This window comes from Amblyomma americanum, chromosome 6 (assembly GCF_052857255.1).
Source record: "Amblyomma americanum isolate KBUSLIRL-KWMA chromosome 6, ASM5285725v1, whole genome shotgun sequence".
In the NCBI taxonomy this organism is placed as follows: Eukaryota; Metazoa; Arthropoda; class Arachnida; order Ixodida; family Ixodidae; genus Amblyomma; species Amblyomma americanum.
The window spans coordinates 1413504-1701861 of NC_135502.1; the positions used below are offsets into that span (position 1 = coordinate 1413504).

Below are 288358 nucleotides of genomic sequence, written 5' to 3' on the forward strand. Positions count from 1 at the left end.
ATGACTTTTTTTTTTACTAAGCACAAATAACACCGTATCAGTAGGCTTTGTGAAAGTTGTATCGTGAACATGCACTCTTAGCACAAAAAGAAATAATAGTAGAAGCATTTGAACGACAAATATGAACTCTGGGCGTTTTTATCCATTATTCAAAAGCTTTTGAACAGGTCAATCATCGGACTATATTACAGAAAATGAGTCATTGTGGTTTCCGCGGCTTATTTCATTATCTAATCAAATGTTATCTTCGGCACCGCAAGCAGAAAGTAATAATTAACACTTATGCCTCAATTTTAAAACACCACAAGGAAGCATTCTTGGGCCAATTTTGTTCTGCATATCTACATCAATGGCCTAGTTAATGTTTAGTGCTGCGTTAAGTTTATCGTCTATGATCGTGACGCTTCTGTACTGATTACTGCGCGTGAACGAATTGATGTCGTCAAGAAAGCAAACATTTTACTAATGAAGCTATTAACTTGTTCGACAGCAAATTATCTTGCCGCAAATGCAACCAAAACAATAGCTGTCCTTTTCCAACCTACAAATTGCAAAATACATTTGCAATATGAATTGCAATTTGAAAACCTGATAATTGAAATTGTGCCTGTTGTTAAATTATTTGAATTGCTTTCTGAACAACGCAAGTAGACACGATAGGGGGCAAAATATCTCGGGTATGCGGAGTAGTTATCAAATTGAAGCATTAAGCCACTAGAAGCGTAAAAATCACTATTTATAACTGGTTGTTTATGTCAATAGCCGGTAACTGTTATTTAGTCTCTGGGACTACCATTTTAACAAACAGAAATCAGTTATATATAATACAAAAAGGCCCTGCGAGTAATCATGAATGTTCTATATCTGGATCATCCGAACCACTATGCAGGGAATTAGAATTAGTGTTACTTTTTGAACTTTATCAGCATTCGCTAAGAAATAGCTATGAAACGGGGAAAGGCAAGAAAAGCAGCTCGCTTGAGAGTGTATCCAGTGCTGGATGTGGGGCTCGGAGTCGCTCTCGACGGAACCACGGGTCAGGAACGACGCTTGCTCCGACCACCGCCACCACCGCCAGGACAGGACTGCCGACGAGTTAAAGGAGTTGGGTGATGAGAGGAAGATTACGAGAGGGTTTATTTACATTTTTACAGAGTCTGAGAACAAAAGTGAGCTTCTCTCCGAAGAGAGGATCTTAAGGTAGGATCATAATGGAGGATGCGAAAGGAGGAGGATCTTCGCTGCACTCGCTGACGAGTTTTATACAGTTCTTTGTCCCTAGATTCCCCAGGTTGAGGACGCCCTCGCCTGGGTGAGGTGGCCTCAAACTTGCGTTCTCGTGCACAAACACGCACCTACGCACATAGGAACACGCCCCCGTCACCTGTCGAGCCAGGGAGAGAGGAGGATGCCGTCGGGTCCACGTCGACTGCGAAGGGGATGTTTTCTGGCCAGCCGAAAGTTCCCGCGCGGTGCTGACACATCTTTCTTCATTCGAAGAATCCGACGAGCAAGGCCGGAGCCCCAGGTCGGCCCACTTGAACGCCAAAGTGGTTGTGCTATTAGCGAGGCCGGCGAAGGTATCGGACGACGACCGCCAGCCCGCCGCCGTATTCCCACGCTGATCGTCCTCTGCCGGGACCGAGGCCGCATTAGTTCCCCCAACTTAGTCACGAGCATTGGGGATTAGCTGCCGCTCGATCACTGCGGCGGCCTGTCTGCTCTGCCCGGAGTCCACTTGGGCGACGCTCTTCGGTGTACTTGGGTCGGGAACGTGCGAGCGATCCTTACCGTGTGGCTCGGGACCACCCCGAAGAAGTTTAGCGTTGGCTTCAAGCAGGTGAGAGTTGCTGTCTCCGTTGCTAATGATGAGACCCGCTGGCGCCGATTTTAACACCAGTCTTAAGCGAAATGGAAACATTCGGGCCACTCGCTTTTACGAGATTTGGGAGGCTCCACGCAGTCGCACGAACTATGGTGATCAGATGCTGCGCTTCCAAATTCCAAACTTATTTAATCATTGGTTATACGCACATATTTGTTCCGTTTTCACATTTTATAACATTTAAGCCTCCGTACGTAAGCTACTTTGCATATATTTATTGGCTATTTGTATAGATTTACCTTCCAGTGTGATGTTGTTGCTTTCCTGTTATGATTTCTTGTGTGTGAAGCGTTACTCATCCACTCCTTGTATCTTCTTTCTGTTCCTCATTTTCGTATTTTGTTTGTATATTTATTTGCACAGCTGTGTCGCCGTCGAATAGGCAGTTAGTGGACGCTGTCAAGCCCTATTTTGAGGCCATTCGTCCACTGCCCGCAACATCACTGTCTGTAGATGCTAAAATCAAAAATTGATAAAATTGGATTAGTTCTTGTGTGTCGATTTTCATTTTTTTTTGTTTTTTGCCTCTCTAGGCAAGCAGATACGAATATGTATAGTGAAGTGGGATAGATAGCGGAGCCGATGGCTCGGCAAGTACGTGCTCGCGTGCATGCGCACTGCGACATATTGAAATACCAATCCGCGAGAAGAGCTGCAAATTTTCTCGGTACCACTGTTCACTCTCCACGGACGTGGAATTGTAGACTGGTCTCTTTGTGTACGTGCCGCAACTTCCACACCATACCAGCAGCAGCTGCGCCGCGTTTTCTGGGCACCTGCGTTGACATCTTGCATTGAAGGCTTTTTCCCCTAAAACAGCACAGTCGCAAAAACGTTTTAGAGCAGCCTCACTCAGCGCAGCAGAAGGATAGCGTGGCCACCGGATCATCTTTCGGGCAGCCATATTAAAGTTCTAGTGGCGCCCCTTGAGGGTCCTGAAGGTTGCGAACTCCGGGAATTTACGACAACCTGCTAGAAGAGGTCACATTATTGCTTGCATCCTGGGGAAATGGCCACTATTCCTCGTGATCTGTTTGAAACACGGAGGAATTCATCGGCCCTATGAGCAACGTCAATTCGGAGCGATGTCGGTTGTGTGAATAGCGAGTTACATTGAGCAGTTTTTCATGCGCTTCCCTGCATGCAAGCGCAAGAGCAGTTAATGAGAAATCAACCAGAGGAGAAAATTACACGCACGAACTGACCACTCTCTAATAGGGCCAAGCATAAAATTGAACTGCTTCTAGCGCAAGCCCACTTGTAAAGGAAATTCAGCTGATTTAGAAGCTACTCTGAGAGCCGCTTAGGAATGCTGCGCTGGTTGCGTCACCATCAATCGATATCCGCGGCAGCACTGTTAACTTAGAAGCCCACGGCGCCGGTGGGTCGTTCCCCCCTTTTCCGGGAGCGGTCGTCTCCGTGGGAAGTATACAGGGGACTTTACTAAGAGGCGCGACGCCCGCGCTAATACTTACGGCTCTGGCGCCGACTCGTCGCGGTGCCCCCGCTCGCTGCTGGCGCCTCACCGTCTCGTCCCCTGCTGGCCGGCCGTGCACGAGGGATTAGAACAATGACGGCGCATGGTGCGCTTCGGACGCTTCCCAAAGTCTCGGGAAATGGGGAGAGAGAAATAACATTTATTTGCACCCGTCAAAAGGTTGATGGGTACCCGAGGCGCCGCTCGGTCCCAGCCATGTCCCCCCCCCTCAGCCGTCGACCGGGATCTCTTGGATCTCAGCCGCGGCACGGGCGAGATGGATGACTTCACGTTGTTTAGCTTCGTCCTCGTTCTGAAGCAGTGCCTCCCAGGACTCATCCGTTCTATCAAGTTGTAGCGCCCCTCGCGCCGCGTCGGCTCGCAGGCCATGGCTCGCGGAGCCGGAGAGGAAGGAGGAAGTTGGGCTTGGCCGCCGTAGCACGAGCAGCGCAAATAAACAGTTCGAACCTCAACGCTCTCGGAGCTGGTTCTTCCTCGCCCTAGCTCCGACAGATTTGGCGACCCGGCATCGAACACGCAACCCCATCCTCCTCCATGGATTCCGCTGGCTCTTCTGCCCTGCCTACCGGTGGCGACACGCCGCAGAACGCTCAGCCTCTCAGTGCTTCGGTGGCCGCGTTCCAGCCAGTCAGCCTGCCGCCATTTTGGCCCAATAGCCCCCGCGCCTGGCTCCTGCAGGTTGAGGCGCATTTCCAGCTGCGACGTATCACCAGCCAGGAGACCAACTTCCTCCACCTCGTGTCGTCCTTGCCTCCTGACGTAGCTTAGGACTTAGTGGACGTCATCATCTCGCCGGACTAGGATCGACCCTTCAACACGTTGAAGGCGGCTATCATCGACCGCAAGTCAGTGTCCGAGCGCTGCAAACTCCAGCAGCTCCTCAGCGCTACAGAGCTTAGTGACAGCCGCCCTTCGCAGCTCTTCCGTCGCATGCGCCAATTTCTGGGAGACTCCGCTGCTCAGCAAGACCCACTTCCGCGTGACTTGTTCCTTCAGCGTCTTCCCCAACACATGGTCTCCATCCTTGCAGCTGCGGGTGATGTTTCATTACAGAAGCTCGCTGAACTCGCTGACCGCGCTGCGGACTACTCACGGCTCCCCAACGTCAGCTCTGTGACCAGTCCGCCTCCAAATACTGCCGCAGACTCCCAGCTTGCCAGCATCGAATGTCGACTTGATGGTCTTGCCAGGCGGCTCGATATCCTCGCGCCTTTCCCGCGCCGTTCTCCGCCGGGGTTCAGGCCACGCTGCCGCTCCCTGGAATCCCAACTATCCGACTCGCCGCCAGCCGCCTCGCCCTCGGCTGTATGCTGGTACCACTGTATTTTCGGCAGCTCAGCACGCAAGTGCACACACCCGTGCTCCTGGTCGGGAAAAGCTGCGACCGGCCACTGACGGCGACAAGTGGTGCGGGTGGATGGACATGCCGCATTTTTTTCGTCTCGGACAAGATTAATGGTATTCGTTTCCTGGTCGACACGGGATCACAAGTCAGCGTCATAACGGCCTTTTGGGTAGATCGCCATCGCAACGAACAGACCTCCCCGCTCCAAGCGATCAACAACTCCCACATTCGCACGTACGGCCAATGGTCTCTGACGCTTAACCTCGGATTGCGCCGCACTTTTCGCTGGATCTTCATTATCGCTGACTTGTCGCAAGCTGTTTTCGGTGCGGACTTTCTCAGTTTCTTCAACCTAGCCGTCTACATGCAAGCTCATCACCTCATAGATCTCAGCACGCACCTCTTTGTCAATGGCATACTCTCCACCACTGCGGCGACAGGGCTTCGCGCTCTCGTCCCTGTTTCGCCGTATGCGAAAGTTCTGGCTGATTTTCCCAACCTCACAAAGCCGCATACCAGAGAGTCACCGGTGAAGCACTCGATCACTCACCACATCGTGACTTCGGGACCTCCGGTGTTTGTTCGCCCTCGCCGTTTGTCGGGAGAACGCCTCGCTATCACTCTCCGTGAGTTCGAACACATGCTGGAACTCGGCATAGTACGCCCTTCCTCCAGCAACTGGGCATCGCCACTTCACATGGTGCCAAAGAAAGATCCGGGCGACTGGAGACTATGTGGAGATCACCGCACCCTCAACGCTCACACTTTGCCAGACCGCTATGCACTTCCTCACATACAGGACTTCACATCAAATATGGCTGGGTGCACGAACTTCTCTAAAATTGGCTTAGTGAAGGCTTATCATCATACTCCTGTCGAGCCCGCTGATATTCCGAAGACGGTCATTACCACACCGTTCGGCCTCTTTGAGTATGTGCGGATGCCTTTTGGCTTGCGCAAAGCCGCACAGACTTTTCAGCGAGCTATCAACGAGGTTACGCGAGGCCTCGACTTCGTTTTACATCGCTGATCTCCTCGTAGCAAGTTCATCCGGTTCTGAGCATGAAGCTCATCTGTGCGCCCTCGTTCACCGACTGGATGAATATGGGCTCGGCATCAACCCGAACAAGTGCCTCTTTGGCGTAGCTACAATACAGTTCCTCGGCCACCTTGTCACTCCACAAGGCATTCGGCCTCTCGAAAGCGAAGTCAAAGCCATTCAAGATTTTCCTGCCCCCACGTCGCTCAAAAAGCCCAGAGAATTCTTCGGCCTCCTGAACTTTCATCGCCGTTTTCTTCCGAAGTGCGCCTCTTTCCTGAAGCCTCTGACCGACCTTTTAACTACGAAAAAGGATTCTGCTGCGCCACTTGAGTGGACTGAGGACGCTGCCGCTGCATTTGCTGCTGCCACAAAAGCGCTCGCTGACGCCACTATTCTCATGCGTCCAGTTCCTGATGCTCCACTACGCCTCGTCCCCGACGCCTCGAGCATTGCCGTCGGCGCAGTTCTCGAGCAGCACGTCTCTAGTTGCCAGCCCCTCGGTTTTTTCTCCCAAAAGCTGAAGCCACCTGAGACTAAATACAGCCCCTTCGGTCGAGAATTGCTCGCTGTGTACTTCGCCATCAAACACTTTCGCCACTTCCTGGAGGGCCGGGACTTTCACGTCATCACGGACCATAAGCCCGTGACGTTTGCCTTCCAGAGGAACCAAAGCACCTACACTGCACGCGAGATCCGCCAACTGTGTTTTATCTCCGAGTTCACAGTGGATCTGCGTCACGTCCATAGCCTGGAGAATGCTGCTCCTGATTCGCTTTCCCGTGTTAGTGCCATGGCGTCCGAATCACCAGTGGACATGGAGGAGCCAGCGGCTGCACAGCGCAATGATCCAGAGCTGCAACGCCTTCGCTCCTCATCCACGTCCCTGTCCTTCGCCGAATGTCCACTGCCGTTTTCTTAACAACAGTTAATTACGTGCGAGACATCCACTGGCGTCTCGTGCCCCTACATACCTTCGGGTTTCCGTGGTACCATTTTTGAAAAACTGCACCGCCTGAACCACCCTGCGATTCGTGCTACGCTAAAGTTGATCACATCTCGTTTCCTTTGGCCAAGCATCAATGCCGACGTCCGCCACAGGGCACGAACCTGCCTTCACTGCCCACGCGTCAAAGTTAACCGGCATGCCGCCACGCCTGCCTCTCCTTTTCGGCCGCCTGACGCATGGTTTTCCCACGTTCACAAAGACATTGATGGACCACGCCCGTTACCCCGTGGGGCCTCTTATCTGCTCACCTGTGGGGACCGTTTCACCCGCTGGCCCGAGGCGTTGCCCATTGATGACACTACAGCCGAGACCTTTGCTTCGGCCTTCATGGCCGGCTGGGTCTCTCGTTTCGGCTGCCCGTCTGTCGTCACAACCGACAACGGCCTCCAGTTTCAAACGGCCCTGTTTACTGCTGTTTCCAATATTCTGGGCGTTCGCCACATACATACGACCGCCTACCATCCTTCAGCTAATGGCATGGTGGAACGTCTGCATCGACAACTAATGGCTGCCTTTACCACTTTTCAGCCAAGGGAACGCTGGTCCGACAACCTTCCCCTCGTCCTCTTGGGAATTCGCTTGGCACTGAAGGCTGACCTCGGCACGTCTTCTGCTGAGCTAGTCTACGGCGTTCCCCTGCGTCCCCTTGGGAATTCTTCTCTCCTTCCTCCCCCTCGTTATTCCATGACGCTTCCACCTACATGCGAGACCTGCGCAACACATTTCGCCACATTACTCCTGCCACCACTGCAGCCCGTCACCCTCAGTCCGTCTTCGTCAGCCAGGACCTGGCCTCCTGCATCCATGTCTTCATCCGCCGTGACCACGTCCGTCCACCGCTCACGCCGGCCTACGATGGACCATTCCGCGTCCTCCATAGTGCACAGAAGACCTTCACGTTAGACATCAACGGCCGTGAAGACGTCGTGGCTGCTGACCGCCTCAAACCAGCCTACATTGCCACTCCTCTGCCCGTCGGCCCTACACTCGCTCTCGCTTCGACTGCGCCACCATTGTGCGCAGCTTCCTCCAAGCACCTCCGCTGGGCGAATCCTGTGGTTTCGCTCTACGGGGAGGCGGGGGGGGGGGGGGAGGCCTGTAGAGCCTCTCGCTCGGCTCGCAGGCCATGGCACGCGGCGCCGGAGAAGGAGGAAGTTGTGCTAGGCCGCCGCAGCGCGAGCAGCGCAAATAAACAGTTCGGACCTCAACGCTGTCGGAGCTGGTCCTTCCTCGCCTTAGCTCCGACAAAGTCGTCGGAATCTCGGACATGTCCATATCATATGGATCATGTCCGCTATGCCCTCGCAACGTTTACACCTGGGGCTGAAAATCTCCGGGTGCCACTTGCTAAAAAACTGAGGCTTAGGGAATACTCCGGTTTGTAGCTTGTGCCACGCAACCTCTTCGTTTTTGGTTAGCTGCTTACTTGCTTTCGCCACTGGGATCACGGAAGGTAGATAATACTCAGGCCAGTGCGTGCGCTTTCTCGTTTCCCGTCAACCCTTGGTGCGCAGGCGTCCAAATGAGCGCTACCTGTGCTGCCGGTGGTGGACTGCCGGCCAACACGCGTGCTGCTGTGGCTAAATTGCAGCCCGCGTCAAAGTTCCTAATAGCTGATTTAGAGTCACTCACAATAATTTTGACATTGACGATGACATTGCCTTGCAGAGTCACGCAGGAGATGAACTGCAAATCATGATCAATGAGTTAGACAGACAGAGCAGTACGGTGGTTCTAAACGTTATCATGCAGAAAACCAAAGTAATGTTCAACAGTCTAGCAAGGGAACGGTAGTTCACAATTGGCAATGAGGTGCTGGAAGTGGTAAAGGAATTCGTCTACTTAGGGCAGGCATTGACAGCTGATCCGGATCATGAGAGGGAAATAACTAGAAGGATAAGAATGTGGTGGAGCGCATATGGCAGGTTCCCTCAGATCATGAATAGTAGGTTACCAATATCCCTCAAGAGAAAAGTGTACAACAGCTGTATCTTACCGGTACGCACCTACGGGGCAGAAACGTGGAGGCTGACGAAAAGGGTTCAGCTTAAGTTAAGGACAACGCAGCGTGCCATGGAGAGGAAAATGATGGACGTAACGTTAAGAGACCGGAAGCGGCCTGAGTGGGTGAAGGAATACACGTGTGTTAATGACACCCTAGCCGAAATCGAGAGAAAGAAATAGGCTTGGGCAGGGCATGTAATGCGAAGGCAAGATAACCGCTGGTCCTTAAGAGTAACGGAGTGGATTCCAAGAGAAGGCAAGCGTAGCAGGGGGCGGCAGAAGGTTAGGTTGGCGGTTGAGATTAGGAAGTTTGCAGGCATAGGGTGGGCGCAGCTGGCAAAAGACAGGGCTAATTGGAGAGACATGGGAGAGGCCTTTGCCCTGCAGTGGGTGTAGTCAGGCTGATGATGATGATGATGATGATGATGATAATGTTGACCTGCTGTTGAGTTAGAGCCAGCGCAATGCCCCCCCCTCCCCCCCCCCCCCCCAACTTTTCCGCCTCCGTTACTGTCAAGTGTCGGGTGCTTCAGCACGCTAATGGGCCTCCGTTTTCCCTAGTTGCCACCGAAATGCGCCCCCTACTGTTCGTGCATTCTGCGGCATCCGTATACAAGACATCCTGTCTGCCCTGAAAGCGGGCTTGCAACGCTACTGCTCTCTCGCTCCTCAGGCTCTCATGATAGATGGGATGCATGTTTTTGGGGAGTGGAGGTATCTTTAATTTGTCCCTAACCTGTCTAGGAACAGGGTCAGTAGGTCTAGAGCACGCACGAGGCTCGTGCCCCAGCTTCTCCAGAATGCTGCGACCAGAACGACTGCACAGAAGTGTCTGATATTGCGAGGTTCTTGCAGCCTCAATGAGCTCTTCGATGGTATTCGAAACCCTTACACTCAAAATCTTATCCGTGGGCGCACAGGGTGGTAAACCTAGTGTTGTTTTATCCCTTTACGGATTAGTATGTCCAGTTTGTCCTTTTCCGCTTGGTAAAGCCGCAGATAAGGCGCCACGAAGACTATCCTGTTGATTATAAAAGATTGGACTAGCGTAAGGAGGTTAGCTTCTTTCAAACCCGCACGATTGTTAGCGATTCGTTTTAGGAGTCTGCAAGTTTGACTGGTGCTAGCCTCTAGTCTCTGAATCGTTTCCGAGTTCCTGCCGTTCGCCTGAATTCGTAACTGTAGAGCCCTAATCCTTTCCACCACTGGAATTACGTTACTGTTGATCATGAGTGTGATTCCAGTGTCATACGGTCCGTCCTGCTTTATACGCAGACACCGTGGTGACCGCATGGGCGCGAGAATTAGCGCTTCCGATTTCTCGGCCGAGCAGCTTAGCCCGATCGGTTCTAAGTATTTTCTGCTACATCTATAGTTCTTTGAAGTGTCAGTTCAGTTTGGCTGTCACTGCCCCTGCACATCCACACAGTCAGGTCATCTGAATACAATGTATAGTTCAGCCCCGGAATTTCATCCAGTTGTGCGGGGAGGCCGATCATGGCGATATTAAACAGGGTCGGGGACAACACCGATCCCTACGGGGTGCCCTTTTTGCCCAGTCGAATACCCGTCATTGTGTTACCCCCATACTTATAGATTCCATCAGTTTGCCCACGCACGAAGTGAGCGAAATGGAACGCAAGTGCTCGAAACCCGGCTGTTTTCCCGGCTTCGGGAGGAACACAAGGTTCGCGTCCTTCCATGCCGCAGGCAGTCGACCGGCTTTCCAACACTCCTGCATGAAGGCTGTGAGATGTCGGATAGATGTGTCGTCCAAATTTCTTAGAATTTGGTTGCTGACCTTGTCCGGACCCGCGGCGGTCCTGGTTCTCAGTCTGTTTATTTCTGCCCGGACCTCGGCAACCGTTATCGCTTTATCTAGGTCCGGGTTTTCCTGCTCCCCCGTAATCTGGTAGCGGTTTAGCTGTACTCTTCGCGCAGCTCAAGTACCGGTCCCGGACTTGGGATATGAGACTATCCGTGGTCCCGTCAAATGTATGTACTAGCCGGTGAAGGGTTTGCCTGGCCTCCAGTTTGGACTTGTCCGGATCTAGAAGATGCTAAAGCAAGTTCCACGTACCTGCCTTGCCGATGTTCCGGTCCAGTTTGTCGCAAATGTTGTCCCAGTTTTGCCTTGTTAAAACGAGCGCGTACTCTTCGATTTCCTTGTTAAGCACGGCCAATTGTCCTCGCAAGTTCCTGTTTCCCCTCTTCTGCGCGATTCGCGTTTCAAGATCCTTCTTCTTGCGCCAGAGACTGACCATGTGACGATCTACTCCCTCGACTTCTTTGTCAACCTCTACCGCTTCTTGTGCCTCGCGGACCGACTGAAGGTCATTTTTGCTCCAGTCATCAATGTCACTGATGCCTTCCTTCTGCCCCGTGCGGCCATTTCGGAAAGCCTCCCAGTTCACCGACGCCACTTTCTTGGTACGGGCAACCGGTGGTCCGTTGTCGACTACAATTTCGATAATATTATGGTCGCTGTAAGTTTTCGTCCGTGTTGAACCACGTGGCGGGGATGCGGCCTCCGGTTAGAGTCAAGTCCGGGGACGCGTCTGTCGAAACACTGTTGCCCTGCCGGGTAGGTCTGAGGGGATCCGTTAGAAGCACTAGGCCATTCTGCTGAATACTAATCCACAGTTCGCGTCCTTTTACTTGCGTGTACTTATACCCCCATGCCCTCCGCAGGGGGGCGTCTGCAGCCTGCAGGCGTTGGTGAGTGGCGACACCACGGGTTCCCGAGCATCCGCAGGGACATCCCCGCAAGGCGATGATGGTGAACAGTGCATCACCACGGACCTGAGCACCCGCGCCTAGCCGTGCGTGTCATCGCCGTGTCCGGGAAACAGGGTTCCTGGTGGTTGAGCCGATGCCGAGCGTTTGGACCTTTAAGGCCCCTCGGCGGAGGCAACACACCACTTTGGCCCCAGCTTCCTGTAGATGGCACCTCCGGTCTGATCCGACGGGGGGAATCGGCAGTCGCCTTTTCCTATGCTCCCCTCCTTCTTTCACTTCTCTATCTCTTTCTCACAATTCTCCTATCTCCTACTCACTTCTTGGCTTTTCCTTTTTTTTTCCTGGAGGCGAGGGTTAACTTTGCGTGACCGACTACCCTAAGCTGCGTCATATTTGGTTATAGTTGAGGTGTACAGCTGGCGTAGGCAGGACTTGCTATCAAGTTCCTGTCCTGTCCCCTTGTTGGACTCCGTGGTGGGTGGCTGGCACCATGACCTAAAAACAAAATATTTTTATGGCTCCACTACTTTCAAAACCTGATCGCTCTCTCAAAAGAGGGCGGAACGAGGCAGACGACTTCTTTCAAAAAAGAAAAGTAACTTCCCCAAATATCACGTGATCCACAGTGAAGAATAAGATAAACAGGCAAGAATAATATCCCCCGTCCTTGTGTCAAAGTTCTTGACTGAAGGCTTAGGCATTGGCTATAAGCTCTCAAAAATGGCCAGCGGCGACTTATTGCTCGAACTGTGCGACAAAGTCCAACACTCTAAGCTCTCCAACCTAACGTTCATAGGGGAAATCCCTGTCTCCATGACTTCTCATCGCTCACTTAACACTGTCGGAGGCGTAATATCTGAAAATGATTTTGTTGACATCACTGAAAAGGAAATGCTCGAAGGGCTCACCAACCAAGACGTCATAGCTGTCCATCGAATCAAAATCCGGAAGCACAATAAGGAAATAGACACAAAACACTTCATCCTCACGTTCCGCACCAGCACATTGCCCGACAGAATCGACGTGGGATATTTGAAAGTCAATGTAAGACCATACATACCCAACCCTCGCAGATGTTTCAATTGTCACAGGTTCGGCCATGGCTTACAGAGCTGCCGCGGTCGCAAAACTTGCGCAAAATGTGCTTCGAATGATCACCAGTCTGATGGATGTGACGCAGCCCCGCGCTGTGCAAACTGTGAAGGAGACTATGCTGCATACTCCAGGGCGTGTCCGTCCTGGAAGAAAGAAAAAGATAATCACCATAAAGGCAAAGGAAAACATTTCATTTAAAGAAGCGAGAAGGCGTTTTGCGCTTACAAACACATTCTCCTTCACAGCAAAACGAAACTTCGCTGATGTGGCGCGCAGGGGCGTAGCACCACACAGCACTCCGGCGCCTGCCGAGGCCACTTCCAGCGAGCCTATGGCAGGGCCATCGACGCCCCAGGCAGGGTCAGCGAAAGCTTTGCCAAAGCAGGGAGCGCCGGTCCATGGGTCGGCATCCCGCAGGACCTCCCCTGTCGGGAGAGGCCTGAAACTAACACAACCGTAGCTGCGCGGTCCTCCAGCACCTCTGGCAAGGTGATGGATATAACCCCCAGTCCGCCCGCTTTACAGCGTCGGAACAGCTCTCTTGAGCGAAAAAAAGACAGGCCCCTCATAACGGGCCCACCACATAATTAAATCCCCTTTCATTTCCTCTCAAAAGCATAAACATGGCTTTTTTAATTAAGTGCAATTGTAGAGGACTTATGGGGAATTACAGTGACATAACACGTATTTTAGGGTCAATGTTGCCCATAGTTTTATGTCTTCAGGAGACCAATCTTGGTCCACAACATGTGCATATCCTAAACCATTATAAAACTTTTAGACGCGATCGAGAGCAGGCAAATCGACTCTCAGGGGGCGTCGCGATTGTCGTTCAAATTGGCGTCCCTGCTCAAGAAAGCAAGCTCTAAACCAAACTTGAGGCGGTAGCAGTCAGCATCGTCAGCTACAAAACACTAACAATCTGTTCCGTATACATTCCTCCACACTTTACATTAACTGTCCATGACCTATAAGAACTGATAGATGAACTTCCAGAGCCATATCTGGTAGTTGGGGATTTTAACGCTCACTCCCCTTTTTGGGGAAGTGAGCGCTGGGACTCTAGGGGGCAAACAATCGAAAATTTCATTCTCACAAGCAATATATGTGTTTTAAACGCGGAAAAGGCCACATACTTCTCTCCAACCTCAGGCAATATGATCTGTTTAGATTTGTCTTTTTGTTCACCGTCCGTTTTTAACAATTTTAAATGGGATGTTACCGACAATCAATATGGCAGTGATCACCTTCCGGTGTTAATAAGTTTGACATCCGCACCAGAAATCATCCCAACTAAACCGCAACGTTGGAAGACGCATTTAGCAGACTGGGAAATTTTCAGAGCACAAGCCAATTTAGAAGATATAGCTTTAGAAAACCTCAATATCGATGAGATAGACCAAATGTTCACGAGTTGTATAATTACTGCCGTACACTTGGCTATTCCTCAGTCTTCAGGAGTGGTGCGGAAAAAACACAGTGTAGTGGGCAAAGGAATGCAAGGAAGCAAAAAAAAAACAAAAACAAAATAAAGCTTGAGGCAAATTTCACAGGTACCCTACACATGAGAACATCGTACGTTTTAAAGAGGCAAGAGCAAAAGCTCGGTACATGCGTCGCAGTGCCGAGAAAGCCTCATGGCAGAGTTACATTTCATCTATAAGCTGTCAAATAACATACAAAATGTGGGAACAGGTTCGGAAAATAAATGGCAACTTCTCACCGTTCACGATTCCTCTTTTGACACCTGGCATACAAACAAGCATAAGGGAACAGGCAGACATTTCGGGGGAACACTTCGCTGCAGTATCTAGTTCATCTCACTATAGGCAGTCATTCCTGAAATACAAAAGTATTGCCGAAAAGCAAAGACTTCCAACAAGTGGAGGTGAAACCAACAATACAACAATTTAATCACTCCCCAAGAAATCAATACTGTACTGTCTGCCGGCAAAAAACTGCTCCAGGACCCGACCAGATACACTATCAAATGCTTGCCCATCTTTCCCAGTCTGCCAGAGGGTCCTCTTGAACTTCTTTAACAAATACCTAAGGAGTGGAAGAAAGCCGTCATAGCGCCATTCCTGAAACACAGAAAACCACCAACTTCCCCAAGTATCTATAGGCCAATAGCCCTCACAAGCTGTCTCGCGAAATCTTTTGAAAGTGTCCTTAATATGAGATTCACATTTGTCCTTGAATCCCGCGAACTTCTTGATGTCCATCAATGCGGTTATAAAAAGGAATGCTCAACAGCAGACCATTTAGTTCGCCCCGAAAAGAAAATAAGAGAAGCTTTTATACACAAACAGCACTGTCTTGCCGTTTTTTTCGATATGGAGAAAGCGTATGATAAAACCTGGAGGTTTGGGATCCTCCGCAACCTGGGCGACCTAGGTATCCGCGGTAGGATGTTAAACTGCCTCAATAAGTTTGTTTCCGACCCCTCATTTCAAGTACGCCTGGGATCAACCCTGTACAGGAGCTTCATTCAAGAGAACGGGGTTCCCCAAGGGTGTATTTTAAGCACACTTTGTAATGTAAAGATGAATTCCATAAGTAAAATAATCCCAAAGTCCATCCTGTATTCAGTGTATGTTGATGATATTCAAATAGCCTGCACATCCTCAAACGTAGCAACATGCGAGAGACAAATACAGTTGAAAATGAACAAATTAGTGACATGGGCAGATCAGAACGGTTTCCAGTTTTCCACGCAGAAAACAGTCGCCATCCTTTTCTCGCTGAAACGAGGCATACAAGCCGACCCATTCATACACCTGAACGGAACACAGATACCCGTCAAAAATGAGCACGAATTTCTAGGGATAACTTTTGACCAAAACTCAATTTCCTGCCTCATATAAACGCACTGAAAAGGAAAGCCTCCGGATCCCTAAATATACTCAAAGTACTGTCACGTAAACGTTTGGGTGCTTACAGGACATGTCTTTTACAAATTTATCGCTCGGTGGTAAGCTCTGCCTTAGACTACGAATTTATAGTTTACGAATCAGCGAGACCTTCGTGCCTGAAACGAAAAGATCCAATACAGAATTTAGGTTTGCGTCTTTTCTCTGGTGCTTACTGAACGTCACCCATAAATAGTGTATATGTAGAAATCAACGAACAGTCACTTACAGATAGAAGAACCATGCTCACATGCTCATAAATTTTAAAAATCCGTTCACTGCCCAAGCACCTATATTACCCAATAGTCACAAAGTGCCCATCTAGAACACTGTTTAACAACAAACCGCTCACTATCAGGCCACTCCTCCTGCGTTTTGAAGACATGTGCCAAAACCTCGACGTACTAGATACATTACCTGGCATTGCTCGGAGACGAGATCGACTGCCCCTACGGTACAATTTTCCTGCAATCTGTGATCTCACTCTTACACAGTTCCATAAAAACAAACTCCACAACAACATATAGTACAAGAATTCCTTGCACTCGAAGAAAAATACGGTAGTTTTACGCAGTTTTGTACAGATTGTGGTCCGAGGGAAGTCGGAGAAAACAGTACGACTTCCACAATGCTCATCCATCTTCACTGCAGAATGTTACGCAGTCTGTATAGCCGTAGAAAAAATAGAAAACAAAAACCTCACCAACAGTATTATTTACACAGATTCCCTCAGTATACTTACAGCTCTGCACTCTAGAAATGCAGTCACTCCGATTCTTGACGACATCATACACAAGATAGTAACCGCCACAGCTCGAGGACAAAACATAAAATTCTGCTGGGTTCCCAGTTATGTCGGAATAAAATGCAATGAGAGGGCAGATTTCTGCGCCGCTAAAGCTCGTAGCAAGGAAATAAAAAAGTAAATATACCTTTTAAGGATTCCATAAATTTAGTACAGCTTAAATTAAGAGAAAAATGGGAGTCGGCATGGAACGGCGAAGTGAATAATAAACTACGTTTGGTAAAACCGGTTTTAGATGAATTTAAATCATGTGTTCACCAGCAACGTTTTAAGGAGGTGATATTTTCCGTCTCCGGATAGGCCCCACGCACCTTACGCACAACTTCCTGCTAACAAGAGAAGATAAACGTGTTTGCGAATGCGGAGATGATCTTGCTATTAAATACATTTTATTTTCATGTGTGAAACTTGAAACACGAAGAAAAACGTATTTTACTCAATTTTATAATGAATGCCTTCCCTTTCATCAAGCACTAGCTGCTCTTAGATGATAGTGCCATTGTTAATATATCTTCCGTTTTTAGCCTTTTAAAAGAAGGAGGGGCACTTGAAAAAATAAATATTGAACCACTGGTTCGCTTTATTATATGATACACCTCAGCCACTTTCTCATTCCTGAGAAGAAGGCTGGGGCTTTTTATTTGATTGGTTGGGAGCCTCAGGATCCTTGCTCAGCCAAGGATAGCCGCTGAGGCTACCTGACCTCTGGGGCTTTACCATTAGCTATTTCGAGATTTCTTCTCTGTTTTTTACTATGCAGTTCAATATTTTAGGCCATCTACACCGTAGATGATTTTTTATATTCCTAAACATTCTACAGAAAACCAATTCTACACCTTGAGCTTGGCGCATGATGGCCTTAGCTGCCTATGTGCCATAAAACCCAAGACACAACATTATACCCCCATGCCAGGTGATGCGCGTTAAAGTTCCCGACTATCAAAAGAGGCCCTCCCTTCGAGATCACGCGCGTTTTCGAGAAGAGCTCATCGAAGCCGCAAGGACTATTTTGGCGTGGAAAGGCTGTCGGCCCCTTGCGACTCTGACAACGTTGTTCGGAGTCTCACTCCCTGGGAAATGGGGATTGAGACTCCGAACAACCTGGTCAGAGTCGCAAGTGGCCGACAACCTTTCCCCGCTGAGGAGATTCCTTTTACGGTCAGCGGAGACGGCAAAGCAGATGCGTGAGCGCCTCGATGGTGCCTCGATAGGCTGCATAGGTATTGAGCTGTGTATGCGAAACCGCGCGCCGTGCACGTTCGAGGAGCTTTGGGGCTCCACTGGGTCGGGCTCTGGTGAGCCCTGGGCTCCTCCCACTTGTATGTACGGTGCCATTGCTCGGTTATGGGTTCAAATTGGGCGAGAGCTGATTTTGTAAAGCTCCGCCCATTTATCGAAGGGTTTAAAACCCGCTGGAAACAAATTGTTGGAAGAGCGCGCCGAGGCTCAGGCTCGGCCGCTTTTAAACAGCCTTTTCTCACGTGCCTTGTATTTCGATCCCGCCTTTAATAAATTAGTTTTGTTGCTAAGTCGGAGTTGCTGCCCCAGGCAACGTGTCGCCGGACGAGCGACGAAGACCTGAAGTGCTCTTCGTACTGCTAACCGCCGTGCATGCGATCACAGGCCAGCGTGCCATCGTCATTCATCGCTCGCGACGAGCAACCGACCAGCCCAATCCGGCCATCAGAGAACGGCACGAAAGTTTAACTGGTGCCATGAAAAGGATTGTGGAAAGTTTAGCTAGCACTTAAGAACCTGGATGTGCCGAGCAGTACTAACATTTATAGCCGCAAGATCTGTCATCACAGGTGTTGTTTCCAGGAGGACACAGGGGCGCAACAAAAACACACGGACATAGAAGTAGACAGGGACGAGCGCTGTTATTGCCTAGCGGATGTTATTGCGGATGTTATAGCGGATGTTATTGCCTAGAGCGAACAGTATTTGCTTCCAGTCTCCTGCTATCTCAGACGTTCTATCATGGTTCTATTATGGTGCACAACAGACAGTTGATAGTTTGCTGTACTCGTAGTGCTAACCAGCTTCTTCTTACTTCATATGAGCGATAACACCACCGCCTCCAATGGTTGGCAAGATCATCCGATGGTACACTGTGAGCATTGCACGGTTATAAAGCTGATACACTGGCATGACCTTCTCACAGCGAATCTGTATATAATCCAAGGATAGCACTTTGGGGCTAGAAACTATAGCATTCTTAATTATGCATTATTTATATCAAAATACCCCGTCGTTTCCTTTGCCACGCACGCCGTACGAAAGCATTCAAGAGAGAGAGCATCGGTTTTCGAGAGAGGGAACGTATCTCGCAGTCCTTCGGCTGCTTCTCATCTCCTTTATAACTGCTCTCTGTAACTACTCTAGCCGCCTCTAATGATGAGCATCTTTCGTATCAGCCTTCCATATATTCCTTGCTTCTCTTTGCTTGAAGCCGCCACGATGGCTGAGTGGTTATGGCGCTCGGCACCTGACCCGAAAGAGGCGCTTTGGATACCGGCCGCGGTGGTCGAATTTCGATGGAAACGAGATTCTAGAGGCTCGTGTGCTGTGCAGTGTCAGTGCACGTTAAAGAACCCCAGGTGGTGGAAATTTCTGGAGCCCTTCACTACGGCGACCCTCATAGCCTGAGTCGCTTTGGGACGTTAAACCCCCATAAACCCATAAAAGCAAAACTCTGCTTGAAAGAACGCACGTAGGGGACAGCCGTAGGGGCTCCACTGCATGAGGAAGAAGCAAACCATGCAGCCTGGTTACTTTTGGCAGACAGTACGTTATCGTTATGAATCTCGCTTACCTGCATACCTGCTATCATCCTTTGTTTTTGGATTCGTCGTAGCTTCTGCTCTAACCGGCTTCGACGGCCGGAGCAGTTAACTTCCCCGCAAGATGCGTCCCACTACTCGAACGCGGCCAGCTGGCGCCGAAAGTAACAACCACTGCGGATGTAGCTGCGTCCAGCGCCGGTGGGGATCCTGAACTTCGCTATGGCTGTCCCTTGTCACTCCGCGGCTATCTCGAAAGCGGAGCCGTGTTGGCGCAAGAGGCTCTATGCTAATCAATGTGGCCTTTTTTTTCTTTTCATGGAAAATGTTACCTCCGTTCGCCCCCACCGCAGCTCTGCATAGGCTTTGCATAATGGATGAGGATCGTGAGGCCACGGCCCAGTCTCCGGGAACAATGCTTTGTAAGAGGTTCTCGGTGTCGCGTCCTCCCGGTTCCAAATCAATAGCCGCGTCCACCACTGCTGCGTGGCCTACATGGTGCAGCCATCCGCGGGCCAGCCGCAGTCTTCCTCCTTTCCCTTCCCCAAGTGCGGCACACGAGCGACGCAGCTGCCGGCTAGCGGGCATGCTTGTTTGCCCATCTCAAATACAGAAGCACTGGCAGTACACCCGAAGGAGGAGGAAGAGGAGGAGGAGAGAGGCGCTCAACGCAAAACGGAGTTGCCGAATTCGCGGTGCCTCTCTGCGGCAAGCTCGGGTACGTGCGACGCCGGCTTGCGCCACTTCTTTCAGCTCCCACGGTCAACATGCAGGCACGGGCGCGAGTGACTCGAGGGTACGCGCTGTGCAAACTTGCCCATTTCGTAGCGAAGAAAAAGCCACGCTGCGGCTAATTTGGACGCGAGCCGCGAAACCTCGCCCAATTAGACAAGTCCTCGCTCGACACTGCAGCTCTAGCTCGATCGCAGCCACCGCCCCCTTTTTGGGCTGCGCGAAACTCTCACTCGAACCACAGCCGCCGCACTCGCTTCTTGCTGCCTCGGCTTGTTCGGGAAGCGTCGCTCGTCAAAAGAAAAAGAAACATAAAAGGAAGATTCCGAACCAAGAAAACAGCGATTCTCACTGCTGCAGTTGTTACGGAGTGCAGCGTTTCGACCCCTTGCTTCTGGGGCATCAACGACTGAGAGCTTAGATACAGGCTGACTAACGGCTCGAACCAAGTTCATGGGAAACACTGTGATTTTCCTCTTTTCCCCTGTTGAAAAGATGGCCATTTATTTGTGGTAGCTTCACGTGTACAGTAAAAAAGCAGCCCTGCGCCAAGAAAAATATTGCCATCGGCATTGTTCTCACCAGCTTTCTGCTCTGGAAACCGAAAAGTTCAGGCAAGATTGAAAGGACCCCTCAGACGCCACGTTCAAACTTTGCAGAAATTAGCATCAAAATAACTGTAGAAGGCTGCGTATGCAGACGAAGCATTCAAAAATTCACCGAGATAAAGGAGATGGAAGCAAAACGATTAACTCGGGCAGTTGGCAAATTAGTCGCAAGTCAGCAATCAGAGTGGGCAGCAAAGAAGCTCGCCAGCCTCGCTGGGGCAGGCCACAACCTGCGCCAGGCAGGGAGGTCAAGCGCTCATTGTAGACTGTACTAACTCCTTACATATGGTAAAGGAACATCGTCGCGACTACATCTGGACTCACTAATCATACAAACCACATCACAAACGTTTAACAGAAACTACGGTAATCTCAGCCCGATATACGCTCATTCCTTGCGGCGATTGTTCAAAACTGTTTAAATTCGACCTACTTCCGATGGGGATTTCAATGGTGTGCAAGGCCCCCGTGCTGGGAGCCCAAACGTCAATACAATAGAAATCTATTTTTTCAATGTTCGGCGTCCCGTGTTTCGTCAAAATGTACCCCCCCCCCCCCCCCCCCCCCGGACCAGATGGGATTCCGTCACATTCTCAATTTCATGGTATCGCCAAGAACGCTTTCGCAAAAAAAAAATGGACCAATTCAATGATGACCCACTACTTCAACAAGCGTTGAACACTGTTTGAAGAGAGTATTTTTCGTACTTCTCAACATCCTGATCCCCAAAACTTTGAAGAAATGCTATCAGTAGCGGTCATTGTGGCAAAGGTTATGACAACGGTATTTCAAACCATCAATCAGGTGAGAGAAAAATGTATGGAATATAACCTACCCCCATACATAGCCTTCACAGATTACGAGAAAGATTTAATCGAAACATCGGCAGTCATACCTGGCAACCAGGATATAGGAGAAGCCCAGTAAAGGTGCTGCAAAACATATGGAGGGACTTCTCAGCGGCCGTTATTATCCGTAAGGAAACCACGGAAGGGCATCAGGAAGGGAGACGCCACCTCACCAGTACTATTCGCCGCCTGTTTACAACAGGTATTCAGAGGTCAGGAAGAGTTTCGGATAAAAATGACACAAAATAAATGCCTTAGTTACCTCTAATTTTCCGAGGCCCAGAAACTCAGGGGATGAATCGGAGAGCATGATTGTGAACCTGTACAGGCAAAACCAAACGGAAGAAGAAAAAAGTAATGTTCAATAATCTGGGAAGGCAACAACAGTTCACGGTAGGCAGTGAAGCGGCGGAAGTGGTAAGCGATCAGATCTGCTTTGAGCAGAAAGTGGCCGCACATCGGAACTACAAGAATGAAACAGCTATGAGAATAAGGGGAGCGAAGTACACTTGGCAGGCACTGTAAGGCGATGAATGGTAGTTTAGCAGTATCCTTCGAGGGAAAAGTATATAACAGCTGCATCTTATGGGGAAGGAACGCGGAGGCTCACGAAAAAGAGGCAACTTAAAGTGAGGATAACGCAGCGACCTACGGAAGGTGAAATAATACGCGCGATGATAAGAAACAGCTAGAGTGCAGAGTGCGTCAGGAAACAAAGGAAGGTTAATGATATCCTTAAAGAAATCAAGAATGGGAAATGGATGTGGACAGGGCATATAACGCGAATGCATGATAACCGATAATCGTTTACTGTAATGGTGTAGATTCTAAGAGTGTTGGCCAAGAGCGGCTGGGGTTAGCAGAGAGTCAGGGGAGAGGGTGAGATTTTGAAGTTTACGAGGATAAGATGGCCGCAGCTGGCACAGGTCACGATTAATTGGAGAGATATAGGAGAGAGTTCTGTCCTTGAGTGGACTGATGATGTTAGTTTCTCTATGGTTCTTTGATGGAGCCCTCACTGCGGCACTAAATCTCTTCGCAGGCTGGTCAGCACTACTCAAGCACTGCAAGTTTAGTAAGGTGCGCGTACAACAGGGTCGGCTAATCTTTCCTCACATAACAGCACCTTATCCACTTCCTATACCTTGCATGACTTGCCTTTTTTACCCTTTATCTCTTGATGTTTTCGTCATTTCGTTTTATAGTTTTGCTCGAGGCCAATCAACCGTCTTTGTCTATTACGTTTGCGCTATTTGAGCTCATGTGACAGCACTGCACTTTCAGGATGGTATTATGGGAACCTGCATGCCCTGCCCAGGTGGCGCGCCTGTGCCACCATGGTTGGAAATTTTTTCATTTACTTTTCTTTATATTTCTTTAACGGTGTTGTAAATCGGTCTATATATTCACCATTTTCTTAAAATACATTTTTAATCCTACACTTCTAATACTATGCCAATTCTCTGCTTTTGAGCCCCCCAATCTTCCTATCGCTTTTTGCTAACTTCCACCGTAAGTTCATTCACATGACCTGGTTACCTATAAACCACAGGACCCCAGCGGGAGTGACTACCTGCATCGACATCCAGATGCAAAGCAGCACTTGCGAGAATAAGACGATTAATTGTTTCCGCAGATTCACCGCACTGCACATGTGTCATCTTGGTTAAATTTCATTTTGTAACTGCGCGCTGTAAGACATCCTGATAAAACTGCAAAGATTACGGCACTGCCTATTTAGCTATTATAGAATCATTCCCTCGTGATCTGCTTTTCTGGCACCAAGCGCCATCTGCTTTTAAAATGAGTAATCGCATAGTAGAACGGAGATGGCGAGCCGTTGGAGCGCGGCTGGCCTGACCGCCCCCCTGGCTCGTCAGCTTTCTGTTGCGTTCCTATTATTTTATCTCAGCTTTGCTGCTTCGAAGAGCTTTTCGAGATTAGTTTAGCCACCCGCCTCGATCGCTGCAGTTGCCTTGCAACGACGACACCGGTCGTTCTTTCACAGCATTGCACGAAACACGCCAATACGGATTTCGAAGCAAAGCTCCCCTTTGGGGTTTTTTTTCTCGCTCTGCTTTGCCTCAGTACGCCGGAAGCATTTATTTATTTATTTTATTTTTATTTATTTATTTATTCAATACTGCAGGCCTTTACGGCCCAAGCAGGAGGGGCATACACTTGGCATCAGCGTATAGAACGAAGATAGCAAATAATAATTTCAAAACACTTGTTCTATGGGCAATAGAACATGAGCAAAACAAGGACTAAACGAAATGCAAACCGAGCTCTTCATTTGGGAAAGTCAAACAGAAACAAACAGAAGTAAGCCAATGAATGAAATATGCAAAAATGAAATGTCAAACTTGCAGCAAGGCAAAAACACGATCAGTTTGGGCAACCAAAAAGCAGACAAGAAAAATATTCAAGAGCAATTCAAGGTTTCAATTGAATCAACGCTGGTTAGAAGAGGCAGAGGTAAGTTGTTCCAATCTGTTATCGTGCGAGGAAAAAAAGAATATTTAAAAACATTAGTTCTGGTGCTGTATGGCGTTAGAGAGTCATCGTGTCGATGTCGTGTTCGGCGTGCCGTAAGTAGTGTTATGTACGGATCAGGAGTCAGAGCAAGAAGGTTATTTTTAAGAAGGAACATAAATTTTAAGCGCTGAATTTTTCTTCTCAGTTCCAGTGTCGGTATTCCATGTTGTTTCATTAGTGCTGTCGGGGAATCAGTTGTACGGTACTTCGAAAAAATAAACCTGACCGCCTTACGCTGTATTCTTTCGAGAGCGTCAATGTTAGTTTTGGTATAAGGGTCCCACACTACGTATGCATATTCAAGTTTTGGTCTTATTAATGATGTATAAGCTAAAAGTTTAGTTTCGGCGGGGACATGCTTCAATTTATGACGGAGAAGGCAAAGTTTCCGAAAAGCTGTGTCACATACGTTAGTTATGTGAGTGTTCCAGTTTAGGCTGTTTGTTAGTGTGACGCCAAGATATTTATACAGCACAGCACATTGTGTGTACGCCGGTAACGAAACGCTCTCAAGCAAGCAAGCAAGCTTCGTGGTAATGCATTCAATGCGACTTCCGCGCATTACGTGCTTCGCGCAGTAAACTTGCCCAATATTTGTTTTTTCTGTTTTGGAAAACTACGGCTAGTATCCTAACCAGGCCGAAATCGTCCACTTTAGTTTCCCTTTGCGCGTCTTAATTTAAAACACAAGCAATGCTGGCCACAGTAAGTCACTGTGAACATACCTGAGCGTGAAACAAATGCCTGTCGTTGCGCCTCAACGGGACTATGCAGTAAATTAATTGAGATTACGTAAAGCAGACGAGAGATAGGCATTTCATTACTTGTCACCACAACGCAATAATTTGAAGCTAGCATCAATAACAACGAAGATATAGACGATTAAATATTACGCTCCTCCTCTCCTCCCTCAACTTGTACACGCGGGGCACCAGACAAAAATAAAGAAAACAGCTCTGAGACTGGGCCCCGCCCATGAATACGTCATCCGCTGACGTTCCTTTTGCAACTTCCGGTTGTCGCTCCTAGCACCCCAGCAGCAGCGTCGGCGGCGTGATTGCGGCGCGTGTCGGGTTTCTTTGCTTGTCGTCTGTTGTAGTTAGCAGTAATGGACCCGGACCTCGAGGTGCGACTGCTCGCTCTTACGGCCGCGATGGGCATCGAGCCCTATGCGTTCACGCCGTACCGGCTGAACGCCAGCGACGACAGTAGCGACTCGGCGAGCCACTGCGTGTGGCTCCGGAACTCCCGACAGAAGAAGGCGGCGGAGGAAAATTGAAACTATATGCGCGAAGGCAATGCCCTGGCTCGCGCTTGCCCGAGAGGGTCGCGCGGCGGCACGAGCAGACGATTTTCACTGCTACCGGAAGTGTGCCCGTGCCGCCGTGGCTCCAGCGAATGACAGCGTGTGGTGGCTTGGTGACTTCATGGGTACAGTGACGTCTTTTTTCATAATTTTAGTTTCAAAATCGGTCACTACGAGCACATCAATCGGCCCGAGAATTTTAAAAAACACGATTTTTAAAAATTCATAATAAATTGCCGGCTCAGTTCCGAAGACTCATACTTGGTGTGAATGCTTCGTAGCATCATTTCTAAGCATTGAAAACATTTACAAGCGACATTTTTATTCATTGCATAGTCCCTTTAATGTATGCGTAGTAGGTTACGGTCGTGTTCGACTGCCGTTGCATGGGTTTCATGAAAGTTACCACAATTTATGCTTTCGATATTAACCAAGTACGCGTCAGTTCCGCAGATGCATCATACATATCATGCGCGTGCATAGCCTGTTTTCAAAGCACTGCAGCATGGCCCCTCTAAGACGAGGTTGCCTTGATACGTGACGGTAGTAAGCCACGCCGAAAAGACGCAGGAAAAAAGGGGAACGACACAGTAGCTGACTAGTCAGCCTGATAGGTTCTAGAGGCGGTGGTGTAGCTCTGTACATGTAATCAAAAATCGCTAAAAATTACATGTTTAGAGACACCAGAATGGGCAATTACGAAATGCTATACGTAGAACTAGGGGACAACATTTTAATTGGTGTGATATACCGTCCACCCGAGTCTAGAACTGAGCCATTCTTGGATAAACTAGAAGAAACATTGTATAGCGTCGCAAACCGACAAAAAAGGCGGCTATTTGTGGGAATTTGAGCATCAACACAACTAATACCTCTAGTAGAGAATACTTAAATCTTTTGACATGTTACGGCTTTAAAAACCATATAACAAGTCCAACGGGAGTTACGCCAATATCTTCATCTACAATAGATCGCATATTATCAAGCAGGGATGTGAGTACCTTTAAATCAGGGGTGACGAAATATAGCAGAGCAACCATTTCCGACCTTTATTATCGCTTCTGTAAAAGCCACAAATCAATCCAACGATTACGCTCCCAGAGCGCCTAGATGAGACTATGAAGGAACAAAAAGTTCTATCTAGGCAAAAGACTTTTCAAGCATCGATTTCGATCATGCTAACGAAAGATATGATGCATTTGACACGCTGCTTATATCGTGCTTCGTTCAAAAGCAGTACAAGTCTCTCAGAGCACAAAGCCTCAATTCATGCACCTATTTGCCCGTGGATGAACAAGAAAATACTTTGCATAATCCGATTAAAAGCGCATTGGCATAATAAGAAAATAGAGACAACAAATATTACAAGAAAAAAAACAAAATTATACACAATATGTAACTGTTTATGATGCGGAGGCGAGAAAACAGTTTTATAGCAACTTAGTTAAAAAGCGAAAAGTAACTGGAGATAAATATGGCAGATAATCACTTCTATTACTAAATCTCCTGAGAAATGTAGTATTTTGCCAGAGTTGAGCGTATTCAACTCTGACCTAGCATGTCTTGCTTCCATTCTGGATCATTGTTTACTTAACGTAGAAATATTATAGCTGCCACCTTGCAAGTTATCCCTTGTTCTGTTCTGCCTACTCCATGCTGTGACAGTTTTGCTTGCACAGATATAACAGCTGTCAAAATTGTTACTGTAGTCCGCCAAATGTCACTTAATAAAGCTATAGGCCATGATGATATATCAGTGAATATAACCAAGGCCAACATTCGCATATAATGCCTCCCACGGAAAAAAGTTCAATCAGGATTTTTTATTGGGAGTTTACCCAGAAACGCTCAAGATTGGGAGAGTTGTTTAAATCTACAAAAAGGATAATCTTAATGACAATGAAGTGTATCCCTCGATTGCTATACTGAGCTGCATTAACACGCTGTTCGAGGAAGCATTCGTCCGGTCGTATGCGTGTCTTTTTCGTCCCCGTTTTTTCGTGCTGCTTCGTTTTTTTTTTCAAGATGGATCAATACCAACTGGCCCAAACTTCGGTGCAAAAGCAGCATTCGTCCTGTCGTATGCGTGTCTTTTTCGTCCCGTTTTTTCGTGCTGCTTCGTTTTTTTTTTCAAGATGGATCAATACCAACTGGCCCAAACTTCGGTGCAAAAGCAGCATTCGTCCTGTCGTATGCGTGTCTTTTTCGTCCCCGTTTTTTCGTGCTGCTTCGTTTTTTTTTTTCAAGATGGATCAATACCAACTAGCCCAAACTTCGGTGCAAAAGCAGCATTCGTCCGGTCGTATGCGTGTCTTTTTCGTCCCCGTTTTTTCGTGTTGCTTCGTTTTTTTTTTCAAGATGGATCAATACCAACTGGCCCAAACTTCGGTGCAAAAGCAGCATTCGTCCTGTCGTATGCGTGTCTTTTTTGTCTCCGTTTTTTCGTGCTGCTTCGTTTTTTTTTTCAAGATGGATCAATACCAACTGGCCCAAACTTCGGTGCAAAAGCAGCATTCGTCCTGTCGTATGCGTGTCTTTTTCGTCCCCGTTTTTTCGTGCTGCTTCGTTTTTTTGTTTTTTTTTCAAGATGGATCAATACCAACTAGCCCAAACTTCGGTGCAAAAGCAGCATTCGTCCGGTCTTATGCGTGTCTTTTTCGTCCCCGTTTTTTCGTGTTGCTTCGTTTTTTTTTCAAGATGGATCAATACCAACTCGCCCAAACTTCGGTGCAAAAGCAGCATTCGTCCTGTCGTATGTGTGTCTTTTTCGTCCCCGTTTTTTCGTGCTGCTTCGTTTTTTCAAGATAGAGACACTAACTACGAGAATACTCGACTTTATTGAAAAATACATCTTAACCAGACAACAGCATGGTTTCCGCAGAGGTCATTCCACAGAAACAGCAGTACACTCACTAACAGAAATAGTTAAACGTGCTTTAGAGAAAGAAAAGTGGTAGACTGAAGGCAGGGAGGTTAACCAGAAGGATGTGCAGGTTGGCTAACCTGCTTTAAATTCAAAAGAGGTTAATATAGAGATATTCCTTGACTTTAGAAAAACATTCGACTCTGTCAACAAAACATTTTGTCGCAGAAACTTGAGCATTACGGATTTCGATGACCAGCCAGCAAATTTTTTCTTAGCTATCTAACAAAGCGCTTGCAATTCGTGGAAATCTCGGACAAAGATCTCCAAAGGGGAAGGAAGGTAACGACGGGTGTTCCGCATGGTTCGGTACTTGGCCCCCTACTTTTTTCTCCTCTTTCCTAATGATGTTCCCAGTAGCATGGAACAATTCTGCATGGAGATGATACGGCCCTACTAATACCACACAATCAGCAAACAGGGCCAAATCACTCGCCGATATTAGCTTTCAAGAAGTAGTACTTGGTTCAGTACTAACAAACTAGCGCTGTATAAAAATACGTTCATTGCTTTTGCCTTCCGACGCAAATCAACCCCCGTAGCATGCAGCTTTCATTGTCCTAAACATTTAGGAAAAACTCTCCACGAAAATCTACACCTGGGCGCTCGCATAAATTACCTATGCAAAAAGCTAACCTCTGGCTGTTATGCATTAATTGAAGCACCAAAAGATTTCGACAAGCACACATTAGGAATGATATATTTCAGCGTTTTTCATAATCACTTCACATAATGAATTAAATCCCGGGGTTTCACCTTCGCATCGTACTTAAGAAAAGTAAGCGTTCGAAAGAAACGGCCTATCAGAATAATATCATCTTCACCGTAGTCAAAACCGTCCAAACCTTTGTCTAGCGAATTAAACATAATGCCGTTCAGAACTGTGCGCGATTACAAAACGGCCGTTTTAGTCCACGGAATAAATTAGCGCAAATACTCCGCATCCCTCTACCATAATCATCTCTCCCAAATGTGAAACTAGGCAGGCATAACATAATAATTTGAATTTACCCATAGCTCATACCATATACGAGAGGCGCTCATTATCTGTCATCGGGGCTAAAATGAGGAATAATCCAGTGTAATCTGAAAAGAAGAACGTCGAACATTGCGTCCTCACTGAAACGGTACTATCTTGGCAAGGAATTCAGCGCACTAAAGGAAATACATGTTGTTGTTCGTAGCATTGCTCCATAAAGTGATTATTTTATGTTTGATAACGTTCGTAATGGATTCATCACTAGCCATAGCGGCTGAGGATCCAGATGGCTACGCAGCACTTTTTGCAATATATTCTGGGTAAAAATAAAACGTGCTGAGTTCTTTATGTGTCGGAACCAAGAATTATTCAACATTGGAAGTTATTCTATTCAGTGTACGTCACACAAGAAATAATGAATCAGAGAAAACGAGAAAACAAATTGCTGTGTGCAGCCTGCAGCGCTATGCGAAATTTGCGGCTGGCATCACTTTAACATGCCTTGCCTTTCCCCTTTAGTGGACCTGCTACGGTAAAAGATCGGTGCACAGAACATGTCGGGCAAAACAAAAAAAAAAAACGCGTTAGTGCAGCCAATAACGACATACCCACCTTAACAAAGCGAAACAAAACCTTAACAACGCGAAGCGTCACAGCCTGCAGCAGCACATTTAAATAGAGAAGATTTGTTTGGGTTCGATGTAAAGCAAATACAGCTAGGTAATCACTGGACATTAACATTTATCCTGAAAAAAAAATGCGTGAAAGTTTTCGTGCTGCGCACGCAAGCAAGTGCTAACAGTGAAGCTACTAAAAAGCAAAAGCGCTCTTAGTGCAGCTGAAACTGTGTGGATTTAAAAAAAAATTGTGTGCAGCGAGCAACGCCTTCTCGGTGAATTGCTTTTAGATTGCACAGCTTAATTATGTCTCTCAGCCACAAGGAATGAATGTCGGATCCTCACGGTGGTACAATGCAGGGAAAATTGTCAACAGATATCGGATGGTGCATTATGTCCTTTGGCGTTCCCGACAAAATCGTCTCTCCTTCGGGCGTCGGCCGCTGGCTTGCATGGCTTGCCATCCGGCACTGTGAGTAGACATATGTTGCCTCACATGCCCACGACTGGTGAAACCGCATTGCGTTAAACAATTAAAGCTTGCATGATCAAGCACATTTGATCATCTTTTCCGCACCAAACCTACAGCATCAGGATAGCGAGTCTTGTTGAGAGTCCGGATAAATTTAGACCACCTGTGGCACGCCAACATTTGCCAAGATGTGGCTAGGTGGCCGTTCACAGCTTTTGTTTTTGTCGACACACGGCCGGGTTCGAACGAGGGAACACTTGCTCAGCAGCCTTGGCAACTCAGCCACCGCGGCGGGTGCCCTGAATGCGCCGACGCTGCAAAGCACAGGCACGGTGGCTGGATAAAAGAAAAGTGGAAACTCACAGTCTCAGCCGCAATAGAAGACAAAAGCTATAAGAGGGCTATATAGTTTTTTGCGGCGCCAGCCAATGGCAGTGCCGGTATCGTTTCTTCACCCGTCCTCAACACCTTTCCGCCATTTACGGGCACGCGAACGTAGGACTTTGAAGCACAATGGCTGGTAGAAGCACCAAGCCAGGTGAGAAAGATATATGACCTTGCGGCAGGAGCTCCCAGCACGGCCAGCGTTCGCAGATGGGGAATTTTTTCCCATCAACAAGCGCCGCCGCAGGGGAGGGTGATATTGAAAGTGCCACTTCTGTTTAGCCCCTGTGGCGCGGAAGTACAGAGAGTGATAGAAAGCAAGTTCCCTGAAAACTGTGCGCGAGGGCTCATTTATCGCAAATATTCGGCGCTTTTACAGGCCGCGTTGTTGGGAGAAAAGGTAAAACGCAAGAAAGAGCCGCTGGCGGGGAAGAGAGGTATGAAGCCAGTACACGTTTCCTGCTATCGCAAGATAAAACGGTAAATTTTAACTGACGCGACAGAAAGAAACGGTAAAAAGGTATCGTCATCCTTTTTTGAGTCTTGTTCTGATAAGGAGAGGCGAGCGCAGCGCGGGATGCAGCGACGTGGCCACATAAACGGGGCCGCTGCATGGAAAGCGAGCGGGTGATTACGGGGCCCGGCGAAAATTGAGCGCGCTTTTGATGGCGTCTCAACAACGGCGCTTTGGAAGCACAGGTGCGCGCTGAGGCGACAATTTTTACGGTCTGCGTGAGATCGAAAGTGAGAGAGAGGTGCCGTCGGTGCGCGGATGATGCCGGCAGTCGTTTGGTGCTGTGCAGCCGGCGGCGAGAGGCGCCGCCGCCAACGCTGCTACCAAGGAGCGTACGTTCACGCAGAGTACACGCGCACATTTAAATTTCGGTTGAGTGTAATACATATGCCGCACATGCCTATCGCAGGAAAGATTCAATCTCTGCTCTATCGAGGCGGGTTAGTGCACGATATGCTTTTCGCGCTCGCTGGACTTGGCGCTTTCTCCTCTGCTGTTTCATTTCGTTCATGAGCGCGTCGGTGGGAGGCGAGAGCAAATCATCCAATGTTTAGCATGCAAGGGGGGGGGGGGGGGGGAGCAGAATAGTGCCGCTGACTTCCACGACGAAATTACCAGAGGTACGGAGGGTTGATGACGATCTCTAAAAAAAGTTTTGTTCAACGAGGTCATGATGCCATCGAGTATGTAGTACTTGCCTTATTTAACTTATAGCCTTTCCTTTAATGCGAAAGCATTACTAGTCAGATTAGAAGAAAAGGAGCGGCTTGTCTGTGTGAGTTAGCTTGTGCACTTGCAGATGAAACCGAATATCGCAGCGATGGCAAAAAAAAAATGGGATGACGTCACCGAGCAGCCGTATGACGCGACAGCAAGCGAAGCAGCGCCATATCAGACAGTCATATGCATGTCATTCTTCGATACTCTCCCCACTGGCCGACCTTAATGTGGCGCCCCTTTATCCAACAAAGTTTGTGCCAAAATTATAACGCAGCCGTTTGCCGCACAGCGTTCCAGGTGGTGTCATAGATTTCTCGTTGCACATAGCTTGCATGTGGTAGCAAAGTTTGGTTTATGGTTTATGGGGGATTTAACGTCCCAAAGCGACTCAGGCTATGAGGGACGCCGTAGTGAAGGGCTCCGGAAATTTCGACCACCTGGGGTTCTTTTACGCGCACTGACATCGCACAGCACACGGGCCTCTAGAATTTCGCCTCCATCGAAATTCGACCGCCGCGGCCGGGATCAAACCCGCGTCTTTCGGACCGGCAGCCGAGCGCCATAACCACTCAGCCACCGCGGCGGCTGTTTGGTAGCAAAGTTGGGGGCTAGTTCGCAACAGGGATTAAAACCGACGACATATGCACCTTACACTGTATGCGCCTTCCCAGACCCTTTACTTTTTCCTTTAAGGTGCAGTTGAGATGTGCACCGAGATGTGAAACAGTTACTGCGATATTTCTTTTCCTCAGAAATGAGCTTTCGTGTCAAAACTGTGATGCACCCGTTCGTCGTACAGCGTGCCTGGTGCTGTCATACGAGCGCGTGTGAGTGCGGGTGGGCGTCACTGTACCCAGGGACTGCAATGTTCTCGCATTCCCACCTGTAAGCAGTCTTAGGCGTCTCTGCTGAAGTTCTGGGAGGCAAGTCCTGCAGCTGCTACGTACCGTGTGTCAAGAAGCGCATGTTCAGTGCAGTTGAAAATATTTACCACCATATGTACTTCTTTGACGACAGACGCCAGGGGCACGCAGAGTACGTATTACGTTATGCTCACACTGTGAGATCATCAAGATGTTTTGGCAGCGCATTAAGAACAAGGAATGATACGGGTTGGCTGTGAAATACAGGCTTCTGTACGCAAAGAATGTTCAGCCTTGTAAAGAACAGCATGTTTTTCGCGTTTGTTTATATCCGTTAGTGTTTTTTACTTGGTGTGAAGACGGGCAAATGGAGTTTAGCTTTGAAAAATTTGTAGTTATGAAATTACTCACAAAAAGAACCCTTTTCATTTCAGGTATTCCGCTCGTAATGTTTTTCGACCAGAAGTTGAAAACTTCTGGTTTTCAAGTACCTCGATCTCTGGATATCTGAAGATTTCAGCTCGGCGAAATAGATTAATTATGTAACAAATACTGCTAATAAAAAACTCGTTTTTACAAGTCAAACATTAAAACTGTCCACATTCATTGTTCGCTTACATAATTCATATGAAACGTAAAATAAAAAGACTACGTAAAAACAAAAAAAAACGTATTCATGTTTTGCGACTTCGTGCTGAGCTGAAGCAGGCGCTGAAAGAAGCTAAAAAAAGTTTTTCGATGAAACGCTTAGCCGCTTCCTCAAAACGTCACCGCAAAAGTTATGGCGATACTTTAGTGATAGGAAGGAGAGAATACAGGAGATTAAGCATGAAAATCAGGTACTGATAAAAAAGGAGCATATAGTAGGTCATTTTAATCACTTTTTCCAGTCCGTATTCACCGCAACCAAAGATGACATAGACCTTAGTTCAGAACGCTTGTTGCCTAGCCGAATGAATGACGTCATAATTTCGTAGGAGGGCGTATTTCAGCAGCTCCTCAATTTGGATGTTAAAAAGGCCAATGGACCAGACAACATACCAACCCAGTTTCTCCGAAGATATGCCGAGTGGGCCTCACGATACCTTAAACTTATTTTTCAAAAATCCTTGCACACCCATTGTGTACCACAAGATTGGCGCAATGCACTAGTAATTCCGGTGTTTAAAGGAGGCAACCGAACTCTTGTAAATAACTACCGCCCAATATCTCTTACATCAATTTCTTGTAAACTTATGGAACATATTATAGCGAAGCATATCTTTCATTACCTAGAAACAAGCTGTTTACTTTACCCTCACCAACACGGATTCCGAGCAGGCCTTTCCACCACTACACAACTTGTAGAGACAATTCACGATTTGGCAATGACGATTGATGCGAAGCAGCAAATTGACATAATCGCTGTAGATTTTGCCAAAGCTTTTGATAAGGTGCCACACAATAAATTAGTATTTAAACTGGAAAGAGCTGGAATTAATATGAATATTGTAAAATGAATTAAAGCGTACTTAAGAAATAGTAACCAGGTGGTCAAAATGGATGGTCATGTGTCCGCCTCACTAGAAGTTCTTTCAGGAGTTCCACAGGGTTCTGTTTTGGGACCGTTGTTATTTTTGGTGTATATTAATGATATCTCTGCTGTCATGGAACCAAATCTACGACTGAAGCTATTAGCAGATGACTGTTTAGTTTATTCCACCGTTAGAAACACGGAAGACCAGCTTAGAATTAACAACTCTTTACAGCCATTAAGCGAATGGTGCAAAAAATGGAACATGGAAATAAATTATTCGAAATCAACGTACATGCACATTACAACGAAGAAATCTGTTCTTTCGTTCCCATATTTCATTGGTGACAAGTGTTTGGTAAACGTAACTCAGTTTAAGTATCTAGGAATGACAATAACACAAAATTTAAATTGGGGCACACATATAGAAGAGGTGTGCTCTAAAGCACACCAGAGGTTATGTTTTTTGAGAAAAAAATTGGAGAATGCTACAAGAGATGTAAGACTAATTGCATATAAAGCTTTTGTGAGGCCAATCCTTGAGTATGAGTAGTATGGAGTCCTAAACAGAATTATTTAAAGAAACAATTGGAAAGAATTCAGAGGTACGCAGTACGCTTTATTTGCTGCCGATATCGAAGGACAGACTCAGTTACAGATATGCTTTCTTCCTGTAACCTGGATTCATTAGAAATACGTAGAGAAAAAATCGCCTAAAGCTACTATTCCAGATGCTCCAAGGACAGGTAAACATTCAAAAGGAAACATACATACAAGCGCCAGGCAAACGGAGTTCTAGAACAAATCATAGTAGGATAATTCAGCCGTACTACGCCCATAGTGAAGCTTTCAGAAATTCCTTCTTCCCCCATGTAATTGAAATGTGGAATGACTTGCCAATGAGTGTTGTAGAACAGAATGATCTGCATGCATTTGAGCGATCTCTGGATGACCATCTGCTTGAAAGTGCTTTTTGATGCTTGAACGAATGTACTGTCTTCTGCTGATGTATTTAGTGATTGCAAATAATTCTATTTTCTACGAAGTTTTCATACCCTCCCTGTAAGGACCCTCGCTTGAGGGTTAACAGTATTGTTAAATAAATAAATAAATAATAAATAAATAAATAAATCCATTGTCCTTACAACTGTAAATACGCGTCTGTTTATCTGCTACGCCTATACTCGAAGACATATCAATCAGGTTGAAAATTTTACAAAGAAAAGCAGTGAAGTTTGTTTATAACAGCTTTGGACGTAGTGTGTGCAAGGGCTAAACTTCCCACCGTAACCGAAACAGAGCTTTGCGCCTAAAATTTTTATTTCATTTAATCAAAGGTCATTATGAAGTAGGCGTTCACATACAATTTTCTTTAATGTAGGATGCGCTAAACGACAAAAACGCGCCTAACAATAACTGCTTATTCCACACGCAATAATCGCTTCAAATATTCGTTATTTCGCAAGGACTGTTAATGAATGCAATGACCTAGACAACGGCACTGCTTTACTGCCTTCTCTAAACCTGCTTTGCTCACGCCTCGATCTGTGACCCTTGCTATAAGGATCCCGTATTTCTGTCTGCCATGGTTCATTTTGTTTTTGAGTTATTGCTTGGTATTGAACTTGCATGCTTGTTATATTGTCTCCTTGATGCCTATCAATAGTATGTATCTATATATTTGACGTTACTGTGAGCCTGATTTCCAGGCTCATACTGGAGTGGGTTGTACAGCTGAGTTGATGTGTTGAATGCTACAGATGGGGTTAGCCTTGCTTTATCTGCCGGCAATTACTCCACCGCAGCGTCCCTTCTATATTAACAATGTCGCATCTGCCCCGCTATGCGCGCAGTCTCTTATAATAGCACACATTCTCTCCCGCAGTCACCATCTATGCCCACAATCAATCCACACAAACCACATCACAGTCCACTCCAGAAGTCACCATCTATGCACATATTCAGTCACAGTAGAACATAGGCCATTGTAGTGCCACACTCCATACACACATTCACCCACAGTATAACGTAGTCCACTCCGGAAGACACCATGTACGCACACATTCAATCACAGTTGTACAGTTCCGTCCAAGCAGACAGCGCTTGGTGACGCAATGCGAAGTGCAGAGTCAAAATAAGAACTGACAATAAACATGGCCATTTATACATTGCTGCAAACAACTAATAGGTTTAGTAGCTACTATAAGGGGCTTCACTGAACGCGCAGGCTCTCGGTGTTTTGAACAAACGATTCAAGTGTGCCCGCATTGATACAATCACGTGTCAATCTATTCCACTCTTCGATGGTCAACGGGAAAAATGAATATTTGAACGTGTCATAGCGGGATGCAGACAGTCTGATTCGAAACTGGACTTGCATATTCAAGGATAGGTAGCAAGAGAGATTTATATTCTCTAGGCTTGACGTTAGACGGTGCTGTTGACTGTTTTATACGCAGAAACCCTGATTGTCTATTGGCCTTGATGCACATGTTAGTAATATGTACGTCCCATTTTAACTTACTCGTAAATGTTACGCCGAAATGTTTGTGTCTGCCTTGCTGATGCTAATGCCCTTAATATTGTAGGCGAAACAGAGAGGCTTCCTTTCCTAGGCATATATGCTGTCTTCGCAATATTTTGTCACACCAGTGATCAATGTTAGCTAGTGATGTATTAAGTCTTAACTGACCATCATGAGAACGTTAAGTAGCGTATATGAAATCTTCACTGACAATCTTATGCTTACACCAGGAGATACGCAAGTGTAAATGTCATTGACGTATGGTAGAGAAAGAGTAGTACCCAGAACAGATCCATGTGGTACTCCTGAAAAAAGTTAGAAATGGTCAGAATCGACTTAGTTTATGCTGACGGATTGGCTACGGCTACTCAAGTACCTCTTTATCCGAAATACTTTAATGGGACAAATACCGCGTGATTTTGACTGATTAACTGTTTGTAATGGGACACAGGATTAAAAGCCTTCGAAAAATCAACTAAAAAAGCGCCATCTTGAAGTTGAAGGTAATTCAGGGTCGCAAAATCCAGAGTTATTGCAAGAAGTTAACAGGTTCTTGGGAAATCCGTATTGATTTGAGCACAGTAAGTGATTATCCTCTAAATACCTGATAATTGTCTAATTGATCATATGTTTCAATAATGTACAACTAGTAAGCGATATTGGCCTATAGTTATTGTACTGAACCCTGCTAAAATCCCACATCGTATTGCAGTATTTGTAAATAAATAAATAAATACATGAAAAAGCCAGAGGGATAGTGTTAATTGAGAAATATGTTCCTTGTATTAGTAGAAAAACATGCTTTATGTTTAAAGTTCTCAGCTGTGTTGGTGCGTCTTAAGAGAATGGAGAGAGAAGCACTTCGAGATATATGCATTTTGGCCGCTAAAGTTTAAGAGCAGGGCTACGCAAGCTCCTATATATCAGCAGCATTGTTGCCTTTGTCAAACCATGAATACCTTATCATGCAGATATTTGTTCAGTTGAGGCAGCTAAGTTACATCTGTTGCTGCAAACATGATGAATTGAATTAATATCGGAAAAGTGGTGCGGGTAGAGACATAGGGAAGTCTTGGTGACAGCATGAAAACCTTGGGGAAAAGCAAGTGAGAGCGGGTGCTTGGAATTATTTCTTTCTTTTTGCAACTAGGCACTTTTAACGAGCAAGTTTTAGCTAGCTATTAAGTAGTGGCCGCAACTTTGCACTCCGACTGGCATGTTTTCTTATGTGCCTTTATTTAACTATCTGGAACAGACGTTGACATGGCATTTCGTCAATGTATTTTCCAGTTTTGCTTAAAACTGGAAAGTTATGTACCAGTAAGCTATGAAAGCTCACGGTTCCGGAAAGTTGTCGCTCTTTTCCTGCACAAAAGATTCTGTAAAAGGGTGACAAGGAAAGGGTTTTTTCTGACTTTTCTCGAGGGGGGCCTAGCGGTGCACAGGGCTGCCATCACCACGTTCTCACCCTCTAGGCCTAGCAGGCATCCAGGAAACTGACAGCACAATACTCTCGTGAGCTTCATAGATTGCGGACAGGTCTCAAACCAATTCACGAGAACCACAAATAACGTATCAGGTGCAATAAACAAGGGTTGACGACACCTGAAGGCGATGTGAGCCATTTTCGAGCACCTGGTGGCGACAAGACGAGGCAAGCCAGGCGTCTGTGACCTGGAGCGGGCTCGAAGAAAGGCTCAAAGCGTTTCTGGAGATGAAGGACGCTGTGACGTCACGCATTATTCGCTACTGCTCGCCCCTTTTCGCTCTTCGGATGCCTCTTTTCACTTTCGCTGACCGCAGTGTACTTATCCATTTCCTTGGCGTCGCTTCAGGTCTTTCCTTTTTTCCTTCTTTTCTTATGGTGAAGTGAGAAAAGTGTTCCGAACTCGCGCGGTTTTGCCTCGGGGCTTTTTCATCGGTTTGAGCTTCTCCGGTTGGGTTCTTCTCCACGGAGCAAAATACAACTGTGCAACACACTCGAAGTGGAAGCGGTGGACTAAAAGGGCGTATCGAGGCGTCGGGCTCTTTATTGGCCATTTGATTAGATGGGTGACGAAAGAGGCGCCTTCTGGAGCCTCACGCCTGGGCCACCAACCGCTTTTACGAGCCGTCGCCTGGGGTTGTGCCTAGCGTCTTTATTGTCGTCATCCTATCCGGTCGCGCCTCTCGTTGGTGTTTATCTTGTTTCCTTCCCCTCCACCCAGTGCTACCTTGCAAGGAGCGCCTTTTTTCCTCGCACCGGGTCTGAGAAGGCTGACGCGAATACCAAACCTTTCGAAGGCAGATAACGAGCCTCTGTTCGTGCTCCTCGTTCACTGAAAATGCACACGGTCACCAAAATCGACCCAGAGTGACGGATTGCGATTGATCAATGGCTTCTTTATTTCCGATTTGCACCAGAAATGCCTCGCCGTGTGTGGTGCAGTTTGGTAGCAGAGTTTTTTAATGCGAGAGCATTATATGTTTATGTCGCGTCAGCAAGAAGTGTCCGCAAATTTTGACCGCACGATTATGCCGTCCTGTGGAGATAAAGTGCAGACGTTTGATTGGGCTAGGTTGTGCGTGAATAGATCTTGTAATGGGAAAAGTTTCGTTGATGAATTGTAATTAATCATTTAAATTGTAATAATGGGAATAAATGCTGCGCCTGAAGCAGGTTTTCTGTGACTGATTCAATGAAAAACGATGCCAATGCATTAGAAGGCTTAATTAGAATAAAATAAAGAAAGGGAAATGTAATACGAAAACAAAAAATAAAAATTGGGAGGAGATAAACTTGGAAACAAAACAAATTTCATATAACGAGCAATAAATAAATAAATAAATAAATAAATAAAAATGAAAAGCGGAGGGAGAAAGAGAGGAAAGGGAAAGGCTTTCGCATTTCCGCTCTTACGCAGACTTAAGTGCAATCCTGTAATTTTTTCTTTTTTTCTGCAGTTTAGAAAATGGATTCAGATTTTAGAACGCCATGTTGCTGTGTACTCGGACTCGTGTGTTCAGCTGATAGCTCAGTATCTGTGTTGAAAACGAGGCCACGAGTTCTCTTAAAGACTATATCTTTTTTTTTTTCTGCACGAAACCTGTTGATAAAAGGTTCATTGAAAACAAGTGCTGCCGGAAGCTGTGCACCAAAAACTAGGCGCAAACAAGGATAGAGGGCAGTTATTGAAAGTGTAGATGATCAAGCCCCCTCCCACATAACTGCAGCGTAAAAAATTACGAGCACAAAAAAGGGGAGAAACACATACGACACGTGTCGTATGTGTTTCTCCCCTTTTTTGTGCTCGTAATTTTTTACGCTGCAGTTATGTGGAAGCAAAGTAACCAACTTGCCCAAAAGCTCGTTTTACTACAAGCCCCCTCCTTATACCTCCGACAAGTTCAGTGGTGCGAGCTTTTCTGTCTGGGTTTGGCGCTTAGAAAATGTACCTCGCCCCGCGTGATAAAACCGTGCATAATGATGTTATCGCGACATCTCGTGTCACCTCTGCTGAACGAAATACTTGGCAAATTATTTATTCGTGGCGAGTTCCTCGAAGGCCTCTAACATTCATTCATTAGAACCGAAGATTTTCTCGCTCTTTGCTCGGAACACATTCATCGCAAGCGAGGACAGGAGAGGAGAGAGGGTCACCAGTCGAAGAGCACATGACCTAGTAACACAGAGGATGAAAGTGAGGTCCCATACATTCCTGAAGCCGGCTCACTTCGCAGTGGTGCTTGCGCGCCGTGTGTGCGCAGTGTGGTCGAAAAGGGTGCTGACGTAACACGCCGTCACAGCCTGATGTCGTTGGCCCTCAACTCCGTCGAAAGCATGTAGATCTTGGAGTAGGTGTTCTCTAACTGTCGCATTTCGCTCTGTACACCTCACGTATACGATTCTGCCCGAACGGAAACTTTCCTGCCATTTTCCTATTTTGTAGGTGCAAGAAACTCTGCATTTTTTCGGTCTTCTTGATGTGGTAGTAGCCGCAGTGATAACGATAGTGCTGTTCAGATAGCTGTTACTGGAAAGAGCCGCAGGACACCTGCTTTTGAAGGGTTCCCATCCAGCGGTAACATCCTGACACTGCAAGGCAAGCTTGGGTTTTGATGGGAAGGTATGTGTGCAGCAAGTTTAACTGAAGGAATTTGAGAAGGGTAAGTTGCTCGGCTGGTCGGTAATTCGACATCATGAAACAAGCAGCGCTTGCAGACAGGGATAGCGAAAGAAGGCGCAACTGTTGCGTCGTCTCTTTCTGCGGTGTGCCCGTCTGCCAGCGCTGCTTTTTTCACGACGTCGAGGGAATGCTCGGGAATTTCATCATGCGAGCTTCACGATCCTTCGGAGGTTATAGTGGCTGTTATCATTGACGTAGTTACCCGTAACACGAAGCTATACACGAATCTGCGAAGATAGAAATTTCAATGGGACATGTGCTAATTGAGATCTCATGCTCAAATTATGGGTTTGTTTTAATGGCAACATATCTGGCACATGCTGTCATCAAGCGTCTTTCGATACGTGACAAGGTTTAAAAACTAGGACGCCTGGTTTCATTGTGTTTCGAAACCGGAATTTATCAGCCCTACTTTCCTATTAGAGTTGATTCAATGGCCGCTCGTCAGCTTATCTACCTAAGGTTGGTTCCACATTGCCTAAGCTTAAGTTTGAAGGAACCGAGAGCGCGCTTACCTAGTCTACTCAGGTTATTCATACGCTCGTTCATACACCTTAGAAAGTTTTTCACGGTCTTGAAAATGCAGTTCGTCAAGCTGGCGAAATGTACCGTGCTGGACGTAGCATAACCGCGCCTTCCCACCCGTACCACAAACTCGCTTGAAGATCCCACGAGCCACCTGCTCGGAGTTGGCTGCTGCAATCGTTTGTGATACCTGGCAGCCTAAGAGGGCCGCTTCATTTCCTCATTGCGAAACTGCAACTCAATGCTGTCCCGGCATCGGTGCAGTTCGCAGAACTTGCCCTTTTATGTTTCTCGAGTGACAGCTTGACTTCAGTGTTGTCTTGACCTGAACGTCATGGGTGGTGTCTGTAACAATCAAATCATGTTTCTAACATGAAGCCTGCTGTTTACATCAAGCGCTTGATACTTATACAGAATACTTATAGCATTTGATTGATACTTTTTTTCCTAACATGGCGCCGCTTGAACCATAATGAAAGAAAATCTGAGGTCTGACCGTTCTATCGTCGTGTAGAAAGTTGCATGAAATAATATGGCCAAGGAAAATAATACGAGAGGGCATAGTATTAGGTTAGGGCAATTAGAAATGAATGGTGGTTTCCGTGTCTTCATGCGGAGATTTCGCTGTGCCATCGGCTTTAGAGCTTCTATAGGTATATGCTGCGAATGATATATGCAGGATGTGGCATCGAATTGATATCGTCCGCCTTTTGAGCATACTAGGAAATAATCGGCGATGCCAGGCGACGTGGCCGGCTGGACCCAGCAGCTTCAAGCGAGAGCAAGTCAGAAAGAGCGCAGCTCCTGGACACTCCACGTACGCTCCAGGTAACCGATGCGTTGGCTGTTTAAGAAACCACCCATTTCGTCGGAAATCTCGGCGCTGGCCGTCAAACAGAAACCGTAAAAATGAAACCACGTCGAGGGCTACTTCCGTCGCATTGCACTAAATTTGAATGGCCAGTGCACACATGATTGCTGTCTATTTTAGCGAGCCGTGAAAGAATAAGTTAGGCACAAGGCTCATTTGTATGAGGACGTTTCGATTCCGCAGGGTGGCTCCGACAGATCTCCGAGGATTGTTGACCTTCTATATCGGAATGTCCTTATGCTGATTAAGAAACGGCGTATTTTTGGGGATGTGCTTTGGCTTCCAGGTGCATTTTAACAAACTCTAGTATCTGACGTGCTCTTGCACTTCGCCGCTATGTCAGAACACCGCCTACGGCTGTCTGCTTAAACTGACCATTCGCGAGCGATTTCTTCTTTTGCTATGTTTTCTTAAGAACTTCAGTGTTTCAGACGTGAATGATGAGAGAACACTTATTACCTTCGGCTAGGGCTTATAGCAGCCGCAAAAGGAATTTTAAGTGCATGTGGATGCATCAAGCCGGCTGTGATAGTAAGCTTGAACTGGGGGAAAAATATGACAAAATTTTGACTTGCTACCTTAATGGAAAGGGAAGTGCAGTTGGTTGTAGGTTGCTCGAATTAAAGACCGATTGCCAATATTTTAACACCGTCTTTTTGGCATATAATAGGTCACAAATGAGCAACAGCAGCTAGACGCCTGTTCACATGCAGTATATTAATTCAACACTTGTGCTAGGGATAGGAATTTTTAAATGTGAAACTAAGCTTGTAGAATTGGAGCCAATTGTTCAAAATGCAGCTTTATTCTATTAAAGCTTGGACAACAATCTTTTTTGTTATTTACTTTGTGAGCACATACTTTGGGTAATTTCTATAGGTTTATTATTCGTTTGCAAAAGGCTTCTGTAGCATTTACTAATATAATTATACGCATACTGTATGCAGCACTCTTCGTAAAAAGAGTGATATTTGTGCAACCAGATCTGTTCATCTTTTTGCGACACTTAAACGAGCAGATTGAATCAGATTTTCTCTTTTTGCTTGTAATAAACGATTTCATTCGCAAAAGATGTGTTTCTGAAAAATTTTCATTTCAGAGCAGCGCTGCTCAAGGGAGGTATTTTAGTCAATTTCAAGGCGATATTAATGACTGCATATAGGTATGTAAGGCAGAAATCAAAACACAGAAGCTTTTATTTTTTAGCTCATCCTCAGCACAAACTTCCCCATTGATGCCCAGACTTTACCTTCTTTTTCAACGATCTGAGGATTTTGGCAATGTTTCACAGTACATTAGGGAACATGAATGTGGCGCTAGAAAAGTTCAGCTTTTTAAGCAACTCAACAGTGCGATACATTTCCGGAACAACATTTTATTTTCCTCCTTGGGCTCATGTTCACAACTCATTGATAGGCAATGTACAGTACTCACGGATTGAAATAGGACATTCGGAGCGCAAGCCAAGAAGTGCCACGCAGGCATGTGGTAAACCACAGGGCGGCTCGTTGGCAAATGGAAGGAACAATTCTGCTTTGTAGATGTTCTCTCCCTCGCGCCATACCACAATGCACCACCTTGGTTCCATGAGCATCTACGGGCGGCGCTTCATGAAGCGACGGCCACGCGCTCCGAATGTCCTATTTCAATCCGTGAGTACTGTACATGCAATATGCAGATTCCACACCTCGTCTGAAGTGACTCAAGTAAGATATACGCGGCTGTGCGATGGCTGTCGTGCTAGAACCCACCCACTACTCACCTGTCCCGTCAACGTGTGACGACTGGCCTCGTAGCAGCACGTCTTTTTTACAAAGCGAAGAGAGAGCGGCCCTATTTAAAAACATAAAGTTCAAAGCGCTTTTTGTCACTACGAATGACAGCAGAAAGATCAAAACGTGCATGCTACGCGAGAAAAAATGCCTATTTAAACTGTTACTTCAGGGTAAAGTGTCTGTCAACCTATGACGGCAAAGTGCAGTTTTGGAGGTTGCTAAAAGCTACATTTTTGCTAAAGACCTTAAGTAACTTTCGGCGTATGAAACTTGAATAAACTCGATATTATCCCTCAAGCTTATTTATGATGCCCTATAAGCATTTGCTATTGCCGACAATAATTTCGCTGCGTCGATTCCACTCAAGTACAACGTAGAGAGGGAGGTTACAAATGAGGCTTGCAACACAACCTCTAGCTGATTTTAGTCAGATTAAAAATATGTCGAGGCGCAATCTGTGGCGGCAACTACAAGCGCACTGTTAAACACCGTTTGTAGTAAGTTTGTAGTTATACATATTGTTCACGTGATTAAGAAAATTGAAAAAAAAAAGCTTTTTAGCTATTGCGCTTCAAGCAAAATGCCAGTGCCAAATTTTGGCGCTTTCATGTACGGCATGATCCATTTTTTCCTCCCCGAAAAAAAAAAGTGGTCAGACTGGCCATGAACAAACACTGACTTGCATTTCGGATGACGAGCAGGGAAAGCAATGGGGGGCACGCCACGCAGAAAACAAGAGAGAGAGCACAGAGCCTGACAGTAGCGGCGGAGATTTCTCAGGGGCCCCATAAAAACGCGCCCGAGGTGATTCGGCAGCAGCAGTGCAGCGCGCCCCCATCGACTGCTCTGACAATGCGGCGGCGGATCCGCCTTGAAAACGACGACTATCAGCTATGCAGTCCCGGCTGCCAGGGAAGTGCGCTCTCCGTCGGGGAACAACATTAGCGTTCTCTTTTTTCTCAGATGGCTGCGGGACAAAGTGAAAGGAACAATGCAGCACGTACGCAGTCGCGAGGGCCAAATAAAGGAAACGAGTGAACGAAGATTAGAGAGAAGGAAAACTGCCCAAAGTATAAGGTTGTAAGAAAACGCACCGCACCGCTCTACGCTCCTGAGCGGTTCTGCTAGCGAACGGCCTCCGAGGACCCTGCAAGTATGCAAATGACATTTTGCGCTTCCGCTCAACAGTTAACGCTCGGCTTTATTTTAGATTTCTTCACATCCTTTCCTTCGCTCTTGCCGTTCGTCCATTCGGCGCGCCCCTAAGGCCTTTCGATCTGCTCCCTCCGGAGCTGTCCCCCGCTCCCTGATATGTTCCACCACCTATTTCGTCATCGTAGAGGCGTTCGACTCGGAGCAGACAGTATTCACGGGCCACTCTTCTTCCCGACGCTTCGTTTAGGTCCCCTTCCGCTCGAGGCGCCTAATAAGAACCCCGCCGAGACCGGCTGCGACAATGAGGGCAACCGTGTGACGGGCGATTTGTAGGGCCAGCGGACTATACGCAGTGGGTGCATATAGAAAAGAAAAGCAGTCTGGTTAAAACTCCGTCGCCTCACTTGCCCGATAATCGTGACTAAACCAAAACGTAGAAATAAAGTCTAAATGTGTTGAACAAGGGGAAGCGGGTAGAATAGAGGGGAATAGAGGAAAGAGTGGAGGGAACGTGCGGTGCTGAAAGACGGAGACGACCGAACCGGAAGGCGCCGTCGGAGCGCAGCGGTTGCGGTTTGTCGGTAACAAGTCCGGGTGATGGTAAAAACTCCGCCGTCGCCGACAAAGCGCTCCGCCGTGAAGCACGTCCTCAACGCGTTTCTGGCGGCAGCTGCGAAGACCCATAATGGCGCTCGCTGGGATAAGATCACGCGGCGTTTTGAAACTGCCTCTCCGAACGAGCCTGCAGCGTCACTTTTGCGCCCTTCTTTTGACTCCGCCACGTGGCTGTATCCACCGCCAATTCACTCCAATATATGTATTTGTTTGATGAGACGACCGAAGAACACTCCATATCCTTGAACGAAAGCGCTGAGAGCAATTGCGATGATTGGCCGTTCGCCTTCATGTCACAAGTTGCTTCGCCGCTCCGAAAAGCACATTTTCTCTATCTTGCTATCGCTGAAGTGTTTCTCTTTTTGCGCCGGTACTAAATGACGTGGTACACTGGGTCCACAAAAGAGGTTTGTTATACCCAGAGGAAAATGGCGGCAAAAGCTTGTCGCTGCCCAAATGAGCAACATCATGACACTGTCCATTCGTGCACGGACGCTTTTAGACCAATGTACGCAAAACGCATGGCACTCCCGGGTGCTGCAGCCGGGTTATTTTGTATTTGAGCGCGTGCTCACGAGAGTGCGCTAGAAGCCACCCAGTACGTGAGGTTCATAAGGATGCTAGATAAAAGCATAAGGGGTAGAGTGCGCTTGCTAGCTCTTGGCATTGCAATGAGCCCGCTCACGTTGGCCCGATACAGGGCCTCCTCTCTATATTATGGGTTTCGCTTAAAAAAGTACTTAGATACGGTTTGCAGTTGGTGCTGGCATGAGAAAAGATGTTTTTCCCCGCAGAGACCAACGTAGAGGAGAGCGAGATGGCGGTCCATGCCGGCCCCTGAGCCTTGCGCCCACAAGTTATGACCTGGTAATAGGAGCATCGCTGCTAATGGCAAATCACCCTCCGAACACGACATCTCGTCGTTGCGGCTTCGCCTCACACCCTTCTGGGCACAGAACTTGCAACTGTGGTTCCTCCAGGTGGAGGTGTAGTTCAGCCTTCACTGCATCACATCGGTGACGACGCGCTACTATCAGGTCGTCCCAGCGCTTGCACCGAAGGCGGCGAGCCATCTGGGGGCTCTCTACGAAACAATGGGAAATAACCAATATCACCGCCTCAAGGCCAAAATACAGGAGAGAAAAATAGCATCAGAACAATCTTGCCTCCAGCAGTTTCTTACCGGCGGGAATCTTGGCGACTACAGAGTCCGTCCCAGAAGCGCCGGATCCGGCAGCTCATTGGCGAGCGCCACTTCCCCACGCAAGCAGCGCTGCTTATGGAGCTGTCTTCACAGCACCTTCCGCAGCCAGTTCGCGTTATTTTCGCGGAGCCGGCGACTGCACATCAACCACCCGATAGAGCTGGCCGACCAAGTACACGATGTGGCCTTCACATTGCTCGCCGCCGTCATTAGACCCGGTGATTTCCAGCCTTGATGGCCGCTTTGATGAGCTTGCCGCCTCAGAAGCCTCTCTCCGGAAGGCCTCCGAAGAGGCCCGTCCATCACGTCACAGGCATCGCTCCCCTTCGTGCGCAAGCGAAGGACAGAGGCCCAGCCCTCAACTGCTTGGCTGGTAGCACCGACGGTGGCGACATCGCACTGCGAAGTGCATGTCTCCATGTTCCTGGTCGCGATAGCCCGCATAGATGACTGACAGCGGCCGTTGATCGCGCGCCTATTCCCGGCCGCCTTTGCACGGTTACGTACCAGGCTTCCGGCACTCAGTTCTTTATCAGCGCAAGAACATAGGACCGAGTGGTCCGAAGATCCAAGGCTGATCGATGCAAGCTGAGAGGACCGTCGCTAGGTGCTGGAAACGTCTTTTTAGTGGCGACGTGCAGACTTCGGTCACTCGCCGTCGTCTTACTCGGAGTCCGTCGTGCCTTTGGGTCAGACCTTTTTGTATATAATCCGAAACACCTCCGATCTAAAGAACGCGGGGATATTAAAATTAAGTTGGCGGAAATGCAGGTGCCAAAAGTGGATAAAATAAGGATATTGGGTTTAATAATCAAAACTCACGGATACAACGGGGCGGCCCTTACTGGCATTTGGCAGTAGCGCCGAGCGAGTCGCAAGCGTCCTAATCTACTTCGGCCTTCATTGCATGGCACACCCACGCAGTCGCACTAGGCGCCGGCCCTTATTCATCCCGTAGCATGGCGCTCGGAAAACACGGATTACGCTCTACACCACCTGGTTCAAAAGGGCGTCATAGTCGGCTACGCCGTGACCTGCTACGTTGGCTCCCACGTGACCCCAGCCATTACAAAAGGAGCCCCTTCATCGACACTCGTGGCATTTGGCAGTAGTGTCGAGCGAGTCGCAAGCGTCCTAATCTACTTCAGCCTTCATTGCGGGTCATTGAAAATAACACGTTGACCATACGCATTATTATTAGTCGCTCGTCGCTGCTGCTGAGTGTCTGTGAACTTCTGCTGTTCTCGTTTCTGTTTGCGCAGCCTTATCAAGTGTGCTGTTGACTGCTTTTGATATTGCCACACTACTGACATTCTGCCGGCGCCACCTGGTGGCCGAACCTGTCTCCCAGCGCGTGGCCGAACGTCTTCTTTTGTCTCGAATGAGCGCGGCTGTTCGGCAAGCCTCGCCCCAGTAAACGGCTGTGCTTCCCGCGTCCTGCTACGTTTGTAGGTGACAATATTTATTGACGACTTACCTAACTCCATTTCTTCCCGAATCAGACTTTTTGCCGACGATTGTGTAATTTATCGCAAAATTTATACTAGCGAAGATCGCCTAGCCTTACAATCTGACCTCGAGACCGTAACAGCATGGTGCTCTACTTGGCTTATGCAACTTAACCTTTCCAAAACAAAATTTATTTCTTTTACTAACCGAATGTCTCGAGTTCAAACAGCGTATTCTTTAAATAACACTTCAGTCGAGTTGGTAACCACGTATAAATACCTCGGCCTTAACGTTCATTCAGACCTAACATGGAACCACCACATTAATCGCAACTGCTAATCGCATCTGCTAATCGGTCATTAGGCCTCTAAAACATAACTTAAAGCATGCTCCCTCTCACCTCAGGTTACGTGCTTACACCACTCTTATTCGACCTAAAATTGAATATGCTTCGGCTATTTGGGACCCTCATCAAGCATATTTAATAAATAACATCTAATTATTGCAGAATGGCGCAGCTCGTTTCATCTACTCTGATTATTCACGTCATGCCAGCATCTCAGCCTTGAAGAAACGCGCTGATCTGCAAGATCTATATCTCCGTAGTAAAGTCGCACGCTTATCACTTTTTCATAAACTGTATTATCTCTCAACGGTTCACAATGACTTTTTTTCTTTGCCTTCTTCCATTTTTGACCGCCGCGACCATACGTTTAAAGTTAAGCGCTTGTCATGCCGTACATCTAACTATGCACATTCATTCATTCCACGCAGTATAACCAACTGGAACGCTCTCCCTTCAGATGTTGCTGCCACCACTGATCCGGAGAAATATTATAAACTAATATCTGCCACTACTTCTGCGTAACATCTTTTATACACTGTTAACTTACCAGTGCATTAGGTTTTTGTCTTTTATTACTGTTATTGATGATTCTCGTTCTATTTTCATACCGTTGTGGATTGACATTGTATAACTTGAATTAGGTTTACTGTCTGCTGCTCTGTTAATGTTTCTGCTTCTTGCCATTTAAGCTTCAATATTTAATTATGTCGGTTTTGTATTTTTATTCCAGGGATCCATATGATTTTATCTGTTTTTGTTTGTAGTTGCTTGAATTTTTGGCTTATTTATTTCTTTCTTTTGATTACTTGACTGTACCCCCCCCCCCCCCCTTATGTAATACCCTCCAATTGAGGGCCTTTAGGGGTATTTTGTATACAATATAAAATAAAGGGGACACACGTTTAGGAATAACTGGAAAGGAGGCGGCAAAAATGAAAGAGGACTTTAAAGCTGATATAGCAAAGTTACGGGAAGAAACTAAAGCTGAAATGAAGCTACTTCGCGAGTCGTTGAAGCGGGAAATGCGTAAAGAAATTCGAGAACTGAAGAGCGAAAAGCAAGGCTTAGTTAAAAGCATCGAGTTTGCACATGACTCTATCAAAGAGCTTGAGGAAAAGCTATATGCCGAAATCGCTAAAAACAAGAGCCTTGCTGAAGAAAATTATGTGCTTCGAACCATGCACACAAATCTGGAAACTAAAGTGCTTAATTTGGACAAGCGATTCAATCTGTCTGAACAATACTCAAGAAGGGCTAGCTTAGAAATTCAAGGTGTCGTAAAAAATGACAGCGAGTCTGTGATTGACATAGTCTCAAAGATAGGAAATGCAATTAAAGAGCCAATTCAAGAAAGCGACATTCAAGCCTGTCATCGAGTACCGTCACGAAAGGCAGATACGTAAAATATTGTGGTTCAGTTCCGGTCTCGAGCCAAACGTGATACAGTCCTCCAGAAAGCCAAAAAAATGAGGCTGACAAACAGTGACGTTGGGCTGGAAAATTTTGATCCTGTGTACGTCAATGAATATCTTTGCCCGGCACAAAAGAAACTACTTGCGTTTGCTGTTAAAAAAAAGTGTGAGCATCAGTGGAAGTCTGGTCAAAAAATGTAAAGATATTCATGAATCAAAGTGACGGCTCGGCTATTGTACCGATAACCAGCGAAAAGGACCTCATCAAGCTCTTCTCGCAAGAAAATAGTCGTGCTGAGTCAGCAGCAGGCGATAATCATAGCTCAGCTGGCAACTAAAATCTGTCGTCCTTCTGCTCTTTAATCAAAAGAAAGTAAACCAAAATGACCTATCACGAACTTGTCCTACCACAACAGGTGAAGCTAGGGCACCGTAACTGCGACACTGCTTTGCACCTCAATGAGCGCTCAGTGGGCAACAAGCAAGATGAAATCGTTCTGTTATTAAAACAGTTCTCTTTCGCATTTACGGTTTTGATGCTCACTGATACGTGTTATCAACCTGCCAGCAGGATGCTAGAGCTGCCCGGTTACGAAGACTTTTTCCTTAACAGACATAACCAACGCGGCGGCGGTGCTGCCATCTATACTCTCGCGTGCAAAAGGTGCCACATGCTGCCTAATCTTAGTGAAGTTACACAAGATTATGAAGTGGTAACATTGGAAAATCGAAACTAGCTGATTTCTGTAGTATACCGCCCCCCAAATGGCAACATGAAAAACTTTACAGATTATTTTGAACAGATTCTAGAATATGCATAATTGAATAAATGTTCGCTTTTGTGCAGTGGTGATTTTAATATTAATATTCTCGACCATAACGCTACTGTACGTGATTTCAAAATGAAACTTCTTTCCAGTGGGTTTGTCAACTTAATAGAAACAGCAACACGTGTCACTTGCAAGACTGTGTCGGCACTTGATTTAATAGTTACGAATATTGTAATAATGTAATATTGTAATAATTGTAATTCACGACTGCCTCATTTACTGCCGTCTCTATCGCCAAAAGCGAGGCATGCTCGTCCTTTGACAGTGCTGTCCAAACTTCCGTTCAGTTGCGGACACTCCGCGAAGGAAGTCGCGAACGCTGCATGTCTGCGCTTCTGCCCTCACTGCCGACGACACGAAACGCGGTTCGAGGCGTGCCTGAATGGTGCTACGTTCGGGCGACGATTCGTCCGGTGAATCTCCAGCTATCGCACTGTAGCTCGTCGACGGTTGGGGCTGATGCGCAAGAAACAGAGCACACCGCCTCTGCCGGCGTCGCCTCCAACGCTGCGATCTCGGCTACCGATTCGCGCGGCAGTACGCAAAGGTGCAAGAGACTCCGTCGGCGCCTCTTCCGTCGACTGGGTTATCGGCGTCGATGGCACAGGGGTCGTTGCTGAAGTAACGCGGTGCAAAAGAGCGCGGCACGTTTCCGTATGTTCAGTCGGGTGCTCCACTTCTCCCACTGGCCGCTATCTTTTAAAGCGAAAGCTTTACTGGCCGCAGGATGAGCAGTTTCGCGTGATTCCTGGAGAGCCGAGCCGCGCATGCGCTAGGAGCAGTGACGGCACACGGCGCATTCTCTCTCTCTCGCTCCCTAGTCACTACTGCGCATGCGCCACTAGTAGAACCGAGCCACAGGTGTTCCGCCGCTGCGCAGCGCCGCGCCTTCCCTCAAAATGCAACTTTAAATTTTCATTTTTCTTCTTTCCCTCCCTCCTTTATCGCTTCCGTTACAGCGCGGTGCGGGTGTCCACCGAGATATGTGAAACGGTTACTGTGCTTTGTGCGCTCGTCGCGCCATCTGGCATGACGTCACATCGCGCGGCTCGCCGCCGCCGCCGTTTGGTATGACGTCACACCGCGTTCCGCAGTAACCTGGAATAGGCTACAGGCCGGAAATTTCATAAACCCGGTATGGGCGTCACACGTCCTACAAGACGAGGACATAGAAGATAAATGTAAAAAAATGTGGAGAGAGGGGGACCCTCGACCATATAATTTGGCAGTGTGTACACTCCCCAGGGGTGAGGGAAGGAATAGATAGTAGAGAATCCTGGGAAACCCTTCTGCAAAGCGCGGACCCCGCGACCCAGAAGAAAGCCATCCATCTGGCGGCAGAGGCCGCGAAGAGCCAACAACTCTGCCTGCATCTAGCCGCGGAGGCCCTGGCCTCTGCCCCTAGGCCTGCGCGCCAGGGGTAGGGAGTAGAGGGCTTCCATTTCGGATGGAAATAAAAGTTTTTGGAACTGGAACTGGAACTCGTCGTTGCGCTCGCCTCCGCTCGCTTAGCCAGCTGCGTCGCATGCCTGATTACATGTCGGAGGATTGAAAAGGAGAGCTCGCGTGCGCCGAAACCACAGTTGTGTCGTCTTTAATGCGACAACAACATAGCTAGACAACCAGACTAACCTGGACTTGCAATCGAGATTGACCAAGGCTAACCATGCTATGCCTTCCTTTCCATACGTATATCCTTGCATAGCCGAGCTAAGCCACTAAGCCGCAGGTTCATTGGGTGACCAACCTCTCGCGATCAACTATTCATTTAACCACCACCTGCCAGGGTAGGAGCATTGCCTATCCAGTGTGCGGAACGCACTCAACGTTAGAGGCCAAGCCGCGTCTACTTACCTGATACACTGCAGCTTTCGCTCTCTAACTAGATTCAGCAGTAGTTAAACCACAGCTATTTTTTTCTCGCCGTAGGAGGCTTGCGCTTCTGCTTTCCGAAGGCGTGCATCGTCGAAATTTTTTTTTTTTTAAATGAGCGACGATCCATTACTAACCTGGGGGCTTTCAGAAATCCGAATTCTGCGTGTCAAATGAAGACTCCGGCGTGGCTTGCGAAGCAGAAAACAGCGGTCCGCTGTGGTTGCCGGCTTGCCCGCTGCCGCAGCAGCAACCAATGGGGAGGCGCCTTTCAGACCGGCAGCCAATCGGAGGCCCGCTTTCATCGGAGGGCCCGTGTGACCACCCCTGGCATACCCGCACTTCTTTTGTGTTTGTGCGACTGTTACAAAATGGCGACGACTGAAGAATTAAGAAATAAAACGGCGGAACTTAGAGCTTTCAAACGATACCAAGATGGCGGCACTCGGTGGCGGGAAAGGCGAGATATGGCTGCGCGAACTGCGGGGATTTTGCGCGATTTATAACTGTTTTCTCGCCCTGCACACTGGCAAATTAAATTTTTTCGGGCACATTTAGTGCGTTTTCAGCGAAACCATTTTGATAGAACGTAGATTAGGCTTATTAATTAGTTCGCAATTAATACAGGCGTACGTAATTAATAGAATTAGTTACGCGACGCCCTACTTAGATGTAAAAGTCGGAGAGAGAGAAAATAGATGCCCTCATTAGGAAATGTATTAAAAAAGCACTAGGGCTACCCATGTGTACCTCGACGGAGCGACTGCTTGGGTTAATGAATAGAATAGTGGAAGCGGTGCGCGCGTCTCAAATTGAGAGACTCAGCAAAACGGAAACAGTCACGGTAGTCCTAGCAAAAGTTGGAATAAATCGTGAAAGAAGGATCAAAATGAAAGTTGAAATCGACAGGGAACGAAATAACGCCTTGGTAGTCACCCTTCCCGAAAAATATGCACCCGGAGTTCAACGTAGAACGCAGGGCCAAGACAGCCGAGGCTCTAGAGCTGAGGTTCAGCAATATGGAGAAAGCAGACGTAGCGTGGGTTGATGCGGCGGGCGGCTGGACGGGACCGGCAGTAGCTTCGGTCGTCAACGGCCGAGGGGCTCCAGTCTCCACTGCAGCCATCCGGGGGAGAAACCTAGAGACTGCGGAGGAAGTTGCTATAGCGCTCGCTTGCCTAGGAACAAAGGCAAAATTCGTAGTAAGCGACCGTAAAATTGCCATTCAAAATTTTGGAAGCGGCAGGATCTCACCGGAAGCGGCCAAGATCCTTAGCCAACAGCGGCTGGATAGGAAAATTCAGTTCAGTTCGACACCCGAACACGCTCTCGAGCCAGCCCGAGTTCTCTATTTCCGGGTAGCTGTAGAGCCCCCCGAGCACTGGTGGAAAGAGGAGCGTCTGCAAAATTACGGGGAAATTGTTGACAATTACAAATTGGGACATCGGCTGGTGCCCCCACCAGACCCAAAATTAAACAACAGAGAAGCTGTCGCGTGGAGGCGGCTACAGACCAATACATTTATGGACCCGGTATGGGTTTACTACGCGTACCCAGAGCTGAGGTCGCATGATCGATGCGCACACTGGGGGCCAGAGGGACCCTCGACCACATAACTTTGGAGTGCTCAAATTCTCCCGGGGCGGGCAAAAATATTGATAGTAGAGAAGCCTGGGAGACCCTGCTAAGAAGCCTGGACCCTGAGCTCCAGCGCACCACCGTCCATCTGGTGGAAGAGGCCGCTAGCAGTCAAGGACTGCCAGCCAGCCTCTAACCGCGGACGTGCAACTCCCCGTCTTCCAGGCCTACGTGCCGCGGGCGAGGACAAACGTCTTTTCTGATGGCAGTAAATGTTTTTCAATCAAATTGTGGACTGCTTTAAGGCGGTACGGCCTGTTGCACCTCGCTTTTCCCCCGCAACACCATATTTGTGCTCCCCGGTCTTGCCACCTGCACACAAATTTTGCTTCGCCGTAGTGGCATCCGGGCATGACGCGTGCCCTGTGTCTTCTTCGTTTTCGTAGACTTTGCGCTCAAAAAACATCATGCACCACAAACCCCTGCTTACGACGGACCATTCCGAGTTATCCGCCGCACAAGCTCAACTGCCACTCTTCTGCAGAATAATCATGACGAGGTCGTCAGCATGGACCGCCTCAAGCGGGCGTACCTAGACTCTGGTTGAGCGTCCCGTTACTCAGGCTGTCTTAAACAGGCCATTGTCAGCCGTGTCTGACGCCGAGTTTTCTATTCTAGGTGGGGTGCCCCGTAGTGCCCTGCTTAGGCCAAGCCCAAAAACGCAGTCGGACGTAAAAGAAGAAAATAAAGAACTCTCCTGGCCGTGAGCACGTGATGCCACGGCACTGCATGCAGTTGGATTCCAGTTTCGATCCGAGTTGGATGTTCTTTTTATGTCGCGCTTGAGCCATTTTGTCCATAGGCCCACTTAACGAGCATTTAGCCGTGGCGAAGGCGGTAAATGGGTCAGCGGAAAACTTGTACTGTTTTCCAATTGTATGAGTGATGGGTATACGGCGGCATTGGGGATTGAACCCTGTACCTTCTGCATATGAGCCGGATGCTCAAACCACTGCGTTGCCGCTGCGATGTGCTTAGATTTAATCGTCACTTATATGTTCGTGCGGCGATTGAGAGAACTTGTGTTGAACACTGCTCTGGCGGAAACAATGAATAATCAGTCAGTTTCTTGAGCGCAGGACAAGTGCGGTGTAAAGAAAAGGCTGTGTTGTCCCAAGGGAACATAGAGTCCAAGTAACCACAACCTATGACGTGTACACAACGCACTCACTAAGATTCAGAACAAATCTCTTGTCAAGAGTTCGTTCAGGCATTAGTAGACAGTGAGCAGTGTCAACTAATTTAGTGCCACTGCTTTCTCGGCTGGAAGAGGTGTTTGCCACAGCTTAAGGCGAATCAGAAAAAGCATTTTTCTTCACTGGAGAAACGTAACAGATCAGTTCTTTATTGTTCAGAGGTGATGTCTCTTTTACATTTGCACACTCACTCACAGATAACAAACAGTGCACATTAACACAAGGAAAAAAAGTTCATGATCGCTAGTCACAAACAAGCGAAAAAAATCATGTTATATTGGTGGGGGCTTCAGATGAAAAATGGCTCCTACCGCTTAGTCATTATTGCCAAAAACAACAATGACACCAGCCGCTTAGTCACTCATGAAAAGAACACCTTTGTGGGAGAACAAATACATATCTCGAAAGAAGCATCCTGATAAATATTTCGGTGTTGCCAACACGCGAAAAAAACAATTTACAAAGTATTAGGCTTTCAGTTGCTTTATAAAATTTTGAGCGTTGTTTTTTTTGTGTGCGACAAACTTAACACCGTGCTAGCCATAAGGGACTTTTATTTTTCATGCATATTTCCACGGATCAACGTATTCACTTGCGAAATTTTTAATATGGCCCTTCCAATATTAAAAGCTTGCGCTACTTCATTTTTGTCTCTCCTGTGAAGGCCGGGAGAATTGGACCCTACAACAAATAAATTTTGCTAAAAGGGTCATAATTCTGCTCGCTAATCTGGATAAAATTCCCGTAAGCTCTGTTCGACTGAAGTTAGGAAACAAAATTCAGGAAACCAGGAAGGAGGCACGCTGTGCGTAGCGAAGCATCGCGAGAATCTCACAGGGTTTAACAACAGCGTGGTGCCTGCAATTCCCCGTGTGCGGGGTAGAGGCGCCCATTAGGAACAAACACAAAGCACGGCAGTCAGACAGGTGCTTGAAGTGCATTGTCTGAGGGAAAATGTTATAGCCTTCGTACAGGATATGCCTTGAACAACAAGCTAAAATAGAATGAATTTCTTCGCTGTCTACGTCACTGAGGATGAAAAAGAGAGCCTTGCATCATGAAGGTTAATGCTTACGGCAGGTTGAAGTTTCAGTTCCACCTCACCTTTAAGCGTGAAACAAATGAATGCGGGGACGATCTGTTAACCGGATCGGCATCGGAATGAACAAAACTTGACAGTGTAACAACTTATTCGCGCCTTTCGAAATTTAATCTTAAAAAAGAAAACAAGGGCTATCGCGTTGGACACCTCCTTCCTAATTAAACATTGTTTGTTTTCGTGTTTCTTTCGGAATGATTTAAACGTTCGAGTTGCTGATGACCAGACATAAACATGGGCAAAAAATTAAGGAGAGTTTTCATACTACTAGGGTGGCCGATTTCCAATTAATAAACGGCAAGCGCTGCAGCCTCTTTGATTGAAAGTAAATATTCAAGACAGGTGGTGTACTGGAGTACGAGGACGAAACTGAGCATGGTGGATTTCTTGAAGTTTGTTACGCGTCACGTAATGTAAAATTTAAGCTGCGTAGGCTGTTAGCGATATTTGCATTTGCAGTGGTCTGTCATTGAGGCCCAGTGTTGTCAGATTTCTGCCGGAACAGTCATGACTGCCCTTAAAACGTTTGCTCACATCCGAAAATGTACTATCGGGGACAAATGTAACCACGACGCGTGAGCGCAGTCGTTGAAGCTATTAGACAGTTTTAGCAGAGCGTATTTGCGCCTCCGCTCCGCTCACGGTTCCCGCGCACCCTAACCGGAGCGTTGGCCATTCGATTTCTTTTTAGCTGAGCGGAAACGAAGCGAACTGCACAAAGAGCCCCCTGGCGTTGAAATGTGAAACTAGGCAAAAGAAAAAAGAGTAACTTTATTTTCCATCGTACTATAAAGGCATATTTTTGCACGTAAACATTTTATAACATGTAAGGTAATATGCACATACTGTTTTTTAGCAGACGTTTTTTGTTTTTGTTAACGAGCACAGTTGCGAGCCAGCGCCTAGCGTGAGAAGGCCTAGCGTGAGCCGCGCTCGTCTCGCCGTTCCGCGCTCCGCTGGGACTCCGCGCGAGCGGAACGGAAGGGCCGGTCCGCTCGCGCGCTCCCGTCTGACCGTTGGGCGCATGCGCAGTAGCGCTCCCGCTAGCCGGCTTACCGGAGCGGAGGCGCAAATACGCTCTGCTAAAACTAATATTCCCTATCTCTAGACAGGACTCCGTGAAAGGCGAGTTCATGTGATTTATGAGGTGGTATTTAAGTGAGATGTTAATTGGCCAACTTTTCACCTGCTTGCGTAGGTTCCTTTTCACGTGCCCGTGAAACGTTTTTCTCCGAGAGTACATCTGGTGCTCACGGCAAGCGGTCTTTCTTCCGGTCTGCAGTTTCCATCAACTACAGCCAGCTGCTACAAAGGCGATGAAGGCCGTTGTATTCCCCTTTCTAGGAAACCTTTAAAAAAATCATAAAAGCAAGCACTGACTTCCCCAGAGAATACTCTCAGTCCGGAGGTTGAATGTATTGCGACAAAGTGAAATAGACGTTATGGTAAGTTCAGACTCAAATAATAAGAATCGCCTACACCCCTGTCCTTACCGGAGACAGCTTCGAGACATGATAGCCATAAGTCAGTTGTATTTTCTTGGACTGAAAACCCAAATTGTGTTTTTTTTTTCTAGTTCTCGCAGCTTCCTTAACTTGGCACTGAGGCGTGCTCTCTAGACAGTTTGAGAACAAATCGAGGCGATTCATAAATACGTACCTCCTCCCTCCTAGTGCTTTCAAAAGTTCTCGAGCCCGTCCTTGCGTTGAGTAATAAGGAGTTTTGCACAATATCGTACTCATAACTGGAACCTTAATTCGGGATGTCTTTTTGGCAGTTGATTTCAACGCAACTTATTGTTTCGCGCTTACGGTAGCGCGTGGAAATTTTAATATGTTATCAAGGCCAAAACGCCTAAATATTTCAGTTTTTCACTTGTGCACCCACCTTTCGGTTCTTAGCTTGACCACTTTTATCACGAGAGAAAAGCGCCCTCTTAGTCCGGCAGAGAACTTAAATCCGCTTCCCAGTGCTCACAACAAGCGCGCCAAATTGTTTCCGCAATTGTAAAGCCTCGAGTGCATTATAGATATCGGCACGACACGCGCCGCGCCCTTGCACGCTTCAGACTCGTTGGCACGAACGGAGAGGCGACAAACGGTGCGCGGTCTCAGCGCAGTAAGGACCGAGGAGCTGCGTCGTCCATCATAGCTCCAGCAGGGCGAGGCAGATGAGCAGGCTGGAGAAGAAGGGCGCCAGCACGCACATTCCCTCGTTGGACGCTGCGGGGGAGAGAAGACAAGGGTGCTCAGCGACGGCGTCCAATCAAATCAGTTTTTTTCTCCCTTTGCACAATACACAAGGATGGAGCAGCGCGAAAAGCTGCTGCTGCTGCCGCAGCTTGACGAGGTGACTGCCCCAACAAAGGAAGAGGAGAATTGTCTCCTTGAAGGGCGACTGAAGAGGTGTCAGAATTCGATAAGCTTAATGGGGCCGAATGTAGGAAACTTGCAGGTACCAAATGCGAAGCCTTTTTCTCTAACATTATAACTGCTGACGTAATCGTCGAATAAAGTAGCGTAGGCTATCAGCCTTCTCGACCGCGCACAGCGCCAGGAAGAGGTTGCAGTGATGACGCAATATACGGGGGCGCTGCCTTTACAGAGAAAAAATGCTCGCTTGAAGAAAACCAAGGCCGCCGAAGGTACAGCCCACGAAGGGTTGTTTCGGTGACATCGGCGGACGCACGACACCGTGTGGGTGGAGGCAGCGACAGATGGAAATTCCGGCAACAATGACGTCGTCAAGAGTTCTTTCGCACTTTTCCGAAGCATTCAGAAGAAGCCTGAACGTCGTCAATACGTTAATTTGCGACTAAATTGCGATTTTAAATGCTAGTAAGAAGCTACTTGTCATGTATCACCTAGAAACCACACGCACACTGGGATCAATGATAGCCTAGAATTCTTGAAAAGTATTTTAGGGCGCCGCGGTGGCTCAGTGGTTATGGCGCTCGGCTGCTCACCCGAAAGACGCGGGTTCGATCCCGGTCGCGGCGGTCGAATTTCGATGGTGGCGAAACTCTAGAGGCCCATGTACTGTGCGGTGTCAGGGCACGCTAATGAACCCCAGGTGGTCGAAATTTCCGGAGCCCTCCACTGCGGCGTCCCTCATAGCCTGAGTTGCTTTGGGGCGTTAAACACCCATAAACCAAACCAATCAAAAATCATTTCAGCTTCCCTTTGAAAACCGATCAAAATAAAGCACTAATAGGTATCACCAGAAATAAAATAGCATTGAAAGCTCTAATGAACAGAATGAAAAGCATCGCACTTAGTACAAGGTGCTGGCTGACTAAATTCATACTGTTATGACAATGACATCGCAAGAACACACGCTTCAACTATTTTAGGCAATTGCGCAATATCAACAAACTGAAGAGCATAATTCTTGCGGAGAAATGGAAGGTTAAAGTTTAATGATTGAAGGGCATAGTTGTTGGGCAGGGGGGTGTGGGTTGATATGTTGCACACTTCTGGATGACGTGTGCTATGGACAACACTTTTCTCCTATTTGAAGATGTTGTGGTAGTAATTATTCCTATTTTTTACATGTGCCAAGCACGTAACATCAAGCCGGTACTTATACAAATGACGAACCTTAATGTCTGTAAAACTTTTGAAAAGTTGTGGTGGTAATCATACAGTGCGCCAGCTATTATTCTCATTACTTTCTTCTGGTATAGCTATCATTTGCTCAAGATTGTCTCGTTGTTGTTGTCCATGCTTAACGAACATCCGTGAATTGAAGAAAGATTAGCGAGTTGTACTGGAGCGGCTTAGTGTTTTGAGGAGACACATGCCTAAATTTGTTTATTATGCTAAACTTTCGTAAACTCTCTTGTAGGTTTCATTAATATGTTGATCCCAAGTTTTGTCGCTGGAAAAGTGAACACTGATAGCCTTCATGCTCCCTCCTACATCAGATGGCTCTTTCTAAACGTAACTTTAGGCGGGGAAGCGCATGTGTTTTTTGTGTGGAGGGGGGGGGGGGGGGGGCATAATGAGATTGCCTTAGTTGCTTCTATATTTTCAATTAATGAATTTCCTTTCACCCATAGAGTGAATAGCTGCAGTGGCTGATCAGAAACCTTTTTTTTATGTCGCGGGTTGTTTCGTCTGTGATCTATAAACTTGTGTCGTCAACATGGCATATCAAAGAAGCATGTGGGTGCGGAAATAAGTTGTGCTAATCATTTATACACAATCAGATCAAAGGTTGCTCTGTTTTTGTGCCTTTAATGTCAGAAAAGAATTTACGAATTGATACAAACAGCTTATGCTCACTCATCTGAGAAGCTAGTAACCCATAAGTGACACCATGTGTACCGTATGCCCTCAGTTTAACAGGGCGGCATGACAGCCCCGCCTTGTGTGTGTGTATATATATATATATATATATATATATATATATATATATATATATATATATATATATATATATATATATATATATATATATATATATATATATATATATATACATTCCAAGTGTTAATGCATTGTGTAATTGCGCACAAAAATTTTAAATGATTTGCTTTTGCATCAATAACGCTGCTCGGTTGATAGATGCTTGCAAACATGTGCTGAGAGTCATACAATACTAAATGTTCAATAAGCTAAGTTGATGATCTCGGGTGCATCAGCTTCTCCATTCTCTTAGAAAAATAGGTGATATAGAGATGGGCTACCATTTTTCATGATCTTTTTGATCATCTGGCATTGCCTGGGTAAAAATATGTGTGTCAATGGGCCTTGCATGATTTCCACTATGTACCTAACAAGGTACATTTCAAAAGTCCTATCATCGCGCAAGCTCCTGTTATTGCGGAAACGATCTCGTCTTCATAACGTTGAACACAAGAACACAGTACTTGTGTTTGGTGAAATATCTTTAGTGCTCGCTCTTTTCCTTCCAATAAAATACCTGAAAATGGAAATTAGTTCACCAAGAATTTAGTGAAGAGAATTGCTGGACTGCATTCCAGAACTTTCATACCGTCATGAGAGGTCTACTAAATTTTATTAGAACCACAGACGCGACACAGCGCAGCATCAAGATTCTTCGAGGTTAAGTCAGATCACTCAGTATCATGCATTAATAAGAGTAGTAGTCTGATTTAGGGTTACGGAGTATGTTAACAAGTTTATTTCGATAACATTTATGGTCAGTAAACACATTTTTATCTTTAGTTTCAGTGCACTTTTCAAAAACATGGGTCTTGTTATCTTTTTTCTGAATGATAATCTTGGTTTTTTTCATATGTATATCATAACGAGCTCCTAATTTATTTAGCCTTATCTTCTCAACAGCTTAACGAGGGTCTCCTTTCTGGCAGTATTGATTCCATAGGAAGCATAAGAGGTTCTCGCGCAGTTGCTGCTCTCATCATTCAATCACGTTTCATGTGACAGTCGTGGTAATGCATCGTCCGCCGCTATGAATGAGGATGGCATCAGTGAACGCTGTCAAAGTTAATTCGCACGCAACATTAATAACCTAGAAAACAGAAGACTGAACATCACCTCCGTAGTTCAGTTGATAGAGTACCGTACGCGAAATTCGGAGATCGTGGGTTCGCATCCAACCGGCAGCATGTGGTTGTTTTGTCTTCTGCCATAAGAAATTATCTTTCAGCCATAAAAAGATTACACTTGTGATTTCCCATCTATTAACCCCACGAATTAAGGAAAGGCTTTGGTTTCCGTGTCTGTTGGCTTCCTTTATAACTTCGTCATCCCCGACTTTCGAATTCCCCTCTGCCCCAACGTGGCCTACCTCGGACCAGCTGATGGGCCAGCTGGCTTTGGTGACGCTGGCGCAAGATATTCTAGACGCTCAGTGGTTGTGTTGCAAGAAAATTTTCTCTCTCTATTTTTCTAAATCTGTTTAGCTGCTGGACTGTTATAAAATAAAAATTTCCGATATAAGCAGCATTTACTGTGGTCAGAAAACTTTCGTAGGCCTCCTCAGTGTCTGTTATTCCAGATATATACTATGTGGCCATGTAAAGGCTCCCAAGGATTTCTTTAAAACACTCTAAATTTATTAATTGTTGACCGTTTAGTGCAAAAATTTTGCGTACAGCTTTCAGGAAAAAAAAAGCATAAATAAATTAACGGAAGAATGCATTTGCCAGCGTCTACAGAAAAGCAGTAAAGGAATGCAGGAAATGCAATGGCATTAACATTGGGAAATGCAAGGTGCAAAGGAGATGAGGAGCTTCACAATGCAGGAAGTGTATGCGATAATTATTAATGCGCTGTGGGACTTGTAGCGAAAAGGAGAGCTGGAGGACCTGCAGGAAGCAGGTATGAATTAATGCAATTTTGGACATCGGGCTTATATCACGCCTCGACTGTGCACTCAGAGGAGACTATATTTTCTCTCCTTTCGATCAATACCCACGCGTATTACAAGGAGTGCAGATTTAGAGAGCGTCGCTCATCGTCTCTCACTGACCGTCGTCGCCGTCGGTGGACGCCCTGAGGCCGGACATGGTGCGGTGCTTGTTCTTGATGCTCGCCTCAGCGCTGCTCGTGTTGAGGACGTGCGACAGGGTGACGGTGCAGCGCAGGTGCATGCGTTCCTCCTCGAAGTGTTCCGGCCGCACCGTGAACCGGAGGCCCAGGGACGCCGCGTACCTCGGATACCTCTGCAGCTCGTAGCGCACAAGGTACTCTGGACGGGCCTGTCACGTGGGAGACGCATCAAGCCAAGCTCGAACGTTGCTCACTTGTCTTAAAACGTGAGCTCCGATACCTCCTGAGCTCCTTACGAGAGCTGCCGATGTCAGCGCGGCCTGTACCGGTGCTGAACATTTGAGGGCGTCTGGCCGACGCTTTGTATAGCGAAATGCATGGCTTGAATAATTATCGTGGCTTTTCGGCTCATGACTTCTGCGGTTGGGGTCGTTAAGTAAAGTAATACGACCTATTTCTGCCAGCTTGCTATTGTCCTAAGCGCCCTACCTGATTATGATGTTTTTGCATGCTATTGCATGGTGGCGCACTGTCTGCGACGCGCTGCTGACGCCTACGAGTTCGCAAGTGCCGTTCCCAGCCGCGGGGGACTCATATCAATCGCAGGGAAACACAAAAATAATCTTAGCTGAGGTTCTTAGTGGACAGTAAAGAGCTCCGGGATACTGGATGGAGCTTGCCATGAATCACTCCATTACTGTGTTTCATACAGCCCGAGTTACGATACCAGCCTTAAACGTTTATTGAGAAAAGATGAGACTACAAGAAGGAAATGCGTGAAATGAAGTGTTTTGCTTAACTTTCAAGTTTATTTAATACATAAGATTCGTAGATACATATGAATAGAGTACGAAAAGAAATACCATAGTGAAACCCTGTACCTTGACCTCTTGAACTCAGCAAATTAAATTTAAATAAATGCACCAGCGGTAACATAGCATTTGTACACAGAAATGTTTAGGACAGATTACAACAAATATAATAACATAACAAAAGGCAGGGCTAACAAACAAAGATGAAAATAAAGAATAACCCAAGTCGAGATAATATCGAACAGAACGTGAACAGCCTGTGTCGAAACGCGCGAACACAGAGAAGCACAAAAGACGAGGAAACAGACTCGTGCTTGCCTGTGTTCGCGCTGTTCGATACAGAATGCTTAATCAACAGGCCGGCGAAAACGTCCTGGAACATTCACAAGTGACATCATTGCGGAAGTGAGGAAAAAGCGATCAATAATAAGAAACTAACAACAGACCACTAATATAGAGTGTGTAGCGCTATTACAAATTTAAAAAAATCTACAATAATAATTTTTCAAGTAGACATCATTTGCCGAGTGAGTACGGAATATTTCATTAGGTGGAAGCATTAGATCATGAAGAATAAAAGATCAATATGAGTGCTTAAACATATGTAGAGAACAACATGAATTATTGTCCAGAGGAATGTTATTCCATGGTTTGATTGATGCGAATCCTACTGCGAAGATACCGCACTTGGTGCGAATTGTTGGCGGTAGGAAGTTACTTCTTGACACACATCTAAAAACATTGGGATTATTAACATCTTGGCGATTATATGTCCTACATTTTCGGAAAAAATTTTGAAGATTAGAAACTGTAAGATACTGTTACTGAAATATTGAAGGTAATGGTAAATTCTTTTGACATGCAGCAGAATCATTCTTTTAAAGTGTTTCCAATGATCGCATCGAATAGTTCAGGCTGCCATAAAAAACCAATTGGGAATGATTTTGAAGATAGCAAAAAAATATTACAAAAAATTCAAGGCTGCCGTCGGGTGACATGAAGATATATTGATTGTTATTGTAGTGAAATCTTACAATATATGAAAAATTGCGTTCATCAATGGTTTCCCGTTCAGAAATGCTTTTGTCCAGAATTGCTGTTTATGTGAACTGGAGAAGATAATGGTCATTAACAAAACGATATACAAAAATGCCTAAATTAGACATGATTAGTTGGGAAAAGGGAAGAATACTTACTTGCGTAAAAATATAGAAATATTGGCACCATATGGACTAAATGTAATAAATACGTAGGGCATGGTTTTATAAGTGTTGTAGCGGTGCGATATGCGAATTAACTGTAAGACCCCAGTAGTAATGCAATAATTAAGTTGACTATGAATGAGGGCGTAGTATAGTGTTGTCGAAAAACGAAAGCAATGTCGTGCCTTTAAGAGCACCCTAATGCCATATGCAGTTTTCTTCCGAAGAAGAGCAACATGAATCTGAAACTTGCTGAGTCTTTAGCAATGAAGGCGAAGTGCAGCATAAATCAACGGGAAGTATTATTTTCGTATTGTAATCTTTTATAAATTATCCTTGCAACTCATTATGTTCGCTCACACAAGAATTGAGGTATTACTCATGTATACTTGGGAGCGAATGTGAGCCTGCACAAGGCAATTTAAAGTGATCCTAAACTATTTACGTACCAAATAATTCGCCTGTATGCCTAACTAGCACAAGCTCTGAAACTGTGGGCACGCAGCGGTGTTTTCTTGCTACAAAATATTTTTACGCACAATATAACTTGCACAAGAACGACAACAGTATTTCATACCCAGCAACATCGTCTTCTTCATAAAAACGCTTCTTAAAATTCAATTCCATGGCAGACAAGGAACCTTACACAGGAAACACACTGACCTCTTTATCGTTAATGAACCACATGAGCTCCGGAGGTGTATCGTACTCCGCGGACCGACAGGTCAGGTTCACCAGGTCATTCATCCGGTACTTGGGCAAACCTCCTTCGATGACGGGGCTGTCGGGACTGGTCTCTGCGTGCGTCACCCCGAGATCAGTGCAGTTAAGGACGACAAATCTCAGAAGAAAAATGACGTGCAACAAAGTGCGAAGACGCAATGAAATTCAAAAGCGAAACACATCACATCTAAAAAGGAGAGCGTCGTGTAGCAGTGTCTTTTTTTTCTGCGTGACGACGGTCTTTGTTTTAACATATGGGGATCTGCCTAGAAGAGCCGCATGTAATCTGGACATGGAAGGATTCAGCGAGAGCACATTCGTTATTCCCGATTCCAGAAATAACGAAGGCGTAAGGTTTTTTTTTATAGAAGTGTTGTAACAATAATTTATCAGCACCAGCTTGCGCACGTGCAGCTACGATATGATATCGGCCACATCGCGTGTTATATCAACAAAAATATTGGTAAATGTGCGTCTAGGCGGCACAAGAGGGACCGAATCCACGAAACAATTCTCTTTGGAACCAGTTCGCTTTGAAGTAGAAAATGAAAATAATAATAATAATTGGTTTTTGGGGAAAGGAAATGGCGCAGCATCTGTCTCATATATCGTCGGACACCTGAACCGCGCCGTAAGGGAAGGGATAAAGGAGGGAGTGAAAGAAAGGAAGAAACAGGTGCCGGAGTGGAGGGCTCCGGAATAATTTCGACCACCTGGGGATCTTTATGTGCACTGACATATAATATAATTGGTTTTGAGGGGAAAGGAAATGGCGCAGTATCTGTCTCATATATCGTTGGACACCTGAACCGCGCCGTAAGGGAAGGGTAAAGGAGGGAGTGAAAGAAGAAAGGACACTGACATCGCACAGAATGAAAATTGCATTTGGGGGAAAGCAAATGGCGCAGTACCTGTCTCACACATCGGCGGACACCTGAACCGCACCGTAAGGGAAGGAATAAAGAAGGGAGAGAAAGAAGAAAGGAAGAAAGAGATGCGATAGTGGAGGTCTCCAGAATAATTTCGAACTCCTGGGGAACTTTAACGTGCACTGACATCGCACAGCACACGGGCGCCTTAGCGTTTCGCCTCCATCGAAATGCAGCGACCGCGGTCGGGTTCAAACCAGGGAACTCCAGATGAGTAGCCGAGCCCTCTAACCACTGAGCCATAGCGGCGGGTTGTTCGCTTTGCCGCTACGTCATTTTGACGTAGCCATGGGTGGGGGCGAACCTTGTGGGATGACCGGGGGGGGGGGGGGGGGGGGAACCGCGGCCAGTCGGCGATGACGACCTGCCACGGTGGCTCAGTGGTTAGGGCGCTCGGCTACTGATCCGGTGGTGGTGGTAGTGGTTTTATTAAAAATAATAGTAAAAAGGAAGGAAAATATTTTTGCTAGCCCCGGCATCTGCCATTGATACCGAAGCACCTGAGCTGGGGCAGCGGAAATAAAGGATAGCAGGCAGAATGGAGAAATGAAATAAAAGAGGTGAGGGGACAGGAAGAGAGGATAGGGGTAGAAGTAATATGTACAAACTATTTACACAATAAGAAATGTGTCCAGGTTGTGCGCGTGATTAGTTCATTCTAGAGGAATTAAATCACACACGCGCACAGCATTGTGTTGGTTACAACTGGAGTGGGGCGTCCAGTTATTACTCGTTCAAGGTAGAACTCGCGGAGCGTTCGGTCACTGCGTGTAACTAACTACCTGACAGAGAACAGACGGGACGTCAAGCCCGTGTGTTCGAGGAATGCACAGAGGCTCACCAAAGTTCGCTCACGAGTGCTCGCACTGCCCTGCGGCCACAATAGCGCCTTGATGGAGTCTGGTAGTATGCCCTGCGCCCTATAGGCCGCGAGCATATCGCGACGAGCATCGGCGAACGGGGTACAGTGAAGGAGCAGGTGTTCTAATGTTTCCACTGCACCGCATCCGTCACACACATCACTCGTCGCGATTCCGTGACGCACCCGTCGTTCCCCGGGCCACACGCAGCCAATGGAGTTCTCGGGCTCGAACCCGACCGCGGCGGCTGCGTTATTATGGAGTAAAAACGCTCAGGCGCCCGTGTGCTGTGCGACGTCAGTGCACGTTAAAGATCCCCAGGTGGTCGAAATTATTCCGGAGCCCTCCACTACGGCACCTCTTCTTCCTTTCTTCTTTCACTCCCTCCTTTATCTCTTCCCCTATGGCGCGGTTCAGGTGTCCAACGATATATGAGACAGATACTGCGCCATTTCCTTTCCGCCAAAACCAATTATTATTATTATTAAATTTACTTTGCCTAAAACCAATTTTCAATTTTCAGTCGGGCTCGAACCCGAAGCGGCGGCCGCGTTTCGATGGCGGCGAAACGCCTAGGCGCCCGTGTGCTGTGCGATGTCAGTGCCCGTTAAAGATCCCCCGGTGATCGAAATTATTCCGGATCCTTCCACTACGGCACTTCTTTCTTCTTTCACTCCCTCCTTATCCCTTCCCTTAGGGCGCGGTTCAGGTGTCGGCCGATATGTGAGACAGATACTGCGCCATTTCCTTTCCCTAAAAAACCAACCAACCGACCAACCAATTTCAATCGGTGATCACGATAGGTTTTTTTTTCCGTTCGCGAGAGGGTGCCACTCATTTTTGAACTTGCGCGGGAAGTTTGTTATCCTGCAGAACTTTCGTTGCTGCCATTTTCGTGCGATGCGGGGACAGTGCCGGCACGCAGAGGCTGCCATCTGGGTCGGCACAACTGGATATGCCAGCGGGAGCTGCCATGTGAGCTCATGGAGCAGTATAGTTGAAGCTGGGCTAGTTGGCGAACATGCAATGCAGAAGAAACGGTGCTCGTAAACAGAAGCGGGACGAAGACACGCGTGGACGACATATTACTATGGATATCACAGCATATTTACTTTGCAGCTAATGAAAAAAGAAAGCAGACGAGCAGGAGACAGCACCCAGAGTAGCGCGCCATTCCAGCTCACGTAGCACCCACGAATTGCACTTGGCTGTCCACTGCGGATGACTGGCTGCCACATTCGCTACCCACAGTGGTTGTGGTTCGCGGATGCTGACCCGAAATACGTGGATTCAATCCCGACCGCGGCGGTCGCATTTCGATGGAGGCGAAACGATAGAAAGTAACATACTAATTAATGCCAGTGCACGTTAAGAAACCCCAGGTCGTCAAAACTATCCGGAGCCCTGCGCTACAATACCCCTCATAGCCTGAGTAGCTTTGGGACCTTATACTTCATAAAACATACCAAGCGTTCAGTACTATATTTTCTGATCGTATATGCCTCCATCAGCTCGCGAGTAACACTTATCCTCATAAAAATAAAAATGCTAGTTGTAGCTACAAGCGTGGGGAATCACTTTTGTTTACGCACTACTGAGACAAATGTTAGCAGAATCGATGCAGGTCAAGTTTACTGCAAGAAAACGGGAGCTCGTATACAACTACGCAAACGCAGGGTACCTACCACGTCTCTTGTTTAGCTTGGCAAAGAAATGAAGCATGGTTGAGAAAAAAGCAGCAGCGTTTCATGCTAAGTAGAACGATGTGAACTTTTCTGCTGTCACCGCAGCGAAACAGCGAATGTTCTTGAAGAAAACTTATAACGCGCGCCACGACGAAGCGTCTGTGTTGATACTGAGCTCAATGACAGCGCTCGCTTATCCGTTCTTCACTCAGCAAGGGCGCGTGGTGACATTCGGACAGGCAGATTCTCAACATCACCTTCTCCACCATTTTCTGCACGTATCGCAGGCATAAGCAGGCTGTAAGCACGCTCACGCCGAGGTGTGCCCAATGTCCTCCTGCTTACGTCCACTCGGTAGACTAGGGTCGCAAAAAAAACCGAAGCGCGCTGATGATAATTCTCTCTCGTCATCGCGGCCCTTGTTGGTCCTCTAGTTCGGCAAACCGCCGGAGTACTAATTCCTTAGAAAGCATAAAATGCCGCCTAAAAGAATCACGTAGGTAAGTTCGGCCGGCGATGACGATCGTTCAACAGCGCGCACATCAAGTAGGAAAACGGAGGAACGACATTTACAACGAAGCGAGCGCCGGCGTCTGGGTTCCACGGACGGACGGCGCACCGGTTAGCTTTCAGTTGATTGACAGCTGGTGCGACGTCTGCAAAAACCACGGTCCCGCCTCTGCGAGATGCCGTCATGCCGGCAGCGTCGACACGCGGCCAATCACGCGCGGCGGCCAGCGGGAAAGCGGACTGGTTGCAAAGCGAGCACCCACCACGGTATCTCAGTCATTAGAGCGCTCGGCTTTTGATGCGGAGTTCCCGGGTTCGAACCCGACCGCGGCGGCATCGTTTCGATGGAGGCGAAACGCATAGGAGCCCGTGTGCTGTGCGATGTCGGTGCACGTTAAAGATCCCCAGGTGGTCGAAATTATTCCGGACACCTCTTTCTTCCTTTCTTCTCTTAGTGCCCCCTTTATTCCTTTTCTTACGGCGCGCGGTTCAGGTGCCGCCGATATGTGAGACAGATGCTGTGCCATTTCCTTTCCCTCAAAAAAGAATTTTCATTTTTTCCCAAAATAACCGTTTCGTGGATTCGGCCCCAGGTAGGAAAGGGTTGTTACAATACGGATTACTACGGTATATTCGGTGAGAAGCAATCTGTTCGTGGTAAAAATCTCTTGAACTCGCAGCCATTAACGGGCTTCACTGTGCGTGCATGGCAGAGTGTGTAATTTGGAATGGCGAAATGGGATGCGTTGTGAAAAGCAGAGGCAGTGGTATTTGAAAGGGAAAGAGCTGCTGGGTCGAGGAAATTGTGTATTTTTGGCGTGCAATCGTGAAGAAAAGTTAAAAAGCTAACACTAGTTCTTTAGCAGACTTTCCTTGAAAACGTATTGTACAGTAGTTTTCTTTCTGAGATTCATTTGATAAAATGCCATGCCGAAGGCAATCCAAGTTTTTTTTTCTAGCACTGAAACTTTCACTCTATTTTTGTTGCCATCGCGCGGCTGGCTAGTTTTGCGATTGCTTACTGGCACTGACATGAGCGAATAGTCGTAACATGGCGTGTCCTTACTATAAAAATGGTGGGCGTGTCTAATAATAAGTGCATGACTTCCATAATGCATTAATGCTGTTTGTTTTGCGCCGCAGGCAGGAACACAATGAAGTCAGCGCCTGTGCAGTACCGGCCGCGATTACCTCTGAAAAGAATCACGCTCATTGGGGAAATATTCTTTTTGTTACCAGCTGAAGGGAGGTTTTCCCAAGAAGCCGGTTGAAGTCAGCTCTGCTGAGGCTCCGAAGTAGCCCGAGCTTTGCTTGGTGCGCACCTGGATAGGGTATGGAGGGCACCGTGTCTCCGACGATGAGCTCCTCGCTGGACGTGAGGAACACCTCGGAGATGACGCTCACGCACTTGATGCGCAGCCAGTTGCCGGCCATGTGGCGGGGCCGCAGCGTGAACGACATCGCCACGCCCGAGCTCTGCAGCCCCTCCGAGTCGAACAGGGTCTCCAGGTCGCGCACGTCGCTGAAGGGAACCTGGACGCCATTCGCAGAACAGGGGGGTATATGACCAAGTGCTCTTGCAAGGAGGTGCAGCGCAGTTCCAGTACCTGCTCTCTTACTGGAGAGTGCAGCGTCCTGTGCTGCTTTGCTTGACAGCAGGCATCATCGCTCTGTTCTCGAGCTCAATCGTTCCGCAAACGTTTTCTCAGTCGTGTAATCATCTTTTTTATGCCCTCAGCCAATAACCACCAGAAAGCGAGCTTAATTTCCTTGACACTGTTGCCCACCGCAAAGTACTAAAAACAGTAATGCCCGCCTACTTCAAGCCAGTGATAAAATGAATTTACCCGCATCAGAGCTTGAAATCATGAGCAATTCTAAGCTCTCGGGTTGCCATCAGAGAACTACTGCTACGCAAAATTGCGAAATTTTTGGCAGGTGCCAGTACGCCCGAGGCCTGGATAGCCATAGTAATCACCCAGTCGATATTAAAATTTATGAACTTATCTTGCACAGGAAGCGCTCTCATAAACTGCGTTTCAGATTCAACGGCGTGATGCAAATGCAGAGCGGCAATTTGCGGCTTTCTTTCGATTCTTTGCTACAAAGACAAGAAAATATGCTTCCTCACTTATTTCAGGCATTTTTTAACGGGTCAAAAGTTGCGTGCTGTGCTTATAATTGTCTATATATTTTTATCTCAGGATCCCCATAATTAGCACTGGTAGACCACTCGCGATTTGTCATCACAGCCGCCGTGTTCCATATACAGCATTGAGATAGTCGCCTACTCTTGCATTCACAGCCAGTGAGCAGTGCTGTCTTAACGGAATAGAAGATTTATCTACGTAGTGAATACATCCGGATTATATTTTTCAACTTTGCCAATAATCTGTTTGTTGGAGTCTGGAGTGGTGCCTACATTTATCACCGAAGGAGAACTTGTTAACTGTTCTTTGTACAATACTTTTTATCAATGTGCGAGTGCATTATGGGATGTCTGTTCGTGTCTGTGGCATTATAAAAAGAAATTTTCTCGCCGAAAACCCTGTCACGGATTCAGCCTAATATAACGTCGCGTCTATTTTTGTGATAGGTAGCCTTTGTTCTTTAAAGGGACAGTGAGGAGAACTCTATCCACTTTTTTTGTTAGCAAAACCTGATAGTTCGGCATTTCTTGGCTTTGTTGCCGCTTGTCCGGGAGCGAAAGATGCACTTATTTCAAAGAAATTTGGATTCGAAGTTTAAAAAGTTTTTCCCGCCCTCCGATTCAAACTCGGCGCTCTTTTATGACGTCACGGCGTCGTCTTATGACATCACAGGACTGAGTGACGTGAAACATGACGCAAACGCAGATTCCGTGATTTCTAGCGGCTAGCGGTGCGGTCTAGAAGCAGTCGAAATGAAAGCTACCGCCGCCGCACGTTGAAGGAATCAATCGGGGGTCGCTACCGTCGCTTCGTTTACGTTTGCACCGGCGGCGTCTTGCCAGCGCTACAATGGATCCTGTTCCTGAACCCGACAACGAAGTTCTCGCAAAAACTCCGGCCTGCATTTCAGCGACCTCAGTCCCACAGAGCGTGCGATGCTTTTGAGGGAGCACGGTTAGGTTAAGCGCCGGCGGGTCGTTTCCCCCTTCCTCAGTGAGCAGCTGTTGCTAATTAAATATCTTAACCCCAGTGCGGGGAGTCGCGAGGGGCGAGGACAAGGTCGGCACGTCGCGCCCATCGGAGGCTGGCGAGGCTTTGGGGCCAATGGATTGTGATTTCTTGAAAGGCGCTGTTACACGGTGCTGCAGGCGGCGTCGAGGAGGTTTCTCACGGTTGCAAGGGCCAGGTTATTTATTTATTTATTTTTGCCACAAAAAAAAAAAAACGGATGGGTGCTCAAGACCGCTCGCGTTTAAAGTTGGCGGCTTGAAAGTAAAACCGACGCACGACGCTTCAACGGGTTTCGCGCGTTTCCAGAGGTACGGGGCCCGCTGGATGGGGTTCTCTCGCCCACTTGCATGTACCTTCAGATGTTTACTGTGAATGGATTAAATTAGCCGAGAGCTCGAAGAGAACAGCTCAGCGCAACTGCCGAAGCTATTGAATGGAGCCGCAAACAAACGAGTTGGAGGAGAGCGGAGTCAAGGGCTCTGCAGGTTCCAAATCTCTTTTTCCTAACTGCCTTGTATCTTGTCTCCCGTCCCTAATAAGCGATTTCCGTTAAGTAGTTCGAAGTTAACTGGCACAGCCGGGAACGTTCGCCGGGCGAGCGTGCTAAGAAAGTGCTCTTTATACTGCAAACTGCCTTGTACGATCACCGACCATCGTGCCATCATAGTTTTTCATCGACCGTGGCGATCATCTGAACAGCCTTAACAGGCTCCTTCAAAGGTTAACTAGCACTTGAAGCGGCCCTTGGAGTTCCTCTGATGTTCGGCGCTTGTAAATCGAGGTACGTCAAAATCAAAACCACGGGGCACGCAAAGCTCAAAGACGCGAAGCGCCATAACAACCCGAAACTCTGGATGGATGGATGGAAGGTAGGAGCGTCCCCTTTGAAACGGGGTGATGGCAGTTGCCACCATGCTCAACTTTTTTTCCCTTTATTATTGTTTAACTATGTTGTAAGTTATTAAAATTCGCCATTTTCTTTAAATACGTCTTCCTACACTTTTAATCTTATGTCACCTATCTGCTTTTGAGCCACCAATCTTCCAATCGCTTTTTGCTAATTCCCACCGCAGATTTATTTACATTACTATTGTTATCTCTAAACCATAGGGCCCCATGAAGAGTGACTGTGCCAGCATTGACATCGGGATGGATACCATCATGTTTTAGTATCAGGTGTTCTATTGTTCCTACAGGTTTACCACCCACAGCACATGTGTCATCTTCTTCGTTAAATTTCTTTTTATAGCAGCGCGTTCTAAGATATCCTGACCTAGATTCAAAGAGTAGGGCACTGCCTCTTTGGTTATCATAAAACGCTTCCTTCCTGATCTGCCTTTTCCAGAATCGATATAGGTCTACACTATGCTTCTTTTCCACCGAATTTATCCAATTTTTACCTTCTGCGTTTCTAACCTGTCGTTTAATGCTCTGTCTTTCTCCGGCCTCGTATCCGGCATACTTACTGGTTAGTTGCCTTGTTCTTTTCCGCCAATGTGAGTCAACGCTCTTTCTGTATAGGTATTTAAATACCTTAGCTGCCCACCTGTTATCGTCCAGTTTCCTCAGGCGTTCTTCATATAGCATTTTACTCTGAGCTTCCCGTGCTTCGAACGATGTCCAGCCCATACCCCCTGTACTGCCTCGTTTGTGGTTTCCCGTGGGCACCTAGTGCTAATCTTCCAGCAGCTATCTGATTTACTTCTAATCTCGGCTGAATTTCTGCCCTTAAGCACAGAACCGCATTCCCAAAAGTAAGCCCCGGCACCATTATTCCTTTCCAAATAGCTCTCAGTACTTCATACCTGCTGTACCCCGACAATGCCCTATGTTTCATTAACCCGGCATCTCTTCGCCATTTTGCTATGAGAGCCTGCTCGTGCTTTTCCGTGTACATCTGCCCTTCATTTACCCATACCCCGAGATATTTGCATTCGGCCACTCGGGGTATTTCATGGCCTTGTATTGTAAGCTCTTGATGAGTTGTGTCATTGAAAATCATCACACCGAACTTAGCTGCGCAAAACTGAAACCTAGACTGTCTCCTTCATCTCCACCACAGCAATTAACCAGAGTTTTCAAATCTTCCTGGCTATATGCTAACAGTACAATATCGTCCGCATACATTAAACCCAGTAGTCGTTGCTCAACAACCTTTCCGCCTAATCTCTACGACAGATTATAACCTAGGTTGCTTTCTTGTAGCCTTTTTTTTCATACTTATCATATAAAGCATGAACAGCATCGGTTTTCTTTGATTTCAACATTCAGGCTGTCTTTTGTCTGTCTTCCTTGTGTGATAAAAGTGCACTATCGACTACAAAACAAATCTTACTTCAATATTGAACCTCGCAGCCTTCCTTTGTCAGCCCCAGAGATTCGTGGCTTCCCTGGAGTAAGGAAAATTCTTCCAAGGTGGCGTCTTTTGTCCTATGACGTCATCATGCTAGTACTTGCGAGATTGGGCTGTGGCGGTGATACCTGTATTTTGGTTCTTGCTATTTTCTACCTTACAATTAAGAGCTTTGTTCTCAGTAAGAGTTGCGTTTTTGTGATCAGGAGCTGGTATTCTATCGATACAAGCCAACTTCAGTTTCTCCTCAGTGTCCCTTTAAGGCACCTTGAATGTTTTGCCTGTTACCAGGAAGCGCAATTTACTTTCTTTTTCTTTCATGAGCACGTATTCCTCAGAAACGTACAGTTTGCTGCAGGCAAATCTGCTGTTGCGAACTTCCAACCTGCATAGAGTCGGAGGCTCATTGAGGCATTGTCTGCCTTGTGCATTTCTTCCGGATAAAAGGTTTCGTCTATAGTCCGCTGAACCACTCGTAAAATGAATCCTTGTAGATCGGCTGATGTTCGGCCGCCGAGGTGGCGCAGTGGTTATGGCGCTCGGCTGCCGACACGAAAGACGCGGATTCCATTCTGGTAGCTGCGGTCGCATTTCGATGGAGGCGAAATTCTAGAGGCCCGTGTACAGTGCGATGTCACTGCACGTTAAAGAACCCCAGGAGGTCGGGATTTCCGGAGCCGTTCACTATACGGCGCCTGTCATAGCATGAGTCGCTTTGGGACGTTAAACCCCCATATACCATGAATCAGTGGATGTTGAAGTAGAACAGACTAAACTGTTCAAGATGTCGGCTCGTATAATACTTAAAATACTGGGTATTTCTGCGAACACTTTCAAACGTTCTAAAAAAAAAAAGAGTGAGAAATAGAATGAAAACCATTTCGGAAACACACTGCCAGCCATGAAGAAATCCCGTTACTCCAAAAATCGTGCTATGTTCATAATCAGCTAAAATTCATTGATTCTCTTTTATTTGGAGTCTACCGGTTGTACGAACGAAGACTCAAAGCCACGAAAAAGACGACTGCCGAACTCTGCCGTTAGCTAAGCTCAGCAGTGCGGGGAAATCAGGCGCTTTTTTTAGCACAAAAGCGAAACTGAGCGCATGAGGTGCAAGCATAACGTCCGCTGATGATGTTTTGCGATGACACGTCCAAAATTTGAGCTGCCTGTTAAAAAAAAAAGAAAGCGTTCTGAACAGCCTACTGGAAGAAGATAGGAGGAAGATTTGGCGTCTCTTTGGTGTTTTCTTCCCCGCGAAAGCTCTCCGGTTTGTGCGCCCAAATCTCTGGTGGCCAGCAGCAGACTGGCACTTGCATCACTAGGAACCAGAGGAAGTTCACTACGTGCGCAGGGGTGGTGGTTTACTCCATTCAAATGTGCTGCGGCAAAATATCTATCGGGCAAACTGGGGCGTGCCTAAATGAACGTTTAACAACTTTAGGCTCGGGCGCGGGAAGCATTTAGCCTCGCATGTCAAGGACTGCCACTGATCGCCTTGGTTTAATAATAATAATAACAATAATAATTGGTTTTTGGAGGAAAGGAAATGGCGCAGTATCTGTCTCATATATAGGCGGGCACCTGAACCGCGCCGTAAGGGAAGGGATAAAGGAGGGAGTGAAAGAAGAAATGAAGAAAGAGGTGCCGTAGTGGAGGGCTTCGGAATAATTTTGACCGCCTGGGGATTATTCTGGAGCCCTCCACTACGGCACCTCTTTCTTCCTTTCTTCTTTCAGTTGGTTAGTATTATCGCTCGGGGAAGTAATGACGTGATCGCGAGCTGCTGGAAGCGTTTGTAATCAGGAAAAATAGCTGTAATGACCGAAAAGAAGTTTCAGTTTTTATATTCGTAAAGTTTTCCTCCACCTTGTTCGAAATGTGCACTTGCGCAGAAAGTAGATATAAATGGGGCTCAATTCCTCGGTATAAATCAGTTGTAAGTTCCAGTGGTGTTGTGTGTGTGCCTCCTTGTTCTTGTCCTGCGTCTGTTTCGCTAGTTTCACCATTGCGCATGCCTACCTTCTTTGCAGAAATTCAGCAGCGAGGCAGAAAGAACGCACAAAGCATATTACAGTAGCTGAGGCAGTTCTAACTGGCACTGCAACAGGTGCGATATCCACCGAGCTTCCTTCCCTCATCCGCCTAGTTTCGGTCTTGTGCGCACAAAAACGACGCATTTCCGCGCAATTCATAGCTTTGGAGAATCACTTTTCTTCGCTTAAAGAAACGAAATGGTATGGTCTTGTCCGTGGCTTCAAACTCTCCGTTGGCTGGTTTATGGTTCATGGGGGTTTAACGTCCCAAAGCGACACAGGCTATGAGAGACGCCGTAGTGAAGGGCTCCGGAAATTTCGACCACCTGGGGTTCTTTAACGTGCACTGCCATCGCACAGCACACGGGCCTCTAGAATTTCGCCTCCATCGAAATTCGACCGCCGCGGCCGGGTCTCCGTTGGCAGTAAACCCAAGACAGTGTTCATTTAAAATTTACTTAGTAAAGTTCTGTAATTAGTTATCTATTCATGATTAAATCGGTTGTAATTGAAGTCTGCCGAGGCTGACAGTCCGTTCCTGAAAAGATTTTCTTTCTTTTCCGAGCCTGCTATCTACAGAAACTTTTGCAAGTGTTTGTTGAATCACCCGATATGAAGATTCAATATTCGTTGCTTGTTTTTTTTTTTGCTTTTTGTGAGAAGCTAATGTGACGTCACACCCGGCGTTTACTCCTGCTCACAAACTGAAGGCAAGTGATGGCGGCAATCCCATTTTACTTCAGCCAATCACAATTAAAAAGAATAAAAAAAATATGATACACCGACCCTGTACGGGAATTGCTTTGAACTGTACTCGTCCGTGCCCTGCTCAAAACAGACAATGACTGGCAGCCTGCATGACTGCGCATGCGCGCGACACACACCTCTTGATCGTTGACCAGCCAGACGAGCTTGGCAGCGGGAAGCGAATAGGGGGCCCTGCAGGAGACATCGACGCGCTCTCCGACGCCGTACTTGGCTCGGGTGCCCCTGATCGAGGGCGGCTGCTCGGGGATCACTGTCGGCAGAGAAAAGGCACAAACCATTAGCTGCCCAGAGCGAACCCGACTTCCAAAGGAAAAAAAAAATAGCTGGGATTTAAACTTTGGTTATCAGCTTCCTTTGCATTGCTACGTTCACGAATGCCACACACACTGCCGAACAGATTGTCTGTAAAGCGTCGATGAAATGCCCGTTGGGGCAGTTCCCACTTGCCACGGTGGGCAGATTGTGATGACGTCAGTAGGTCACATAACCTGCCACGTGACACTACGTTACACGTGTCACGTGACTGCACTGACGCTGCCCTCTTAAAAACCTAGCGTAGTGAAGCTTTCGCTTCAAAAAGAAGCTCTATTTTCTTGTGGTCTGTAAGTTAGCGGATAACTCATGGATGTGTCAGCGACGATTTCAGGTGTAAACTGCAGCTCAGTTATCTTTCGTCCTCAAGTAAAATTTCGCCTCTATATAGTACTTAGGTTTTCACCGTTGGTCCCGCTTCTTTTCTTGCTGATCATGTCATAATGGCATGAATCGAATTCGTGTAGTTGGTGGCCAAGTTATTTTGCTTTGCATTGATATGATTAGCAGCTATGCATAGACAATATAATACGTGCATTAAGCGGTACTTTGTAGACAAGTATTTTTTGCCACTACCCTTTTTCCTCGTGGGACGACCGGGAGACCAAATAAACCGCAGTATGTATTTTGCACACATGTGTGCAAGTGCGTGATGGGAGGGCGGTTTAGGAAGACGAGCGATCTCGTCTGAGCCTCCGTTTTCATGCGACTTCCCTGCTCTCGAACTGTGCTTACTTTATCACAACGGCGAATGCACGGAGGCAGGCAAAATCGGAAAAATAGTTTGCGTTTGCGATAAGGGTCACCAAGACATTGAAACAACGGCAGAAAAAGAAAGAAGCGCACAAGTCAACAGATGACACCACGCTCAAACTCAATTTCCACACGCTACATTAAGCTCTGCATTCGCGATTAGGCAAAGCGCTGCCCGAGAAGAAAAATCAGTGGAGCGTCCTGCCTCGGAGCGAACGAAAAGAGGAGACAGGCAAAGTGGAATTTCCCCATTTTCTTCTTTTCCCCGCGTCTTTCGCTTGATTCACAACTTTGTCATAGGTTTTCTGACGTTCAGATGCAAATTCGGCGATCTGCAGGATGTAGTACCAGCACGGAATTTCACTGCATGAATAAAGCGTATAGCACATGTGTATGCGCGACCGAGCGCCAGGGAAAAAATCGGGAGTTATTACGAGGGAAAGAGACGATGGTGGTGGTCCTGAACTTCTTTGGTTCGTAAAGGGAAAAATATAGAGCTCAGTCGCCGCGTTGGGTGAGGGCGCACTGTCGGCGCCTGCACCGCTTCCGTGCCGCAGCAGTGCTTCCGGCCTCCGCGCTGAAGTGAACTCTAGGTTCTTTTTTTATCACTGCTTTGCGAAAGTACAAACGTCATTCAATCACCCCGTTTTTTTTTTGCGTGCGGTGTTCCTTTTTTTTCAGTGATCAAAAGCAAACATGGAGAAAGAAAGTGCATTTCATGAAGCACGGGAATACATGGAACGAAAACTAGAAGAAAGTAGAGCGCATGTCAAAGTGATGCTCCGAGCAATCTCCGGCAGCAAAAATTTGCGTACGCACGCGCGAACCGAAGCGGGCTATTGAATGCACTTGCGGGATATTTTTCGTCCCTTACTTTAAACCGCACGCTGGCCTGTGCTCCTATTCTTAGTGCCTTACTATCTGTGGCCCTCAACGGTAATGATTCGTATAGCGAAAAAAAGCAGATTGGTGGAGAGCTCAGAGAAAAACGGACACATTCTAATGGTCCTCGCTGCTGACCACAACCATTCTTTCTGCCACTCTGCGGACAGAGAACTCCGCCAGAAGATGAATTAGACGCCGGGAGGAAATGTGGTGCAGCCAGATAGGCTCTGTGCCAAGTCATCTTCGGGAGAACTTCCCGGCCGTAACGATTGCCTCGCGATAGGACGCTAGCCGCTCGCATCTAGCGAATGCACGTAATTAAGAAATGCACCAAATTCAATACGAGACACCAGAGCTACTCCGAAGGAAATTTTGAGCGGCACTGCTCTGCTTGAACACGGAAGAGTGTCGGCACTGGTTTAAAGCTCTCGAAGCAGACTTTGCGTCGTCGATGTGAACGCGTCGCGTGCGTGTTGCCGACTGCAGCAGCGAGACAAAGCGTAGACGGATTGTGTCGATTGCGCTTATTTTGTATGTATTTGTCGGGGCTTAAGAATTACTCTTTGTGTCCCATGTTGGTATGGATGAAGTGATGCCAGCCCAACGTGTTTTTAAACAATACCCTTCTCTCACCCCACAAAACGAAGTGAAACAAAGGCTGACAACTTGCTGTCCAAGCGATACTCTTTCCACTAAAGGTTCGGGGAATTTTCGGTTGTGTTCGTCTTTTCTTCTTCGCGCTGTTAAAGTGTGGAGGATGCATAAAAGCTCCGTCTTAAGTGGAGGTTGTGGCTTTCTCCTTGCAATGCTGGTCTCTATGGATGCAGACCAACACTCAGAGTTCCTTTAATGCATGAAAAGCTTTTCATGCTGCTCACGTCTCGTATCGCGCCAGAGCCGTCGCCGAACCTCTGGCGAAAAATCTCCAAAACGGTTTCTGTCCGTCGTTCACAATGACTTCCTAGATATCCATGGTGCATAGAATCTTTTACGCTGGCAACCTTGGAACCCTTTTGCGATGTGACAGAGAAACCTGCCTCGAGTAAACAGAGCTGTTAATGTTGAAGAGCGAGTAAAGGCTGCTCTCACAAATAAACGTGCGCATCGGGCTTTTTGTCCTTGTATTGCCGCCTCGTTTTTATGGCGCCACTGTTCTTGTTTCATGTTTGATTGGTCATGCTTTCTTACACTTTCGAGAGCAGTATAACTGTTAAGAAACGAGAACAAACGCATCCATTGCTTCTACGAACAAGCAATAAAACTATTAATATTACCCCCAATGTCTCTCGTTCTCTCGCTGAGAGGTTCATAACATTGGTGATGCTCGCAGGGATCGCTCTTCGTTTCACGCATTTTCTTTGCCTCGAAATGCCTCTCGTTTTTTGTAACTTTTTCTTCTCTTCACTAGCAAAGTATTTTAATACTGTACGCTTTACGTTCCGTTTCTGCTGTAATGTTCTTCCTTTACCTCACCCTGTGCTGCTTGTTTCTCACTTCGCAACGCGCGAGAATAATTCCTAGCCCATCTATTCGCATGAATTACATGCGTTGTTTGCTGAATCTGAGAGAGCAAAGAAAAACTACTGCATTGCAGGGCATGCACACAGATGGAGTATGGGGGCTGGGAAAGGAGAGAAGTCAGAGGGGGGGGGGGGGGGTTGGAGATATTTGAAGAGCACACAGTCTTCAAAGTAGCGCCCTTGCGGGCAGCTGATATGTGAGGGGACGGCAAAGAGAGGGCATGTTATAAAGCTGTCACTACCTGGTGGAGGTGAAATGAAAAGGTTGAGAGCATTTCATTTTTTTACGCTAATTTTTAACAAGTGCAGGGTAAGTGAATCATTTGACGCGTCGGTCAGGCGGTTCACGCCCCGAACCGGGACTCGTGCCTGACTCTCATCCCGCATCACTTTTCGACGAAGCGTGTGGCGACGCCCACCCGGCAAGCACTACAACAATGAAAAATGCGTGTCAACTCGGAAGGGCATTTCTCTTTACGACGCATCGGGCTGGAAGTGTAAGCAGCGGGGTAAACAGTATGAGAGAGCTCATTTCACGCTTGGCTGGTTCGGCAAGCACAAAGGCAGGGAGGACGCTGATTTTGACAATTCTTTCTATTTGTTCAAGCACACGTGTTGTGACCCTCATTAAGTATTCCAAAACAAACATGCACTTCTAAGACACGAATTGTCCTTTTTGTAATGCGCATTGAAAAGCCGACAAAATTGTGTTGTACTCCTCCATCCCAGCGAACGGCGAACAACAAAAGATTTTATCTCAAGAAAAATCAAGGCACCTGTTCTTACGTTGAAGCGCAGTCTCTATGTTCAAGTCCCCGGCAAAATTGTAGCACTCAATTCTGGTAATTTGTTTTCGGCTCGTTGAAGAAACGGGTGGACATTCAGAACGAAGCCCAGCGAACATTCGAAGGGTCGTATTAGCGAGTCCGACTGCTTCACGTACCAGTGTGCTGGGTGCATGCCGTCAGGCCAAAGCGCAGCGAGAAATGAGCACTAAAACTGGGGAGACATAGAGGCTACGTCAGCATCAGAGTTAATTTGTTTCATGCGCTCAACTACGACTACTCCACCGAAAAGCAAAGACGTCTGCCACTCGCAAAGAAATGGTAAAAATTTTCCTTGCGAGCTGTTAAAAGCATATGCTGAGAAAGTGGTAACACTCGCCAGCACATAGCGTTGCCGAGAATGTTCACAGGCAGAAAGCTGTGGCTATAATTACAGCCATCTAACTACAACTAAAATGTATTATTTTAAAATTTGTCCTCATTTTCTTTAGGTAGTCAAAATGTTTGCAGGAATTGTCCAGATACCGACTTGAGACTTGTGTAAGTTTATCAAAAGCCGTTGTGAAAATGCGATCCAGACAATATGCCCCAAAAAGATGCTGAACTGGGTACCGAAAAATCCACCGAAGAGAAATTTCAGAGCCGCACTGCATATTTGCGATGATACTGTTACTGTGCCACCTCGTGCAAGTAACCTGGCCAAGGTCGCATGCGACGAACGACAACAGGGTCAACGTGTTTTCCCGCCGATTATGTCTCTGTTGCTAAGCCTGGGCGCAACCGGGTGGCCTTTCTCTATGACGGTCGCACAGAGATGCTGGTAATCAATTTTAGCAACGAATATAGGCGTCTGTTTCAGGGCACAGCCAAAGGTCAAGCGGACCGTGTTCAAGAGGTGGCCGAGTCCTTTATCTGCCAAGAAACCACGCCTGACGGAGTTAGCCAACAGGCAGTAAATGACGTTCACCTAGACACAGCCCTCCCACGAGCACAAAAGTGGCAACTACAAAAACGGGCGCTCGAGTTTAAAGACTGTTTTACCTCGGCATCTAGGTACGTCAGACGCCAATCACTGAACGCCGGACAATCGTACGTGATGGCGCAGTTCCAGTGCATCAGCAGCCTTATCGCGTCTCTGCCAGATAGCGAGAGGCTATCCACCCAGAAGTAAAAGGGATGTTCAACGATGGCATAATTCAACCATCAAAAAGTCCGCCGTTGTCACCAGTGCTTCTCGCGTAAGACAAGGATGGAACGCTGCGCTTCTGTGTCGACTACAGGAAGCTTAACAGCGTAACAAAAAAAAAAGCATGTGTAAACTCTGCCGCGTATAGCTGGCTCTGTGGTCAGACTTCGCCAAGTTCAGTACTTTCTTCGGTCGACCTACAAATCGGATCTTGGCGGAGAGAAGTTGACGAGAGGGACCGAGAAAAAACTGCCTTTGTAACTCAGGATGGTGTGTATGAATTTCGTGTGCTCCCCTTCTGGCTCTGTTATCCGCCGGCAGTGTTCCAGAGATTGATGGATACCGTGCTCACCGGCCTCAAATGGCAAACGTATTTCGTATATATCGATGATGAAATTATTTTTTCAGCAACATTTTCGGAAGACCTGCAGGGAATCTGAGTACTACTGAGAAGCCGTTCGGTCAGCTAATCTTCCCCTCAAACCGTAAAAATGCCATTTTGGTTTTACTGAACTGAAGTTCCCGTGAAACGGTTTCAGCTTCTTTAGGAATTTTTCTCACGCTCTTGCAACAGCAAACCATTAGCTGAAACTGTTTCGCGGGGATTTGCGGGATCAGTGGGGGGGGGGGGGGGGGGGGGGGGGGGGGGGGGGGGGGGGGGGGGGGGGGGGGGGGGCGGTGGGGGGGGGGGGGGGGGCAGTCAGCGAGATGCCGAAAGAGCAATTGTGTTGCCGTACGTACTGCATACACTGTCGTTTAATTTGAAAAATGTGGCCAGAAGGCATGACACAAGAGTGGCGTCCTCACCCACTAATAAGTTATCAAGAATCGGTTACATTGTTAAAAATAAATCTGCCAATGTATTTCAGAAAGTACACGTACCGAGTGAAACGTGCAAATTTGTACGTGCCTTGCTAAATTAATACGGTGTATCTAATACCGTTATCTTGCGGTCGAGTTTAGGTGGGTCGAACTGGCAGGTGTATTAAAACAAGATTACGGGAGCACGAAAGGTTTTTATATATTGATGGGGGTCCTAACTTGGCTGCGAGTTGTAAGTGATGTGAAGATTGGCACCCGTTCCTTTCGGCAGTGCTCATTCTGGCGGTTCATTCATTGCAGATTAACCTGGAAATCATCGAGGCTAGGCACATCTTACGACTAGGCGATGAATGTGTGAGTGTGCCGCACATCGAGTTAACATGCATTGAGTTTGGCTATCTAGATCAGGGAAGTGTTCGGGGCAATTTATGACTGATGTTATGCAGCACGGATTTCGGTGATTGTGTGGTTGGTGGGGATGCTTGACTTGTCTATCTAATCCCTGTTCGTTTCAATAAACTACATTTGCGAGTCCGCGCTTGTTTTATCCTCTTTCACGTCCCCGACTATCGCGCTCGTGGATTAACCTTGACGCCATACCAACTTTCCCGTATTTACAGTCTTGTGCAATGATTAACTGAAATAAATTCAGTGCAATCGCTCCTGTCCACCGGGGCACTGCACATAAGCTCGCTGATGTAGAGAGAACCATCCGCAAAACTACCTGCACAAAAACGAGCCTTCGGGGAGCTTGGGAAGAGCAGCCAGGGCCTCCCCACTGGTGGCTCTGTCTGTGTCGCCGGGGCGCATCGCTTAACACATGCGCCACTGTGCACGGAACTGCAGGGGTCTCCCAGCGATCTGTGACTCTACAGAGGAGAGAGCGTTCTTGCGCGGGAGGGATCTCCAATGCTATCGCATTGCATGCTTAAGGATATGTTAAATGTCGTGAGAGTTTTTCTGCCTTTTTTCTTCCCTTAGTCCCTGTGTTCTGTACCGTTTCTTGATGTGACTCCGCGTCGAGCATACGAAGCGGGCGTTCGCAGTCTGGCAGCATCTGGTGGTTAGTGCGCCCGCGCCTGTGTGTGTCTTCTCCTTGTTGGATTCTTTCGAGAAAATTCTTGTTCTTGCACCAGCCGGCCCATACAGCCACACTTCCCAAAGCACATCTTTCCTAGATGTGTTCTAGCATTGGCGAGCTGGACATTGAACTGGTGTGGATTTATAACTTTGGCCACCTGAATTATTTACTCGTAAACATTGTGATAAATCCCATTGTGATGTTCTCGTGTTTGGGGCGTCACGCCCAGAAATGGGAGCCACCCTCGGTCTTTGCAAGAAATCTTCCCTCCGCGACTCTAATGAACTCCCTCAAGCAAGCGGCGATATTCACTAAAATATGCGTTATGTACCTTTATAGCTGGACAGAAAGTTGGGAACGAATTCCTCGTCTGACATCATCACTTTTCAGTGTTTTTGTTTTCAGGTCTCTTGGTTTATTTAAGTTGATTGCTGTGCGCCTGACGACTTTACCATCGTAGAAAAATAAAGATCGAATGGCAATTTGCCGGTCTCCTAACACAAGTAGCGCCACTGTCACAGTTTTGGAATGGGGGCAGGAGAATTGTTCGTTCAGTTTATGCCTGGAGCGTGAGCGTTTTTTTTTTTATCGCCACGGCACTTTCCACAATCATGATGGATTGCATAAGATTCGTGGAGCGGTGCGCACCAGGCGCCTGACGGAGGCGGAGGAAAGCGCAGATTAGAGTTCTCGGTACCCTGGCAGCGAATTTTCTGGAGCCTTGAAACTCTGGATGGTGATGCGGCGAAACAGCGATATTGCCAAAGAAAGTTCTATGAGGACGTGAAATGCTCGCTTAGACCGTCGCCATGCCTTAACGACTCAATCCTGGGGATATCGTAGAGGAAGGAAGGAGGAAAGAAAAAGAAACGCCGTTCCAATTGCATCTCGTTAAGACACCTTCAAGTTTGGTAAAGAACACTCATATCCATATCCCATGATGGAGCGGTTTAGATATTTGCAAATTGATAGACAAATTTTTACCTTGTGTATTTATGTGCTATCGCGATCAAAAGTTTACAGGACGCGAGTGTGCGGGAAAATTTTTTTTCGGCGCAGTTATGTAATCCGTTAACTGTGTCAAGGTATGAGGGGAGGTGCATGCTGTATCCGCTGGCTACAATACCGCGTGACCGGGTCACGAGGCAGAGCTGCAATAAACTCTATTCTGAGTATACGCGCCCTCTAATATTTTAATCGGCGTAGTATGTAGTATGCAGAAATGAGTACATCCTCTATTTAAACCGTACGAAATGGGGACTAGCAAAAAAATTTCATGGTTTGTTCTTTCGACTGTTTTCAGATCAACAAATAAATTATGCTGTTGCACAATACTGCGCTGTTCAGATGTGTAGCCTGCTTTGAAACGCTGTAAGAGCGGCTTTTATAAACGCCTTAGTTACATCATCATTTAGTAGTGTCCGCATAAAAAGTATAGAGATGTGGCCTGCATTCTCACTACCCTGCCAACTCCACCTGTCATGGCCAGTTGAAAGTATATGACACTGACTAACATTTATGTGTCCTGTTTTCGCGGTAAAACACAGAAAATTCTCCATTTTAATCTTTACGAAACAACAATCTGCCCGGAAAAACAGTCCTTAAAATTTTTATAGAACCCTGCCACTTAAGTCACGCAGCTTTAAAGGATGAAAAAAGGAAGTTAAATTTCAGTAGGTATTATTCCGCAGTATGTACCGGTTTAAAAAACTCTTTGCTTGATCCATTTTAGCAAGCTCCGATGAAAATACGAGGGATTTTGAAGTGGTAATCTTTCTGTGCCTATCTCAGTTATGAAGCTTTTCGTCTCCGCAAAATATAAACTTTGGATGCACATGGCAGAGAATATATTGGATATTTACCAGTTTGTTGCGAATATTAGTCACAGAATTCTACTACGCTAATTTCTTTTTTTTTTGAAGAGAGGGGGGGGGGGAGGCATCACAGAATGGCGAGTACATCTTAGGAGATGTGTCAGCTCGAAAAAAAAAAAGCCTCAAGCCGTGTTTCCGTGGCCATTGCTGTCTGGTAAATCCATGTAGAATATCACGAGCTGGTTGAAAACATTTCCTACTTTCCTTCGTTACTCCCTAACAAGAAAGAAAAAAGCTAAGGGGAGGGGGTCTGCTATATCGAGCACTACGCATTTAACTCATTATACGGGAGAAATTCTCAAATCTAAGGAAGGATGGTAAGCTGTTTATTCAAAAAAAGAAAGCAGGAACGCACAGCTTATGTTTTCAGAAGCACACAGCTGTGTAATGGAAAGACTAGACTCGCCTATCTGCTGTCCTTGAGTAGGTGCCGTACATCAGTGTGGTAAGTCTCGCTACAGGTGTCAGGTAGAAGCAGCTTAGCCGCTAAGTCAGAATATGCCTGTCCCTTCAGCACGCACGAAGACAGGTCGGTAAGGCCCGGTTACATAGATGCTACTATGTAAGTTCCGTGGAATTACCAACCACCTGAGCATAACTGCCATGGCCGATGGTTAGCAATGCGTTTATGTGGTTGCTCGCTTAGTGGTCGTAAAAGACACAGGTGGAACAGAACTCGAAAACACTCGTTCGAAAATATGTCCACAAATTAGTTGTATATTTCAACTGCTTGCTTGAATACCAAGCGATGCGTCCAACAACATCTCGTTTCGTCAGGCAGGCTGCCCAGAGCGGAAGAGGTGATTTCAAGAAGCAACGTCGAGTATGCAAACAAATTAATCTTTCTCTAGAAAAGCAGTTTCAAAGATATCCCTGATGTAAGCACTTTGGGCATCCTTAATATGCATCATCCGCTCGTATGGAATAAAGGGGAGGATTTGTGAAACGCCTAGCTGAATAAAGACAGCAGGACATCATTTGCACCACTGTTACTATAATTAACGCAAGAGTGTTAAATGCCCTGTTGTCCATAAAATCTGGTGTCGGCGTTGTCACTGTTTGTGTTGTCGGCGTCGGCGTTGTGAGCGAAAAATCACGAGCATGATTCTGGCAGGTGTTGCCCAGAGAGCAACCTAGGAGGCAGGTGGGACACAAGCCACGTGATATTGCAGCGTCATCAAAACCTGGCCACCGGATTGTGGGCAGACTGCCCACCGTGGCAGGTGGCAGCTAAATAAATGATTGGTCGCCCGAGAAGAGCAACCTGGGCAGCGGAAGGCCTACCACTGGGAGCACCTGCCATAGCAGTGCAGTTGCGAATCACCTAACCGTTGCACCACTCTGCCAGGAGAGGTATAGGACTCCCTGGGATCTGTGAATGTAGAGACTGACAAGTTCTGCATATGTGGGAATTAACCGATTACGCTATCGTGTTATAGACTTAACGCGGAGCTTAAATGTACCGTCAAAATTTTTTTCGTTACCACCACTTGCGTTATTTCGGCCTTGAAGGTCGTACCCTGTATATACGCAGAGTTTCCGCCGAGCTAGGACGTATTCGCTTATGCTGTAAAACAACGACAGTGCCTCGTCATTTCGGACTCACCCTACTACTACAACAGCTGTTGCTTCTCGAAGCAACCTCTTCCGTTTCGGACCACTTCGTTGACGAAAGAAGTTGTAGAGACGCTGTGCTTTAGTAAAAATAAAAAAAGAAGTGGTTTTGGGGGGAAAGGAAATGACGCAGTATCTGTCTCATATATCGTCGGACACCCGAACCGCGCCGTAAGGGAAGGGATAAAGGAGGGAGTTAAAGAACAAAGGGAGAAGTAGGTGCCGTAGTGGAGGGCTCCGGAATAATTTCGACCACCTGGGGATCTTTAACGTGCACTGACATCGCACAGCACACGGTGCTTTAGTATCCAAGCAAAAAAAATTGCTGGCGGTTTAGTTCCGGCTAATCCTGGTCGAAAGGAAAAGCTGCGTCTCCCTGGCTGCATTTGTGCTCGACTACTGATCCGGAGTTCCCGGGTTCGAACCCGACCGCGGCGGCTGCGTTTTTATGGAGGAAAAACGCTAAGGCGCCCGTGTGCTGTGCGATGTCAGTGCACGTTAAAGATCCCCACGTGGTCGAAATTATTCCGGAGCCCTCCACTACGGCACCCCTTTCTTCCTTTCTTCTTTCACTACCTCCCTTATCCCTTCCCTTACGGCGCGGTTCAGGTGTCCAACGATATATGAGACAGATACTGCGCCATTTCCTTTCCCCAAAAACCAATTATTATTATTATTATTATGGTCGAGGGAGCGGCGAAGAAATTGGTTTTTGGGAAAAGTAAATGGCGCAAAGTGAGGCAGGCGTAATTTCTTTTCCTTAAAACCAACTTTCATTTCACTTTCCTTCCTGTACGGCGCGATTCGGGTGTCCACCGAGATATGTGAGACAGGCGTCATTTGTTTTCCTTAAAACCAACTTTATTTCCTTTTCCTTTCCTTACGAGCCCGGTTCGGGTGTCCACCGAGATATGGGAGACAGGCGTGTTTTCCTTTCCTTAAAACAGTTTTTTATTTGATTTTATTTCCTTTACAGGCGCGGCTCGGGTGTCGGTCGCCACGGCAGGCGTCGCATGGATCGCACTTAGCGTTCTGCTGAACGCATCAAAGTGCAGCGGCGTTTTATGCAGAACCCACTTTCATGACCTGCGCAAGCGATGCCGGCAGACACTTTCCCGCTTGACAGGTGATCAAGGTCAAATGCGAAAGGTCAGAGTTCGAAGATGAGATGTCAAATGTCAAGGTCAAAGGACAAAGTCGAGATAGATGGTGTAACAGCCGCTGGTGTCGCTGCTGTAGCTGACGTCATGTGTCGAACCTGACTACCACCAGTTATGCTCATGGTTTGACTTCTGCCTACATTGAAGGTGAAACTTGCGGCCACCGTGACCTCTAGTACATTCAAGGTCAAACTTGCGGCTCCGCTGACGGCTCAAAAAGCTGGCGTAGAGAAGCTTTTCGCGTCAAAAAATAAGCGCCTTTATTTGTTGTATTTTTCAGGAACTTGAGCGGCAGTCGTCCGCCTCGTACTCCAACTGCGAGGAGGTAGTGTCTTCAAACGCTAAATACGGAGGGGTCCGCGCTCGAGGACACCGAGGGAGGGACGACAATTGGTATACACTAAGTTGCTATTTAATCTTGCAAATAATACACAGGGAGGGTTAGGTAGCTACACAGCATCAACGCGGCATTACTCCGAGATAGAGACCTACGCAGAAGGAGATTTAAAGGAAGGGGCAGAGGTCAGTGGCATGCGCCGAGAGATGCGGAACTGCACGAATGCCGGGTCTTCTGCCGTTGTATTTCTGGGGCAAAGCCATCCCGGGGCGTTTGCCTGACGATGTGGCGAGAGGGTACGTTTGATTCGCTCATTTCTTTACACGGAAGCAGATGACCGGTGGCAGCGTGCGGCGAGATTTCCCGCGCGTCTGCCGCGGAAGGCGACGAGATCGTGCGGCCACAACCCCTCGCAACGATGGCCGCATCCAGATGAGGCTCTCAGCGGCTCCGCGGAATTCTATGTAGCCGCGGTGGAGTGCTGGTCGCCCGCGTCGAAACGAAGGCGGAAATAGGTTTTCCACAATTTTTCAGGTTTCTGAGAGTGTTTGTTTTTCCATAGAAAACAACTTTGATCAGCTTTTCTTTTGAGATTGTCAGTCGAAACAAAAAAAACACGTAGTCGCAGAGCTTACCGAAAACCTTGACCTCCTTCTCACCGACGACGGTCTGGAAGGAGGGCGCTTCTGCCGACGCCTCGCAGCGGTAGTTGCCCTCGCTGGACAGGTTCACCGAGGAGACATACACGTGGCCCTCACGGGAACGGGACATCTGTGCACAACGACAGTCAAGGCAAGACTATAAAGGCCCATGTTGCCGACTGTTTTACTAAAAATAGCGTTCCGCACATGAAGCCGGCAGTTTCATCAACTTGGTGAACTTAGGTTTCTAAAACGACCACTCCTCTCCTCGTTTTATTCTTTTTGAAGTTTGTAGTGGGACGCCAGTTAACTAAACGCACCGCTAATATCAGCGTCTTAAGCTGCTCCTGCAATCATCGCGTGATGACGCCGAGGCTTAGATTCAGTTTAAGAGCAAACTGCGTCCTTCGTGCGACCTGCAATCTCTTGAGACCACGTCAAGGCGTGCTTAAATGCCCCGTACTGCCTGCTTCCTGTTACAGGAAGGCAGAAAACGCAGTCTTTGTCCAGGTGAGGGATGCATGGTTGCGAAGACGTGCGCGATGCCCCTATATCGGCGAGCTGCGGTACATGCGTGAATCGCGGAGAGAGGCGGGCCCTCACGTCGACGACGACGCCTGGCAGGTCATAGTTCTGCGCGGGCGGCCTGTCCCTGGGGATGTAGCGATAGAACTCGGTGTCGTTCTTGTACCACTTGACCGAGTACAGCTCGTCCGACTCGAGGTCGAAGCTGCAGTTGAGCCACATTCCGCGGCCGTGGATCGCCGCCGTTGGCGCCGACATCTCCAGGAGCCGCAGGCACGAGCAGCCTGCGAGAGGAGACGAATAATTGAATAAATCTTTTTATAATAATTAACTAATTTATTAATTACTGAACCTTTATATGGGACAGGTGACACGTAGGATATGAGCCGTGTCGTAACACAAGACCCTAGATGAAGATATACCAGTTGAGTTCCTGAACTAGCAGTATATAAGTGCTTCAGCGTTTTTTTTTTTTGAAATGCATCCGCTGCTGCTAGAATAAGAGCAGAGAACCAGCGCAAGACAGCAGAATCTCTGGGCCAGTGAACCACAGCAGGGAGTCGGGGAATGTATACAAATGCTCCAGCAGAACGACGGGAGAATACTAGAAGTAAAAGCAGTGATAGTGCTCAGAGAGTTTCTAACTCTCCGTTCCTTTCATCGCAATTCATATTTTCGAAATGACAACATAAGAACTCGCCAAGCTGTGCCGTCATATACTCTTGAATCTACGGCCATATAGTGAGTTAGATTTTATGGTTTAATATGTCTCGTGTGCCGAACATTCAATGTTCTACGGATGAGTTTTTATAGATATATAAGAACCTCTTATTGTATAGTTAGAGTAATCGTACCGTATAATCAACTATTCATTAAACTATTTCATAAAAAAAGTTCATAAACACAGCTCTATTGGTGGCGCTCAGCTCAACACAAATGACTAATCACTCCGCTAATATACAAGGCGTTTAAAATTAGTCTATGCAGATTTTTCGTTAAGAAGCCGTGAAAGACAACTGGGTACGCTGTGTGTAGTAAAGGCAGACACGATTGATGTAACAGAAGGCAGTGAAAAGACTAACAGTCACCAAAAATTAACTGATTAACTTTTTATATTTTTCTTTAGGGAACAAGGTTATAGTGCTAAATTAAAGGAAGTCAAAATCGAAGGCGAACACAGTTTTTAAACTTCAGAATTGGCGTCATGCTTAAAAAAAACCTTTTCATATCAGTCAGTATCTAGCTGGCAACGTAGAGGAGTTCTATAGTATTAACGAAAGAGTGGCAGCTATCGTTATTAGGCTCAATAGGAGGTAGAAGCTGAAGGTAGTGCAGGATTACGCGCCTACATCCAGCCATGATCACCAGATCTTTGAAAACTTCTATGAAGACGTGGAATCGGCATTGAATAAAGTAAAAGCACAATAGACTGTACTGATGCACGATTTCAATGCGAAGGTGGGCAAGAAGCAGGCAAACAACCAGGCGGTAGGTGGCTATGAAATAATTACGGAATAGAAATAGAAATAATAGAAATAGTTTAGGGATCACTAGTACCTTCCTCCGCAAACGAAAGAACAGGAACTGGACCTAGAAAAGCCACAATGGTGAGACTAAAAATGAAATCGACTTCGTACCATGCGCTGAACCTCGCAACGTTCAGGATGTGGACGTCCTCGGAAAGGTGCTCTACATCTACCACAGAACGGTAAGGTCTGGAATTAGCTTAGTCTTCAAGAGGGAACAAAAGAAGCTAGTGAAGTGGAAGTGCATTAACGAGTTAGCGATAAGAGGAATTCAGGATATCGCTGCAGAACAGATATTCGGCCTTGACTGCGGAAGACGAACTTAATGCTCATACAATGAACGATAATCTGACACCTATAATTACGGATTGCGCAATAGAAGTAGCAAGTATAATCAGAACGTTAGAAAAACTAGCCACCCTGTATACGCAATGCCTTATGACCTCGACCGTACCAGCAGCTTGGAAGAACACAAACATTATCTTTATTTTTAAGAAAGGAGACGCCAAGGACTTGAAAAATTACAGTCCGATCAGCTTACTGTCCGTGGCCAACGAGGTATTTACTTAAGTAATCGCTAATAGAGTCAGGGCAGCCTTAGACTTCAATCAACCAAATGATCAGGCAGGCTTTCGCAAATGATATTAAACAATAGATAATATTCACACTATCAATCAGGAGATAGAGAAATGCGCCGAATATAACCAAACCCTATATATAGCCTTCATTGATTACGAGAAAACATTTGACTCAGTGGAAACTTCAGCAGTCATACAGGCATTGCGGAATCAGGGTGTAGATGAGCCTTATGTCAAAATACTGGAAGATATATATAGGAACTGTACAGCTACTATAGTCCTCCGTAAAGTCAGCAATAAAATTGCAACAAAGAAAGGCGTCAGACAAGGGGACACGACCTCGCCAACGCTATTCACCGCCTGTTTACAGGAGCTATTCCGAGGCCTGAATTGCTAACAGTTGGGGATAAGAGTTATAGAGAATACTTAAGTAATCTGCGATTGGCTGATGACATATCCTGGGTAAGTCACTCAGGGGGTGAACTGTAAATCATGATCAATGAGTTAGACAGGCAGAGCCGAACGGTGGGTCTATGCAGTAAACCAAAGTAATGTTCAACAGTCTACCAAGGGAACAGCAGTTCAGAATTGGTAGCGGGGTGCTGGAAGTGGCAAGGGAATACGTTTTCTTAGGGCAGATAGTGACAACTGATCCAGATCATGGGAGGGAAATAACTAGAAGAATAAGAATGGGGTGGAGCGCATATGCCAGGTTCTCTCTGATCATGATTTGTAGTTTACCAATATCCCTCAAGAGAAAAGTATATAACAGCTGTATCTTACCGACCGGTGGTCACCTATGGGGCAGAAACGTGGAGGCGAACAAAAAGGGCTCAGCTTAAATTAAGAACAGCGCAGCGAGCCATGGAAAGAAAAATGATAGGTGTAACCTTAAGAGACCGGAATCGGGTAGAGTGGGTGAGGGAACAAACTCGGGTTAATGACATTCTAGTCAAAATCAAGAGGATGAAATGGGCTTGGGCAGGGTATGTAATGCGAAGGCAAGGCAACCGTTGGTCCTGTGTTCGCAAACCTTGCAGCACTTGCTGATTAGTGAGCAATAATATGCAGCTTCAAATTCATTACCTGATTCTTACACCGGCACTACCCTAGCAATTAACCAGACATTGAGTACTGAACATTGTAAAAAATGACGAAAAGGTAGAAAGAAATTAATGCGGCACATTGATGAAGAAATGCAGTAGGTATATCGTCCGTCTCGCAAGCTTACTTTAAATTTCGGTTCAGAAGTAGGGAAAAAATGCTCTCAGGGGAAATAACGCTGTCCGACATTTTGTGTTCATCAGAAGGCAGTTTTCGACTAAGTATGCGCAGATATAGGATCACTGTTTGTGAAAGCCTTTTAAAATGTGGAGTTGAATTCATTTTCGACCTCTTTAAAATTTGCACAAAAATATGTCAGCTATTTTGTGTTAGCCGATGGAACTTTTTTTCTCAGACAGGTATCGCCAGTACTTCTGGGGGTATTCTGTGAGGAAAGTTTGCAACGTGCGTCCATTAAACAGTGCTAGTGCGCGTCTTACTTTCTCGACCAAGTCGCTCTTGAAAGCGGCAATTTGGGCTACGTTTCTTTTGCTTGCCTAGCGTTTTCGCGCAAGTCGCCGTTCCAGGTCAATTGTTGCTCTAGTGGCCCATGTGTTGGCGCATTGTAGTCGTCATCAAGAACTTGATCCGTTCCCAGAGAAGTGAAACATCCCCGCCTTTCTCTAATTCCTCCAGGTGTATGTGCAGGTTATCGTCATCGGCTGATGAAAAGTCGAGAAATATGCTTACCACTGGGGCTGCTCTTTCCGTTGTTATATTTGCATTGATGTTAGCTAAACTGTGGTCTGAAGTGCCACACGTTATTTCTACTGCACGTTCTTCCGGAAAGTTCAGAAAAATCAAAATCAAGGATGGGGTCAGATGTGTTAGTGACACGAGTTGGTACACAGACCACCTGAGTTAGGTTCTGGAAAAAGGTCACATAGAAGCAGAGAGGAGGAACTTTTCGCTACGTTAAAGGTTCCCATGGCTGTTGACAAAGTGCCATTGCTGAGGCCACTGCTGAAGCCATTTCCGAAGGCATATGTCAAAGAAAGGCTGTGGTTTCTTTCAGTTGTGCTCTTCCCTAAATCCGCATGTACTGTGAGGCATGAACGCATAAATCAACTAGTTACCTCACATAACAAATTCCTGCCGCCACAGAAAACTGAAACGCGCGGCTCCCATCATTAAATCGTGTTACCGTTTCTGTAAAGAAGGGACGCTCTTCTCTCTAGAGTCAGGTTGCATGCAAATTTCTACAGAATGAGACTGCCACCAGAAGATGTTAGCTTGCGGGCAATGGAGCAATTTGGCCTGTCGCACCAAGAGCGAGGCGTGCCCCAACGGTAGTTCCCTTGCTTTTGCAAGCGCTATGTTGATATGTATTTTGTGGCTGAAAGACAGCAGGTCGATCATGTGCATGCATAAGGACTGGATCCACCCCCCCCCCCCTCCCTCATTATGCTTTGAATTCTATTTCGGTCTCTGGTCTGATTGTCGTTGTCTCCTTTCCTCCTCCTCCACGCTTTCTATTTCAAATTATCTAAGGGCCATCCTCTTTCATTGTTGCCAACGCAGACGAGCACGGCGCTCCCCTCGAGACAGCGGAGGCCGAAACATTCGCTCGTCCTTTCTTCGCGAAATGGAGAGAGGGGGCCCTCACGGCGGCCGATCGGTAGACTCCGCTTTAGGCGCCCTCTCTCTCTCACCAGTGTCACAGCACGGGAACCACATTAGTGCCTGCAGCTGCGAGGCCGGCTCGCAAAAACGGGGCTTCTTTGCACAGGCGAAAATGGGGCCGACGCAAAGCAGGCAAGGCTGTACCGCGAAAACGTCGATACTCGGCAGATGAAGTGTCAGGGCACTCTTTATGGCCACCGTTTTGTACAGGACATGCTTGCGTACATATAGGCATGGGTTCGGAGTAGTCGGGTAAACGTGGCCGGTGAGAGAGGGACGAAGTTAAGAGCCAGCGGCTGCAGTTCTTAATATGTTGAACTCGCCAGACTTCTCTCCTTCCTCTTCTCTCCGAACCCTTTCCCTGGAGGGTTCTGCACAATTTCACGTCTGCGAAAGAAGGGAAAGATATCCGTCCCACATTGTTGTAACTCGACAATTTCGGTTCTGGTACCATGCTCTATTTCTGAACGGCAGACCGTTTAACGTATGTTGAACATTTTGAATGCCCGTTGTACTTGTCCTTGCAAACCCTTTTACGTTTGGCGTAATCAGAATAAAGAATAATATAAATTCGAGTAACAAACTTTAGATAATGCACATTTCATTACTACATGGCAAAAGGTTTTAATTGGTCCAGTTCTAAAAGTTGACAACATAAAGCAAAATCATCAGAATTTCAGTACAAAAAACTACTGACCTCATTTAGTCATGCCGTACCATAATTGCAAGCCAATCTTGATTTTCATAACCAGCCTATATCTAAATACTCCCCAAAATAACATTTCTCTTCAGGCGGGAAACATAATGGCGGTTGTCCCCCATTTTTAGCACCTCGTTAAACTGCGCTCTCAGAGTCAGATGCCCAGCAAGGCTTCCGAAAATTCCTTTCTTTACAACCTACCTTGCTACAACAAAAGGAGCACATCTTATTATATATAGACGACAAAAAAATTGTTTTGGGTATATTTTTAGATTTAAACGAGGCGTTATGAACCAAAGCGTCCTTCTTGAAAGATAAAATATTACGGTATGCAAGTTACACAACTAAAGCTAAATAGATCACATCTTTGTGATCGCTTGCAGTATTCATCATCAGCTTTAACTTGTGAACTCTTCAGTGTGCCCAAGGGAAGCATATTAGGGCCATCTGCACTTAATGTAAGCTTGAACGATCGTTAACTTCACACGTTGTCTACGATCGTGATCAATGCTGATGACACTAGAATTTCGTGTGGTTCGCATAACTGCACAGAAGTCTTTTTTTTTTACTGGAAACTCGGTAGTATCTACACTAAGTGACTAGGCGCAAAATCATGATTGAATTTTAACTCTAAAAGAAAACCAATCCTTTTCCGCTTGAAATCAGCGCTAGTTCAACCAGAGTTAAGACTTACGTTAAATAAATCCCAGGTAGAAATACTGAGTGAACATTAGGAGCAATTTTACAGAAGTACAGTCACGAGGAAAAAAGATTAGCACAATGACGTCACTGGAGCGGCGAAAATTGCACCACGCGGATGGCGCGGCGTTGTGCTTTGCAACACACCTGGCACTTTTCCTATCGGCGTGTTGGTAAACCGCAGTGCACAGCGTGACTATCTGCCGCTCGTGTGGCACGTCACTGGTGCTAATCTTTTTCGCTCGCGACTGTACAGCCATGAGACCGGTGCCTACATTATATATCCTGAAGATCCGCGTCTGAAATTGGTAGTTTGCACACATCGAAACAATACCTGCCCGAAAGCTCATGCTACTCTTGTATACCTATCGTTTTGTATCTTATATAAATTATTCTACACTCGTATTGGGCACACTTTCTGCATAGAATTCCAGAGCAGAGCCATTATTAAAAAATTTTGACTTATTACGTACAGAAGGCCTGTGTCTTGGGTTGATTAAAGAAAGAAGGCACAGCCGCCGTATGCTAACAAATTTCGGAAAATTTGCTGCTAATGGGCCTTAAGTGACTGCACTCAAAAATTCGAGCACTGCAAAATTGGCATCCGTAAAAATACCATGAAACATACCCAGAAATTTTGGACAAGTGCATGTTTCAACGAGAAACTGTTTATGAACGCAGTCTTTTTCACATACCGCACGATTCCACTATAACAATCAATATATCCGCAGATCTTCCCTCGACAGAGTTGTAGCTTTTTTGCTATTTGCATTTGCTATTAACGTTTTTGCTATAGTCAAAAACGCTCCCCACTATTTCTTATAGCAACATTAGCTCGTCCTGTTTGCTTCTCTCCTATGTCTTGTCCCCTGCTCAGTTTTATGTTTTGTAATTATGTCATATCAACTAGCCCCTCATCGCTCACTCTTTGAACCTTAACTACTCACTGCGAGCGAAGGATATTCTTAAAAAAGATAGACTTTTATATGCATCAGAAGATTATACCATTGCTTGGAATATTTTCGTAAGAACATCTCACAACATTTCACAGTTGCCTCACAGCTCAATTGATGTCCACAAATCTGGACTACTGCAAGCAGTAAAGGATTCCATTCCTTCCCCCTTAAACGTCTATTGGTCCAAAAATACCGATATCTCACAGCTGAATGCAAGGCAGCTCATGGACAATTTGTTTCAATAATCTTACATTTCCTTTATTACTTTTGAGGTGTTTCACTTTCTGATTCCCCGCTGTAAGGAACCTTCATATTTATTCATGTAGTTCTCGTGCTTCAATGATATACTTGCCTTCTGATGACGTACTTTGGAATTTTGCACTTTTTTCGTCACTAAGCAATTGGTAAATAACTTCTGCATTCGAAAAATTTGAATTCTGTAAGAGAGAATAAAATTTATATCTGTATTTTAACTTTTGATGTGTTATTGCACCAAGCGAATTGAGCTCCAAGCTCTATCCTCACTTTTACTACAAGCCATTTGTGGAGGTCCTGCAAAGATGTTCTTTTGCGGAGTTGAATACTTGGTGCCGCGACCGCCGTACTTGAATCCTCTTAAATATCGCATACATCAGAATGGGGCAACCAATGTGCAGCAGTGAACTTGCAGGCTCGATTTCAAAGCACCAGAATGCTTCAGGGGCTGAACGCGAAAGCGGCCACAACCTTACTGCCGCGAGCGTCTGCGCTGGTGAGAGGCTGCTGCAAGCAAAGCGAATGCTCAGACTCCAACGACACCCTGTAACCAGCGTGCCTTTGTAGCGAATCCTCACTGTCGCTTCGCGGTCACACAGCATGCCGCCCGGGTCGGACCAAGAGTTTCTTTGGCAGTGCGCAACCAGCGAGGCCTGCACATTCCGCAGTCAAGGCTGGCGTGTTCTGACTCTGCGTGCCGACTCAGCGCTTCTTCGGAGAACGCGCGCTTTCTGCCTCTTTCAGTGGGCGATCGTTGTCGAGCTTCGTGCCACTTCAGTCTGCTGCTGGCACATTCAGGGCGCTCAGTGACGGATACAGGCGAACGAGAAGAAAGACAAGTGAGCAGTGGGTGTTTCACTTGCAAGCCTTCAAAAATAAATTAAGAACAGAATAAAAAATCTGATTCCTAACAATACGCAGAGGTGTCATTTTCGAAATTGCTAGCAGCCATACTTGACACTTCACAATGACCGACAGGCCCTTTTGTGTCTTCGAAGTGAGCATTGCAGTGAATGCAGTACAACTCACAAAAAAAAAAAGAAAAAAAAGCTGTTTTAAGTTTTTCTTGGTTTTTTTATTAATATAACGTTTGGGGAAGTTACTAAGGAGCCTATTTCTTCTATCTGAAATTTCGAGTTGTAATTTTGTTCGCTGGCTTAGCAAAATAACAAGTGCACATAGAAATACAGAAGCGTTAAGTATTTTGAGATTTTATTGAAGTAATGATTGCAGCAGTATGATTAAATAGTTATAGCCGTGTAAATGCTATAGCCGTGTCTTATGGTGTATGGAAACGTTAGTGAAGCTACAAGTCTTAATAAAATGGTGCCTTTTTTGTCTAAGGAATAATAACGCGTGGTCACATATATATGAACTCTTATTCACGTACCAGTTCTTATCCGGGCCTGGGCGTCATGGCGGTTTGTTTTTTTCTTTCAGTATTATCTCTTTCTACCTTTGGTTGCAAGTACTTTCCGTAAGTTGTAAAGCCAGCGCCGGTATCTTAGGCACTTGATTTCTGCAAGTGAATCAATTTGCTATTGCTTTCACCCCTCTGAGCTCACGATATATTTCATTTGCTGTTCCTTTTCAATACAAAGTTTTCGGGGTAGAACAGTTTCATAACAGGGAGTAAATCCATTTAATTAAATCTACCGTGCTTAGCAAACGATTTAGGTCACACTTGAGAAATATGCCACTTCCCGCATTTGCGGCAGCAAATATACTTGCTAAGCTCTAGATCAGCGCTCAAGCATCTTTTTTTAGAAATCGTATTGTTTAAGAAGATAATGGAAGTACGCAAATGAACAGTGATGTGAAAATTTTTATTGTAGATCCTAACTAGATTTACCTTGGATACATCGCAGTGTTTGGCGCCACGTCCGCAGATGTCTCAATGGCTTCTACGTGGATGCGGCCCACGTGATGACGAATCCTTCCTGCCGCTCAAGAGGCGGATCTTTTTAGAAATCGTATTGTTTAAGAAGATAATGGAAGTACGCGAATGAACAGTGATGTGAAAATTTTTATTGTAGATCCTAACTAGATTTACCTTGGATACATCGCAGTGTTTGGCGCCACGTCCGCAGATGTCTCAATGGCTTTTACGTGGATGCGGCCCACGTGATGACGAATCCTTCCTGCCGCTCAAGAGGCGGATCTTTTTATAAATCGTATTGTTTAAGAAGATAATGGAAGTACGCGAATGAACAGTGATGTGAAAATTTTTATTGTAGATCCTAACTAGATTTACCTTGGATACATCGCAGTGTTTGGCGCCACGTCCGCAGATGTCTCAATGGCTTCTACGTGGATGCGGCCCACGTGATGACGAATCCTTCCTGCCGCTCAAGAGGCGGATCTTTTTATAAATCGTATTGTTTAAGAAGATAATGGAAGTACGCGAATGAACAGTGATGTGAAAATTTTTATTGTAGATCCTAACTAGATTTACCTTGGATACATCGCAGTGTTTGGCGCCACGTCCGCAGATGTCTCAATGGCTTCTACGTGGATGCGGCCCACGTGATGACGAATCCTTCCTGCCGCTCAAGAGGCGGATCTTTTTAGAAATCGTATTGTTTAAGAAGATAATGGAAGTACGCGAATGAACAGTGATGTGAAAATTTTTATTGTAGATCCTAACTAGATTTACCTTGGATACATCGCAGTGTTTGGCGCCACGTCCGCAGATGTCTCAATGGCTTCTACGTGGATGCGGCCCACGTGATGACGAATCCTTCCTGCCGCTCAAAAGGCGGATCTTTTTAGAAATCGTATTGTTTAAGAAGATAATGGAAGTACGCAAATGAACAGTGATGTGAAAATTTTTATTGTAGATCCTAACTAGATTTACCTTGGATACATCGCTGTGTTTGGCGCCACGTCCGCAGATGTCTCAATGGCTTCTACGTGGATGCGGCCCACGTGATGACGAATCCTTCCTGCCGCTCAAGAGGCGGATAAAAATCACTCGAAGCCTGGCTGACAGCCTCGCCGCCCCGTCTCTTATGCGAACGGAATTGTCCACCACACGACACGAGTGCGCATCGATAAGCTTAGCGTGCACCTATCCAAGTTCGACGTGGAAACGGTGGGAGTGCTGCAGCGCCGTTAAAGCAGTGTGGTGCCTGGAAGTGCTGAGAGAACAGGGCTAAGAAGTGCTACCAAAACGGCACAGCTTGAAGCACGACGCGAATCCAGGGAGGGACGAAAGCGTATAACGGCAACTGACGCTGGCCACCCAGCGACGGCGTGCCGAAGTGCAATGTGCGCAAATGCTCAAATGCCATTGACACGAGGGTGTCTGCCGTTTGAAGGCATTATCTTTCACCTGAGTGCGGTGGCGCTTGTTGCCTGTCGAAGCCGCAGTCCCGCGTCTCTCTTTTGTTGTTACACCTTTTCTTCATTAACTGCTGCTCGAAACACATCCACTGCCAGTAAAATGTATGTTAAAATTCTTTTGTCTACGCCGGAGGGCAGTCGCACGCATACGCTGGGCATACCACTCTTAATTTGAGCGCCTCAACTGATGACGCACAGCAGAATTCCTCCCCTTAAGAGCAACACTGGCGGGTGGCATTGACCACCCTTGCTCACAACGGCCTCGGGAGTTTAGACCCCGGAACTTTTTAGAGAGGTGCCACCTGCAAGAGCAGGCGATCGGTTTTGTAACAATGCGCACTATCCTTTTTTTGTTGTTTACGGGCCCAACATCGAGCAGGGAAGCGAGCAGAGAATCGCTTCATGCACTCACATGCAAAAGCGCAGCAGTCACTTCATCACTATAAACGGCATAACCTTGATTACGAAAGTTCGAGACAATAAAATTCAGTTACGGGATATGCGGCCACTTCTCAAACATTTGGGTTGTAAGCAGTACAAACACATTTTTCTGCGCCAAGTTTATCTCAAGCCATTCTCAAAAGACCCAAAACATGTATTTTTTCAGTTGAACTTTCGCTTAGCCGAAGTATTATATTCAATTCATTTCAATTCGCCTTTATTTTCAACACTTTACAATATTGACGGTCTCAGGATCATGTTTTACTACTTTTTTAGTGCCCTTGAATGCACACAGCAGTAATCGCGCGTACACCGTTGAAAATTGTCGTGAATGGCTGCAAACGTTTTGTTCGCTTGACTTTATGGTGCTTTTTTTTTAAGTGAAGCTTTTATTCAAGGCAGTTGACGCCAGCACAACCAGTGCTGAAAGCACTCATAACGGCGCGGTTCAGGTGTCCAACGATATATGAGACAGATACTGCGCCATTTCCTTCCCTCAAAACCAATTATTATTATTAATATTATTATTATTATTATTATTATTATTATTATTATTATTATTATTATTATTATTATTATTATTATTATTATTATTATTATTATTATTATTATTATTATTATTATTATTATTAATATTATTAACGCGCGAAACCAGCACACGAGTTCGGGCAGCGAGCCGTCCTAACCAACGCGCGTGTTACTTGCCCAAATCGCAATTTTATCACACTGGAATTTAAAGCACTGTTCAAATTTGACTTTTGCTTTGCCTAAAGTAATTACAAAAAGCGCCTTCTTATTCATATTTTCAGAAGTCATTTTTTTTTTCAAACCTGGTAAACAGCATTGTCGGAAAAAACTGGTCTTGGTAATCAATTTGAATAAATTCGGGCGGAAAAATTTCTATTTATGAATAACTTATTTTCTATATTCAAACTACTTGTGCTTCCAGTCGCATGTCTTAAATATGAGAAACTGGTGATTAAGCCACGTGTTTTTCTTGCCCACCTGTGAAAAAATTGAAATAATTATAAACAAACGACTGTGGTAGTCAATTGCTGGGCGCAACTCACAACCTAAGATAATTTTGATCGTGTTGAGAAGCAGTTATTTAAATCATGTGTTCTCCTCATTAGGCCTAAAAGATCCAGAGTATTTGGGTGGCGCCGTAATGTGCTTCAAAACAGAATTTTAATGGAAAGGGCGTTCTGAAAGTGCCCATTTTCCGAGCCTCAAAAAAGTCAGTATTTTTCGGCTTCTTGCTATCATCATATTCGAATGATACCGGGTTACTGACTTATGAACATCTCGCTTTGGACTGTTGTGCACATATGACTGCTGATATCCGCAATGCTTTGTTAGCTAAGCCATTGTATGTTTCATTTATAAGGCATTTTCTGACACTTCTGGTGAGGCGACTTTAATAGTTTTCTCCCAACTTGGCAGCAGCTAGTAAAAAAAAAGAATAAAAGTATCGATGTCATTCGGTAGATCGAATTAGCTTGCGTCGTATCATTGCGATATCCGTCACCTGTCTGGAGCACATTCCTTTCTTCGCCCAGACTAAGCGAGTAGTAAAGTACCAAAGTTGAAACGCTAGGTATCCTCAGAACGCCCCACGCGGAGCCACGAACAATGATTTGAGCCTCTTATAGCGACGTTCATATTATGCAGGCAGCATTAACCTGCCGAGCTTGCCTCCAGGTTGCCTGAGTCTCCGAATCGCCGTAGATACCCCCAAGATTACATCTCACACACGTTCAGGCTGGAAGAAAAATTGTAGGGTTCCAGCACACGTCTTTCAATGCATCGACCTCACGTCTAGCCGCGCTGGTCTCTTTTCTGGACCAGCAATGAATCGTCCGAACCGACGCCACGCCCTACAGCACTCCACTGTATACAAAGCGGGAGTCGTGAGTCGCGCTCACAACCACAGACTATGACCACTCGGAAGGTGGCCGTGGAAGGAGGCGTCTCTTAGCAACAGCTGTTCGCGCCTATCAACCTGCCCGTCCTGCTATCGAGTTTGCTCCAACTCGGGGAGAAGTCACGGCTCGTGAAGAGCGGCCAGCCGTCAGTCCGCGTGACAGGGAAACGGAAAATTTCTCTGGAAAGTGTACTGATGACCACCGTTATTTATTTGTACTCCGGAACAAGAAAAAGATTTGCTATCCTCAGTCGGACAACAAAGCAAATAAATAGAAATGGGTAGCCAGAAGTGTTCATTCGTACTCGGGGATGCTCTAGGGACGAAGGGGTTTAGTCCCGCATTGCGCCTTTAGTACAAAATATTTGATGACTCCCATTGTTGGGGCTTCCTTTGTTGGTGAACAGCGCGAAAAGTACTCCAAGTGTTGGTGCTTGATTTTCAGGTGAACAGCGTCAAAAACACTCGAAGTTTTGGTGCTTGCTTCTTTGGTGAACAGCGCAAAAAACCCTCCAAGTGTTGGTGCTTGTTTTGTTGGCGAACAGCACAAAAAACACCCCAAGTTTTGGTGCTTGCTTTCTTGGTGAAAGTGCGAAAAACACTCCCGGTGTTTGTGCTTGCTTTGTTGGTGAACAGCGCGGAAAACACTGCAGGTGTTTGTGCTTGCTTTGTAGTGAACAGCTCGAAAAACACTCAAAGTGTTAGTGCTTGCTTTGTTGGTGAACAGCGCGGAAAACACTGCAGGTGTTTGTGCTTGCTTTGTAGTGAACTGCTCGAAAAACACTCAAAGTGTTAGTGCTTGCTTCGTTGGTGAACAGCGTGTAAAACACTCCAACAGTTTGTGCTTGCTTTGTAGGTGAACAACGCAGAAAACACTCCACGTGTTTGTGCTTCCTTCCTTGGTGGACAGCGCGGAAAACACTCCACGAGTTTGTGCTTGCTTTGTTGGTGAACAGCGCGAAATGCACAAGACCAACAGCATTTTACACAGGATGGGCGCTGTCCTTTTGTTTTTCTCGCTGTTTACCACCAAAGCATGTCAGTCAACCAACTACCCCTGCCTGCAACTCTCGCTCTTGATGGTTTGGTTTGGTTTAGAGGGGTTAACGTCCCAAAGCGACTGAGGCTATGAAAGACGCCGTAGTGAAGGGCTCCGGAAATTTCGACCACGTGGGGTTCTCTAACGTGCACTGACATCGCACAGTGTACGGGATTCCAGAATTTCGAATCCATCGAAATTCGACCGCCGCGGCCGGAATCGATCCCGCGTCTTTCGGGCCAGCAGCCGAGCGCCATAGCCACTCAGCCACCACGGCAGCCCTCGCTCTTGATGATTGGTGAGATTAATACTCGGCCATGTATGGCTTTCGCGACTAATATTAAGGCGCTCGGTTTCGATTGATTATGCGGTTATGAAGAACATAGCGCTTAGACCACTTGTAAAACGACTGCCTGTTTAGTCCATGAAATTGACATTGCACGTACAGAAGAAGCCACTGCAGCAGACATTCAACATTAAGTTTTGATTAGGTAGGAAACGAGGTTTGCAATCAGTGAATAATAACTGCTGCTAAAACTAGAAAGTCAGGCGCAGCTATGATAGCTTGGTCTTGTAGCGGCGCTGGCATCGCCAGCGGCACTGATGAAGATCTCGCTCGCGCCACACAGAACGTTTTCGGTAACCTGCCTGGCCAGCAACGTCAACAGCCCACACCGCCGGCTTACCAGCCGCGGCTACCGGGCCATCTAATAAATGTGGATTACCGTACCACATCTGGTGACACCGGACGACAGCCCCGACGCACGCAACGCCGCTCCCACCGGCTCTGCGCTCCTGTCTGTCCTGTCCCTCCACTCGGCCTTACCGCTGCAGGCCCGCTGTTCGCACCCGGCTTTCGACGGCTTTTCCTCGGCGCCATGCCCGCGCCTATCATCGCATCCGGTGAGCTCCTTCCGCCGTATCAACGCTCCTTGCTTCCTCGGCTGCCCGGCCTGCCCGCGTTTTATGCCAGGGATCCCGTTTTGTGGCTGGCGCTGCTGGACTCGCACTTTCATGTCAACAACGTGTCCAGCCAGCTGCTGCGCTATCAGCACGCCAGCCGCGAACTCCCACCCGGTCTCCTGGCACACCTGCGGTTGCCGCCTCCTGGCCTCGACATATACGCCGATTTCAAGAAGGGCCTGACGCTAACTTTGGCTTGGAGCTTCGGCCGCCTTCCTGCGCTTCTGATCCGTACACAAAATCTGCGGCGCCACTCGACTCACCACCCCTGGCCGCATTCCCGAACCTAGGCGCTTCGGTTTTCCCTCCGCCAGCTTATGCACCGCAGCCGCTCCCCACACCGGTCTGTCGAATGTTGCCGCCGCCGAATGAGCTCCAACCCATGGTTCGGCAAGTGCCACGCGAGCATGCGTCGGTCACTTGCCAACCTTCCCAATCAGCTGCCTCACCCTACGCCGTAGACCCAAGCTTGCTCCACCCGCCCTTTCAAGCGCCTCCTCTACCACTGCCTCCAGGGATGCCCTACGCCCTGTGCGCTCCCGCGTCGAGTCGGACTCTTCCGTTTCATACCACGACTACGAATACCTGGGCGCCGATCATGCAACTGGCGGGTACCGGCGCCCGGCCGATGCCAAGAGCGCTGGGTCGACCTCAGTTGTTCCAATGACCTGTGCTGTGCATTCCGGTGCACACGCCCCTGCACAGCCCCCTTGTGAGCTCGACACACAGCGCCTTTCTGCCCTCAGTCCCACACCCGCTTTCCCTGCGCTTTAACACCTCCGCGGCCGCAGTCGCGCAGTTCAGCACTCCGGCCTTCTGCAAGCCCAGACGGTTCCACTTCATCCGAGCTCTGCCTCCCATGACCCGTGCTCTGTGCCGCCTCAGTCCAGCTCAACGCCGCCCCTTTCACCTGACACTTCCGCGCACAACAGTGTATCCTTCCCGTCTCCCCAAACCCCCTGCCACCAAGACACTTCGGCTTTCAGCAGTGATTTTTTTATGGGTCAGCTCCCAGCGCGCCATTCCTCACGTGAGCAGTGTGCCGTTTGCCCGTGCATACTGGACATCCATATTCTGATTTCGTCCTCCTTCCCCGTGGCTTTTCCTCGGCCACCGTCCTTCCGGCTATTCCGCCCTCCTGAGGCCTGCACCCAACGCCGGCGCCCCCACTGGGATCACCGACTTTCGTTTCTCCCTGGACATTATGTGCTCAACTAAATTCCCAGGCTCTCCACGGGACTTGTACATGGCTCTGTTTGTTTTTTTCTTTTATCGCGCATCGTGCTAGGGGGGAGGGGGGTGGGAGCATATGTAGCGGCGCTGTTGAAGATCTCGCACGCGCCACAAAAAATGTTTTCGGCAACCGGCCTGGTCAACAACGTCACCAGACCGCTCCACCGGCTCACCAGCCGCGGCTACCGGGACATATAATAAATGTGGGTTACCCTACCACAGGCTCGTTGAGTCTTCCGTTGCGCAGGGCGACACAGCTGTGAAGGAAGATGTTACGCAGAGAATGTCGCCGTATCTGGCACGCGTGCTCTGTGCAGAGGAACAAATACGTCCCTATGAGGTAATTGCTGGCCTCATCCTCTCCTATCTTATATGAACGTGCGCTGCTGTATTTGATTCGTTATTCGTTTATATATGCTGTCATACAAACTACACGGTTCATGTCTGAAATATCGACATGGGCAATCACAGAACTTGTACCGTGCAACCGGCAATCAGCGACAAACAAAACTCCGTTGTAGCGTATGATGTCCAGTAAACAAACTATTTTTGAATATTAGAATATTGTAAACTACTGGTCTGCAAATATGGAAGCTAATGGTCGATTCTTCCAATGCTAGGAAAGCCTGCTCGCGGGAAACCTACGGATATACTGATTGTGATAGGAAAACCTTACACTATATGAAAAAATTGCGTTCATAAACTATTTCGCGTTGAAAATTGCTTTTGTGCGAATTGTTGATTATGTGCAATGAAGCAAGACTGTTGCGGCATACATTTTCTCTAGGTCTATTTGGTTGGCAGGCGCCAGGTCAATGGGCCAAAAATCAATGTTAAAGGTCAATCCAATTTATTTAGGGAACTGTTCGAACGTGGCGCATGTGTTTCATTTAAGGGAGTAATTTCTCATTAACAGTGGCTAAATTTAATTGTAGAGTACCAGGGAAACGCGAAAGAAAGCTGTGCAACTTTCGCTTCTAACCTCGTACTCATGGCTGCGCTCATGTGGCCATTAATCATTCATTAGTCTCTCAGTGACAAATAGTGAATGAGAGACATGTAATGCGCACAAAATTAGAGGTCATCGCAACTATGCCCAACGATTCACCTTCATTTAAATTTTCTCTCTTATGGCCAGAGAATACGCAGAGTTTCTTTTAAAACGGCATGCTACTAAAGCACGATCTACGTCTCGATTGATGCCTAGAACGCAAAGGGTAGTTTATTGGTTCGTTGGCCGCTGTAATGTAGCGAAGATACGTGGTCAGCGTCAGAGTCGCGAGGCCGCTTAGAATTGGTGGACGCACGCCTGATAATCGTACTAGATTGTTGTGCATAAGACTAATGATTCGCTCCCATTGCGTGAAAGATCTATTACGGTGAGGAAAGATTGATCCGCGCCGCAGTATTGCGGTGTAAGGTCGTTTACTTAGACCGCCACCAGCGCACTAAATAGCTTATAGTGTTACGATGAAGACAGGCAACGAGGTTTAATTGATCGTTGCCGCGGAATGTTATTCTATATTTGGGCTTTCTCCGTGAAGAAGACAAAAAGTACGCCTTTCGATCTAAGAACAGAACCAGCCTCGCATGCGCAGTATAAGACAGTACCCGTATTTCACTAGGTATAGTAAACATCGTCGTCCGTACGGATCATTTTCTGCCACTCTTTCGCAGTCAAACAGATAAACAGGTTAGTAACGTCAAAAAAGAAGTCAATATTTGGACAAGGTGATACCGGGGACTGTCGGTGCCCATCTGACGTGAAGCAATTAAGGTTCTCTTCTCGCACCATCGTATGAAAATACCATGGATGGTAGTGGGAAGTACAAGGAAACATAAAATGGCATCTTATGAGGCTATACTGCTCTAATATTCCGGCGACGATGTCGACAAACGGGCAACAGACGAATGTAGCAATGTGTGATGGTGCTATGTCTCTTTGTGAAAGGGTCTAGCTTTAATCTGAGCAATATTTCTCTTTGCACAGTCTCATTGAGACCATTTCCTTTACATCAAGAGGGTAACTTTCTGATTGAGAATAAACTAAATCTTTGCCATCATCTGTGTATCGGCCATGAACGTATAATTACTAGAAACAGTGGCGCGTACACACACTGGTACGGCGGAATTCCTCCGAGAGGAGGTCTGTTCCCTCATTCACTTGCATTCCTTTGTTAGCTTGAAAAACGTACAGCAGTTTTGTGCTGAGCGCCTTGCCGCTCAGACTTTGGTGCCGTGCAAACACCGCTTTCGGCACCATGCTTCTTTTCGGACAGCATCTGACCCTTGGGGACGCTGTCCTCGGATATCACGTTGTAAAGTGATTCACGCATGCGGTTCCATCCCACCGGCATTTGTTCGCTTTGAGTGGGAAATGACGCCGACAAGCGACGTATCGGCGCCCTGAGGCCCGTAACACACGCCGTGCGCTTAAACGCCCGCACGTACGCTCAACATGCAAATTAAACTTGCTTACAGCGCTCTGAGGGGTTGACGCCATAACGCACTCGTGTGAAAGCGGAAGAGTCGTATAACCGTTAATGGTACACTTTACGCGTCTCTTAAAGAGGCAGTGTTGCCTGACCGTGGTTAGCACTAGTCGCTATGAACAAATCAGTGGCACTGTAACCATCTGCCGTCACATGACACTAATAAAACGATTTAGCGGTTGTCTCACGACCCACGTGACATTTGTTGCGAGTGAAACCAGCAACCGAACAAAAGCAGAAGGATGCCATGCAGAGAAAATAGCAGAAAAGCTCATTAGATGGAACACCTTGTATGGAGCTTCATGGGCCCTGTTTATGGCACTACACTATGAACGTACGGGAAAAAGAATGCTTGCTGCTTCGCCTTTTGCGTCCTGTGGCAACGCCATGTTAGACTTGGAAGGTAACTGCTGCACAAGAGCAACACTCACATTAAGAACACACACACGTGCGCACGCAGACACTCGTGCAAGCACACGCACACGGAAGCGCGCACACACTCGGACGAACGCGGACAAAATATTTTCGTGTTAACCAAACGCGACACAGTAGCCAAACTACATTCAATGCGATGACGGTGCTCAATCATTTTGACAGTGAAGACCTTCCCTTTGTTTACGCGCACGAATCAAAGCGCGTGCTCCTTGGTCTGTTTCCAACACGCGCTATCTGTGCAGCTGAGCTTTCACCAGCTGCACACAGCAGACCAGAGCAAAGCGACTGAAGCTTTTGCAGTCTAGCCACGTAGCCGGAGAGTTTTCTTTAATAAGCCAATTTATTCATTTTTTTTTTCTAAATTTTGTAGTGGATGGAAAAGAGAGCGTACAATTCTGTTGCATTGCGTTACGTTTTCTTCTTGGGAAAAAGAACTTAATTAAACACATCAAAAAAGCCCCGTTTGAATGATTTGAAGTGCTTTTTCTGCATGAAAACAGGATTAGAAAGACGAGCCGAAACATTAATCGTTTTTGGCCGATAGTGCGAATTGATGCCTGTTTCTTTGATTTTGTACTTGGTACATAATCACTGAGAATTAGTCCCTCATCCGTCAAGATGCTCATCCGTACACAGTGTGTCGAATAGGATCCAGAGCGAGTCTTTACAAAGCCGTCTTATGCCGCTATGCGTCGACCTCTGCTGCCTATTGCCATGGGCACCTATCTTCGAAGGATTGTATCAGCATTTTTTGCACAACGGTTTATCCTGCATGTCTCAGCTTGCAACGGGCTACAAGGCATTGGTTCCTGTAAGAGCGAGAAGAGGCTTTTTTATAGATTACAGTAGTGAAGCATGGGGAAATAATATTTATGGTTGAAAAGTGTATTTTTAATATTATTTTTTGCAATCAAATTTCTGCCTCTTAATTAAAGTTAGTTCGTCTTGTGACAACAGTCTTGATAGCCTGCGGCCATTTTATGTTGGCGGCGGCGCTATCCAAGACGGTCCTGATAAAAACATGCAAAGCACAATTTAAGCAGAGAACGTCCGCAAAATGCGGCTCTTCTTTTCACATTTTATGGTGAAATTGGGCTATCTGCTTTAGACTGGCGAAAGCGATTGCTTGGACATTCGTTTTCCGGAAACAAAAAATTGAGTCTTGCAATTTTAACAACTTGTAGAAAAAATTGCAGTAACCACTATGCTGGTTGTCTTCGTCGTGATACTGACGACGCGACTCACTGTGAACTCATCGTTGGAATGAGAGTGTCTCGTCGTGTAATTTTTGTATACGCGTGATGACCTTCGTAAGCCAGTCAATCGCAGGACACTCCAAACACATTTTCCATAAAGTGCTTCGCAAAGTAGGCAGCAGATGGTCAATCTGGCGCACAAAGACGCCTAACTTCAGGCACCCTTTCGAGCCTCGGTGGTTCCGTGGGCGCACCGTTGTCGTTGCGCATCTTTTGAAGGCGCCATTGGTGTTGAGGCTTCGCTGCGCACTTGCAACGAGCGATTTCCCACATCTTGTGCAGGCGTGTGCGTGTCGGAGGCTGCACGCCGACGACGTTTTCTTCAGTGGAGCTCCTCCTGCGTGGCTGGTTGTCGTTTGTGAGGCTCCATCTCGTCTCACACGACGAGTGCTCCGAGTTTTCGGTGCGGCAGTGGAGCATCGGTTGGCCGGAGAGCGAGTACCGGCACGACAGCAATCCGACTGACCACATATGCGCATGCGCTGTACGCGGCGCTCCCATTGGTTCAGCTGCGGCGAGCGCCGGTACGCGGCGGGATATATCGCAGAAACTAACGATTTATTGAAAAGTGCCAGGAATGGCGTCTTTGATACATACTGTTATTTTTTTTGTGTGTGAACAGCCCCTCCTGAGAACCGTAGTTAGAATGCGCTGGGGTATGCACTCCGTGTAGCTTCAAAATAGTCTCGCCAAGGTCTGCCTGTTTGACCTATCTCGCCAAGAAATAGACCAAGGTAGAAATACAAAGCGCCTTTCCTAAGCTGTTTGATTTCCTCCTCTGAGGAGAAAGAGATCCCAATAACCAAGAAAAAAGACTAGCACTGCGACGTTCGGAAACATACAAGACAAACAACTTGCAGCAATACCTGGGATCGACCTGCTCCTCTTCTGAGATGGCCACAGCGCTCGCCATGTCCGGCTTCAGGGCAGAATGCATACCCAGTGATTCAAAGGTAGCAATGAGAAACTGCGCTGAGAGAAGGCGTCACGTCCCTGCTCTCTCCATCCTGTCAAGAGTTAAATTATCCGCAGAACGGTCCCAGCTCATATGGGTGCCAGCACATAGCGTTTACCCAGGGAATTTGGCAGCCCAAATGGACCCTAGGGTTCGTCATCCGGGCACAGAGCGACCGGTGGCCCAGGTTCGGAAGGAAGTACATGGTAAACTAACATGAAATCATCCTCCACTACCGAAACAATCACCTCAGTACCCACCCCGAATAAATCCGTCACCAAAGCAAAGCTGGATGCTTGGCGGGAACTTTAAACGCGTACGTTCCCAAATATTTTATCTACTTCCAGATGTATCCGGTGGAATGCAATTCCCGCTGCAATATATTCAGTAATTCTGAATCAAACCACAGTCCCAACAATTCGAGCGCCCAGGGGACCAGCGACCTTTGAGCGTCAAAATCTCAAACCAAAGTCAGTGGGAGACTGTATTGGCCAGTCCAGCCCGTAGGTAAAACTTCGGATATTGGTTAGGGCCCTTGAGGTCGTCAAGAAGCATGAACTTCAAACCACATATCGCTCTCGAGACGTGCCACGCGCCTGTCTGAACCTTCCCTAACCCCTGCCCTCTTTGCGATATGACAAAAAGGTTTTGTTCCTCTTCCTTGTTCCGAGATGGGTTGTTCTCTACCGGTACTCGGCTGTTGTTATGGATTTAAGTCTTTACTGTCATCTATCGTTTTACACCGGCAGTCTCACTGCAAGGCTACAGAAGTTGACTACACTTCATTTCTTTCCATTCCGAACTGATGCGGTGGCTCAATATTAAGCTGCACCATAGCGCGTTGGAGTCAATTAATGCATACCGCTAATGGCACCGTTGTCAGTGGGCGTGGAAGCACCGTAGGAGCAATGTCCTCACGCTGGTCTTTGTTCTTTGTGCAATTTCTTGGCGCCTTCCTGAACCGCTACCAGTACGGCCTGCATTGACTACGGCCTCTGGGAGCCTCGTCGCAGACTTGTCCTTGGATCTATTCTCCAACAGTCCTGGCGCGCTAGCGCTCAATTCTTCGTTACCCAGCTGCGTCGTCTGCAGCAGTGGCCTCACGCTGGTCTCTGTTCTTGGTGCAGGTCAGTCTACTTCCTTATGAATGCTTTAAATCTGATGTTTAGTTGTGCTTCCACGCCCAGAAGCAGTGCTGCAGCCTTTCAGTGTTCTTCCTTTGCTAATATGTGGCGATATAGAGAGCAATCACGGTAAGGGATATTTCTATAATCCTGGATGACATACGCCAAAAGTCCATTCGCATAGAAGCAGCCCAGGCTACGATGTCTAACGACTTATCTGATAAGTTGCGTTAACACGTTTTGGCGGGCTAGTTGGTTAAGCATCTTGAACAAACAGCGCGAACAAAGACAAAGTTCGCTTTCTTGTCTTTTGTGCTCGTCTTTGTTCGCGCTGTCTGTTCAAGACTTATCTGAGTTGAAGCGAGACCAGCAGGCGGACACACGCGATATCGCCGACATTAAAAAGTGCCTCGAAGCTGTAGAAAACGTAATCACTTGTTGTGAAAACTTGCAGCAGGATCTTTGCGATACACGTAAAGCACTCGAAATTGTACAAAAGGAAACACATGCTTTGCGAGCTCGTTCAGATGATAGCGAGGACCGCTCACCGCGTGACAACCTTATCTGTTATGGATTTGATGATAGTTTTACTGAGACTAGCGAGCAATGCGAAGAAAAAGTTCTTCACCTTATCACATTTGAACTCTCCTTAACGAGTGACTGCATTGCTCGTGCGCACAGAATTGGTAGATTCGACGAGAACAAAACCAGGCCCGTGATAGCGAAATTCGCTGCACATATTCCAAGGTACGAGTGCACTGAAAGCGATCGTTGCTGAAGGAAAAAGAAGTATCTATGAGGTGAAGATTTTTCTGCGGCGCCACGTAAGGCGAAAAAGCGGCTAATTGACTATGCGAAGGCGTTTGATTTAAAACTCAATTTAAGGTACAACAAAATAATTGCCAATGGCAAATGCTATGGTTATAATGCGGAAACTGATCAAGTGTCAGAAATTGGACCAGCTCTAAACAACGAGCGCATTGAGCCTACGCGCTCCATTCGCTATGGTCGTACTCTGCCCGGTACTGGAACGTAGGGACCCTCCAGGGGTGGTGCTACTGCCATTGAGAACATTGGCCTGAGTGTGGTTTTTACCACCATGCGAATACTTTTGCCCAAAAGAGATGACTTGAGTGCTTTGATAAATGACTGTAGTGCTGATATTATTGCATCAACAGATACATGGTTATCTGATAAGGTGCCAGGCAGTGAACTATTTGTGAAAAGAATTACAACATATTTCGATGTTACAGATATGAAAGGCAAGACGGTGGTGTTTTACTTGCTGCCACCGAACAAATCGAATGCTTTCGTGTTGCTGTAACGGTTAGTGAAGAAATTGTTTGTTGCTGTAAAACTTTCCGTTTTAATAAAATTGTTATTGGTGTGTGCTATCGACCCCCGTCAAGCCCCATAAGTTTCTGTGAAGATTTACATGACTTCCTCAATGGAATTTCTGTTCTCTTTCCGGGTGTGACACTTTTCTCTATAAGGCGATTTCAGCTTCCCAGACATTGAGCGGAATCTTGATAGTCCAGTCTTTGTTTCTACGTGTTCTAATTCTAACCACTTTTTTCCCAAATGTTCCGATTTCGGGTTATCGCAAGCTGCCCACACGTGTCACTCCCATTGCATCATCCCTTCTTCATCTCGTCCTCACATCATCACCAGACATCGTGTCCTCTATCCTTCATTTGCCTGTGTTAAGCAATCACACGATAATCAACTTCAACCTCTCTCTACCTCTTGCACGCTCACGTAAGCGGTTCAAATGCATGAGATTACAGCAAGGCTGATTTACAGGCTGTTAATAGTAATCTGTCTTTATTTTTAGATGAATTCATGAGTGCTTATGTAGATCGTAGTGTTCATCGTAACTGGGGGATCATCAAAACTGAGTTTCTGACCTCGTAAAGGAATACATACCCATCAAAAATGTATAGAGCAACCGTGCTGCACCCTTGTACACCAGGTATCTTAATCGGCTTTCCAATAATAATAAAAAACTTTTTCGGACAGCTCGCTTCGCGCACTCTGCTGTCAGGTGGTCTGCGTATAAAGCCGCTGCGGCAGCTTATTCAAAGGCATTAAAATAAACCAAATATATCTTTTTTACTCAGCCTCACCCAGCAATGCTAAACAATAACCCGAAGCAGTTTTGGAACACAGTGAAAAGCAAACGAAATGCCACCATACAACTATTTACCCAGGAAGGGCATCCAGTTTCTGACCAACTGTCCGCATCGCTTCTCAATAGCACTTTTATCAAAGCTTTCTCTAGCCCCAGCGACAATTCCGCACTGCCTTCACTCATAGAATATCACTTTTACCAATGGATCCTATTGTCATCTCATCAGAAGGAATTTGCGGCAGTATTAATCAGCATAAAATGTCATCCTCTTCTGGTATCGATGGCCTCAATTTTAAATTCTTGAAAAATACCGTAGAATATTCTTCTATTATACGACAGGTTATCTTTTCGCAGTCCTTAAACCATCCCACCCTTCCTAATAACTGGCTCACCGGCAAAGTAATCCCAGTGCACAAGTCAGGGAAACGCAAGATCAACGTAATTACCGTCCTATCTCACTTATTTCCCTCCCATGTAATGTTCTAGAGCACATCATATTAGGTCATCTTGATAATTTTCAAGAAACGAACCAGTTCTTTACTCCGAAACAGCATGGATTTCGCAAATTCTTCTCGCGTGAAAGTTAATGATCTTCACTAAAGACTTGCATGTTTCTTTAGACCCTGTACTCATTACAGAATTCTTATTCTTAGATATTTCAAAAGCTTTTGACAACGTCAGTCATTCCCTTTTAATTTTAAAGCTGAGGCAACTTAACATTGATCTTAATGTACTTGATTGGATTCGTGCCTTTTTTAGTAACCGCACTCAATTCATCTTCACCAATAACTGCGACTCATCACCAGCGCCAGTACACTCAGGTGTGCCCCAGGGGTCGGTCCTTGGCCCGTTATTATTTCTAATATACATAAATTACTTACCTTTAAAGATTTCATCTAACATGTGCTTGTTTGCTGACGGCTGTGTAATTTACAGAGTAATGAATAACACTGATGGTATTGTTCAGCTACAGACAAACTTAAATAAAACTTGTGACTAGTGCCAATCGTGTAAAATGGAATTACACATCAATAAACGCAAATGCATACGTGTAACCCGTAACCAGCAAGCAAGCCCAGACTACTTTATTAACAACACTCAGCTGAATTCAGTCTCGTCTTACAAGTATCTTGGCGTTAATGTATGTTTTAACCTTTCTTCGAATGCTCATATCAAGTTCATCACTTGAAAGGCTAACCGCATGCTAGGTTACGTCCGCAGAAATTTTTCCTCTTCTCCACCTTCATTGAAAATGTTACTCTACACTACACTCCTTCGTCCGCAACCAGAGTACGCATGTTCGGTTTGAGATCCTGACGCCATCACATTAATAAACGAACTAGACGCTGTGCAGAATCGAAGTGTCCGCTTCATCGTTGGAAACTACCATCGCAGCGCCAGTGTAACAGAAATGAAATATAATCTTACACTTCCCTTACTCTCCACTCGTCGTAAGCTTTCACGCATTTGCCTTTTCTATAAAATTTACTACCACAATTCTTGCCTGAAAGCCATCTGTGTAAAGACACCATCTTTCATCTCGCCTTGCATAGACCACAACCAAAAGTAGCTGTACCACACTGCAGCACAGTGACCTGCTCCAATTCCTTCCTCCCTAAAACATGTTGTGACTCGAATAATCGTTCACCCACAGCCACTTGTCTTAGCGACACGGCGCGTTTTAAAAGCAAATTGTGATAAGTTATTTACCCATGTATATAATTATAATTAAGGCTTTCTTTTTTTTATCCTTTATTTACTTCTGCACTTTGTTCTCATTTTTTGGTCCTCTGTCTTCAGCATTTTTCGATTTTGTTCGTATATATAGCGTTATTTTTGATCTAGGTCTTGTTTTTTTTTTTTTACTGCCCCAGCCTCTCTGTGATGCGAAATCCCTGAGAATGGAGGAGTCTTGCCTGCACACTGCATTTCGGGACAATGTGGCTTTCGTCTCGGAAAGTTCTTGCTTACCTCCGCCGGTAATATTCCAAAACGCCTCTCTTCCCTTGAACGAAAGGAAAACCTGCATCTCGTTTCATTGCTTCGCTTATAATATAGCCAGCCAGTTCTATGCCTGCCTCTTTTCGGGATAACAAAGAAATGTTCGGACACGAACGCAGGTAAACGCAACCCCATTGTTGCGTTTCAGCAACTGCTTGACAAAACATTGCACGGGCAAGAAGCAGGAACAGCACGGCATCCGCACTTCACTAGACTCGTACGCGTTGCTCGTGGCCACTATAACCGCTGCCTTGCGCGACGCTCCCACCCCCATCAATGCATTCTTCCGTCTTCGTCAGATCGGGCCGGCGTCGCGCTCGATGACGGCGCGACAGGCGCACCCTTGTGTCCCCCGTTGTTCAGACAGAGCAAGTCCGCTGCTCCTCTCTCCCCCTCGGCTCGGCGGGAATAACTTGCGCACTCCGATACTCCGTCTCTGCTGCCAATCGATTTTTGCATCGGCCCCTGCAATTTAAAACTGGCTCTCCCGGCGGCTTTTATGGACGAGTGCGAATATAGGGGCGTTGCGCCAGACGAACGACATAAGGTGAAATAAAGAAACACCCCCCGGGTTATAATTTTTTCTCTCCTGTGGCTGGGGTCTTTTTTTTTTTTCTACAACTAGTGGATTGCCTCTTTTTGCTCACTTGCTGCTTTCTGTTTCTTCGAGTTTTATTTTTACGGTGACAGTATCAAGGCGGACTTTCTTACAGGTTTATGGTGCTCTTGCTTCTTGTCGGAGTCGTCTGTTAATCCAGTGTTTACTTGTTATCTGAACAAAACATGATTCTGCTTGGTCGGCGCACGTTAAAGATCCCCAGTGGTCGAAATTATTCCTGAGCCCTCCACTACGGCACCTCTTTCTTCCTTTCTTCTATCAGTCCCTCCTTTATCCCTTCCCTTACGGCACGGTTCAGGTGCCCGCCGTGATATGCGAGACTGTTACTGCGTCATTTCCTTTCCCCCAAAACTAATTTTCATCTTCATTTTCAGTTGTATTATAATCAACACCCGTTGTAATCGCTGGAGCGTTGCAAGAACACGCGCAAGTATACAAACGAGGTTTCACTGCCGATGAAAACGGGAGCGCGAATGGCACACAACGGCTTTAAGTCGCACCTTTTTGATTGCGAAATACAGGCAATATCTTTTTAATTATTCTACTGTGCAACAAACGCCTAAAAAGTGTAATCTGGCTACCAGAGGGTGCTGCAATGAGACTTTCAGGTTCAGTTTCGATATCTACAAGCGAGCTTTTTTAGCCGTTTGACGACGCTTTTCATCTTTTTCAAAGCTTTTAGCCGCTAATTCATGGTTGCCCTTAACAGCAATTATGTTTTTGGATATTTTGCAATAGAGGAAAAGCTTATAAAGTGAAATATGGCAACAATTACTGCTGGAAGAAAGCCACCAGTTTCGGTTTCCAAATCTAAAAGCATGTTGTTCGCTCACTTTGATCAATTTGTTTCGTCTCTCTATAGAGCTGGCGGTGAAGTTAAAAATGCAATCTTGGATAGAAAATAATAAGATAATCGAAGAACTTCAGGACGGGTTCAGAAGGAGTAGGCGGTTAGAAGATAGCCTTTTCGGGCTTACCCAGTGCACAGAAATAATTAGTGCAGAAACAGACCTGTGTATTCAGCCTTCTTGGACATAAGCAGTGCATCCGACAACGTGAACAGGGAACTCCTGTGGAAGATACTAAAAGATGAAGGTATCGGTCTTGAGATAATTGATTTCCTGCAGGTAATATACCGAGATAATAAAGTTGAAATATCATGGGAAAGAATAAGAACAACTGCCGAGATACGCAATAGATTAAGGCAAGGTTGTCCTCGAACACATCTGCTGTTCATGATTTATACAATAAATGTGGAAAGGAGACTACAAGAAAGGAATCTAGGCTATAATCTGTCCTACAGATTAGGCGGAAAAGTCGTTGAGCAACGACTCTCCGGCTTAATCTATGCCGACGATGTTGTACTGCTAGTAGATAGCTAGGAAGGTTTGAAAACTCTGGTAAATTGCTGTGGAGACGAAGGAGACACACTAGGTTTCAGTTTTGGCGCAACTAAGTCAGGCGTGATGATCTTCAACGATACAACTTATCGGGCGCTTACTATACACAGCCATGAATTATTCATAGTGGCTGAATACAAATATCTCGGGGTACGAGAAAAAGAAGGGCAGATCTACAAGGAAAAGCATGAACAGTCTGCTAGGGCAAATGGGCCAAGAGTTGCCTGGATAATTAAACTATGGCATCATGGGGGTACAAAACGCTTTAAGTACTGAGAGCTATTTGGAAAGGAATAATGGTGAGGGTGCTTACTTTCGGGAATACGGTTTGTGCATAAGGGCAGAAGTTCAGTCAATAATAGAAATAAATAAGAAATCTGTTGGCAGGTTAGGACTAGGTGCCCACAGCAAAACTAAAAACAATACAGTACACGCGATTTGGGCTGGACATCGTTCGAAGCATGGAATGCTCAGAGGAAATAATCATATGAAGAACGCCTGAGGAAATTGGACTTTACCAGGCGGGCAGCTAAGGTAATTAAATGCTTATACAGAAAGAGCTTTGACTCACAATGGCGAAAAAGGACTAGGAAACTAACCAGTAAGTATGCGGGACAAAACTACAGAGAAATAAAAAGCTTTAAGCGGCAGGTAACAAATGCAGCAGGTATAAACTAGATTAATCAGTTCAATGGAAAGAACCAGAGTGTAGAGCTATATCGATATTGGAAAAGGCAGATCAGAAAAGATTGATTCAATAACTCGAGGCAGTGCCCTACTCTTTGAAGCTAGATCAATATATCTTATAACGCGCAGCTACAAAAACAATATTATTTAAGAAGATGGCACATGTGTCCTGTGTGGTAAATCTGTAGAAAAAATTTAAACATCTTATTCTCGAATGTGGTGGTATCCATCGGGATGAATATGCAGGCACAGTCACTCTGCATGACGCCCTAGAGTGTAAACAACAGTGATGTGAATAAATCTGCAGTGGAAGTTACCAAAAAGCGATTGGAAGATTGGTGGTTCTAAACACGAAAGGTGACATAATGTTAGAAGCGTAGGATAAAAAATGTATTTAAATAAAATGGTGAATATATGGACCGATTTATAACACCTGGAAAGAAACATAGACAAAACAAATGATTGCGATACAAGAAGAGCGTGATGGCAACTCAAACACCCCGTTTCAATTCGGACGCTCTTCCATCCATCCGTCCGTCCGTCCGTCCATCCATCCGTCCGTCCGTCCGTCCGTCCGTCCGTCCGTCCGTCCGTCCGTCCGTCCGTCCGTCCGTCCATCCATCCATCCGTCCGTCCGTCCGTCCGTCCGTCCATCCATCCATCCGTCCGTCCGTCCGTCCGTCCGTCCATCCATCCATCAGTCCATCCGTCCGTCCGTCCGTCCGTCCGTCCGTCCGTCCGTCCGTCCGTCCGTCCGTCCGTCCATCCATCCATCCATCCATCCATCCATCCATCCATCCATCCATCCATCCATCCGCTACAGTGCGTAGTCCTCTTTCGTGCTCTTGCCACGGCGACGACAACTGCTTCATTAGGTAATGCTGTCTAGGCGGTCTAGTTCGAACGACTATATTGGTGAGAAAACAGCGCACGCGCAGCTCGTCGCGCTACACCAGAAGCTTCAGTAACACGGCGAGTTTATCGAGTTGGTACGTACTTGAACAAAAACAGCGCAGAAACCGGGACAAGAAAGAGGAAGACGGGACAAGCGCCGACTAGCAACTGCATCGCCTTCCAAATGACGCTTCGTACTTTAAGAAGCTTGAGCGTTTCGGCGAACCACCGAGTGGGTAGAGCGCCTTTTGGGGGCATGTCCGGCTTCACAACACACATTTATCGTGGCATTTTAGGAAGACAGCTTCGAAATGACGTGCATACTTTGTCATAATCTTCTCCAAAGCACTCGCGAACTGCTAACGAACGGCCGCCCCCATGGGTGTGCCGTGGGAAATGATAAAAATATTTCTGAGCTTTGCTTACATGCGTTTCTATGGGCCGCGCTCCGGTTTTAAAAAGACATCGCCTTCGAAATGACGCTTCATACTTTCAGAATCTGTTCCAGGATGAACGCGGTTATTCTTCTCGAAGGGACGACATCGTAAGTTCACTGTGAAATCAGAAAACCCCTTTGAAAACTTTTGCTGCCGTGTTTTCCTATCGGCGCTAAGCCTACTTTTCACGCCCAGTCGGATGCCCCTGCCGCGACCCGCCGCTTTGTTTGTGAACACGGTGCTGGTCTATAGGTGTCGGTGAGACAACAGAATGGAAAAGAGGGGCTCGTTGTGAAATACATGACGGAAGCAATCAGACACCGAAACCAGGAAGAGGGGATGATTTTTTTAATTGCGGGGTTCGTGAATGGGTGATAGAGGGTAATTATTTTAAAGATGATTAGAAACAACATGAAAAAAAAATGTCAGTTCATTTGGGTAATTGGGCCAAATGCGGATATGTGCGCTACCATGACGTCAATTGCCGGTTTGAGCTACGACCTGCTAGATCTTTCCAGGCTATCACGTAATCATCACCCCACCTCCTCCTTCCGCTTAGCTACTGTCAAGTTTATTTTTCTTTTCGTCGAAAAAGAAAGGGGCCAGGACTAAAAGCTGTGAAAGACAGCTTGACAAGGCCCTGGCCCCCTACAATAATTGGCAGAGCAACAGCTAGGAGAAAGATCAGTTTGCATCATTTTATACATCGAAGAGTTTCATATTATTACTTTTGTCCGCATGAAAATAAGACACAGTAAAGCACAAAAACAGAAAATTAGACACATCATAAAAACAGTCTTAAAATTAGAATACATCAAGATAGCATTCTAAATACAAAGCAACACTAGGTTCACAACAGTTGTTCACGGCAAAAAAGACAAATTCGGCGATTAGACTCATATACTGGATCGAATCCAGTTGCATGCAACTTATTCAGTAGTTTTGGTACAGTGTAGCATAATGATTGAGTGTATGAATACGTGCGAGGCACTGAAACAAGATATTTTTCTTTGTGTCGGGTTTGTCGGTCTCGGATATTTTCTTTTAATTCTGCAAGGTGTACAACAATACTTACATTAGATTTTATGAAATATTTATAAGCTACGATTATCTTGTAATCAAAATAGGAGAACACAGAGAGGACATTATACTTCAAGAAAAGCTCTTTGGTTGGATGACGGTAAGACACACCCGCAACATACCGTAATGCTCTTTTCTGCAACAAGTGTAATTTGGACAAGTTGGTTACCCCTGTGGTGCACCAGACTAAGCTGCAGTACTGTAAGAGCGGTAGCACAAGCGCGTTATATAACAAGAGTTTTATTTTAGAAGGCAGCAAGTATCTTGTTCGGGCGATGGCGCCAACTGCTGATGCAACTTTTGAATGCAAGTAATCTATGTGGTCGTTCCATGTAAGGTGCCTTGAAAAGACCACTCCGAGTACTTTCACAGAGTTCACAATTTCAATTTTTTCTGTTCCTAATCGTACGCTCAAGGTATCCGGTAATTCCTTCCCTTTTGGAATGTGCAGGACTGCTTTTATTTTGCTTGTGTTTATATTTAAGTGGTTTGCTTTGACCCAAGAGTCCAAGTCCAGAAGCGCCATATTTACTCGCTCCTCTGCATCTGCTTGCGTACTTCCGGTAACGAAAATGGTGGTGTCGTCCGCATAGGAATTAAACTTTACGTCCTGAGTGCAGTGCACCATATCATTAATATAAATAAGGAAGAGTAGCGGTCCGAGTATGCTTCCCTGTGGCACGCCGGCATGGACGGATTGCAAATAAGATTTAATGTTATTTATTTCGACATATTGTGTCCTGTTGCTAAGGTATGATGTAAGAAGCGCATGTGGTGTTCCACGAACGCCGCATCTGTGCAATTTTGAAAGAAGGATAGTGTGATTGACAAGATCAAGTGCAAACATTGTTTTAATCATGTTCTCCTCCTAACCGCTGCTGCTCATTCCGCTTAGCTCGGTGCGCGTAAGGGCGGTTCCGCCTAACTAGCGCCCCAGGTTCTCGCCTGGTTGCCATCGGCTGCACTTCGGCAGGTGAGCCATCCGGCGGGTAGGTGAACAGCGGCGCAGTGGCACAAGGCAGGTGCTATGGCAGGTGTTGCCATCGGTGGGGTTGCGACCCAGGTTGCTCTTCCCGAGCAGCCTCTTCCGATTAAATGCGCAGTAGCGCAGCCTACCACAAAACCGGCTTCAGACAAACAGACAAACACACAAAGCCCAAACTCGGGGAATAGTCAGTATAATTGCTAGCGCACTAAAACAACCACATGCCGCCCCTGATATCAGAACCCACGACCTCCGAATTTCGGTGTCGTGAGTTTCAGTGTGGGTAGTATCGGTGTCATTTTTTTATGAGAAACAGGCACTAAGAGAGGGCTCTGTTGATTCCTTAATGCCACAATGCCCATACTGGTCCATGCGGGCTAGTACCAGACGTAAGTTCTCCTCGCACTTTCGCTGGGGGAGTCATGTCCCGTACTGGTCGTCCGAGAGTTTTCCACCGAGCTTACTTTCCGGGCCGAGCCGCGAAGGGGGGAGAGAAGGCCGCTCCTCTCGGGCTATTGTCAACGCAGCCGCGCGCATCAGCGCCTGAGGGGCGTGGGAAGCGCGCGCCGGTGACGGCGGAGAACGCGGGGCTCCTTCTCCTCGCTGGGCGCTCGGTGGCTCGACGAAGCCCCGGGTCCGCCCCTGTGGCCCGGGCCTCAAGCGGGATTCGCCCGGCGCCGCGATGACGCGCTCGGCCCACCTGGCCTGTGCGCGAGCAGTGGTCATTGCCGCCGCTTTTTCTTTGTTGTCCCCGGAGGTGTCGGCGAGCGTCCGATGAACGCGATGCTTCTTTTCAATAATGCTGCGAGTGGTTTCAGGGGCTCACTCACATGGAACACCTAGTTTGGGCTGAACACCTCCTCGTCGTGGTTTTCCTCATTTTTTTATCGCCTCCTATTGCGGGTGCATTTAAGGCTGGCTAGAAATGAAATGTGTCACCCGCCGCAGAACGCACACTATTAACTGTTGCGTAAACGGGGCACTATGAGTCTTTACGCGTTCACTCAGCCTGAAGAGCTCACAGCGATGGGTGCCTCGAACACAACGCTAACGAGTGTGCCCTGCCTGGATCAAGAACGGCAAGGAGTGGGGCCTGTGCTGGTGTCCGGACTTACGTGCAAACACGAAGCAGCTCTGTATCAGGGGATCTCAAGTAAAACATATTTGATAGAGCCAGCTCCCGGGTCCAAATGTGCCTCACGCTTCAGGACCACCTTAGGATGCTTTCCTTTCGCCATTCGGTGAATGCTTCCAGATGCGACACAAACGGCCCAAGCGGCGCCGTTTACTTGATGCAAAGTCTCATGCAGCTATGGACAAGATGCGCTATTTTAATTCAACAAGAACGATTCGGAAGGTTCTTCTGCCTAGCGCATAGTTCTACAGCCCTCGCGCAGGGCGCTGCATTCATGAAGTGAACAAAATCGCTAAACTCTACTTCTTGCCGACATTGACAGAGCTCAGCTTAACCATTTTTTTTTGCACGCGTACCTGAAGGGCGGAATACTCAGAGCAACAGTAGATGCCGTCATTCACTTCACAACAGAGCCCGGAACGTTACTTCCAATTTCCTGACGGTTTTCAGGGGCCAACGCCTACGTATAAACACTTTAACTGAACCGGCCGGAGGTACTGGCTTATTGGGAGCTAAATTCCAACAATAAGTCGAAGAAATGGTCTCTGCCTTCTCAACCGCATACGCTGTCTCCTTATGCACCCCATGTACTGCTAGAAAAAGGGATCCTTTAACAATAAGTTCATCCCAATCACGCAAGAACTGGCTTGGAGTTTATAGGGGCTTATCGTCCCAAAGCGACTCAGGCTATCTGGGACACCGTAGTGAAGGGCTCCTGAAATTTCGACCACCTGGAGTTCTTCAACGTGCACTGACATGGCACAGTACACGGGCCTGTAGAATCTCGCCTTTATCGCATGGCACTGCCGCGGCCGGGGTCGAACCCGCGTCTTTCGGGCCTGTAGCCTAGCACCATAACTACTGATCCTCCGCGGTGGTTACACAGTAACTGTTTTATGTATTTTTTGTTTTCTTTTTCCAGGACGGGCAACTGACTGCAATAAATTTAGCGAAATTAAAGTCCTGCAATCATCACTACAATCATTTGCTTCCCTTCTTCGGCAATGTTCTTTGACACCGACGTTTTCTTTTGCACTTGTTTTGCTTCAATCTGCGGCTCTTTATTTGCGCTTTGCCATTTTATTGCGTCCGATAAATTGTTTTCCTCCCGCAATGCTAAAACCCCAAAATGTGGGACTACAGTAAATATGAATAAAATAAAGAGATGTGGCAATAGATTTAACTGGATGTTGGTCTTGTACAAAAAATCATCGTGCAAATAAATTACTTCGACCTTTTATTCTTCAGTTGTCACTGACCGACGCGCCTATTTCAGATAACAATTTTGGCGAGCAAATAAAATAAAATGTAGGACTGAGAGATGGGGCAATCTTGAGGATGGCGGGAGGACGCTACTGAGAGTATTAATTTTGTTTACGTTGGTAAAACTTCACCACGTACAGCCAGTTCAAGAAAACACTAACATTTTTCAGGTGGCTGTGCTGAAACTACTCCCAGAAGTGGAGAAAAACAATTCGATTTGAAATAGAGAAAGATTTCTACACATTTATTTCAGACAATTAAGCTCAATATTGCACTAAGCTCACACTCCTTCGGCGCCCCAACTGGACAGGGATTCCATCGGGCAGCAGCTAGGCTTGCAAGTTTTATTATTGAGGGTGTAGATGCTGCTTGTGTAAGCGAAAAAAACGGTATAATGCTATCTGCAGAGTGCCGCAAAACGCGGTATGCTGAGCCCCTGTTGTATATATAGCACGGCTGACAATTTTGCGCCAATGTTCGTGCAACATATGTTCAACTTTTTCTTTCCAGATAATGACCGTCGGTATCACGCGTGGCCATCCTCACAGCTTAGGCGTGGGATAAAATTGTTTCCACAACCCGCGTCGTTCTACATTTGTACTTCATTCTCCGATGCCTCGCATAAAACTCACAAAATGTAAGAGCTCCCTTATAAATCTTGCAGTTTTTCTTGAAAACCTTTATCGCCAGCGTTTGTAAAAGTGAAAAAGGAACTGGGCCATATAAATTAGTACGCAGCTACAGCAGGTAACACAAAACGCTTTACGTTCGATAAAACTCCCTGCGCGGCTCTCTCACGGCGGGGACAAATTGAGTTGTCTGTCGGAGACGCGAAATTAATTATGGCCGCACGACACTAATTGCGCGAAGCCAACGTAATCGTTGGCGCGTGGAAGATTAAGAGGGCAGACTTTTTGAAATGGTTGTTTAACTCTGCTTGAAAGCTATCTTTCTAAGAGGAAAACATCCCACGAAAAATTTGGTCTGGTGTGATAGCAGACTGCAAAGGCCATTGCCACAGGAACAGAAATCGTTTCAGTCCCTGGGCTAGTAATGGGTTTTTACACAACATCTAGCCTGGACTAGTCTTTCTAACACATTAAGAAAAATGTTCCAGGCTGATAATATTTCCTTTTTCCTCAGTATGTTACCGATACGTGCAAAAGAAGATTCCTTCCAACGTAAACCAGCTAACACACTGGGTCAGTAAAATCAAGAAACTGGCGGCGGAGTAATGGAAAAATGAAGGACAACGTACGAGATGGAAAGCATTACAAACATACTTGATGTTTCCACTAGCAGGTGCCTTGAATACTCACGCACTTTTGAAATCTTCGAATTTGAATCGCCAATCCTGTATCAACCCGATGCGTAGAAAATATCACTATTTCATTGCTTCACCAGATATTATCCAATGTCGATACTTATCCCAGAACTGACGTCATGTAAAACAATATCACCGACCACTTTCCCGTTCTCTGATCTTCGATGCTGTGAGTACTGCTCCACACCTTCCTAATGATACCATATTTTGAAGCATCTATGCACACTGCTACTATAAAACCTAGCAACAGGCCCCACGTATGAATACTTCCAGACCACGGGGACACTATTTTCGAATTTCCCACTTTAATCACTTCCAAAATATCTCAATGCACAAAATCAGCTTCTAAGTCGAGACATGCCCCACATTGCTCTCTGAGGTTGACCGGCAATCTTCTGCCGCAAAAAGAGAAACTTGTAATAACAAAAGACAAAACATCCATTTTCCGGCCTACGAAAGCCCGGTAAACAAGTATTGTAGTACCCTTACTCCTGTATTAAAACCATCGAAAAGATATTGCCAAATACAAATTCAAAAATATGGGAATGATTCGAAGCGGAAATGGAAGCTTGTTAACCAGTTTCTCAACATATTTTCTGTCACTACCGGCATGTCATCCATTACTTGTAAGGAAAAGTATATGACCAACGGTGCAGACATTGCGAACGCATTTAGAGACTCTTCCGGCCACATTGATATAGAATCCACCACAGAGAAGGATCTAATTCTTCCCCCTCGGAGACAACATTCGTTCTTTATTACCCCTACCTGCCTTCAGGAAAGCCATCCGTATTCTTACTTTGTCACGTTTAACCGCGCCTTCATCACCGCTTTTTGCTCGTCACAACATTGCACCTGTCTAGAAAGCCTATATGTTTCCTATCGCCTGCTTATTGTTTCAGACAATTAAGAGACAACTTCGCGTGGAAATATTTCTGGAGCATACCATCTCAAACAGGAACAACATGCGGCTTTCACTGCAACAAAACTGACTTATTCAAGCCGTTAAACAGTACACAGATGTTGGTTTTTGCTGGCGCGTCTATTACTAATAATATTAGTTATGGAATAAAATTTTCGAATTTTTTATCTTGTTTCAACCGACAACTAAAGAAATATTGTTTCCTATTGTACTGTGCTATATTTACTAATAATGACAATTTGCTCACCTGCAACTCCATTTCGCACTGTAAGCTTGTTTTTCTTTTTCCTTTTTCAAACGCCAGATGAAACACGATTTTTCCTTTAGGGTACTGTAAAGAGTGCATTGGTCGTTTTCAAGAAGCAATTGTTTTCTTGCCGTCTTCGTGCTTTCGGCTGTCTACGTACTTGGATTTGTAGAATAATGAGCTTGAACGCTGTAACATAGTCGACCTATGTTGGTGCAATGTATTGTGCATTCTGATGCGTAACCTCTCGTAGGAGTTCTCCCGGTAGTTCCCGTTTCGAGCGTCCTATGTATTTCAATTGAAGCAACAGTAAACAATTTGTTCATTTATTTGTTTGCGTAATTTGCTACTGTAAATGAGCATCTTTCGCCATATCAAGCCATGTTCTCAATAAGCAGCCACTTGTACAACCGCCGTACTGTGTGCAGGGGACGACTTCGTGGCAGCAGACCCAAACATCGGGCGTCTCCGAGGCATTCAGATCGAGCGCCCTTGGCGGCGCCTCTTTCGCGCGTGAATACGAAACAGGCTCAGGTTCAACGGAGCCGTGAGTTGCTCGGATGTCGTCAGCATCAGCGGACCGCGAAGCTCAGTGATGACCGGTGGAGTCCGAAGCCATCCTGTTCTGAACAGCCCTCTCCTAAAAGCGCGCTAGCAGAGCTCAGGTGCGGCAGCCGAGCAACGACGGAGCGCGCGGCGAAAGTGAAGTGCAGCGCGTAATCCTCTCGACCAGGAAGACGTGCGAGAGGAGATCCCTGAAGGGAGAAGAGACTCTTCTAATGCGATTGTGAGCTGCACCCGCCGGGCCTTAAGTGCACGACAGAAAAGGCCCAGCGAGTGGGCTGCAAAAGTTTAATCCACCGGGTCGTGCAGGGCCATTTACCCCAGAATAAGGCGGCTTTGTCCCAGGACAGTTCCGACTGACTCGGCCCTTCCCATTTGATTCGCGCTGCTGCGTGCAGTGCGAGCAAAGAGCCCCACCCAGTGCACGTGTTGTTCTCGCAGAAAGGTTAATGCGAGATGTTGTATGCGCACGTCAGGACGTGCAAACGGGTGGAGTCTCTGCTGACTCCAAAGTGGCAAAGAAATGTGTGCAGCCAAAAATGGTTCGAAAAAGGCAAATGATAAGCGGAGGAGCCAACAGGCAAAGTGGACAGTCACTAGATGAGTCTGAGTCGACAGTGATACGTGCAAATAAAGTCCACAATAGGAAAACCATCCTAATGTGACATGCACTTGGATAATAAATAAGTCAGTATATAACAGTGAAAAGGATACGGCAAGCCATTCTAAACGCCAAAAATCTAAGCGAGAAAGATAGCGCTACAAAGCTTATTTCCTTGCAGCTGGATTACTGGTGCAATGCAGATTTGAAGACCACTTCATGGTCTATGTTTAGTACACGGCGCGTGACTCTCCTAACGAGACCTTTTCGGTTCTGTGTTTGTATCGTGATGAGCTGCTCATGCTCTTCACGCGCCTCTCACTCAGAAGAACTGCTTGACTTCCTGGATAGGGATAGTCCGCGCTCATACGATAAGTGGTTAGCAGCGCCTGAAAGCGATGTCATGGTCGCAGAGCACTTGAAGACAGTCTACGCTTAATCACGTATTATTTATTTATGGGTATTGTGTTCTTGTGACAAGATAACACCATGGAAGAACATAGCTCGGCCAAAAATACAAAAATACAGGCACACAGAAAACAATACAACAGATGCCTATATACAGGCTCCGCAAGGATACTACCACGATTTATGCGTCACAACATCATCAGTTGAAATGCCTTTCTGATAAACGTGTCTTTTCATTTAAAAAGTCATTTGAGTCAGGGGTTCGGAAAACGCGAAAAATTTTGACAAACTGTCAGTAACACGTGCACAGTCCGAGGAATCTTTATTATCGGCCGGCGGAGGAAACAGTTCGATGGCAGCTATTTTCTGCGGGCCTGGGTGTACTGGATCCCAGGCTATGATATCTGGCTCAGAAACAGCAGCTCCTCACAGACGAAGTGGCACTTCTCTGCCTTAAAGATTAGCTAGGACAGCTTGACTGCTTCCAGCACTGTCCGAAACCTTTTTATGGTAGGCGGATGGAAGACAGATGGTTCTTGGCAATAATAAAGCCAACCAGGGAGGGGAAAGCCCAAAGATTCTTGTCAACGTTTTGACAAGAGGACTTGTCGTTGTCTAGCCAAAACACTCGTCATTAGAGGGGTTTAAATAGGGTTTTCACTCCGACGACGGAGACCCGCTAATGGAAGGGGAGTGTGCAGTGGGCAGGGTGTTAAGATGGGGGAGGTGAATCTTGTCCAGGCTTGATGGCTGTTAAAAATGAATAACTACTTGACATGCAAAACTGTGAAAAGGGAAAGGCCAGCTCAGCAGAAATGAATACGGCGTGTGTAGCGTGGAAAGATAGCAAACGTGCACTTGAAAGGCTATGTGTTCAAGTGCGAAAGGTAGCTTGGTATGGCTGGCCGCTTTCACCTCAAAACCACAGACGAAGAAATTAACTAGCATAGTGGAACGAAATAATGAGAGCAATAAAAAGGAAATTGAAAAAAAAAGAGAGAGAGAAAGTGGGGCGAGTGCAGAGAAAGCGCGAAAAACAGGAGGAGGGAGAGGGGAAAGGAATGAGGAAACCAAGGGTTCCGGAGAAATGATAGCAGAAGGTGCAGGGCGTAAGGTAAAAAAGGTACAAGGATAAATTAAACGAAGAGAAACATATTAGGACGCCAACGAAGTTCGAGCCGAAGACAAGGACGTCATCTAAGTATATTTGACAAACCTGCTAGTCCTGGCCTACTAGAACTGTATCTATTGTCCGTTAGAGCGTCGCTGACGCGCAGCAGAGTCCAATGTCGGCACCTTGAACTCGAAGAGGTCCTCCGGCGTGATGAATGCGGTCTTCTCTTGATCTCTTTCGTCGACTTCCGTTCGCCAGTAACCTCTCTTGAGGTGCTCTTTCTGTCTCTGTGTCTTCCTGTGTTTTTTCCTTTGCTCCATTCAACTTTATGATGAACCAAATAGCCCAACAGCAAGTACTTCTGGCTCTCTTGAGGCCCATCAAAGAGAAATATTTGGCACTGCTGAGCTGGGCTTCTGTCGTCTATGCGGGGCAGGCGGTAGACATCCTCCTTCGTAATGTTGTTCAGACGGCGGAGAGTGCCCTCCTCCTAAACAGAACCGCCCGCGCCGCCCAGGAGCTCTTCGCAAGCAGTGTGACGTCGTTGCGAAGCATTTCTTCCACGTGATCCCGGATGGCTTGGCGTTCTCGTGGCGACACACGGTAAGTGCTTTGCTCGAGAGGTCAGGCATGCTCGTCATTTACAATGCAGTGCTTGGCAACAGGCATTTGTCGGACCTTCGACAAAGACTAATACCCCTCTCACACGGCCAGTTTCAATCACCCTCGAGTCGAGGGTCTTCGAGATTCTCAATCGCCATCGAACTCGTCGTTGCTACACGGCAACTCTCAATGGCCATTGAAATGGTTCTTGTGTATTACGCCACGGGTGTGTGGTGCCACAATCGCTACTTTGGATTTTGCAAAAATAACACAAATATTTGATAAATGTATACTAAATGCTGAAATACAGCATACGCGAAAGTCGTTAAAAACCATTTTAATTGCACGTACGCGACAGACATATGCAGACATTGCTGTAGCCACTCTAATACAAGACGAGCCAAAACCAAGCCAGTCCAACTGCGTCGGAGCGCTGCTTCGTCAGACTTAAGACCTGGGAAATAGCCTTGATATCTGAAAAACAAAAGCTGTTTGTCTCTTGAAACGTTATGCGAGTGTAAGAATGGACAAATCGAAGGCCAATACAACAGCTTAGAACACGATATTGCTTTGAGGTATTAGCGACGAAGCTGTTATCGCTGTGAAGCGGGCGGGCAGGGTGCCGCCATGTTGTCAATGTTAAGTACGCAAGCAACGCAAAGACTGCAACGCAAAATTAATGCGCTTAATGCCTTAAAAGCAGTGTAATATAATTTTAAAATAATTTTACAGAGTGCTTGCATTAAATTTTATGCGAATAATGTTTGTTCATGCTTTTGTGCCGTGATTGTGTCGTGTACAAAAGTGCGCTTGGCGCCGCTCGAAGCAACGCTAGCAACCATGGGCAGCGCTCGAAAGCCCTCGAAATCTCGATGGAGTTCCGTGCTGCTCCGTTGACTCGATAGGCTATTGACTCGATCGCCATTGAAACTGCCCGTGTAGCAGCGCTCGATCGCCTTTGAGTCGATAGACTATCGGTTCGAGGGCCCTCGAAATGCCCGTGTGACAGGGGTATAAAGCACTCGCTGTAACTTTGAAGTAAAGCGCACACCTGGTCTTGTCTGTTCCGGGGTAGTGTTTTGTCTGTCAGGGGGCGAGGGCGTCACGGACATCCGCTAACCCGCATCTCCACCTGATACCACGTGACGTTGACAACGTCGTCGAGGATGGACGAGCAGACTGCAGTTGTTCTTCAACGAACTCTTTGTTGGGCTCTCTTGCGTCCGCGAATAACTGAACAGCACGGCGGTGGTCGAAACAGTGAATCACCGCCGCTCTCAGCCACGCCCACATTTAAGCTGGCTAAAAACCTTCGACATAAGGCGCCAAAAGCAGCCACAGCATTCTCGAACGATGTACGAGTAGAAGCCTTTGAGTGTGGCTGCGACTATTCGAGTTAAAACTGGGCGCATCTCGCACCACAAATAAAATGATAATGCCTCGTGCCGGGGGTCTTAGCATGAACAAAAAAAGTACAACAGTTCGCGCAGCATTGTGTAACTCTGCCAGCAAAAACTGTTGTCAGTGGCTGGTTCCGCAATTAGCACAGGCGTCTTCCAGTAATGGAAAATCGGTCAATATATCTGCCACTTTTATATTACCGTTTCGAAAACTATAGAAGCTTGCGCGTATATGCTTGCTTCTCTATGAACGAAGTTATTTCCGAGTGAATATAATCCCGCATGCTCAAGCAGGTATTTTTACCGAATTGTGTGCGACGCCGCCGGTGCTGAAGGTCCTAAGAGGGCATGTTATATTCACGCAGTGGGTCCAGCGCTAATGTACGCACTGCGCCAAGCACGCTGCCTGCACAAATGCCGAGGACGAAACGCTGGCAAAAATATCGATTTGCTGGTCCCCGAAGTGCCAGCACGCTGATGCCCAGGAAAATGAGAAACCGCTGTGTGGGGCTGACGCGTCAGCCTTCAGTTCTTTCCAACGATACTAGCTGGAATTTGTATTGCATAAAATTTTCGTGCCCTGACTAAGTAACACACTCTAGCGACATGGGTCGCTTTCCGTCAGAGTGCCTTACGCACTGCCTCCAAACGGAAAATTGTTGGCACCACGGTGATGCAACGATTATGGATAGCGGCGCCTGAGCTACATAAGGGTGAACGTATGGACCGCGTTTCTGCAAGCTACTATTCCCACTTATATGCAACGGGATTTAAAAGCAATTTGTTTGCCTCACGTGTTTTACTACCGTTAGCTCTTACTGCTTCAGTTTATCAAGGACGCGTCTGTCTGCAATGAAGGTCAAATTGACTAAAGCGGTAACCACGTAACCACACTATATCACATAGCAACAGTGGGCGCGTAGCGCATCAATTGACACCTATACATTCGATACGTTATATATGTGTCAGTATAGCGGCCCTCGAAGAGGAACCCGCCCCAGGACCACCATTTGCATAAAATTTGGGGGCCACCCGTTTGACGCACAATGCTCGAAGTGGCGTGAAAGGCCTTGACATGTTCCTGAGGATTAAATTACTAACTGAGATGAAGCCCAAAATATGTGTGGGATTCGTACCGACGATATTTCGGCCCCCAAAGAGTGCATTGCGATTACCTTCAGACGGCCACTATGGCCCGACCGTTTGTCCCAGGAGGTTTCGGATGTTGTCAAACGACTCGTCATGTTGTGATGCACACGTTTATAAAATTTATTAACTACTATAACGAGGAAATATACCGGATATAGCGAAGGTGGCTGTAAATCGCAATAGTAGTGCAACACCCATGGGGTAGATGGCGCTGTTTGTGTCTTAGAAGGAATGTTTCCGGAAAGAAAACATCCGCGGGTGTTAGCATTTGGTCTTCTCCACGAAGCTCCCGTAGGCAGGGCTTTTAAATGGATCACTGAGGCAGTGTTGGCGGATAATTTTTGAAGCGAAAAGCTTCACTACGCGGGTCAGAGCTGAGCTTCGCGTGAGCCGAGCTGGTGAGTTATGCGCATGCGCGAAAACGAGTGACGTCACGCGCCGCGCAGATGGTCGCTCCTCGCCGCTGCCGCAGCCGTCGCCGCCGCCGACTCCGTCGCCTGACCTATCGGCGCAGCCGTGCGCTACTGCACATGTGCTTCATGTGCATGCGCAAGGAGGCTATTTAATGCGCTTGCCAGAGAATAGGCGTGCGCACCTGACATGGAAGGGAAAGAGAGTGCGGCTGCTGCTAGACTAAGCAGAAAAAAATGATAAACTACATTCGCCCGATCCAGAAGTACTCGCCTGGGAGTTGGCTGCCCAACAGCGAAAAACTGATAAAGCCAAAGCTAAACGTGCAGCCGAAACGCCTGAACAACGGGAAATACGCCTCGCTAAACGACGTCGTAAAGAAGCCGAAAAGCGTGTCTTGGCCGAACCTTCAGCCAGGAGCAGCCAAGCGAGTGAGGAAGAGGAAACGAGAGAGTCAGAAGAGGAAAATCCCAAGACTCGCCGTTACAACGACCACGTGCCATTGAGTAACCAAGTCTACGTCTATAAATAAACAATGTATACAATACCAGCTAAGCTACGAAGCATAACCATGAAGTCAAACCAAGCATAACTGAAGCTTTTCGCTTGTATATACAAGCTTAACCAGAGCTAAGCCACTGCCTAATTGTTTTTCTTTATCCTTGAAATAATGTACCACAACTGCGTTTTAACGTACTTGCTGCTAGTTTCCTACTGTCTCTGCGATTTTGGTTACTTTGAATATTAGGTTCGGAGGACCAGTGCCGGGATACATGGCCTGCCCTTCGTATTTTATCCTTGTGGTTTGGAGTACTGGGAACATCGGGTACAAGCTGATGCCGTATCCGCTGATAAAATGGTGTGATGTCTGGCTCTTGATTCCTAGGTCCCTACTGTACATAGCTTCTGGGTGAGTGGGAAGCAGGAATAATAGCTTCAGTTTTCCTGCGAGGCGACACAGTGCGGCAGATGTGTCAGCTTGCTTCTAACCGCATTCGCGTCCATGACTGACAAACTTGCTTCTCTTTTTTTTGTCGTCTGTGTGAGTTTTGACTTAGTAAGACATTGTCACCACTGCGGTTGTTGCTTTCAAAACAAAGTGCGCTCTCTTGTTGCCTTTTATTAGCCGAACTGCTTCCCTAGATGGCATTTTCTTGTGATAACTGCGCTCGCTTTGAAAAAAATTGAGCAAAGGTTTAACCCGACTGAGCCTAAGTAGACGAAGAGAAAGCGGAAGGTTGTGCGTAGGTTTCACGGCAGCAACGCTGCTTTCATACTGACCGAAGAGTTTTCAGCGATTGCAAGGCTGTGACTCAAGTGCTGCAACACGAGCGCGCCGACGACGGCAGCACGGCGCAGATGAAGAATACGAAGAACTTTATTCTCCACCGATGTAGGAGGCCCCCTACTTCTCGCCCCTGGCACACAGGCTCCAGGGAGGGGGGCGGGCGTACCAGTCGCCGTCGCATCCATTAAAAGCCGAAACATAGATAAGCTGAGGAAGTTGCAATAGCGTTCGCTTGCGTTGGAACGAAAGCAAACATCATAATTAGCGATAGCAAAACGGCTGTCTGGCAAAGGAAGGGTCTCGAAAGAGGCAAAAAAAATTTAGCAAGTTATGAATTTAACCGCAAAATTACGATAACCTGGACCCCAGCACACGAATCAGTACCACGCAATGAGGCGGCCAACGAGTTAGCCCGAGGTAACCGTAGAGCCACCCGACTGTCGGGGACTGGACGAGCGCGCGCAAACGTGCACTGACATCGTCGATGAGTTGAAAAAAGGCCACTGGACCGAACTTTAAGCAACAGAGAGGCTTTCGCTTGGCGACGCCCGCAAGCTGGGAATTTCCCTAATCTAGTCCGGTTGTTCCTCACGCGAATAGAAGATAGACCTGATGATGAATGTAAAATCTGCGGAGAAAGGAGCACTCTTGATCGTATAATCTGGCAATGTCCTGACTCCCCAGGGGTGAGGAAGAACATTAAAAGTAGAGATGCCTGGGAGGCCTTGCTGCGAAGCGAGTCCCCCGCCGAACAGCAACAAGTCAGCCGCCTGGCTACGGAAACCGCGAAGAATACCTGTAACTTCGCCTGTCTTTAGTAGCGGAGGCCCCGGCGGCACGGCGCAGCTGGAGCATAGTGACGTCATGGCGGTCACGTGATGCGGCTCGGTGGTGGCTGAGGCGGCGGCGCCACCCTCGCCCTCCCCTTCCGCTCTTCGTTTCAAGTCCTTGTGAAACACACGCCGAACAATCTGCGGAAGGGAGTAGTAACTTTCGCTTTAAAATTTAAAGCGCCCACACCATCTTATGTACATTGCTTCCCAGGATAGCGTTACCATGGTTTCGCACCACCTGAAAACTGGGCAGGAAGCCTTTCCTTTTTTCTTCACAGGATGCATGAAAGCGCTAACAGCTGCTTTCCCCAACCCTTTCATTATCCTGGTGCAAGCAAGAACACAAATAAAGGCAGGAAAGAACAAGCCACGAGCTCTGCGTGTGTTATTCCTTTGCTGATTAAAGCCCCAAGTACAACGTTCCTGTGTTCCGGCTAGTTGGTTGCATACAAATGAAAGGGCTTGCGTATGGTGCGCAGTTACCACTGACTCATGTTAGGAAGGGACAAAAAGACGAGCAGCGCGGTTAAGCGCTATCTGAAAAGCTCATTGACTGCTAAGTGACGACTGGAATAGATAAAATGGAAATATTGCCTCGTGTCGGTGTCCAAACCGGCCCCTACACACTGCACAACTTTGAGCTTTCCTGGATATTGTTTCGTTTTTTCACTTCGACCCCAGATGACAGAACCCATGTTGGTGCTGCATATGGAGAAGCACGGCTCTTGTTCTTCGTTTATATATTTATGCGCCTTCGAGATTTGTCTGCAGAACTTCCTGTCCTAGAATTAAAGCAGCACTTCCTTCTTGTTCACCGCAACAAAAGGAACGCGGACGCAGTCTTCCTCCAAACCTGACTTCACTCGAGGGGCTTGAATATCTTTTCTTCGCTCGACTTTATTTCTATTATTCATAAAATAAAGGCCTTTCAACCTTACCATCTCTTTTTAGTGCGTTGCGTGATTTGGCTAAGACAGTGGTTTCATCAAACTTCAGCTCTCAACATTGTGAGCGAGGGTCCACCTCGGATCTGTCTTTTTCGCACCGTCAGCAGTGGGCCCCAAAGCTGCCGGATGCTTCTTGCAAAGCGTCGCATGCGTTCCGGGCCTCCCTCAGCACTGATTGTCCGACGTATGACATCCTGCATGAAATGAGGACCTCGTAGACTGCACCCAGGGAGCAGTCCGCTGAACTTGTCCCGTGCCGTACACCACACCACTCGTTTACTCGTTGTGTTGATTTTCCGACACAGGCCCTTGAGTTCATTCGGGACATTCAGCATAAAGTTCACGTCGACTCTGTTGCCGATTGTTTTTTAAAAGCGCAGCTGTAAACCTCTACCATCCAAAGGAATTTTCGTGTCGTCGTAATCGTCAGCAAAAAACGTCAGGCTAAAGTATCTTCAGCACAGAAATCGTGTATCATGCTGATCATAAAGCAGTCGTAATGTGGGAAAAAATTGAATAAAAATTAAAATAAAAAATAAGAAAGAAAATTTATACACAAGAAAGAATAATTGATAATTAAATAAGTAAAACTAAAGGTTGAAAACTTAATAAGCAGTATATATATGAGCCGCCGCGGTGGCTGAGTGGTTATGGCACTCGGCTGCTGGCCCGAAAGACGCGGGTTCGATCCCGGCCGCGGTGGTCGAATTTCGATGGAGGCGAAATTCTAGAGGCCTGTGTGCTGTGCGATGTAAGTGCACGTTAAAGAACCCCAGGTGGTCGAAATTTCCGGAGCCCTTCACTACGGCGTCTCTCATAGCCGGAGTCGCTTTGGGACGTTAAAACCCCATAAACCTATATATATATATATATATATATATATATATATATATATATATATATATATATATATATTAGCAGACAAGTTAAAGGAAATGAGGGGCCCGTTTGACAAATTTATGAAGGGAGCCAACAGTCACCGAAACCAAAATACATAGGGGAACGTTAATTTTTTTTTAATGTGTTATGCTTACCAGTGGGATAATAATACTTAGATTAATAAATCGCTTAAAGAAAATTACTTATAAAGCAGCAGAAAAAACAACCATGCCGCCGGTTGGATCCGAACCCACGACCTCCGAATATCGCGTCCGGTGCTCTTACCAACTGAGCTACGGCGACGGCTGTCCAATCTGCTGCTCTCGTGGGTATTTATGTTTACTGGGTGTAAGCGAGCCTTGAGAGTGTTCACCAGCGCCACCCTCGACCATAGCGGCGGACGTAGCACGTCCTGTAATACCGCGAGCGTAACGTAGAACGTCATCTAAAGGCGAGGGCGGAAACTGTGCTGTGCGAGAGCCCTTTTATGCTACCTATGGCATCAAGACTGCCAGAACCGAGACCCTTTCTTTAAGCGATTTATTAATCTAAGTATTATTATCCCACTGGTAAGCATAACACATTAAAAAAAAAATTAACGTTCCCTTATGTACCTTGGTTTCGGTGACTGTTGGCTCCCTTCATATATATATATATATATATATATATATATATATATATATATATATATATATATATATATATATATATATATATATATAAAATTGGATAACACGACGCTTTCTTGTTCTTGGGAGCAGGATACCCTTCCGACCTTGTGATTGCTGTATCAGAAAACCTGTTCAGAGAGATCCTAAATTCAGGCCGCAGTGAAGGCACTGAAAAGCACAAGGAAGACAAAAGAAAGTGTGTGGTTATTCCTTATCTACACCGGATTTAACATAATCTCAAAAGGGTGGGTTCGCGTGCCAATGTAAATGTTGTTTTTTCCGCGCCCGACAAGCTCTCAAAACTCTGCCACATTGTAAACAACAGCAATGCAAGGATGGTAGGCTGTGATAAGAAACACCAAAAAGGTTTTGTACCGCGTAGCAACAATGTTGTGTACAGGTTTCCGCTATCATGTGGCAAGCACTACACGGGACAAACTGGTCGTTGCCTCAACGACCGGTTGCGGGAACACAACCACAACATGAGCAACACCGCATCCCGTCACCTTGGCATTCATTGCAGAGATTGCACAGAGGAAAAAAAAAGACCAAGAAAGCGCCGTGTTATCCAATTTTCAGTCAGTGCCGCGTGCTGTCATATAATCGAACAAATATCACTCGTGAAATCATTAAAGCCCACGAAGTCCATATATTCAAAGATGAATGCGTAAGTGCTGCCTCAATAGCTCTGTCTGCAAAAGAACTGCGTTTTCTTGATGATAATAGAAAAACATGCGCAGCTGGTCTTGCGCCGCTGTAGCCCTGCGCAAGAATTGTCATTCTCGTCATTTTGTGTATCTGTATTTTGTATCTGTGTTTTTTCATTTGAGATTGGTTGCCACTGCAGTTAAGTGGAAATCGCCTCAATAAAAGCAGTTGTACGTTCAGCGCCGTGTTTGTGCACTTGTCTCGTCCTTTGTCCCTTGCGCTGCTGAAAAAAAAGATCAAAAAGCAGTCGCGGATGTCGTTGAGAAGTAATAAATGGTAATATAAGTACATTTCACTTTTCTCTGGTTTAACTCTTTGTACAGCCACATGTGGGAATTTTAAAGTGACATCGCAATGGGTAATTGGGTGTCGTTTTACAGCTTCGCTGTACAACCACTTTCATGGCGTGGATTGGAGCCACAATTTTTTTTACCTATGTGAGATCCCTTAAATGTAAGGCAGTCATTTCATCTCTTCCTTGGTCTTTGACTCTTTTGAGGCTGCAGGCTTTTTAAACAGCATTCCACTGCAGGCGCTAGGAACGCTGTTTGGTAAGTGCCGTGCTGCCCGGCCTCTATATATCACTACTTGACCAGTGTCTGTTGTAACTCTGCAGGGCACGTAAATGGTTCCGTTAAGCATTAGCAAATCTAGAGCCTGTTTAGTAATAAATACTAATTTACTCACACCCAGCGACGAGAACAGGAACCCTCTGCACAGTATGCCGTCTTTGAGCAAAAGGACCACAGCAGTATCTACCTGAAAGTGGCTTCTCAGACACCAAATACTCCGCCTCGTTCCCTCTTTACAACTCCTTAATCCATCTACATAAAATGTTCAGCTGCTTCGAACGCGTGAATGCACTTGCTCCAGCCGGGAATTCTACCAAAGGCTATGCCCGAACGCTCACTTGGGGGTGTGTTCCTAATGAGCATTGAGTTTTCCAGGGGACTTTTAACAATGAAGTTAAAAATTCAAGTGAACCAAGAGGTGGGCCGTCTTGTCACCTTTGATGACATACAGAGCACCTAGGCGCTTCGAATGTGGCTTGGCCAAAGTGTAAATTAAACAGTGGGGTTCGTCGCTCAACTAGTTGGCGTCCTGCGATAAGGTTAGACAGAAATAAGGAAAACAAAAAAGCTACTAAAGTAATGCCCACTTATGAAAAAAAAATTATTCGCCAACACTGCCTCAGTGTTCAGCTTAAGAGCGTTAGCTACGGGAGCTTCAAGTGTTTACATCGGTGTGCTCAGCAAACGTGGAGAAAACCAAATCCAAACATTTGAGGATGTTTCTTTTTTGGAAACATCCATTGCAATACACAAGCAGCGCTATCTACCTTATTGGCTTTGCACTACTATTGCGATTTACAGCTACCTTCACTATATCCGGTATATTTCCTCGTTATATTAGTTAATAACTTTTATAAGCGTGTGCATAACAACACGACGAGCCGTTTCACACCGTCCGGAACCCCCTGGGACAAACAGTCGGGCCGTAATGGCCGTATGAAGGTCATCGCAATGCACGGTTTCGCGGAAAAAATGTAGGTACGAATCCCACACATATTTTTGGTTTTATCTCAGTTAGTAATTTAATCCCCAGGGACATGCCAAGGCCTTTCACTCCACTTCAAGCATTGTGCGTCAAGCCGGTGGCCCCCAAAGTTTATGCAAATTCCGATCCCGTGGGGTGGGGGGGTCCCACTTTGATGGCCACTATATACTGGCGCATATATAACGGATCGAATGTTTAGGTGTTAATTGAGGTGCTACGCGCCCACTGTAGCTATGTGATATAGTGTGGTTAACGCGGTTACTGTTTTCGTCACTTTGACCTTCATTGCAGGAAGACGCGTCTTTGACAAGCGTGAGTAGTAAGAGCTAACGCTCTTAAAAGATGGACAGCCAGGTCTCATGGGGGTGCATCATCAAATTCCGTTTGTTTCTTATCGCCCTGCTGTTGCTCCTGTCTTTTTTTTTTCTTTCTATTGGTGTGCGAGTGAGGCTCGGCAGAAAAGGTGGGCGGCCGGACATCTGAATTAGTGATGGCGGGACTCATTTTGCTGAAACGTCGGCGCGCCAGTGGGAGGATCCCCGACATGGCTCCTGCCTTTTTAATCAAACTGCATGCGCAGGCTCCGCTCGTAGGGGCGACGCATCACGTGCCGTGCGACGAGCTGCTATGTTCGCCTATGCACCTCTTCGAGAGCCGCAGAGAAGTTAAGCTATGCAGGTGCGTATATTTTCTGATGATTCGCCAAGTTCTTAAACCAATTCGCTCATCTTATTCGTGTGCACAGATGTGAGATTCGTAGTTTTTTTTTAATTGAAAGCTCATTTCCAGACATGCAGGAAATGGGCCTTGGGCGAGAAGTTACAAGGGTAGCATGAATAATGCTCGAGGCCCGGTGAAGGATTTCAAATTCATTTCAATTTCCCGAAATAATTGCAGTATTAACCTTTTCGGCAATTTTATATCCTAACTACCATCCCTATTTCTTAAGTTACGCCCAATGGTACAGTCGCCAAGCAACAAAAAAGTATTCCTTGGTTTCTGCGGCTCAAAATGTCATCGGAGAGTAAACATGACCAGTGTAAGCACATTCGTGTCTGCAACTGCAGACAAAAACGCAGTTTCCATTGGTAACATCGTAACTCTCACGAGGTTAGAATTTGACTCGTAACACCGAATAATTGCTCACAGCGATATTGTGACTCCCGCGAACGGCGCATTAATAATTAGAACCCCCGTTAAGTTAGAAATGAGGTAGGGGTTTAACGTAGTTGACCGAGTAGACGTGCGAAAGCTTCTGGTTAGCCTGGTCGGCTCATGGTTTTGCTTTGCTGGGTCTTCGGCACGTCTGGCACCGATATTAGTTTGATAGTGGCGAAGAGCATTTTACTGGGGAGTGTGAAGCGCCAGCGACAAAGACGCTTGCAGAAATAAACGATGAAGCAGCGGGGCGAGAGCCAAGGTCACAAGGAGCCCTTCTCCAGCACGAGCGTCAGCTGGCCACTTCAAGAGCTTCGTCTTCGTCGTTGGCGCGGGCGCATGATCATCTTCTTTATTCCAGTAGCATTTTTTTAAACGAGCATTATTGCCTGAGTGCATCAATGGGCGAATGTGTGATGAAGGATTCAGCATTGATTAAAGTAATGAGAAAAAGGTTAGCTGATTTTATGAAGTACAGTAGTGAGCGATGGTATGGTCCCTGCGTCCAGGCAATATATGTAGCAGGGCTGCTCGGAGAAAGACCCGCTACCTTCAGGTGCCGGACCCCTGGTGGCTTGAGAGCTGGGCAGTACCACAGTAAGTGGTGAATGCCGGCTTCAATGTACTCGCGTTTGCATATCGGACCCACAGGCCGAGGAAATAAATCTCGACACTGAGGCCACTTCTGAATGACAGCAGGTGTGAGGGCAACCCCGACCTGGATCCTCCTAAGCGCAACCTTCTCTGCATGGGTGAGACCGTGGGGGTGGGTTACCACATATAGAGGGTGTTCCTTTCTTGATAAAAGGAGGGTAAAGTTGTCCAAACGAAGGAGCCGAGGCGCTGATGTGCCTGGAGTCACGAGGCGGGTCGCTAAATCTGCCTGGCTTTGACAGGTCAGCAGATCACGCGTGACCCACTCAATGCGCACTAACGGTGGAATGCGTGCAGCGAGCCGGTGGATGTCCTGACATATTACTGGGCAGCGGCTAACACGTCGTAGCAACCGCACTACCTGAAGGGCGTCAATGCGTTTGGCAACGCGGGCCGCCGGGAACATAGTTGGGGCGGCCGCGGAGCAGAGTGACTCTTGAACTGCAACGAGCTGAGCACAAAAGGACACAGGTGGTTCCGTTGGTTGATACCTAGAGGGTTGATTTAGGTCAGGTCTGCACGGCCAGTAGATAGCTGTTGCTTCATAGGCTTGGATGCTTGTGTCTATTTAGACAGCAATGGGCCCTTCAGGCCGGCAAGCATTTTGTTCTTCAAATTTCTGGCGAAGCAACGATGCCGAATTAGCAGATGTTGGTCCTGGGATTATCTTTTGGCTTGTTGTCGCTGAGCTGTGCAAACTTCCATGGGAGGAAGAACTGGCATTGGCGGCTGAAGAATGGAGTGTGACGTTCCATAAGCCCTCAGTGCGTGCGTGGAGTGCAATAGACTGGTCTTAAGGCTGCGAGCATCATGGCGCTGCTGCCCCAGCTCCTCGGTGGTGTTGAGCTGGGCATTCCCTTGTAAAGCTATTACCGATGTGATGCGGGGAAAGCATGTAGTGGCCCTCATGGCATCCCGGTTAGGCGATCCCATTGGGCTCTTCTAAGATGTTGAAACTGGGCTTGATAAGCAATACGTGGCTGCAGAACTGCCCTCAGTAATTGCCGTGCAACAAACAAGGCAGCGCCACCCGTTTTAGGAGCAATTCTTCTAACCAAACCTAGTCTTAAAAGCTTGACCCTTTGCCTGAGATAGCCAAACAGTCACTGCTCCTGATTAGTGAATCGTTAAGGCCAAGATTTTTACACTCGGACTTCTTGCACTGGGGTGCCTGAGAGACACAGACGGACTGGACTGACAGCAAGCTTACGGCGTCTCCAGCGGTTGGCGACCGTCGTGTATGTAGCTTTATGCACGGAAAGTTGAAGGTCGATGGAGGATCCGTAACTAGAGATAACATCTAAAGCTGTTTGAAGGACAGCCTCCTGAATAAGCAGGTCTTGGTGAGTACTACACACCGTGATGTCATCAGCGCATTGCAGAAATTTGATGTCACGGATGTCATGTAATTAAGCGCCATGTCAGCAGTATTAAATAACGTCGGTGACAATACTGATCCCTATAGAGCACGCCGCAGAACGGATCAAATGATCCGACCACTTTACCGCTGAGGCGTATTGGAAATTTTCTGCCTTCCAAAACGGATTAAACAAAACTACGCACCCTCAGAGGATGTAGCATGTCAATGGAGTTCAGGATGGCAGCATGACTGACGTTTTCATGTGCCTTTTAAACGTTCATTGCTAAAACGGTACGCACATTGCGGCTGCGGGTAGATGACAAAAGTGCTGATGCCAAGACAGCCAACCCGTGCTCTGTGCCAATATTATTAGTAGTATTGGTTGGTAAAGACTACTATGCGCAATGTACAGCGCCAGAGTGTGCAGTTTAGTGAGAGGCGTGCTCGGTTGCAGCGATAGCATACCGTTCTCATGCAATGCCCAGAAATGCTGTTCTGCTCGCATTGACACGGGTTCGAATCGCAGTCGTGGCACTGTTTCCCTTATTTATTTGTTTTTGGTTTGATCAAGGTCACCCTGAAGGTCAAGCTTCACATAAACTAGTTAGTTGGTTTGAACTGGCGGAGTAGTGCTTTCGCAAAAATGGAGCAGTTTGAAATGAATGGCACATCCGGAGAATTAATACTTGAGCCAGTAATGTGACACTGAAGATTAACTAGAACATTACTACTTGGGAACCGTGGCTTTGCCACCCGAAATAGAAATTGTTTACAATGCACACGTGGCACAACGTAGCAGATAAATGACATATTTGTCTCGGTGTATTTTGCCAGCTTAAAGTCGTGCCAGTCATGCACCATTCAAGAGGGGTAACTGCGGAGCTACAAGGTGCATTAGTCAAACCTCTCACTAACGCTTGAAAAAATACAAAATCGCGCTATCCGCTTCATTTACTGTGATTATTCATAATATACTAGTGTGTCTTCTCTAAAATCTAGAGCCTCCTTATCTAGTCTTGAAACAAAAAGAAAAATATCTCGATTATGCCCGTTCCATAAGTTTTACCATTCATCTTTAGGAGCATCAATCATATCAGCAGCACACGTCTCTCTAGCCGCATTCACCACAGCAAGACCGTGTACCCTCGCCCTGCAAGAACTGCATCTCATTTCCGATCTTTTTTTTGTCAAATCATCTCGGAACTGGAACGATCTGCCGCCAGAAGAAGCCATACATGTTACCAACCCCATCAAATTCAAATTCAAGTCTGTCATGCCCATCCCTCATGTAATGCACCATATCCGGGGTCTTTGAGGTAATAAATAAAAAAAAGAAGCCGCGTGCTTGGCACATAGAAAACCTGGAGTGAAAGAAGCGAACTTTAGTAAAGCTAGTCGAGGCCTTGGTCTTAAGTAGGATCGTCTACATCGCCCCCTACCTCAGCCTCAAGCTCTGTGAGAGGCATAAGTTAGAGGGTATCATCCGAAAAAGTGCCAGGTAAGCAATGGGGCTTCCAATTAGCTCGGCGAATGAAAGACTAATGGACATAGGACTTCACAATACGTTGGAGTAAGTCATAGAAGCCCGCCTGGAGACGCAATACGAAAGACTTGTGAGCAGCTCCACCGGCAGACACGTTCTAGCGAAGCTAGCAATTGGCTACGAAGGTCCGCAAGGCGTCAGGGTCGGCCTGCCGCGAGAGGTAAGGACACCCTTCAAGATCCCCGCACTAGCGAGGAACATGCATGCGGAACACCACAAACAGCGGAGGAGAGGACCGAGGCTATGGAGAAACGCTTCCGAAGCTCACAGGACGTGGCCTATGTGGACGCCGTCGACTACGGGGACCGCCCAAGGATGGTCCTTGCCGTGATGAACGAGGACAAGAACCTTGTAGCTAGTAGATCGGCCACAACAGATAGGGCAGAAACGGCAGAAAAATCCGCGATAGCGCTTGCGATAGCGAGCACAATATCCAAAACCACAGAGTGCGACTCCAAGTCGGAGGTGAAGAATTACAGTAAAGGAAGGATCTCTAATGAAAGACTAAGAATTCTTCACACGTGCTGAGACGACAGCCCGGTACAAATTATCCAGACTCTCGCGCACGCCTCCCTCACTGGGAACGGCGAATTGGCTAACAATACTCACGGCCGGCCGAAATTACATGAATGGCAGGATAGGTCGTCATGCACTCCGTATACTCCTGGCAGCGAGCGACAGAATTAAAAGCAACGAAGAAGAAAACGGCAAGGCCACACACAAAATTGTGTGGGTACCGGGACACACGGGGGTGGCAGGGAACCAAGAGGCCGGCAGAGTAGCTCGAGGATGCACTACTTTCCGAGCATCCGACGAGGCCGCGGAACTTGTGCCAGCACCCAAAAAATACTCGGCCATACTAGAAAATTACAGAGGCAGAAGAATGCGATATCTCCCGCCGCACAAATATCTCAACAGAGAGGAAGCTGTCACTTGGAGACAATTACCGAGAGGTTCTTGCCTAAGTCTACACATAATCAACAAAATTCACCCTACGATATAGGCGGACAAATGTCCCGCGTGCGTCGAAAAACCAGCGTTATATCACATCACATGAGCCTGTCAAAACATAGACGTGGTACCCAAAATACAAAACACGAGTGCGGAGCAATCGGATACTCTGCTGTCCAGCGACCGCTATGAAGACCAGCAAGGTCTGGTACAGCGATCTCAACTGGCGGCAGTGGCCAACGGAGCCCTGGACTGAGGGCAACCGACCATTGGTTAAAAGTGAACGAGCTCGACAGGGAAGACTCCTGGGGCTACAGAGAAAGAGAGAGCATCTCTGAAGATGCCCCACAACAGCAGAACAAAATAAAGTTTTCTCCTCCTCCTCCTCGAGGTCTCACTTTCCGAGCCGGTGTGCCGCCCGGCCCTTTCAGGGGACGTGACCGCTCAGTCACCTACAGGGAGATTACCCAACCCTACAAAATGCAACGAGCCAAATACCCGCTTGCAGACCCCTCGTTAGACAAAAGCCAGGCCGCAACATGGTGTCGCCTGCTAACAAACGCATTCATAATCCAGTTGCTTGAAACCATTACTATCTGGGGCAGTACACCGACAGGCGTAAGTCAAGAAATGGCAGGGCTGATCTCGTCCATATGATATGGAGATTCCAATAGGCGCCACCTGAGGGTCGTATTATTAAGACGCAAGAACGATGGCAGACCCAGAGGCTATGACCCAGATCTATGACCCAGAGGCTCAACTGCGGATCGCCCGACTGGCCGAAGACGCCGTCCGGACATAACATAACAGCTCATAACAGTCGTCTAGGCGGAAGGGCTAAAGCCCTCCCTGCATTTGTTGAACATTAAAGTTATCCCATGCATCCATCCATACAGATTCGTCAGAAATTGCGGTGAAAACACTGATCAAGATATGGTGAAGGAGCAAATTACCATGTACTGCATCCTATGGGGCGAAACCACGTCGAAGCAATTATTGTACTTCTGCTATAGCTGTGGTCGCGACAGCAGCTTAACCAACAACTTCCCGAAGGAAGGCTTCCGGGAAGACTCGTGTATCTGACGTCCACAGTCATAAAAGGCCAGAAACGACAGCCCAGGCGTAGACTAACTGCACTCCTCTCCGAATGTGCGAACCCTTCATTTCAGCGGTTTTCGCTTCCTGCCTGGAACAATTCCAGATGGTTCCCTAACCCCACGCACCAATGCCCATTTGGCGGTGGAGAACACCGGCTTCCCAAGCATTTGCACTCAGTTCCTTTTGTGTCGCCTTATTGCCACATCTAGTGATTCAGATGAAGTCGCTGACACCGCAACGTACACAAGGAAGCCCACGATCTATTTTTCCAGAGTGGCAGGCGCCGAGATCAGAGTTGACGTTGTCCAGGGACACGGCGGTGCCATGACAACGCTGCCACTAATTTACTCCGTGCCGTGCGTCCGGACGGACTACCGCCACGTCTGCTATGTGTCGCTCTCTGTGGGCGTGTGGCCGCTTTAACTGAGGCTCCTCGCATATTTATACGCCTGCTCGTGTCAATGGTATCGTGTAAAAGTCTTGCCGTAGCATAAATGCCTCAAAAACCTGGATTCCAGCCGTCTTCAGTTCTAGGTTAAATCATGGGTTGTACATGTCTGAATTTTTGAGACTCTTTTTGCTCTTGAAAAAAGAACACTTTTCCCCTCCCCCCGCAATTCGTTTCAATATAAATTGTATTTCTTTCGAGCCTGCCTCTGTCTGAGGCTCTCCATTTAAAATGCGAGCTTAACTTAAAACAGCACAGCCAATATAACCTTGAACGCCTTCCTTTCGTAGATGTGGGTTCGTCGCGGATATTAGCGACGGTCAGAGACTGCAGTCACGCAGCCATGTGTTAGGAAGTCGCTTAAGTGGACTCATACAAACCCGCACACACGAAGGTACCGAATTGACTGTGCTATTCGACGCAATTAAGGCGCACCGTTGGAGGCTCAAGATCGCAGCGCTTCCCTGATCCGCATTGCAAACGGAAATTTAACGTGCTTAGTTCGGTAAAAAACTTAGTGGCTTGAAACACGAGAAAAAAGATTCCACAGCACCAAATCAGTGTTACAGAACATCTGAAAAACCTAATTACCTTCAACTGTGGTGATGCGATATCACAAGAAGCTGGTCGCGAGCTGCCATACACTACCATACAAATGAATAAGGGGATTTCCATCTCTCCCCTAAGCCACCTGCCCACCTTGGCATGTGCCATGTTGCAGCTGGCTCTTCCGTGTACCAACTTTGCAAGGCATGCCAGGTATTACTTCCAACCTGCCAAAGTGTCACTTGCTACCTTGCAGGTGACAAAGTGTGACAGTTCGGTGGGTGTCAAGACACGGGCTGTTATGCTATCCCATAGAATGACGCCATGAGTGCATTCTCTGCCGACATTTCAAACAGGATGCAGGGTGCGCTACACTAGACAACAGCAGTTGCGCTTTTGATAAAGGCATTGCAGGTGTAGCGCATCGCAGGTGGTATTCGGATTTGGATAAGCGTCTTGCATGCGCATCCTGCCTACCTATGACTGGTCTCCTATGCTCGGCTGGTATGCTCGCAGCGCTGTTTAGCAATGAGCCAGTAGCGAAATAGCGGTCTTCGTTAGGAGCGATCATCCGGCCCCAGATCAATGGGACCGACCTTCTATATGCACTCGCCAACTTGAGCGTGTCTCTTTCAAAGCGCTCAGCAGGCGGAGATAGGGTGATCAGTTGCCGAAGAACAGGCGTCCAATGCCTGTCTCGCGCGAAAGGTCGAGAGATAAGCTATGCCGGCCAGGCGGTGGCTAAACGGAGGATAAGAGAGTGCTAAGTCGCTCGAACTAATTGCGCCAGCATCTTGGCCGACGTCATCAGGGCTAGCGGAAGGCCCTGCCTCCGCCTACTGCGGCAACTGCCGACGCGAGTGGGATGAACCGCGACGCTGAATGTGCGAACGCGATGTGTGACCTCGCACACGCGAAGCGTCCTTCCTTGTCGACGATGCGCGGTCATCGCTACACGGGGCGAGCTCGTTTTGCAACCGCAAATTGGGCCACGCGTGCCCGGTCTTATTAGGCGGCCCAGAAACAGACCCGCCTAATTGCGCCCACCCTACACTGGGCACGGCGTCAGGCCTTTGCCGACACCGGCAATGATTAATTAGAGGATCCCTTTCATCCCCCTCTCTGGCTGCACGCGCAGGACCTGTCATTTGGTCTCCGCGCCCGAGGCAGTTTTAATATCGCCAAGGTGTACGCCGAAAGCACGGACGCCATTAAACAGACGTCTAGGGAATGAGCTGCGCGACAACCTTCAGCTGCGGCTCGCGCTGCTCCCGTTGGCGGCGCTTCTCAGTTAGCAGCACTCGCTGCGTCGCATTCTAGCTCAGAGGCCTTTAAACGTGACACGTGGACCTTGCTCGACTCGGTCGCGCACCTGTGGCAAATGCGTCAGCTCTTTGGCATCCGAAGACTTGTTTGCTCTAGTCGGCATTTTTTTTAAAGTTTCGTGCACAAAGTTGCGTGCGAGCACAAACATTCGCTGATCATGGTAAAGAACTTCAGGCGGTGTACGTAAAATAATGCGCCACACTGAAGATTTCTGCATGACATAGTGAAGCTGCTACAGCTCCGGAATTTATACGTTTCTTATTACGTCTTTGGGGCTAGCTCTGTTCAAGAAGGTGCTCATGATGTCAAGTGGGCCGCGTGGGAAAATTATTCCCGCAAAATGTTAGTTGCAGTAAGTAGAAACGATGATAATCAATATTCATGGTGCCAAGGTGGCTTTAGCCGCAGAGCGCCATAGCACAAAATCATCAACATTATCATCATCAGCCTGACTACACCCACTGCAGGGAAAATGCCTCTCCCGTGTCTCTCCAATTAACACTATGCTTTGCCAGCAGCGCACCATATGCCTGCAAACTTCCTAATCTCATCCGCCCACGTAACCTTCTGCCGTCCCCTGCTACACTTGCCTTCTTTTGGAATCCACTCCGTTACCCTTATGGACCAGCAGCTGTCTTGCCTTTGCAGTACATGCCCTGCCCAAGCCCATTTCTTCCTCTTGATTTCGACTAGGATGTCATTAACACGCGTTTGTTCCCTCACCCATTCTGTGCGCTTCTGGTCTCTTAACGTTACGCATATCATTTTCCTCTCCATAGCTCGCTGTGTTGTCCTTAACTTAAGCTGAACCCTTTTCGTTAGCCTCCACGTTTCTGGCCATAGGTGATTACCGGCAAGATACAGCTGTTGGACACTTTTCTCTTCAGGGATATTGGCAAGCTGCTATTCATGATCTGAGAGAACCTGCCATATGCGTTCCACCCCATTCTTATCCTTCTAGTTATCTCCCTCTCATGATCCGGATCAGATGTCACTACCTGTCTTAAGTAGACGTATTCTTTTGCCACTTCCAGCACCTCTCTTCCAATTGTGGACTGCTGTTCTCTTGCTAGACTGTTGAACTATACTTTGGTTTTCAGCATGTCATTTTTAAGTCCATCTTACTGCTCTGTCTGTCTAACTCATTGATCATGATTTCCAGTTCATCTCCTAAGTGACTCAGCAAGGCAATGTCATCAGCGAATCGCAGATTATTTAGGTATTCTTCATTTACTCTTATTCCCAACTGTTTCCAATTCAGGCCTCGGAATACCTCCTGCAAGCATGCGGTGAATAGCATTGGCGAGATCGTGTCTCCTTGCCTGACGCACTAGCTTATAAGAATTTTATTGCTACCTTTATGGAGGAATATGGCAGCTGTGCAGTTCCTATATATATGTTCCAGTATTTTGACATAAGGCTCATCTACACCCTGAGTGCGCAATGCCTGTATGACTGCTGAGGTTTCCACTGAGTCAAATGCTTGTTCATAATCAATAAAGGCTATATATAGGGGTTCGTTATATTCTGCGCATTTCTCTACTATCTGATTGCTAGTGTGAATATGATCTATTCATGAATATCCTTTACGATAGCTTGCCTGATCATTTGTTTCATTATAGTCTAAGGTGGCCCTGATTCTATTAGCGATTACCTTAGTAACTACCTTGTAGGCAACAGACAGTACTTCACCAGTAATCGTAGAAAACCCGTTGTCTTTCTGAAGTCTCTCAGATACCTGCAGGCAACTTTACGGACCACTCAGCCCGCCGGCCAGAAATGGCAGGCGGATCAGGCTTTAGCTAAGCTCAAGCCCGTGGACTCCTGGACCAGTAGAGAACCACCCTAAAAATTGGTTTTTAGTAAAAGGAAATGGCGCAGTATCTGTCACATCTCGGCGGACACCTGAACCGCGCAGTAAGAGGAGGGAAAAAGGAAGGAGTGTAAGAAGAAAGGAAGAAAAAGGTACCGTAGTGGAAGGCTCCTGAATAATTTCGACCACCTGGGGATCTTTAACGTGCACTGACATCGCACTTCACGCGGGCGCCTTTTAACGCGATAGCGTTAAGGAGCGCATGTCGCAGAAAAGCCGGTGTTGTCGGCGTCGGCCGTGAGCGAAAAATCCCTCCTTCTCCCGTGAGAGAAAAATTCCTCGCAATGTACGCCACTGCCCCAAGAGATGGCGCGAAACTGCCGCGCGAGGGAAGGAAGGGACGCCTGTCACATATTTCGGTGGACAAACCGGACCACGCGGCAGGGGAAGGAAAATGAAATGAAAATTGGTTTTAAAGAAAGGAAGTGAGGCTTGTCTCACATATATATCTCTGTGGACCCCCGAACCGCGCCGTAAGGAAAGGAAAATGAAATGAAAATTGATTTTATGGAAAGGAAGTGACGCGTCTGCCATATCTCTCGTTCTGGTGCAGTGGGGCCTGCGGGCACGCAGGGATCACGCGGTGAGCGGCGAACAACGCAGCGCTCATCCAAAGCGCGTTCACCACGAAGCTTGCGGCTTGCTGCCCGTTCGTTCGGCGCGGAAGCTATGCTGGCGTTCTTGACATCGGGTTTGTCGAGAACGATGTTCCGACGAACTGCGATTACAACTTGAGTCCCGCGCGTTTCGGCAAGGCGCCTGGCAGCGCTTCTACGTGGTCTGCCGCTCCGCGCGTCCATTTCAGCGTACGTAGCAGAGCGATTTGTCTAACGGGCAAGGCGTCGCGCCGAACGGGCGATGGCGTTCCGTGGGCTCCCTGGCAGCGCTGCAACACGCTGTCGCGTTCCACTCTTAAAGGCGAAGCTTAATCGTCCAATTTTGTGTTTTGAAACGCGGCCGCCGCGGTCGGGTTCGAACTCGGGCACTCCGACTCAGTAGCCGAGCGCCGTAGCCACTGAGCCACTGCGGCGGGTCTTATAGTTCGAAATTTCAGAGGTGGGGTGGCTCCTGGTTGTGGACGGCGGCCGGCAGCCCGTGTCTGACGGCGGCCTTCTCCGCCCACTGCCCCAGCCCGAGTTGCGAGGCCGGCTTGGACCTAGAGACCACGACCTACAGCCCCTCAGAGTCCGCGAGGGCCTCTTGGGTCGGTGGCTGCAGTTTTCGGCAGATGAAAATAATGTGTTCGAATGTGGCTCTGGGGGCTCCACAGAGGGAACATTCGAGGGGGTGGGCAGAAGGGAAGAAAAGCGCAAGTAGTGCTGGAGAGGGAAAGGTGCGAGCCTGGAGTTGTCGCCAGGTCGTGTTATTGTTCTCTCGGCGATGTATGTGGCGGGGGTGAAGTAGACGTTCTTCGCGGGTGGTGTAGCGTGATGTCGTGATATGTGATTAGCCTGTCTCTCGCGCTGCCGGGAGATTCCACGGGCCACAGCGGAGGGTGCGGACGTGCTCTGCATGGGCTCCGTAGATTTCAACCCATCCAGACCGCAAACGCTCATAGGGCCAGCAACTTTCGGTTTGACCGGATACCTTCTACAGCGGGACCACGAGGATACCACTTTCAAACCGGTAGGCCCGATTTTTTGGGTTTTATCGCGATTTTGGAAGCTGCCACGTGGCCGGAGCAAAACGCAAGCAGTTAGGCCTAACCCGGGGCCTGCACCCACCGGCACCCGCGAGCCTGGGAGTCGCACCCAAGGCGGCAGAAGGCGCTAGCCAGGCACCCGCTGTCGAATTTTCCGAAATTGAAACGCTTAGAAGCGCAATGGTCCAATTTTCCTCAGAAACTCAGGACATGGAAGCGAACCACCCCGACGACCTCGCCGATCCCGACGAAACCGGGAGCGGCGAACAGGGGAACGCTAGTATGCAACCACCCTTTGGAAACGCTGCGGGAAGCGATAATTTCGAAGAGGACTGGACCACGATTCGGTCACGTCGACAGAAACAGGCCAAGAAACGCGGCGAGCGGAACGCGGCCATCCTGGACAGATATGCACACCGGCAGAAACAAAACAATGCCAAGATGGCGCCGGCGGCTGATGCAACAGGCACAGCCGGCGGCACAGGCGGCGCAGCAGTCGGGATGACGTCAAACGCGTCGGCAGCGAGCGGTAAATATAAAAGGAATGGAGAGGAGGCGCGGCAGACGAGGCGTAGAGCCCCGCCGCTCCCGAAAGGAGACGTCAAGATTATAATTAGACCCAAAGACGGGCTATCGGTGAAGAACCGAACCGGATATGAGGTAGCACGCGCCATTATACGGGCCTGCAACGGCAAGTGCGAAACCAAAGACTTCATCGTGAGACTTCGCCCGGCCTCAAACATTATCATCGCGAGCACACCAAACGAAGACGTCGCAAAACTAATTCGGCACATCACCACCCTTCACATGGACGGTCAGGACTACCAAGTGAACGCCTACGCTGCAGTCCCAGAAGAATTTAAAAGAGGAGTTATCCACGGGCTCCCGGCCGGAACGCCGGGAAGTTATCTCAAGGAAAACCTATGGCTGCGGTCCCAAGGCGTAACGATCGTCGGGGCCAGGATGTTGGGAAAAACAAAGACGGCGTTAATCACCTTGGATGGACCATACATCCCGAGACAAGTTATATTCGAAAGCGGTGAGCACTTTTGCTACCCGTACCGTCCAACGCGGCAAGTGTGCCATGTATGCCATCGGCAGGGACATCGGTCGGACGTCTGCCCGACGCCGAATACCCGGTCCTGCCGACAGTGCGGCGCACAGAACCCAGCGGAGGGCCACACCTGCCAACCGAAGTGCCTCAACTGCGGCGGCGAGCACGTCACCGAAGCGAGGGAGTGTCGAGAACGACTCAAGCGGCCAAGGGAACTACAAGGCCCCGCATACAGAGACAACCACGGCAGCAGGAGGGACCAACCGAAACGCCAGCGCCGGCCGCGGTGGTTCAGCTCGGATCGAGACTCGAGCGGGTCCAGGAGCAGATCTCGGAGCCGGAACCGAGGCCCACGGAACCAGTCCGAGAGCCGGTCCCGGAGCAGGTCCCGGAGCAGTTCCCTCCCGCCGCTGGCCCCGGTCATCAAGTGCAGCCAGCAGCAGCAGCAGAAAAAGAAGGGACAACCCCGCCAGGGCGGAGGCACCGAGGTGAGCTGGAAGGCAGACCCTCCCAAATCACTGTTTCCGCACTCGGGAGACAAAAACAATGAACATAAGAGCAGCCATAGCAAAAGAGAGAAGCAGTTAGGAGAAAGAAGTCAAACAGCTTAAACAGCAACTAATCGGCTGTTACAAGCTAATAGAAGAACAGAATAGGAAACTCGAGGAGTTTGCGAGTCAAGTTAGGGACCAGAGGGCACGCACTCCCTCTCCAGAGACGCAACCACAAATCGAAACAGGTAAGGCAGGGGACCTAGCAGGTATAACCAGAATTCTAGAAAACATGCAACAAATATTCCAAGCGATATAACAGCGCATGGGAATGGTGGATGCTGAAATACGCAGCCAGCGCAAACAAAGAATAACGGAAGGCGTAAAGGACAAATTTAATGCCCAACGCTCACTGCAGGATTCGGATCTATAAAATTAATCATGGCTAGTACAATTAAAGGCAGTCAAAACACCGAAAAGCTAGAAATATGGCAGTGGAACTGCAGAGGATATAAGAAAAAGAGAGAAATATTACAGCAATTCATAAACAAACAACTAACCCCACTTGATGTAATAGCGTTACAAGAAACGAATATGACGCCAACGCTGCAAGGATACACGACATACGTGTACCCAGAAAGCGCCAAAACCGCAACGCTCATACGTAAGAACTTAGTCGCAATCATGCACAACAGCATAGCCAACACAGAAAAAGAACACGTAATTACAGAGATAGTTCCAAAAAAGAAACAGCAGGGCAGCAGCACCTTCGTAGTCAACATCTACAGCTCTCCTAAACAGCAGAAGGGCACGAAATTCCATGAACTGTTCCACGGCATAAGCAGTCCAGCCAAAGGAAACAAATTGGTAATAGTGGGAGACTTTAACGCCAGAGACACAAGTTGGGACTATGGCAGAGCAGGGTCTCTGCCATAGTTGGGGCTATGATAACCAGGGTCTCTAGGAAAACACACGACATGCGGGAGAGCTACACACTTAAGCTTGTAAAGAGCCTTTAGTGGTTAGCCGAATTACATACAGCATACCGTACTACAACTGCAACAAAGCAGAAATAAAGCTAGCGGACACGATACTTAGGAGAGCATACAAAACAGCGCTGCACCTACCGCAATCAACCTCGACGGAGAAGCTAATGGCTCTAGGTCTGCATAACACCTTTGAGGAGCTAAGGGAGGCCTAACTCGTAGCTCAGCTCCAGAGGCTAAAAAAGACCAAAACAGGGATCGAGCTGCTCAAAAGATGCGGCTACGAGGGTGCACTGTCAGAGATAAAAAGATCAAAACGAATACCCGATGAACTGCGGCAAACAATTAGGGTAGCAGCAATTCCCAAAAATATGGATCCGAACCTGCACAAAGAGCGACGAGAGGCTAGGGCACAGTATGTGCAACAGAACCTAGCCAACAAAGAAAACATTACGTACACGGATGCGGCTGCATACGGAAGAACTAGACAACATAACAGAAATAGAGCAGTTGCAACGGCAATTAATCATGAGCTCAAAGAAATAGCCAGCGCAACTATCAGGGATGGCACGATTGAGGAGGCCGAAGAGGCTGCCATTGCCCTAGCGGCGGCAGACGGCTACCGTGCTCAAGGGTCCCTAATAATTCTAACAGACTCGCAAACAGCGTGCAGAAACTACATGAATGGCAAAATAGGAGGGACAGCGCTCCACATCCTAAAGACAGCCAAATTACCGCCGAAGGAAAAACAATTGCAACACATAATAATGTGGGCACCGGGACACACAGGCATCGCGGGGAATGCCGAGGCGGATAGGAGAGCTCGAGAGCTTACAAACCGAGCCTCCAACCAAACCAGCCTCGAGCAGCCTGACGCGGAACCAGTGCCCTTAGGATACTCAGAAATTCTGAATTACTATAAGGGGGTCAGGATTAGATATCCCCCCCCTCACAAAAATCTCCACCAGCAGAAAGCGGTCTATTGGAGACAGCTACAAACGGGAACTTTCCCGAATCTAAACATACTAAGCAAGACCCAGGGCTATATAGCAGCAAATGCCCGTGGTGCGAGGACACAGCCACAATAATTCTTATAACGTATTGTGAAAAGAGGACAAATGCGGCTGCAATAAACAGAATCCCCAGTGCGGAGCGGTGGGAGAGGGTGCTTTCCAGCGAGGATCCGGCGGTCCAGGCACGACTGGTCCGGAAAGCCTACCTGGCGGCAAGACTCAGTGAGGCCGGGCTCCAACCCTGCCACAAGAGCCACAGACCACATCAAAAGATGTGAAGAGTGTCTCTACACCGAGACCCACCCATATATTTCTATGATTAAAGTTATTACTACTACTACTCACGCTGCCGGGGTCTTCGGTACGCGCCGCTCGGTTGACATACGCTCGAGCAGCGGAATGGGCCGCTTCTTTATGGGCCGAAAGGGCCGGTGCATACACTATTTGGATAGGCGAGATTGTTGGGGATTGGAGGTGAGAATTTTTTGGCGGCAGCAGGTAACTGTTCGCGAGAAAAATTTTAAAAGGCGGCTTTGAAATCGCTGAGGATAAGCGTGGCAGTGGAAGACGATATCGCTAGCGCGACGGCTGCTTCTTCGGCTTTAATCGAGGTGTTTGCCCAGATAGAGGCTGATGTAGTGTGTTTTAGGTTGTTGCAGAGTACGCAGAGGGCTTAAGCTGAGGGTTGAGAGTACTCTCTGGCGTCTACATAGAATATGTCAGGTTCATTTTCATGTGCTTTATGCAAGGCGCGGGTGCGCCCTGCCCGTCGAACGTGGTGGTAGACTGGATGCATGTTTTTAGGTAAGGGATGAATGGTGAGATGCACCCTGACGTATTGCGAAACCTTGTGGAATTTAATGGGAGGTGAACCGATCGGTCGGAGCTGGAGTGAGGCTATAATGTGGCGTCCAGTTGTAGTGAAAGAGAGTTTGTCTATCTGGGCTATGCGGTGTGCTTCCGTCAGCTCACTGAGCGTGTTGTGGGTTCCCATGCCTAAGAGACGAAAGGTGCGGGTGCTTTTAGGCAGACATAAGGCCGCCTTGCAGGCGTGTCTGATTAGTGCATCTACTTTTTCTGCCTCCGTTTTGGTGAGGCCAGGAAGTATAGCATCCGGATTATCCCGAATGCATGTACCAGTCTTCGGAGGTCGTGTTCGCGCATGCCGCGGTGTCTATTGGCTATGCGTTTGATCAGTCGAATGATATGGTGCGTGGTGGCAGTGAGTTTGGAGATAGTGTCCGTATTAAGCCCGTTGTCTTGCAGAGACTTGCCTAGTACGCGAAGCTTGTGCACTTCTGGCACCAGCTGCCCATCTATAGCACGGGCGGTTCTCCAATTTACGCGGGGTTGGATGGAGTAACAGGAGTTCGGAGTTGGCTGGGGAGCAAGCGAGGCGTATGGAGGACGCGCACTCCACCACTCCGTTCGCTCCTCCCTTCCGACATTGCCTGGGGTGGCCCGCAGACGGCATTACCATGTGGGCCACCACAGGCAATGTCGGAAAGGAATAGCGTCACTGCAGCCCGTTCATGACCTCTCCGGGCGGCGGATGGGCGGTTTTCAGAGGCAACCTAGAGACTCCGAGCGATTTGTCCAACATGCAAGGTATCGCGCCGAACGAGCGATGCAGCGCTGCAACAGGCTGTTGCGTTCCACTCTTTCGTCTACACAGGGTGGGATCAAGGAGCCATTATTCAAGCACTTCACTTCAGTTAATCCGAGCCAGAGGGAGCCTGTCCCCAATGTATCACCGGTGAGTACCCGCGGCACTGGCAACACCGCATCTACCGCATGCGAGGCGGATGGTGAAACTATAGGCCAACGCTGCGGTGGCAATATGAATACCGATAATAAATTTAAAATCTAGAAAGGATAAGAAAAATAACAAATTACTTCATTAGGAAAAAGGCATTTGAATCATAACAGTTAGGAATGCTACGTGAATGTTTCGGGCAAGAACGATAAACAGGGTGAGGACATTTACAGCAGGTTTATATTCACTCTCATGCGGTTAAATCACATTAGCAGCAAACTTTTTGCGTCGTTCTTCTTGACTTGGGCCTATTGCATATGTCCTATGTATACGCTCAGTGCGACGACGTCCTATGAGAAAATTCTTCTACCTCAGAAATTCTTCAAAAGAAGCGAATAAATCCAGCAAATCATACTTTACTTTTTTTCTTCCTCATCTCGACCCCTTCTAGTATGCTTAAAAACCTTAACTTTTCCCTTCCGGCCGAATTGAGTTGTTTGGTGGTGGTTTTGTGGTATATGCTGCACGAGCATTTACGCGGTCGCTTTTAGGTCTGCGAGGCGGTCTAGTGCCGTTCAGCGTTGCGTGATTTGTTTGAGAATCTCTCCGACTAGCATAAGGATTTCTTCGGTTTATTCGCTGTTTTCTTCAAGTTTGTCTGACCTCTCGTTTATGTGCACAATCGCCATAGAGGTGGCGGTGCATTTTGGCCGCAAATTAAGATCTGGCAATGGAACTGCAGGAGCTACAGAGACAAACGCAACCCCCTGCAGCTCCATCTTCAGCAATCATCCAAAAAACCGGACGTCTCAGCTCTTAAGAAGCCAGTCACCCGATCAAGTTAACGGGATACGCGCCTTACTTCCCCCGAACACGAACCCGAAAAAGCAAGTCCGGTCACCGCGACTTTCCTTTAACCCAACGTCGCGACCATACAACACGAAAAGGTCCAACACACGCTAGTGGAAATCCCACCGCGTAAGAAAGGGGACGGAAACGTGCATATTCTTAAAGGCTACAGTGCAGCTAAGGGCAGAACAACAGCAACCTTCCATATTATCCGTAAGGCCATAAAACCATGCCAGCAAATCGCAACTCGCAGTGGTATGCGATTTTAAAGTGCTCATCATCCGGGTTTGGGATACTGGAAAGCGTACAAGCAAATGACGCTATGGCAATCCGTACAAGAGCAGGGTATGACGATCCTTAACGACGTGAAAGCGCCCACTAGGATAGGCATGGTAATGATGGGGAGATAGAACAGACGCTGCAAAGGTCAGTCGATAGCATAGAAACCAACATCAAAAGGGTAGGACTAGAATGTTCTCATTCCAAATCGGAGCTTCTGATTAAAAGAGACATTCCGAAGGGACAGAAATCCAATCTCCCGCCAGAAAACATAAACGTACGAACGCAAGGACAAGTCAATTTCATTCGGATCCTTGGAATGATCATCCAAGAGAACCCCAGAAACACTGAAATCATCGAAAAGCTAGACGTCTCGGTACACCAGACGATCAGAATGATCCGACACATAGCGAACAGCAGAAGAGGCGCTGAGGAAAATGATCTATTGCTGGTTGGGCCTTTCCCATCAGTAGGATTACCTACGCGCTCGCCTATCTAACAACTCCGAAAAACTCAAAGTTCAAGCAATCATCACACCTCCACCGACAAGGTACAGCAACTCGGCCTACACAGCACGCTAGACAAGTTGACTGAGGCCCATAGGCGAATAGCTCGCTCGCACCACTGCGGGCAGAACAATATTAGAAAGGCTCGGAATAAACGCGCACACAACTCTTAGCAAACGCGACAACGCACAAACTCTCCAGAAATAGCCGAAGAAGCAGAAATCACCATGGCGCTGATAAGGCGGAAGTGATTGTCAGCGATTCAAAAGCAGCCATTGGAAATTTCGCCAAGGGCAGAAACTCTTCCATCGCCTTGGGAATTCTCGAGAATTGCCAGAAAGACGGAAAAAACGCGGAGTAGGCCTGGGCACCGGGCAACGACGGAGCCCACGATAAAGGTCGAGGGTCTATCGGCCGAGCAGTGGATGCCAACCCGGTCGTCGGAGTGATAAGATGCGGTCCTAATAGCTATCGCGAGATCACTCAGCATTACAAACGTCTCACCTAACCCACTTGTAACTCAAGCCGATAACAAAGGTTTTCCAAACCAATCCAATCCTTCAAGCCGAAGGTCACGAACGCCAAACGGGTGTTGAGAAACGATACATCTGCTTCCTGCCTTTACTGTCTGTTGGGCCTGAATTATTGGCCGTAGCTCGCACGAGCAACTCAATGCCAAACTCAACTGTTTCACATGTAAATCCTCGTCGTGACCGGCAGTGGCAATAGCCCTACGTATGATGCCACGAGAATCTACCAAGTGAGCTCAGCGCCAGGTTTTTTGGCGCAACCGGTCCTGTCGCTTCTAGCCTAGCGCCAACTGATTGTGAGGCCGGAATATTGGTATTACGTCGGACTAGAGTGTTTCGCAGTTCGCTTCTGCGTAAATGTTACATTTTTATACGCTGGATTGTGGAGCGTTTGCGATTGACTTTTCCCCAGAATAGGACATTCTGGTTTGTCCTCATGTGTAGTAATATGGTCTCGAGAACGAGCGTTCAAGACGCTCTCTGCGATTAGACGCGAGCTGTTAGCGTGAAGTGGGAAAATCATATAGTTTAATCGGGGCACGTTTTCAGAATACAAAAAAAAATTACCTTTACATGAACAAACTTTACCAAACAAAACAAAAACAATGTCTCGGTTGCAGCAGTACGAAGCACTTTCATTATGAAACAAAACCTTAATTCATTATACATAGGGGATACGAAAAACTGAATAACGCTTATGCTCAGTGTTCGCAAAAGAGAGCACCCTAAAATGGTTACCCAGAAATCATAAATTGCACGCACATCGTGCGGAAAAAAATACGCTTTCATTCTTTGGACACGCAGGAGTGCCTTTTTTTAAGTTTTCTTGATTTCCATTAAATATTAATCAATGGCCCGAAAAAAAGTCATAGTAGCAGGGACTGGAGAAAAGCGTATGAGTGAACTACAACACTTTTGACCGCTAGCGAATAGAATCTGGAATAAAACGCAGCTCCAAAAGGAAACAGAAGAAAGGAAGCAGCGGACGCCCACAAATAGTAAAAATGCAGTACGACAAGTTATCGCAGGGGCTCATCACAATTTAGCAGGGCGCGTGTTCTGGAGATTAGGGGGATGGGGGGTGGGGACAAAAAGAGATTGAGGCTCAGTAAAGACAATGTTTACCTGGCAGCTCTTGGGAGTATCAAAGTAAGCAGTGCCAGGCCGTTGTGTTAGTGTTTCGGCTTAGCGTGGAACATCAGCTTGCATTTCAGCGCCGCTCCTTGATACGAGAACACGACAACGAGCATTTGCTAAAAAAGAAACGGCTTAAAGGGAAGAGAGAGAGAGATAAGCACTGTGTTTATCTTGTTGCGTTGTTAAACAAGCGAAAGCTGCTTTACATGTCGAGCAACGCACTGGGCCTAAGCACACAGAGTGACTACGCGGTAGAAACCACCCACAGGACTGTGATAAATTTTGCTTGGACGTGAAGTAATGTAAAATGCATAAGACGGAGAAAAAGAAATTAGAGAGGCGTTTTGGGGCAACGATAACAAGTTGTACCACAGTGAAGTGAAATACGAAAGTTGTTTTCGGCAAGATTTCTCTGAGGTGAGGCAGACATTTGACGCTTTAGTCCCCAGTAGACCATGTATTAAGAATATGCATGCTTTATTAGACTGTATTAATAAAAAAGAATGCAGCACTTTACTCGCAAAAAAAAAATCATGCATCAGGGAGAACATTAGGAAAGCTTTTTCTGTGTCGCACTGATTGGTGTTTCGCCGCTACATTACTTGCCTTCTTGATTCTCGTCAAAATGTCCTTTCAAGCCAAATCGGGAGCAGAAATTACTTTGAGTTGTGTATTAAAACCATTATTGAGGTTCCGGGGCACCTAATGAACTTTGTCCTACCTATATACTGACTGGCACAAGAGATCATCCATATGTGCTCAGTATTGGCTCTGAAATTGATAAGATCATTACTTAGGAGCAGATTTGCAGTTTTTCTCATATGCATTCTTCGCAACTGGAGATTTTTTGTGCGATTCGCGCTTAAGCACTTCATTAGCTATTTTCTAATACAATTAACTTATTTAGGAGATTGCGCTTACAAACAAAAACCAAAGCTTTATTGTGCTGAAGTTTATTCTCTTTACAAAACCTCTACAAAATCAGCCAGATAATAGAGCTCAATTTAAAATGACCGTCGCAACAATACGTTTTCCGCTCCCGTATTGCATGACGGTGTAGATAAGCAGACCGTCTTGATTCGTTCATGACGGAAGCCAACGGTCACCGAAACGCAGCAGCCTAGGGGATCTTTAATTTGTGGTGTTCTGAATGCGATATTAACTGGGCAATTATTTTTAAACATAATTGATTAGAAAGCAGAAGAAAAACTACCACATGCCGCCGGTGGAGTCCGAACCCACGACCTGCGAATTCATGGCGTTTGTGTTTCGTTGGCAATCACTTAGAGCACTGCATCTCCATGAGTTTTTTTTTTCTTTTGCGCACGAGTCCCACATCGGACTACACGAGGATGAGGACAATTGATAAGCCTCGTGTTTTTCCTCCTCCCCTCGCCAAAAATCTGCGCTGGATCTAATAAAGCCGGCGAGAGCATAGAGAGAAGCGCCTTAAGCAAACGCAATCCGCGCCTCAAGGCTTTGGCAGCGTGCGCGCGTTGAGATGGAGGGAACGGACTCTCTCCCCGCTCAAGGCGCCGCCCAGACGGCCGTCTGCCGCCGCAGCGAGCGGGTCTTCATTGTGGCCCGTGGCGCCAGTAGCGGCGCTGGCGCCAAGGAGATTCCGCTGCAAGGCGAAACTCTTCCTCTCTCTCCGAGCCAGTCCCCCGGCAACGTGTGCGGCGCCATCGAATCGCCCTTTTTCCCTCGCTCTCTGACCCAATGTCCCGCTTCCGAAATCGGCCGGCCTGAGTTGGGCTCGTGCTTGGAATTGCGTGCGCTAGGCTGGTCGTTCTGCATCGACCCGCAGTCGGTGTGCTTTTCAGCGCTTGTTGAGATTTGGATCTTGAACTACTCTATCTGCCCAGGCAGTATTGTGTCCGCCGCGAGCAGACAACAATGGAGTTCCTTAAAAAGGAAATTATTGAGGTTTAAGACTCAAGAAGTTCGCAAAAAAAGAAAAAAAAAAGCTGTGTACTAAGGACGACTGAAAATATATGAGCGACGAGAGAAGACAGCGATATATTATAATTGGTTTTTGGGGAATCGAAATCGCGCAGTATTTGTCTCATATATCGTTGGACACCTGAACCGCGCCGTAAGGGAAGGGATAAAGGAGGGAGTGAAAGAAGAAAGGAAGATAGAAACGCCGTAGTGGAGGCCTCCGGAATAATTTCGACCACCTGGGGATCTTTAACGTGCACTGACATCGCACAGCACACGGGCGCTTTAGCGTTTTTCCTCCATAAAAACACAGCTGCAGCGAGCGAGCGAGCGATATATTCGCAGCCAACGTTTTGTACTTAAAAGTGCGTCCCAATTTCCAGTTGTACGAAAGCGGTGTTTTTAAGGTGCAGATGAGATTCGTTTATCTCACTAACGTGTTCTCACTAGCGGGTTTCATGCAGTTCTCTGTCTTGACATTACGTAGCTGCTGCTTGTCTGCTTAACTTACGGGCGCGGGGTATTTAAGCAATGCAACTTTTGTGCTTCAAAAAGCATAGGAAGCCTGGTAAGGCAGGGATGCTTTGCAGTCGAATGACAGCTCTTAACTACGTCCACTGACAGAGTCCACAGGAAAATATGCCGTCATGAATTACAATACCGACAAAAAATGCTCAAGAAAGTTATCAATACAATCGTACTCCTATCATCCGTAATCCACATGCTAACTGGGATAAAATTTTGTGGTTAACGCGATGTAACGAAGAATGTTTTCCTTTACATCAAGCGATCCTAAGTTTGCAATCGGTTGTTACCAAAGTAGAGTCCTTCTGTCAAACGTACTTTTTCGCCTACACTCTACTAATGCGGGCAAGCACAATATAATTATGCTGTAACACAGCACCAAGGGCATCGGTAGTAAGGAAGGCTGAGCAGATGATCAATTGAAAAAAAAACAGCGTTAAATAGAAGAGTGGCACGCTAGACTTCGCGGCAGAAAAAGTGAGTGTATTGAGATAAGGTATTTATCTTTACAAATATAACAAAACGTGAATCTTTGAAAAAGATAACTGCACGTGCCATCAGCGTCAAATGAAAGGCGAACAATATGTCTCAAACGCAAGCAAAAAAATTTCTGGGGGCACCAGTCTGCTTACGTGGAGGAATGCGAAAACATGTAACTTTCTAGAACGCGGGTTTTTTCCCTCGACGCAAGTGCGCGATCTATTTTTTTCCATTTTTATTTTTTTTTGTTTTCTTATTGTTCATTTATTTTTATGCTTCTTGTTTTTAACTTTTTACTTTATTCGTTTTACTTTTCACGTCCAGGTGCTATGTCGACGTTCGTGGCTATTGTGTCGTCAAATTGTAATTAATTAATTGCAATTGAGCAACCAAATGTTTCCCGCAGCAAGATCTGTGGTGCGCACGACTGTAAAGCGTGCTGGGGATGTGTACTGATGTTAGGCAAGGATGACTTGCAAAAAAAGTCACTAAAGTGTCACGTGACAAAAACGACTTGCAAAAAAAAAAACGCGAGTGCTGTAGCAATCGCGCTTTGCCCTTGTCGAATGGACATGCAACATTGCTCTAATCATGTGACTAGTAAGCGATTATGATGTAATAATGGGTCTCACCTAACAGAGCTTGCGCCATCATCACTGTGTGTGGCATTTAGGACCACCGCTTAGTTTCTGTCTTCCACGTTTCTTAATTTTCGTCTTCAGCACAGAACGTCTTCAGGAATACGAAAACGCCTGGCGGTGATGCGTTGTTGGTGACCATGGCTTTTTGAGAGTCTTCTTCGCGGCTATTGTCAATGAGTGTTTTTCTCACGCACATTCCTACCGTCCTATAGTGCGACAGAACAACGGCAGAGTTTTGGAGCAAGCAGTCAAGAGATATCCTGGAAAGCGCCATCGTGTCGCTTTTCGCGGCACATGCAGCCACCTGCTGAAAGGGAAGCCGCGCTGGCCCAGTGGTTATGGCGCTCGGCTGCTGACCCGAAATACGCGGGTTCGATCCTGGTCGCGGCGGTCGAATTTCGATTCAGGCGAAATTCTAGAGGCCCCTGTGCTCTGCGATGTGAGTGCACGTTAAAAACCCGAGGTGGCCGCAATTTTCGGAGCCCTCCACTAGGTTGTCCCTCGTAGCATGAGTTGCTTTGGGACGTTAAACCACCCATAAACTAAAAATAAGACTAACAAGCAAACCCTCTCAATTTTTTTCATAACTTAAGAGGAATAGATAAATGCTTGCGTTAGTCCCAGACACATTTTGGTTGCGCTGCACTGTACCGAAAAAAATGGTCTCCATACAATCGCTCCTTTATAATTGCTTTCTCGTTCACTAAGGCTCACTTCGCAGTTTTTATTTTGCTTTTGTGACAGAGCCATCTCGTCAGCATTATGTTAAACTTCAGTGCGCATCAGTTGGATGAGCTTAGCTGGTTATACAATTCATTCCCAGACATGAAAAAAAAAATTATGGTCGCTGCGTCGCGACGACAGGTTTTTCTGCAATACCGTAGATTTTTTTTCTTAGTTCTGTCAGCACAAGATACGGCAGAATAGCACAAAAAATTTTGTTGTTAGTACAATTTCGTGGTCAAAAATGCGAAAAATCTGCTGTTAACCCAAAAACTTTCTTTTTCGTTTCGAGAGGATTTGATGGCACTTCTGAGACGTGGGTGACACTAAGGAATAAAATGCGGCATTCTGGTCTACTCTCCCCCAACGCTCATACTGTACAAACGAAGCTTTCTTAAAATTCACTCGAGGTTATGAAGATTGAACTGTACTTTAACACTAATACTTGCTATTAATACTAATAATAAAGTTTTTCAATAATACTACACAATTGCTGTGAAAACATTTGTTTCTCAATTCATTTTAATTTGCTAAAAACACGCTTTGCCGCAATAAGGACATCGGAAGTTTTGAAGAGAGACGCCAAAGCCAACTGCGCAAACTGAAAGTGGAGCCAACAGGCTAGTGCGCTGTATATTACAATTTGTTGGCTCTAGTGTGCAGTTAGTGGGATCACCCGAATTCACGAATATGTCCGCGCGTTAAAACGGCCTCCAATTCGCAGAGGCGCTTCTGATGGCGCAGGCCTAGCTGCCACAAGTGCCGAAGTGACCTGCGCGAAGCAATGAAATGCAGTACGCATGCTCGCGATTGTTTTGCATGAGCTGTAGTTCTCTAACCGACGCTGACAGGTAGCGCGACGTGGTAGCGGATGCTCCCATAAAACTGTGGTTACTCCTTCTCTCTGTTTCTGGCCGAATATATCATCCGTACTGGGTCGCAATGTAGGAAGAATTGCAAGAATTTAACTTATTTATGTTGCTGACGACAAATGTGGCTCGTGCCATTTCTGTTCTGTTCGTTCGTCGGGACTCGTACTTGGCAGCAGTCGATATCGCAGAGGACGACGCGTCTCCTCCGTGGACAGAAAGAGCGAAGCGAGGCCTGTGTGTGCTGTCGACTGGACAGAAAAGTGATGTCACATCAACATTGTGCTTTCTGAATGTTTGCCTAGGATTTGACTTTTTTTTTTTTGGATGAGTTCTGTCCTGTGTTTTCTCAGTGCGTTCTATGATTGAACTCCTTACCTGCACTTAGCGCTAGAATAAAGGGTGCTGAATTCCATTGATTTTTTCAAAACAAAGAAAGAAAAACCCAGATTGGCCGTTCTGCGCAGCTTGTGACGTGTTTGGGACCAATTATGAGGCAGACTTTCTGTCTAGGGACCAATTATATTTAGTGTTATTTTCTTACTTGTCGTTGCGCAAAAGCCTCGTGGTCCTTCACGCCTGCGGGACAGCCCCAGTGGAATGTGGTTTTCTTGAATATTGGTCTTCGAACACGCAGTGCTCACGTCCTGTATAACCCGTCCTAGTGGCCGATTTCTGTTGGCATAAACATGAGCTAAATGTGGATGAAGATACTCGGATGTGCGCACGTGTGGTCGGTATCCACAATTAAATTACAAAGAAAAGTGAGCGGTGTGCTGAACAAATTGCCGAGGCGTGAATCGAAGTGCGTTGAGATTTATAATACAGAGAAAGCGTCGGCGCAATCTAAGTCTAATTTTGAGACTAGGGCAATGCGTATTTAACCTGAAGACGCTGATGGTGGAATACTAGTAATCAATCTAGGAAAATCTAACTGCACTTTACCGTTCTGACTAAAGTTGATTACAAAGGTCGGTTTGATTCAGTCGGCGTTGTCGTATTTTGTTCCTGTTTGATTGTCGACACTGTGGTTCATCTACCCCAAGTGGTGAAGCGAACTTTTAGATTCACCTCTTAATTCGCATAAAGCAAGAGAGGCAAGTAAAAAAGAGCAGCAGTTAAACATGTACACCAGACCTAGTTTCCTGAAAACGTGTCCCAAAAGATTTGGAACGCTCCTTTTCTCTCACCTGACAGCTCACAATATGGTTTAGTTGATAAGCCTAGCGCAGCATATTTGAATCAACCTTGCAAAAAGCATGCCCTACTGCAAGAATCTTCGGTTAACCCACAAATTAGGCACCTAATATGCGTACATGAACCATAGACGGTGATGCCAGAATAAACGTTGATGGTTTTGGCGGCATTTAGTGCGCCTAAGGGAAGGATCCGAGAAACAAAACATCGCTTCCTCAGTAACGCTTCAGATGACCGTTCGCTGCAGCTTCCCGTTCACCTCAGAGCTCTCCTCAGTCCGGGGTCCTCCTTTTCAATGTACCGACTTTACTATGTCCCTTGACTTTCTATCATTGTGAGGTAGCCAATGATTGTTTAATTTTCAAAGGACACTGGATACAGTAACAGATCTAAATGTGAGATCTGTTCGTAAAATATTGTGTTTCAGTGTTTCGTTGCGTTTTGGTACGGTGCTAATAGACACAGCACAAACTTCCGAACGGGAATGGAGAGCCTCATGCTAAAAGAAGAGCAGTGGTTCTTAGCTTCGGAATAGAATAAGACACTTCATAATGAAAACATGAAGCTTTATCACTTTCGCACGATTCGGTACTTTGCTTGAGCCATGAGTCCAAGCATTTAAGTTATGCGGCTTGAAAAAAAAAATGGTGCACATGGCTTGTGACTTGTGGCGCAATACACGCAACAGCTCCTACTGACCTCTAACAGACAATGATCGCTATTTCATAAACAGGGGCCAAGTCAAGAGCGCCGCGAGTGCGACACACTTCCTAGAAAGCGCTTTTCGCATCGGCAGCGTCTTGCGCGTGTTCCTCACAGGTTTGGGGTCCCAACCTTGGTAAGCATTCAACAGCTCGTGAACAATAACCTTTGTACTCGACGCGGTGAACATTTCAGAGGCAGTAGTTATCAAGTCGGGACCACTGTATGCCCAGTCGGCGGAGTGCAATTAACGTTTTAGTGTAAGTTGCGCTACGACCTGTTTTAGAGATTAGACCAGCAGTCAATAATGTGTGAATCCCAAGTCTGTAGGGTGTGGTTCACCGGTCTCCGAAGAAGACGCGATAGATCGCACGGAAGTAATGCCGCGACGTTTTTGTGCTGGCGGGATTAGCCTTGCAGTGGCATGTCGGCCATCGCTCCAGCTTGAGTCAGTAAATTGAATTAACGTGTCTATACCGCTGTTCCAGAAGCACAGTGTCATCAAAAAGTTTAAGACTATTTTTCCCACTGTTCTGCGCTCAGTTTGTGAGCCTCAACTAAAAAAAAAATCATTTCTTGGCGCAGTCAAAAGAGTGTTTCATGGTTTATTTGAGTGAGGGGAACGTAAACGCACATTCAGTCTGCAGCTGCTAGTTTGTCCATCTTCGTGAGATTGAATGGGATAGCATTAGCGGTCCCGCCGTCCTTGCAACGAAAAAGCAGGTGATCCACCGGCCCGCCATGGCGGGCGGCAGTGAAATTAATTTATATATATTCAGTCCAATTGCCACCTGGCCACTGGGGCGATGCGCATCAGTCATTGGTGAAGAGGTAGAGAGCACAGCCTCCCGAAGAAGTATATCTGCAAAACTGAGCCTTATGGAGCTCAGGAAGGGCGACCTGGGTCTCGCAAGCCCCACCGGGGGCTTTGTTTGAAACAGCCACCTGTCGGGGCAGTGGCGCATCGCTCAATCGCTGCACTATACTGAGCCAGTAGCGGTATGAACAGTTCCCGCGATTTGTGAATAAGAAATAAAGAGAGCCACTGCGCGGAAGGGACCTCAGATGCCATCTCGTTGTGCCCGTAAGAGTAGGTTAAGCGTCCTCGAAGCTTTTTGTGCGTGAGCGCATACGCGCGTCTGTGCGTGAGCGCGCGAGCACGTGTGCGTGTGTTAACACTCGACAGCAGCCAAAAAAGATGGAGTCATCATACAACCTGGCAGGTGGCGGTTAAATTAATGATTGGTCGCGCGAGGTTGCAGAAAACAACCTGGGACAACGGTAGGACACAAGTCCCCCCGTTGGCAGCACAGCCGGCACCACCTGCCATCCCAGGGCAGACTTATCAGCTGCCGCAGCAAGGACAATAGAATGTCGATGAGCATTAATTTTAAACGGCAGCTTGCGGTGACGTATCGCTGGTTTTGGCGTGCGGCTATATGAATGATGATATTGAAACTACACGCCTCAGAAAAGCGTAGTGGCTGCAGTGTTCGGCATGTTCGGTCACGGCTACTGCGGCAGGGTTTCGCGGGAGGACAGTGCAGAAGGGGCTCTGCAGCTCAAAAAGGAGCCTCGGGTAGTCGATGTACCTACAGCCCTTCACAATAGAGCGCCTCCTAGTGATATCATGACACGTAGGAACTGAGTTACTGCTTAACAGCGAGAAGGAAAATTTCAGCCCAAGAGTGCCAGTGGTCTTTCACCTGAGTTGTATGCTAGCTTCCGCTTCACTAAAACTAGGAGAACCCGAAAGGAACTTTCTCCGGATTAAATGCTGTGCGAAGGGCTAATGCAAAAAAGAAAAATCCGACCGGCAGCAATGGTGCTCGTAAAGAGGGGCCGCTGCTGTAAAACCGCAGAATCATTCCCACCTTACATTAGCAGGCATCGAGTTCGTAAGGTGACACGAACGTTTGCAGCATCCAGCACAGTCTAATGCGCTGCAAGGGCTCAGAGGCGAGCAATATTTTGGCACTGTTTTGCTTCTTGCGATCGCCGTTAGCGCTGCTTAGAAAATATGAGGGCACACTTCCGTCCTCGCCTCGCAGCATCCTTTCAGGACACAGACAACGCTTTTGTCAATGAGGTACGGCGGAAAATTAAGGCCGCTTTTGTGACAATATTCGTAGATGAGGATGCTTCGCATGCGCTTACAAGTTGATATCGATAACAACGCAGATTAATAGGCGAAGAAATGAATGCTTGTTTTGCGTCAGAACATCTGCTGATCAGAATTACTGTTGGATTTGTTTGTTTCTTTGTTGGCTTGCTTGTTCATACTGTCAGCCCAAGTAAGGGCCTTTACAAGAGTGGACATAAAATACATCAAATAAGAGATACCAATTCTAGCTTCAAGTCGAACTAGAAACGATAACGGATTCTTCCTGTCCCCTCACCTCTTTCATTTCATTTCTCCATTCTGCCTGCTATCCTTTATTTCCGCTGCCCCAGCTCAGGTGCTTCAGTATCGATGGCAGATGCCGGGGCTAGCAAAAGTCTTTTCCTTCCTTTTTACTACTATTCTTAATAAAACCACTACCACCATTACCACCACAGTGGCAGTGTCTATATAAAGTTACATGCAGTGAACAAAGGCAATATACACTCATATTAAGTGCATCAGAAACAGAAATTCATGCTAAGACTAATCAGAGGAGATTACAGCCTCTAAACCAGCAGTAAAAGCAAGATATGACAACTGGATCTGGTAGTTCGCTCCATTCTTTATTCACCCTTGAAAAACAGATATATTTGAACGTATCAATCAGTGTAATGGTGACTGTATGTATAAACTGTGCCTGTGTCTGGAGCGCTGATCTGGTGAAATTACCCAGAATTCAGGTAAGTTATTTTTAACCTGGTTATGAATAATTAGAAATAAAACTTTGAATCATTCAAACCTGGTCATTAGTTCTAAAGCGGGAAGGTTTGCACGCCTGCATAGTTCAGTAGGAGAGTGCACACACTGGTATTTATTAAATATGAATCTGGAAGCCAGTCGTTGAATCCTGTCCAATTTATGTCAGTTCGTTGCAGTGTGTGAGCCCCATACTATTTTAGCATATTCATTAATTTGCCTTATTAGCATCTTATTAGACAGGGGACACACTAATTTTAATATAACCATTAGATCATGCCAAGCCTCGCCTATGCCACAGTGCTGCCATGTTCTCACTGACCTCACGGTTACTGAACATGTTAGGTCATGAACGAGAAGCTAACAAAAATTTAACGTTTGACCGTACTATCTCTCACGAACTCGCAGCCTTGGTGCTCGTAGACGTGAAGATACTGAAGTGAAAAAATGCAGGTACTGATTCATCATCATCATCATCATCATCAGCCTTACTACACCCACTGTAGGGCAAAGGCCTCTCCCATGTCTCTCCAATTAACCCTGTCCTTTGCTAGCTGCATCCACCCTTTGCCTGCAAACTTCTTAATCTCATCCACCCACCTAACCTTCTGCCGCCCCCTGCTACGCTTACTTTCTCTTGAAATCCACTCCATTACCCTTAAGGACTAGCGGTTATCTTGCCTTCGCATTGCTTGCCCTCTCCAAGCCCACTTCTCCATCTTGATTTCGACTAGGATGTCAATAACCCGCGTTTGTTCTTTCACCCACTCTACCCGCTTCCGGTCTCTTAATGTTACACCTACTATTTTTCTTTCCATGGCTCGCTGAGTAGTCCTTAATTTAAGCTGAACTTTCTTTGTTAGCCTTCACGTTTCTGCCCCGTTGGTGAGTACCGGTGAGATACAGCTGTTGTACACTGTTCTCTTGAGGGAAATTGTTAAACTGCCATTCATGATTTGAGAGAACCTGCCATATGAGCTCCACCCCATTCTTATCCTTCTAGTTATTTCCTTCTCATGATCCTGATCAGCTGTCACTACCTGCCCTAAGTAAACATCTTTCTTTACCACTTCCAGGCCCTCGCTGCCATTTTTTTTTATTTATCACTATACCCACAGCGCCGTGAGCATTACAGTGGAGAACTGCTGTTCCCTGCTAGACTTTTTAACATTAATTTGGTTTTCTCTATGTTAATTTTTAGACCCAGCATTCTGCTCTGCCTGTCTAATTCATTGATCATGATTTGCAGTTAACCTCCTGAGAGACTCAGCAAGGCAATGTCATCAGCGAATCGCAGATTATTTAGGTATTCTCCATTTACTATTATTCCCAACTGTTCCAAATTCAGGACTCGGAATACCTCCTGCAAACAGGCGGTGAATAACATTGGAGAGATCGTGTCTCCTTGCCTGACGCCCTTCCTTATTGGAATTTTATTGCTGACTTTATGGAGGACTACGGTAGCTGTGCAGTTGCGATATATTTCTGGCAGTATTTTGATATAAGGCTCTTCTACACCCTGATTACGCAATGCATGCATCACTGCTGAGGTTTCCACTGAGTCAAATGCTTTCTCGTAATCAATGAAGGCTCTATATAGAGGTTGGTTATATTCTGCGCATTTCTCTATCACCTGATTGATAGTGTGGATATCATCTATTGTGGAATATCCTTTACGAAAGCAGGCCTGATCATCTGGTTGATTAATGTCTAAGGTTGCCCTGACTCTATTAGAGATTACCTTAGTAAATACCTTGTAGGCAACAGATAGTAAGCTGATCGGTCTGTAATTTTTCAAGTCCTTGGCGTGTCCCTTCTTATGAATTAAGATAATGTTTGCATTCTTCCAAGCTTCTGGTACAGTCGAGGTCATAAGGCATTGCGTATACAGGGTGGCTAGTTTTTCTAGCACGATCTTCCCTCCATCCTTCAACACATCTGCTGTTACCTGATCTTCACCATCTGCTTTTCCCCTTTTCATTGCTCCTAAGGCTTTCTTTAATGCCTCTTTCATTACTGGCGGGATGACGCAATGCTCTGCGCTACTGTCTCTCTCATTAACGCTATGATTACATTGGCTATTGTACAGATTTGTACTGAGTGCGTAAACACAATGTATTTTTTTAAATGGCTTCCCGCTGGACAGCATGCAAGCAAGGTGAACCATCCACTATGTCATCTTTCCAGAGCCTGCACTTTCTGCTACGAAAGTGTGAAATTGTTTTTCTCGTTGTTCATTTTTCTTTTTTTTCGCACTCGAGCGTAGTTGCTCTCTATACGGCCGGTTTATCGGCGTGATAACACGACATCCAACACAGTCGTGAGGATAGGCGCAAGTTGTAGAGCCTGCAAAACAAAATGAGAGCCTCTACCGACAAAGGCCAGATATATTGCAGTAATGAGAGATATCACATGCGGTCGTTCCCCACAGCAATGGCCGGCACGGTGGTGCAGTACCGTGTGACCTCTTGCGGCTCTGAGGCCGGAGCTTAATCGCTTCGGCAAGCCACGGCATCCAGAAGAACGGTAAAATAGCCAGCTGCAGACCGCGCAGCCAGTTCTGGAGCCTATGCGCGAGCAGGACGCGTCAGCAATGCAATGAGGCACTTCTGCAAAGCGCCTGCTCCTCTTTAGTTACCGCCCCCCCCCCCCCCCTTCCCGGAGAAGCGTTCCTTGTTTATGGCTTCCCGAATGCCTCGAAATCAATACACGCCATGCGGCGTGCTTGTTCCTGGCCCATGACATCGACCCCTTCACGTTCCGTGAATGTGGGCAGCTTGCCCGCAGATCGCTCCTAAGCCCCCATCAAAAGCTCGTCAGCGCGCGAGTGATGACAGTCTGTGTTTACGCGCTTCATCTTTTGTTGTGACCTTGGCCCTAGCTGCTCGTCGATTCTTGCCACGCCAGGGTCTCCTGGAAGCTGGAGCAGGATGGGAGATCGTCCTCCATGGCGTCGAAACTAGGAAGACGGAGAGTAAGGACAAGCGCAACAGCTTCCGCCATCTCAAACGTGACGGAATATTCTGCTCGTTGAAATGCACGTGGCGTCTGCGCGCGTGCAGATATTGACGCACGCACTGGCAAAAAAATCACAAGAGTTGGAAATTTTGCCACGTCGGTGGAAGACGAACCTGAAGTTGGCGCCCTTTGAAGACTCATGGAATATCGTAACAAACTTTTTCGCCGAGGCATGAGTTCGATATACTTTCTTTAATCCCTGTCTTTCTTTTCGCAAGTTCGGGGACAGGCTGAAACGTTTTGGTTCAACAGGTGCTGGAGTTTCTGAATTAAACTTGTTATTGTTGAATTTGAGAGATTTTTTCCACAAACCCAAGTGTTCTGAAGAAGTCAACAAGAGGTTATTTCAACAATCTTCGAAAGCGTTCCCTATATCGCAGTAAAATGGGGTTGGTTTACAACAAAACAAGTTCGATCGAGCGTAGCGAAATCTTTCTAACAAGTATTTCAGTAAAACAAAATCCAGTAATTTAAAAGATTTTCAGCAACAAAGACTCTTATTCTTACAAAGAAGTTGAAGAGTTAGACAACGCTTAGTTTGCAAGGCAAGCATAGATAGCAAAATGGTTTCCATTGAGGTGTAGGTAATGCTGGCTCCATTCATAAACCTTCCGTTACTTCATTTCAGAAACACCAGCTCTAACATATACACGAGTTGTAAAATTGCTGATTTCTGGATACCGCATGCGTCCCTGCTCGTGCCCACACGTGTGCACAATGTACTACTGCACGTGCGCAGCGTCTGTTTTTTTCTTCTCTTTCCTTCTTACGCACGCAGATAATCTGTCCTGCGAGAAAGGATGGCTGGCTTTGTGCTTTTTCTCCTCCTACAAAAAGGACGGGGAGAAAATCTCCGAGGGGGCGCATGCTTTAGAATCGGCGAAGCATTCGAGAATGCGGCGCTCAAGTGTTCCGCTGCCGGCGGGCTTCGCCGGAGGAGTCAGCAGAGCGGAATTGGCTAGCGTGACACGAAAACGACGGCACAAAAGTTCACGTAAAGGAAGACGTGTCTAGATGTGCCCACACTGCAGAGTCTCCCATGCAGCAAAGTAGGAATCGACACGGCGGTGTTCAAGCGAAGCAAATCAATATAAACAACAAAGGCGGCACGTCTAAGGCTCATGATTGAAAAAAAAAAAAAAACTTCTACTCCTGAACTCGCCACATACCAGCCTGTCGTTTATTTTAAGGAAGACATTGTGTCGGTCATAAAAGGAGTGAAACGTCCTTCAAGCAGAACTGCAAGTGTACGCATGAATGCCTCTCTGAAACTAAGGGGCACAGAATGGATCAATCGTGTATATGAGATACGAAGCAAAAATCAAGAAATCACGGGGAGAAGTAACAAATCTATGCACAGTCTGCGCAAAAGAGATACCCTCGAAAGTGCTGTCCCACTTGGAGTGTGCCGCAAACTAGAAGTACACGCAGTTAGAACAAAATGGCGTAGAAATAAGGAGTCGACTTTTAAATGAAAAAAGAAATAAAAAGCCTCAAAGCAGTGAATCGCGTCATGCCCAACTGTTCGTCGAGGACATCAGGATGACGATTCAGCGCGGCGAGAAATTGGCTTCGTGCTCACGTCGCCGAAGTTTGTACGGTGGTCTTTCCTATATATATATATATATATATATATATATATATATATATATATATATATATATATATATATATATATATATATATATATATATATATATATATATATATATATATATATATATATATATATATATATATATATATATATATATATATATATATATATATAGCTTTAAGCAATCTAACTTGAGAAAGTGACCACAAGATCAGAACGATGTTCCGGGACATCGTTTCGGCGCATTTTGCGACAGGACAAGCTTTTCGCCAGAGCCATTTGTAACGGTCACACCAGCTGGGTCCTTACTTTTACGTCCACGAATCTTTTTTTCGAGAGGATCTAAACGTGAGATGAAGGCAGTTGTTACGGCATGGTGGGCTCTTTGGAATGAAACGCTGAGGTCGCCCACATACGGGCGAGGTGTACAATAACAGGCCTCAGTTGTAGATTTTAACAGTAGTTTTATTTTAATATAGTCGTAAGCAGTTCAGCAGTAATTTTTTTTTAACAAAGGCAGAGTAAGGTTATTTTAGCGGGAACAGGGATTATCGGTCCTGCATGTTAACTGCATGTCAATGTAGCGCCTTGTTCCACAAGTGACTCTCTGCGACAATGTACAAACGAAGTTAAACTAATAGCATATAAAACCTTAGTTAGACCAGTTCTAGAATATGGATCAATTGTTTGGGACCCGCACACTCATGGCAACATAGACAAGCTCGAATCTGTACAAAAGAAAGCAGCTAGGTTTATATACCGATCATATAGCTGGCGTACTTCCGCGAGTACTCTAGTAAAAAAGGCAGGTTTAGACAATTTACAAAAACGGCGTCAGTATGATCGATTAAAATACATGCACTTGCTGTTTCATGATAAACTAGGTATGAAAAAACACGATTACATAGAGCCTGTACACCGACGAACCACCCGATCGCATCATAGCAAAAAACTTAAAGATTATTCCTGCCACACTCAAACCTTCGCTAACTCTTTTTTTCCGAAAACTGTCCGTGAGTGGAACCGGCTTCCGGCCAGCATTGTGGAATGCCCTACTACTGAAGCATTTATGAATGCTGTCAGAATGCGGTCAGATAGTAATTGATGATTACGGAGTGTTCTTGAGATTTTTTTTTTTTTGGTTTCTGCACGCAACTTTCCTTCATCTATTTTTGCTTGTGAGTGCATCTCATTTGTTGAAGGCAGCGTGTTGTGCCTTGATTCGTTTTGCGCATGTCACTTATGTTTCTTTTTTTTTTCTTCTCCCGCTCCTGCTTACAGCCTCACCTAGAGACTAGCAGTACTGTGTAAATAATAAATAAATCAATGAACAAGACCTATACACTGTTGCAACGCTAAACGCTCACCGTAAAATGCTTCCATCGGTTAAACCGCTCGCTTACTCGCGCTGGAATTTGACGCACAGATGGCATACGACAGTCTTGTTTTTCAATACCTTGTTTGGATGTTATGCTTTGTCGACTTGACCAGAATTATAAATCCGCGTCATCTGCAGCATTCGAGACCACCCCCCCCCTCCCCCTTCCCCCTCCCCTAACCAGCAGCTTTCGCATAGTGCGCACTCGCCGCTGCAAAAGTCTGTGTGTGCCATAGCGCGATATGGAAGGAAGACTCAGGAGGAGATACTTAACGAAAGAACGGCGGACAGAGTCGGCTAGAGCTCAAAGACCCGACGGCCCACAACTTTGAAATAACCAGCTGTCTTCTCGAAGCTCAATATTATGCGAGGCTGCAGCGCAAGCACCGCCAGACTTTCGGAATCTTCGCAAGAAAAATTCGTCTTGGTTTGAGGTTTCAATCACCTGTCCGGGCCACTCGTTTTACAACTGTCCAGGACTGGCAGCGGGCCTGTGCTTAAGTACCGGACAATGAGAAATTTCATTTTTCTTATCAGAGATCCTCAGGAAGCTTTGTAGCTTATTTTCCTGACAATTAAGCTACACTGGCTGCCAGCAAATTATTTATAATTTCGTTGGTCCAAATCGCACACACCATTTGGTACTCCTCTAATGGTCACACCTCAATTTTAAAGACCTGGGATATAGTTTTATCGTTCTTAGGTATTATATTGCAAGCTTCATTTAATAATTTTAAAGAAAGATCATAAATACTTTTCTGCGAGATTTTATTCTAAATTCAAGAAAGACAGGTGGGAACGAACTTTAGAGCTTTAGTTGCTCATTTCCGGGTCCTGTTAAAAGCAGGGTTAAAGTAAGAGGCGGCCCGCCACCACAAAGCCAAACTCGCTCGTAATAGCCGCATAAATAAGGAGCTCACGCCCACGGCTGTTGAAGAGGTCTTTTGGCCGCCTCCGTCCAGTCTCTGAGACTATATATCCTCTGCGTTTCTGCAAACTCTGCGGTGGCTATAGTGCACACTCAGTGGCTGCGGCCTCGATGTTTTAGCTGGCCACATTGCGTGTCACTCAAGAATTCCCATACTGCTCTGAGCTTATGACTTTGGCTCCAGAGTGATCTTTGTTTCCGTTATGAGCTTAACATTTTGTTCTCATTTTCTGGCCATCCGGAACACTGTCTTCATGTGGAATGTTGTGTGCGCAGTGGGGCTGTATTTGTGAATATTGAGTGTCCGCCCACAAAGCGTATGGAAGGCTGCGCTACGTTCACGCTGCTCATTTCACCTGACCGATTACTCTATCAGGAATAGATCTTGCTAATCAACCATTATTACACAACTTGAATGATTTCCTGAAAGTAATTAGAATCAGCGTTTAAATTATAAGCGCATCAGCCATTAAGTTTAACTACCTATGAATAAGACTTGCTCACTTCCATTGTGTAGAATAAAGAGCAGATTTGCTTCATCAAAGTGACAGCAACAAAAATAACGATGATGCAGGTCGTTTAGGCCAACATTTAGAGATGTGCTTCGATTCAGAGTGCACGCAAAGCTTGCTAGCTCGTATCGTGAGAAGCTTTTGCACTGCTAATATTTAAATGATGATTTTGAAGACGTAGATATGTATTTTGTCTGTTCATTATTAAATTTCCAAAAATCATTGCCGCACAGGCTATCAGGCGCAGGAAGTGTACCTCACGCAGGTCTTTGTCGTTAGCATTATCATCATCATCATCAGCCTGACTACACCCACTGCAGGTCAAAGGCATCTCCCATGTCTCCCCAGTTAACCCTGTCCTTTGCCAGCTGCGCTCACCCTATACCTGCAAACTTCTTAATCACATACGCCCACCTAACCTTCTGCCGCCCCCTGCTACGCTTGCCTTCTCTTGGAATCCACTCCGTTACCCTTAAGGACCAGCGGTTATCTTGCCTTCACATTACATGCCCTGCCCAAGCCCATTTCTTGCTCTTGATTTCGACTAGGATATCAATAACGCGCTCAATAAAACATTTTGCTGGGCGAGTTGGTTCATATTGCTCGAGGGGATGCTTGTAGCGCGACAAAAAACACAAGAGACAGAGACGAACGGGACAAGCGCCTTGTCCCGTTCGTCTCTGTCTCTTGTGTTTTTTGTCGCGCCACAAGCATCCCCTCGAGCAATAACGCGCATTTATTCCCTAACCCACTCTGCCCGCTTCCAGTCTCTTAACGTTACACCTATCATTACATTGCGTTGTCCCTAACTTAAGCTTAACCCTTTTCGCTAGCCTCCACATTTTTGCCCCGTAGATGAGTACCGGTAAGATACAGCTGTCGGCAATTTTTCTCTTGAGAGATATTGGCAAGCTGCTATTCATGATCTGAGAGAACCTGCCATATGCGTTCCACCCCATTCTTATCCCTCTAGTTACTTCCCCGTCATGATCCGGATCCATTATCACTATCTGCCCTAAGTAGACATTTCAGCAGAACACGTTCTTGAGCAAGTTGGTTCATAGCTTGAGTAGACGAAGCGCACAAAAACACAGCACAGAGCGCCTGTCTCGTGTCTTTCTTTTCCTGTGTGCCGTGTTTTTGTGCGCTTCATATATTCAAGCTAAGTAGACATATTCCTTCACCACTTACAGCAACTCGCTGCCAATGCGAAACTGCTGTTCCCTTGCTAGACTGTTTAACATCACTTTGGTTTTCTGCGTGTTAATTTTTAGACCCACCGTTCTGCGCTGCCTAACTCATCGCTGATGACTAGCAGTTTACCTCCTGAGTGACTCAGGAAGGCAATATCATCAGCGAATCGCAGATTACTAAGGTATTCACTATTAAATCTTATCGCGAACTGTTCCCAATTCAGACCTCCGAATACCTCCTTGAGAAAGGAAAATAGCGCCGAAAAAAACACAGACAGCAGAAGGAACAATGTAGGACAAGCGCTAACTTCATCAGACTTTATTATCTGAAAAGCGAGCAAATATACAAAAAACCTAGGCAACCGCAGAAATAAATCTCATGCGCAATCAACAAAACCGTTCAAGATATGAAATCTCGGCTTTAAAAAGGTTCACAGGCGTATCGCTGACACAACCTTTTCCTCTTTTTCTTATGTGTTACGCCTCCAAAACCTCCTGTACCTTACTATCGCCGCTCCTACCCAGAATCTTTATCTCATCAAGACGTGGTTTACACTTTTTGCAGTGCTCGCAATTTTCCCCCGCCGTATGTTCCGCCGCTCGGTGACACACCTTGCACTCTGCGCAGTGTTTGGGAAGATGTGCAACTTTCCTTGTTCTCTTGTGCAGCCTTTCCTCCGATGCGCCTATTCAGAGCCAGGAACTCATGTGCCTCAACCCTTGGCTCATGACTAAAATTAGGACCCTTGTTCAAGACATATTTTATCTAGTTGGGAATCTCAGCATCACCGACAACCGTCAACCCCGAACCAGGTGGACTCCTGTTCCTCTTCAACTGAGCAGACTGCAGAAAATGGTTTAGTGCGTGAGCCCACAAAAACTCGGTCATTCTTATCTAAGGCGACAAATCGCACGGTGCTTAAAGGAAAGCTGAAACCGTTTTCAAATCGCACGAAACGCTGTGGTTGGAAAGAAAGGACCTTGAAAATCATGTGTGTAAATTTGCTCCCGATTCTGTCCGCAAACAGAGCAGCAATCGCTTCTTAAAAAGCCGCCGCCGGCACGCCTTCGTCGCTTCCAGAAGCGCCAGGTGGGGGGACGGCCGAGAGTGACGACGGAAGTGACGCCATTCACTGACGGAAGTGCCTGGCGGAAGTGACGCCATTCACGGAGAGTCGGCCGTCCGGCTGCGCTTGCTTCGCTGCGGCCCGCGCTTTGGCGAACCACAGATCGACGTTATCTTCTGCCAGTGCCGTTTACTTTCTCTCGTTCGGGCGTTCCGTGTAATGCTTGTAGCCTGTATATAAACCAGTTTTGGCATGGTACTTCTTTCGAACAGCGCTCAGCACACAGCATGGCAGAATCCGTCGGTTGTTCTCCGTCAGCCTCTTCCACGTTAACCAGACGAACTGGTGGTACGCAACATGCCGAAACTGCCTGCACAAAATATGTGCATCAATGTTTCTCTTTTCGTTATATTACTTTCTACCTGTTTGTAAACTCTGCCTTTTCCAGCTGGTTCACATTCATGCTGACCTAAGGCCATTTCCAGCACTGTCTTTAAGGCACGGTGTCTCGAACTCTTTTGACCTCGTTACGCACTGTGTGCCTTTCTACTTTTTCCTGAGTGCTTGCACCTCATGGCAGCCCAAGCAATTCTGTTAATCTTTCATCAGCGCACAGCAAACGCAGCTGCACCTAACTGAACAAAAAGCAATTATATAAGCCTAGTATTGAGCAAAGCAAACATTTGCATTCATGAGCGCTTGGTCATGGCTGACGATCGACAGTGGCGCCAGAATTCATGCTAATTTGTCCTTGAGTCAGAACGGCAAAGTTGTCAAGCCGCGTTACGCATACATGAATGTCATCCACAAGTAATTCTGCTGGTTATCTCGATACACAACAGCAGCAATTATATCTCGCAGCACACTAGTTTTGATGAGCAGCACTGCGAGCTCCGAAACACAGCCGTAATTATTCTTGAAAAGCGTCTTCAGCATGCAAAAAAAAAAAAACAGCGCATGGGGGTAAGTGCAGAAGTTTCATGGTTGAACAGTAGCCCGAACACGCGAAAGAAGGAAAGCGCTCACGGGAGCTTCCTCCCGGTCGCCTCGTCTCTTCGCGCTGCAATACAGCAGTGAACCCACTCCAAATCATCCAGTTTGGCATTCTTTTGTAGTTCTAAAAGGCCTTCGGGAGAAATTAGGCAAGTAGCTATAAATAAATCAATAAACAAATGCTTTACCTCCCGCAACTCGATCATGTTTACAGGCGTTACAAGAAGTTCGTCAAGAGAAAAAAACCAGCGAAAAAAAACAAACGCAGGACCAGGAGAAGACACACACAGACAGTCGCCGGAAAGTAGTTGGTGGCCAGGCTTTTATGCAACAGCGGTACACAACAACATTTTGGCGCAATTTCATTTTTTCTCATTGCCACTTGCACATGCACCTACACAAAAGATATGCACGCGCATGCACCTACACAAAACGTACGTATCAGTCGAGATTTGGTTTTCGTGTTACCCTGGTAGGACGTGAAAGGCCCCTACTGGGTTAACTAAATTTCCGGCTTGCAGGTGCCGCCATGCGGTTGCTTCTCTATTACTTAGCTTCTTATCCGGCGGTGGCGACAGTTTTTTGTTTAGTATAGTTCTCGACGATTTCGGAATAGGTTTGCGCGCGCTCGTCCAGGTTCCGACCGTCCAGTGGTTCCACGGTTACCCGGAAGCAAATAATATGGGAATGCACTGACTACCCGCAGTCGACGAAGATATTGATAGCAGAGAAAGCTGGGAAGCCCTGCTGCGCAGCGAATAACCCGCTCGCCAGAAACAAGCCAATCCGCCTGGCGGCTGAGGCCGCGAAGAGATAAAATCTTTTTGTTAGCCTTCAGTCAGGGAGGCTCCGGCCCCCCGCCCTCGACGCGTGCGTGCCGGGGGCGGTGAGTAGTAAGGTGTCTCCATTTCCGGTGGAAATAAAAGCTTTCATCCATCCATCCAACCAGTCGAGATTTCCAGCACGCGAAAATGTCGCGACTTGGCTTTCGCTGCCGGCGCACTCCGCGGCGTCGTTGTTTCCGCCGTTTTCTGAACCTGCTCATGGCTTGAACATGCATGGCGAAAGTCCAAACTGTTCAACACTGCTTGAATTATTCATAATTTCCAAAACGAAGTCCTTAAAAGCCAGCTGAAGCAACGCGCTACGCAGCAACGCCGTCGGTGCCGGCCGGAGATCCCCGTGGATGACGTCACGGCAGTACCGGCCAATCGCGGGCAAGAGCGGCGTTCGCTCGGCGCCCTGAGGCGATGGGGCGCGTTTTCTTCTAAATAACAACTTTTTGCGCTTATTTCCGCTGTTTTTGAATGGGATATCCTTTTTCAGCGGACTAAAAGCTACAGAATGACATAGAGAACTTATTTTTTTTTTCGAAAAGTACTTGAGCTTCCCTTTAATCTCTGCCACCCATCCGGGATCCATGTTGTTCTTGTTCAGCTTTTAGATCTACAGCTTACTTTTGGAGAACATGTACGTTGGCAGCATGTCCCTCGAGCTAGGAAGGAGCTGCTACCGTCTGCATCGGCTCATTCAAAGACAGTTAAACGCGCTTTTGCTAATCTTTGCCTAGAACCTGCACTCGTGAAGTCGTGTCAGCATGGTATGCAAGAGAGATTTGATACGGAAGTGGATGGATTGGTGTGGGCCGGGTTCCCAAGCTCGGTAATCACATGCGCTGCTGAAGCCCTCCTACAAAAAGTCATGGGCGCCATGTTTAAGCGGCCATCAGAGCGAAGGAAGCAAGCTTCGAAACGTGAAGTTGTTCCGTATGTGCACATGGTGGCGGACATCGTAAAAAAGGTGGCGAATAGACATGGCGTGCCTGTAGTCTTTTCGGCTCCATGGAAGCTCGCTCAGCTATGCGCACGCGTAGCGAGCGATGGAAAGAGGAACGGCTGCAGTAAAAACATAGTGAACACTTTGTGAAGTGCTGCAGCGGTGGGGTCTATGAAATACCACTGACCTGCGGGAAGACCTACTTGGGCCACACAGGCAGGTGTATCAATGACTGTGCAGCGGAGCACGAACGCTCGCTCAAAGAAGTAGGAGTTGCACATCTGCCCAAACACTGCGCAAAGTGCAAGGTGTGTCACCGAGCGGCGGAACATACGGCGGGGGAAAATTGCGAGCACTGCAAAAAGTGTAAACCACGTCTTGATGAGATAAAGATTCTGGGTAGGAGCGGCGATAGTAAGGTACAGGAGGTTTTGGAGGCGTAACACATAAGAAAAAGAGGAAAAGGTTGTGTCAGCGATACGCCTGTGAACCTTTTTAAAGCCGAGATTTCATATCTTGAACGGTTTTGTTGATTGCGCATGAGATTTATTTCTGCGGTTGCCTAGGTTTTTTGTATATTTGCTCGCTTTTCAGATAATAAAGTCTGATGAAGTTAGCGCTTGTCCTACGTCGTTCTTCTGCTGTCTGTGTGTGTGTTTTCGACGCTACTGTTTTCCTTTCTCGAGTACAATGAACCATCTAGCCCAAATAGAAGTTCGTCTAAAGCATACCTCCTGTAAAGAGGCGGTGAATAGCATTGGAGAGATCGTGCCTCCTTGCCTGATGCCTGCATTAGACACTGAATAAATCTCTCACTTCCTTTTCATCGCCCATTAAAAATTTATGAGAAAGACTGTCCGTTGAGCCTTCAAAATATCTGAATAGATCCCACGATGAGCAGTACCCGTGTACCTACTTCTCTGTTTTACTGTAACGCTAGTTGAAAATTTTTTGTAACCAGTTTTCACTCAGTAGCGGCTATACACGAGCAGCTAAGATGCACAGTATCATCGAGCGGATGCCATGTGGTAATTCTAAATAAGTGGGCCGGAGACTCACAGAAGGCGACAACTGGTAAGGCACCACTGCGGTGCCAGGGCAAAACTCTCGCAATTCGACATGGAATAAATGCTTTGGCGCAATTAAACTTGGCCAATGCTATACGAGCGTTCATTCTTTGCCTGCGATGGCATTATGGATCGTGAGGTCAGTGCCCTTGTGTGATATCAACTTTGCATTACTCTTGTAACACAAAATGTATTCAAGCAAGCAAGCAAAGATTATCTCAGCTCATTTCTGAACCAACTAGACAGATTGATCATTATTCTAATGTCCTTGGTTTGTTCCTCACTCTCACCCCGATTGTCTTCCGTCACTAACCCACCTGACAGAGCTAAGTGCTCATGTTGACATCTAAGCTTCATTCGATTTTCACTTAACAACTTGAAGTAAGACAAAGAAGAAAGTAACTCTCTGTGACAATGGCAACTGCAACGCTATTAACAAAGGATTAGCAAATTTTTGTGACAGCAGTTTTTACTTGGCGTTTCACAACGAGATGCTGAAGCTAACTAGAGTCTGATTAAAAATAATATCCATAGCCTAATACAAGCTTACATTCCCAGCATCACCGTTACTGAGCGTTCTCATTCACCATGGTTCAAAGTGACATTAAAGCGGCTTAACAACAAAAAAAGAGCCAGAGTTCCGGACAGCTAAGCGCGTTAATACACCAACTGCATGAAAAAATATCGCAGCACAGAAAGGTATTTCGAATCGCTTGCAAAGAAGACTCAACGTTCATTTTTCCCATGGACTTTGCCTAATATGTTTAGCGCTAATCCCAGACAGTTCTGGAAGACTATTATCCCCAAATCGCCCCAAAATTTATCGTTCCGTGACAATCATGAGAATTATATCTCTGAACAAAAAATTCTTTATGTTCTTAACACTACTTTCTGTGCAGTATTTACCTGAGAAGCAGGCAATCAACTACCTGACTTTCCTCTCTCCGATCACTCACCTATGCCTGACATAACGTTTGACACTAGCGGCATTGCAAAACTAATGCATTCACTGAAGTTAACTTCCTCCGCTTACATAAATGGTATTTTATTTAATCTTTATAAAAATGACTTGTCTGATAGACCTCATTCCCCTCGTCTGATTATGTATTCAGATCGATGCTGCTAACCTGTTTTTTGCGTCTATTTCGGTTGGGAATATAGAATGTAGAGTTACCGCATATTTGAAGAAACTTTCAGTATGGTTCAATGCAAATAGGCTACAATCAAATATAAATAAATCCAAATATATAAGTTTTTCTGCAGTTAATAAACCTGTTGAAACCGATCTATCTAGAAACACACAAGTAGACAAGCTATATTCAGAATTATGCAGGGTGATCGGGTGCCTTTTGTAGGCTAACAAACTTGATACCTCTCTGGTTGAAATAAACATTATGCTAAACTTTATTTTATTCCCACCTATCATATTGCGGCCAATTACGGGGTACTAGGATTAAAAAAATTATATCCGGTTAACAATATTACAGAAAAAATCTTAAGGATGTTTGAAAAATACAGAGGTAGACCTCAAGATGTACCAACTGAACCACTCTTCGTAAAACATGAAATCATTAAACCTAGTCAAATATACTATTACAAGATTGCACAATTCATAAACAATAAACTATATGATAATGTCGGGCCTAAGACACCAAGTCAGTACTGCTTACGAAAAGAAACACATAGAACACCACGCACACGTACAAACTATGCCACGCAACGCGTAAACTACCAAGTCTCCATACTTTTAAATGACCTAGGAAACAGGATTGATTTCAGAGCACGTATTTCAAAGAAGTGACTAAGATGATTCCTGCTGGAAAGTGAAATAGTAAATACTTAACTTTACAGGTTCCCCTGGTGTTGCTTTGTTAGAAAACAATAATATAACTTTCTGTTTGAACGTCTGCTATGTGCATCAGGTGTATTTTACATGCTTGTTAGTGCTTTTACAGTGTTCTTTTCTGTTTAATTTCAACGTTTGCTGTCTGTACAAGATGCACGGTATATGCTTGTAAGTTTTGTGTAAAATTGCATCCTGTCTGCCGTTACTGCTCGATAGGGCAGCAACCCCTGTAAGGCTATGCCAGTAGCTCCTGCTTTATTGCGCTTTTGTTATCTCTATAACAAACCAATCAATAAACTTTAAACTTGAACTTCAATTCCAAAATATTGAAGACTACTAATCATTCAACTAGCGTTATTGTATCGCACATTTTTCATCAGTCGCTTTCATCAGGTATTGTTCCCAAAGACTGTAAAGTGGGGAACGTTATTCCATTTTCAAAAAAAGGTAATTAGTTTTCTGCTAATAACTACCGCCCCATTTCCCTCGCAAGTGTTTGTCCCAAAATAGTGGGGCACATAATTTACTCTCCCATTGTAAACTTTCTTGAAGTTGCCACTTTCTCTTATCCTACCAGCACGGTGCCCGCAGGGGACTCTCTTGCGATACTCAGCTAGCCCTCTTTATAAATGATATAAGCTCTAACCTTGGCACTAACCGTTATCAATTCGTGCACACCAACACTGGCTCCTCCCCCTTGTCCCCCGTTATTTCAGACGTGCCACAAGGCACAGTCGTTGGCCCCATTTTATACTTAATTTATGTTAATAATCTTCCTTATAAGACCTCCTCAAATATCCGCTTATTCGCGGACGACTGTGTGATCTATCGCCCTATTATCAGCATAACCGATGTTCATGCGCTTCAGACCGATCTTGAAAACATAGAAATCTGGTGCCAAAAATGGCATAAGTCTTTAAATTTTAAGAGGTCATCTCTCCTAACAATCCATCGCAGAAAATCCCATCGAATCCGCAAATACACATTTTCTGGATCTGATCTCAGTCCCGTAACTTCTTACAGATACTTATGAATTAGCGGTAGACCTTTTATAGACAGATCACATAACAAAACTGACAAATGAAGCCAACCGTGTCCTCGGCTATTTATGCCGCAACCTTAGATTAGTTCCTCCTGTAAAATTACTAACATACTGCACTTTCGTTCGACCTAAACTTGAATAGGCATGGTCTATCTGGGTCCCACATCGAACTGACCACATCAATTTACTAGAATCCGTTCAGAACCGTGTTACGCGTTTTATATTTTCTGATTATTCATATACATCAAGCGTTACTAAACTCAAAGCACAAGCTAACGTACCCAACCGTTTATATCGCAGAAACGTCGCTTGCATATCCCTCTTCCACAAATTCTATCATGAATCCCCGCGTAACCGTGCCATTGTATACCAGCACATCGCCACTCCTGCCGCCTCAGCCATGACAAGGCCGTGTACTCACCTTCAGCACGCGTTCATCAGCACATCTTTCCTCATTTTTCGTAAGAACGCCCAAGGACTGGACTCACCTCCTTGCTGCAGCTGTCATTCGTTGCAGTCACGACCACTTCAAGCGCTTCATTGAAGAACTCGTCAGTCATCGCGCATGCCCACCCCTCATGTAATACCCCTGCACAGGGGATTTTGAGGCATCGAAAATAAATAAATAAATAAATTCTCGGCTCCCAGAAGTAGCGCATTACTTTTAGTAAGCGGTAATACGATACGATGAGACCAACAAGTCATCGAAACCCTTTCATCATGCATTTGCCTGCGTAGAGGTCACATTAATCACCTTATCTTACATGCATACGTCCATCCTGGGCATTCCTGTTGCGAAACAATCGATGGTTTTTCGCATACTCTGGCGTTCGATGACTGCGGCAGCAACGACACAGACTGCGCGTGCGGTGTGAACGCCTGTCCTCCGCTGCCTTTCCCGACTGTGTGCGCCGAAGTGCGGCGAGGATTTGTTTCCCTCTGGGGTCGTGTGAGGGAGCATCTGTTATTCTGCTCAAGTCACCGAGCCGGGCAAATTTCTCAAGCCGCGCTAGCCCCTGTCCACCATTCTCCCTCTCCTCCTGCCGCCGGCTCTGCGCCTTTGTCGCTAAGCGGATGCTACAGAGCCCGTTAAAAGAACACAAAGTGCTGCAAGAGGGCGCAAGCAAAGACAGAACTGGTCTCGATTGCTGTGTTCCTTAGCAAGCACGACCAGTTCACGCAAGCTGACTGTCGGAAGAGACTTTCTTGGGAACGTTTCTTCAGCAGAGCACCCGAGGAGGAAGAAATCTAGCGAATGAAGCCGAGAAAGTATCGAGGAAGAAAGGCTGAGATGGAAGACTGCGCTGACCGACAGTTCCCGTGTAGGCCGTAATGAGCGCTCAGAAGTGCACGAAAAGCAGTACACGTGCATCGAAATTTCATGCAAACAAAAAACATAGCCCGTTTGCGATGCTGCACTCAATAAGAGTATTATGTTACTGCTTGTCATTACAAGGTCGCAGTTGTTTGGAATCAGTATTTTGCCCTGCATTCAACCTGTTCTTCGACCTGGCAGGTTGAAGAATCTCTTCGCCTCCCTTATTAGTGCCGACGTTTACACGTGCATTTGTAATCACGTGCACTTTTAATAGATGGCTAACATTGATCGCGCACTGTGGCCTAATATTGTTGTTCATCGTAGCTAATCGTTGCTGCACAATACCTTAACGTATTTTTCCTTTGCAGCGCTGGCGCTACATCTACAATAAAATGCTAAGTAATGGAGGAAACAGACAAGGAAACGCTAAAGAGAGCTTAAAGCGAACAACGCAGCGCCGGTTGTGTCTTTGCCTCGGCTCTCCATCTACATTCGGTGCTGTTAACATGAGGGTGTACAAAGAACAGGATCAAGCTGTTGTTCTGGCTCTGAAGCAAAGACCCTTACAGCCTATCGCTTCGATAGTGCATTTTTTCTGTAATCTATGCATCAAATTCCGTCGAGACGCGGAAAAATGTATGTTGGTAAGACTAGGAGATGCTTGAACAGAACACCTTTTTTTCTCAATGTCCACTTGTTTGTGGAGAATAAATGCCTCGAAGAATTATGAGAGCCAAGCGCTGTGCCAAAACGGAGTCCGTGAAAGAGCTTCTTAAGAAGTAGGGCTTAATAGTTTTCTCCTTGTTTCATAGCTGGCTTCGTACTGTATTAAATGAGCTGCCCGAACAGCCTCCTGTGCGCGTTGAAAGCGTCAAAGAAGGAATAGACCTCGTGTTTCTAAAATACACTTCGCTCATGATGAAGGGCTTCCGCTCCGGTTGTTGAACGAAAAAACCAAGAAGCGGAAACGCATGTCACTGCACTTACGGCGCGTGAGAGAGCGTCATTCACGGAGATTGCAAGTACTTTTTTTTGTTTTAGGAAGCAGTACATAAGGCTAAGGAGGGCAAGCGGGCCAAAACTTGTCAGTTTCAAAGTCGGCTGCGATATGTATCCCGAGCGCGCACCCTCATAAATTAAAAAAGCGCTTCCAGGCTCAATGAAAATCAGCAACAAAAATCTGAGGTTGAGTATTGGAACTTCCTTTTGGCAGACAGTGACAGGGTGACATCTCTCCCGGGGCGCTGCGATGTGAGGAGTTTTTCTTGCGCTCTTCTTCTTCGCCGTTCCAGTCTGCGCGCGCAGAAAAGCAGAGAGAACGTCCGAGTGGCGCGTTTCTGAAGGCATCCCCGCGTGTCCGGTCGCTGCGGCTAAGCAGGCGGCTCATGACACGTCAGTGGCTTCCATGCTTCCACGATCCCGGAAAATGCTCTAGACGCTGGAGGAGGAATTCTATCAAATCGCGAGTCACACGTTTCCCCCCCTTTAGCCGATACATTTTTCATAGATTCTCCAGTAGGTCGCTGTGCACGTTTTGGGTCCTACATTTTACTCTTAATTCTTTCTTGTATTGAGCGGCAACCGCGTCTTGGGCCTCCGACTGACTGGGCGGGAAACATTGAGCGCCTGAGGCAGGAAACTTGTGGTTTGTAACGATAGCTACATTACGCTAGCATTTGTAGCCTTCAGCGTGGCCACCCGTGCCCCGTGGCCACCTCCTGGCCACTTTGGCGGCGCCGTGGCTGATCACGTGGTTGGTCACGTGGTGCGGAGCAGCTGCCGCACCGGCGAAACCGAGTGGCGGCGGGGGGTGGGGGGGAGAGTGAATCCACGTCCAGGAACGAAGACGAAGAAGGAACGCCCAGCGAAACGGAGCGGCGAAAGACTGTTTCAAGACATGTTTTAAGAGGAAGAAGAAGAAAGACTGACTTTCCAATTCGACTGAGCGGGTTCCACTCGGCCAGCTGTAGCTATCGTGTCACTCCAGGTTTAACCAGAGCTAAAGCACAGCCATTTTTAATACCCCCTGTGTTAGGGCCTCGCCATTCCCTTTAAGCCATGACACATGGATAAGGTTGCCCTCGAATGCTTGTCAGCAGCGGTAATCGCCCGAATGACGCTCTTCACTCGCCCTCTGCGCACGTTATGTGCAGACTTGTCGCGGCCTTAACTAACGTGCAAGAGCTTCATGAGAGCGGTCCCATGTAAGCTTCGCCTATAATCTGTAATCAACAGACACCCACAATTACAGTTTATCTTAACACTAGTAGCATGCATATTATTCAGTACACTACAGTTTCGGCTCCAAATAATGCTCTTTCCTACTCCTCTTTCTCCTGACTAATAGGACGTGTCAGCAAACACCTTCGTCCAGCCATTTTTCATATCTGGCGAGTTTGAAATGATTAATTCTATGTAAGCGATATAAACTCGCACCCGCCGCAAAAAAATTGGCAAAAAATTTCTTTATGGAAACTGAGCACTATGTTCAGAAACTTCATTTTCCCGACAGATTACTCCTTGTATTGTTTGTTTTGTCATTACTAAAAATATATCCGTGGGAGAAAGATGCAGCAAAAAGGAAAGGAATTAAATAGCTTGGACCTTCAACTTTACATTTACCTTCATGTGGACGTGAATTCAGAAGTTATCCATGCGCATCCTGGGTGTTGGGCTTCTGCGGTTCAACGTTCCAAAGTTATTCGCGCTATGAGGGACGCCGTAGTGGAGGGCTGCGGATAATTTTAACTACCTATGCATTGGCATGGCACATAGTACTGTGCCATGTACTGTACTGTACTGTACTGTACTACTGCACTGTACTTTACTGTGCCCCGGTCGGGATCGAACCCCCGTCTTTAGGGTCAGCAGCCGAGCGCCATAACTACAGAGCCACCATGGCGGCGGCACCCATTAGCCTGACAGTCGCCAAGCGTGTTCAGGCTCCCGAAGGTAGCCCTAACGACTTAATTTCAACGTGAGTGACATGCAATTGAGGCTCCGTAGAAAGCATTGTAAGATAACTATCTATCCTACCTGTCCAAAAACAGTCAAAGCCGTGAGGGTAAATTTTCTCTTTTTTATCTGGTGGAAACTGCAAAACAGAGACACTTAAAGAACAAAAACACAAGACATGAATATGTTCCAATAAACCGCAGAGGAAGGTTACAAGCAGGAAGCGGATCGCTGCCGTATTTAAGAGAACATTTACCGTGCACAGAAGCTCTGGACATGTTCTTTGTCCGCATGAGCATAAATAAGGAAAATGGAACAATCTGTACAGGCCCTTTTGTTTTATATTGGCACTAATCGTGTTTTCCTAACCCTTATGAGTGCTGTCATTGCTAGTATGCCGCTATTTCAGGCTTGTAACATCCATATAAAGAAATTTATTAGTGGCAATGATCGACAGCTGTGGCAAGATATGACCAGACCGTGAAAACAGCGCTTGCGAAACTAATATCTACATGATTTTAACCACGAGTGGCTTTGTGTGAGCTCCTCACTCGTTTGATTGTAATTCCAGGCACCTGTATTGAAGACGCCGCCGTTTCTCAGCTTGTTTTCTCCACAGCACAATCTCCACGAGATTGTGCTGCAAGTGCAGGTTCTGCTGGTTATGTGCTTTTGTTTTACAATGAACGAGTCAATGAATGACGTGGAAGTCTTCACCATGATCGAGCACATTATTGCTCGATCATGGTGAAGACTTCCACGTCATTCATTGACTCCTACATTGTAAAACAAAAGCACATAACCAGCAGAACCTGCACTTGCAGCACAATCTCGTAGTATCCACCCCTGTTTTCGGCGAGGAAGACATCGGTGATGAGACACAAGCACTTTTTTTCCGGTATAAGCTTAGACTTCAAGCTTGTTTCTTCATCAAGAAGCAAAGATGGGCTTGAATACGGCATGTAATGAGAACGCCAGATAACCGATTGCCGTTAGATGTAATTTACTTAACTCCAGTAGAAGCCAAGCGTAGCAGGGGATGGAAGAAAGCTATGTGGGCAGGCGCGACCAAGAATTTTGAGGGATAAGGTGACCGCGGGCTGCCGCAGGTTAGAGTTAATTGGAGAGGTATGGGAGAGGCCTTTGTGCTGCAGTGGGCGTAGTCAGGCTGCAACTGCTGCTGGTGATCAAGGTGAATCTTAGGTTGATTACAAGGCACTTGTTGCACGATGGTATGCCTTGGGTTGAAGTAAGCTATCCCTAGCTGCTACCTCAACGGCAGCACAGTTCCCACCTCTAGCAAAGATGCAAGCGGCGAGATGGCCGAGGCAGGCACATTTAAAGTGCCTTGTTTCTTTTACATATTCCAGAAGTGTGCCATGAAACGTCGGTAAAGAAAGGCGGAATGGAATGAAGGAGATGGAAAAGTTTATAGGAGTGAAGACCGCCGATGTAGTCGCAGAGGTTGCCGGTAAACTGATTGTTCATAGTCAACTACGCATATCTCATTCGCGGTTCCACAGCAGGCCCAACTCCCTGAGAAGCCATTTTCTAATAGGGGCCGTCGCTGGCCACGTCCACAACAAGTGCCGCACATCACAAATGTCCGATGCAGCGCCACAGTGAGGGCACCTGCTGGCAGATATTTTTCACGCTACCGATGACGGACAGACGGGGTCCGCCCCTGCCCGAATCCGGCGCACGGAAACCTCCTGCTGCCGAGTAAGACTACGGGGGAGAGGGTGCGAACACGGAGGAATTAGAGCGCGTGTTCGCTGGCGCAGAACTTGTGAATCGGAAACATGGAACCGGAACGGATCCGGGGGAAGAGGGGAAGGTAGCGGATCGTCTGATGTGTCAAGGTGTGTCATAACACCTGCTTGGATGTCATGTGGATCGTGAGCATGGCCGTGAAATCAGTGCATGCGCACAGAACATGGGTACTTTGCGCAGAGCAGATAAATTCATTGTGTAATCTGTAATGTGCGTCGAACAGCATTAAGCTGCTTAATGGCGCGAAGGAGTCGGTGTAAAAATTAACTGCTCTGAATGCCGGAACAAGCGGAAGGGAAACAATGACATTGTAAATGGTTAGTTGGCTTGTTGAGTTTAACGTCCGAAAGCGACTCCGGCTATGAGAGATGCCTTAGTAAAGGGCTCCGGAAATTTCGACTACGTGGGGTGCTTGTAGGTCGCTTGAAATTCCAATGCCGGAGGGGCGCACATATCCGCGGTATACGTCGCGCGAGAGTTGAGATGCGGATGGGAGGAACTATAGCCCCCCCCCCCCCCCCCCCCCCCCAGCAGTAACTTCCCGCCTTGCAGTATGCGATGCATCGGTGTACAGCCTGCACCCTTCAGGCAGATAAGTTGCTGATACCGACGGAGAAACAGCGGGGCGATTGTCTGTGAGCTGACAGTACGACCGCGGAAGGAGTGGCTTTAAGACATGAAGTTTTATATACAGTTTGCGAGCTCTATTTTCTACCCCTTCGTCGATGAGTGCACTGAGTGTATTTAATTGGACGACCTCCTGAAGCACTGGAATGGGTGTTAAACAGGGCAGATATATTATGGCGCGTATAGCCTTACGATTGATAACTTCACGGGAGACCCACTCTCTGCGGGCGAGACGTTGAAATTGTGCCTGATATATTACCCGTGGCTGAAGGATAGAGTGCACAAGCTGGCGGGCCGTATGAGCACGTGTGCCGCCAGAGCGCATAGATATGCGACGGATGAGACCTAGAGTAGCGTGAGCCGATTTACGGGTGGCTGTCAGCCACGGGGTGTCAGCCCCAGCTGTATGAAAGAGAAGATCAAGAATACGAACAGTTTCTGCCTGAGTAATCGGAGAACTGCCTACGGTAAAATGTAATGGAAAAATGATTTGGTAGGCGAGTCCCAGAGGTGCGAGGCGAGATTTCAGGACCTCTAGCGCGAGCTGGAGGACCGACTGATGGATAGACGCATCTGGATGACAGCACCACAAGGTTATATCATCGGCGTGCGCAAGCACACGGATAGAAGGAACGGTCTCTGGACCTCGAACAAGAAGAATAAAAGCCGCATTAAATAATCGAGGGGCGAGAACGGAGCTATCCAGCACTCCTCTGGTGGAAGTGAAGGTACCAAAATTTGGCTTTCTGTGGACACGTACACTGAAGGTTCGATTTGTTAAAAAGCCATGAATGGATAAGAGAAACCGGTGATGCAGACCAATAGTTTGAAGGGAGGTAAGAATGGCAGAGCGAAGGATGTTATCATATGCTGTTGCTATGTCTGTATCAATCACGGTTCGAACAAGGTGATTCTGCGCAGAGTGGTGAAGCTCGTCAGCAGCCAAAGTAGTAATACCGTCTTCCGTTCCAATTTGTGGGCGGAAACCGATTGCGGACACTGGGCAACAATAATGGTATTCCAGCCACTACGACAAGCGTACGGCGAGAATGTTTTCGTAAAGCTTGCAGATGTTTTTGTAAAGTTTGCGAAGGGCCGAGAGATATATTGGAGGCTGACGTCACTTGGGTATCGGAACCACAATATAATGCTTCCACTCCCCTGGCATGACGTCAGAATGGCACACTTCGTTAAAAGTATCAAGTATGGCTTGCAAAGCAGCCCCTTCCAAGTTGCGTAATAAGGAGTTAGGTATGCCATCGTGCTCGGGAGTAGTGGTAGTTTTGAGGCGTTCAATGGAGGCCAGCAGCTTTGCCATGGTTAGGTCAGAAGTAATCTCTTCGGAGGTCTCTGTGACCAGTAAGCCAGGAGGAGATGTAAGGGTGCAGTCATGGTGTGGAAAAAAATTTGCAGGCCGCTTGTTGTGCAAATGAATCCTCATCCACATTCAGCGCAAGGCGAATTCTCTCTGTGTAACCTCCAAACTGAGAAGGGCGCTCCATGGCGTGAAACACTCTCCAAATATGTCGATTGCCCTGCGTAGAGGACAGGCGGGCACACCTTGCAGCCCAGCGTTGCCAGCTGCCTAGCCGCTCTGCATAGAGCCGCCCACGTGCGGCAGCCCGGTGAATAGCGGGAAGAACCGAGGGGCAATCGGGGTGACGAGAACCATAATGATCCGCCTGGCGACGAAAAGCCCACAGATTCAGGTGGTGTATGTCCGGGTTTGGCCCGTCTCCATTTACAGTAGTGGTAATAGTGTGAGTAGTGAGAACAGCAGTGAGAGTGGACAGTGCTGAAGACGGGTTGAATGTAGATAAACAATTGTGTGCGCGTACAGAGTCCCGTGATGCTATGCGTACGGTCAAATGTTTAGGGGAATACTCAAGGTGGAGTAGGTTTGTAATAAGGGAGTAATTACTCACAGACATCTACCCAAGCGCAGCCATACGGCTAAAAGGGAAAGTTATACAGGTTTCTCAGAAAATTCGCAGTTAAAGAAAAATTCGTCCTCCCCCGGGGTTGGGACCCGGGACTACCGCTTCACCGGATCAGTCGCTCTACCAAGGGAGCTAACCGGGACGGCAAGCTCATGGTAGGGCGAGAGCGAACTGATCAATGCTCAAGATGGGAACAGTACTAGTGTTCAGGGGAATCCCCCAAGCCGCAGTAGATTCGTAATAAGGGAGCAATTACTCATTACTCCATTAGTAATCACTGCCTTATTGTGTTATGCCGGCGCTGCGGCGTAATTTCCGCAGACGCGAATGAGTAAGGGAGATGAAAATAGGGCTGTGATCACTACCCAAAGTATCTGACGTCCTTGTGTCTTCGCGCTACCAAGACTTCATCATGACCTACCGACAGGCCCAAATTGCTACTCTTTTGATTCAACAGCCCAACGAGGGTTACGGGGGCCCAACCACGAAGTCAGGTCAGGTGTATACGGGCCACCTCGTATGTGCAGCTTGCACGTGTGCATAAAACTAGTGACGTCGACTTGTCTATGAGTCGCTATGGTGTCGTTGTTTCCAGCTGAGCTAAGCTGAGTTCGTAAAAATCGGGAGCCATACGGATGCGCCCCTTCCGGACGTGACTTAGTTCCGACGGTAATCTAGCCAACGGGGGGAGGAAGTGAGAGAGCGGCTGGCTCCGCTCCTTGCCCCGACAGCCGCAGCGCTGCAATCATCCCTCGAGGAAGGGACTGCAGCCACGTACCGACAGCGCCTTTGACATCGCTGCAGCCAACAAGCGGGGGTTATTGCGCCGGCCCGCACGCCAACAAGTGATCAACGCCAGAAGCGGTGAGTGAGTCAGAGCTGGTGTGACTGCCCCACCATTCATCATCCTGGGGCGCATCTCTTAGTTTTTCTCCTTTTCCCTTCCGTCTATTACGTTGTCAAGGTCCCTCGCGTTGCAGCCACTACATTCGCTTGCTTTTTTTTTTTCTCGAGTGCATTTTGTGGCATCAGTTTCTTCATGGCTACACTGGCTTGTCCACGCTTTACACAGTTTGCTGGCTACAATCAAATGAACTTCGCGGTGGTACTGGTGGTCTAAGATGGAAGCTCGACGGCATAGTGGGAAGTAGGGAGTGCTGACAGGGACAAGAATTGGCAGCGCAGGTATATGGTGCTGCTATTGAGGCTACTGAGAGTGAAAGTGCAGTTTCTTGCCGCGTTTTATTGAAAACGTTAACGGTTCTATGAATGAGCAGCACTTGAAATAAAAAAAAAACAGCACGGCTTTCATACATTTTGCAGGAACTTTACCCCTGTATAACATTATGAGAGTGCAAAGATAAGAAATTATTCTTATCTACGTCGCAAATGTACGAAGTACGCGTAGTTAACTGGCCGCGTCCGCTTGCGAAAGAATACATACGCCGAATAAATAATGGTATGCGCGAATAAAAAAATAGTACAAGTGACAAGACTGGAGCTATGATGCTACGCGAGAGCCCGCTGAGCAGCCGCTGCGGCAGTGCTAGCATCTGACGAGCAGACAGGAGTCGGTTGGTTTCCTACTCAGCTTCGCTTCGCATGGGTGGCTGCTCTCGCCATATTGGGACATGAGCCTCGAGTCACATTACATGCAGTGCCGCCGCGGGGCAGACAGCGAAAGGGAAACCGAGGGGAAAATTGGACAAGAGAAAATAGGGGGGCCCAGTGAGCGGCACAAGGAGAGAATCTTTTTGTTAAGTTACTGAGAGTCTCTGCGTTGCCAGTTCTAAGTTCGGAGAAATGCAGAGAAGACCAGGAGCAAAAACACTGCGCGAGAGCATGTGTTTAGCTTGATGGGCTCGTGGTTTCGCTTTGCTCGGCCGTCGGCAAGTCTCGCGACGGTATCAGGCTAAGGTTAAGCTCTGATCGAGGTTAAGCTGATCCGATCTGTTCGCGCTGCAGATGGAAGTTGATGTAGACGACGATGTGCAATGCACAGCGCGAGAGTGGATTGCAGTCTAGCTCGAGGCGTGACTGCGGCGACAGCATTGTGCTCTCGTGCAGTGGCCAGCAAAGCTGATCTGTTTGTGCCGCCGCGGGCTCGAATGCCAGTTGCGGCAATATTTATACTAGGTCAAGGAACCAGCGGTGAATCGGCTTCTGCAGCTTTGGTCCTGAAATAGAGCGAAGAAGATTGCTAGTGATTGCCTGTGTAAAAAGGCCCAGTGGCAGCCTTCACTCATTTTATCCTGCTCTGTGAGGTGGATGACACTTTGGCGTAGTGCCGTGTTACAATTGCAGCAGCTCGCAGAGTTTTCCACACCGAGGGCCTCAGGCAGGAGGTACGTGTCCGGCTCAGTGTTTTCGCTCGCTTTCCGTGCGACGCTGATGGCCTTCGGCAGTAGTGCGATACGACGTGGGGGCCACATTCGGACCTCCGAGCCTCTGCACATGAGAAAGTGTTTGTTTGTCATTTGAATGCCGTTATGCATTTGCTGTTTATAGTAGAACATATTAAAGAGAAATAACTTCTGCCATGGTTGCTGTCCACAACACCACGCATACCTAAAAGTGGCCTATCCGCTGCTTTTAGGCTCGCACACGCCAATGAGTTGCATAACGGTTCTCATTGGCGTATATTTCTAAATAATTCTAATCAGCAGAGAAAAGTGGGGCAGAGCAGGACATTTTTCTTACTTAGCGGTACCTAACTTTTAAACCTGCAATCAAATTAGGTGTACATTCAGCTGAAACCACCCGCTACTAAACGTAACATATAATTTCGGTTTTCTCAAATGGAAGAAAAATTGCTGGGTGAGCCTCGGTCAGCGAGAAAGTAGTAAAAAAAACAGGAAATTTATGCAGGGCTCTTTTCTTGTTACTGTTTATAGGGCAAGGAAAGAGGCGTTCTAGATTTTACTTAAGCATTTATTTATTACCCTCAGTCCTTCGCCTTCACTGATGCGATATTTTCAATTTTTTGGCTATCACAAAAATTTTCCGGGGTCCGCTTGGTAATAGTCTTTGAATGCAATGCCCGGACGGGAGCTAATAACCCTAAAATATTTTATTTATTTATTTACAAAACACTGCGGACACTGAGTCCAAGCAGGGTGGGTGAACAAGTCAATCAAGCCACAAAGAAAACGCAACACTTCAAAAAAAAAAAGAACACAATATAGCAATAATTTGTTAAAACTCATGGGACAATGGTTTAATTAGCTGATTCCAATCTGTTATTGTGCGTGGAAAAAACGAAAACTTGTGTCTGTTCTAGAGAATATAGGGGTTAGGGACCTGGGATGGTGTTGACGAGTTTGTGTGGTTGGTGCCTGCGTTAAGAATGATGACGGATCTAAACCAAGTTTGTTATGTAATAAGAGAGAAATAAATTCTAACCTAAGCTTTCTTCTACGATGTTCAAGTGGTTCAATTTTATTAACCTCCATTAAAGTAGTTGGGGAGTCAGTCCTTACATATTTATTAAAAATAAACCTGACAGCTCTTCTCTGTATTCTTTCCAGATTTTTTACGTTAGATTTAGTATACGTGTCCCACACTATGCAAGCATAATCGAGTTTAGGTCCAATTATTGAAGAATAACAAAGCAGCTTAATGTTAGAAGGGGCATTTTTTAGTTTGTCTTAAGCAGCCCAATTTTCGAAACGCAGCAGAGCAGATATTGTTTATGTGCAAGTTCCACGATAGATTGCTACTTATGGTTACCCCTAGGTATTTGTAGTTGGATACTTGCTGAAGAGGGAAAGAGCCTACTTTATATGTGTAGCCATGTCATATAGTTTTACGGGTTATAGGCATATACACACTTTTATCAGCATTCATAATCATGCCCCATCGGTCGCACCAGTCGAAGACGTTGTTCAAAGCATTGTCCAGGTCACTCTGATCCTCCTTATTTGTAACTTCTCGGTAGAGAATGCAATCGTCAGCGAACAATCGAATGTGCACTGGCGGGTTTACAACTTGAACAACAAGAAGAAAAGCAGAGGGCCCAAAACACTTCCCTGAGGAACACCGGATGAAACTAGAAGAGAGCCCGAACGTTGTCCACCCACTTCAACAAACTGTTTACGGTATTTTAAGTATGCAGTAATCCATGTTACTAAAATATCAGGAATGCCAATTTCCTTCATTTTAAAGATTAGTTTATCATGAGGAACTTTATCAAATGCCTTGCTAAAATCCAAAAATATTGCATCGATTTGGCCTTTATTATCTATGCAGGAAGCAAATGAATTTATTACTGTAATTAGTTGTGTTACTGTCGAGAATCCTTTTCTGAACCCGTGCTGGAAGTCGGTTGGCACGAGATTTTTTCCTAAAAATTCGTTCATACAGTGTGCAACTATATGTTCTAAAAGCTTACAGCACGGGGACGCCAGTGATATGGGACGGTAGTTATGCAAAAGAAGACGGTCTCCTTTTTTAAAAACGGGAACAATTCGGGCTGTCCTCCAGTCATCAGGTATTTTACCTGCTGCCATTGAAGCGCGAAAAATTATCAAAAGGAATTTAGCCAGAGTTTCGGCATAGCATCGCAGAAATGCGTTTGGAATGTTGTCAGGACCACATGCCTTTTTGGTTTTTAGGTTCAGTAACATGGAAAACACACCATAGTAAGAAATAAAATTCAGTTCGGCGGTATAATACACTCGGCTGTTGACGGTACATGTGCTCGGGGCAGAAAATACACTTTGAAAATAACTATTCAAATGCTCAGCAATAGCCTTTGGTTCACATACCGTAGTGTTGTTCACTAAAATTTGTGTGACTGCGTTCCTTTTTTCACTAATATAATTCCAAAACTTACTTGGCTCGGTTTTTATAAAGTTTTGAAGGGATGTGTTGAAGAAATAATTTTTTGAATCACGTAAGGCAGGTGCTAGATTTTCCAGCAATTCCTTGAGTGCTTCAGCATCTGCGCGTTTCCTCTTGTGCCGTCTTACCCTTCGCCTCATTTGAATTATAATGCGTGTCATTCACGGGGTTTCCTTTATTTCATTTTTGTGCCTGCTTGGTACAAAAGTTTTGATACAATACAAACAGATCTTTTTAAATCTGTCCCAGAGTGCGCAGACATCGGCATCATCGAAATCAACAAGGCAGGTTTCCAGATGTTCAATGACAGATGCGTCATTGGCACGCAAATAATCTTTAAGGTAACGTGGCGATGAGTGTTTCTTTTTTGCTTGTCGTACTAGGGGAAATGAAGCACTAACCAAGTGATGGTCAGACAGGCCTTGTTCCACAGAAAGAGTAAAATTTACAATGTCGCGAGGGACGAACAGCAAATCTAACAACGAATTTGTGGAACCGACTTTACGGGTTGGTTCTGGGACTATTTGCGTCAGGTTGGGGGTAAGCATTATTTTAAACAATACGTTGGCTTGCTTTGTGCAAGCACCGAGACACTCAAGAAGTTCCCAATCCGCACCTGGCAAGTTGAAGTCACCCATCAACAAAATTTTACTGTTTTGGTACTGTGACATATGATTTTCTAGTTTCGTTAAGTAGTCGGTTTCAGAACTAGGAGGCCTATAAAGAGCATATAAAACAATGTTTAGTCCCCAACAGGAGAGTTTCACACATAGGCATTCAATGTGATGTACGTCATCTTGCAAAACAACTTCAATTTGTTTCTTGATTAGGATAGCCACTCCACCACCCCTAGATTCTCTGTCTTATCGAAATACAGTGTAAGAAGGAGAGAAAACGTTCTCATCATTCACATCACGGTGAAGCCATGTCTCAGTAATCACTGTAACGTGCGGATCATATAGTAATAGCATTATTTCAAGGAAGTCTGTCTTATTAACTAAACTACGCGCGTTAATGTTTATTATGCGCAAATGTTTGCTCTGATCTGGCAAACCGCGTCATGCTGTGTCCACCTGATCTACTCTCTTATCCGAGTAGACTATCTTTACGCGTTTATTTTGTGATTTATCGCAGAAGAACATATCTTTATCCACTTTTAGCTTGTCATGAATAAGGGTGACCTTCTTTTTTTGATCCCTATCTTCCTTCGCACTGTCCCAAAGCAGTTTTCGTGTCTGCAGCGTTTTGTTGATAATTCCGAAAAAAAGAGGGCTGGTTTGCGAATTTCGCTCCACTTCTGCCTCATTCTCCCTCATCGTATTGTGCGCAATGGTGAAATGCGCGCACTGCGTGTCCTGTAGCACAGGATATGCATTTTAGGGCACTAGTTCCATTTTTCGCTATCCCATTTACAGCTTTTATTGACGATGGATAATCGTAGCAAAAAAATAATTCTTTCTGAATTTTTTTCTATGACTTCCAATATTTTAGCATTCGTTTTATGTTACAGAATTTCCTGTATTCTATCGTTCTTGCTACGAGTAATATGAGGCGCCAGAGAACTAAACTTTAGAAGAATTTGATGTGGGCACAACTTTAAAAGTTTCGTCCTATGCTGTTGGACAGGCGGGACAGCGTCGTGCCGCGCCTGTCCCTTCTTCGTCTCGTACTGCGCTGTTCCTGCCACAATTATGCTGTTTCATTTCACCCGCCGATGGAGTCCTAATTACAAGGCGGGTCGAAGTATGCACTTCTCACGCTAAATCTAGTAGCTTACTTTACGTGACCAAAGAATAATCCTATGAATTGTCTTCGCGGGCGCCGCGTTCCTCTGTAATTATATGCTAGTCGGCCAAGCCCCCACCAGAGCGCAGTGTGATCCCTAATATGACTCTCGCCGCATTAATATTATATTTACTGTGTTTGTCATGCAACATAATTTGTGCATGTTGATTGTTATTCACTAAAACATTGTTTTCTTCCATCAATCCTTCAGGAACCGTGAGGTGAATTTTGATCTATGTCTAACACATGCAGCATTTTTTTAAACAGCATTAAAAACTCCATCAGCGCGATGAGCGCGTCAACCGAACAATCGAGAAAAATAAGGCACCCAATGAGGCGCACGCAAGCATTAGCGCATGGCGCACATCCTTCACGGAAGACGAAAAGCGTCAAATCCTCCAATGTTCCGAGCGTGTGCCTCGTCGAAAGTCTTCCACACCTTCAGTGAAGCACTGCAGGCCTTCTGTGCATGTCGGAGCTCCAATTTCGTCGTCCAGAGCTTAGCCCAGCCAGTCCCATCCATTCATCGCAACCTCGGTCGGCAGCATGCTCCGCCTTCTGCCAGGCTCCGGTTATTATAAGGACCGAGCGTTCGGCATATTTTTGTTTCCCCTTCTGCTGCGTCGCCCTCATCCTCTGCGCGCGTGTCAGCCCAAGGAAATCGGCATTTGAGTCGCGTAATCTTTTTCCCGTCTCAAATGGCAAGACCGTACAAGCGCTCTCTCCTTGAGCTCGGCGGCTCTTGCCCCGCGCGTGCTTCGCGCCTTTTGTTGCTGCGCTCCCCTACCTTTTATCCTGCGACTCGCTGTCTTACACGAGTTCCTTTTTGACATCGCTCCAATTTCATGAAAGTCGAGAATTCTGCCAACGTCGAGCCTTCATTATTCGCGCACGCGCTTGGCCGCTGCATCGTGTGCCGGCAGTGTTCTGTCCTGGCGTCGCGTGCGTTGGGGGACTCGCTACGGTGCGGCTCAGTCTGCGTTGGCTACCCCATTAGTCTGTGCGCTCTAATATACTTGTTTTTCAAGGAAAGCAAGGGGAAATGAATTGATTACTGCCTTGCCTCCACTTCATTATTCATAAAATAGCGCGTGCAGTTTCGATATCCGTAAATAGGTGTAAGGGTAAACGAACCTCTTTTGCCGTTTCATTCACCTCATTCTGAACTTGTTAAGAGAGCAATCGCTAAGCAATGCCTAAATAATGCACTGAAAAAGTCGTGTTGCCATTCACTTAGCCATAGTTTTCAAAAGCAAATGACGTGTATCCAGTCAGCCTCATTGTATCCGTATCCGAAGGGGTCTGAAAACAGCAATGAAAAGGGACAAGCGCCAGAGCTAAGCAAGTGCAAACAGAACAGCAGTCATTCCTATTGCACAACACCTCACATCGCATAAACGAGATTGCGAAACGCACTGACGTCAAGTAGTCCTCCCAGCGCCCGAGAAGCTGGAAAAAATGGCTCTGGTTTAGCTGTGGTTAAACCTGGAGTGACGCGATAGCTATAGCTGGCCGAGTGGAACTCGCTCAGTCGAATTGCAAAGTCAGTCTTCCGCCGCTCCGTTTCACTGGGCGTTCCCTCTTCATCTTCGTCCCTGGACGTGGATTCACTCTCTCCCCCTCTCGCCCCCCCCCCCCCCCCCCACCCCACCCCACTCGGTTTCGCCAGCGCGCCGCGCCGCCGGCAGCTGCTCCGCACCACGTGACCAACCACGTGGCCAGCCATGGCGCCGATACGGAGCTCGAGGGCGGCCACGCAGCTCAAGGGGTGCCACGCTCAAGGGTCGCAGAGGTGGCGTAGTATAGCTATCGCTACAAAACTACTCAAAATGACTGATCCTTTCCAAAATCCCAGAGAGCCATGAGGTATCAAGCACAGTGATCCTTTTGTAGCTTGGGCTTGTGAGTGGTCTATGATTTTCGTCTATCGCGTGGCTCTAGGTACATCAGTGAAACTCGCCGATGTCTACATGAAATATTGCTGGACCATAGGAGGAAGGTAGACTATTAGAGAGATGGTAATCTTTCTGAACATTGTCACGATTGCGCTGTAAAAATTAAAAAAAAAACTATGCAAACCTTTTTTCAGCGCTGGCAAGATAGTGGCCAAGCATAGGTGTCAGGACAGTAAAGAAATAATAGAGGCAGATTTGATTAGAACAGCGGGTTCATCCTGCGTCAGCGCACCAGCTGCCACACTGACTAACAAAGAAACGATAGTTTTGCGTGCGGACACTCGATGTCGGCAGTGCTGTCAGTTGAGGTCATGCAGCAAGGTGTATTTAATGCGCTTGAGTGTCAATAAATCTTCATTTGGAAGTAAGCGCTCGTGTTGCCCGAGTCTCTCTCTGTCCATGTTTTTTGCGCTTGTATGTGATTCCTTTTTAGCACCACGTAATCTTGTTTGAAGAAAAAATTTGATCGCGGAGTTACTTTCGAAACTGGAATTCGGGTAACCACCAATGAGTCCTCAGGCCGAGGAGCAAGTCGTAAGCACTGAGTCCCAGTGGCGTACTCCCATTTTGTCAAAGATAAAGCGCACCAGCTCCTGGCCTTGTCTCCTGGCTGCTGTTAAGTCTTTTGCACGGTGGCTTTTGCTCCAAAGCGACTAATTTAAAGTGGCGCATGGTGGAAAAAGCGCTTAAAAACGAAGACGGAACGAAGAAACTATACGGACGAGCGCTACACTGTCAACTAAATATCTATTTTTGACGCACAGGCATAAATAGAAAACGGTAGCATGCACCTAGACCAACTCCCCCCAACTACGTGCGCTAATCAGAGTACACAAGGTAACACACATCGTGACGGGGAATACTAAATTATGTGTCGGGTGCGGTGATTGCTTGCTCCAATGGAGAGAAAGGCGAGTAAAATTGTTTTTTGCAGTGAGTGGCTTAAAAAGAGATTTTCGCTATCATCTCAGTATGCGACCTAAACGGCAACAGGACCCCAGGAGAAACCTACAAATGGTGTGCGTGGTGTGAATACTAAAAAAAAAAGAGTCCATTAGAAATTTAAATAAAATTGGCATTCCAACTTTTATTCTCCGCGTTCAAAAGCAGTGCTCTAATCCATTGCGCCACATAATTCTTTACAGCGAAGGTGTACACGTCAAAGGAAATTTTCGTGCCGTCGGCGTCCTCAGCAATAGCGCCAGGCTAAAAATGGAATGCTACTCCAAGCGGAGAAGTACCCAACCCCATAAAAATCGTATATCATACTGATCATAAAGCAGCCGCCATGCTAAACCCAATTAAAAAATAGAAAGGCAAAAACTAAAATAAAAAATTGGTTTTGGAGGAAAAAATGACGTAGTATCGGTCTCATATATCGGCGGACATCTCAACCGCGCCGTAAGGGAAGGGATAAAGGACGGCCTGTGAGAAGAAAGAAAGAGTGAGGTGCCGTAGTGGAGGGCTCCGGAATAATTTAGATCACCTGGGGATCTTTAACATGCACTTACATCGCACAGCACACAAACAGCACAGCACAGCACAAAAAACAGCTATTATTCTTATTATTAACGGCTCCCGCAAACAATGCGAAGCACGTTCTTTCTCTCCCTGTGTGTTTCCCGGTAAAGATTACGGTAGCGTTTTCGTGTCGTTATCGTAAACAAGAAATGCCGGGCTAAAAATTGAATGGACCTTTGAAATTATGCATGCAGCATGTAGCTCAAGTATGCATTTCACTTGTCTCTGGTTTCACTCTTTGTAGAGCCAGGTGTGTGAATCTTCAAGTGACGTCGCAATGGGTGATTGGAATTAGTTTTACAGCTTCGCTGTCCCACCACCCTCACAGCGTAGATTGGAGGTAGAATTTTTTTTTTTTGCTTTTGGCATGCGGCAATCACTGCGCGGCCTTGGTAAAACGGCTTGATTGTACACACATGTTGCGGAACTGAATTCACTTGTCGCGTCCTTCTTTTCTCTTTGTTCCGCACTTTGGGAATACGATGTTTCTTCGCCGGGGAAAAAGCAAATTCAATCTGATCAGCTTGCGTGATAAAGTAAAAAGAAAGTGACACGCGTCTTTGCCAAACACACCACGGTTCCCTGTTACTGCCCGGCTTCTTGCGTCGAGCAGCGAGCCATCGCAGCGGTATCGTCGTTTAAACAAGCGTTGAGCCCCGAGCATCCCGACGCCAGCAGCGCGATAGCGGAGGCGCACAAGCGACCATACTGGACGTTAAGAACGCCCGCAGGGCGAAAACCGACGACATTGATTTTTCGGGGTCTGAATAAGGTGCTCTTCAACGATACATTTGAAAACCTTCCCCTTATCACTTTGCTTCGTTCCTTGCGCCATTTTTTTCTCGCTTTTCCAGGTCCTTTGCGGGAAATCTGTGGAGGAGCGAGCGGGCAGGAAAGAGGGAAAAGGGAAGAAGCTCGGCTGCCGGCACAGCAAGAGAGCAGGGACATCTTGTTCACGCCAAGCAGCCGTCGCCTGCTCGTTTTCAAATGGGCATCGCGTGAGGAGGCGTCCAGCGGTCGTGGGCGATTCGCGTATCTCCCCCCGCCGACGGCGCTGCGAATTGCCGGCCATAAAACAGTTTGCCCTCGTCCTCTCGTGCATTTTTTTTTCGACCGCATTGCTTGAGCGTGCGAGGGAGTACCGTGGGGGCAGCAAGAGGTAGGCGCCGCGGCAGCCGTCGACAGGAGGAGTGAAAATGAAATGTTGGAGGGGCGCCATTCAGAAATATCCGACGAAAGAGACTTCGATCATGGATTCGAACATGTAGAAACCACAGATGGCAAAGATTTTGTTGCGCGCTTTATTCAAAATCGTGGCGTGAATAACTCAAGCGCGCGATGCTGTTTGCAACACGTCTTATATAATTTTTACGTAGCGCACTTGACTCTAGTGCCCTTTGGATATGTCCACCGGTCTGTATTCAGTTTATCGTATCCCTTTAATCCGCTCTATGCTAAGGGTTTCAATTATAGTCTACTCCCGAATTACAGGTACTCCAGCAATGCTTTCAGATTTGCTTCAATTTATTAGGCGCTCTTCGTAGTTTAAGCCGGCACAAAGCAGGTTAGTATTTTTTATGATGCCCGAAAGGAGCCCCATTTCGTTCATCAGCGGAGTTGGAGACAGCCAAAAATCCTTTCTTGCAAGAGGGTTTTTCTAGAACGTAATGTTCCTGCTTCCTCACTAGAGTGAACAAGAAATTTTGCAGAACGCACATCGTTATTTACACGTGGGTTGCGTTCCGTGACAATTCTGCGCAAATGATTGCGAAAGTATCCCTGATGTCGCATGATGATCTGCCGGGTTAGCTTCAGGTCAGGACAAACGCCTCTGCCACTGATCTTCAATTGACGCCAGGCACGGCTATCCCATCCGAGCAATTTCCTGCTTTATACTCCCAAGCGATTCTATCACACTTGGCTACTGTTCATGTTTCTTTTTTTATAGTATCCACTATGATACCGCAAACGACCACGGCATATCTGTTCCGTGCATCGCAAGTCTCAGCCAAGGCCATTTCAACCTGTATATTGATGAGGATGTCAAAGACAAGTTTATTCTCCAATCTGGCTATTCCTCCTTGAGTGTCTTTCAGCCACTGACCTCGTTTCTCTTTCAGCTGCTATTTGCGTAAGAGGCCATTGAAGTTGATGCGTCGCTGTCTATCTTCTTCACTGTGGGAGCTCATCTTAAATCGGAGAGTTATCAGTGACAGTAACCTGAGTTCTTGAAGTTCAGGTTAGCCTCCCAATGTCGGCTTGCAGGTGACCCAAGGAGCGTACTGGGCGCAGACTGCTTGACAAGTTGCGTTTGCCTCCCTAAAAGTTATTATATGAGGCGCGAACCAAAATTGTAGGTAACCAGCTCGCGTCCCGATTTCAAAAGGGCTTTCGGGTGTTTCATGTGTCACTCTCCGTACAGTAACCCTGTCTGTTTTTACTGTGCCGTCAGGTTGTAATACCTTTCGATCTAGTTCTCGAGCACTGATCATGTTTTCTTGTGTGCAAACAAGCTTGACATACGAACCGGGAATTCGACATAGGAGCTCAAAAGCCACTCCGGCAATCCTGGATCCCACATCGCATTGCTGATTCGAGTATAGTTAGCACAAAAGAGTTGAAAAATTGGGCGAGTTGGTACGAATTCATAGTGCTGTGGCACCACACTGTGTGTTGTCATCACTCCGTTTACGTCCTTGTCCTTGCGGTGCTACAACACTATGAATAGTTACCATCTTCGCGTACGCAATACAACGTCACAGGCTTTCGTGCCATCTTGTTCTTAGGCTTCTTTTCCTGGCTTTATATGCGCAGCCAGACCACAAACACTGCCCAGATTTTATTTTCATGAACACTTCTTCGTTTGCGGTTCCACCCGTGTCGGTCCGTGTTATCCTTATGCAGAGCTTCTCTTCCTCTCTACAACTAGTTCTTCAGTGCATCAGTGCAGAGTTCTCTCCATCAGGTCTGGTGCGAATGTGTCTTTTCATCCTCATTCTGCCGTTGGCGCTGGAGAGAGAAAACGACCGCACTTCTTTCCTAGGTCCCGGTGGCGGGCCGCAAATCAAGTGTCAGGCATCGAGACCGTTAGCTGCTCGCACCGTGAAGAAATTTTAATGGTCCCCATTACTCGTCCATTATCCGCCACAACTTCAATGAATGCGGTTCTTCACATTAGAGCTGATCGGTGTCAGTGGAAAGCGAATGTTAATCGCGTCATTACTAGGGCGGGTCGGTTTCAGTGAAATGTCAGTTGTGAAAGTGGCGGCATAGGTCACCCACAGCGGAATGAAACTCACCAGACGCTATTCTTACATCACGCGTGATTTGATCTATTGACGCCATTGGAAACGAAGACGACTTGCAATGTGCCTTGGATCCGCAGTCCAAACGACGGACGCCAGCTGAAGCACTAGAGTTGGAAATATGAGAGGCGCGTTCAAACTAGCTGATTATTTTAGCAAATAAACACCGCAAATGAAAGCCTATACCGACCTGCCTCATCGCGGTCTGACAACCTCTTCAAGTCTGCGGCATGAGAGGCTTTATCTGTAGATGTATCAGCAGCGACACCTATTTCAAGCACTGTACCATCGGGCCGAATTAAAACCCGAGCACACAAATGCCGTATTCGTTCGCAACCGGTTTATGAATGTGTACTTCGCTGGTTCGATTAGACACAAGTACGAATCGCACTAGTCGTATACTATAGCTGAAAGGAGAAGTTCGAAATACTCTGGTTTGTTCATAACCGCTGTTCGCTTTTCATTCTGGCCTGATAGCATGTGTTGCGAAGCGCAGATATTAGTAAGGCAGCAAGCGGAAGAGTTTCCGCGGATAACTTATTTGATGTTGTGGTTAGTGAAGAGCTGCTATGTTTCGTGTAAGTGTACACAAAAATCTATTCAAAAAAGTTTATGCCAGCTGGCAAGAGTGTAACATTTGTTTTAGGCACAAAAATGTGTTGTTTCGGGCGCTGTGAAGCGAGAGCTTGAAAGAACGGCGCCTTCCAATAACTGTAATGCTTGATAGTGTAACGGACTATAAGATGACGAAGCGGGCAGTGGCGCGGAACGTAACGCTCGAACTGAAGCGTGGCCTTTTGGTAGAGCATCCGCCTCGCATTCAGGAGGTGCTAGGTTCGGTACCCAGTGCCGCCGGGTACCCACCGGTTTTTAATGGGTACAAGATTTCTCCCGGCCTGGTGCTCGGCTCTTCAGGGTGAGATGCTTGAGAACAGGGTCTTGACCACAGTTGCTCTGACGGATCAGCGATAAGTTCCGCCGTCAACAACGTTAAATCCGCCTCGTGCGGTGGAAGCCCATTTTGTGGCCCCTTTTTTGAACGAAGCTCACAACGACGGGATTTGAAGCCGCAGGCTCCTTTTGCAAGCCATGTAACCCAACTAAGCCGAGCACCGGGCCGGGTCACAGCTTGTACCCATTTTTGAGGAAACTGGTGGGTACCTGGCCGGCAGCGGAAGTCGAACCCACCACCTCCCGAAGCCGAGGCGGGTGCTCTACCACGAGGCCACGGCTGCGGCTCATCGCCATCGGTCAGCACATATCATTCTTCGCCTTGCCGCCACATAACAATATTTAAGTTTTTTTGAAAGCCACCACAGTGGCTCAGTGATTATAGGGCACGGCTGCTGGCCTAAAAGACATGGGGTTCGTTCCGGTCCCCGGTGGTCGCATTTCGGTGGAGGCGAAATTCTAGAGGCCCGTGTACTGTGCGATGTTAGTTCACGTTAAAGAGCCCCAGGTGGTCGAAATTATCCAGAGCCTTCCACTACAGCATATTTCTTAGCCTGAATTGCCTTGAGACATTAAACACCACGAAGCAGATCGGAAATATTTTACTACGGTTAAATATTCTTAAATATTTATTTTAGGAGTAATATTTTGGTCGCGAATATAAATTGTTAAAAAATTTTTCTTAAGATTATATTGCCCTCAGTCATTAAGCATACTGTGAATCTTCTTTTTCAGTAAACAGCTTATTTTTGTAAGTCGTCAGTATTAGCCCTTAAAAGAGAAGAAGGTCATAATGCAATCTTCCAATTTCAGCTGTAGCTTATGTCACGGATTTCACTTTGAGTATAGTAGCAAGAAAACCACTGCGAGTAAAATGCCTGGGAACAACATAATCTAGGTGTGTTTTGTGTAGCGATGCAGCTAGCCTGGTCGGGCCGGAGAAGGGACGAGGAAGATCGGAGACAGAGTTACGAAGAAGACACTGAGAACTTTATACAACTACTTACATTATGCACACGTGCAGAGCAACTGAGAGTACACCTCAGTAAAAGAGTCTCGGTGAGAGGGAGCTCCTCGGCCGTATATACTCGATGCCGAGATTCATAGGGTTTTCCTCCCCTGAAATTCCCAGATTCTCCATATGGAGGCCGGGCTTGCCGAGGAAGGCGTGCCCTGAAAAGTTCACTTTGGTTCTCACCACACACTCTCTCATTATGGAACATGCCTCCGTCACGTGTCGAGCTTGGGAGTGAGGAAGGTGCCACCTCTGTCGCGCAGACACCGGAAGGCCCGCGAGTGGCGTCTGCAGGTGGCCGCACTTGTTCCTCATCAGTGCCAGACCAGGGCTACGTGCAAGGCCACGCGGAGTAGCGAAACCACTCGCTTCTCCTTTGACGACGGATGCCATGGCGAAACACGGTGACTAGACCCAGCTGACCCCCCGGAGCTCTCTTCCATTGCGGCTGGCCTTGGCAACTCCCTTCGTGGTGTAGATGAGTGTGCCCTGGCAGAGCTGCGCTGGCTGCTTTCAAAGGCAGTCTTGCTGTCGCCGCTGCCACCGTGGCTACGCCGGACGAGAGTCCCCGTTATTTAATCCCCTTAGGCTGGAGGGCATGCCACCCTTTGCTTTTGATGAAGTTTACGCGTGTGGCAAACACTTGGGATATTAGAAGTGCAGTACGCTGTCGGAAATTAGGTACCTCTATTTCAAAGCTGTGCTGCCCCGCAAAAACCCGGCGTATATCTTCGTTCATTTCGGTAATACTTAATCGCAGCACTTAATTTGAGGGGTGCTCTCGCAAACAGAGTGCTGCACTGGGCTTCACGGGCGGCACAGCCTGAAGAGCTTCGACGAAGTCGACACACATAACCTCCTGAGAAGTGGTTCACGGGATAAAATTCAAACTACAATGGCAGATGCTCCAAAAAGGTCATCGAACCGCGCTAGCAGTTATGGTTTCTGTCGCTGACGACTCAGTGTTACAAGAAATAGCCCAGAATCATCACAACATTCGTCCGAACTTTCTTTGAAATTGGTTTTTTTTTTATTTTCGCAAAGCGACAAAGACAATTGCTCTTTCTTCATGCCTGCATATGCTATTCAGGCGCTAAAATATTTGTTCTCGGTTATCGCAGGGAACATCGCGGATGCACCGGCAATTCAGAAAAGAGGGGTGCGCAACTTCCTGGTAGCTCTCCTTTTATTTTACATGTGTGAACGGGAGATCCAGTGCTGCCTGCTATTGTCTTTGAGTGTTATACTTAGTGGCACGGGCAGGGACATTTTATTTTTTGTTATTTTTATGGTGCCACAATAATTTTTCTCCTTGAGTGTGAATGCTTTTAGACGAGCTTCAGAAGAGCTCCTAGTCTGAATGCCCGAGAGAAGAGTTCATATGCTGTGAGGATAACTTACATCCTCGTCTCTGCAGCATGGTCCAAGCTTATTCTGGCAATAAAGTTGTTTCTCCCTTGCGCCTCTTATTGACTACAAATGTCGTGAAGCTGGAAAGCAGCTGGTGAAGAAAAATTCCCAAGTTTGCGCTTAATGCAAAAACCACGAAAATGGTAGCGTATCTCTGCTCTCCGTCCCCTAATCCTGTCCGTACGGCCTGGGTGTACGCTCACTGCAGGACAGCTTGCGCCGCTTTGCCTAGAACCTGCAGCATCTCTGTGGCTCGAGATGCGCCGTGTGTCAAGTGTGAAGCGTGAGAAACAGTCGGTGCTTCTATCTGTGAGTTTGCCGCATTACTCAGCATGGCATAAATGTGAATTTTTCTCTGTGAAATTTGCGGCCACGAACGTGCGGATGGGCTCCACGTTTTCGGGCGGTGTCCCAACGTGTCTCCCGCATGCCTCCTCATCCCGCCAGACGACGACAAAGCTTGCACAAGCGCGAGGCTCGTGTAGCGTGAAGGGGGCAGTCACGTGATCGTATTACACACGTGGGGAAGACAGTATGCTCGCTGTAAGAGAAGCGCACAAAACAGCTGTAGTGTCCCATCGCCGTCAAGTTGGTCTTCCTTTCAGCAATAAGAGGAGAAAATGTTCCGCATCCTCGCCAGGCTCACTAACGTTTGCTGATAACGGCATCGATGCTGGCTGAAAGTTGTTTGCGATTGTGTCCACTATGGCAAATATGTCATGCTTCCGAAACTCGGTTATCTGCTTCGCTGCCGTGAACGACAAACCTAAAAAAATAAAAAGAGCTCTGAAGATGCCGAGTGCTTTTTGATGTCAGGAAGAAATTGCCTTTGCGGGTTCGCGAAAATAAAGAGCTATTTCGAAGATATTTCTGCCAGAATTTGTAATGCTTCTGCGCTATTTCTTGTAATTTCGCGTCGTCAGCGACAAAAGCTATGTTTCGCCTCATCTGCTATAGCAGTTTTAATTTTATCTCAAGACGGCACTTCTCAGAAGCTAATGTGTGTCGACTTCATCGAAGCTCTCCAGGCTGTATTGCAGTGAAGCCCAGCGCAGCGCTGTGTTTGTGAGAGCAGGCCTTGCTTTTAGTGCGGTGGATAAGGTTTGCCAAAATGAAAGAAGCTGTACGCGGAGTTTTTGCTGGGCAGGGGAGCTTTGAACTAGAGGTACCTAATTTCTGACAGTGTTCGGCACTTACGATATCCTAAGTGTTTGTCATACGCGTAAATTTCATCCAGTCTGTCCGTAATGATAAATTTCGTCAAATTGCATCTGTCCCATTCACAAGAATAGCGCTGAAGGAGACGTCAACAACCATAGGAGCTTCTGTCCTGCATGTTTTATCCAAAGTATTTGAGGGCGCGATAAATACAAGACAATATTTTTTCAAAAATATAGGGTCATAAGCGATATGCAGTTCCGTTTTCAAAAAGGTGAAGCCACTGAAGACGCTCTTAGCTTCAAGCATGACATTATATATACTTTTGAGCACAGGTTTTACACCTTAGCACTGTTTATCGATTGATTTACAGAAAGCTTTTGACTCTGTCTGCCACGGCGTGCTATTAATTAAACCAAAAAGACACGGTGTTAGCGGTGTCGCCCTCAAACTGAGGGAATTTTTTTAAGCAATAGGCCTCAGTATGTCAGTGTCAATCAGGAAACCGTGAGGAGCAAACCCGCAAAACAGGACGGGACTGAAGCAAGCGACCGCCCTGTGTTGTCGCCTGTCTCCGTCCCGTCCTGTTTTGCGGTTTTGCTCTTCATGATGTGATACCAACTGGTCTACAACCAAGTCCTTCTAAGTTACAATCAGGAAACATCGGCAAAAATAGTAATTAAACAAGGTGTCCCACAAGAACCTATTCTTGGACTGCTATTGTTCATAATTCATATAAATGATCTCTGTAGCACCCATAATTCTCCTAAACTAATAATGAACGCGGATGCAACGAATATTTTTTTCACTGCACGCACCCTTACTGACCTGCAGGCGATTGTTAATAAATATATTGAGTTACTTTCTGCCTGGCTACGTACTAATAGGTTACAGCTGAATACTAACAAGACCAAATACATTATATAAACTCCAATTAACAAGCCAATGAACAAAGATATTCACATTATTTTCCGGGGCACTCAGCTTAAACAGGAAAAGAAAATTTTCTGGGAGTGTGGTTTCAGGAAAACTTGTCATGGAACACCCACATTGATAAACTTGCTCTAAACCTTAGCCGATCTCTCGGGCACCTATAGAGAATAAGTTGGCTTATACCTTTGTGGCTCAAAATTTCTCTTTGCTATGCCCTCTTTTATTCCAGACGGCCCTACTGCATTTTGGCTTGGGGTCTACAAGCACCAGAAAAATCACGTCCGATTACTAAAATTACAGAAGCGCGTACTTCGCTTATTTGAGTGGTACGTTGGACACACACAAGGCTTACCAACAGGCCCACTGTTTGCAAAGCGCTCTTAACTAATAGCTGATAAAGTTCATTATTTCAGGTTACTTGAATATGTTCAAAGACAAACTCCACGTAACTAGTAACCCTGCTCATACACTCAGCCTGGCTCTTCTCAAACAAGAGCACATGAAACCTCGAAAACGCACAGAGATGGCAAACAACATTTAGATCACCAAGTTCCGCTACCCTTAAATAATATGCCGCATGACGTCGACTTGAACAAAACAATTCAGAAAAAAGCGGTAAAAGACTCATTGTGGAAAAAAATGAAGTACCAGTAATTTTTCTCTACTTTTGTGTAGCTCTGCCAACATTGACTATTTTTTTTCTGTGGCGATGTCTCCTTTAACTGTATACATGTTCTTCAAGATTACTGAGCTTTGCATCTGTGTTCATTTTGTTAGTCTCCCCTGCGTGAATAAAATCCAGGGTTCGACGGAAACCCGTGTGGTCGGGAATGTTCATGGCGGAAAATCTTCAAGCGCCGACCAATGGTTAAAAAAGATGACGTTTCGGCCCCGCTTACGGGGGCCTTGTTCACAATGAAAGAAAGACAGGAGTGAAGGTAGGTTATATAGGTTTCATGGTATGACGCAAGCAGCGGGAGTATATCGGGGGTAGATTGCCTTCGTTGCGATTAAGCGTGTTTGCCGTCGTCTGAATATAAAAAAGATTCTAGGCAAAGCCTTGTCGTCTTGCTCTTTTCTTTTCCGATTATCTTCGCGCCGTCCCAGTCGATGTCATGGCCCTCGGAGATAGCATGATCAGCCAGTGCGTTTGTTGCCACGCGCTTGTTCTTGACATCATTTTGGTGCTGCTGCAATCTTTTCCGGAAATCACCGATATAGACATGCTCACAATCAGCGCAGGGAACTTCTCCTTCTTTATCTTGTCTTTCACTGTAACCAACGCGTGTCGCAGCTTCTGCGTGGGTACATGTGCGACGTCGACTTCGTACGACTGGAATATGCGGGATAAACTTTCACTTACTCCGGGGACGTAGGGTATCGGAATCCTTTTTTCCTTCTCTCGCTGGGGTTGCTGTGGCGGCGGGTGAGCTAGGCGATTCTCGGATTTTTTTAATAAAAGAACTGGGATAGCCCGAAGCCATCAGGTCGCGGCGAACGGTGTTCAGATCTGTCTTTTTCTCTTCCAGCGTAGAGCAGAGGTTCTCCGATCGGCGGACAAGCGAGGCAACAACGGACTTCTTGTGACAGGTCGGGTGTACGGAACTGAAGTTGAGGTACATGCCAGTGTGCGTGTCCTTCCGGAATACACTAAATGATATTCCAGGGCCGTCGCGTTTCACCAGAACGTCCAAAAAAGGCAGACGGCCATCTACTTGCTCTTCCGTGGTAAACTGTATGGCCGGTTCCATGCTGTTCAGGTGCAAAAGGAATGTACCCACAGCCGATTTCTTGATTATGCAGAAACAGTCGTCCACATAACGAAGAAAGACTTTCGGGCGCGGCGTGAAGCATGAAAGGGCGCGGGACTCCAGTTACTCCATTGTCAAGTTCGCAGCGGTGACAGAAATTGATGCTCCCATAGCCGTACCATGAACCTGTTTATATATGCTCTCCTGGAACGTGAAGTAGGTGTTGGACAAACAACTGAAGGAGTCTGCTGAGGTCTGGAACTCCAATGGGTGTTATTTCCGGTAGGGCTGCATCCGCCTGGAGCGCATCTGTGCAAACCTTCACGGCCAGGTCAGTGGGCACGCTCGTAAACAGTGACTTCACGTCAAATGATACCAAAATTTAGTCGTCCTCTATAACCATGTTGCGAACCTTTTCAATGAAGTCATGTGAGTTGTGCACGTGCGTTTCGCTTTTACCGACTAAAGAGGAGATAACACGATGCAAATAGTTCTGCAGCTTGTGAAGCGGGGAGTGGGTGAAATCGACGATTGGGCGCATTGGGTTGCCTTCTTTGTGGATCTTTGGCAGTCCATACAGAGCGGGAGCGGAACCATTGTGGCAGAGGAGGAAGTAGTAGAGGGACTTGTGTTGTGGCAGGACAAAGGAGGAGACGTCACCCAAAAGTTTCTGCAAGTCTATTTGCACCTTTGAAGTGGGGTCCCGATTTAGTGGAAAGTAGGTTCTCTTATCTTTTAGCATGCTCGTCATCTTGTTCACGTACTCTCGTTTGTCCAAGATGACCGTTGCGTTTCCTTTGTTCGCGGGCAGGATCATGATGTTCTCATTGGCGCGCAATCTTTTTAGTGCCTTTCTTTCTTTGGGCAAAAGAGGATCAAGTCCTTGACGCCGGTTCAGCTTGGACAGCACGCTGACGACACGGGTGCGTGCCTCGTCGCGACGGGACGGCTCCACATTCTTGACCGCAGTTTCCACGGCGCATACCATCTTTTTTATGTCCGGCTCCGGTCCCAAATTGAAATTGAGACCAAGGCTCAACACTGAGAGCTCAGCGTCGTCCAGTTTCTGTGACGAAAGGTTGTGCACAGTGGTGCGGTTAGCAGTTCTTCGGTGAAACAGGTGATATCGGTGAAACAGGTGATTTTCGGAAAAGCACCACAATGATGTCAAGAACAAGCGCGTGGCAACAAACGCACTGGCTGATCATGCTATCTCCGAGGGTCATGACATCGACTGGGACGGCGCGAAGATAATCGGAAAAGAAAAGAGCAAGACGACAAGTCTTTACCTAGAATCTTTTTATATTCAGACGACGGCAAACACGCTTAATCGCAACGAAGGCAATCTACCCCCGATATACTCCCGCTGCTTGCGTCACACCATGAAACCTATATAACTTACCTTCACTCCTGTCTTTCTTTCATTGTGAACAAGGCCCCCGTAAGCCGGGGCCGAAACGTCATCTTTTTTAACGATTGGTCGGCGCTTGAAGATTTTCCGCCACATACGTGAATAAGCATACTGTATGTATTTTTGTATATTTATATGTACAGTACTCCCCATTACAGAGAAATGTAGTGACTGTATATATTCATGACTACGTATTGACTGTGTCTACCTAAGGTATTTTCTGAATTTTACTCTAAATCTCCTGTAACAGCATGCGGACAGAAGGCTTCGTCAGACTCGAAGCCTTTAGCTTTTCCTTCGCATTTTCCTGTGTGTGTAAACAGCAAAGAAATCAGTAAACTACCAAACTATCAAAACACAGCTAGTTTATGCTGCTCCCGGGCATTTTTCTCACAGTGATCTTTTCTTGGTACTATGCGCAAAATGAAACGCGTGGCAAGCACTACACCTCGAATTCAAAAACGGAGCATAACCTTCTTCTAACTGTTTTAATGGCTAATATTGCTGACTTTCAAAAATAAACACTTCACTATAAAGCAAATTTACATTCCCTTTAATGCCTGACGGCAACATAACCTTACTGTACATTTTTTAGCAGCTTATATTCGTGACGAAAATAATACTGTTAAAATATATACTTAACAATATTTAGCCACAGTTAACAAATATTCAGAATTAGTTGGTTCATGGCATTCAACGGCTAAAAGCGACTCGGTCTGTGAGGGACGCCGTAGTGAAGGGCTCCAGAAATTTCGACCACCTGGGGTTCTTTTACGTGCACTGACATCGCACAGCCCACGGGCCTCTAGCATTTCGCCTCCATCGAAATGCAACCACCGCGGCCGGGATCGAACCCGCGTCTTTCGGGCCAGCAGCCGAGTGCCATAACCACTGAGCCATCGCGGTGACTCCGTGTCCAGTAAACACCTGAAATATCGTGGAATAAATTTCTACTTCGGAAATGCACATGACTCTTTAAATGGCAAGAGAAAAAATAAATGTTATTACTGGCGGCAAAACCGTCTACATAAAGGTGGCAGAAGACGTGCTACCCCGCTAAATACATTGGGAAACATTAATTACTGCGCACGGTTTATGCCACAAAAAACAATCTTATTGGCAGCTTGAAGGGTGCTAAATTTACGTCAAACAAAGGAACCTTTTCAGAAATAGTGGCAATATCTTTTTGTCGGGCCCACAAAGAACAAAGACATAGCGACAAGACGGGACGAAGAAAGACTAGAACAGGACGGTCCTCACCTTTCTTCGTCCCGTCTTTTCGCTACGTTTTTGTTAATAATGTCTGCCCAACTGGCCCTAAAGTGTCGAATTCCGCAAAGATTGCCTTTTCTCCATATTGTATTCCTAATATTCCCTGAAAAAGGAAGAATTCCCCGAATAGAGCATCACTGGGGCGCAAGCGGATGCAGCATCGTTGAGTAACGGCAAAGGGAGCACAATTCTGGACACTGCACATCTGTATCGTGGATGTTAATTCTGTTTGCACTACTTAGCAGCAAAGCATTATCGCACCGCTGTGCGTACACCGAAGGAAAATAATCTATGCGGTGGTGCAGTGCCCGCACCACTCTAGCAGTTATGCGTGTTCAGTGCCTTTCCCAAATCGCATTGTTCTGAAATTTAATTGGATGTTTGTTAGCTTTCCGGTGGCCATCACGTCCTGCTGCTTCGCCCTTTCCTTTTTGAAAGCATTTCATCTTCTTATGTGGTGCTGCTAATCTATGCGGTTCTCCCTGTGTTCATAGACAGGAGGCACCCCTACTGCTTTGCGCTCTAGGACCTCCTCCCGCATTGTGTATTTGATGAGACAATCCAACAGGGTAACTGAATAAAACTTAAAAATTGGAAAGAAAATGATTGTGACGGCTTCACCTAAGCTGTTGAAGATTTAAATTCTGAAGAGTGTTAGATGATACAGGCAATCGCGCTTAAGTGGTTATAGGATGGAAGACGAATGCTTCATGGGTACTTTCGTCCCTGTAACTAGTCTAACGCGGCTCATGAACAACAAACAAGCCCCCATTCTTGTCTTGTTAGATGAGAGTTATTCGAGCTTCTTTTTAATTGTTATTTTCCCTATATTGAGCCCTCCGCCACGTACATCTGAGATCACCAACACAGGCGGGACACAGAGATGAGATATGCACTATGGTGGCAATAAAATTCCAAATCAGTCTTAATGGATTCAGCAAAGAAATAAAGGGCCTTTATACGCGTTGCATGTCCTTGAATGTTAGACAGCGCAATTATTTCTACTCAATCCTTGTTTATTTTATAACTGATAGCATTTCTGACGGTTGCACTGAAATTAAATAGGGTTTAGTTGAAACAGCGTGGTGTATAATCGACGCAAGCGTCTTACCTACCCGTGGAAGAACTGCCACTCATGGGAGGAAACTTCAATCTAGAGCCGCCCTGAAGAAAACCTTTGGCTCATAATAATAGCTGGAAGGTGTGGAACAGACGGTATTGAAGAAATTGCAAACCTGCACAGAGGCGCGCATTTATGAGATAACCAGAGAGCCGACACTACAGCGGCGCTGATTAGATGAAGGCGGAAGGATTTGTCGTCGAGGCTGTGAGAAAAGAATCGAAATGGAAAGCAAGGTTTTGGTGCACCGCAGGCATAAACCAAGGGTCCATGATGCGGCAAAAACGTGCACGCACAGTTGTCCACACAGCTGTCTCGACCTGGCATGCTCTCTTGTGCATGTATGAAAATTACCGCGGCCTGGCGGGGCATTTAGAGACATAAGAAGCTAAAGATGTGAATGTGCTTCCTCGATAAGGTCTCGTTTCGAGCCCTAGGCCACTCGTAAATGACGCAAGTATACTCTCCAATGCGCCGCTCGAGTGCTATATATAGGCAGGTGTGTGTACTACGGCACAGGACTTTCCCAAGCGAGTCAAGTTATTTTGCTTAAATCGTATACGACGTCGTGACCATGCTTTGCAATGTAGGTTCTTGCCAAACTCTGCCGCATTCGCTTTTCGTGTAGTGTAAAGGAGACGTGACGACAAAGAAAACCGGCACAGCGCTTCAACAGAGGAAGCAGCGCAGGGGAAAACAAACTTTCCCGACAAAAAGAAACATGGCGACGCCCCTCCTCAGCACGGCCACCTCGGACCCCGGCGAGTGCTCCCCAACGAGCAAGCTGCCGGGCTCAGCCTGCCAGCGCGCGAGCCCCCAAGAGAGCTCAATTAGCCAAGAGTTCAATTCGCGTCGGCAGTAGGCGGCTTATCGGCTCACCGGGGCGCGAGTTGCGCCGGCGTGGCTATCGGCAAGTGCTCATGGCCGGATCGCCCCGTCTTCGAACGCCTGCGGCACGGTCGATGTTGGGGAAGGAAACGCTGCCCAGCCACAAACTGACGCTACGCGTTCCGAAAAACTGTGCCTCTAACTTCCCCTGCCTTTTCTTTCGTAACACGCTTCCTTGTAATCGCAAACCTTCCTGTATGCTCCCCACTTACTGTGGCTTGTTCAAGCGCTTTCTAGTCACAGGGGAGGCCACCTAGCTGGCGGAAACTTTTTGCGCCTTTGACTCATAATTACCTGCGGTAGACTCTCATTGTATTGCGCCTTGCCTTGCGTCAGCGGCGAGGCTCTCACCTAGTCCACTCTGGATATTGCTGAGTGAGGATTCCTGGAAGGCGCCGAAGCGGCTTGATTGGCGGAGCTCCCGGGAAGACGGATCCACACCCAGTTTTTGATGACGGGATTCCCTACTGCTTCCCGCGACGTTGCATTATTTCTCCCAGGGTGGACTTCGCGAAAGAACCAGCGGCGGGGATCAGCCCTTGATCAAGATATAAAACCGAATATTCCTGTCGATTATTCTCGCAACGCTGATATGGAGGAAAGTGGGAGCACAGTACTTTTGCTTTGTGGGGTTCTTTAGTGTGTGATTTTGCGCAATACTGCTGATGTAGTCATCTTGTAATGATCGACTCACTTGTAATCACGACGACAAATTCAAATTAGAGTCTCTACATGCATAACTAAAATGTACTGTCTTTTCTCTACCAGTAAAGTAATACTTATTCACAGGCGTAGACAGATGTAACCACGCGGCAATGAGACGCAGTAAGCGTTGAATGGGTGCATTAGCTGCTCATGATACAAACAAAAAATTACTGCAGACATGAAACAGGCTACGTATTTAAAAAACAGTGCATATTTCAAAGACCGATGCATAATCCATGTAGACCTCGGCTGGCAACAAGAGACAAAATTGCTTACAGAGCGAACCATTGAGTCCCGGAGAAAGCTGAATGCCACAAATGGCCTTTTAAGCAATCTGGTTTCCGAAGTACACAGTAATGTTGTGCGAACAAATAGTAACTTTGAAAAAATTCGTACAGCTCATGTGTTCAGGAGATTTGTTAGGCTCGAAAGGATGGAAAAAATGTACAGTCTCCAAAAACTTCATTTTTGCTGTAATTCGTGGGGTTATTTGTACATCTCCGATTTGAAGAAGTGGATTGCGAATTGCCCATCAAATTGGGGTTCATGTAGCGCAATACATAATGAGGCTTTGTTGTGGTTAATAACCACAGCGACGCAATAAATCTGCATTGCTCTCTTGGTCTGTTTTGCTCGTACCTGTTCCTGAGTCGGTATACTTGCTAGTTCAGTGTCGCCCACGTTGTCTAATGTCTTCTATAGGGCCTCCATGGTACTTGGTCATGTCATTCGTGTGCGTCATTTTTATGTTACCGCTTTCGACACGCTCCTTATAAACTGGTTTTTAGTGCCGAACTTCTGATGAAAAATCCAGTTGATTCCAGTCCGCTTGCTAAAATTCCAACAATCAGAAATTACAGTCAGCTTTTAAACTCTTAAGCATGAATAAGAAAGTGACGACTGCTCATACAATCTAATTTAGAGCAACTTGACGAAAGCAATTGATCCAGAGGCTATGAGTGAACGTTGATCACAATAAAGATTATTTGTGCAAACTTTGGCATAATGTTATCAAACCTTTGATGTGAATGAAGGCGTGATGCATGCAAATCAAGTTTATTCTACAATTTATTCTATCAGATACAAAAGCGCAAAAACGAGGAATTTCCTTTTCTTGTTTTTTAAAGCTTGTTATGTGCATTTTTGTTCCGAGTGGTGCAGAAGTTATATTCTATGAACCCAACCAGGTGGCGAAAAGTTGGGCTACGTAAACAGAACACATTTTGCGAACACTTTTTTTTAATTTTGAGGTAGTTTTAGTTTGCCGTCACATTAATGCCCGAAAGTGATTAGAATTGATTGACAACTGCAGAATAACAACTAAAGTGATCGAAATAGTTGAAATGCACATGCGCACGCACACACACACACACACGCACGCACACGCACATACACACACTCACGCACGCACGCGCGCGCACACACGCACGCACGCACGCAACACACACACACACGCACGCGCGCGCGCACACACACACACACACACACACACACACACACACACACACACACACACACACACACACACACACACACACACACACACACGAGTTAATTCTGAGACTAGACGCTGACGGGTTAGAAATAGAAGACAGGACAGCAGAAAGAATAGAAAGGACACAAAATTACCTGCCATTTCTAAAACCTGAATCCAGATTGATTGAGGTGAACACTTGAGTTATAGCGCGAACATTGCTTGTATCTGCAGACGATATTTGGGATTGAAAAGAAAGCCTGGTCTATACTCTAAAATCTAGCATCTCTTTCGAGATGGCAGGTCAGTGGGAAGTAGCTGTCTGGGCAGCTGACACTTGTCGAGGGACACTTATATGGTTAAAATTTTCGAAAGTTTCCCTCACCTATGTATACAGAAAATTGTTAAAGCAATTTCTTGTACTTTGGGAAAAGAATACGCCGAAAAATGCAGCTGAGCTTGCACAGATGGCCGTAACGGCGAGCAGTGATACTCATTCTGCAAAGCGGGGCTCAGTAAGTAAAACTTGCACCTGCTGCGGCGGCTCAGCGGCTGTGGTTGCCGAGTCCAAGGTCGCTGTTTTCAATCCCGGGCCGCGGCGCACGCATTTGGACGACGGCGAAGTGCAAAAACTCCGCTGTGCTGTGCGAGTCTGAGCTGATCCGGAGCCCTCCGTTTACAGGGAGCCCGCCTGCCGGCAGCAGAGGTTGCCTGCAGAGAGCACCCTCCTCGCATGCGTGAGGCGCGAGGTTCGATCCCCAGTGACGCCGAGTGCCCACCGGTGATGGAGTGGGTGCAAGATTCGCTCTGTTGGGCTACTTCAGGGCGAAATGCTTGAGGGGAAAAGGGACTTTGACTCCACCTTGTGTAGACGCAAATGGTCATGACACTCTTTGCACAAAAGCTGTCCTTGCGCCACAAAAGTCATCGTTATTATCAAATCCCACGCGCCACATTGGGATGGTAAATCCTGCACACCAACCTAACTATTTGTAGTTTGCCGTGCTGCTAATGATCCAATCTTTCTCAGACAATCAGATGGTTGTGATTGCAAAGGTCCCAAATATCCTTCCAAGAGTCTATAACGCATCGCGGTTGATAAAGGGTAAATACTAAATTATAAATTGTGGGGCTTAACCTCCCGAGGTGACACATACGCTATGAGGGACGCGGTAGTGGAGGGCGCCTAATTAATTTCGGCCCCCCGGGCTTCGTCAGCATGCGCTGACATGACACTGCACAAAGGAGCTTTAGAGCGACCAAAGCCGAATCACCACTGAAGCCTTGAACTTCATCTTGAATAAAGAAGTAAAATAAGTATTGCCGCGACTGCGACTCGAACCCACGGCGCCGGCCCCCGCACGAGCGCAATCGACGGAGCCGACCCCGCCTCGCGGCAGTTGTTGTCGCCCTGGAAGCGACGTCTCGTTTTAAACTGCCGCACACTCTGGCGCTGTGTGTGCACTGCACATGGTCATGTTCATCTACTACTATCTGCAGCGCGAACAGATCAGATCAGCTTAACCTCGATCAGAACTTAACCTTACTGTAACAACGTCGCCAGACAGGCCAACCACGCAGTCAAGTTAAACACAGCCTTTCGAACGTCTACTGGGTTTGACTACGTTAAAACCCTGTCATTTTTTTTTTATTTTGTACTTCGTCTCCATCAACATACGGCCGCTGCGGCCGGTATTTAACCCACAACCATTGGATCAGCATCCGATCGCCGAAGATACTTAGGTACCGTGGTTGATCTGAGCAGTAAGAACTCATGGTAGAATACGCCGAAACTTGTAGAAGCCATTCTACATGTCATTCTGCAACTTGTAGCCATTTATCCTTGAGACAAGCACTGTGAACTGCATTGCGGTTTGATATAAATTCATGCCTCAAACTAATGTATATCCGCCTATTATGGTGAAGAACCATTTGCACTTTTCGGCCGAGCCTCGGGCCTCAACCTCCGATATACGATCTCTAACTCAAACGCAGAAGCACAAGAAAAACATAAATTCCGCGCGTATTTGTTTCGTCTCAATTTCCGTTCGAACAACGCTTTTTTTTCTTTTTTTTCTGCGGTATGAATGATGCACGCGTTGCAATTCACCGACTTCTCCGTATCGTTTATTTAGGAACCCACATTTAAAAAAAAATATTTTTTTTTCAGGAAAGGAAATTGCACTGTAACTGTCTAATATATCTCGGTGGACACCCCAACTGCTCCGTAAGAGAAGGGATAAAGGCGGGAGTGAAAGAAGAAAGGAACAAAGACGTGCTGTAGTTCCGCAATATTTGCGACCACCTGGGGATCTGCACTGGGTGTTTTGCTCATGCGTATTTGTGCTCCTGCTAAGAGCTCATTGTGAACTAGCGTGTTCAAGCTCTATCGCTCTTACATATCCATCTGCAATCAATGCAGAATTTCTGCTTACTCTGAGCACACTACCGATTGCTTATTGAACTCTGAGTGGATGGTGCTGAAGCATTTGCTAATGCTGGCGTGTTATTGACGTGCTCTGTTATCAGCAGTCCGATCACTGCTTCTGTTCGAGCTGACACTGGAAGCACTGTGCTGCTGCTATCGGGGGTCATGGCCGCGTCACCAGGAAGGGTGACTTGTGTGTGCAGTTCCTAGTTTGCCTTTCCAGTCAGTCGAAAAAGGCCTCATAACATCAAGGCTAACTGACGAACGTTATTACAAAGGGCAGTTCGAAGCTCTAGATGTCTAAGGGGTGTATCTTATGCGGGGATCACGAAAGCACGAATGGCTCCAATCGAACTTTCGTAAAGAGACTTTACGAAAAAGCGGCTTGCAGTGCTCTTGAGATCGAATCGAGCTCCGTCTTCGACTCATAAGAGGACAGCGCGCAAAAAAACGGCACCAAACACCGCAGAAACAGACAGTAGGACGGGCGCTGACTGACAACTGTTTAATGTGTTCTGTGTTCCTGCTTCTGTGTGCCTGCTGTGTGTCGCGCCATCCTTTTTTTGCGCTGCCCTCTTAACAGTCGAGTATGAACCAACTAGCCCAAAAACAAATTTTAGCCCGCCATCGAGTGGGATTCATCAGATGCGCTGTGCGTGATTTCGAACCTGTCCAAGTGCCGTTCCTTCCAACGGCAAGTGCCTTACATTGCTCTGCAGTTTTTAAAATCACCTGTCTGAGTTTTGAAATTGTGTAAGGCGAAAGCCCCGTAATAAGGAGTTATGAGTCTGCAGAGAACATACACTGAAAGGCCCGTAATTGCACTACGAAACGAGTAGCATGCCAGTGAGGCGCTACCCCGCACTCCGGCTCCATACAACCCCTCTCTGCTTCCCCCGCGTGACTCACCTTCGACGAGGGCGGTTATCCACAGCAGCCGGCAACACAGAACTGGCAGTGCCTGGCGGGGCTGACTCCCAGCGCAGCGGTCCATTCCGGACATCGCGCGCGCACCACTCTCCGCGGTAGGCTCGCACGGCGCCAGCGCGGCCGCGTGGCGGCAGTTGCCGAGCGCGAAGCCCGGCAGACGCGTTTTTCTCCCGCTTCCCGACGGCGCCGCTATTTTTCCCTCACGCAGCGCGGCCTCGGGAAAGAGCGGGAAAGCGAAGCGGGAGTCGACGCTGGTGCCGCTGCCGCTTCCGGCACGCGTTTGACGCGCTCGGGACGCCCGGTTCCGAAGGGCCCAGTGGCGCCACAGCGGCAGACGGCTTCGATGCGGCAACAAGCTCCCGCCGGCGACGGGACGCTTTCCTCCCTCTCCCTCTGTACGCTCTCTTCCTTTCGGGGCTGTTCGGCACTGCGACTGCTCCGGCAGGGGACGACCTTTTTAAGCTCTCCAAGTCATGTAGGACGCTTGGGAAATGAGGCGTCTCTGGTCTCTGCCATTAGCTCGAAGATCTAGATCGAAGAATGTGCTACTTCCAGAAGGTTGAGAGAAAATAGCGAGAATTTTGAACTTTTTCGTCGAATGAAACGACGGAATTGATACGCGCTCAAGTCATGACTATATTTAGGCCTTAAACATTTTATAAATACCACCAAGGAATAACATGGAGGAAGCCAACAGGCACCGAAACCAAGGAGCATAGGGGAAGTTTTTTTTCCAATTTGTGGTGTTAATTAATTGGAGATAAATACTGTAAATAATCAATCATTTCGATCAGCTAAAAATAATTGATAAGAAAGCAGAAGAACGACAAGCCGCGGGTGGAATCCGAACCCACGACCTCTCAAATTCGCGTCCGGTGCTCTACCAACTGAGCTACGGTGGTGGCTCGGCTGTCCAATCTCCTGATTTCGGGGGTATTTATGTGTAGTGTAACCGGACCTTGAGAGTGTACACCAGCGCCACCGTCGTCCATAGCGGCGGACGTATACGTCCTATATTACCGCGAGTGCCACGTAGGAACGTGTTGAATGGTGAGGGCGGAAGCTGTGCGAGGAGGCCCTTATGCTGCCTAAGGCATCAAAGCTGCCGGATTTGTGGCCCTGCTTAAGCTATTACGCACACGAGTGAAGAGAAATGAGGTGTTCGTTATGACGTACATGGCTGAAGCCAACAGCCACCGAAAACAAGAAGCATACGGGATGTTTTTTTTTCAATTTCTGGTGTTAATTAATTGGAGATTAATAGTGCAAAATCTCAATCTCTACAATCACCTAAAGATGATTGATAAGAAAGCAAAAAAAAACCACATGCCTACGGTAGGATCCCAACCCACTACTTGTATGCTTAATAGTTTAATATTGGCCCTGAATCTGGCAGCATTGATGCATTAGGTAGCATGAGGGGGTTCTCGTACAGCTTCCGCCCTCACCGTTCGACCACGTTCCCACGTGACACTCGCCGTAATATAGGACGTACTACGTCCGCCGCAGTGAACGAAGGTGGTGCTGGTGAACACTCTCAGGATTCGGTTACACTACACATAAACATCCCTGAAAGCGGGAGATTGGACAGCCGTCGCCGTTGCACAGTTCGTAGACCACCGGACGTGAAATTCGGAGGTTGTGGGTTCGGATCCCACCGACGGCACGTGGTTGTTTTTCTTCTGTTTCATTATCAATTATGTTTATTTGATTGAAATTATGGAATATTTACACTATTTATCTCGTATTAATTAACACGACAAATTGAAAAAAAACCATCCCGCATGCTCCTTGAATTCGGTGGCTCTTGGCTTCCGCCATGTATATCATAACGAGCACCTCTGTACCCTTCACTTGTTTACTGAGGAATGAGAGATATTTAAGGACTTTGATTTTGTTGTTTATTAACTTGAAACCTTGTGGCAAGCCATATGTGAGAAATATGTAAACTGAAGATGAAAGAATACTTTAAGCCGGTAGAAGTAGCGCTCTTAAATTAAGCACAATTTCTTCTCCCGTCATAAATGTTCCGGAAATGGCCCCGTAAAATGACTAAGAATTACCATTGAACGCAATTTAATTTTTGAGCATTTTCCAGTGTTTTCTATTTGTGTTTACTGCTTAGCCTCGTGTTAGGGGAGATCAAATTTCGTGGTTCTGATGCATGTATTTACAAACATACCCAGAAATTTTGCCAAAAGTATCCTTGAGTGGGAAACTGTTTATAAATGCAATTTTTTCATATAATGTAAAATTTCACTATATCGTCAAAAGCGTTCCCTATTGTTTGTCTATGTCAGCCTTAACTGTTCGATGCGATAACTAGAAACACGTTAAAAGAAGGATTTTGCTACATATCAGAATAATGGACCATTACCTTCAATATTTCTATAAGAGTGTTTACAATGTTCGAATTTTCAAAAATTTTCCCCGAGAAAGCTGTACTTGTTTTGAACCGATGTTTTTCTTTGAAGAGTCAGCAAATATTAACATTTGCCTTCGAATACAGCGTAAACTGCCCAATAAATAATGCGTGTGTGTGAAGTGTAGTATTTGGTTCAAAAATTCCTTCAGTCCATTTTCAAAGCAGCAACAAGAATAGAAAGGAAATTAACCAGCGTTACCCCCCATCATACATGACTGAAGACAAGACAGCAGCACTGTGTGAAAAGAGATGTGAAACTGGAGTTTTCTACGGAAAGAAGAAGTCGGAGGGCCTTTACGACCGCTCCTCCTACAGCGCGAAGCACTCCACCAGCAAATAATATAGGAGTGATATTTTCCGCCTATGCATCCACATCTTCCTTGTAACAAACGTTGCAAGCCTCTCAGAGTAGCCACTCTTGCCATTACTTTCCTGGTGACCACTGGACGACGCCAGTGCGACAAATAGTGTCGTGATTCGTAATAGCATTTCGGATGTCAATGGTTGTCAATCTACAGGTCTGCATTACACGTTTTTTACCACTAGAAAATGCGTCATATATTCACGCTTCCAAACATTAGCAAGCTGTAAGGTTTTAATATTCGTTGAAAATCACAACGCCTTTGTGGTGTGCTAAGAAAATAATTGAGGCAATGATTTAAGAATCTCTGTGGATAAAAGAAGTTTCACGTTTAAAAATTTAAGCGTATCGTTCGGAGCATTATCAGCGAACTAAATATGCGTAACTGTGGCCGCAAAGATCCCAGTGATGGTTGAAAAGTTATTTAAATTAACGGCGTTTGAACATAGCAATTGACATCAAAAAGTAAAGGCAGCGTGATCTGTGGAATAATGCTTCAGTCCTGTTATATCTTCTTTCAGAGATAAAAATTGGACGAGCGGATGGGACCACGAGCAGCCTCGGAACATAGGGCAAGGCTAACCTTTCCTTCAGAAGCCCAATTTTTCGGGCCATAAATTCACCGGGATTTGCGGAAGGACAAGGCCAGTCGTTTCCTACGGCGGACAAACTTTATCGCCGCTTGAACAACAGCCTAATTACCGCTGGTACGCTGACGGGCTTAGGGCTGTTGGGGCCTTAGGTTCATGCTCATTAGAGATACCAAGATATCGGCTTCAGGTGGACCTATCTGAAGTCTTAGGCGCGTTCGTCAGAGGTCAGCAGGAAAGATTCCACAGAACACACTATTTTTTTTTTACAAGAGAAATACTCCCCGTCAACCGTTCTTTTATTTTTGCAAATTAAATCAATAGTTTGAACTTCATAAACTGTCGTGCTGTACCTGAAACTTCAGGCCTTAATGCTGACGGCTCTACAGGGCCGTGCGTTGGCGATGGGATGTTAGTCGGTGACATCCTTCGAAATGATGGAGACGAATTCATCCGTTAGGCTTAATGGACAGTAAAGGATTCAAAGAAAAGCACTGGTAATTAATGGCGGATGTGCATGGAGTGGCGCACCATTACCGCTTGTTTTTAAGGTGCTCCAGAACTCTGGAAAAATAGTAGCAGTGGCGCTAGTTTGCTCAAAAGGAGAAAAAAATTCGAGACTGTTGTGGAAAACTTTCGCATTCGTGCCTCACGAATGTCTCTGGCGATAGCATGAACTTCATCCAACCATCAAGCAAACAAGAGTCTAGAGATGCGGGGCTCGAAATCATGTGCTAAGAAAGATGTCAACCGTGGTTGAAGACGAGATAATCATAAGAGAATTGGAACCTGAAAAAGACCTTTCCGTCTCAAATGCCTTCTTTCTGGCCCTTTATTTCTTTAATTGCTTGTTTTTATTTCTGTTTCTTTCACATTCCATCATCATCATCATCATCATCATCATCATCATCATCATAATCATCTGCGAAGCAGACTGATCTAAACGCGCTGTTTTCTTTCGCGCATCACTCACTGACGAAAGTCGGACGCAAACAGCGGCTTAACTTCTGCTGCGGTGTCGAGAGTATAGCATGGTAGACGACATTAGTAATCATGGTGAACATCGGCGGTCAAACATATATGGCGCTTATCCACTCTAGTGCGAACCCTCTGGCTACGCCAACCGCGAGACAGCACAGGCGCCCTGTGTTTGAAAAACTAGCCTTCTGACAGATCCGAAACACTAGGGACTGTTTAAGCCATTCGCGGCATTGAGGTGAACTAGTGAGACCCAATTGAAACACAAAAAAAGAATGCTGCAGGGCGCCATGTTATAAACACGGCGCACTTAGTAGGCGATTCTGGCCGCAAGATATTGTTTTGATTTGGGAATTTGTAACTCTGGTTTTATTACCAACGGCCGTCGCTGACTGGGCAAATCAGGTTGATCTGCCTTAGCGATCCGTGCATGCAACCTAGTCTTAGTCAGTGAGAAGGCTTTCCGAGTGGCATGTCAAGCGAGAAAGGCCCCTGTCACCCGACGCCTTTCCCATCCCAGTTGGAAGAGGACGGTGCTTGGCAGCATCGATTTGCTGTCAGATGCGGAAGGAAAGTTGCTTGCACGCAAAATAGCGCCAGCTTAATAGGACTGTAAAGGCTGTCCAAAAAAGATAAAAACAACTGAACCAGCTCGCAGCATGCACGCCTCGCAAACTGCCTCGAGTCGCGAAGACTTCATTCGTTGGGTTCACTGACATCCGGCTCCTTTCGCGGCCCGGCTGAGCGTTGGCTCGTTGTTCGTTTCGTGGCAGTTCTCAGCTGCCTGAGTCACAGCGATCTCCCAGGGACTGCGCTGGCGTGCACCGAGCGGACAATTTGTGAGGAGGCATAAATTGGCCCGCATAATGCACACCCGAAGTAAATTTGGGGCGCCATAGACCAACCAGCGCGAATACGCGCATTTCAAACACGACGAACGCTTTCCCTCTTTTACGCGCCGTCGTGTCGATTGCGACCACTCGGGCCATGCGTGCCCGATGGTGCGCTTAATGCAGCTCGGAAGCAGCGCTCGATGGATATTTCCATATTTGGGCCATCAGGCGGAGTCGCAGTACACGTATTCCCTTCTTTCGTTTCAGTTTGGCGGTCATAAGCTGCTGCTGGAACGGCCGCATAATGAAGATGCAGAAACTGAACGGCCGATGGCCAACAATCGTTTTATTCCAGCGCATAAAAAAACACTCTCGCTGCTTTCCGGCTCAGTCAACAATTATTTGCGCCGAGAATTGCCGTCGTACTACGCGATCGTTGACAACGCATGCGTGAAACGTGGCCCGGTAATTCTTGTTAGGATAATCTTGTCTTCGTTCTCGTTCTGGGTTTAGGCCGGTACGTGGCGATAAGGGCACAATATGCCTAAGCCCTGTTTTTTAGGTGTTACAGTGCAGACTGAGATTTAATTTTTTTTTCTTTGAGCACAATGACGACAAAAGTTCAATTTCATATCAACAGAGTGATCGCCAGTTACAAAACACTCTGGTCATGCTCAGTTTTCTGCGTCCTTTAGCAGAGATATGTGAACTTCACAAGGCGTTTTCTTCCAGCCAACATATTAGCTATCATTTTGAAAACTATCGCATTCATTTGCTTGCCTTAATGAAGGTATACTTTAATTGATTTTATCTTTGAATGCACAATTGAATTTTTCTTTTTACATGATGCGAGCTATTTGATGATTATGAACTGTCGCTAACTTTCCAAAATCTCACACAAAACTATGCTTACAAGTCAGCGCGAAAATATCTCCCGGATAACACGTAGTAAAACTGCCCACCAGGTTTTCTTTCCAGTGATGTTGTGGAAGTTCGTCTAAGGAGTGTCACAACATCGAGAAGAGCAAACCAATAAAATGTGCTGGAATGCTGCGCGCCATTTGATCTCAAGTGTACAGAACATGCGCCAGATTCGTTCTCTATGCGGCAAGCACAATGCGTTTAGGGTTATTCTATTCCCAGCATACTTCCTTAGATGTTCGCCTTGCTGTCAAGGCGCGAACTTTCGATAACGTCTGAAAGAGAGTCTCGTGGGCTCATCCGCAACAGCACGAGATTGTTTTCTCAGCACCGCACCGGAGAAGTCTGACCGCAGCATCCACAATCACGACCGCGTCCCCTGCACATTCAGCACGACCGGGCCTCGCGAGATGCGATGTAAAATTATATTGTCGCGTATTGTTGGTGGCAGCAGCTTTTACGAATCGCCATTCTTTTTGAACTTATATAGCGTACTCATCAGCGTGTGACCACAGCAGATTTCTCTCATAATACACCTTTAAAATTTCGGTGCATCTGAGTCATATCCTACTGCCTCATTGCTTGACATTTCAGAATTGAGGCCCGCCTCTCGCTTTGAAGGCACTTCCGCAGGCTCGAGCAAAAACGAATTAGATGTGCTTTCAGTTGTCACTGTACGCATACCCGGGAACAGTCATGGCGTCATCCATATACGAAGCAGCTTGCCCCAAAACGCAGCGTTTTCGTACGCGTTCAAGTCGCTTCACCCGCCGCTACCCGGCCGCAGGAGATCGATGCACCAGCTTCCGCGCCTGCCGCACTTTCTCTTATGCATGCGGAATCATGGATACACGCATTTGCAGCGACTTTTATTCAGCACTCGGGCGCTGCGGCGTTCTGAATTGTGCGGTACACAAAAGCGAATTGTTTCGCCGATGGGGCAGAAAGCTTCCTTCCCGCCGGCCTCTCCGCTTTTCCTTTCCTGTGGCAGTTCTGACTCGAGCGTCTCCCTGTGCGGCCTCCTATCTCCTCAGGTCGGGCGTTTTGTTTTCCAGCACGAGAGAACGGTCAAGCGCCAAATTGCTTTGGTGATGGCTCGCAGGCGCAGGCTGCAGTCTTTGCCTTTTCGGAGCCCAAGATCAATCAAGCGCGTACTTGGCGCATGGAAGGCCGGCGGTGTGAAAGGAGCTCACGTGGCGCCTGGCGAGAAGACGGAGACCGGAGCGGGTATCAGCCCCGTGTTGCGCCATTTCTCAGAGCGGGCAAGCGGATACAAATGGCACATTCCCAAGAAGCAGCGCGTTTTACCCATTATGGCGTTGACTTTATTCCTCTACGCTGAGAGTGAAGTTTTGTGTTCGTATTTTGCTTCATCTGGCTAAGTCATTGCTTGCTGTGCGCGACTTCACAACTACTACCTGAACCTTTTGGAATGGTTGAAAGCAGCTGCTGAAGTAAATGTAATTTTGTTCGTTTGTATTTAATGATAATTTATTTCTGGTCAGATGAGCTTGAGAGCTGCTCGTCGCAACAATGGAAAGCAAACTGTAGGACACTAACATGGTTCTGGCACGACAGAATGGCTTCAAAGGAGAACATCAGTTATCATAGAGTGCACAACCTTTAAGTCCTTATTCATGAAGCAGGAACGTCAAACCTTGGGTTTGCCGCCTGATAGCATATATGTTGCATACGTGCCATAAAAAAAAGACATCCTGGAACTAATGAACACATATGCAAACTAGAACGATATCAAAGGAAGGCAGTGAGTGTCACATTTAATAAATAAAAATTAGGAGAGTCTTCTACTGACCTGCTCAAGAAAAGCTAATATTCTCGCTCTTGAAAGCAGAGCCAAGATTTCACTCTCCGGTTTGAGGTACCAGGCACTTCACAAGAAGGTCAATATAGACGTTTCGAGATACTTTAGCCGCTTACAACAAAGACCACAAGGCAAAAAAGCACTGATAAACGCGTATGAAACAGCGCTTTCGTACTGGCTGCTCCTATTCACCGCCTGTTTTCAGCTTATGCTATTCTGGCAGCAGCGGCAGCGGCTGTTGAACGCCGGGCCTAAAGAAATCGTCTTGCACTTTACAGATACGCACCCTGGCTTTCTGGAATCGATCGTCCACAGCGTGGCAATCACTGGACAGAGACGCTGCCTTCAAGCGCTGTCATCGGACTGGGACAACGAGCATCGACGACAGACAGCACGTGACCGCCACACGGGTTATAAAGCGAACGACGCTGTTCTCCTGGAAGCGGCATTCTGGCAGCAGCGGCAGCGGCAGTTGCTCGCAGGGCCTAAAGAAATCGTCCTGTACTTTACAGGTTTGCCTCATTTTCATATTTTCTAACTTGCATCTTTCCTGCAAATCCTTACCCCTGCTGCTGCTGCCGCTGCCGCTGCCGCTGCCGCTGCCGCCGCCGCCATCTGGGATTTCTTTTCTGGCCTTGCAGGCGTCCTGTTCCTGTAAAAAGTTTCATTTTGTGTTAAAACGAAGAATGAAGAAATTTCGAAGCTTTTCCAAGAGTTACGTGATGAGTTTAGGGCAGAACTCAAGGCTTTCAAAGAGTCAGTAGAACTAAACTGTCGCACGGAGGACAGAGGGCTTCGTACTGATTTAGAGGATATGAGAAAGTATGAGCTTTATCAGTAAGAACCTAGATGAGGCAAATCAGTGACTTGAAGCCACTCTCAATGAAAATAAGTCACTGAAGAAGGAAAATGAAGCCCTCCAGCTGCAAGTGCGCTCAATGGAAAAAGACCTCGATGCGTGCCAAACTAACCTTGTAAAATCAGAACAATACACAAGAAACCGGAACGTCGAAATTAAGGGCGTCACTCGGAAGCAGGGCGAAAACCTACCAGACATCATTGATAAAATTAGCAAAGCTGTCGGTGTGTCGTTATAAGATAAGCAAACGACATAGACGTCTGCCATAGAGTAGCAACAAAAAACAAATATCAAAAGAACATTCTTGTGCAATTTCATAAGCGTGAGAAGCACGACAACTTTCTCGAGAAAGTTCGCAAGAAAAGGATCACGAACGCTGACATTGGATTGCACACATATTCCGGGGACGAGTCATCGACAGAATAGACAATCTATGGATGGATGGATGGATGGATGGATGGATGGATGGATGGATGGATGGATGGATGGATGGATGGATGGATGGATGGATGGATGGATGGATGGATGGATGGATGGATGGATGGATGGATGGATGGATGGATGGATGGATGGATGGATGGATGGATGGATGGATGGATGGATGGATGGATGGATGGATGGATGGATGGATGGATGGATGGATGGATGGATGGATGGATGGATGGATGGATGGATGGATGGATGGATGGATGGATGGATGGATGGATGGATGGATGGATGGATGGATGGATGGATGGATGGATGGATGGATGGATGGATGGATGGATGGATGGATGGATGGATGGATGGATGGATGGATGGATGGATGGATGGATGGATGGATGGATGGATGGATGGATGGATGGATGGATGGATGGATGGATGGATGGATGGATGGATGGATGGATGGATGGATGGATGGATGGATGGATGGATGGATGGATGGATGGATGGATGGATGGATGGATGGATGGATGGATGGATGGATGGATGGATGGATGGATGGATGGATGGATGGATGGATGGATGGATGGATGGATGGATGGATGGATGGATGGATGGATGGATGGATGGATGGATGGATGGAAGGGTGGATGGATGGATGGATGGATGGATGGATGGATGGATACGGCTGAACATTTTAAATTGGGCGGTGGCTCAAGCCACCTAGCTATGACTTATGAAATTTTACTCTTCTCTTGATTTTAGCCACCAATCAGATAACCTTCGCTTGGTTATTTCTACCCGCTTAAAATCCACTTTCCCTTCACTATCCCTAAACCCCAATGCCTTGGGTAAATCAGCCCCGCTGCTTTCCACTGCAGGGTGAAGCCCTTTACAGAAAAGTATCAAGTGTTCAGCCGTTTCCCCCTCCTCTTCGCACGCAACGCACAACGTGTCAGCGAACACATCTATATCAACGAACACATCCGCCCTCTGGTGAAGAAAATTTTAGGAATGGCTATCGCTCGGAAGCGTGAGCAGAACTGGAAATTTGTGTGGACGAGAAATGGCACTGTCCTTGCTCGCTGCACTGAAACATCGCCCGTGGTACAGCTACTCAGTGAAAGTGATACCGATAAGATTAATTCTATCGACTAAAAGGCGTTGGAATGTGCGGTCCTCCAGGCTTTGAGCGCTGTATCCGTTGATGATGGCAGATGGCATCGTCCTTCCAGGCACTCTAGCTGACATTGTGGCAGCAAACAATGCAAGCAAATCGACGAAACTTTTTCACGTCAATGCAAGGTCACTGGCGTCAAAGCATGATGACATACTTTTTCTACTTGAATCCTGCGGTGTGAAATTTGATGGAATCAAGTTCACCGAAACCTGGTGTACCAATTACTCAGAACAATTACTGCTACCCGGTTACAGTCATTTCTATATGAATCGTCAGAATAGCAGAGGGGGTGGCGTATCTATCCTGATCTCGATGTCAGGTTTTGTTATCATAGATGACTATAGCGTGATCTGTGAAAATTATGAAGTTCTATGTAATAGAAATAATGCGAAAATTTTTGCTGAACTCTACAGACCACTCAACGGAAGCCTTTCTGAATTTATGTGTTTTTGTGACTCTTTGCTATCTTACGCCAATGAAACAGCAGACATCCTTACAATTGATGGTGATATGAATTTAGATATTCAAAAAGAAACTAGTCAAGCTGCTGACTTTTTACTTTACACGCAAAGCAACGGTTTCCGCAATGTCATTACCGGTCCGACGCGAATCACTTGTTCCACATCAACCCTACTTGACTTGTTTATTACTGACCACTCTGCTGACGACATTATATCGGGAAGACTTAGCAGTGACATTAGTGACCATTTGCCAATTTTTTTCATTATCAAGAACACTCAGCCTTTAAAACCTAATAGGTCAAATATAATAAAATATCGTGAAATAACGCCTCACATTATAGAGGGCTTTGAACAAGCAATCATGCAGACCGACTGGAGCGATGTTTTCGCGCTTAATGATGCAAACGAGGCGTATGAGAAATTCATGGAAATTTTCAAAGGCCACTATTTCACCTCCTTCCCAATCAAGTCACATCAGCAACACAAAAAAATCGCTTATAAGCCTTGGGTTACGCGCCATCATGTCAAGCTTATTAAACTGAAAAACAAACTTTATCATTCATTTATCCAGTTTCGCGACGAAACAAAATGCAAGGAATTCAAGTCGTTCAGAAACAAACTAAATAAGAATTTAAAGGAAGCAACGTACTACTACTATCTGCGCATTTTTGACGGCAACTGCTTGCGAAACGGTGACGAAGTGTGGAAAAAATAAAATGACATCTTCAATAAAAACAAACAAATGGAATGATCGACAACCTTGTTATTGATGACACAGAAGCAAGTGGCATAGATTTAGCTATTAAATTCAACGATTTGTTTGTTGAAGTCGGAAACAGTACATACTGCTCTGAAGCAGCCAGAAATATTTCGGGCGTGCAAAATACCTTATTTTTTGGCCCCGCTTCTGTGTCGGAGGTAACAAGGATCTTTCAGGCCCTTAAAACAGCAGGACTCACGATTAATATGATTTAGAAACTAAAGCAATCAAGCAAGTAATAGATGAAAAAGCGCCTGTTTTAACACACATTTACAACATTTCACTCTCAAGTGGAGAATTTGCACTTCAAATGCAGGTTGCTAGGATAATAATAATGCACAAAAGCGGCGATAAAAATGAACTGACAAATTACCGCCCGTTGTCTATACTGACCATATTCTCAAAAAGATTGGAAAAAGTAATCTATTCACGCATTATCGCTTTCGCAGAAAAGTACAACTTGATAACCGAACATCAATTTGGATTTAGGAAGTTTCACTCGACAGAAGACGCTCTCTTAGTTCATAAGGAAACGGTGTTAGAAAACTTTGGAAATTAGTGACACTAGGAATTTATATAGGTTTCAGAAAGGCATTTGATTTGTTAATCATCCCATACATTTGACAAGCTGGAACGATATAGGTTTCGGGGAATTTCTCAGCGCCTATTTAAATCCTATCTTCATGGGCGTCACCAGTTCGTAGAATTAAACCACCTTAGGTCGAGTGTAAAACCTGTCAGATACAGAGTTCCAAAAGGCAGTATTCTGGGACCTATCCTGTTCCTTATATATATATATATATATATATATATATATATATATATATATATATATATATATATATATATATATATATATATATATATATATATATATTGTAAGAATTCTCGGAAAATATAAATGCATAATATATGCAGATGATTGCACAGTGCTGGTTTCAGGCAAGGACCTTTCGGAAATAAAGGATCTAGCAGATACTTTCTGTTATGGGCTTTAGGAATGGTGCCGTATAAATAGATTAATTTTGAATGAATATAAAACATTGTGCATTATTTTCCGCACACCAGGAACCCCAATTACACCACCTGAGAATATTCACTTAGGGCCCTACTGCATAAAATCAGTAAAACATGTAAAAACACTGGGAGTAATCTTTTCTGAAAATATGACTTGGAACGAACACATTAAAATGATTTCATTGAAGTTATGGAGGGTCGTAGGTATGTTGAACCGATGTCGCCAAATACTTCCGAGTAACATTAAGGAACTTTGCCACAACGATCTGTTTAATTCACAAATATACTATTGCGCCTTAGTGTGGGTAAACACCTGCGGAACTAACATTACCAAACTTTTATTACTTCAGAAGAAAGCAATCCGTGCAATAGAAAACACATCTGGGCTTGAACATACGCAACCACTTTTCCGAAAACACGAGGTTATGACAGCAAATAATATTTACACACACGAACTCCTATGTGCTCACATAAAAGCAGTGCAAGGAAGATCAGAAACAGTTTCGAATTTAGAACACCTTACAATAAATACAAAACCTACTTTTTTCGGTACCAGCCACCATGGTTTGTTCCCTTTTCGCGTACTGGCTACGGCACCGAAAGAATTAGACATTCATTGCCATCCATATTAAATGATCTCGACTTCCAGAGCGTGGATGTCAATTCAATCCCACGTGGACACATCGCCAACCTTTTTGTTTGGTGAACCATGTTGATGTTGTTTTTCATGTCCGTTTTCCCCTTCTGTTGTTCAGTCTTTCAATGTTATTTCATCATCTCTGTGTTGTGGCCATGTATAACAATGGATCCTTTATTTCCGTTTTCCATCTCGTTTTGCAAGTGCTGTTGTACTGCAAGATAGGCCTGTGAAAAAAAATACAAAAAACAATGGCGTTTCAGATATGCACTTTATGCCTCGCCATTGCTCCTGGTGTAAAGGTGGCTGGAGTGCCGTCAAGCTGCCGATAGAGCTGCTTTTTCTCCAGCCACCTTTTTTCGCTCCTCTGTAATCAGTGGCGAAATTAAACATGACTATTATTATTATTACTACTACCTCCTGTTTACAGGAGCTATTCCGAGACCTGAATTGGGAACAGTTGGGGATAAGTGTTAATGGAGAGTACCTTAATAATCTCCGGTTCGCTGATGATACTACCTTGCTAAGTCACTCAGGTGGTGAACTGCAAATCATGATCAATGAGTTAGACAGGCAGAGAAGAACGCTGGGTCTGAAAATTAACATGCAGAAAACGCAAGTAATGTTCGACAGTCTTGCAAGGGAACAACAGTTTACAATTGGTACCGAGGTGATCGAAGTGGTAAGGGAATACATCTTCTTAGGGCAGGTATTGACAGCTGATCCGGATCATGAGAGGGAAATAACGGCAAGGATAAGAATGGGGTGGGGCGCAAATGGCAGGTTCGCTCAGATCATGAATGGCAGTTTACCAATATCCCTCAAGAGAAAAGTGTACAACAGCTGTATCTTACCCGTACTCACCTACGGGGCAGAAACGTGGAGGCTAACGAAAAGGGTTCAGCTTAAGTTAAGGACAACGCAGCGAGCCATGGAAAGAACAATGATTGGTGTAACGTTGAGACCGAAAGGGGTAGAGTGGGTGAGGTAACAAACGCAGGTTAATAACATCCCTCAAACATTTCTCTCAAACATTTTAATGAAAGAACCAAGCGCTACTTAATGCAAAATGACTTGTTAAATTCTTAAACTTCTGTGCAATGACGTTGTGACACAAACTTTGCTTACCTAATAAATACAGGCACTACAGGAGTTCTAATTATTCTTTGCCCGGAATTGAAGCTATTATCTCGCAAGTTCTTAACAGTACTAACACAATGTCTTCGCCTCCATCTCTTTGCTTTGCTCTGTAATACGCTGAATGGTTGTTTGATTTGTAACATGCAGGCACTTTCTCTATGTACAAAAAAAAAGTTAAGCCACGGAATCGCAAGGATTAAGTTTGGTTTCGTTTTGTGGCGTTGCACGTACCAAAGCGACTTAGGCGACTTTTTTGTCTGAACAGTGTTAATAACGTTGAAAAGTCTTGTGTATTTCACTGCGCAAACGAAGTCTGTTTTTATATCATTTTTGTTACTCCGCTGTGATCACGTTTCATGCAATGTGCGAGCCTCCTTCTCTTTGCTTTGCTCTGTAATACGCTGAATGGTTGTTTGATTTGTAACAAGTTCAATTTTTTTACCGCTGCACTGCACTACAAACTGTAGAAGGAAGCTGAGGCCTCGTCAGGCGCTACAGGCCTTTTGCCTCAGCTTCCTCTTTCTTCGTAAACAAGAGATGAAGTCTTTGAAGTTTGAAGTTTGAAATCAAGAGGAAGAAATGGGCTTGGGCAGGGCATGTAATGCGAAGGCAAGATAACCGCTGAATGAAATATTCGAAAAAAACTTCTCTAGTGCTACTGTCTCACAATTTCCAATGCTTCCTGTTCCGAAGTACAATTATGCCCCCATTATAGTAGGCACTGTAGGCGTCCAGAATGTTGTAAACTCGCTGCAAAATTATTCTTCGCCCGGAATTGATGCTATTATCGCGCAATTTCTTAACAGTACTAACACAATATCTTCGCTGTTTCTATCTAAAATATTCCAACAGAGCTTAAATACAGGAAGCCTCCCGCACGATTGTAATATCGGGAAGGTGGTGCTAGTATTCAAAACTGGTAAAAAGCAGTCACCAAATAACTACCGTCCCATCTCGCTTACTTGTATTTCTTGTAATATTTTTGAATATATAATATTTTCTAACCAGGTAAACTTCCTTCAGTCCATTTTATTTTTATTCCTCACACCATGGGTACAGAAAGCAGTACTTCTGCAATACCCAGCTTTAGTCTTTCACGCACAAGATCAATGCCATCCTCAATAACCATTCATGCGCTGACTGCATATTCCTGGATTTTTCTAGGTCTTTTGAGAAGGTATATCAAAAATTAATATTACTTAAACTCCGCCAAATTAACCTTGATGACCAGCAGCTAAAATGGATTGAATGATTTCTCGTTAACCGCTAACAGTTTTTAGCAGCGAATAATTGCGGCTTATCATTAATAGCGGTTTCGTCTGGTGTCCCACAAGTTTCTGTCTTAAGCCCTCTGTTATTTTTAAAATATATTAATGATTTTCCTGATTGTTCTTCTTCATTAATTCACTTATTTGCCGATGATTGTGTAGTGTTAGGAAAAATTAATAATTGTAATGATACATTAACCCTTCAATCAGACCTAGACTGAATTTCTAACTGGTGTGCCAACTGACTAATGGAACTAAATATTGCTAAATTCAAAATAATGAGAGTAAGTCGGAATTCTAACACCACTCCACTTTGCCGTCTTAATGGATCACCACTAGAAACAGTAACGTCCTGTGAATACTTGGGTATCCATATAAGAAACGATTTAACTTGGAATCTCTATATTAATCACGTCGTGAATAGCACTAATCGTACTTTAGGATATATAAGAAAAAACTTCTCACTCTCCCCCTCACCTCTTAAACACGTATTGTACCAAGTATTAGTTCGATCGAAATTAGAGTACGCAGCTTCGATTTTGGACCCTAATCACGCCAGTTTAATCCATAAACTAGAATCGCACTGCCAGCTTAACTTTATTGAAATGTAATCTAAATTTACCTAATCTACAGGATCGCAGAAGAGCCATCCGCCTATGCCTCTTTTTTTGAAATTTTCCATCATCCCACACCAGCACAAGAATCCATCTCGCCGCCAGCTCAAGCATCAGCTTGCTGCGACTACCATCATAATGTAGCTGTTCCGGCAGGCCACGCGACCTCCTTCTCAATGTCGTTTGTTCCCAAGACATCACGTTGCTGGAAACACCTTCCCGCATCGACAGTAAGCATTGCTAACATAATTAACTTTCGTTCCGCTACATTTGACGAAATTGAACTGGCTAGAATTGCGTAACTGTTTACTTCATCACCTGTAATTATGTTGATAGTATATTTTTACCCTTGTATGTCGACATTGTATTAACGCACTCCCCTCTTTAATGTTTCGGCCCTGAGAGTATTCGTAAATAAATAAACAAATAAATAAATAATAGGCTTTGCCCTACACGATGCCCACCTCCAAATGTGACCGAGGTCATTTGCGAAAATTTGTTCTGGGTGACCCCCGCAAAAGTAGTTCACAGCTTTGAGATTTGCGCAGTCTGGTTGCGATGGTGTCGCTTATGGCATCACCATTTACGTCACCGCGCTTTCGCATGCCACACATCGGTTTAAACAGAGTTAAACCCCGCTTAATTTTTTTTTACGGATCCGAGGCTGAGATCTGCCAGATATGCCAGCGCCAGAATTTTTCCTCCGGCGACGCCAGTGACCGAGACGCTGGCACGACGCCGAAAAAACGCTGTTTTGTGGTGAGCCAGAGCCAAAGAATTGACTGGCCTTAAAAGCCAGCGACATTCCTGTTCGTGTCACCGTCGAAGAAGCATAATGCCAACATACTGTGAGCTCGCTCCTCAAGTGGATACAAGGGAAAGAAGGAAAAAAGGCAGTTCTTGACGTGATCCGGAACTCCGTACGTCGCCGAATCACGCTATTCCTAAACTAGACAGGAAGCTTTTGACAAGCTGCGCGCGTGTGATATCCACTTTCATGCGCTGGACATCCTTAAGACGTACATACGCTCCTCATCAATGGGCAGAATATGGACGTCGATAAGGGCAATTGGAGCCTTGCCGAAAAAAGCTTCCGTTTGAGAACCTTCCTTCTTATCTTCTTCAGCGCCAGGAACGCTCAGGTACGGACACTTCCTCTATGTACAAAAAAAAAAGTTAGGCCACGGAATCGCAAGGATTAAGTTTGGTTTGGTTTTGTGGCGTTGCACGTACCAAAGCGACTTAGGCTATCAGAGACGCCGTAGTGGAGGGCTCCGGATAATTTAGACCTTCTAGGGTTTATTTACGTACAGTGACATCGTACAATGCACGGGCCTCGAGCATTTCGCCTCCATCGAAATGTTGCTGCCACTGCCGCGATCGAACCCGCGTCGTTCGGGTCAGCAGCCGAGCACAATAACGACTAAGCCACCGCGGCGGCCGATTACTTTTGAATAAAGGATAGAAAACTCGTTTCAAGCAACATGAGTGCGCATAGCTGGCTTTTCGAATCCAGCTGTCTGGCACATATAAGATGTACACAAAATTTGAAAACGAATGTCCTAATTACCCGCCACGGTGGCTCAGTGGTTAGGGCGCTCAGCTACTGAACCGGAGTACCCGGTTTCCGACCCGAGAGCGGCGGCGGAGTTTCGATGGAGGCGAAACGCTAAGGCGCCCGTGTGCAGTGCGATGTCCGTGGAGAAAGGAAATGACGCAGTACGTGTCTCACATCTCGGCCGATACCTGAACCGCGCCGCATGGGAAGGGATAAAGGAGGGACTAAGAGAAGGAAGAAAGAGGTGCCGTAGTGGAGGGCTCCGGAATAATTTTGACCACCTGGGGATCCTTAACGTGCACTTACATCGCACGGCACACGGGCACCTTTTTCGCTTCACCTCCATCGAAACGCGGCCACCGCGATCGGGTTCGAACCCGGATACTCCGGATCAGTAGCCGAGCGCCTAACCTCTGAGCCACCGCGGCGGGTTACGTTAAAGATCCCCGGGTGGTAGAAATTATTCCGGAGTCCTCCACTACGCCACCTCTTTCTTCCTTTCTTCTCTTAGTCTCTCCTTTATCCCTTCCCTTACGGTGCGGTTCAGGTGTCCGCCGATTTTTGAGACAGATACTGCACCACTTCCTTTTCCCAAAAACTGATTTTCAATTTTCAATGGCCTAACTGTGTTGCATGTATGCTTGCAAATATCTACTAATGCCGCCTGCTATAACAAACGTCGCGCGCTCTGCCGCTACAAGTTCAGAATGATTGCCTATAACGTTTCTTTTCATACTTTCTTAGCTTTTCAAAGCTGATAAGCAGCGCCGACTGTTAAGTATCAATTACTTACGATCATCGCGGTAGACGAATTTATATTTCCGAAAAGCCAGCCTGTACCCACTGCATCACAGCTTTCGCCGCCAATCGCCGCAAATCGTCCAAGGTTAGATTTCAGGGGTCACCCGGTCCTAATTTTCGGTGATAACCCAGACCAAATTTGGAGGTCGCCAGGGTGCCAGGCATGCTAAATTATAGTTGTACATTATTTTGGTCCAAATCGTCTAAAGTCAAATTTGGGGGTCAGCCGCTCCAATTTTTGGGACATGACCCGGGCCAAATTTAGAGGTCCCCATCGTGTCGGGAACGGTCAATTATGGATGGACTTTGATTCTGATCCAAATCAGCCAAAATCAAACTTTGGACGGTGGGTCGCGCCAATTTTTGCCAATGGGCCGTGGGAAATTGGGCGGGCGCCATCATGTCGGGTACGGCAAGTTATAGTTGGGCATCGATTTTGGTCTAAATTGGCCAAGGCCAAATTCTTGCCGCTTGGCGTCCCAATCACTATGGCAACGAGCGATGCACAAGGAAGGTGCACAAGCTGAGCTGACAAAATTTTATTGCGCATTAGCGCGGCGGATTGAGGCCTTGTTAGCTAGCGTGCTGCAGGCTGTGGAGACCTTTGACGACGCCGACCCATTCGACGGCCTTGGACGGTCATTCGACGGCCTTGGATAATGAAACATCGTTGGAATCGAAGTGCAGACTAATTTGATTATGTGCATCACATGGTAACTCCAAATTTGACTCAGGTCATTCCCAAAATTTGGCCCATCTACCGCACGAAATCTGGCCTTGTTCGATTTGGATTAATTGGACCTTAGTCATTCCGTTGGTTTGAGCTTTCAGAGGCCTTGACATTTAAACGGAATCCAAAGCATGTCGTTTAACAATATTCACTTCATAGACTACTAAGAACAGCTATCGCTCGATCAATCGGTGCAAGATGGTTTAACTCCTGCTAGTTTTTTTTTTTGTTTTTTCGTACTGCCTCTGCGCGCACGAAAGTGTCTTTGGGCGTTTTGGGTAGAAACAGCGCGAACGGACGAAGGACTCAGAATGAAGAAACAAACAGAGAGCGCTGACTCACAACCACACTTTTTATTCAGAAAAAAAAACATATTTATAACTAATAATCACATTACCTAATGGCTCCAGCGCACATGCCCAGAGTAAAATCATAGGATCACATCACAGGTTAATAGCTATTCGGTTTCTTTGGTAAAAACGCTGTTTCTACCCAAAATGAATACATACCAACTCGCCCTGACTATACATGCTACTATTGTTGGGTGTCAGTGCTCTGTAAGTACCGACAGTCTGGTAAATGTAGCCAATCTCAATTTGTTATTAATGTAAAGCAGAAACAGGGTGTCGTTTCACAAATTTAAGCTTCACTGAGGCTGTATTTCGGCTTCTGGCATCTACAGCACCAGAAGCACGCAGAAAAGTGGTGCGGTTCTAACGTAGATAAACTGATTAAAGGTCAAAAGGCATGTGTTCAGCCTGTTCGACTCATGGTTTGGCTTCGGCAAGTCTGGCTACGATGTAAATCTCAGGTTGAGCACAGGGAAGTGCCGGGCCAGTTGGTCCGACAGGTTAAGCTGATGGGATCTGTTCGTGCCGCAGATGGAAGTTGACGAAGATGACGATGTGCAGTGAACAGCCTTGCTGTTTAACACGAGGAGCGATCGGCTCCGGCGATAGCATAGCGATGATGATGGTGGTGGATTTTTATGCCGCAAAGGCATCTGTGGCCAACGAGCGCCATGGCACAAGGCATTTCCCTTCCACTAGCACAGTGCGGTCGTACTGTGGCCAGCGAAGCTGACCTGTTCGCGCCGCCACGGGTTCGAAACCCAGTCGCGGCAATATCAATTTTATTTTTCCACCCTCGTGATCATGCATGGCACACGATTCTTGGTTGGGTTTGACTCCGTGAAGTATGCACTAAAAAACAAAATGTCGACTTATTACGCAACACGCGTAGGAGCGTAAGATGGGTTCTTTCTTTAGCTTGTTGCCTTTCTTTATATTAATGACGGCACGTAACCCTTATCTACGCTTATTGTAATCGTATGAGCAGGCTGCGCTAACTTTGATTATCTACGCTAACGTTGTCTTACAATTTCGCATATAGAGCACCTCCCACGGGCGCACGGCTTCACTCGGGAGTAATTTGGTTTCACGGTGAACGCAATCAAATCAGATGACTGCGGACTACAGTAATGATTGATATGACGATGCTGAATGCTCTTGAACCCCACATACCTCAAAATAAGTTAATAATATTCCCAAGGCTGCGTATTATGAATCACTTGTTTAACTGGTTATAAGCAGCCGTATTTGATAGATCGTATGTTACGAGGAATAGCAAGCGCTAAACAAGTATTTCATCTGCTCGATTATGGCGCTAAAACTATCACAATATTGGCTTATTGGTGGTTCGTACAATATAGGTTGGCTCTGAGCCAGGTTGATCTCAGTAAAACGAGCTCTTCTGTAAAATGAGCTCTTGGGCGTTGCACTTGAGATTGCTCTCCCTAGATGAAATGAAGTGTATGGGTAGCATCCGCAATTCCAGTGGCCGTTAGCTCCTAGTCAAAGAGCCTTTAGGAATAGTACCTGCATTTTATTATCTCAAATAAAATTTGGCCGAGACTAAAGTATTAGCTAAATATGAAAAAAGGACATCTTCGAAAAACAATGCAGGTGCAGTCAAGCAGCGCTAATGTAAAACACGCTTGATGTCCACAGAAAACGTTCTCGCTCGCACATGTTATCACTGTAAGAGAGAACTCTAAGCCTTCAGGGAAATTAACCCCATTCTAGAAACTTGGGTGTTTTATTTATTAATTAAGTTATTAAATTATTTATTCATTTGTACATACAGCAGCCCCTATTGGGGCTATTGCAGGAGTGGGGTTTAAGACTGACACAGAAACGGCATGGTACAACACGCCCAACAAGAACTTAATCTAACACGTTTGCATATATAGCGCGCGCAATGTGATAGAGACGCTGCAACAAACAGGCTGAAAGAATACACAATGAACACTGCAGAAAAAAATTGGCTGATGTTTAGCTCTGGTTAACCCTAGTTGAACTGCGAACGCTTCGTTTCCTCGGCACGTCGTCTACGCAGCGTCTCATTCCGACGCTCTCGAGAACTCAAACCGGTCTCTTCCGCAGTTAAAGAGTCACTCCGGGACGTGGCACGACTGCTTCTAGCCGCATCTTCGTTACGACGCTTCTCGAGTCGTGCGGCGCGTTCTTCTGGCGTCTCTTGAGCGCGTTGTCTCTTCCTCGCTTCGTTCTGTCGTTGTTGGGTCTCTTTCGCGCTCTCCATAACGACTGCAATACCCTGAAGCGAAGCGCGCGCACACACACACACACACACACACACACACACACACACACACACACACACACACACACATATATATATATATATATATATATATATATATATATATATATATATATATATATATATATATATATATATATATATATATACTCCGCGAGGTGACACCTCCTCTCCCTCTACCCCAGTGGAGCACGTCTGGTGGAGCGAGCGGCGACGGCGGCACCATCTGTTGGAGTGCGGCGCAGGCGTTGCTATGCAACGGCCGCTCAAGATCGTCGGGCACGGCATACGGCACGCGGCATACGGCCTAGGCTGAAGTGCGCGATGAGCCGAAATGGCTCGCTGGCTGGCATAGTAAAGCTTTGGTTTTAAAACACCACGTGGCATCGATAGCTGTTAAAAATGAGTCTAATGGAAGATATCGCTTTATGCTAGGAATTAAGTTGCAGTGTTTAATTGTCCGAGGAAACAAAAACTGCACTGGGATGATGAACTGGGCAAGTTGGAGATTATAACATGCTTGTAAAAAACAGCGCGAAAGAAGAACGCGCGCCGGGAGCAAGGAAACACGGACAAGCGCTGTCTCACAACTGAATTTATTATCAGGAAGTGTGCAGATTAAATAGCAAAGAACACTGGCAGAGAAAGATCCATTTCCATGGCCAGAGGGGAATCACAACCGCTTAAAACATTTTCCGTGTGTGATCCGTACGGCTTCTGTTACCTGGGTCACAGTGACTGCTTATGTTCCAATAATGAGCCTTAATATGAATTTTCGTTATTTAAGTAATGCGGCCCTTCGACGGCAATAAGGTTTTGTCCACAAAGCCTGTCTAACAAGCGAAGAGGCAACTCAGTGAACGCCGCCCTTTACTGAAGGCGGCCGCCCAGCTGTTCGTAGCCCTTAATAGTTTTCATCCTTCTTTCGCATCTGCTTTGTGAACTGCTCGACAGCAAACACTTCGTCCAACTGCAGCACCACACCGACCATTTTTCTATTTTTGTGTGTGTGGACACATCGATTCCACTTGTGAGGACAATCCAGCGCATAGCCGCTCAAGGGGTCTGCCAGACGCCTTTCCTCACAAATCAGCTTGCCCTGGCACATACATAGCAGGCCACCACGCTCAAGCTCAGACTTGGGAGGGACGCAACGAGTGGGGCTCAACAGAGGCGTCATTGAGTGGCGACGCCAGAAGGGGAAAAGAGGGCGGAGAAACGGAAAAGGAGGAACGACGCGGAAGGCGCCGGTCTGTCGGCGCCCCGGGACGCGTCCTGGCGTCCGGCCAGCAGCAGGCCCTGTAGGAAGGACGCAGACTGACCTTGAACTGGATGGCGAGCAGCGCTGCTCACCGAGAGACCCAAAGAGAGGCTGCAGCTTTCAGTCGGCGTGTTTTACGAGCAAGCACCATAGCTAATGGAGACAAAATCATATCGGATGGCGTCACGGTGATGATGCGCAAAGCCAGTCGCTAAGACCACTACTGCTTTGTCCTCCACCTGTGAACATTTTACACTAATAAGTGTATCGGTTGAACGAGCCCTTCTGGCGAACTAATCGCATTCAGGCAGTTTTGCAAAACGTGTGCTTTTAATTTATCGGGGAGTTCTGTTTCTGTATTGAACTCAAGATAGCGTGCTATTATTCGCCTTTGCTTTATGCCGAACTTTTTTCTTTTTATGTCGTCTTTATTATGCATTATCTGCACATGTCTGTTTGTGCATCGTTGTTTTATGCTTTCTACTAGGCTATAGCTATGAACCTTACCAGCGTTGTGCAATTTAGCAGAGTATGAAGATGTATAAGTCTGTAGTGAAATTTCTGAAACGTGAAGGCAAATTTTTAATAGTTTACTTGCACGCGCAAAACGTTTAGGCAGCCCCCTTCTAGAGACACAAAGTGGACATTGAGCGTGCTACGTGCTCAAAAAATATTCCGTGCAAAAGGGGCCCTAAAGGGAAATAAACTACGCAAGAGGGACAAATTACTGCTCAGGAACACTGCCGACGTTTTTACTGCGCGGTAAGATGGCCGCATTGCCGAGACCATAAAAAATCAAAATCCCGGAAGCCTTAACACATTCAAGTCGCCCGCTTAAAAATGAGCTCAGCTGCGTCATTTCTACCACACATTTGCAATGAAGTCGTCCGATCAATCAGAGGCTCCGCCGGCCGGGAACCGGGAACCGAAAACTGGAAGCCAAGGTTCAAATGCAGGCCGTTTCAGCTGTTAGCACCCCTCCCCGCCCCCTGAAAGGCAGATGCTCTGTGCTGCGTCACGTGCGGCTGGTAACCAAGTGCGCGTACGGAAGAAATAGACTGCATGGGCGCGTTATTGAGGGCAGCCGCAGACTGTCGAACAAACTGCTTATCACGCTTATGCACACACATCGTCAATGGCGAGGCGAACTTTTGGCGCCTTGTGTGCTGGCGTGAAGTCAAGCTTTGAGGAATCATCTACAGCATGCGAGCAGCGGTCGCGCCCTGGCACGTTCTGTAGAGCATCACATGTGAAGGAGATATGCACTCGCACTGCTCATCAAACGGTGCGCTGTGCTGTCGGTTTTTCTATGCAGTGACCACTATACAGTGGCCTTTGCGCTTTCTTCTTTCCTGAATTGCTTCCTGTGCCTTGTAAGTGGAAAAATATCCTTCCGGAATGCACGCTCAGTCTCGTCGAACACACATCAGCTAGTTGAAAGTTCCCCTCGCGTAGATCGACAATACCAATTTAGCAGCATATCGCATCGCCATGTTGCACCTTCGGCACTGGCACTCGAATAAAAGGCGTTAAAATCCGGCCTTGCGTGCCGGCGCGGGTACCTCATGTACTGCATGCAAGTTGACCTGGACTGGGAAACCTTTCCTTTAATGAGCCAAATGAGAGGTCTGCATGCGGTACCTCCGAGGTGTTTCTCAAGCGGATCTGGAAGCATATCCGCACTTGCACTGCGCAGGAAACATGAAAGACCATGCGCTTCCTTCGCGGTTCACTCGCTGACGAGGTGCATGCGGGCATTTGTCGTCTGCATGAGCGCGTGTTCAAAGAAACAGACACTTTGCTACACCTCACAACGCCTGCAGTCTGCATAAAGCAGCCGGCACAATGGCTGCAGTAAGAAGGCAACTGCTTCACTGGCCGTCTAGCAAGCACAATTCTGTTGAGAGCTTGCGGTTCTGAACGTACAATGGTCACAAGCAGCCTGAGTGCGCAGAATGTTGTTGTTACGCTCATACAATGACACATGCCCACATAGGGGGTTTGGCCAAGAATTGGGGGGGGGGGGGGGGCACAGAGAGTTTTTCAGATAAATATTTCCTGTACGAAAATAAAATGAATGCTGCGGAAGAAATAAGTAAAACAAAAAGGAATAGCGCAATGAAACGGGACATGCATACGCACGCAGGAGATCTAGACTGACGTTTGTAGCCGAGTGGTTAAATGATAAAGATAATTGTAAGAACAAAAATAATATTGGAAAACAAATATAAAATTACCAAGGTAGCCGATTTGATTTTATTAAAAAATTTTGGACGGCGGTGAAAACAGACTTGTGGCTGTACCCAAGTATGGTGACTCCAAACGGCAACAAGACTGGGCTGTTCAAACAAAGGCCGAGCTGTTGTAGAGGTTTCTCTAAAAACCGTCTTCGCATCATGGTGTACCGGCGACAAAACAACAAAAAATGGTCTGTGGTTTCGTGCTCACCACAGAATACGCAGACGAGATTAAGCGCCAAGCCAGACCTGTGCAAATAAAAATTTAAGGGTGGGATCCGGCAGCGGAACCTTGATGAAGAAACCTCAAGCTGCCGTGAATGGCATGATTGCCTGCTGCACGCATACCTCAGGTGCAGGAAATCATCAGATCTTAAAAGAGATCCAGTTGTCCCTCTTAACAAATTCTGTCTTCGAAACCTCGCTGCTGTGATGTACGCAGTAGCCAGAACGATAGGAAGCACGGGGCCATTGATGGACGCCTTCGCCAGGCAGTCTGCAACTTCATTGGCTGTCACACCGCTATGACCTGGCACCCGTATCATGTGAACAAGGCTCAAATGCGGAGGGAGTAATGAATGGAAGGTGTTTAAGTGTTTAAGATAATGCCGGGCGAGATTCAGCGCTCGTGTCTGCCTTTCTCTTCCTCGTCTGTTTTGCACTGTTTAAATTATGCGACTGTCAGCATTCTCAGCTACGTTCGCCACGCTGCTCTCCTCGTATTTCGACGGCGGTTGCACATTGACAGCGAAATAGTGTTCCTCGCGAAAGCTTTCGAACACGTCTCGAACCCCTTTTGCACGAATTCGAAAGTTAGCTTTTGTGCATTTTTTCGCTTTAAAGAATTTCAGTTTAGGGCACATATGGCATATCTGTTTTCGCTTGACGCTAACTGTCAGTCTAGCACGACTTAGTATTCCTCCGTTTAAGGCCGACAACATAGCGCATTTTCTCAGCAGTCGCACTGCGACAGAGATAGTCTGCTGGTGCTCCACCCTGCTCAAGCGATGGAATTACGAAGCGGATTGAATTGAAAAATCAATTGCAATCGAAACTTCCAGAGAGCTTGGTGACTGGTAAAAATGAGCCCTCAGGTGGCGCATGAATGTGAGATTTGAAAAAAAGATATAACGAACAAAATCTGCAGAATAGACATATTACCGTAAATATTCTCAAAATAATCTCACACATAGCGTTATCATTCTCATCGACAATACAAGCTTTGTGTTCCCAAGCCTCAGACCTACTTTTAACTGTTGTTCAATCAGCGTATGTGTGACAATCTGATCAATGCAGTTCCTTTCGGTCACCGAGTCCTCGGTTGAAGAGCACTTGCTGCTGGGCTAGTTGGTTTTGGTTCATAATTAAATAGTTTTAGGCGCAAAAAAGGACAAGACACATAGGGTAGGAGACAGGTTGAAACCCAAACGCAGCGCTGTGACAACGATTTCTGACTTCTCTCTCCCTTCAGAGTCCGTACTCTAGTGAAAATAAAATGCACAAATGCACTGATCACATGAACGTGAGTTGACTTGAGTAAGCTGCAGGACGGGTTGCAATTGCGGTTACTCCACCAGCAGATTCTCCACTGTAAATATTAAAATAATGGAAGAGTTTGGGCTCAGATCAGTTGCCTTGTAGGGCTACGCCTCCACGCACCCTCAACAGCTATCAACTGCCGCTGCCAACATGAAAGCGCAAAGGCTTGAAATAACAACAGGGTGTTTTCAGATGGAACGACGGAATTTTTTAGCACGAATGTTATCACTGCTTGGGTGGAGTCTGTCTAAATCGTTTCGTTAAGACAGACAAAATAGTGTTAGCTAGACAGCTAGGTGAGATCAAATTAAGTGTCTCGCGGCTGCGAGTCCAGTATAGAAACATAGGCCCGGACCATTTTATTTCACAGCAACAGTGCTGCGTGTGTTGCTTTTCTCTATCTTGTCCCATTTTCGCGCCGTTTTCAGTCTTGAATAATGAACCAACTGGCCCAACAATCCTTCCTTAAGCAATAGGAGTGCTTAAGTACAGCGCGCCGATACATTGAAGGTCCTTTAAGAGCACGCGGTGTTGGCGTCGAAGTGTACGAGCACTATAGAATAGGCGGCGCACGGTTGAATTATCGGAGGCCTCGAGACTACTTTGCCGATTTGCACAAGTAAAATGGGGACGAGAATCAGGATAACACAGCGGCCACGGTAACGAGTCCGATAAAACGTGTCCTTTATCATAACCGCTCATCGATTTAAAAACGCAGACGATGAAGAATAAGTGCGATCGTATTACCGAACCATAGGTCAATTGAACAGGTCCAATAATACAGGCCAACCACAATTAGCCCATATTTATGAGAGTGGTTCACGCCTTCCGTCAACAAATGGCTGTCACAGGGAACGAAGTTTGTATTTTACGCATAAAAGAGACTGCGATGGAGCAGAGCTGGCGTCGTCACCTCCAGCTGCACCAGCCGCATTTCCTCCTTGACGTCGATGCTGAGAGGCACGTTTCTCCTCGCAGGAATTCCGCCGACTCTTAAATTCCTCTTCTGCCCCGAACTCGCCTGCCGTTGCAGCGCAGACAAGGGTCGCAGCTAAGCGAAGCGTCTCTCCTACGAACACAGCACGGCAAGGGCTTCCCAGCGCTTTAGCGCATGTTGCGATGGCACAGTACTTTGTATACTGTGGGGAGAATCTTCGACTCTCTCTTTTACAGGAGTAAAAAAGAAAAAGTACGCAAATTTTTACATTCATGTTCTGAAAAACTTTACGCGCAATCAGACCCTTTCTTGCGCTAGGTTGGAGAAATTTGCAGATTAGTGTTTGTCGCGAGACTTCTGAAGCGAAAAGCTTCACTGCGGTAGGTAAAGCAGTCGTCGCGTAGGCCGGAGAATGACCTTGAACGACCTTAGCCGAGCAACGTTTATCCCTTCCTTACGGCGCGCTTCGGCTGTCCACCGATATATGTGAGACAGTTCTATTTCCTTTCTTCGAAACCAATTTTCAAACCTAATCTTCAATTTTCTTCGAAAACAAAGGAAAGGCGCATAACTGGCTCCCTGGTGGACACCTCACGGTGGACACCTCAGTCGCGCTTTAACCTGCGTGGCGATAGTGACAGATGTGCGCTGCATGCGTTGGCATTCACAACGTTGTAGCATACAGGCGGCAAGGAAGCTATAGACCATCAGCGTCCATTCTGTTCATTGCCGTCGGCACCGGCAACGTTGGCAAAGGAAGGTGCATTACTGGCTCCCAGGGACAGTGGACGCCTTAAATTGGTAAATTGCAGGAGGAGGAGGAGGACGAGGAGGAGGAGGAGGAGGAGGAGGAGGAAGAGGAGGAGGAGGAAGAGGAGGAGGAGGAGGAGGAGGAGGAGGAGGAGGAGGAGGAGGAGGAGGAAAGGCAGGGAGGTTAACCATTAAATTAGTTTTTAGGGAAAGGAAATGGCGCAGTATGTGTCTGAAATCTCGGCCGACGCCTGAACCGCGCCGTAAGGGAAGGGATAAAGGAGGGACTGAAAGAAGAAAGGAAGGAATAGGTGCCGTAGTGGAGGGCTGCGGAATAATTTCGACCACCTAAGGATCTTTAACGCGCACTGACATTGCACGCCACACGGGCGCATTTGCGTTTCGCCTCCATCGAAACGCTGACGCCTCAATCGCGCTTTCAGGTACGTGGCGGTGGTGAGAGAGAGAGATGGGGACTGCATGCATTAACGCTGGCAAAGTTGTGGCAGACTCGCGGCACAGCAGCAATAGGCCGCACAGTTCATTGGGGGACCAACCTGTCACGATAAAATATTAATTTAACTGCCACCTGCCAGGATGGCAGGGTGGGCGCACCATTGAGAAACGTAAAGAGCGGACACACAAGCCGTTTCGCGGTGGAGCAAAAAAGGGTCTGACCACCCGCCAAGCGGTATATGTTTGCTTCCACTCTACTTCAAAGGTCGATACCTTATCACACGTTCACCAGGCTGCATCCAAGCGTTCCATTTCCATATGGAATTTGGTGCTGCGCCGGTCATGAGCCGCCGGTTACGCCCACCTCACCGCGCTTTTCAACGCGTCGCCTCGTTTTTCCGCTAAGTGTTTTCCTTCTGCCTGCAGGATTAATTTTGATGTTTCTTGAGCCTAAAAACATTGTAGCAAGTCGTTTGTTATGCTACGTGTACGGATTTTGCACGTGAAGCATATAATATGAGCCGCGAGCCATCCGTTTGTTGTCTTTTCTGGAAGAGCATGTGCATTACTTCGAAAGCGTAATTTTCCAAAAGTTACTCGTAACACATTAAGTTTAAAACACATAATGTATCGATGGCCCAACCGTATCGTAACACAAGCCTTTAAGGCGTGGGTCTCGCAGTGCAATGCACATTTGAAATCGACCACGTGAAAATACCTTTGTCACAAGGAAAACGGGCAGTTTTGATCGTGATCGGTCAGGTCCTGATCGGGCCTCAATACCCCCCGATCGCGTTTGAGCCGCGATCAGGAGTAGTTGACTGCCATCGGAGCATAGGAATTGAGCTGGCCGATTGCGTTCGAAACATACTATGTGCTTTTTAGGTGTAATAGAGTGCTAGGAAACGAACATCAAAAGAGAGACGCCTAAAATATAAACAAAAAAAGGTTGTTTTAGATTGCAGTACAATAAATGCTAATACGTTTTATTCATGCATAATTTCTCATATCAGTGTCAATACCACCGACATATGTTTTCGAGAATTTCAGGTGACCGGCATTGATATAGGTAGGTTTTTTAGCCATAACACCAAATTGAAATATTTTTTCTGGAAAAAGTAATATACAGGGACTCTTTTCTGCCAACTTGGCAATTTCTGTTGGGTGTTTCGAACCTACTTAGCGACCTCTGTTGCGCTAGGGCTCTTCTTACTCCCGATCCTTGGATCGCTATATCAGCGATCATTTTCCACCGCGATTGAAAGTCGGATCCCGGTCGAGGGCTCGATCACAATCGAAAGTACCCACGTGAAGAGGTATAAGAAAATCGTTGCGGATACTGCAATTTACGCAATCATTACGACAGTGCGCGATCACTGTAAAATGAATGTTTATCACTGGTCCATGCCGCATATAGGCACGGTCTGGAAGAGTACCATAGAGACAACCAATCACAACAGTCACTGCTTTATAGACAAAAACTCAGTTTCCGTCAGCTCGATTCCGCAAGGGATTGAATCTAGTTAGACAGAATTTTTCATGAACGATATGTTAACATGCTTGCCTGCGAACATATTATAAATAACTGTCACCAGCGAGTTCATTTTCCTTTTCTATCTTTTTTTTTTCCTGCGATATATCTCTCTTTGCCGTTTGACGACTTCAACAATCTTTACAGTCTGTACACAAGCCCACACTAATATGCCACGGAGCGGATTAAATTACGAGAGCTACTGTTGCGTTTAATGGTGTGGGAACAACGGGCGGATACAAAGGAAACCGGGGACAAAGTTCTTCCGCATTCGTCGTGACAGCAGGTGATTGACGCCTTTTCTGTGTACTTTAAAGAAAATATAAAACAGTGCTGCCAATTTCTTGCTAGAACCGGCTACTATGCGCATGTTTTTTTTTTTTGGCCAGCCACTGAAGCGAATAATTACAGGTTATACTGCGCCATAATTGTTTCAGATCGAAGGCTTGGATCCAGTGTGCCAAGAGGGGCGACCTCTTAGAAAAGTCGCCGACCCAGCTGTATAGCCACGTACCGCATCTGCGGGGACCATTACACCGCAGATGACTTCATGGACACCGGGATGTCGTCGCTGAAGAAGACGGCTATTCCTACTGCTCAGCCTACAGGATACTCGGATTGTCAGCTCACTGAAGGTAATTTTCAGTGTGCGCTTGTCGTGTATTTATTCGCTTGACAAAATCGCCCGGCCCATGAAGCTTTGAATTGTCTTTTTCTAGCCACGATTTATGATTACCACAGGGCCCACTCGGTGTAATCCCAGCGACTGAAACGTACATTTTTAAAAAACAAATATATATATATATATATATATATATATATATATATATATATATATATATATATATATATATATATATATATATATAAAATTCGCCTTTTCTGGCATGTACGTTTCATCAATAGAAACTTAGACAGCATTCGCTTCAAGAAATTAGTGTCTGGCAGACAGCTAGACAAATTTAAAGCCTGATGTCTCATTGTTTCTCATCGCTGCCAATAAAACACAGCGTTCGCTTACATATATCCGTCGCTAAGATCAATACTGCGCTGATCGTTCTTCTTTCCTTCCCTTTGTTAGGATAATTAGTAAAGGTACGGACATAATTCTGTACATGTAGAACAATGCTTGTAGAAACTTGTATTTTTTTATTGTTCTCGAAGGCAACTGCAGCCTTTCTCGAAGGGACGATTTACGTTGTTGTTTGCAATTTGTCTATACTTGTCTTGTTTTAGAACAAGAGCGTGCAGCACGAATGGTTTTTTTTTTACGTGGTGTCTACACCTTGACCAAAAGATCGCAATAATCGCCTTTTACGAAGAGTCCAAGCTAACTATTGTGTTACTATGGTATATTGAATGTGTTGTGCTTGTATTTCTGAACAGCCTGAGAACCTATCGCTCAAAGCTGCTGATGTGCAGGAATTGAGCGCGTTATACGTTCCTTTTTAACCCTTTACTTGTGTCTAGGTGTTGACAACTCTTGTTGTGTTGTTCGCACGGGTGATGTTTTGGATGACAAACCCGCAGAGCGTATGTGCAATATTATTTTGTTCGTGACATGGTGCCACCGGCTTTACCATAACTTCTTTCTTGTTGCTCCTTGTATTATTATGTATTTTATAAAATGTGAGTGATCCAGTATCTTTATGTACAGTTCAAATCGTAAAGAAGAAAAAATAAACTCTTTGTGTGAAACCACTCCCTTCTCTGTCTGCAACGGAAAGAGGCGGCTCAATGACGGCACAAATATAAAGTCAGAAAAGCTCTGATTGCATTATTCCAACCTGCATGAACTAATTCAGCTTGTGCAAGTTCTTCGAGAATCTTGGTGGTATTTCCAAGTCTGCGATCCTCTGCGGTCCGAGAGTTTATTACGTCAATATGTATGGCATGCTTAAAAATGAAATTTTAAAACAGTTGTGCTCCACTTAGACGATGTAGTTGAATATTTTAATAGCCAAAGGTAAATCAGAAACGAAAGCATTGCTATCGAAACCGAAACTGAAACAGAGCTTAAGCACGGGCGTAAAATCTCGGAGGATGAAATTAGCCTTCTGACCACCCGCTCGGGGCGCTGGCGGCAGTGTAGTAGCTCGGCCGCAGGGCCCCACGGGAGTGTACGCTCTTTACGAAGTATGTTTCCCTATGCGCGCACTGCCTATCCAGTGTGCAGAACGTACTCAACGTTAGAGACGCCAAGCCGCGTCTAGTTGCTCGATACACCACAGCTTCCGCTCTCCAACCATGCTTAGCAGTAGCTGAACCGCAGCTTTTTTTTTATATACAACTTTTGTCCGTAAAGTTTCGAGACTGATTTATTTCATTCTCCAGAAATGATTCTCCAAAACAAATGTTTGTGCGTATTTGTAGAGCCATCTTTTCGGGCTAACCTGACCTATTTAAGTTAATTGCTGTCGCAAACGCCTGATGGCACTACATGTAGAAAGATAGGTTATCACTAGTCGTCCGTGCATTCTAATGTGAGTGAATGTGGAGAGATGGACGTCCACCTCAAACAGCCCGTAAACATAAAATTCTCTGTGAAGCTTGGGAAGATAGCCACACAGACGTATGAGCTCCTTCATGACGCTTACAGCAACGACACATTATCGCGGGCGCGAGTTTTCGAGTGGCACAAGAGGTTCGTTTCGGGGAGAACGTCGGTTGAAGACGACACGAGACAGGGGCGCCCTTCAACCTCACGGAATGAAAACAACGTGACTTTGATCAGGGAAATTGTACAGCAAGACAGCACCATTACAGTCCGCATGCTGTCAGATGCTCTCGACATTAGTAAGACAACATGCCACCAAATTTTGCGTGAGAACTTGGGGAAACGCAAGCTGAATGCAAGACTTATGCCGCACTCCCTCACACAGGACCAGAAGGACACGCGGGCGTCAGTGAGCGCTGATTTGCTCATCATTGCTGAAGACGAAACATGGTGTTTTCATGAAAAATACGATACTCAAAAAAAGAGGCAGCGCGCCGAATGGCGGTCCACAAGCTCTCCGACGTCGAGAAAGGTGCGACGACAGAAGACCAAAACAAAGACGATGCTGATAGCTTTTGCGATGCCAGAAATATCATACGCCACAAGTTAGCCCCACAGACAAGGGCAGACGGTGAATCAGGAGTTTTATATCTGCGTGCGTCAACACATGCGTGATGCACTGCGACGCCGTCGCCCTGACTTATGGGCATCTAGACAATGGAGCCTTCTCCGCTATAACGCAAGGCCGCACAATGATCTCCGCGTGACAAAATTTCTCGCCAAGCTTAGCATTACTGTACTACCCCATCCGCCTTACTCGCCTGACCTCTCCCCATGCGATTTTTTCCTGCTTCCTCGTGTGAAGAGAACCCTAAAAGGCCACTGGATGGGAGGCGAGCAGGCCATTCAAGACGCCACGACAAAGGAGCTGACCGCCCAGCCAAAACACGCGTTCTCTAACTGTTTCCAAGACCTCAAGAAGCGTTGTAAGCTGTGTGTTGACTGCAAGGGAGATTATTTCAAAGGGGTGCCGCACAAATGATTTCAATGTTAAACGCATTTTTTAATGTTCTCAGTCTCGAAACTTTACGGACAAAAGTTGTAGATCTAATTGTTTTATTAGCTTGAAGCTATCAATACCACTCAGCTATAAAGCTTAAACTCTAAGGCTGTGTGAGTCTTCGCAATGCAGCAGAAACCCTCGGTCGAAGACGAGATAAAAAAATTGGCTGCGGTTTAGCTCTGGTTAACCGTAGTTTAATTGCGAAAGCTTCATTTCCTCGGCACGTCGTCTATGCAGCGTCTCATTCCTACGCTCTCGGGAACTCAAACCAGTCTCTTCCGCAGTTGAAGAGTCACTCCGGGACGGACGTGGCACTTCTTCTTTTAGCCGCATCTTCGTTACGACGCTTCTCGACTCCTGCGGCGTGCTCTTCTGGCTTCTCTTGAGCGCGTTGTTTCTTCCTCGCTTCGTTCTGTCGTTGTTGCGTCTCTTTCGCGGTCTCCATAACGACTACAATACACTGAGGCAAAGCGCAGATACATATATATATATATATATATATATATATATATATATATATATATATATATATATATATATAGCGGGCAAGGCTAATGAAATGAGTGGGCTCGTTTGATAAACATATGATTGAAGCCTACAGTCACCGAAACCAAGGTGCACAGGGGAATGTTTTTATTTTTTTATTTGTAGTGCCAATCTATGGTAGAATAATACTTCGATTAATCTGTCGCTTAAAGAAAATTACTTCCAAAGCAGCAGAAAAAAGAACCATGGCGCTGGTGGGATCCGAAGCCACGACCTCCGAATATCGCGTCCGGTGCTCTGACTTCTTCGGTGACTTTTGGCTTCACACACACACACACACACACACACACACACACACACACACACACACACACACACACACACACACACACACACACACACACACACACACACACACACACACACACACACACACACACACACACACACACACACACACACACACACACACACACACACACACACACACACACACACACACACACACACACACACACACACACACACACACACACACACACACACACACACACACACACACACACACACACACACACACACACACACACACACACACACACACACACACACACACACACACACACACACACACACACACACACACACACACACACACACACACACACACACACACACACACACACACACACACACACACACACACACACACACACACACACACACACACACACACACACACACACACACACACACACACACACACACACACACACACACACACACACACACACACACACACACACACACACACACACACACACACACACACACACACACACACACACACACACACAAACACGCGCACACACACACACACACACACCCACACACACACACACACACACACACACACGCACACGCACGCATGCACGCACACACACACACACACACACACACACACGCACGCACACACACACACACACACGCACGCACGCACACATATCCCACCGGCGGCAAGGTTGTTTTTTCTGCTGCTTCATAAGTAATTTTCTTTAAGCGATAGATTAATCGAAGTATTATTATCCCACTGATTAGCACTACGCATTAAAAAATAATAAAAACATTCCCCTATGCACCTTGGTTTCGGTGACTGTTGGCTCCCTTCATAAGTTTGTCAAAAACGAGTCTCTCATTTCGTTACGACGCTTCTCGACTCCTGCGGCGTGCTCTTCTGGCTTCTCTTGAGCGCGTTGTTTCTTATATATATATATATATATATATATAAGCTTGGAAGAATGCAAACATTATCTTAATTCATAAGAAGGGAGACGCCAAGGACTTGAAAAATTACAGGCCGATCAGCTTACTATCCGTTGCCTACAAAGTATTTACTAAGGTAATCGCTAATAGAGTCAGGGCAACGTTAGACTTTAATCAACCAAAAGATCAGGCAGGCTTTCGTAAAGGATATTCCACAATAGATCATATTCACACTATCAATCAGGTGATAGAGAAATGCGCAGAATAAAACCAACCTCTCTATATAGCTTTCATTGATTACGAGAAAGCATTCGACTCAGTGGAAACCTCAGCAGTCATACAGGCATTGCGTCATCAGGGGGTAGAAGAGCCTTATGTCAAAATACTGGAAGATATATACAGCAACTGCACAGCTACTATAGTCCTCCATAAAGTCAGAAATAAAATTCCAATAAGAAAGGGCGTCAGGCAAGGAGACACGATCTCGCCACCGCATGTTTGCAGGAGGTTTTTCGAGGCCTGAATTGGGAACCGTTGGGAATAAGAATAAATGGAGAATACCTAAATAATCTGCGATTTGCTGATGACATTGCCTTGCTGAGTCACTCAGGAGGTGAACTGCAAATCATGATCAACGAGTTAGACAGGCAGAGCAGATCGATGGGTCTAAAAATTAACATGCAGAAAACCAAGGTAATGTTCAACAGCCTAGCAAGGGAACAACAGTTCACAATTGGCAGCGAGAGCCTAGAAATTGTGCCGGAATACGTCTACTTAGGGCAGGTAGTGACAGCTGATCCGGATCATGAGAGGGAGATAACTAGAAGGATAAGAATGGGGTGGAGCGCATGTGGAAAATTCTCGCAGATCATGAGTGGCAGTTTACCAATTTTTCTCAAGAGGAAAGTGTACAACAGCATAATCTTACCGGTACTCACCTACGGGGCAGAAACGTGGAGGCTAACGAAAAGAGCTCAGCTTAAGTTAAGGACAACGCAGCGAGCCATGGAAAGAAAAATGATAGGTGTAACGTTAAGAGATCGGAAGCGGGCAGAGTAGGTGAGGGAACAAACACGGGTTAATGACATCCTGGTCGAAATCAAGAGAAAGAAATGGGCTTGGGCAGGGCATGTAATGCGAAGGCAAGATAACCGCTGGTCCTTAAGGGTAACGGAGTGGGTTCCAAGAGAAAGTAAGCGTAGCAGGGGGCGGCAGAAGGTTAGGTGGGCGGATGAGATTAAGAAGTTTGCAGGCAAAGGGTGGATGCAGCTGGCAAAGGATAGTGTTAATTGGAGAGACATGGGAGAGGCCTTTGCCATGCAGTGGGTGTAGTAAGGCTGATGATGATGACATATATATATATATATATATATATATATATATATATATATATATATATATATATATATATATATATATATATATATATATATATATATATATATATATATATATATATATATATATATATATATATATAGCCGGCCGAATCTCTTCATCGTCGTCGATGGTGGCGCACTGTCGTCTTCTTCATTGCAATATATATATATATATATATATATATATATATATATATATATATATATATATATATATATATATATATATATATATATATATATATATATATAGCTGCCACGCACGTTGGAGAGTGCGAGCGAGCTCTGGAAGTCCGACTGGTGCCGCCGCTGCTGGGTCAGTTTGTGCAACTGCTACGCTGCCAGCCCTTTCAGCTCTACAATAAACCGCTCTTCACTTGGTGGCGGTGCGGGCCTTAAAGGGCTGAAAGGGCTGGTGGCGTAGCAGTTGCACAAACTGACCCAGCAGCGGCGGCATCAGTCGTACTTCCAGAGCGAGCTCGAGCTCTCCAACGCGCGTGGCAGCCGATCGTTGTTGTTGTTGTTGCCTTGGTCACATGGCACATACCCACGACGGGGGATTGGCGAGAGTTCAGTGGGGAGACCCCATAGAATAGGGTAAACTGGTGTCAAGCTAATGATTGTGCCTTGGGTGAAATTTCAGAGTAAATTAAACGAAAAGGAAGAAACAAAATAATGTCAGAGAATATCTGAGAATTAAGTAATTAAATATATGAAAATACCCGAACGCTCTTTTGAATGCGGAAATTTTGGAAACAATTAGCAAGAGAATCTGCCGGTAGCTGTTATAAAAATTCTGGAGGTATTCGCAAACTTGATGCAATGCAAAACCTCTGGCGCTCGCGCTGAAAGAGAGGAGGAGGGGAACCGACAAAGTGAGACCCAACTTCGTGATGGGAATTTCTCGGTGTGCTCTCCTCAGATGTACAAACCTCCCGCAAGAGAGTAAGAAATGCTCCAATGTCTCGACTTCACCACAAGCCTCACAAAGGTTTGCGGGACTGAACCCGCATCTACATAAGTAAAGATTTAAACGGGGAATCCTGCACAGCATGAGTGTCATCGCTACCTCACACTGCCGTGTTTTACACGCACGAGTCTTCCATGGGTACATGAGATGTTGGTAGTCAACAGTAGAGAGTACGGGATCGTCGCACGCGGCGGTTATAAAATGAAAACGCTGAAATCGAGTCATACCGAAAAGAACAAGATTAGGAACGCTACAGGCAACTGGTGCATTTAGAGCTGATTTTGCCAAAAAGTCTTCTGCTTCATTTTGTAAAATACCGCAGTGGCCTGGTATCCAAACGAAGCGCACCTCTTTCACCCATCCAGGAATAAAAAACTTTAGTGAGCGTGTCAAAAAAGTGTTTCGTGTGGACTCCAGCGCCAGCAAAACAGAGAGACAATCTGAGAGGAATATCACCTGAGAAACAGTTGTGGGAATTTTCAAAGCGGCGAGCCCAAGAGCCATAAACTCTGCTAGAAATATGGTTGTGTAATCCGGGAATAGATCTAACCGAAAAGCTCCACTAGAGAGACTCTGAAAAAATACAAACCCCTGCCTTCCGGTCGGCCCCAGACGCATCTGTAGCAATCACAGTTATTTGCGGGTACTGGGCAAGGTGATCAAAGAGGATTCCAGTTAATGTCCGTGCAGGCAGATACTTCGCATTAGGTGGGAAAATATAATCAAAAGTAATATCCAAGAAGACTCTGCCCAACCAACTCTGCATACAAAATTGAAATCCACACCAATGTTGGATAAAAGGTTCTGAGTAAATACAACTTGAGGGAGGCGTAACCTCTGCCAATGAGGAGTGAGAAGGAGGGCTGGGGGCGAGACGAAAATAGGTGTAGCCACACTACGAGCAGACTAAATTGGCCGCAAAAAAAATCCTGACAATTAAAAGGTGAAAACGGGAGATAAGGTCGGGAATACGTGCCTCCGAGCACAGAACTGCGGTGAAAACTGATTGAGGGAGACCTAGACAGAGAGGCAGCGCGCGCCTTTCTAACAGAAGCAACGGATGGAGCATATATTTAGAGGATCCAGAAAAAAGTATGCAGCCACATTCCAAAATGGGTCTAACATAGGCTTTGTAGAGAAGCACAAGCGTGTCTCGGCGCATGCCAAATTTCCTATTACTTATTCGTAGTAGCCTACCTAGTGCACGCTCAGCTCTCTCAACGTTAGTCTTGATGTGGGGCCGCCAATCCAAATTGGCATCATAAATGATGCCTCTATACCTCAACGATTCTACCTGAGGTATGCTCTCCGAGCGATAGTGTAGCGATATATATACAGGCATGTTGGTTTTAAAGACCAGCACGTTGCTTTTGTGCACATTTAATACCAAATTTAATGTATCCAGCCAAACCTCGAGCGCACTAAGGTAATCCTGGAGAGGACGATACAGGGCATGAATATCTGTTGCAGAAACAAAGAAGACTATGTCGTCTGCATAAAGATATACTGTAACATCAGGGTGCACTGTAATGTCGCACATCAGCAAATTTAATAGAAGTGGCGAAAGTACAGATCCTTGTGGCACGCCTCTGATTTGGGCATAGGTGTCTGAGGTGAAGAAACCGTCAGAGCTAAAGAACTGCCGTCCTGCTAAAATTTGCCGATTCATGCATAATGTAGTACGGCGGATGTAATAATGCCAATTTAGAGAGAGGGCGCCGGTTAGACAAGCTCAAATCGCAACGTTGGCCTGCCTTCTGTGAGTCGCTAGATCCACGCAAGCCTTTATCGCAACTATGGAGAACGGTGCGCGGGCTGCGGGCACTTCCCGTACAGCGATTCCCATTCAAGGCGCTTGCCCTCTCTCAAAAGAGATCGGAGATTGACGTGGCAGAGGATTTCGGCGCCAGATTATCCGGCCAACTCACAGCTACCAACATTCCATCGCCTTCGAGCAGCTACCCGCCACCACGTGATTTCCGGTTAGATTTACCATTCTCGATCCACGAACTTAAGGTAGCATTAGCTTTGTGTAGCCGCACATCAGCGCCAGGACCTGACGGAATTTTCTACCGAGCTCTGTGTCACCTGGGGGAGCGAGCGAGAGGAGTTCTTCTTGAGGTGTACAATGAGTCTTGGAGAAATGGCACGCTACCAACAACCTGGAAGACAAGTCGCCTTGTTACACTGCTGAAGCCTGGCAAGTCGCCGTTGGAGCTCTCATCATATCGCCCGATCGCTTTGGCGAGCTGTGTGGGCAAAGTAATGGAGAGGATGGTCCTAGGACGCCTGGAGTGGTACTTGGAGTACCACAACACCTACCCAGATGCCATGGCGGGCTTCCGACGCGGTCGATCATCGATCGATAATGTCGTCGACCTGGTGACCTACATTCAACATGAGAAATGCCGTAAGCGTCTCTGCGCATCCTTATTCCTCGACGTTGATGATGATGATGATGATGACAACGTTACGCATGAAGCCATCCTCTCTGCTCTCGCAGAGGTAGGAGTGGGTGGTCGGATGTTTCAATGGATACGGAGCTATCTATCCATGCGATCCTTCTTTGTAAGCACCGAGGAAGGCCATACTTCTCTTCACTATAGCTACCGCGGCGTCCCCCAGGGCGGTGTACTTAGCCCCGTGTTATTTAATCTAACACTAATTGCTCTCCTTGAGCACTTGCCAACCACAGTCAGGCTATCAATGTACGCGGATGACATCTGCACATGGACATCTGCAGTAACACGCCTACAGTTGTGAGCGAGAATTCAGAGAGCCGCCACACAAACTGTTATCTACCTCCGTAATTGAGGCCTGGAAATTTCCTCCGAGAAATGCGCACTAGTGCCATTTACGCGCAAACCCATGGCAAACTACAGTGTAATGATAAATGGCCAAATAATACGACGGGTCCGATCGTACAAGTTTCTAGGTATCATAATCGACAGAGACTTGTCATGGAGCCCACACATATCATACGAGAAAAAACGGTTGACAGGCATCTGATACCTGTTCAAGTTTTTCGCTGGCAAGACCTGGGGAATGTCGCCTAGTGTCATGTTACATCTGTACAGGGTGCTTTTTCTAGGATTTCTGCGATACAGCTTGCCAGCAATAAACAACACAGGCAAAATGAATCTACGCACAATACAAAGTCTTCAGGGTCAAGTGCTCCGGATCTGTCTAGGCCTGCCTCAGAGTGCTTCAACAGTGGCTACGATAGCAATCGCTAGAGACGACCTTGTCAAGACCCACATTGAAATTGAAGTACTCAGGACCCATATAAGGCATCTAGCCAGGAATCGTCGTCACCATTTAGCCTCTCTACCAGCGGACAGGCCACACACATCTTTCAGCCAAACGATAACTGCATATGATGAATCATTGCCAGCTTGTTTCACTCCGGCTGCGAGGCCTTCGATCCCTCCATGGTGCCTCGCTCAGCCAAAAATCAACCTCGAAATACCTGGTATCTCGAAAAAAGCTGATCTGTCATCAGCAGCCCTTAGACAGCTCACGCTACTACATTTGTACGAGAACTACCGTGACTCAACGCATATTTACACTGATGGATCTGTCTTTCCAAGCAGCTCCGAGGCGGCAATCGTCATTCCAGCGAAAGCTACAACAATCAAATTTAAGACGACCCACGCGACAACATCGACGGCAGCAGAGCTCGCAGCGCTCTTAACTGCCCTTCATCACATTGGTGATGAACCACCACACAAATGGACAATATTCTGCGATTCGAAGGCGGCACTGCAGTCTCTACTGTCACCTCTACGACGCGGACCGCACGAACAACTAATCTTCCATATTACAGAGACGTTACACCATATAAGTGATGCCGGCCATGAAATAACGTTCCAGTGGCTTCCAAGTCACTGCGGGATTATCGGCAATGACGGGCGGATCACGCTGCCCGCTCAGCCCATACTGAGGAGCGCCATGTCCCAATTCCTCTTTCTAGAACTGACGCGGCACGGAAGCTCCGCCTACTTGCTCGGCAGTGCACCGAGTCGCAATGGAATGAGCCACATTTAAGAAATACGCGACTGTACTCACTTAATCCAACATTAAGTCTTCGTGCGCCATCACAGCTTCGCCGTAGAGACGCCACACTTTTATATCGACTTTGGTTGGGTGTTGCCTTTACTAAAGCCTATGCCTTCCGCATAGGGATGACCGACACCCCAACCTGTGACCACTGCGGCCATGAAGAATCAATTGGCCATATATTGTGCTCCTGCATGCAGCACAGTCCACAGAGGGCATGCCTTAGCCACGAACTTGACCAACTGGACGACCAACCGCTATCCGAAAAAAGAATTCTACAACATCGAAAGGACCTACCATCGCAGAAGAAGGCCGTGCAAGCGCTTTTGAGCTTCTTACAATCTACCGGCCTGTGTGAAAGACTAACTGGAACGCCTTGTGTGTGTGTGTCTCCATGTGTGCACGTTCCTTTCTTTTTGTGCGTTTCCCTCTCTGTCATCTTTCTAACCGCTATCCCCTATCCCCAGTGTAGGGTAGCAAACCGGAGACTCACATCTGGTTAACCTCCCTGCGTTTCCTTTTCATTCTCTCTCTCTCTAGAGAGAGAGGGATCGAATATTCAACACTGTTGTACGCTTTAGCAATGTCAAGAGTCACTAATGCTGATACTTCTTTCTTGCACGTAGCAAGGCGGACTCTGCTCTCTAAATCGACATGGGCAGACCAAATGGAGCATCCCCGGCGAAAGCCAATCTGGACAGAGCTCAATGCGTTCACTACTGAAACATGCGCGGATAGGCGGCTGTGCACAATTATTTCTATGAGGTTTACCAAATGGGATGTTAGAGCTATCGGCCGAATGTTATCAATATGTTAGCCTTTCTTTGAATCTTTTAAGAGCAATATTATTTTCGCCACCTTCCAGGAGTGCGGCAACCATGCAGTTTTCAATGATGTATTGATCAGATCGAGGAGGTCCTGAGTGAAGTCTTGCGCTAATATTTTCAACATACCGACCGTGACACCATCCCAACCTGGAGCTGAGGATTGCTTTAAAGAAACTGCAGTTGTTAACTCTGATTTGTCAACCACAACATAGTTTGAGCAGGCGTAGGGGGCGAATAGAAGGACTCTACGCTGCTCCTGAAAACGTGAAGCAAGCCCTTGAGTAATTCGCTCTAACTCATCTTTCGCCTCATGTGGAGACAGCACCACCGAGGTGGTTAACTGCATCGCTAAGGAGTTCGCATTCCGTTTCATAAAACGATACAAAGCCTTGCTATTTTTGGGGGGGGTTGACAAATATGTGTTCAAATTTTGATTGTAGTCATCCTTTGCCTTTGCTATGGTTCTTTTAAACGAGGCCGAGAAAAATTTGTAGTTGATCCAATTTTCCGGGCTCTGGTAATGTGAAAGGGTCCTACACGCTGCTTTCCTACGACGGAAAGCTGTCTCACACGCGTCATTCCACCATGGGGATGGTGATTTATTGCAAATAGCAGAACTCACAGTGAACTGGGAGCTCTCCGTAGCCTTCAAAACTGAAGAAAACATTCGCTGAGCACAGTCGGTTCTACATGAACAAGGATCAGATGTAAGGGAGGCGTGCAATGGTGATTTGTAGGCTGCAAGATTAACTAATTTTCGGGCAGAACCATGACCTCGGAGCGGGCTCACCAATATGGTGAAAGTAATCGGCAGTTGGTCACTAGATGTGCCACAGTCAATTGTGGACCATGCCCAGATACCTACTCTTAGTGCTGCCAAGGACAAATCGAGAACTGAGCACGAGTGTCTGCGGATGAAGGTTATTGCCCGAGATTTGCAACACCGCACATCATTTGCAGACATCCATGCCCATAACATATGTCCACATGAATCAGTAAGGAACCCCAGACGACGTGATGTGAGTTGAAGTCCCCAGCAATGATTACCCTGCTAGAGTTTGCAAGTAAGCTGTCTAGGTGGTCTGTTCTGCATACTCCATTTGGAAAATATACGTTTGCGACTGTGACAGTAGAGCAGTGCTGCAAAGTGAGATCTATAGCTAGAAGCTCGCAATCAAAATCCCTTACGTTTTTAGTTATTAAAGCCCGGTGACGCAATTTTGACGAAATCAGGATCACCAACCAACCGCCCCTACCGTTTATGCAGTCCGCACGGAAAACACGAAACCTGTTTAAAGAAAAGGACTTAACAGGGGAGAGCCAAGTTTCTTGCAAGAGCACAATATCTGGGTTATGAGAAGATAGAAGAATTTTTAAATCAGGAAGAGAAGATGCAATAGAGCGGCAATTCCAATGGAGAACCTTTACACCCGCCATGAACCCTATTCGAGAAGAGAGGCTGAAACAGCCTCTTGTAGTATATCTGACTTGGAAGACTCACTAGAAGGCCCTTTTTTGTCTTGAGCTGGAGAACGGAGGACTTAGAAGGAGAGGTTGAAGCACGACGCTTCTGCGTAGGACAAGCCATTTCTGCATCATTAGTGCAAAGAGTGTTGCGAGAAAGACAGGGACGCTGTCGAGAGGCGGCACGTGAGACGGCACCATGGGTGATGACGTGGCAACGAAACTTTGAGCACAGACTTGCATTGATGTTGATGCTGGTGGAACTACAAGCTGAGGTTGAGAAATAGCCTGATTTGCAACAATATCAGACAACGCCTCCGTGAAGCTGCTGAGCATGCGCTCGGCCACAACTGAGAGCGCTTTTTCGACGGTTGACACTATTGAGGCAGACAATGTGACCTCGAGGTCCGGAGTAGAGGAACGCACAAGGCTGGTAATAGGAATGTTTACTGCGGTTAAAGAGTGCGTAAGCGTCTGGCCGTGAGCAGCGATTCTGCTCAAATAATTCCAATAATCTTTGCTTCTGTGACCGACTTTCACAAGTGGCATTATCGGCGCTGTGACTGTTATTGCATAGACAACGCTTGGTTGCTCAGCGGTGCAGCTGTCGGAAGAGTGGCCTTCACCACACACCCAGCATCTGGTCGCCGACTTACAGGCTCTACCACTATGTCCAAATCTCCAACAGTTGGTACACTGCAGGAGTCGAGGATGCAGGGGGTCCACGCGGTAGACAATTGGCGAAATTTTCAACTCCGAAGGCCATGTGCGACCAGCAAAAGTTGTTATGGCTGACTCCGTTGCAACACGTACTCCAGCCGTCTCGCGAGAGCAGCTGTATACATAAATAATTCCCGCCCCGGCTTCCTGGAACTTCTCCAAAATTTCTTGAATTGAAGATGACAGGTCCACTCCACGGACAATGCCCTTAGTGCACGCAAGCTGCTCAGGAATGAAGGCTTTAACCGGCAGCGAAGTGAAGGTATTACACCGGAGCAGATCCGACACACACTCAATGTTTGCCGACTTACAAACAATGCCACGCCTTCCAAAAGGTCGCACTTCAGAGATGTCGAGATAGTGACTGGTTAGGCTTTTCAGTTGTTCCTGGATTGTTTTGGAATTCTTCATTTTGAGAATTCCATCTCCAATCGGTACAAGTGCCACGGGCATTGAATCGACACCATTTTTTAGAAATGAATTCAAAGGCAAGCTTTCGGTCGGCAGGCTGGCGGACCAGGCTGCCGAGCCTCCTCCTCGGCAGGTGAAAGACATCCCTACACACAGCGCACCGGCAACCTTACATCACCCGAGTCAGCACAGCCACCCGGAACCCTGGCAAAAACCCCACGAACGTGGAACGGCCTCACCAAAAGAAACGCCCGGCACCACCAGGAAACGAAGCAGGCAGGCGGTTCTCAATATCAGAATCAAACCAGTCACATCAATATCCAGTTGCCGAAACTCTCCTCTATGTATAGTCTCTATGCAGCCGGTCGCCGAGGCCGGCCGAATCTCTTCATCGTCGTCGATGGTGGCGCATTGTCGTCTTCTTAATTGTAATATATATATATATATATATATATATATATATATATATATATATATATATACACACACCCTGCGAGGAGACACCTCCTCTCCCTCTACCCCAGAGGAGTACATCTGGTGGAGCGAGTGGCGACGGCAGCGACGTCGACGGCGGCGCCATCTGTTGGAGCGTGGCTGCGGCATTGCTAGGCAACGGCGGCTCAAGGTCGTTCGTGGGCCCGCGCATACGGCTGAAGTGCGTGACGAGCCGAAATGGCTCGCTGGCTGGAGTAGCAAAGCTTTCGCTTTAAAATTCAGGGGGGGGGGGGGCACTTTGTTGACCTAAAGTGCGGTGAGGGAATAGCCTTGAAAGCGCATTTATAGTCCGACGTGTTCAGCGCGGGGGCGCGCGTTGCTCGCAGTCAGTAGCGCTACGACAGTTTCGCTGCGCCGGCCGAAACGCCACCCCCTCTATACTTCGACGCGCCCAGACGCCGCGCGCCAACTTCGGAGCATGCGCAGATCGACCGCCGCCTCGCGCGCCGTACGTCGACACGCCGGCAGTTTGAATTCCGTTCGCGCCTTTTTCTGCGTCGCCTCATCCGTTTCGTTCCATCCACGGCATTGCAGCTACTAATGAAACATGGCTAGCGTGTTATCCGCGCGACAGAAACTTGCTCTCGTGTTACTAGTGCACCGCTTGCATCGAAAGCGCAGGCGCTCGATGTATGTGCGAAAGATCGCTCTCTCCACGGGAAAAACTCACCCGTGGAGAGTCCGGTGCTTCGCCTTCTGTTGCCAAGCGTTCTCATTGCCCTGGTGGTCTCTGAAATCTAACCTTTTGGTGTCGCAAACACAAGGGTGTTGTTTGATGGCTTCGATAAACCGTTCCACAACGATATCCGGCACAATTTCAATATTTGGGCAGCTCACGCCACTCACGCCGCTCGCACTGGCATCTGCCATTTTTCTCTGCGCGATGCATTGTGGGTCGACGCGGTCGGCGGCGCCGGCGCGCAATTGGAGCAGGAGCCAAAGCGGCGCCGGGCCCGTCGGGGCACGCTGGCAGCCGCCGGTTACGTTGGCCGCTGCAGTGCGTCGAACTATAGACGGATCTGTTTCACCAACGCAACGCCGCGTGCGCGCTTGCTTGCGTTACGTCGGACTATATTCGCGCCTTTAGCGCGGTGTTGCTATGTCGCTGTCGTTCATTAGCGCGCGCACGCTTCTGGTTGCTGGCGACACAAGAGAGCGTTTATGTGGAGGTGGTGGTGAAATGCATTTATTTAGCTATATATACAGAGAGGTGCTCGAGGAGAGGCCCCTAGTGGGTCTCGCCCCTTACAATAGAAGGCGGATTACCTCATTCCGGGACCCTGTTGGTCCTGACCGCTGCGCAGGTCTGCCGAACCAGGACCTGTTGGGCCGATAGTTCCTGGCAGCCGAGCAGAGCCGCCTCCCAGTCCTCTCGGGTAGTCGAAGGTGTGATGGAGGGAGAGAAGGGTTTTGCCTGCATGCATGTCCAGAACATGTGAAAGGTGTCAGCTACCTCACCACAGAATGAGCGGCGGCCGTCACAAGAAGAGTCAAGGTGCTTGAGAACCGCCGGGAACAGCATGGTGTTTGTAAAGAGCCTAAGGAGAGTTCGTTCGCCAGCTTTACCCGGTCCCTTCATAGGAACCGGGTAGCGGCGGTGTTCGGCACGATAGTGCTCAGTAATGTCTTTAAAAGAAAGGGGGCTGTTATCTGGGTTAAGGTCCTCCCAAGGAAAGCCTGGTGTCCAGTAAGTGAGTGCGCGGGCTGCCTCATTGGAGGCTTCGTTACCTGGCATGCCTTGGTGACCGGAGACCCATATGATTGAGCGATGAGTTGGATCGCAGCCGCGAGTACTGTGGTAAAGAATTTGGTGTGCAAGTGGAGTAATCCAAGCGAACTCAAAGTTACGACAGGCTCCGCGAGAGCAATGAGGATGATTTTAGAGTCGGGATGGGAGGCTGCGAAGGTCATCGCTACCTCCTCCGCATGAATTGAGCTGTGCGCTCTGAACGAGAGGCCGTCCAACTGTTTTCCCTCGTGTATGACTGCAGCTGTGTACCATTCACCCCTGAAGTGGTAGGGCCGCGCAACGTCGACGTATAAGACGTGTTTCTTTGAGCCACAGTGACGGTGCCGGGCATCTGCCCGCGCCTGGCGCCAGCGATTATGGTCCTCCTTGTTGATCTTAGTCGGAAGGGGTCGAACGTAGAGGGTGCGTCTCCACAGTTCGGGCACTCAAACCCGTTCCATTGTATGATGGTCATGTTTGATATGTAACCGGTCCAAGAGTCGGCGACCGTACACGGTCTGGGCGAGACGCGTGTATTGGTTAACGCGATGCGCCTCGCGAAGTTCCCGGTAGGTGTTCACCATCCCCAACACGAGCAGTCGCCCGTTGGAAGTCGAAACCGGGAGGTTGAGGGCTCTCTTGGAAATTTTGTGGAGTTCAACATCCAAGCAGTCATCGTCATGTTTCCGTAAGTGGAGGTAAGGAGTCGAACACAGTACTCGACTAGTTACGAAGGCATGGGCGAGCCGCACCGCATCCTTAATTCGTAACCCTCCCCGCTTGTTGGAAACGCGGGGAACCATTCGGCCCACCTGGTCGCCGACTTTGCATAGTTTGGCAAGGGTTGTGTCTGCCTTGCGATGCTGATTAATGAAGAGACCGAGTATACTCGCAGCTCCTGCACTTCACGGATGGGGCCGCTGGCGAGAGAGAGCTGAACGGAGATTTTGCATTTCGGATAAATACCCCGCCGCGGTGGCTCAGTGGTTAGGGCGCTCGACTACTGATACGGAGTTCCCGGGTTCGAACCCGACCGCGGCGGCTGCGTTTTTATGGAGGAAAAACGCTAAGGCGCCCGTGTGCTGTGCGATGTCAGTGCACGTTAAAGATCCCCAGGTGGTCGAAATTATTCCGGAGCCCTCCACTACGGCACCTCCTTCTTCCTTTCTTCTTTCACTCCCTTCCTTATCCCTTCCCTTACGGCGCGGTTCAGGTGTCCAACGATATATGAGAGAGATACTGCGTCATTTCCTTTCCCCCAAAACCAATTATTATTATTATTATTTCGGAGAATGTCGAATATGCACAAATTCAGACTTGGACGGGGAGCACTGGAGGCCGCAGTACGTAACATAGTGATCTACTATGCTCGCCGCGCTTGCAGGCATTCCTCCATCTCTCCTATGTTTCCCGTAGTAGCCCAGATGATGATGTCATCGGCGTACAGTGCATACTGAACACCGCCGACACCCGCCAGCTGTGCCGGGAAGCGCATCATGGCAATATCAAAGAGAAGTGGGGACAACACAGCGCCTTGGGGTGTGCCCCACGTTCCCATCTCAAACGGACCGTACTCGGTCTCTTGTATGTGTATATAAGCCAAGTGGTCTGTTAAGAAATGTTTGATGTAGTTGAATGTACGAGGACCGCTGTTGGTCTCGCTAAGAGGTTTTGATATGACGCCTTGTTTAACATTGTCAAACGCACCCTTCAGATCGAGTGCTGGGACTATCTTTTCATTGTGCGGGTTTTTTATGGGTTCGACAACCTCGCGATGAAGCTGTAAAAGTATGTCTTGTGCTGACTTATGAGGTCGGAAGGTGAACATGGCTCCGGCGAAGGTGTTTTTGCTCTCGAGATATTCCGAGAGGCGATCATGGACCATCGTTTCTATCAGTTTCCCTACGCATGAAGTGAGGGAGATGGGCCGAAGGTTTGTGTGCTTACCGGCTTCCCCGCCTTCGGGAAAAAGGTTACCAATGATGTCTTCCAATCGGGTGGCAACGAAGTGTCCCCGGTCCAAATGGCGTTGATATATTCAAGTAGGGTTTCGTATGCCCGATCGGGGAGGTTTTCCAACAATTTGACTGTGATCTGTGATGTGCTAGGAAGAGGGCCATAGAGTTCAATGCCGACACGCTCGAAGGGCTGTGCTGGGCAAGGCAGCGGCTGCATAGGAGTGGCGGGTCGGCGAGGTGGATTTTTGCGGCGTTGGCATGTAGTGCAGGACTGAGCGAACTAGCGAACATAAAGGGACATCCCACGCCAGTAGTACCGGTGTCGTAGAAGGGTGAAGGTTTTAAAGAAGCCGGCATGAGCACATCGGGGATCATCGTGGTAAGAAGAGCAAATGAAGGAGCGCAGATGAGTCTGAATGACAAGAAGCCACTTGCAACCATCCGGGAGATAGTTGCGGCGGTAAAGGAGCTCGTCTCGGATGGCGAAATAGTGGGCTGACGACGGAAAGCACGAGAAGGAGGTCGAGACGATTGGCCAGATAAGAAATCTAAGAGACAAGTGAACCATGGGTTTTTGCGTTGCTCGGAAGCCATATCAGCGGACTCAAACGTAAAAGAAGGCAGGGCGGATATACAAGGCATTGCTTCAGACAGCACAGGGGAACGTGAGAGGGCATCAGCATCGGCATGTTTACGGTCGAAACGATAAACAACGTGAATTTCGTACTCTTGGAGTCGCCGAGCCAAGTGCGCCAGTCGACCAGAGGGATCTTTCAAAGAGGACAACCAGCAGAGGACGTGGTGATCGGCGAAATTTTGCGATCGCCCAAAAGATGGCTAAACACTCCTCGGTGACAGAATAGTTGGCTTCAGCTTTTGTGAGTGTCCCGCTGGCGTAAGCGACAACGTATTCGTCAAAGCCTTGCTTGTACTGAGCGAGTACTGCACCGAGGTGGACGCCGCTGGCATCGGTATGGAGTTCCGCAGGAGAACGAGGGTCGAAATGACGCAAAATTGGTGGTGTGGTCAGGAGACGATGTATCGTCGTAAACGCTTCATCACAAGCTGGCGACCAGGCCGAAAGGTCGCGACCGGAAAGGAGCTTGGTTAGGGGTCGGTGATAGTGGCGAAATTACGGACAAAGCGGCGGAAGTAGGAGCGGAGGCCGACGCAGCTGCGGAGGTCTTTTACCGAAGTGGGCTTCGGAAATTCTGCCACAGCTCGCAATTTGGCCGGGTCCCGGAGAACGCCATCCTTCGACAGGACATGTCCGAGAACGGTGAGCTGCCGAGCTTCGAAGCGGTACTTTTTTTTAAATTGAGTTGGAGGCCAGCGTCGGCCAGGCAGCGAAGAACAGTCTCAAGGCGCTGGAGGTTAGACGAAAAGTCCGGGAAAAGATCACAACGTCGTCTAGGTAACAAAGGCATGTGTGCCATTTGCGCCCTCGGAGTAGGTTGTCTATCAGGAGCTCGAATGTGGCGGGTGCATTGCAGACGCCGAAGGGCATGACATTAAATTCTTACAGCCCGCCAGGTGGGACGAATGCAGATTTGGGGCGATCGGCCTCTGCCATAGGCACCTGCCACTAACCGGAGCGCCAGTCCAATGAAGAAAAAACTCAGCGGCCTGCAGGCAGTCGAGGGCGTCGTCGATACGGGGGAGAGGGTAAACGTCCTTGCGTGTAATCTTGTTCAGACACTCGCGTCTTGTTGCCGTCTTTTTTCTTGACCAGGACCAGCGGCAATGCCCACGGGCTATATATATATATATATATATATATATATATATATATATATATATATATATATATATATATATATATATATATATATATATATATATATATATAGAGAGAGAGAGAGAGAGAGAGAGAAAGAGAGAGAGAGAGAGAGAGACTGCTTTATGATCAGTATGATATACGGTTTCCATGCTGTTGGGTACTTTTCCACTCTGAGAGTAGCATTCAATTTTTCGCCTGGCGTTTTTTGCTGACGATGACGACGGCACGAAAATTTCATTGGACAGTGGAGGTATAGAGCTTCGGTGTAAAAATAGCTGTGGGTCAACTCAGCCAGGTTATACAAAGCGAAAGGAAACAGCCGAACCAGCGGCAGCTGTCGACCTTTTCCACTTGTGATGCTCTCGTTGCCTGTGCCGCTGCCTTCTCCAGACATACCTCCCGTTCTTCGTCGGCTTCATCAACTGGACGACTTGCCTCCAGCCAACGCGGCTTCGTGACGCTCTCTGTCGTGGGGATCGCTAGAAGCAGCCTGGCGCTTTCGATGCTCAGTCGAGCCAGAACTGGTCACGGGGCGAGTTCTTCGACTGAGCATAGGAGGCGCCGGGCTGCTTCTAGCGTCCCTGCGGCACATAGCTGGTTGACTTTGTCGGTGGAGACCTCAAGCGCACCATGAACGCTGACCAAAAGCTTGGCAACTCAAATGTTTTAGTCGGCATTCGCGGCGCGCTTGAGGCGTCCACCGACAAAGTGGACCAGCTATGCGCTTTTCTTGCGGCGAGCCTCCAGTTAGAGGTTAAATCCGAACGTCACTTGACCTTCAGCTTTGCATGCGAGAAGGGGAGCTTTTCGCTCCCAAATACTTATATTGCACAATCTCGTATCAGCCACTAGTGCACCTTCTCCCGTGCCTCAATACAAATGTACCACCAACGGCATATTCTCCAGGACACAAAATTTCTAACAAGCAAGTTCTTTATGGATTATTTCCCCCTGGATAACATTTTCTTTCCCTAGAAAGTGATCGCGAGAATCCTTGCTTACGAAATAAATACTAAGCCTAAACCGGCTCTTTTCACATTAAAGGAACTCCCTCATTTTCCTGTAAATCACCTTTGAAATTTGCACGTACTAGTAAGTGCATACCAAACAATTAGACTCTACCCAAAAGTATATAGCCATACGGCTACAAAGGAAAGCTATGCAGTTTCCACAAAAGCTTCGTAGTTAAAGCAAAATTTGTCCCGATTCCCATAAACATTCCACTAAATATGTGCTGTTCGGTAGCTGAGCATCAAACATGGCCCTTATAAAATTGAGCAGCGCTGGTCACACACAGAGGTTCGTTGGCTGCACGTTGGAGGGACAGTCTTGGTCAACAATCTTAAGGCCACAGCGTTCAGCTGCATCGAAATGAGTGTTCCTAGAATGCTCCATGTAGCGGATAATTCAAAACACAAGTCAAGCAGCAAGCTTCTCTGCCGCAACAAGAAACCTTCTGCTAGCATTGTAAGGCCATTCAGTCGTTAATAGTGTCATAATGGCTCTGTTATGCGACCGATGTACATCAGGAGCACTGAGAAAGTACCTGATACAAGTTATGTCTCGCTCGTTTTGCAGCTAAGACCATACAGACGCTATACCCGGCTACCCTCTGAGAAAGTCGCAAGGCACACGACCCAACAACGCCTATTGTGTGCCGTCGTGCCATTAGCTCTGTTAACGATGCCTGCGTCCGTCCCCCGCTTCTGTCGCCGGAATAAGTAACACGGCCGCTGGCAGGAGGAGGCCGAAGATGGATCCACCGCCCACTGTACAAGCTCCTCCTAGGACGTAAAAATGTAAGGCGAAAATAAATATATAAAGCAACCGCGTTGACGCAACTACGTTATAATTATGATGAAGCCAGCCTGATCATTAATTTCTGGCGCATATTACACAGCGATTCACGGTGCGCGTTCAGTCGCTTACTTAGGCATGGCGAACGAACTAAATATATCAGTACTCAGAAGCCTCCTTTTTGTCTTGTCCCCTGCTCTTCCCACTTAGAAACAGCGGAAGTATTAAAACATTCCACAGCGTATTCAAGCCCGTCCACAAGAGCCGAATGCGACAATGGTAACTGCAACAAAATCCACTATGTTGTCAAAATACCAGGCAGCTTGGTCACTGTTTTTTTTTTTACACTAAAACACTATCAAATCGGATACCCTCCGCAACTGACCAAAATAGTAAAGCACCAGCTGTTTTTAGCCATTTTCCATTACATACATGATCATTTGCTAGCTCTCGATACCAAAGGAAACCCCCAATATTAAGAGGGGAATCTTAATTCGAAGCTGAAAGTAAACATTCAATTTAAATGTCGAATCTCAAACAGCGACTTGCAATTACTCGTTTTCGATGCTTCCCCTGAACTTTTATGGATGATATTTTCCTGTCTTCCACAACAGGTCTTCAGTTCATATCGTCACAATTCAGGAAGTTCTGGTTAGAATGAGTTCTCAATCCAGCACATGGCTTTCCTTCTTAAATAAGGGACAGGCAATATTTTTCAGGTTTGCATTGTGTTGTGAGTTAGCGCTGAAAAGCATAAAGCCGTGCTGCACCACAGCTTTTCAACACTCGTGGTAGGCCGTACGGTCCGTGTTCCTGTAGGCTGTTGGAGCGCTCGATTACGTTTTCTTTTGCGAGGACTGGTGGATGGTCTGCGCTACTACGAAAGCAAAAAGAAAATGAAGACGGCAGGTTGAGCCGCTGCCCCCCGCTCTGGCTGTGATGAGATGCCCGATGTGTTTGCCCTGTTCGCGCTTGTCAGGAACTGCGACGGGGCCTGAGACAAGAAAATCCAGGCGCAGATGCGGCGACAGCTGTCACGTCGACACGTCTCCGCTCTCAGCGCAGTGGTGTTGGAAACGGGCTGCATCGCAGCGTGGCTTTATTTTGATGTTTCGTTTTATGGAGTACTTTTCTACCCGCCATCCTGGCCGGACGGATAGCGGACATTGCACAACCTATGGTTGCACGTCAGTTGCGAATAAAGGTAGTGGCAAAATTACGGCACTGGGCGAAAATGTTTCTCGTGCTGACATGCTTTTGATTGCTGGTCTAAAAGAATGCGTAGCTTTATAATATTTTGCGGACCTTAACACCCTGGTATATTACGTGCCGAGAGGGTGTTTTACACACGCTTCTGTGCTAAGACGCTGATAACCTCTTATGCAAAACTTTTAGCGCTAAACATTTCCCGTTTTTTTTTATTCTTAAATGAGTGTGGCGACTGAATACGAAATAGGTTGAAATCACAATCATGAAACTTGCTGCTAGTAATCTGCGGTAGCACTTGGATTTACGCTCGATTAGTACTTTGATGCTTTTCTTTAATGAATGTTTTTATTCTAGCACGAGGTTTCACACACGCGACCAATTTTTTCTGGAGGCTGAAGGTGGGCGTGGGGGTGACCAGTGGCTGGCGCTGCGGGACGATGCAGATTGCATGAGCAGGAGGTTGACACGGGGGGCAGCACTCTAGGCGGCTGATAGGTGAAGGATAGCTGGCCTGCCATCCTTTAGTTTAATTTCTCCGATGGTTCCCCCCCCCCCCCCCTTCTCCTTTAGTGCTGCTGTCAAAATTACTTTTCTTTGCGCGCCGCCGCCTTTTTGAAGCTGCCCTAGCGCATCTCTTACGCGCGCCTCGAGTTATAGCGGTTCCGTCACGTGTGAAGCTGTCGGACCTTGCCTCAGCATCAAAAGCCGACATAGCATTTGTCAAATGCTTGTCGCGTTCTCTATTTTTCTCGCGCAGCAAAGCTACTTGCGCTTTGAACTGAGTACCAGGTGACGGTTCACCTGACGAACCGGTCACTGCTGTTTCCCCCGAGCTCGGTAGCACAGTTTCCTGCGGTCTGTCTCTAGCCGCTGTGATTTCGTTTTCGCTGAGCTTCTATTTGTTGCAGTGCAACGCTCAGCCGCATTCTGTGCTTCCTATCGACCTGACTGCGGTCGCTATCTGTGGGCCACTGCTCGTTGGAACCTCAGAACAACCCGCCTGGATTTCCGCAGAGAATAGCAGCTCGCTCTCTTGCCTACATTTCGGTGCTGCGCTTTCACCTTTCAGGGTTACAGGGACAATCTGTGCGGCATTGCGCTTTTCAGCTAACGCTGCGCTCTGACTTTGAGCTTCAACGTTGCTATCCGGTAACTCTGTTACGCTCTTCGCCGGACAGTTGTCTTTCGGTACTGTAGCACACAAGCTCACCGCATTCTTTCTGGCGCGGAACCTTTGCCTTATCTGCCAGCGCGCCATCTGTATTAGGGCTAGAACCCGCCTTGCTCAGTTCTTGGTAGCTGACATTTCCCTCCGTGTTGTCTTTCTTACGGCTGGCGGTAATGTTGCCCTTTTTATCTGCTCCTAGATTGACAGCTTCTGCAATTGCTGCTGCTGAACTTGCAGTTCCTTCTAAGTTCGAAGCTACCCAGTCCCTGCTCTCCTGAGCAACAACTGTGTCCCTAGCTGACCAAGCGGGGTTCTTGGGCTGGTCGCTGACACTCTGATGGGAGCGCTGCCCCCTGCCATCACTACGATTTTTAGAGTCCGCCTCTGTACTTATGCCGAAGAAGCTGAAGAGGGCTCTTTTTGCTATTTCGTAGTTGTCGGCATCCTCATCGGACAGCCTCGCTAATTCGGCGCCAAAATCACAAGGGAGGATAGCCACCAACATCACTGCCCATTCGCCCTGGACTAGCTCCTCTTCCGTACAGATCCGCTCGAAATTTGTCAGGGAAGTTTTGATGTTCTCGGCTCTTCGGGAAGGCCGCAAACAATCTCGAGCTCTACGCCACTGAACTATAGGCGCGTGAGTTCCTGCAGCTCTCGTCCGCGTTTTTCCTCTAGCAGGGCCGCTAGCTGCGCCCGTCGCTTACACCTAGCCTCCCATTCTCTGTCTGCTTCCTCATGAAGCCTTCGTCTTTCTTGTTTCTCACGAAGATTTTGCTGCTCTTGCTCCTCGCGGAGCCTTCGCCTTTCCTGTTGCTCAAGAAGATAATGCTCCTCTTTCTCTTGGCGAAGCGTTCCTCTTTCTTGGTTCTCTTTGCCCTCGCTGAGCCTTCGTTTTTCTACCTCATCTTTTCGTTCTAGAATCGTCTCCCACGCCTCGTCTGCCTCCTCGACTGTCACCTCCTCCGCCCGTATAACATCCATGATCGCTTCTCTCGTTTTAGTGGTGTCTACTGAAACCCCCAATTCTTCTAGAATTTCAAGGAGGTCCTTTACCTTGAACTTCTCCGTCGCGGATCACACCTCGTGCCGCTAATCCCAGCTAAAACACAATTAGCTTCACGTTGAAGCAAACAATACACAAAACTGCCGAAGTTTCATTACCTAGATAACCAAAATCCCATTACTAACATCTGCATGTGCTAGTGCGGTCTGGCGAAATGAATGGCAAACATCGGGCACTCACCCTGCCGAGATACAGCTGACGCCGTCAGTCCTGTAGCTGCTGGGGTCCGCTGGAGCCGGTGACCTGACTTGTCGATATCTCGGTCTTCAGAAGCGTAGTTGATGCCATCAGTCAATCACGCAGCTGCCGGGGTTCATTGGAGCTGGTGACTTGACGTGGGCATCCCATAGCTGCCAACCAGTTGTTGGCATGCCCAGACTTCGAATCTCCCCGCTGATCACCAGTTGTTAGGATGGGGTAGCGTGGCTGAGGGGTCTAAGGACTGGTTTGAGACACCAGTCTCTCAGGAGACGTGGGTTCGAATCCCATCGCTGCCACCAGTTGTTGGCGATGGGGTAGCGTGGTCGGGCCGGAGAAGGGACGAGGAGCATCGGAGACGTGGTTACGAAGGGAAAGCAAGGAAAACTTCATACAAAAACTATTTACATATTGTACAGGTGAGAGCAACTGAGAGTGGCTCTCAGTAAAGGGAGCTTCTTCGCGGTCGGGAGTCTTTCCCAGCAAAGGGTCTCTCTCAAGAGGGGGGCTCTTTGTGGTACCAAACCAGCAGCTCGTTAAATGCCCTTCGTATTCCCCAGATCCCTGGCTGGGGAATACAGTTCGAAGAATGATGTCCAATCAAACGTTGACACTGATGGTACCGCCCACGGCAGGGTGGTCCTAATGTTCTCTCGTTGTTCGGTCGATAAAAAGGGAACAGGACACGGTCACGTTGTTGTCAACACAGCCTCCAGTTGGGCGCGCACGTGGGTCCGGAATGCGCCCACGTGACACAGGAATGCGCGCATGTGACACAGGAATGTCAGGCTGTTTCCCAGCAGGGCTTGAGAGACCTTGCACTTCCTCGTCTGATGACCGGAACGCGGAACCTCTGTCGAAGGCGCAGCTCTCCGTCCATTTTCAACCCCAGCGTGACTAATGAGGACAACGCTCGGTTCGTCGACCCGATGGAATGCTCGACCACGTGGGGACACTATTGTCGTCGCTGCCTGTGCCATTCCTTCCGCGAACGCCAGTCTTTGCAGTCACGTTTCTTTGGTTTTCTGGAAATCCTGGTTGGGGAGCCCGCGTCCTTATTCATTTGGGTGGGAAGGCCCGCCAGGCATAACACCCTACACTTCAGAAGCAATCGAAAGTAAACCACAGTCTCAAAACCTCCGCGGCATGCTTATCCATAGCGCAGCCTCAGTTCAGCTGAATGCAGGACTCCAACTATTCGAATTCGAACTATTTTCTACAGGGCAGCAGGAAGCCTTTTCTGTCATTCAAGCCAAATCTGATATTAGGTGTTTCGGCTTTTGCGCGGTGAGCAAAGGTTTTTATTTTGGTTTACCTTGCCTTTTATTGTCCAGTTTTAGACTTGAATAGTAGGAG

The 288358-nt window shown here is 46.9% G+C and overlaps 1 protein-coding gene and 1 pseudogene across 1 annotated transcript; one reads left to right on the forward strand and one right to left on the reverse strand.

Annotated features, from left to right (window-relative positions):
* The first annotated feature begins 4313 nt into the window (after positions 1 to 4313).
* LOC144094441 (uncharacterized) lies at positions 4314 to 5358 on the forward strand (annotated as a pseudogene).
* A 50780-nt stretch (positions 5359 to 56138) lies between these two features.
* LOC144136182 (uncharacterized) lies at positions 56139 to 230028 on the reverse strand. Its single transcript, XM_077668251.1, has 8 exons — positions 229732 to 230028; positions 91903 to 92108; positions 91294 to 91429; positions 78446 to 78579; positions 71334 to 71544; positions 65968 to 66101; positions 63271 to 63499; positions 56139 to 59030 (listed from the first exon to the last, which is right to left on the reverse strand). Exons 1-8 carry the CDS (start codon positions 229823 to 229825, stop codon positions 58954 to 58956), a joined length of 1221 nt encoding a protein of 406 aa, XP_077524377.1. The 5' UTR covers positions 229826 to 230028; the 3' UTR covers positions 56139 to 58953.
* Positions 230029 to 288358: the final 58330 nt, after the last annotated feature.

Excerpts from the sequence above, each read along its gene's own strand:
- LOC144136182 (XM_077668251.1), bottom strand. The coding sequence starts at position 229,825 with ATGTCCGGAATGGACCGCTGCGCTGGGAGTCAGCCCCGCCAGGCACTG. Across the intron at positions 71,545-78,445 it reads GGCTGGTCAACGATCAAGAG|GTTCCCTTCAGCGACGTGCG; the intron begins GTGTGTGTCGCG and ends AATGGCGTCCAG. Across the intron at positions 63,500-65,967 it reads GGTTCATTAACGATAAAGAG|GCCCGTCCAGAGTACCTTGT; the intron begins GTCAGTGTGTTT and ends CCCACGTGACAG.